This window comes from Phocoena phocoena, chromosome 14 (genome assembly GCF_963924675.1).
Source record: "Phocoena phocoena chromosome 14, mPhoPho1.1, whole genome shotgun sequence".
In the NCBI taxonomy this organism is placed as follows: Eukaryota; Metazoa; Chordata; class Mammalia; order Artiodactyla; family Phocoenidae; genus Phocoena; species Phocoena phocoena.
Genome location: NC_089232.1, coordinates 58,728,554 through 58,997,794, shown reverse-complemented (window position 1 = coordinate 58,997,794; position 269,241 = coordinate 58,728,554). Strand labels below are relative to the sequence as shown.

Here is a 269,241-nt window from a genome sequence, read left to right as displayed (position 1 = left end):
ATGGCAATAGTAAGCCCTTACCTATCAATAATTACTTCAAATGTAAATGGACTAAATTCTCCTATCAAAATACACAGAGCAGCCGAATAGATAAAAAAACAACACTCGGGACTTCCCTGGTGGCGCAGTGGTTAAGAATCCACCTGCCGATGCAGGGGACACAGGTTCGAGCCCTGGTCTGGGAAGATTCCATGTGCTGCGGAACAACTAAGCCCATGTGCCACAACTACTGAGTCTGTGCTCTAGAGCCCGCAAGCCACAACTACTGAGCCCGTATGCTACAACTACTGAAGACCTTGTGTCTAGAGCCCGTGCTACGCGACAAGAGAAGCCACTGCTATGAGAAGCCAACACACCACAACGAAGAGTAGACCCCGCTCACCGCAACTTGAGAAAGCCTGCATGCAGCAACAAAGACCCAATGCAGCCAAAAATAAATATTAAAAAGTTAAAAAAAAAAAAGACTCAACTACATGCTGCCTACAACAGAATCACTTCAGCTTTAAAGACACACATAGACTGAAACTGAAGGTATGTAAAAGACAGTAAATGCACATGGAAACCAAAAGACAGCAGGGGGGCTTCCCTGGTGGTGCAGTGGTTGAGCGTCTGCCTGCCGATGCAGGGGACGCGGGTTCGTGCCCTGGTCCAGGAGGATCCCACGTGCCGTGGAGCAGCTGGGCCCGTGAGCCATGGCCACTGAGCCTGCACGTCCGGAGCCTGTGCTCCGCAGCAGGAGGGACCACAGCAGTGAGAGGCCTGCGTACCGCAAAAAAAAAAAAAAAGACAGCAGGTGTAGCTATACTTAGACAAAATAGCCTTTAAGTCAAATACTGTAACAAGAGACAAAGAAGATCATCATATAAAGATAAAGGGGTCAATTCATCAAGGGAATCTAACAATTGTAAGTATTTATGCTCCCAACATCAGCGCACCTAAGTATATAAAGCAAATATTAACATAATTGAAGAGAGAAATAGACGGCAACACAAAAATAATAAGGGACTTTAATACCACACTTTCAACAATGGTCAGATCATCCAGAAAGAAAAATCAGTAAAGAAATATTGGACTTGAACTATAATTTAAGCCAAATGGATCTAACAGACATACACAGAACATTCCATTCAAAGCAGGAGACTACATTTTCTTCTCAAATGCACATGGAATATTCTCCAGGACAGATCATATCTTAGGCTATAAAATAAGTCTTGACAAACTTAAGAAGACTGAAATCAGATCAAGCATCTTTTCTAACCACAATGGTATGAAACTAGAAATCAATAACAGAAGGAAAACTGGAAAACTCATAAATATGTGGACATTAAATAACATGATCCTGAATAACCAATGGGTCAAAGACAAAATCAAGAGGGAAATTTTAAAATATCTTTAAACAATTGAAAGTGGAAACACAACATACCAAAACTTATGGGATGCAGCAAAAGGAGTTCTAAGAGGACAGTTTAGAGCAATAAATGCCTACATTACGGAAAAGAAAAGATCTCAAATAAACAATCTAAATTTACACCTCAAGGAACCAGAAAAAAGAACAAACTAAGCCCAAACTAAGCCAAACTAACTACACCCAAACTAAGTCCAAAGTTAGTATTATGCATAATAGGAGCACCAGAAGGATAGGGGGGAGAGAGAAAGAGAAAAGAGCAGAAAAAATATTAAAAGAAATAACAGCAGAAGACTTCTCAAATTTATTGAAAGACAATAACCTACACAGCCAGGAAGCTCTAAGGAGTCCAAGTAGGATACACCCATAGATCCCTAAACAGACACAGTATGTAAAAATGCTGAAAGTTAAAGACAAGGAGAAATCCTGAAAGCATTTAGAGAAAAACAACTTGACACTTCCAGATATAAACCCAGTAAGATTAACAGTTGACTTTCTGGCAGAAACGATGGAGGCCAGAAGGCAGTGACATAATACATTCAAAGGACTTAAAGAAAAGAACTGTCAACCAATAATCCTATATCCAGAAAAGCTATCTTTCAAGAATGAAGGTGAAATTAAAAGTTTCTCAGATAAAAGCAGAGAATTTGTTGACAGCAGACCTGAGTTACAAAAATATACTAAAGGAAGTTCTTCAAGCTAAAGCAAGTGACCCTAGATAATTTGAATCCACACACAAAAAAAGGAGCACCAATAAAGGTAATTGTGTAATTACAAAAAAAACCCAAAACACAGAAACCCCCTCCCCTCAAAACCAACAAAACAGTGTAAATGTATATTTTTCTCCTTTCTTCACATAACCAATTTAAAAAGCAATTGTATAAAATAATATGTACATAATGTAATATCGGACCTGTGATGTACAGAAATGTAATATATTTGCCAATAACGAACAAAGCAGATCAGTGGGAGCATAGTTGTATTGGGTTAAGAAAATGATTACAGATGGTAAAGTAATAACTGTAACAATGTACAGCTGGGGAAGCGACCTAAGTGTCCACTGACAGATGATCGGATAAAGAAGACGTGGTAATATATACACAATGGAATATTACTCAGCCATAAAAAAGAATGAAATAATGCCATTAGCAACAACATGGATGGACCTAGAGATTATCATACTAAGTGAAGTAAGTCAGACAGAGAAAGACAAGTATCATACGATATTGCTTTATAAGGAATCTAAAAAAAAATGATACAAATGAACTTATTTACAAAACAGAAATGGACTCACAGACATAAAAAATAAACTTATGGTTACCAAAGAGGGAAAGGGGGAGGGGTAAATTAGGAGTGTTGGATTAAAATATACACACTACTATATATAAAATAGATAAGCAATAAGGACCTATTGTATAGCACAGGGAACAATACTCAGTATCTTATAATAACCTATAATGGAAAAGAATCTAAAAAAGAATATAAATACACACACACACACACGTATAACTAAATCACTTTGCTGTACACCTGAAACTAACACAACATTTTAAATCAACTACATTTCAATTAAAAAAAAAAGAAAAGAATGTACAGTTGCATTTGTAATATTAATAGATGTAATATGTATAACAATAATACTGCAAAAAGGAGGGGAAAGGAATACAGCTGTATGAGAGTAACATTTCAATACACTACTAAAATTGAGCTAGTATAAATGTGAAGCTGATTCTGATATGTCAAGATGTACAAGATAAACCTTTGGGCAGTCACTAAAAAACAAAACAAAAACTCAAAAAAATATTGTGAAAAAAATCATTAAAGAAATTAAAATACTTAATTATAAAATGTTCATTTAATGATAATACAAAAGAAAGCAGTAAAGTAGGAACAGAGAAACAAAATAGACAAGAGACATATAGACAACAAAAAGTAGAAGGGTAAATGTAAATTCCACTATACCAATAACATTAAATGTGAATGGATTGAACAATTCAATCAAAAGATAAATTATCAGACTGTATAAAAACAAGAATCAACTATATGCTATCACTTTAAATTCAAAGATACAAATAAATGAAAAGTAAAAGGATGGAAAAAGACAAATCATGCAAACAGCAACCACAAGAAAGTTGGAGTGACTATACTAATATCAGACGAAATAGACTTTAAAGCAAAAAATGTTAGAGGGCTTCCCTGGTGGCGCAGTGGTTGAGAGTCCGCCTGCCAATGCAGGGGACACGGGTTCGTGCCCCGGTCCGGGAAGATCCCACATGCCATGGAGCGGCTGGGCCTGTGAGCCATGGCCGTTGAGCCTGCGCGTCCAGAGCCTGTGCTCCGCAACGGGAGAGGCCACAACAGTGAGAGGCCCGCGTACCGCAAAAAAAAAAAAAAAAAAAAGTTCTTAGAGATAAAGAACATTTCATAATGATAATAGAGTTAATCCATGAGGAAGATATTAACAATTACAAATACATTGCACCTAATAACACAGCACCAGAATACATAAAGCAACAATTGACAGAAATAAACAGAGGACTTCCATGGTGGTGCAGTGGGTAAGAATCCACCTGCCAATGCAGGGGACACAGGTTTGAGCCCTGGCCTAGGAAGATCCCACATGCGATGGAGCAACTAAGCCCGTGCACCACAACTACTGAGCCTCCATGCCACAACTATTGAAGCCCGTGTGCCCTAGAGCCCACGCGGCACAACTACTGAGCCCATGCACAGCAACTACTGAAGCCCGCAAGCTCTAGGGCCTGCATGCTGCAAGTACTGAAGCCCGTGCACCTAGAGCCCAAGGGAAGCCACCGCAATGAGAAGCCCATGCACTGCAATGAAGAGTAACCCCTGCTCACTGCGACTAGAGAAAGCCTGCATGCAGCAACGAAGACCCAGTGCAGCCAAAAAAAAAAAAAAAGAAATGGACAGAGAAATAGACAATGCGTAACAGTAGGAAACTTCAATACCCACTTTCAACAATGGTAAAGAACAACTACTGTAAGTCCCCTACATACGAACGAGTTCTGTTCTGAGAGCTCATTCGTAAGTCCAATTTGTTCCTAAGTCCAACAAAGTTAGCCTAGGTACCCAACTAACACAACCGGCTATATACTGCTGCTTTTACGCTTGCTTCTGGACATCCTGGGCTTGAAATAAAGATACTGTACTACTGTACTCTATACAGTACTGTACTGTAAAGTACACAAAAGCACAACTACTTGTAGAGGATGCACACGTGACGATGTTCGCCAGACACATGAGCTAACTTATGTGATTGGACATGCAAACACATGTTCACATCTTTGAAACTTCACAACTTGAAGGTTCGTATGTAGGGGACTTACTGTAGACAGAAGATCAATAAAGAAATAGAAGACTTGAAACACAGTATAAACCAACTAGACCTAAGAGACATCTATAGAACACTCTACCCAACAAAAATATACATTTTCCTTATGTGTATAAGGAAACTTTTCCAGGACAGACTATATGTTAGGCTATAAAAAAAAAACCTCAATAAATTTTAAAAGACAGAAATGATACAAAGTATGTTTTGCAACCATAGTGGAATGAAATCTGAAATCAAAAGCAGGGAAATATCTGGAAACTTCACAAACATGTAGAAATTAAACTAGGTCTCTTGATAGTCCTTTCTTCAAAATCCTTCATAATTATTCATATTTATTGTTTCTTTTATGTTTATCTTCCCTCCCCAAAAGCTCTCTGAGGGCAAGGATTATGTCTATTTTGATTACCAATGTACCTCTAACACAATGTCTGACATATAGAAGAAATTCAATATGTATTTGAAGAATGGCTGAAGGTTGAATAAACGACTGATGTGAGAATGGAGATTCATTCATTTATTTATTCATTCCACAAATATTTATTAAGCACTTATTACGTGCCAAGTCCTAGGGATATAACAGCAAAGACAACAAAAATTCCTGCCTCATGAAGCTTATCTTCTACAGAGTAAGACAGACGATAACTAAATACATAATATCAGTTAAGTGCTATGAAGAAAATACAAAACTCTGAGAGTGCTATTTTAGATAGAGCAGTTGAGTTAGAGTGGTCATCTTTCTGAGGTCATATTGAGCAGACACTTGATCATTCAGAAAATGAGTCATGAAATATTTGTGAAAAGTACATTATAAGCAGAAGCAATAGTAGGTGAAAAGGGGCCAAGTCCAGAACATCTTCAGTGCACTGGGCCGGATGAAGAGTAAGGAGTCTGGTGGGTCTGCAATATAGTGAGCAAACGAGATGAGGTCAGAAAGTAGACGGCCATGTAGGTCCTGGGAAGAACTTTGAATTTTATTCTAAATATAACAGAAAGTCACTAGAGAGCAGAAGCAAAAGCTTGGTACGACTGACTTAGGTTTTAAAACAATTACTCTAAAAAGGGAACCCTCCTACACTGTTGGTGGGAATGTAAATTGGTAGAGCCACCATGGAGAACAGCATGGAGGTTCCTTAAAAAACTAAAAATAGAGCTACCATATGATCCCACAATCCCACTCCTGGGCATATATCCATAGAAAAACATGGTTAGAAAGGATACACGCACCCCAATGTTCACTGCAGCACTGTTTACAATAGCCAAGACATGAAAGCAACTTAAATGTCTATCGACAGATGAATGGATAAAGAAGATGTGGTACACATATATAATGGAATATTACTCAGCCATTAAAAAGAATGAAATAATGTAGGGGACTCCCCTGGTGGTCCAGTGGTTAAGACTCCGTGCTCCTAACACAGGAGGCCCGAGTTCGATCCCTGGTCGGGGAACTACATCCTGCATTCTGCAACTAAGAGCCCACATGCTGCAACTAAAAGAGCCCACATGTCACAGCTAAAGATCCCACGTGCCGCAACTAAAGATCCCACATGCTGCAACGAAGATCCCATGTGCTACAACTAAGACCCGGCACAGCAAAATAAATAAATAAATAAATATTTAAAAAGAAAGAAAGAAAGAATGAAATAATGCCATTTGCAGCAACATGGATGGACCTGGAGATTATCATACTAAGTGAAGTAAGTCAGACAGAGAAAGACAAATATATGATATGGCTTATATGCGGAATCTTAAAAAAAAAAGATACAAATGAACTTATTTACAAAACAGAAACAGACTCACAGACTTAGAGAACATCGCAGACTTAGAGAACAAACTTACGGTTACCAGGAGGGAAGGGTGGGGGGGAGGGATAGACTGGGAGCTTGGGATTGACATATACACACTGCTCTATTTAAAATAGATAACCAGGGACTTCCCGGCGGTCCAGTGGTTGAGACTTCACCTTCCAATGCAGGGGGTGTGGGTTCAATCCCTGGTTGGGGAGCTAAGATCTCACATGCCTTGCAGCCAAAAAACCAAAACATAAAACAGAAGCGATATTGTAACAAATTCAATAAAGACTTTAAAAATGGTCCGTATCAATAAAATCTTTAAAAAATAAAATAAGATAAAATAGGAAACCAACAAGGACTTACTGTATAGCACAGAGAACTTTGCTCAATATTCTATAATAACCTAAATGGGAAAAGAATTTGAAAAAGAATAGATACATGCATATATATATATATATATAACTGAATCACTTTGCTGTACACCTGAAACTAACACAACATCAAGTATATTTGTCAATCAAATATACTCCAATAGAAAATAAAATTTTTTTAAACATTCAGATTAAAATTATCTAGAAAAAAAAATTACTCTAGCTGTTTTGTGAAGAATAAAAAGTCTTTAGGGAGGTGAGGAGAACCAGGAGGCCAGTTAGAAACTACTGCAGTTGTTCAGTCTGGAGATAAAAAACAAAACAAAACAAACAAAAAAACCACAGTGAGATGGACTAGGGTGGGAGCAAGTGGAGCTGAAAAGTGGCCATAGATTCTCAATGTATTTTAACAGTAGATCAATTATATGCAAGGAATGAGAAAGAAGTGTCTAGAATTACTTTAAGATTTTAGGGCCTAGATTAACTAGGTGAATAGGGGTCCTGTGCTCAGCCATGTGATCAAAATGGGAATAGTGGGGAGGAAAAGATATGGGGAGTGTCACAAGTTCAGAATGAATGTTACATTTGAGATGTCTTCTAGATATTCAAATGGAGATATGTAGAAGGTATTAATAGTTGGAAATACAAGTCTGCATTGAGGGGAAAGGTAAGATTTTTCATTTACTTCTCTAAAACTCCTATAAGTTAAATATCATTTTCTATATTTTATAGCAGAGGAAACTAGAGAACAGATAAATTACATGACTTGCCTAATGTCACCAACTATAGAAGCAAAGTCTGGAGCCAGGGTTTGAAACAATCCATTCAACTCCAAAGATGAAATTCTTTCCCCCATATTTCCCTCTTACCCCCCAAACATGTACTTTGTATCTTCAATTCAAAACTTAGTGTTGGGACTTCCCTGGTGGTCCAGTGATTAAGAATCCACCTTCCAGTGCAGGGCACGCGGGTTCGATCCCTGATCAGGGAACTAAGATCCCACATGCCACGGGGCAACTAAGCCCACGTGCCACAACTACTGACCCCGCGCACTGCAATGAAATATCCCGCGTGCCACAACTAAGACCCGACGCAGCTAAATAAATAAATAAAATGAAAACAAAACAAAGCCAGCCCCCCCCCTTGATTTATGCCTGGGTCTTAATTTGTAAAGGTGACTGAGTGCTGACACAGAGAGATCAATATCACTGAAAGAAAAGTTTAATGTTACTTACAACTCCCCTAGAAAGGAGAGGCATGCCATGCCACGGTGGGCCACAGGGGGAAGCACCAGTGTCAGGAGGAGGCAGAAAGGAACAAGAGTAAGGCATAGGCTGTAGCCTTTCTTGGGTTTTCCACGGGAAAGGCGAGGCAGGGCAGGGTAATCAGTTTAGGATTGGCTCGTTTGAGCAATTCCCACAGACGCTGAGGCATAGGGTACCTGGCCCCAGACTGATTTAGGGCAGGGGAACTACTAGCTTGGCGGTTAGGCAAAGGAGGTGGTTGGAAGTGGATGCAGGACTGGTTGTTTTGCATATGAAAGGCGCGCTCACAGGTTAATTGTTAATTAGCTAGCCCTGGGAATGGCAGTTTCTTCCCGGCCAGGTAGGCCCACAAGACGCCAAAATCTGGGAAGATTCCAACAATCTTTGTTCACCGTGGACACAGGAACCTAAGTTTGGCTGGAAGAGTATCCTTTGTTTAACATCCAAGTTTGGCTCCCAGGAACAGAATCACCAAGCTGGGCGCTGAAAACTGACCACAAACCATTCCCCTCCCAGGCAAATCTCTGACTCATCCCATATATCCAGCTCCTTGCAGATACCCAGACCTGGTACCTTTCTTCCAGCATACATCGCAGCAAATCCTCTCCCCAAATAGCCACCCAGTGGAGATGGAGACAGAGACAGGAAACGAAACCTGAGCCCCTCCAATCCCACCCTTTATCCTGCTCCGAGCCTGAATTCAGCTCCCCCCGCCTCCAGCCTGAGCGTGGACAGCCTCAGCTGCCGACCCCCGCCAGGCCCGGTCTCAGGGCCTGGGATCCTAATGCCCCAGACTCACCGGCCCCTGCCAGACAGGCTGTATCCCACCGGGCCGGGAGGCGCCTCAGACCCTGACCACTCCGGGATAGGGAGTTGGTAGAAGGGTCCGCACACTGACTACTGGGGCGACGCGCAGACCACGCACACGGAAATACATCCCTCATACGCGCAAGGGAGGCCGCCCCGGGCTCGCAGCGCTGCTTCCCGTGGCGTCTGTTAGGACGCGGCGCCCACCGGGATCTCACCTGGAGCAGCTCCGCAGCGGCCCAGCTGCAGCGGCCCAGCCCTGACGCCTTCTGATTCGCTCAACCTCGGGCCTTTGCCTATTCGCTTCCGGGTGAGAGGTGCCTGGTCGCCCTAGCAACCAAGTCGCAGTCTGCGCTGAGCTACTGTTTCCTTCCCTCCAGGCCACAGAGCTGGCGGCCAAGGGGGAATCGCAGAGTCCAGAAAATCTCCCCAGCACCCCTGTGTCAAGTGAGTGTCCCATCCTCCCAACGCCCCTTTAAGTAGAGCTCGCACTGAGCCGGAGCTCGGCCCCTGGCAACTCCCGTACAGGTGTGACATATTTCCTGAGCGTGGTGGGATGGGGGCGCGGAGAACCCGTGCTGTGGGAATCTGGAGACCTGGATTCTAGCTCTCATTCGGCCATCGATTCGCTGTTGTGACACCTTAGGGAAGTGCCAACGTCTCTGGTTTCAGTTTCCTCTCTGTTGTCAGTCTCGATCTCTTAGGTTCCCTCCCTCTAGCTCCAAAGTTTCGGACGTGGAACCATTTAAGGGCAATTGAAATACTTCGGTTTCTTGTGTGATCACGTTTAGTGCTCTGCTTAGTAAGCCTTTAACGATTGCTTCCCAAGTGCCACTCATTCACTAAACTTTCAGTTCCTACCAGTAAGTGCTAAGCACTGAGCTGGACACGAGGGTGGGAAAAGAGATTTAACTAATCTGTGATCCTGACCCAGAGAAGTGGAGTGTGAGAAGGGATTCTGGCACAAAAGCGTTATTTTAATAGGGCCCTAAGTACTACATTAGGGATAGACCTCCTGGGGGCTCCTGGAGGAGTCTGGGGGTGAGGGGAGATATGAAAGGCCTTGTCAGGTGATATCTGTTTTCCTTTACGCCTCTTTCTGGGAAAAATTTTCAACCTTGTGTTCCAGTTCACTAATTTACTTTTCAACGGTATTCATTCTGCTATTCAGCCCTTCTAAAGAGGTTTATTTCAACAATTACATTATTCATTTCCTAGATTGCTAATTATTTTTTCATAAGCAGCTGCTCCTGTCTCAAGGCTGCTATACCCTCCCTTTCTCTCTGATGATGTTTAAGTCTTCTGCCTATTGTGTTATTAACTCTGTTTCCTCAGAGGGGATGAGCTTCCAGCCTTTCTCAACTGGCACTCATTAATTTTTCAATTAAAAAGATCAGTTCTCTTGTCCCATCCACAGAGATTCTGATTCAGCAGTGTGGAAGGGCGTAGGAACTTGTAAAGCATCCCAGATGATTCTAATGGATGGCCACACTTTGAGTACCATTCTAGTAGACTATTGTCCTAGAAGTTATAGTTTACTTATCTTCACATACGTTTTCTTCAGTATTGGCAAAAATTAGTTTCTAACGTTTTAGTCCACTAAATGTCCCAGGGCCCTGAGGCATCAATTCCACCCCTCCTCCACCCCCTAGGCCTGCGGTTGTCTTTGTCCCTTTTTCACCTGGTCTCCATTCCAATATCATTCTGTTTGGACCCCACTGCCTCCCCCATCCCTTCTCACTTACTATCTTTCTTTATTTTCTATTTCCTTCCACTGCCAAAGCAGAGAGTGCTCACTACCTTACCTCTGTGGGACAATCAATAGATCATATACCCAAGAGAAATAAAAATATATGTCCACACAAAAAATTATACATGAATGTTCATAGCATTATTCATAACAGCCAAAACTGGAAACAACCCAACTGGCCATCAACTGATGAATAGATAAACAAAATGTGTTATTTTTGTAGCATGGACTATTCGGCAATGAAAAGTGGTGAAATACTGATACATGCTACAGCATGGATGAACCTTGAAGCTAAGTAAAAGAAGCTAATCACAAAGGACCACATATTGTATGATTCCATTTCTATGAACTATCTAGAATACACCAGTACATAGAGACAGAGAGTAGATTAGTGGATACCAGGGGTTGGGTGAGTTTTAGGGTAATGGAGAGTAACTGCTAATATGTACAGGATTTCTTTTGGGGGTGATTAAAATATTGAAAAATTAGATTGTGGTGACAGTTACACAACTCTGAGTATGCTAAAAAATGAATTTTGTATACTTTTAAAGGGTAACTTTGGTGGTATGTGAATTATATATTAATAAAGCTGTTATAATAAACAAGTAAAAACTGATCATCTAGACAAAATCATTTATTTCCCCAGGACCCTACACTAGACTATGGAAATGCCAAGTAATCATGATATGCTTGTGATCATATGACGTGAGTCTATTTGGTTAGCTCTTAAAGCAAATATGTTATAGGTCTTATGATGTAAAAATATTTAAGCTTATGTGACTTTTCTGAAATCTTTTAAAACAGCTCCAGAAGTATTTAAGATAAACTTTATATTTCCGAATGGAGACAAGTATGGTAAGCATACATTTCAATTACTTTTTTCTATACAGACTAAAATTAAGTAGATTAAGGGTACAAAACTGAGACTGTTACACTTTATAAAACTACTACTGAGATATTAACTCCATTAAATAAAATAACATAGAAGTACTAATGGAGGAACAGATTTTAAATCTAAACTCCAATGTTAAGTATAGACAGTGTGCCTTGGAAAGCTATGGGAGGGCCATAGCCATATGTCAATCTTCTGGGCCCTTGAGTGTCAATGATTACAAGACCTCGGTCCACAGAGCTCCTCATCTCTGGTCTCATCAGTTTCAGTGCTAGGAAGCCAAAGAGACCCATAGGGGATGCAGTTCTGATTAAGCCTGAGCATAAATATTTTATTATCTAGTCAAACAGGGTTCCCTTTTATAATCCTCAGTATTTCTCTCTTGTTTAGATGGGGATTGTACAAGAACATCTTCTGGAATATTTGAGAGAAATGGCATAGGTATTCATACCACTCCTAATGGGATTGTCTACACAGGAAGCTGGAAAGATGACAAGGTATTATTGTTGTTTTGAGCATTGATAGTGGATAAGTAACTCTATTGGTTAAATGATTCCAGGCATTTCACCATTAATCAAAAAACACATATGAGTAGACCATGCAATAAAAATAAAAAATGATTATATTTAACATATATGAACATAAGAATAGTATTAAACTCATGCAGAGAGCTAATTATCATCATTATCATCTTTCTTATTTCCTATTCATTGAGCAAAGTGAACTCATTACATAGTTTTCTCATTGAATCCTCATAGCAGCCTCATGAGTCAGATACCATTAATGTTCCTATTTTACAATTGAGGGAAATCAGGCTCAGATTTCTTGCCCAGCTAGTAAGTGATGAAACAAAAATGTGTTCTCAGGTCTGCCTGAATACAAATTTTTGTTCTTAACAACTTCTTTGTGCCATTTCTGGGCTAACTAAACTGATTGTCCTTTAAGCTTTTTGATATAGTCAAGGTATCTTGAGGACTCCTGTTATTATCATCATGGACCCCCAAAATGTTCAAGTGCCCCAGATCAGAAACATTGACTTGGTGAGCTTCACAGAAAGATACATACAAAGGACTGTGATAAAATGTTATCTTATTTTTGTGAAAATAAAGGATGATACAATGATAGATTAAATAATAACAAAGTAGATGATAGAGATGTGTACATTTTTGAAATGTTCTAGGGAACTGAAGATTAGTTACTGAGGTAATTTCCTTTGTTACAAACAGATGAATGGTTTTGGAAGACTTGAGCATTTTTCAGGAGCAGTATATGAAGGAAACTTTAAGGACAATATGTTTCATGGACTGGGGACTTATACATTCCCAACTGGGGCAAAGTACACTGGAAATTTCAATGAAAATAGGTAAGTTTAAAATAAAATGTCATTGTAGTTCTAAAAGAGTCTTTTCAGGCACATTCGCTTAAAAACTTAGTTGATGCTAAATTTCTTTTGTAATGTATTTAGTTAAAATATATTTATAATATATTTTGGAAAATTTGGGTTCTATGTTGGGGAAAAAAATGTTATAAGAGAGGCTAAGGCCATCATGAGCCTCCAAAAGAAAATATCATTCTTGGTGATAATCTATTAGACTTTTCATTTATTTCCTCTTGACTTCTGTTCCTATAGAACTTTTTGCAGTCATATTGGAAATGGAAAGCTTGTTGCAATTATTGACAATATTTAGGCCAAAAATTATTTTCACTTGAAATATCTTGATAAACTTTTGTTTTTAGTTTTAAATTTTATTTTTTCTTCCAGTTTGAGATATAATTGGCATACACTGCTGTATAAATTCAAGGTATACAGCATAATGATTCGACTTACATACATCATGAAGTGATTACCACAGTAAATTTAGTGAACATTCATCATCTCACAATGACACAAAATAAAAGAAAAAAATATTTTTCCTTGTGATGAGAACTAAGGATTTTCTCTCTTAACAACTTTTACATATAACATACAGCAGTGTTAATATATTTATCATGTTGTACATCACATCCCTAGTACTTTATTTATCTTGTAACTGGAAGTTTGTACCTTTTGACCACCTTCCTCCAAATCCCTACCCCTACCCTCCACCATGTATCTTCCCAAGCTTAATCCTCACACCAAATACCATGCCGTGTCATCTAGAAGTTCATGGTTCATTTATAACTACCCCTTTATTATTTCCAGAATTGAAAATGCAACCTAATTGCTATGAAGTGGTTGATACATATTGAGGAGGGTAGAAAGTGTTCACCTGTTCTGATGCCAAGTCTGTGATGACAACATGTAAACTTTTCCCACTGATGTTAATAAAGGGAGAAAACTCTAACCCATGGGATAAAGGTCTGTTTGGTTATGTGAAGTGCATTTTCACCACTCTGAAGAGTCCAGAAAACACCAGCATAGAGCATAGCACCTCAAACATAGTTGAAGGTCAATAAACATTGGTTGAATAAATGAATGAACTAATTAAGCCAGATAACCAATATAAACTTTTTTGACTGTTTTGGTCTAAACTAAGCATATGTAATCCTAAAATCTTAGACACCAAAATTTGTATAATGACAATTTTTGTTTGGAATAGTAATTTCTTTTTTTGTTTGTAGGATGTGAAAGCAGGATGTCAGGTTTTAGAACAAAACTTGATAATGGAAAGATATAATTCTTCAGACATAGTATATAATATACTGGACAATCATATCTGGACTGTAAATTTTTGGTCTTGGTTAATGAACACACTTATTTTTTACTATTACAGGGTGGAAGGTGAAGGACAATATACTGATATCCACGGCCTAGAATGGTGTGGTAACTTTCATTTCACAGCTGCTCCAGGCCTGAGGCTAAAGCTCCACATGTAGATATTCTGCATTGAAGTTTTAATGTGGTAATTGCAGCTTTTAGTTGTAAGGAAAACAACTAAATGTCATCTGCAGTAACTTCATACACTACCTATATATTGTAATTTTGCCAATAAAACCATCACTCCTTTATGCTTTTTTGAACTTTCTTTTGATCATCTTATAATTAGTTTAAAATAAATTATGTAGGGACTGCCCTGGCGGTCCAGTGGTTAAGACTCCGTGCTTCCACTGCAGGGGGCACAGGTTCAATACCTGGTCCGGGAACTAAGATCCTGAATGCCACACGGTGTGGCCAAAAAAGGGGGGGAAAAAAAAAGAAAGAAAAGAAATTAATGTGATTCAATAGAGAGTTTGCTCATTTTAAGAAAAACTATGCAGATCTTGACAAAGTCAATTTCCAATCCTGTGCCTGAGTTTTGTCATCTTTAAAAAGTGTATCTGGGGCTTCCCTGGTGGCGCAGTGGTTGAGAGTCCGCCTGCCGATGCAGGGGACACGGGTTCGTGCCCCGGTCCGGGAAGATCCCACATACCGCGGAGCGGCTGGGCCCGTGAGCCATGGCCGCTGAGCCTGCACGTCCGGAGCCTGTGCTCCGCAATGGGAGAGGCCACAACAGTGAGAGGCCCGCGTACCGGAAAAAAAAAAAAAAAAAAAAAAAAAGTGTATCTGGGCTTCCCTAGTGGTGCCGTGGTTAAGAATCCACCTGCCAACGCAAGGAACAAGGGTTTGAGCCCTGGTCTGGGAAGATCCCACATGCCGCGGAGCAGCTAAGCTCGTGCACCCCAACTACTGAGCCTGTGCTCTAGAGCCCGTGAGCCACAACTACTGAAGCCCGCGCGCCTAGAGCCCGTGCTCCGCAGCAAGAGAAGCCACTGCGATGAGAAGCCCGCGCACCGCAACGAAGAGTAACCCCCGCTCCCTCAACTAGAGAAAGCCCACGCGCAGCAATGAAGACCCAACACAGCCAAAAATAAAATAAATGTATATATATATATAAAAAGTAGGGCTTCCCTGGTGGCGCAGTGGTTGAGAGTCCGCCTGCCGATGCAGGGGACACGGGTTCGTGCCCCGGTCCGGGAAGATCCCACATGCCGTGGAGCGGCTAGGCCCGTGAACCACGGCCGCTGAGCCTGCTCATCCGGAGCCTGTGCTCCACAACGGGAGAGGCCACAACAGTGAGAGGCCCGCATACTGCAAAAAAAAAAAAAAAAAAAAGAGTATATCTGTGTGTTAAAGGAAACTATCAAGAAAATGAAAGAACAATCCACAGAATAGGAGAAAACATTTGCAAATCATATATCTGGTAAAGGTTTAGTTTTCAGTATACAGAACTCATATATAAATATATATAAATAAAAAGACAACCCAGTTTAAATATGGACAAAGGATTTGCATAGACATTTCTTCAGAGAAGATATACAAATGTCTGATAAGCAAACAAAAGATGTTCAACATTATTACTCTTTAGGGAAATACGAATTAAACCCACAATAAGATACCACTTCCCAGGACTTCCCTGGTGGCGTAGTGGTTAAGACTCCGTGCTCCAAATGCAGGGGGCTTGGGTTCGATCCCTGGTCAGAGAACTAGATCCCATGTGCATGCTGCAACTAAGAGTTCACATGGCACAACAAAGGAGCCTGCCTCCCACAACTAAGGAGCCCATGTGCCACAACTAAGGAGCCTGCCTGCCACAACTAAGACCTGGCACAACCAAATAAATAAATATTAAAAAAAAAATACCACTTCCCAATCTCTAGGATGGCTATATTTAAAAAGACATAATAACAGAGATTGGCAAGGATGTGGAGAAATTGGAAAACCCAAATATTTCTGGTGGGAATGAAAAATGGTACAGCCGCTGAGGAAAACAGTTTCTCAAAAAGTTGACATAGGACTTCCCTGGTGGCGCAGTGGTTAAGAATCCGCCTGCCAATGCAGCGGACACAGGTTCAAGCCCTGGTCCGGGAAGATCCCACATGCCGCGGAGCAACAAAGCCCGGGCACCACAACTACTGAGCCTGCGCTCTACAGCCCGTGAGCCACAACTACTGAAGCCTGCGTGCCGAGAGCCCATGCTCTGCAACAAGAGAAGCCACCACGATGTGAAGCCCACACGCTGCAACGAAGAGTAGCCCCTGCTCACCGCAACCAGAGAAAGCCCGTGTGCAGCAACAAAGACCCAACGCAGCAATAATAAAATATAAAATGAATAAATAAATCTTTAAAGAAAAAAAAATTGACATATAATTACCATATGTCCCAGCAATTCCTAAGTATGCACCCAAGAAAATTGACTTGTATACAAATGTTTAGAACAGCACTATTCATACCAGCCCAATACTGAAAACCCAGATGTCCATCGACTGATGAATGGATAAATAAAATGTGATATATCTGTACAATGGAATGTTATTCAGCCATAAAAAGGAATGAAGTATTGACACATGCTCTAACATAAATCAACCTTGAAAACATTGTACTAAGTGAAAGAAGCCAGTCACAAAAGGCTACATATTATACGGCATTTTATGTGAAATGTCCAGAATAGGCAAATCCATAGAGGCAGGACGTAGATTAGTGGTTGCCAGGGAGGAGGAGTTCAGAGGCATGGGGCTTCTCTTTGGGGTGATGCAAACGTTCTAGAATTAGTGGTTGCACAACTTGTGAACATGAAAAACCACTGCATTGTTCATATTAAAAGGGCAAATTTTATGTATGTTATGAGTAGGGGAGCAAAATTTGCCACCCCAAAATGTGTCTCTCTGGCATGAGGATTAATTTAGGGAGATTATTTTTAAGAAACAGAAGACTCCTGAAGTCTTTCTTTTTACCTCTGCCCTGAGCTGCCTAAAGAGTTTTGATAAAGGACCTCTTCCCAGAATAGAGGTATCTGCAAACAATTTAGGCTAGGTGTGGCCGGGGAAGCTGAGCAGGGCCTAGAGATCAGAGTCCACTCTGTAGCATTGCCTCTGCAGGGCCCAACAAACAGTTGTTTACCAAGCGTTTGCATTTGCGTTTCCATCTCCACTTGAACTGCCCTCCTTTGAAGTCCCAAACCACTACCCTCAACATCCTCTTTTGTCTTTAGCTGATATGGTTTTTAAGAGAGGGCTTTGGCCATTTTAGTGAGCTGTTCAGTTTTCCTGATTCCCTCCCACATTATTAAACTTTTGTTTGATTTTCTCCTGTTAATCTGTCTCATGTCAAATTCATTGTAATTCTTAGACCAGCCAGAAGAATCTAGAAGGGTAGAGGAAAATTTCTCTCTGACATAGGTGAGTTATACCTCAATTTTTAAAAAGTAGATCAGTGTGCGCTCATATATTCTATGCCTAAAAACCTTCTTTACCTTTTAGATAACATAATTTTGAAATTACCAAAGCAGTACATGACAGCTACATATTAAAATTACAATAAAGACCTTAGTGTTTTTACTGAAACTATTTCTCCAAAACTGACCCCCTGCAAGATGGTGCATGTAATAGATAACTTCCATATTATATAATATTTCTTCCCTCAAAATCTTGTGAAAATTTGTATTCCTCAATATATCATTGCTAAATCCTTTTTTATTTTTTGTTGTACTACTATAAATTTGGGTTGAGATGTCTTTTAAAATGTTGAAAGTAAAATGGTATTTTTTATAGCTTCTCATGATAATAACTTTGTATTTAATTTCAAAAGACCCTATTTATGAGTGTTCAAAGATACATTTTAACAATTAGACATTTTGGATATGCTGCTTAGCATTAACTGGTATGGCTTTAGAATTAAATACTTTTATTGTACTGGAATTTATAAGGAGATAAATACTGGGCAAGTTAAGGTAAGGTGAGAGGATGTTTTCAGAGACCAGGACATATAATGCAAATTCAAAACTTCTGGAAAATATAGAAATATCTGCTTTACTGAAAACTAAATTTTCCCCAATATTTTTCTTCAAATTATTTAAGGTAGCAAGATATATACTTTGCTTTTAAACTATTTAACTTTTATTGATATATAAGTAACTTTTCAATGCTCAAGTCTCCAGTTTTCTAAGATACTAAAGTCATTCCTCTTAAACAGTTTTCTTTCTTTTACTCCTTGAAACTAAATGCAGTTCAGTTATTTGATTAGTTGATGCTAGAATTTGACCTGGAGCTTATATAATTAGAAGAGACACTAGTTTTCCTCATTTAAAAGCCTAGTTAGCATATGACAGTCTCGTTTCCGGGGAAGTCAAACCTCTACTGCTTCTTTTTATAACATTTAAGTTAATTCAGAATCCAGATAAGCCTTGATCTGAGGACGATATAACCACAGCAAGCAACATGGGGTAAGTATGTGCTCTTATGTACTTTGAGAGGCATTGAGAGGGCAAATATTTTCATAAGAGAAGAAATCCCATAAATCCTTACTAACTTAGATTCAAAATATGCTAACTTTTATTTAAGGAAGTCATTTAAAGAAATTAATTTTTATTCAAAGTTAAAACAATTTGTAAAATATTCATTCATTTTCTTGCTTAATTTTTGTATGATGTCATAATCTGTCTTTAAAGGTTGTTAACTAATGAAACATTTAGCCTGAAGAGTTTTGCCTATTTACATATTTAGTTGAATCTGAATTAAAATTTGAGAGTAATCTTAAAGAAAGGATGACTGAATGCTTGTTTTACATGGCAGATAAACCCAATATGTGTATGTCTCTTCAGGATTAAGAATAAAGAATGGAAAAGATTAGGAATGGAGGGAGGTTAATTTATGACTTTTGTAACACAGAAAAGGGATAGAGGATTCTGTACAGAAAAATATGTGCTAATTAGTTACATAGGAACATTAGTGAGAAATCTAAACCCTTTGCAGGGGTTTTGGGAGCATGATGAGAAGAATTAGGTTTCACTTGAAAGCTTTCTATTCTTGAGAATAGGAATCCACTATAATTAGTATTTTATATGCTGAAACAATAGTATTCTGAAAAATATAGAAAGTTGCCTTTGTATAACCCTTTTGTCCTTTTTATAGCTCCTTTTAATATAAAATTATATTTGTTGCAAATGGTATAGCCATTTAACTAAAGGCACTTCTGAAGGATTTAGCATAAACAATCAGAAGTTCATACTAAAGAAATAACTTTTTTGACACACGTTTCTTCTAGTTTCCATGAATTTAATTAATATCTATGTTTTTGCTAATATCATGGGCTCTGAAATGCAATCTAAACCAGCTTGAAACCTCAGAGGCTTTTGAAAGGAAGACGATCATACTGTTGTTAATTTTTAATATAAATATAAAGGTTAATAGATAAGTGCCTCGTACAAATTTCACATACATTTGATTGATTTGATTGGCGACAGAGTTGATGAGACTCCTGGATTCTCTTTATTCCCCTCTTTCCTCTCTTTCTCTCTCTCCCTCTTCCTCCCTCTGCTTTTCTTTAATGACTGGAGCTCACCTTTTTGAGGGTCAAGGGTCACTCTAAGAATTTTTAGAAACCAGCCCACCCTCTCTGCAAAAAAATGTAAAATCACACCAAATTTTGCATATCATTTCAGGAGATTTACAGATGGCCTGACTGTGGACCCCAGGTTAAGGAATTTGATTTTGAATTTTAGGACTGGAGTATAAGTTGCTCAATATTTTTCTTAGCTTTTGAGTTTTTATTAAATGTAAGACTTTTTAAAATTAATAATTCCTGCTAATCTTCTCTCAGAGACAATGTCGAAGATGCTGATTCTCCCACTGACCAGCTCCCAACACACACACACACACACACACACACACACATACACACACACACACACGCAACTTACATGAGTGAAACACAGTTTAACCGATATCCATAGTTTTGACAATCACATTTCTGCTGTTTGTCTCCAGTGACTTGATTAATCACTTCTGCTTTCAAGAGTGCCAGGAATCACCTTGGGAATCACGGAAGAAAAAAATCCTCATTATTTTATTTCATGTATTGCTCTCAGTGCCCCACATAACATGAACTAAACCATAACTTGCAAAATATTACACAAGACACTATTCTGATTCGTAGGTTCATGATTATTTTGTTGTCAGCTCCTGCCCTTATTGAGAAAAGAGAGATTATTAGGTATTAACACCTATTTAAATCTTCCTCAGTAATCAGAAAAATAAAAAGACAAAGTGGCAGCTGATTAGATGCTCAAATTTGTCCATTGGGGGAAATCTCTAGAATGTATCCCCTGAGAATGAGGAAGTAGCTATTTAGGATTTGGGGGAGGGGGTGTTATTTATCTGAAAGCTATTTGAGAACACAATGCCCTTATATGAGTCTATGCCAGCCCTTTCCATTTTGCAGGGGGCTATGCTGGCATGGTTTTAGTGAGCGATGAAGAGGCAAATATTAGAAACTTCTTATGCTCTTTAGAAAGCCACCTCCTTCTCTTAAATTTTCACTGGATTCCTTATGGAGTGTGTGTGAGGGGGAAGGGTGAGTAGAGATGGTGCATAAGGGTGGGTAAAGGGATAACTAAGGAGAAGAGAAAGAACGTTACCTTGTAAAATACCCTGCCACCTGCTATTTACCATAACACCTGAGCAAAGGATGAACAATGGGATAGAAGTGATGGTTGCCTTTCTTTCCTGAGATGCTTTTCAATATTCTTTCCCCATCTCCTAGCAGAGTCAGTCAGTGTACCCCCAATTGATGTCTCGGGAAAATAAATGTTAAGGCTCTGCTAAAATTGTAGAACAAATAAATCCATTATTACAGCATATTCAGCCTCCTTTTAGTTTTCCAGTTTATGTAACTGTAGAGTAATTTTAAAAATTCTTTTATGGATAGATTTTCTACTTCCGGATCTGGCTCCTGGAAGCCAGAACAGTCTGACTCTTTTTCCTGGGCAAAGCATACATTTAGCTCATGTAGTAACCTTTGAAATATTGCTTCTATCTGTGCCCTCCTTTCCTTTCTAACGGTCGCTTCCCTAATTCAGGCCATCATTACATTTTACATGGATTATTAAAGGTGCCCACTCCCAGCCTCTCTGCAGCTGGTCTTTCCTCTACAGTCACAAGAGTCATCTTCTGACTGAAGACATGTGGTCTGGTTATTCCCTTGCTTAAAATCTTTCAGTGACTCCTTATTCTCTCCACTTCAGAGCAGGCTCCCAAGAAGATATTCACCACCCTTTATCTGTCTCTAATCCACCTGTCTAGCTTTACCTTCTACTCTATCCTTGATGCTGCCTGGGATCCCTAAATCCACTGATGCATTGTAACTGTCTACCTCTGATCCTTTGCTGAGCTCCCCACCCCACCTTTGTTTTTTGTTTTTGTTTTTTACCATTTCTACATACTGTTCAAAGCCCAGCTCAAATCCTATCTTCTTCATGACATTTTCTCTAATCCCCACAAGTGGAACTCATCTTTTCTCCTCTGAAAGTTTTAGGCACTTTATACTTTTCTTATTGCATTTTTTCTCAATCCATCATATGCTGTAGTTATTTGTGTGTCTCATCTTTCCTACTCTAGACCGTAAGCTCCTGGAAGCCAGAACAACGTCATCTTTATATTTCCTCCCAGGACCCGGCACAATGCCTTTTACATAGTATGTGCTTAATAAATGTGCTGAGTTCAAATGAACTCTGCTTTTCCTATAATCCACAAAAAAACTAAAAACTTAATTTTAGCCAAAATACCCTCTTTCTTCCCCAATAGAGTGGCCCCATTTTCCAAGTTCCTATCTGAGGAGCTCAAATGAGTGTATAATATCTAAAATATGGGTGATGCAAGAGAGAAAAGGTAAAAACAAAGACTGGAGGGCTACACTAGAGGCTTTTGAAGAGTAGAAAATCTACTGTTGATATGTAGAAAGCACACATAGGATCAAAGGAAGTGTAAGAACACTTCTAAGAATTAAAAATGGTTCTTGGTTCGAGACAACTTCCTAGAGGACCAGCATATCATTAAGGTTGGGCTCATTTGTATATGTTGGAAAAACCAAAATAATAGTGGCTTACATAAGCTAGAAGGTTATTTCTCTCTTACATTAAAAAAAAAAAAAAAGTCCATAGGCAATCTAGAGCTATTCAAGCAGTTCCTTGGTGTGAGAGACCAAGGTTCCTTCTACCTTGCTCTTCTGCCATCCTTGCTGTCTCACCTCTTGGTCTAAGAAGGTTGCTAGGACTCCACATATCTCACTGGTGTTCAGCCAGCAGGAAGGAGGAAAGGGAAGAAAAAGATGTGTTTCCTCTTTTAAGGCAACTTCCCAAAAGTCACTCACACTATTTCTACTTGTAACTCGTGGGTAGAATCTATCTCCATGGTTACACCTACCTGTGAAGGAGAAGGGGGAATATAGTTTTTTAACTGGGTTACTATAAGGAACAGGGAAAATGGATATTGGGTGGTAACTGGCAGTGACTGACAGAGCCAGTAAGGCCATCCATTGATTCTCATATTCCTTTAGGACAAAGAACAGCATTTGCACAAAAAAGAATGTTTTAAGACACATTTTCTGTAAAGTTAAGGGGAAAAAAAGAGCAAGCCAAGCTGGGAATAAACACAGATTCACTTAGGATAAAGGACAGGGACGTGACAAAATGACAAAGGTGACTGAGCAAGCCGTTGGTCCCCCCACTGTCCACTCCTGCATCCTGGCCCCTGACCCTCAGCTTGCATCTCCCTTAATCCTCACTTCTGCACTGTGAGGTGCCTATTATTACTACTGTGCCTATTGTACAGATCAAGAAACTGAAAGCCCAGAGATTCAGAGACTTGGCCAAACTGCCCAAGAGGCTTCAGATAATGAAAAAATAAATAAAACACACAGCTGGCTTGGAAACCGCTGTACTGCTCACAAAACCATATAATTCATAGAGTGTTCTCCAAAAGGATTTGTACTTACTTTTGATTGTGAATCATCTCAATTAGCCCCTACAGAAAAACCTCTTATAAACCTACTTCACTTGTCACTTGATGTAGGTGATTTCATTTAATGTGGGATACTTAGGAAAACCTCTAGATTTTTGGCTTTCATTATTTTCAGGTCAGATGAACTGCTTTGAATTCTTCTGATTCAGCAAAGCCCCCTAAGCCACGTTAGAGTATTCCAGCTATGCTTCTAAATACATAAGAATTCATTTTTATTAGTCACCCCAAAGATACAAATCATTGTGCCTACTCAGCACCAAGTGACTCAAAAACTAAAAGACTAAGAGAAACAAGAACTTTTACATTTTACATTATGTATTTTAACTATTAGAAATTTTAAACAATCAATTGCATATATAATAAAAACTTTTAGTTATGAAATTATAGGAAAAAAAGGATGGTATACATTACAAAGTACCTGTCATTATCAATGGCATTTTATTTTTTATAGAACCTCTAAAGAAATCAGGAAAGCTTCACAAAACATGGTGTGATGTCTACAGGTGGAAACAGGCCATGAGGTGAGTGAAAATTGCAAAGAACTTATTACTAGTAAGAATACATAAACTGAGAGCCTACTTTAAAACAATGTACTTGTACTTTACTTAGTTTAAACCAGTACTTGTACTTGATTCTTTTTTTTTTAACATCTTTATTGGAGTATAATTGCTTTACAATGGTGTGTTCGTTTCTGCTTTATAACTGTACTTCATTCTTCAAGTACAAATATTACAAATTGTTTTGAAGAATTTTGTAACCCTTCTTTGTTTAAAAACAAAAGCAAATGGACATACTGTGGGATTCCTTCATTAGTTAGTAGTCAGAGCTAATAGCCACCTAATAAACCAGCCATGTTACATCAAACTTTTACCGCATTTATGTTTACTCACAGTATTGAGACAATAATGACCATGTTTTGAGTTCTATTTTAGATGTCTTTGGGGGTTGCAAAAAAACCTTAAGAATGAAAACATTTACTTTACATTCAACTAATATTTACTGAGTTCCTACTTATACTAGGCTTTGCGACGTAATAACTATGTGTGATTGGTAAGTCTTAACCTCGTTTTACAGTTGAAGTAGGTTTATGAAGATTAAGTAAGGTTCCAGGCTCACAAAACTAAATAAGTCACAGAGCTGGAATTTGAAGCTAGATGTTTAATGCACTTAAGAGAAAAGTCCCATAGTTCAAAGCAATATTTTTAAATTTCAAATCTAAAAAGTACACATTATAAAACAAACACTTGTTCAAGACAGAAGAATGTAAGTAAAATGTTTAAGCCCATCCCTCCCCTACCCCATCCCTCTTTTCAAGCATAACCACTGTTAGTAGTTTGGTATAAACCCTTCCATATCTTTCCTTTTGTCCAATATGCTTTTCATTACATCACACTTCCTGCCTACTTAAAAACATCAATGAATAGAGGAGGTTGGATTTACCATATATCTGTACTAGTATAAATATCTATCTTTAAATAATAACTGAAAAGCTCATTCAGCTAACATTAGGCATCTAACTATCGAGACTCAAAGAACAGAATTCACTCTTCCTTTCCTAGGGACTCATAATCTAGTGCAGTGGTTCTTAATTTGGTTTTGAGAGAGTAAATATGGACCCTTTTGAGACTCTGATGTGAGCTCTGAACCTTCTCCCCAGAAGAAAATAAATCTGTATAAAATTCTGGCTATAATTCAGGGGATTCATGGATACTCTGAGAGTATACGGACCCCTGATCTTGTAGAAGTAAGATTTTTAAATTAGTAATTTAACATAAATGCTATAATAGACGTGTGGACAAGATGCTATGGCAGCACAGAAAAGCAAGGACTTTACTGAGACATGTCAAGAAAGGGAAGAGTGATACTTGCACAGAAATCTTGAAGAACACAAGGAGTTTGACAGCTAGCCCAGGGTAGGGGAAGGATGTCCACTGAGGAAACAACATTTATAAATCCTAGAGGCTAGAAAGGGCAGGGACCCACAAGACTGTCTTTGTGTTAGGAGCCCAGTATGTATATGAAAGTGACTAAAGAGTTTGCAGAGCTAGGTAGAGGCCAGATCATGAAGGGTTTTGTCCATTGTGTTAGGATGTTTGAACTTTAGGAGTCACTGAAGGATTTTGATCAAGATTTTCATTGGTAGGTAAGAAGTCTACAATTAATGCATGACTAAATAAATGATCATGGGAATACTAATGTGGATGATAGAATAAGATACAAAAAGGAGATAAGACCATTTGATTCAGATTTGTTGGGGGATCATTGATGAAATAATATGCTATTAAAAAGATACGTTGCTAAAATCAAATGGAATTGAGTGGAAGGTCACTGCTTTCACAAAGGAGATTGGGAGACTGAAGCTCTGAGACTGTATTTGTAAGATAAAACTCAAAATTTGGGCAGTACATCTGCCCCCTCACTGCAGTGAGTCCCAGGCACAGTCATGCTAGTGTCAGTCCCTTGGGGTGTCTGTATCACTCCTGGTCTGCCACACCATCTTGCCTTCCACTGTCCTACAGTAACTACTGATGGACCATTTGGTTTCCTATTGACTTTGCAAAGAGTAGGAAAAGAGAAAGGGTAAAACGGGTAACGTTATCAAGTTGTTTACACTGAGCATGTATTGCTTTTATAGTTATTTTTCTAATTTTGTTTTAAAGTAATGTGGTATAAAGCCAGGCTTACAAATAATGTCATAGCTAGTTCATTGCTATTTGTCTGTACTTCACCTGATATACCTACCTAAAAATGCAATATTAGTCTCACCTCCTACTTCTTGGCAGTGACTTCATAAATGAGGTAAGACTATAAAGTCTCAAAGATATTTCCCTTGATAAATATTTATTGTTCAATAAAAATTTTACTTATCAGATGCTACAAAGGCTGTGAAGACTAAACTTGTACATATATTATATATGCTATTTTGTGTGTATGATGTATCATAAGAACTTTTTAAAATACAAGAAGCATTTGCTCTTTGCCGAAGGGTAGTGCTCTGAAAGATTTCTCAGTCTACATGTATAGATAGTGAACTTTTGTTAACAAAAAATTTACAGTTTAGGTGATACAGCATTGATTTTTCCAGCTTGCCTTTCTAGCTCATTATTTTTTAAAAAATGCATCTCCTTGCTATTAATAAAAATAAATAAGATTCCATGTTGTTTTCTTTTTTCCCCAGATTTATTGAGGTATAATCGACAAATAAAGTTATAAGATATTTAAAGTGTGCAATGTGATGATTTGATATATGTATTCATTGTGAAAGGATTCGCCCCCCCCCCTTTTTTGGTGGGGACATTTAAGTTCTACTCTTTTAGCAAATTTCAATTATATTTACAATTCAATCTTAACAACTATAGTCACCATGCTATACATTAGATCCTCAGACCTTATTCTTCTTATAACTGAGAGTTTGTACCCTTTTACCAGCCTCTCCGTATTGTTTTCTTTAGGGAAAGAAATCATTAACTATAAACATCCTCTGGAATTTAAATAAATTCAACTCAAATTTGTGTTGAGTGCCCACCACAAAAAGTTCTCAAATTTTTCATATCAGAGGAATGTGAACAAATGATATAAATGTATTTACCTTTAAAACTCAAGCTAATTTTGCATGCCTCTCTATGAACTATCTGAATATTTAAAATATATAATACTGGGCTTCCCTGGTGGCGCACTGGTTAGGAATCCACCTGCCAATGCAGGGGACACGGGTTCGAGCCCTAGTCCGGGAAGATCCCACATGCCGCGGAGCAACTAAGCCCATGCGCCACAACTACTGAGCCTGCGCTCTAGAGCCTGTGAGCCACAACTACTGAAGCCCGCGTGCCTAGAGCCCGTGCTCCGCAACAAGAGAAGCCACCGCGATGAGAAGCCTGTGGACCGCAACGAAGAGTAGCCCCCACTTGCCATAACTAGAGAAAGCCCGTGTGCAGTAACGAAGACCCAACACAGCCAAAAATAAATAAAATAAATTAATTTAAAAAATAAAATAAGATAAAATATATAATACTTTTAAAAATTGCTTACCATTGAGTAAAATTGCTATTATAAAGAGATAATCTATGTTTATCCTGAGGCTTAAAGTCTAGCAGTCTAGTTCGATAAGAACCAGATGCTCACCAGGTGCAATGGATATGAATACGAATAGTCCCTGTCCTGATGCAGCTTACAGTGTCGTGCGGGACACAGACAGGGCCTGTTGCCTATAAATCCCAACAGGGAGAGACACTAATAATATGGTATGAGAATGTAGTAGAAGAGGGATCAACTAATGATGACTTGGAGGACCAGGGCAGGCTTCATAGAGGAGGAGGGGCTTAAATTGAGCCTTGACAGATAAGAAATAGTCATTAGGTAGGGAAAGATATTTGAGGCATAGAGGATGGAAGGAACAAAGGTACACAGGCAAGGATTTGATGAAATGCATGAACTGTGATTATCTATCTACACGTCTGTATCATATGTACTAACTGCTATGAAGTTTTATTTGAAATACTATGAAACAGAGAAACAAATCAAGTAAGTTCAGCCAGTCCAGTCATTAGCTGTTACAAGTAGCAAAATCATATCAACTAATGTCTAAGTGGCTACAGGGATATATCGGGAGCCACACTCAGGCATAAAATTAAGGTCCCATAGTCAGAGCTTGATCAAGAGACATGAGGCAGGCTTAAAATCTGACACTCATTCAAACAGATTTTCTTTCATTATTCAACATTTGAGTAGAAAAGAGGCTGATTCCTCCACGGAGGTAGAGCGGAAAAGGAGGACTCCCAAGGGCAGTACTCAGTCTCCTGTGCAGGATCAAGAGCGGCTCAACTCTGGCCTCACACTGGCTGCACCACTCGGCAAAAGAAAAATCCTACAAGGAAACCAGACTCACGCTTCTAAGAAGGCTTTCTGGCAACCATTTGTTGCTATTCAAGCCTGCATCTAGGGTGTCCCATCACCCACCCCAAACACACACACATACATACACACCCTCAAGATGCTTATCGAAGCATTCCTTTCGATCACACAAGATACTTTCCCTGAGAGAATTCCTGATAAGTATGGTTTTCTCCCTCTCACATTTCCAGGCCCTTTCAGCACCTCTGAAAGATAGGTGCATGCACAGCTCCTTAATCTATCTCTAGCCCCATTTTCAGGCCCGAGATTGCCAAGCAATTGATTGCTGGGGGTGGGGGGGGCTCCCTCCCTCTCCACAGCTGGGCTGAGGCTGCTGCCTTGGATGCAAGCTCTGGATTCTGGCTCCTGAAGTGGTAACCAGCGCCTGCACAGTGCTTACCTGTGAGCTAAGTGCTCGAGACCACAGACAAAGCTTAACACGTGGTTCCTACCTTTAAAGACCGTTGAATCTAGACTCCTCGGGAGGATCCAAAGTTTGCTTTTTCTGTCACCTCTATCGATCTTAGGCTAGAGCTTCCAGCTTTGTGCTAGGCAAAACTGCAAAGGATAGTAATAATCACTACCAGAGACATATAATCATACCACAGACTGAGCTAATCAGACTCTCAGAGAGATTAAGTAACTTTCCCAGGGTCAATCAACTATTTAAATAATACAGCTAGGACTGGAGTCTAGACGCTCCATACTTCAAAGCTCAGATTCCCCATTCCCACCCCCTACCTAGCTTGGCTCTCCGTGTGGCTCTCAACTAGTTAAAGTGTTAGCTGACAACAGAGTAAGTAAAGTCTGTTTTAAAAAAACCTCTCAAGATCCAAAGGAATAAAGTCATAGTGTTGGTGACAGTGAGGTTGGTTTATTTGGGCAAAGGGCCTGACCTGACAGCCTTTTTATTCCACTTATTTATGAGGCCCACCTCACTGAGATTAAAATAGTATTATCAAATTCCATAATTACCATATTTGTACAAGAAATTGGAACTCTGTAGTGAACCATTTTATTATTTCTGTCAAAACAAGAGCTTATGACTTTATGTCAAGTCACTTAACCATGGACCTCATTTTCTTTATTTTGAAGTGACAGGGTCTGGCTGGCTGATCTCTGTGTCATCTTTCAGCTCTGATCCTTTTTACCACATATGCAGAATCCTTAGTTTATATTGCAAGTTGTTCTGGTTAGGTGTGGTTTGGTTTGGTCTTTCTAAACCATGATACTGATATTGTTTCATTCATTTACTTCATACCTATTTATTTGGGGTCTATTCTGTGTGTGAGACCCTCTTTCAGACCTCGGGGAATGCAGAGTGAATAAAAACATCCAAGCCCTCATGAAGTGGAGATGATGGGCCAAGATGATCAATAAACAGATAAACAGACCATTGTCATTTGGTAGAAAATGCTGTAGGGAAAACTGAAGCAATGGAAAGGAGACAGGCAGTGAAAGCTGAGTCCTGCTCTTACGTGTGTGGTCAGGGAAGGCCCTTTTAATGAGGTGACATTTAAAGAGACCAGGAGCCTTAGAACTTTTTTTGTCCTTAATGTATGATTGTGGGATATTGTAAATTTGACAAAACTTTAAAGTTGTTAAGAGATAGGAGCAAAATGGGCCCTGGTGAAGTTGCGTAAGAGTTTGAGTTTCAACCTCGCTTTTTCCCCTCACATCCTGTGGGTCCCAGGATTTTCACAAATGAGCTTTTCTTGCTTCTGTGATTCTAAATATTCTATATTAACATTTTAATGACTTTTCAAATGTACAGAATCTACTTATTTATATAATTTTTGCCAATGGGGATTATGGCTATTAACAGTAAATTCAAAAGGCTATGAAAACTGAATTTACAGGATTTTAAGAAGCAGGGTTTTGATTTGCATGTAAACTCTGCATCCAGATTTAGAGTATTTCTCTCCTCAGCTTCACAAGCCACAGGCTAGAGGAAGGACCCAAGTTTAGGAATGTGTGGGAAGGAGTTAAAGATTCAAGGAGCAGGCTGAAAATACTGCTTTCAAAGGTGTGGGTGTGGTTACGTTTTTGTTTTTCCTGGATTCCTAGATCTTGCGTCTACAGGCTCATTTACTGCCTCTCTCATATTTGTTTTGGAGACTAGGAGCATGGATCCCCAAGAAGATGAGTGGTAGATGTTACAGGCCAAAGGCAGGTCCCTGAGTGTTAAGAGAAAAGAAGTGGGCAAACCCCAGGCAGTGAGGTTTCTAAGGTGCGTTACAAAATAGGTGGAGAAGAAAAGGATTGACTTTGTCTCTAAATCCAAAACATTAGAATCTAATATATATAACAAAGGGTAAGCCATCGCAGATCATCTTATTTTAGACCTTGTCACTCTGAAAATGCCCTTTAGGACTGAAATAGAGCATTAAACCCCTATGTTCTACTCTCCCGGCCTGGATTGCCTACAGCCAAATTCTTTCTCCCTTTGTCTCTGCGTCCACAACTGTTGATTGCCAGATTGTTAGGTAAGAGAACACTTAACAAGTAATTATTAGTAAGGAATTAACACCTAATTAATTAGGGGAGGATTATGTGCTACATAGTTATTATTGACAATGTTTAGCAGGTTTATCATCTCAGTCAACACATTTTTATTGAGCTTCTATTCTATGTAAGAATATAAAACAGGCACCAAGAATACGAGGAGTTGGAAAAAATAGCCTCTTTTCTCAAGAAGTCTATTTAGAAAATCAGACTATAACATAAGATACATACAGCAGAAGATCATGGTTTTGGTTCCAATTGACTTCTACAGATATTCCACGACAGGGATAATTTCCTATTGGACTGAAGGTAAAAGTCCCAGAGAGGGATGGAACCTGAGTTAGACTTTGGGGAGTGAGTAAGGATTTGACAATTGGAGTAGGATGAGGAGGGCAGACTAGGCTGCAGGGAAGGGGAGAGATAAGGTAGGAACGCAAGTGGTGAATAAGAGTTAGGGGGCTGGAATACCTCCTAAATATCACAAACAAGGTTGGAGAGGAAGGTCAGGGACATTGTGGAGGACCTTGAGGTTTGTTGTATATTTTAATAAGGAGAGAGCTATTCAAGAGCATGAACAAGGGCAAAAGATGATAAAAGTGATATTTAAAGGAAAATAATCTAGTTCTGTAGCAGCATAGAGTGTTGATAAACTAATTAGAATGTTCCTATAGATGTTTAGGAACAAAGCAGTCAGGTTGAACCAAAGAAGTGACAATGAAAAGGAAGGAGAGGGACTTCCCTGGTGGCGCAGTGGTTAAGAATCCGCCTGCCAATGTAGGGGACACGGGTTTGATCCCTGGTCCAGGAAGATCCCACATGCTGCAGAGCAACTAAGCCCGTGCGCCACACCTACTGAGCCTGCGCTCTAGAGCCTGTGCTCCGCAACAAAAGAAGCCACCACAACGAGAAGCCTGTGCACCACAACGAAGAGTAGCCCCCGCTAGATGCAACTAGAGAAAGCCTGTGAGCAGCAATGAAGACCCAATGCAACCAAAAAGAATTTTTTTTAATAAATAAATTTTTAAAAAAAAAGGAAGGAGAAAATGTAAGAAACCATATAAAGGAAGACTCAGGATTTCACTAATGGTGGCTCATAGGATGAGAGGAAAATCATTCCAAGGTCTTAAGTCTGGGTCAATAGTGGTGTTAGTGACAGAGCCTGGGAAATGAAATCTGAAGGGGGTACCTGGATAGGGTGAAGGTGACCGATGTGATTTAAACAGGTTGAATTTGAGGTGACCATGGAACAGCCAAGTGAAAATCTTCATTGGAGTGAGAGAGTGGCATGGACATATATACACTACCAAATGTAAAATCGATAGCTAGTGGGAAGCAGCCACATAGCACAGTGAGATCAGCTCAGTGCTCTGTGACCACCTAGAGGGGTGGGATAGGGAGGGTGGGAGGGAGGCGCAAGAGGGAGGAGATAAGGGGATATATGTATATGTATAGCTGATTCACTTTGTTATAAAGCAGAAACTAACATACCATTGTAAAGCAATTATACTAAAATAAAGATGTTTAAAAAAACAGAAAATCTTCATTGGAAAGAAATATAAGTCCAACAAGGGATATTCATTTAGCAGAAGAAAAAGATCAGAAGAACAGACAGTTTTGTTTCCTTCTCTCAAAATAAAGACCTAAATACTAATAAGATAGCTAAAATGACATAGCAGAAGAAACAGGGATTAGGAAATTGTGAACTGTTTAGCATCATTTTGGTTTGGGGTGCAGTGGGTCTTTTATTTTTTTTAACATTTATTTATTTATTTTGGCTGTGCCAGGTCTTAGTTGTGACATGCGGGATCTTTAGTTGCGGCATGAGAACTCTTAGCTGCGGCATGTGGGATCTAGTTCCCTGACCAGGGATCGAACCCAGGCCCCCCGCATTGGGAGCTCAGAGTCTTAGCCACTGGACCACCAGGGAAGTTCCTGGTTTTTGTTTTTTAAATTGAACAAAGGGACAGTTATAGAAGGCTCTGGACTGAGGGCTGGGAAGGAAAGCCATTGGTTGCCATATCACCATATTGCCGAGTAATATTTGGAGATGCCCTGCTAGGGTTTTAGCCTCAGCATTTCAGAGCTGCAAGGACTTTGAGAGACTCCGCATACTAGATATGAGGAAATGGAAGCCTGGAGAGGGTGCCTGGCTTTCCCACAGCCCCACAGTGAGTGAGAAGTCAGGGTTGGATCTCAGTCCAGTATTCCTTCCTTTCCCCAATACTGCTAGTCATGAGGTGCACTACCTTCCTGACTCTTTAGGGAACATTTTTACATAGTTCTATGGTAGGAAGCCTGAGGAAAATGTTCACAGATTGCATCATCAGAAAGCAAAATGGATGGCCTAACAAGAGCACTAAGTACATAGCAACAAAGGCAAGAAATGATGTGGGGCAGCATGTGTGTGCCCTGTTAGACCAGCTTGCCTTCAGTTAAGGGAGCCATTTTCAAATGATATCTGAACAAGTTGAAATGGGCATGATCTACACAGGGAATGATTTGCTATAGTACATTTAAGTAGCCCTAGATAGATTTCAAGTGAGGTTGTTCAGTGTCTTTCCATACATATTTTTAAAGGTTCCGAAGAACAGGATTGCTATCCAACTATCTGGGATGGGAGAAGTATGTAATTCAGTTTGGAGGCAGAAGGATGGAGTACTTCTTTCTATATTTTATTTCCTTATTCCTGTCCAAACTTTTTCCAAAAAGGAAATTGAAATAGTGCAATATGAGATTTAGGAATCAGAATATAGCTTCTTAGCAAAACCAGACCCAGTGTGCCCAATGTGTTCTGGTCTTTTTATGGAATGTTTTTAGGCCTTTTCTTTTCTTTTTCGCCCGTGCTGCTAAGCGGCTTGCAGAATCTTAGTTCCCTGACCAGGGATTGAACCCGCACCCTCAGCAGTGAGAGCACAGAGTCCTAACCACTGGCCTGCCAGGGAATTCCCTAGGCCTTTTATCCTTGTGCCAAACTTACCAGATGTGGTACGAAATTACCCATTGATTGGATTCAGTATAGCTTAGCTCTAAGGAGGACATGTATGAAATGGGATAAATTAAAAAAGAAATTATCAAACAATTGATGAATTTACACTTGTTATCAATCAGTAAAAATGTTGAATATTTCTTATATTTAGGTTACTACACTGTTTGACTCTAATAATAATGGGTTATTAGATGATCCTTGCCCTAGTGAAGACAGATGACAGTTGAGGAGAATGGCCAAGTCAAGGCTTATGAAGGGTATGAGTCATGATCTGCCCTTTGAAGGGTGAGCAGGACTTGGGTTGGCAGAGGGCAGAGGGTTTTAGGCAGGGGAACTGTGGGGACTCCTCAGGGAGATCCTCAGGGAGGAATACGTAAGGCCTGTGGGGGGACTAGTTCTGCAGGGAGAATGCTGTAGTTTCAAGAGAACATTGCTGACCCTTGTAAACGATGCACGGGCTGTGGGCTATTCTAACTGAGGTCATAGATTTGCAGGATTTGTCTATGATTTCCAAGCCCTGGAGTTCACTGGGAGGTGGTGAGAAATTAGCCATTAATGAAGATTGTATTTTACTCTAGTTTCCTTTTTAGCAGTTCTAAAAGTGCTAAAGGCAGATCCAAACTGGATGTCATTTCATCTGAACTATGAAAATTATGCTCCCAGGAGTGTCAGCAGTAACCTTGTTTCCCCTCTCACCTAAAATAGGCTGTTAGTGGTAACTGATGCTCTATTTCACAAAGTACTACTAACTCAGCTATGTGATTCAGATCTTGTGAGTCCTGCCACTGCCTGTGCTTCAGCCGTAAGAATACTTCCTGAGGACTAGTTAAGGGTTTACCCTCTGAAAATTAGGGTCTCCCCTAGGGCTGGAGGGAGCTTTCTCTGGGACTCAGGGCTCCTTCCCTGCAAAATTCTCCCAAGAGCCTCTCTTGTGCTTCATTGTCTTCCCTCTCTTCCAAGCAGGACTGACCTAGTGAAAATACAGCAACAGTCAATTTTCTTTTGAAGTAGGTATTTACCTTGTATTCAGGTAACACTGTGCCCTCTGCCTCTTGAACAGAGTGCCGGGAGGCTCTTAACTTCTACTCAGATAATCCAGGGAGAGAACCTGTTTAAAAGATTGAAATTAAAGTGAGTCAAACCAGGATAAGGAAAGAGATAGTGCACATCTTCCTCACCAGACCCATAGCCCCTGAAGTATCCAGCTTGCAAAATCAAGTTCTAACACCTTTATGTATGCCACTTAATGAGTCAGAAGAGCTTCTGGAAGTAATACGGTCTGAAACTTTTGATAAGTTTTGATGTTTTAAATGAGGCATTCTTAAACTTAAAATAATTATCTCTGGCCATTGGATTTTTTTGTATGTGTAATAGCATGCTGGCATTCCTTTTTCTTTTTTTTTTTTTCTGATTGAGTTGACACATAGCAACTCAAGCAAATATCTTGACTGATATTTGGTAGACAAAACAAAAAAATTGACGTGCCTGTGGAGTGGACGTGAGAGGACCTTTGCTATTCTATATTCAGATGTAAAGAACCTCTATGTGCTTTATGAGCTACAGAATCGCCCACTCTCTGTGTTTTGCCCCTCTTCTCATTGGCTCTGGGCACTTTGAGGTTGCTGGCAACCATGGAGTATCAGTTACAGTTTTGGTGCTGGACCATTTGTTAGGAAATCCTATTTATTCTCTCTTGGTTTGTCAAGCCCAATGGCAGGCACGGGGGATATATTTCTGCTAGTGAAACTTTGCTTGATAAAATAAAACAATTTTTTTTCTAACAAAAATCACCTCTAGGCTAAACTCTTTCTGTATTTACCACTGATTATTTTTTGCTTATGTGAAGCATGCATGGTAAAATCACGTTTCTCTGTAGGCTATTAGATGAGAATTCAACTCACTTCCATAAACATTTGTTGAGCACAAGTTCAAAATGGGGCAAGGAGCAGGGGATACAAAGATGAATACAACACACCCTCCGCTTACAGTTTGGTAAGGGAACTAGCATTCAGGCAGTTAACCAAGGATGTGACAATGGCCTTGCGACCTGATTCAGTGGCAGGGGCCATCCTGTTTCTAGCAACACTTATATTTGAGAAAAGGTCAAGTAAGAGGCTGACTTGAGGACCAAGAAGTATTTTCAAAATTAGACTATTTATTGTTTGAGTCATCTGGTGAGATCCCTATTTTAATTCTTTAATTTATTGCCTTTGCCATCATAAATTGCTATGTATTCAAGGATGATTTTATTATATATATTTGGGGGAAGTGGGTATAAAAAGTTACATTATCACTGAGGCATCCTCATTTTAAACACCTGCATATATACTTACGTATTGTGAAATTTGTCTTATCTCATCATTTTGCTTCTCAGGGTCACACTGTGCTCTTTGCTTTTGTTTTTGTTTTGTTTTTTGCATTATATTGATTAATGAATTATATTAATAGATTTCTAAGCATCAAGACCTTTTTATAACCTAGAACAAACCACTGATCATAGTGTTGTATTTTTGTTTAGAATATTTGTATATTTATTTAGGCTATCCTAGAGTAGATTTGGTATCAGAACCTCATAGAATGGATTTAGTGACATATATATCTTATTTTGGGGTATGGATTAAATAACACAGTCACTGTTATTTATAGAAATTTCCTGTTATATTATCCTGGGTTATTTCTTATTTGGTGGTAGATATTTGACCTCCCCCTTTCAATATCTTCTATAGAGAGTTGTAATTGACTTTATAGTTTTTAAAACAAACTTCAACAGCCTATGTTTTCCTAAACAATTGTCCATTTCATTTCACTTTAAAAGTTATTGGCAATAAAATGCACATAGAATTTTAATAACAATATTTCATAGCCTCTGAATCAGTGGTTACATCCTATTTTTTTGTTCTACTTCGTATTCTTTCTTTCTCTCAATCTCCTTATATGTCATTAGACTTGGCAAAACTTTCCTCATTTTACAATTTATTCAATCTGTTTTTTCAAATAGCTATCAGACCACACATACGAACTGATATGTTTATAATGACAGTAAAAGTGGCTTTTGATATTAGAGCTTTGGAATCCTGTGACATGAAGAGGTTTATTTAAAGATAGAAGCTAATAGAATAATGGTTCTACTTGGAGCTACTTCCTTAATTGTTCAGAGCTACTGTTTCCCTTTGTATAAAATGGATGGTAAAGTGTGCTGCCCACTGCACAGCATTGCTACAATCACCAGGTGAGATAATGTATGGGAGGGTGCTTTGGAAACTATGATGTAGGTACAAGCAAGGTCATGAAATATATCATTTCATGAAACATATGTTGCTTTTAGGCTGTATGGAAAAAACAAACAACCCCTTTCATAAATTTTTTCAAAGTACTTTTCTATATCACAAAGATCATGTAGACTTTCCTCTTTGAAACCATTTGCAAGATTTGTCCTGATGAATTATTTTAGTTCAGGGGAAAATATTTCCTCATCACCCTCCCCCTAACACAAAAAGTTCTCATTCTACTAAATTAGAAATGTGCACTAAAGACCCATTCAATAAAGGACACTGGAATGGAAATTAACTCAAGTCTGTTTTCAATTAATTTCAATTCCCCAAAGTGCCAAACTTTCCTTTTCTGTCACAGCAGTAATTGGAAAGTAATAGACAATCCTAAGTTTTTGTGGTCTTATGCCTGCTTTTGTGTGTGGAGTATACATTCTAGGTCAGTCTGGGGGAGGTTCAGGAGATTTTTCAGTATTCTTAGGCTTCTATTAACTTTATTAATATTACTAATTTTATTACTTGAATTTCATAAAAATCTGGCTATAACTTTTTAGGTTAATGTTTCAACATTCTTATTTCTCTATTGTGATCATTTTAGAGCCTTTTTAAAACATCAGGAACCCATTTTAAAAGAAAATTCTTCCCCAAAGCTATAGTATGTGAATTAGATGAGAACAGAGAGACTCTGGTTGAAGGGGATGGGAAGGGGTGCCCAAGACTCCACCAGCTTGGTGGCTTTCTCTCTCTCCCAAGGCAGGCTCAAAAAAAACCTGAAGGCTTCAAAGAACAGACTAAAAACCATTGCTCTATATAATGATCAGACATGGTTTAGAGACAAACAGGCTTTTTCTAAAAACTTACCAGTATTTTTTCAAGAGTCTGCCAAGGCCCAAATGGATGTTATTAGAGGCTAGAATTGCTACTATAGAGATGGAAAGAAAGGAGGAAGGCTGGGGAGGAGTAGAAGCGTGATAACTTGGTGAGAAGAACGTGGCAGTATTTGATTTATTCAAAGGCAGGCAGTGATTCAAGGACTATGAAGGGCAGAGTAAAGAATTACTGGGCCCAGAGAGTGAGGGATGCCCATAGGCAATGAAGCAGACTACAAGTAAGATCTCAAAGGGAATTGCATAATGTAGTATAGCTCTTTCCAGAAAAAGTCATAGTACTTGTTCATGTAATCCTGTTATTTTCCCTTTTAAGGTGTTCTTTTCAAAATATATTACTCAATAATATGATCAGCCTCTAATTCTCTTCTGTAAACTTAGCCTAAAAAAGGTCTTAAATAAGGGGAAAAAAAGCTATATTCTTTTTTATATTCATTAATTATAATGAAAAATAGAGAATGAGCCTAATATTCAATAATGGGGAGAGGGAAAGAAAACAATGATATAATTTCTCAAACGAGTATTTTTCAGTAATTAAATATAATGATTGTGAAACTATTTGGAGAAATTTGGAGTTGAATCCACCAGTTTTGAAATCACAGAGACCTGAGTTCCAATTTTGTCTCCCTCTGCCATTTCTTATCTGTGATCCTGGGTACGTCATTACCTCATTTTCCCAAGCCTCAATATGCTCATCTAAAAAATGAAGGTAGGGCTTCCCTGGTGGCACAGTGGTTGAGAGTCCGCCTGCCGATGCAGGGGACACGGGTTCGAGCCCTGGTCCGGGAAGATCCCACATACCGCGGAGAGGCTGGGCCCGTGAGCCATGGCCGCTGAGCCTGCGCGTCCAGAGCCTGTGCTCCGCAATGGGAGAGGCCACAACAGTGAGAGGCCGGTGTACCACAAAAAAAAAAAAAAATGAAGATAATGATCCAAACTAAACAGGACCAATATGAAGATTCAGTTAGAGGTGACAATATAAATAAAACATGAAGCATAGTGCTTGGCACATAGCAGCTGTTCAATAAAAGTTAGACGCTTATTCTCTATCAACAGATTTGTTGACAAACTTAAGGAAATTATGTCCTAGGGAAATATAAATTATAAAATTAAGTTAAAAAGTCGAAAAGACCAATTACTTTTGAAGAAATTGAATAGGGTTTAAGGATCTACTTTTTTTGAATTTTATTTTACTTATTTTTTATACAGCAGGTTCTTATTAGTCATCCATTTTATACACATCAGTGTATACATGTCAATCCCAATTGCCCAATTCATCCCACCCCCCACCCCCAACCCCCACCACTTTCCCCCCTTGCTGTCCGTATGTTTGTTCTCTACCTCTGTGTCTCAATTTCTGCCCTGCAAACTGGTTCATCTGTACCATTTTTCTAGGTTCCACATATATGCTTTAATATACGATATTTGTTTTTCTCTTTCTGACTTACTTCACTCTGTATGACAGTCTCTAGAGGATATATTTTTTTAAAAAGGCACTAAGACAAAATGTTTTCATAGCTACGCTCTACTCTCTTTCAATGAACAGATAATTGCAATTTAATTTTAGAATTTCTAGATTATAGAAAAAGATTTAAAAACTCTTTGATTCACTTTAAGAAGTTAGGATAACATTAATTCTGCCCCCCCCATAGAATAAAAAACAAAAAAGCAATAAATCCTCCACAGATCAAAATCACTCATGAATATAGATGCAAAAATGTCTAAATATTAACAAATAGAATCCAGCGGAGTATCAACAAAACTATATCCTATGACCAAGCAAATATCCCAGGAATGTAAGGATGATTCAACATCAGGGAATCGGTATAATTCATTATAATAATAAATTAAAGGAGAAAAAGGCAATTCTATCAATAGCTGCTAAAAGGACTGATAAATTCCTAATAAGGAATTTTAGTAAAATAAGACTAAAGAGAAATTACTTAAATATGATATATTTACCAAAGGTAGAAAATAAATATAATTCTAAGTGACTTTAAAGCCATTTACATTAAAATAAGAAGATGGATAATGATATCCACTGTCACTATTATTAGTAAACATTATTCTAGAAGCTCTAGCAAATATAATAAAATACAACAATGAAATAACCAGTATAAAATTTGAAAATAAGGATAAAAGTCACCTAGAAATACTTATTTTAAAAATCTTCCATAATTAATAAAACAATTTAGTAATGTGGCTATATATAAAGTAAATATTTTAAAAAAAGAGAGAGAGAGAGAATACGAAAACCAGCAACAGAGAATTGGAAATGGAAAAAATGCCATTCACAGTAGCAATAAAAATTATAAATTATTTAAGAATAAATTTAACAATAAAAGTACAAGAACTTTAAGGGAAAACAAAAATCTGATTGAAAAACGTAAAACAAGATTCAGACAAATGAGAACTATATTGCTCTTGGATGACAAGATTTGATGTAAGAAAAATGCCAATTCTCCCACATTAATATATAAACCTATGCAATTCCAATGAAAATTTCAACATTTTTTTGTAATGGGTAAAATCATCATGTAGTACATTTATTCATATGGAAAAATAAATGTCAGGGAAAGCAAATTATAAAAAGAATAATAGATGACTTGCCTCATCAAATATTTTTAAAATACTGAAGAGCCATATAATTTGTGATTTTGGAATAGGAATAGTTAGATAGATCAGGATGGAATAGAGAGTCCATAGAAAAATAATAGATCTCAGTGTATATGAGAAATGGTATTTCAATTCCATGGAGGAAAATGATGATTTATGTAATAACTGGTGTAGCTACAAGTGGCTAGCTATCTGGAAAATAAGGAAAGTGAACACTCTCTCACCCCATATATAAAAACAAATTCCAGATGAATTAAATACTTAACAATAATAAAAACCTTAGAAGAAAATTTAGGAAAAATGTATATATAAAACTCTGGGGCTGAGGAGAGCTTTTAAAACCAACTCAAGAAACCAAGAAGCAATTAAGGAAAAAATTTATTTGACTTCATAAATTTAAAAAATGTGTCAATAGCAAAAGTGTCCACAGAGTCAAAAGACAAAAAGATAGATGGGATATTCATAACTCACGTGACAAATAAATATTTAATCTATATTATATAAAAGCCCTCATTAATTGATAAGGAAAAGGCAGATGACCCTATAGAAAAATATGCAAAGCAAAGGAATAGATAATCACAAAAGAGTAAATCTAAATGTCCAGTAAGTATATGTAGATATGCTTAATAGCACTAGAAATTAGTAAAAGTAAGATGAAGTATCACTTGTCATCCATCTGACTAGCAAGAACTAAAAAGCATTAACATCCACTATTGGCTGGGATGCAGGAGAAAAGGTACTCATGCAGTATTCTTGGAGGAAATGAGAAGATAGTCTTTTTGGAAAGCAACCTAGTCATATCTATTAAACCCCTACATACATAAAAGCACCAATATGTATGCCTCTATGTACCAAGATGTTTGTCGCAGCATTGTTTCAGTGACAAAATAATGGAAATAAGGGGAATGCCCATCCATACAGGAATGATTAACACAGGTCATTCCTACCATGGATATTATGCAGCCATTAAAAGTGATTTTTAGATCTATACCAACTAACTTGGAAAGATTGCTACGATGTATTAAGTGAGAGAGATGATGCAGAGAGGTACAGTATGAACTACAATGACAGCTCCACCCCATATATGTATATTCTGTATATATGTTTGAATGTGGTTCTATGAGGTTGGAGAAAGGGATGGAAGAATTCCAGCAGATTGTTAACACTGACTGGGACTAAGGAGGAACACTCGTGCCCTCTACCCAAATGACCACAATAAAAACAACATGAATAATAATGGTCCAATTTGTAAAAGAAAGTAACATGCTTATGTTATACTGTAGGTGGAAAAGTAGATAAAAAATTATAGGTAGGCTCCATTAACAATCAGGTAAAACATTCAAGAGCAAAATGATTGACTGGCAATACAATCAAATGACTGTGGTCATTAAGTAGAGGCATTATAGTTGGTTTTGTCCCTCTTTATTTTAAAAATTTTTTACAATGTGGTTTGGTTGCTTTCGTAATTAAATAAATAAAATAAAATTTATTTTCTAGTAACCACATACCTTTGATTACTTCTTGAAATCAGCAACTATTTGTACATTTGTGAGCTTGATGATGTCTTACCTCTGAAAATGCAAAAATTTACATTTTATCTCAGATAGATGGAGGTTTTGGGGTTTGTTTTTAATTAGTTGTAGATTAGATCAATAAATCTGCTGGAATTAATTATCCATAAAATCCCATTAAAATATGGCTTCACATATTTCAAGATTTTTTCCCCCAAATAGTAACAGAAATCACTTCTAACAATTATTTTCAAAGCTGTGTGGCTTTGAGCAGGTCACTTCTCTTCTCCTCTCCAGGCCTCAGTTGCTTCTCCTATAAATGAAGAAGATGGATCAAATAGTTTTCTCAGTGCCTTTTTGGCTCTAACATTCTGTGATTTAATTATATTCATCATGGAATTCATTAAATATCAAATCAATTGCTAAGGAGCAGAAACATTTCATCTTAGTAATGTTTATATAAGCTATGAAAGAGATTCAGATAGCTAGGGAAGATGCCTTACCTTGACATAACTTCCATGCTCACATGAAAAATGTACAAGATTCCAAATGGCATATGGCCTTCACTTTGGGCCTTCCTTTAGATCCCTCATTTATAACTGTGTAGCTATTGACCAGGTTTTCATCCATGTGAACCTTCCAGACTGTCAATTTATCATTTTGCTTCACAGACCTCAATATATGAATGAAACACCAATTCTACTTTGAGGTAAAAATTATACAGGATAAAATGCACCCAGTCAAAATATACATTTTGATGAGTTTTGACAAATTTATGCATCTGTATAACCACTACCACAATTAAGCAACAGAATATTTTTATCACTCTAAAAAGTTCACTGTGCCTTTTCCCAGTTAAACTCCCACCTCTTGCTCTAGGCAACTACTGATCTGCATTTCATCACTGTGGATTAGATTTGTCTTTTCTAGAGCAATGAGCAAAGTCTTAACTTGTGTCTTCTCAATCTTGGATAGTGTTAATATATTTTTATTGTTTCAATTAGTTTTCTTAGTCGCAAAGCAGTAAAAAATAGCTCTGGCTAATTTATGCAGCAAAGGAATTTGTTGAAAGGATATGGGCAGCTCATAGAATCGCTAGGAGACTGGAGAACCAAGTTTGGGATATGCGGCCAACAGCAGTGCCCCAAATCATGTAGTACAGCTGTTCTGGTGAGGAAAGGACCAAGAACAGCAGCAGCTTGAGTTACCTAAACTGTCTGTACCAGATCATGGTCACCACCACCCTCCTTGCTGCTGCTGCTGCTGCTGCTGTCTTAAGAATTCTTTCTATTTCTAAGAAAGTAGAAAGTATATCAAGTATATCTGCCTTAGGAAATTCTTCTGCAACGGCCAGTTGGGGTGGGTGTATCAAAGTGGTACCGTGTGCCCATCATACCTTAGCTGCAAGGGAGGCTAGGAGAACCTGGCACTTTCAGCCTCTATATAATAGGAGGCCTCCGATCAAGCCTCATAAGGTTGGGGAATTCCCCAATCATTGGAAATTCTAGATGGATAAAAAGAGGGCCAATGTCCACAACACTATTTTTGCTTGTTAGATTTCATTCTGAACCGGCCGTTTCATGTCTAATGGTCACAGCAGCCAGGCTACATTTGACAAGCATCTCCTGGTGTAAAAAAGTCTACCAGATGCAGAAAGTGGGGATAAGGCCATCAAGGAACTTACTATTTAATTAAATAGAAACAGATATATTAGCCTTTATGCCTGCTCAAGTTAATTTCCTTAAACTATACCCTGCTAATAAAATCAATGGGTTTAAATTAATTTATTTGATCCCCAAAATAGTATCTTAAAAACTACCATAATTTTAAGTAATGAATTTCATACTTGTTGACAAGATATTTACCTTTGAGTTTTTTAAATATAAATTTATTTATTTATTTGCTTTGTTTGTTTATTTTTGGCTGCGTTGGGTCTTCGCTGCTACGCTCAGGCTTCTCATTGTGGGGGCTTCTCTTGTTGCGGAGCATAGGCTCTAGTAGTTGTGGCACGTGGGTGTTGTGGCTCGTGGGCTCTAGAGCACAGGCTTAGTAGTTGTGGCGCATGGGCTTAGTTGCTCTGCGGTATGTGGGATCTTCCCAGACCAGGGCTCGAGCCCATGTCCCCTGCATGGGCAGGTGGATTCTTAACCACTGCACCACCAGGGAAGCCCTACCTTTGGGTTTTAAGCTAAATATTTACTCAACAATATTTTCACTCTTCTGAAATTGCGCACAACGCCCGTTGCTTCTAATAGCTGTGTTCATTTCAGTTTTTTAAAGTTAACACATAAAGTAAATCCAGTCACTTCACCTGTTCCCTTACTCTTGATTTCAACTGACAGGTCCGGGGAAGAGGGGATGGCCTGATCCAGGGACAATGAAGATGCAATGTTGAAGAATAAGCTGGAGGAGAGAAGTAACAGGCACCATGGAAAAAACCAAAACAAAGCAAGGTTAGATTTCTCCTATGTCTTGCTTTAAGGTTCAGGATTTAAGAAATGTAGGTTGTGGGCTTGTCTTGCCCTTGTCTCAAAACATGATAATATGTTAACCTGACTATTCTCATTTCCTTATCATAGTAGAATGACCACGAAGAGCATAGACTTGGTGCTGGGGAAACAGGAAATGCGACATGTATACATACAATTTGAGTAGTTATGTTACTTTTCTTAGCAATAACTTTAGGACTGCCTCAGAACGACCTGCTGAATAAGGCCGAGATACATATTCAACTAACAGACATCCAACACCTCCTAGGCTGGCCTAGAAACATAGGGCTTTCTCTTTTAATCTTTACCATATAGAATCAACCATATAAAAGTAGGTTCTATTATCATCTCCAATAGACAGGTGAAGAAACAGTCATAGAGAAGTCAGGCTACAAACCACAACCTATCAACGTTTGATTTGGGAGCCTGGTCTCTGTTCCCAAGTTCTGGTTCTTGACATTATACCAGGCTGTTGGGACATAGCATAAAATGGGCTAAGTAATCTTTACTCAAGCTTGTGTGGGGAATTTTGGTAATCTCAAACCATCTGGATTTTATAGGGACAGACCTCAGTGTGTATAAATTCTGGGCTGAGGTTACGTATTATTTATGAACTTAACATACCAAGGCTGGTTCCTCTAAGGAAGGGTTCCCTATACCCGCATGTCTTAGGAGAACAATATACACATTCATACAACCAAATATTTGCAACCAGGGGTTTCATCTATAAACTGCTTGATTCATACAATGTGATTCGATTCATACAATTCATACAAAGGAGATGTAGCTAAGTGGATGAGTAAAGGGCTTCATGTGGGCTGCATGTTTTACACGGATTGCCTCATCTTCAGAGCCAACCAATGTGATTCCAAAAGGTACATTCTAGGCCAACCTTTTTTCCTCCCTAGGTATAAATGGTATTTATAACCTACTACTTCCTTTGTGTTTGACCTGTGTTTCACAGTCTCTGGTGTTGACAGTATTGTTTTCTTTCTGCCTGCATCATTCCCAGATCCTTTGCATTGACGATTCCCTTCTATCAACCCTCTTGTCCAGGAGGATGGCAAGGTTCCCTTAGCTGATCTGGGCAGTGACAGAAGGGCAAAGTTCAGAAGTTTAGCAAGGATCAGAGGCAGGAGAAGTAAGGGATATTTTATAGAGGCCTCCTGAGAACAATAAAGTGACAACTGAATAGATGCCTTCCTGACTGTGGACTGAATAGATGCCTTCCTGACTTCCCCTCAAGTAAACCTCAGTCAGCCCCCAAAATAAGAGAAAGACCCTTCATGGGCATTCCCTCCTGACTATTTAATGATTACTCGTCATTCAGTTTGATTGAGAAACTTCCCCACCACGGTAGAGCATGGTTTTCTACTATAAGAGTTACATCAGGTAGATATGGTTTGGTCATTAGGATGTAATATAAAATCACCTACACCAATTTATCTTCTGTTCTGGTTGAATCATTGGCTTCCTGTCATGCAGGCACGGATTTAGGATCCTATAAGTCCCCTTATTCCCTGCATGTGTCTGAAGAGAATAGGGACAGAATGAATTGTGTTGATTAAACAAAGCTCTTTCTCCCTACAGGAGAGAATGAACATAAGCCGATGAATAATCCTTCCACACAGATTTACCAGGTAAAGACACAGATTGTTTTGAGCTCTCCTATGTGTCACAGTGATGACTGTCCTTTACGTATAAATTTTTTTAGCACTCATAAAAGCTTCTACATATATCATTGTATTTGTTCACTTAAGGTTGTGGGATAGGCAGGGACGAGAGTACCATTCACATTGTACTTTTGAGAAAACTGATGACTGAAGGACAACCTATCCAGTTTATAAATTACAGCACCACCACTCCCACATCAATGCTGCTTTTCTTCCTGTTGCCTCCATCAACCTGGCCATTACACTGTGTGATAACATTTCAGTCAGGAGTGAGAGATCTATTTTTCTTAGTTTCTTATTTTAGCAGGGAGAACTGAAAATAAAAGGGGGTTAATATTGCAAGTGTTCAAATACGATAATAGAAAAAATTTTAATCTCTTTTTAAACAATGGGAATAATTTGATTTACAAGGGAGATAAATGTTCTGCAAAATTTTATGTAATATGTTTGCAACAAGGGTCACATTGGGCTGTTGGCTCTCTACATAGCATTTCTTTGGCTTCTATCTTCCGCATGTGATTTAAAGTAAATTTCTGTCCTTAAAAATCATAGAGATTATTCTGACATAATTTGTAATGTAAAAGTAGCTTGGGTTAGGGAAACCCATGCTCCTCTCTAGACTTAAGACATTGTTATCTGGAATACATGAGAAGGAAGAAAGAATTGACAGGGCTTGATGGGGGTTGGGAGAAAAGGTGATTTCAAAGTTGGCTCTAAGGTTTTAAGCCCTGGTAACTAGGAAAAAGAGTGGTCTCCCAAATAGAGATACAGGAATCCAGAGGAGCAGGTAGCTTGGGGGAAATGTAATTTAGATTTGTTGAGTTTAAGTAACAGTAAAGTGAAACTAACAACTAGTTCCCAAAAATATCATGCAAGAGATCATTGCTGTGGACCCAACTAGGGCAAGCCAGCACAAGATTATGAAAACATTTTAACATGTTGCTCCTAGAACCAGACCAGCAATGAGAAGGGGCAAAGGAAACAGCTTCATTTCAATTTAATGCATATTTATTGAGCAGTTACTATGTGCAAAGTCTTCTGCTTGGCCTAACGGGAGATGAAACAGACATTCTCATTGATTTTTAAGTGTCCATACAATAAATAGCTCATACAAGGTAGGCTGTTGGAAGAATTATAACAGAGGTATTGATAAAATTCTATGGAATATGGACAAGGGATGAATTAATATTGACTGAAGGATTTGGAGCAGGCATTTAAGGACGAGTTGATCATTGGTAAGTGGATATGTGGGAGGGTATTTCAGGCAGAGGGACTAGCCTGAACAAAGGTCTGGAAACCAGAGTGAGTCTTCACTCAGTGCTGATTTGATGCTTTACTTGTCCAAGACCTCCAAAAGCCTTCCCCGCCCACCTCCCCTCTGTTAACATCTGACCTTTGTATGGCATTTGAATGAGTGTGACTATCTCTTTAAACTCAGGTATGATTTAAAGTCTATTATAGATTTAATGTAGGTCACTCCCTGAATGTTGGCTAAATATAGCTGCAGTGGGGGTGGCCTCATTCTCTTATTGCATCACAAATCCAAGTACATCTGTTCACAGAGGAACAAGTGAAGCAGTAGAAGTGAAGTTGGCCTATATGACCTCTGTGATGCTGTGATTACAACCCCATCCTTGTTTTAAAAGAATGTCTCCTAAGCCCCAGTCTGTTTACTCCAAGCAACATTTAACCAAAAGAAGATGAAGGTGGAGAAGTAAAGAAAGAAGAAGAGGAAGAGGAAGGAGGGATGCAGGGAGAAATTAACTATAATAGATACAATCTATACTAAAAAGGGAGAGCAAAATATGAAAGTTGAAGTGTCGGGAATTCCTGGTGGCCCAGTGGGTAAGACTGCGCTCCCAATGTGGGAGGCCTGGGTTCGATCCCTGATCAGGGAACTAGATCCCACATGCATGCTGCAACGAAGAAGTCAGCATGCCGCAACTAAGACCCGGCGCAGCCAAAATAAATAAATATTAAAAAAAAAAAAAAAACCTGTGACATCGAAAGTTGAAGCAACATACGACGTTTCAGTCATTTTCTATCTCCTTATTTTATTTTCTCAATAGACTCCCCCACCCCTACCTGACATTATAGTAAATATTAACTTGCTTATTTATTTTTTAACTGTCTGTCTCCTTCTCTAGAATGTAAGCTCCAAGGGCAGGGATTAGTACATTTTGCTCTCTGTGGAACTCTCAGAATAAAGTATAGTGCCTGGAACACAACACATATTCAATAAATATTAGTTGAATGAATGAATGAATATCGTGAGGTGTATATATCGCTTTGAGCCAAGAGGTCTGATGCAGTCATGTAGGCTGGTGCCAAATGGTATTTGGAAAATTGTCTGGTTCTTTGCAAAAGAAAGAAGTGATTCTCAATTCATACTCTAATCAAAATAAACTCAAAAGTGGATGAAAGGATTAAATATTTTTAAAAACCATAAAAGTTTAGAATTAGTGAATATTTATTTTGTCTCTGGATGTGAAATGTCTTTTTAAGTAAAAAAGCACTGGACGAAATCACAAGGGAAAGGTTAGAGCGTTCATCACATCACAATTAAAAATGTTCCCAATGTAAAAATATTTTCAACAAATTCAGAGACAAATAACAAAATTGGAAAAATTCCTACCAAAATATTACAGAGGTTTAATGATGTATAAATAGTTCATAGAATTAATAAAAAGGAAACTTCTGAAACCCCGGTAGAATACGGGCAAAGAACGTAATTTCCCAAAGTAAGATTACAGATGGCTAATACATGGAAGAAAAGGTTGAAGCTCAAAGAAACAATGATTAAAACAAGGAGTATTAGTTTTTGACTACCTAATTAGCAAATTAAAAAATACAGTAATTAATAGTATTTATATCTGATGAGTGTGTGTGTAAATTGGTGGAACCTTTTATGAAAATTAATAGTTAAAATGCAGAAAAAGTGTTAAAATGTTTGTACCCCAAATTGGTTCCCTGTTCGTTCAACGGACGTGACCTCCTTGGTAACAGTAAGGTACCATGACCTAAATCGGGTCACAGAAGGGAACAGGAGAATGAGTACTACCATCTCCCAGTTCATTCCAGGTAGAATTACTGTGGACCAGGTGAATCAGTGGGGACACGCTGACTGCTCCTTAGCTTAGTATACTTCCTTTTATTTGAATGCAAGTCTGTCCCCTTTCCTTCCTGTCCTTGGTCCACTGCACATGGCCCTCTCAAAGTCCACCCCAATATCTTCTCCAGAGTCACACTGTCTTGCTTCAGCCTTGATTACTTCATTTTGAATATGTATTCTAAAATTATGATTCCATTAACATAAGAAGTGGGCGTCGGGTGTCCCCAATTAAGGCAACAGATGTGGCAACTGCACTATTTTCTTCTAGCTCAACTCTCACACTAATGATTTGAACTCCAGCTGTGTTTTTGCCTCGCTTGTAGCCTTAGCAGTGTAGACTCTTCAGCTTCCACCAATTATACTACCTATGTTTCATACATCTTGTCTGAGACATGTTTCTCCGAATACGCTAATTTAGGACATTGCACATCATACAGCATGTTTCTAAGAATATACAACCATATTGTTATAACTTTTCAAACCCTCTGGTCAAATAGATTTTGTATAATTATTAATTAATTAAATATGTTGTCTCCTTCTAATACAGTAGATTGCCCTTTGGGTCAATACAACCTAACATCCTTTGACTCACAGTAATTTCATATTTAGGAATTTATCCTAAGGAAATAACCTGAAATACATACAAATCTTTAAATAAAAAGCATTCTAGGGGCTTCCCTGGTGGCTCAGTGGTTGAGAGTCCGCCTGCCGATGCAAGGGACATGGGTTCGTGCCCTGGTCCGGGAAGATCCCACATGCCGCGGAGTGGCTGGGCCCATGAGCCATGGCTGCTGAGCCTGTGCGTCCGGAGCCTGTGCTCCGCAACAGGAGAGGCCACAACAGTGAGAGGCCCACGTACCGCAAAAAAAATAAATAAGTTAAAAATTAAAAATTAAAAAAATAATTAAAAAAATAAAAAGCATTCTATTCCAATGCATTATTTTATATTGAAAAATTACAAACAGGGCTTCCCTGGTGGCGCAGTGGTTGAGAGTCCGCCTGCCGATGCAGGGGGCATGGGTTCGTGCCCCGGTCTGGGAAGACCCCACATGCCGCGGAGCGGCTGGGCCTGTGAGCCATGGCCGCTAAGCCTGCGCAACCGGAGCCTGTGCTCCGCAACGGGAGAGGCCACAACAGTGAGAGGACCACGTACCGCAAAAAAAAAAAAAAAATTACAAACAACAAAAATTTCCAACAAGGGTGAATGGGTAGGTAAACTCTGGCGCATCTGTAGGATGGAATATTATATAGCCATTAAAAACACCTACTTAGATAAAAATTTGAAGGCTAAGGGAAAGGGCTTATAAGAATGTTAGCCAAAAGAAAAAAAAGGGGAGGGCAGAATCAAAATATATCTTTAGTGTGATTTCAACAATATAAATATCTCCATTTATATTCACAGCACAAATTACAAGGAAATATGCCAAAATGTTAATGGTTATATTAATGAGATTTGGGGTGACTCTCTTTTTTCTTCTTTATTTTTCTCTGTAATGAAAATAATTTAAGAAAATGAGTTATATACCCAAAGAAACTCTAACTGAAAAACTATGGGAACCAGTCCTGCAGTAATAGGTTTCATCATCAAAACTGCCACTGAACATTTTCTAGGATTTGTAAGCCCTGTTTGAGCCTCAGTCTCTTTTTAGCATTGAGGAATGTCCTCCTAACTCCAGAGAGGTTAACTCCGCTAGACCTGTGGTGCATCCAAGGATGGATAAGATAAATTTCCAGCCCAATGGGCTTCACAGCCGCCTCAATAGTGCCCTGTGAGAATGACTTTAAGGATCAACCTCTGCAGGGAGTGTCGACGAGTAGATTTGGGAAATTTACTCTTGACTGACCAAATGACTCACCTACTTTGTGTTTTAAATCACTGCAATGGATTAATTTGTTGCAAGTTAATTGCAATGGATTAGTTTGTTGCATTGGATTAACAGAGGCCTACAATTAGGAAGTGGCAGCTGGCAGAAAGAACCTCTTCCTTCTGTAGCAGCCGCAGTTTAGGGGGAAGCCAAAGCAGTTACCTTGCCATCCTTGCCATCATGTGCTACTTCAAAATACCTGGGCTTTTGCTCCTGTAGAGCCTTTAGACAGGTGTTGCAGGAATTTGGCATATCTTGTGGAGATTTCTCAAATCTTGACATTTATGACTTTGCAGAGTTCTCAAGGCACAGGCCCAGTCCCTGAATTTGCTTCATAGCAGCCTTCTGACCTTAATAATGGGACAGAAAGGAAGGAGAGAGAAGTCTGTGTAAAAAACAAGTTGGAACAACTTACATAATTCATGAAAATTTAGTTTGAGGGATCTTTGGTGGAAAAAAAAATGGGAAGACATTGACTAAAATTCATCTTGAGAAGAGTTAAGAAGCCAAGAAAGTAAAAGAAATTGAGAGACAGAAATTAAGAGCATGAAATAGGAAGAATTCGGACTCCCCTCCCCTATTTATTTGAGCCTAAGATGCCCTCTGTGGACCGTAGGCTTCGAAGTACAAGTCTTCCCTGCACCTGCCTCCAGTGGGAGCCCGCCTCCAGCGGCAGGATGGAGGGATCATAACCTCTCTAGAGCAGCTTCATGAAAAAATCAACGAGATGAGGAACGTGTTCAACTCGCTGGAGAACAAGGTAGACACCCATTTCTAATCCTGGGGGTGGGCTGCGGGCTGTCAAATAAGAAAGCTGCAGAGAGAGCAGAAAAAAGACAAGTCCATGTCTTCAGAGTATTTTTTTATTCACAAATGAATGGCAAGTTGGTACCAGAAAACCAGTCTGTAGCAGCTAAAGATTTTAAGAGCCCCAAGCACCTTAAAAATGACTTGTTGTCTCAGGTGTGTGATTGTATTCCCTACGGCATCCGCTCCCTGGCTGATCAGTGGTTGTGAAGCTGTTTATAAAGCAGTAGTGTTACTTCAGTGGCAGGTATCTAGGGAGCTCAAAGTAATACATGGAAAGGAAATGGGCTCATAGCTCTAAGTGGTTTCAGAATTCCCAAAGTCCCTATACTATACAACCTGGCTGTTAGTGAAATGTATTGATAATTCTTAATTTTTTGAGAACTGGGGTTCTACAGGTGAGGAAAATCCTTTCCCCAGGGCCCTGCTGCTTCCTTTTGCCTCCTGGGGAAAACTCTACACATCCACCTAAGGGAGCAGTGAAAATGAAACCTATTTCTGTTGGAAAGTGGTTCCCTTTTTTTTTTTTCAAGCAGGAAATGTGAATGAATGTCAGGCTTCCTTCCTTCAATTTTAAAACTTGCCTAGGTTTTGCTTTGATTTTATATGGCCATCGATTTCATTTTGCTCACAGAAGATGAATTTATATAATGAAAATGACCAGATCAGATGTAGTTGAACTGGTGACTTAATCCATCATGACAACTGAATTAGGACATATGCCGAAATCCATCACAGAGATTAATTAAAATTAAAAATGACTGGAATGAAAAACAGATTGCTCACGTTGTTTCCCAATCTTTCAGCTCCAAACACTTGACAGGGCGTGCTTTTTCCCTCAGAATGACCTCTTTGGTTCCTCATATTTCCCCCTCCTCCTAGCCCTCGAAAGAAAACTTTGTGAAGCACAGTGAGCCACAAGACCCTATATTTTGAAAATACGGTGTAGGAGAGTAAGTCTTTTTATAATTGGAGATGCCACTGCAAGTTGGAACCATTTGGATAATCAGGTTCTAAAAGTGTTTAGATATACACATTTGAAGAAATTTTGTTAAGGTACCTGGACTTTAATTTCCATCCCTTTAAAATAAGCATACTTGGTGGATACTTTTAATTGTAGAATAAACCTTCTAAAAAGTTCTGTTGTAAAAAGCAATCTGGAGCTAAGCATTCCTCTGCTTAGCAGAGTGTAAGATCATAAATATCATGAAAGTAATGTTATTATTATCTTATTGTTATTATTATCTTAACTTTCTGTCTGTTGAAAATGCTTTTTTCATTTATTCAATAAATAAAACTGGGGCTTCCCTGGTGGCGCAGTGGTTGAGAGTCTGCCTGCCGATGCAGGGGACACGGGTTCACGCCCCGGTCTGGGAAGATCCCACATGCCGCGGATCAGCTGGGCCCCGTGAGCCATGGCCGCTGAGCCTGCGCGTCCGGAGCCTGTGTTCCGCAACGGGAGAGGCCACAACAGTGAGAGGCCAGCGTACCGCAAAAATAAATAAATAAAACTGAACTTTAGAAGTGCTCCATTTTCTCTACATTTCTGTTTGTGCTTAACTTTCTGATTTGCTACTTAAAGGGGGAAAAGAATTAAAATTTCTTGAACACATTTTATGTAACAAGCATATGCTGTGGCAGGTACCTTACCTACATTTACTCATTTAATTCTCAAGACAGCCTAGTGAAATGTTATCACAGCTATTTTATGAATGAGGAAACTGCTACAAAGAGGTTGACCAACTTGGCTGAGGTTTTAGTACTTGTAGGAGAATGCTAGGATTTATACCCTATCTGACTCCAAAATTGACACCCTTTTCATGGTTGGAAGTTGACAATAAAAATCCAGTGTGCATTCCTACACAACTGGGCTTGATGGCTGAAGACGATTCACATCACTATCAATGTGCTGAACTTCTACTGTTGTAGCTATTTCCTGCCACTGGAAATACCATTATCTCCTTTTCCATGATATCATCGAAGAATATTTAAAAAAAAAAAAAAAAAACAACTTATTCCCTTTCAAAGAAATATTCAGATATGCTTAATTATTACTCTTTTTATCATTTCATTTTTTAAGGAAAAAATATCTGAATTTCTTCAACATCCCTTCTTTCATGGAATTTGAAGAGTTACAGATCAACACTGTCTTTCACACGCATATGTTGCTTTTCAAGTAAATCTCTTTTTAATCAAAAGTGTGAGAATAAATAGTAGCTTGCAGAAGCACTTGTCAACTGAATTAAAATTGCTTGCTTTCTTGTCACTATCAAACTTCAGCACGTGTGATATAGAGAAGATCCTCTTTTTCCTAGATGAATGGGGCCAAGGTTTCCTTAAGTTGTCCAAACTTTAGTCTTCTAGTAAATGAGTTCTGCACATGTTCAAGAGCCTGATTTCTCAGACAAGAGAAACGTCCGAGGTGTCAGTGATACCATTTATAGCAAACTGAATTCACTCTTTGTGTATTATTTAGTTGCAGGCTCTAGCCTCTGAACTCAAAACTGGCTTCACAGAAGCAATGCAAGAACTGTCAAGAATTCAACATGGAGAATATGCTTTGGAAGAGAAGGTTAAGAGCTGCAGATGTTCCATGGAAGAAAAAGTTACTGAGATGAAGAATTCATTGAACTATTTTAAGGTGGGCCCCTCTTCTATTTCCCTGCTCAAGAGAGATTCCTGGTCTTAGTAACAGAAGTAGAAAACTTGCCTTTTTGCCTAGCAACCAAATACAAGAGTATTCCTCTGACCCATTCACTAATTTTCATGGAAAAATATCTATATCATGTTTTTACTTTCTTGGATCTCTGTGTTAAAATTAGAAGCTACAATAGAAGTAAAATTGTTATCTCTCATTCATTGACTCAACAAGTATGTATTAAAAGCTTACTGTGTACTAGATATACTTCATATTCCAGGTTAAATACATATCAATTCTTATTTTTTAGGAAGAGCTGAGCAATGCCATGTCAATGATCCAGGCCATCACTTCCAAACAAGAAGAAATGCAACAGAAAATTGAACAGCTTCAACAGGAGAAGCGAAGAGAATCTCGAAAAGTTAAAGCCAAGTGAGTGTCTGACCAAAAAATTGACCAAAGGCAAACCCGTAAGCAGCGGCTTGTAAAAAGGCACCAGGAACACCTTCCCCACTCTTGGTGTACAGCTGGCCACTGGGCTCCATGGGCCAGCATGTGATGGAGGCTAGGCAGCATAAAAGTTGGTTAATACTACAAATGAATGGTAATAGAAAACGCACTTAATACAATAGGAAGTTAAATGAAAAGGATGTAAAGTGCCATGTAGAATTTAATGTCAACTGTAAAAACATGTAAAATAACAACTAGAAAGATATATTTAAATGACGACTGTGTTAAGATAGTGGGGTCACCAGTGATTTTCTTTCTTTATTAGTTTTCTGAAATTTCTCTAATACTATTATTTGACTTTGACCATTGAAAATAAATTTATGTTAAACAATATCTCAACCAGGTTGAACCAAGTAAAGCTTCACCAATAAATAGACATAATCTTCATTGTTATATGTTTTAATATTATCAGATTTAAAATAGAAATAATATTTGTGTGACCCTGGAGAACGGTTCATTGTTTTCAGTTGAGGACCTGCTCCTTCCTGCTACCTTTGTGTTGGTTTGTGAAGAGAATGTACATCATCCCAAGCAAACTGACACCACTGTAAACTCTGTGAAGAGCTTGACCACAGGGAAGCCAGTAACAGAAAAATATGAATATGGATATGACAATTAGAAGGTGATTTGTAGATGTTTGATTTTTTTTCTCCAGCTTTGGTAATGAGTCATGCGAACTGCTAGTATTTAACTGTTTTTAATTTATAAAAACAGCAATTTTATAGGGTTCAGAAGTTTTCTTGACCTATTCTGAACTTGCTCTCTTCTTCCCCCATCATGTATTAAGAGCCTTTGTTTTCCTTCCTTAGGAAAACTCAAAAAGAAGAACATGGCTCACAGGCCGGACCTGCTCAAGCACAAGGAAGTCCTTTCCGTTCCATCAACATCCCTGAACCTGTTCTTCCAAGTGAAGACTTTACAAACCTTTTGCCTTCTCAGGCCTATGAAAAAGGTACAGTTCACACATCATACTGAATTAGCCAAGTAGTTCTTCCTTGGCTCCTAGGGCTTAAGTAACGTTGAGAATAGGCTTACATCATCCATCCTTATTAGAGGAAAATGGTGTATTGCTCAGAATTTTTCCTTTTGTAACTGGAATGTAGAAGAATCCAGGGGATCTAAGAGATGGGGAGAGTCTGCCCAATTTTAAAAGATTTTCTCTTGGGGGAAAATACTAATCTGGGTATTCTAAGTTTCAAATGGATTGGAAATAACTTACTGCACAATAATACTATACCAGCCATAGGAGAAAAAAAATTTTAAATTATTCACTCTAATAAATTGTTTTCTTTTCTACATTATTTTCAATCCTTGTCTCTCTGCATAGACATAAAATTGTGTGTTCTCCTTTTTTTTTTCAGCCAAGTTTTCACGGATATGAGAAATTCATATCTGCTCTAACTGGCAGGCAGTGATGTCAGCAACAATCTAACTCTGTACTCCCCTTTGTCTGGAAAACTGATCTGGTGTTGTTTGTGGGCTGAAACAGCCACAGGCACATCCCTGATCTGGGATGATGGGACAGATGTTAGAAAATAATTGCATGTGGCAGTACTGAAGAGACTGGCTTTCCAAGCGATGTTGTTAACCATGTTCGATTACATGTTTGCTACATCTTTGTATCCTCAACAATGTCTAGCAAGCACCTTATACGAAGGAGCATGAATGTAGATATTAACATTGGATGAATTTTCCTCTTATTCTGGTCTCATGTTGAAAGTCTCCAAAAGAGGCTCAGTGACTTCTAGATCAATTGTAAGCTCCTCAAGGGCAGCACAGGTGGTTTCCTACCCTTATGGCTTAAGAAACAATGTGGTGCATATATTCAAAGACAATAAATGTGCTTTGGATAACTGAATTTCAAACTCCTAATCAAGGGGCTTTTAATAGGTATTAACTTCAAAGTACAGATTTGCTTTTTTATTTTTAGTTTTTACCCATTTGAGTAGTTTATTTTAGAGACTCAATAGGTACAGCCTGGGAAAACTCATTTGACCCATCTGGGGAGTGGGTTCATCACAGGTCGTCCTACTTTCTTTGCTCCGTGTCATAGACAGCATGACATAAAAGGATGATCTTGTTAGGGAAGAATATAGAATGGACTTGGAAGGTAGAGGTCAGATCAATGTCAAGCCTGGGGCAGCTGACCACGTTCACAAGATAAAAGATTAAAAGTTATATTTGCAAAGTGCCCAGGTGGATTTAAACTCGCCGTTTGGTGGCAAATTCTCCTTTCTTACTTGTTATATGGGTATGGCTTATATAATATAGTTTATTCTACTGAGTTACTACAGAAATTTGGGGATAATGTGCTGTAGTAAGACATTCTGGATACGATTGGTGGTAGGTTATGTTAAAACTCAGGGTCAAAGGACCAAACTTTTAGAAAGGGTTGGCTTACCCACTGTTAATTACAAAATGGTGCCATTGTTATCTACTGACTCCAAATTCAGTAACTTAAAATAGCAAACATTCATTATGTCAGTTTTTCTGAGTTAGGAATCTGTGCACAGCTTAGCTGGGTGCCTCTGGCTCAAGGTCTCTCATGAGGTTGCAGTCAAGGTGTAGCTGTCCCACTACCCTTCCTTCTATCCATCCATCCACCCCAGGCGCTGATTTAGGTGGTGGGACTTCATAATGAACAAAACAACAAAAAGTCCTTCCCTCTTGGAGTTCTTGTTCTGAAGGAAGCAGACAATGAACAAGACAAATAAAATACGTAGCATGTTAGATGTGATGACAAATAAGGAAACAGAGGTGTAATTTTACAGAGGGTGCCAGGTAAAGACCTGAAGGAAGTGAGAAAGTTAGTTTATGGATATTGGGTAGAGGGAAGGGAACAGCCCCAAGGTCCTGGTAGGAACATAACTGATGTGCCCAAGCAATAGCAAGAAGACCAGTGGGGCTAAAGCAGAATGAACAGGGAGACAATAGGAGATGTGGGTTTGTTTTTTTTAAAAAGAAAGAAAAATATCAGGCAGGGGAGGGGGGCAGGTATTCCAGGGCCTTAAGATCAATCTAAGATCGTTGGCCTTCACACTGAAATGGGAAGCTGTTGGAGGGCTAGGCAGAGGCTTGACAGGGTCTGCCTTACATTTTAAAAACATCGTTCTGGCTCTGCTCAGCATCACCATCCTCATCATCGTAGTTACACAATAATTAACTCTTGCTGTGTACAGTTTAGAAATGTTATCTGATTTAATTCTTAGGGTTATCTATGAGTTAAGTATCACTTATTATATCTTTTTACAAATGGGAAAATAGTACTTGTCATACTATATTGTAATTCTCTTTTTTCTTTTTTAACTGCTCTGGCTCCCCCAGTCAAAGGTAAGCTCTGTGAGTCTATCCCAGTCCCTAGCTCATAGCAGGTGCCAGTCTACGATAGTGAAATGAATACTGACTGAAAGCTTTCCTTCTTCTGCAGCTCAAGAGGCCAGATCCATGCATGTAGGAGATAGCAATGTGAAGGGCATGATAGGTCCTGGTGAGTGGCTCTTCTCTGAGTTCTCTTTTCTTCTAGCAATTCCCCCCTTTCCCTTCTTCTACCTTCCCTGTTTCTACTCTCTAAGTCCCAAACCAGGCATGAAAGAACCCAAGCGAGGTAAAGCACTATGGTTACTAAGATTCCAAGACGTGTGCTGGACTAGGTTGGTGACTCAGTGAAACCCAAAGAGAGAGAAGGGGCAGAGAAGTTTAAGACAAAACCAGTATTCTTGGTTCCTTCGGGCTCATTTTAGTTACCAATGAATTTACACTTGCTGAGAACTCACAGGTGTAGGTAGCATGACATAAGTGTTCTATGGACCACATACCTTATAGTTTATGTAATTTAAAAGTTGTTTATTTAAGTGATAATTCACCAGAATTTTATAAATTATTTCATCTTCCCTCCCTCCCTTCCTCCTGCCTTTGGGAAACTTACCATCGTTAGGGCCAAGAAAGACAAATTCCAAAATAAGGCATTGTGTTTGGCACCCTTCTTCCTCCTCTTTCTGTATTTTCTTCCCTGGTGTGCTCACCTGAGAGGCAGCAGGTATGAGGAGTCAATACATACTATTATAAGTTAGTTACATTATTTTATAAATTTATTTTTTAAAAGTCCTTATTCAGTAGAGACTGTGTACAAAGAGTGAGAACATAGACCACAAACAGAGAAAGGTGATGCTTTGCAACTGTGGAGGCTTTTAATCCTTAATTGATATATTTAATCCTCAAGGGATACTTGTACCCAAGCAGAGGCATAATATTTAAGAGTTCGTAACAAATATAATCTTTAAACGATCAGAATTTGATGGCAGATGTTATTTTTCAGGAATGAACCCAACAACTCCAGAAGCAGAAGAAAACCTTAAGACTTGCCTCTCGGCTGATATCCAACACAAGGGCCATCTTCCACCTGGTGTGTGGAGGCAGCCAAAGGATAGTAAAGAATGGGGTGAAGAATATGTCACGAAAGACCACCCAGATAAACTCAAGGAAGCTGGCCAGGGCAGACACAGCTCCTTGGAAAACATTTTATGTGAAACCTCTTTAGCTGGTAAGTCCCAAGGGGCAATTTATTTTTTATTATATATATTTTTTTGCGGTACGCGGGTCTCTCACTGTTGTGGCCTCTCCCGTTGCGGAGCACAGGCTTGGGACGCGCAGGCCCAGTGGCCATGGCTCACGGGCCTAGCCGCTCCGCGGCATGTGGGATCTTCCCTGACTGGGGCACGAACCCACGTCCCCTGCATCGGCAGGTGGACTCTCAACCACTGCGCCACCAGGGAAGCCCCCAAGGGGCAATTTAGATGCGGTGGACCTATGAGACCAGCCAGCCTCTGGTTTACTTTTGAGATGAACAAACTAAAGTCTTTGGAGGTGAAGGGACTCACCTGAGGTCACTTGGCCAACTGGGACCACCACCTTGATTCTGGGTATCCATGACATTTAGTAATGTAGTGCTTTGTAAAAATGGCATAAGGTTAGTGGAGAAGAGGGCAGAATTTTGTGATCTATTTATTCAGTGATAGGGAATGTTCAATATACAAATCTTGTATCAGGAGTCCACCACCAAAACACCAAACACTGCAATAAGGTCTGTTCTCCCTTCTTCCTTTTTTCCCTCTTTCCTTTCCTTCAAATCATAAATCATCACTGAGCACTTACTATTGATATATGTCAGACAATGGCATATCCCTCTGTTTTGTGGGAGGTAATTAAAAATTTTTTGTTATTATAAAATACATGAAAAATTAAATAATACTAAAAGGTTTATTATGAAGACCAATAACAACCACTTTAAATTCTTTTGACAGTTTTTTCTGATGCTTGCTTCCATGTTTTAAAAAGAGTTCATGCTTCTATTTTTCTATCAGTACTTTATCGGTGGTTAATTTACATAGAGTAAAATTCACAAAGCTCAAGCTTAAGCTCACTGTCCCCCTTGTGATCACTACCCAGGTCATGATATACAGACCTGTATAATAAATATATTAATATTTCTAATAATAGAAATATTACCACCAGAATGTTCTCACATGCACCTTTCCAGGCAATATCCACCCACAGAACAACTACTCTGACTTCTGTCACCATAAATTAGTTGTGTCTGTTCTTGACTCCATATAAATGGAATATTACAATATATAGCCTTGTGTCTGGCCTCTTTCTCTCAACATAATGTGTTGTGTGTAATTCATTCGATAGTTTATTCCTCTTTATTAATCATATTGAATAAATTTACCATAATTTTTCCATGCTCCTGATACTGGACATACGGATTGTTTCCAGTTTAGGGCTATTATAAAGCAAGCTGCCATGAATATTCCTGTACAGGTTTTTTTTTTTTTTAGTGTATGCCCTCATTTCTCTTGGGTGTATACACAGGAGTAGACTATCTAGATTATAGAATAGGATTATGTTTAAGTTTAAAAGGAGTTGTCAAGCAGTTTACCAAAATGGTTGGAACATTTTATACTCTTAGCAGCAATGAATGAAAGTCCCAGTTGCTTCACATCCTTCTCAATATTCACTATGACCAGCCTTTAAATTTGCACCATGCTTGTGGACGTGTCCTGGTATCATATTGTAGTTTCTTTTGGCTGCACTGACTCTTAATGCTGCACATGGGCTTTCTCTGGTTGTGGCGAGCGGGGGCTACTCTTCGTTGCGGTGCGCAGGCTTCTCATTGCGGTGGCTTCTCTTGTTGCCAAGCACGGGCTCTAGGTGCGCAGGCTTCAGTAGTTGAAGCATGCGGGCTCAGTAGTTGTGGCTCGTGGGCTCTAGAGCGCAGGCTTAGTAGTTGTGGCACATGAGCTTAGTTGCTCCGTGGCATGTGGGATCTTCCCAGACCAGGGCTCGAAACCACGTCCCCTGTATTAGCAGGTGGTTTCTTAACCACTGCGCCACCAGGGAAGTCCCCATATTGTAATTTTAACTTGCACTTACCTGGGGACTAATGATGTTGAGCATCTTTTCATATGCTTATTGGCTATTTGTATAATTTCTTTTATGAAGTACTATTTAAGTCCTTTATCCAACTTTTAAACTGGGTTATCTTTTTATTCCCTATTAGTAGGATTTCTTAATATATTTTGAATATGAGTTCTCTGTCAGACAGACATGTTGAGACCATTCTCTGGCTTACCTTTTCCCTTTCTCAAGTCTTTCGATAACAGATGTTTTTAATTTTAATGACGTTCAATTTATCAATATTAAACTTTTAAAATAGCTTGTGACTTATGCGTCTTTCCAAGAAATTTTTTGCCTATTCTAAGGTTACAAAGATATTCTAGTATGTTTTCTTATAAACTCTTTACAGTTTTAGCTTTCACATTTAGGTCTGTGACTTATCTTGAATAAATTTTGACGTGTGGTGCGAGTGTAGGTTCATTTTTTTCCCATATGGCTATTCAGCTGCTTCAGCTCCATTTATTGAAAATACCTTCCTTTCCACATTGAACTGAATAGGGAAAGTCAAGTGATCATATACGGGTGGGTCTAATTCTAGACTCTGTATTCTTTTTATTCCGATTAGTAGAGAATTGACCTCTTGGCAGTACTGATGTTCCAGTTGAGGAACGTGGTATATATCTCCTTTTATACAGGTCTTCTTTAATTTTTCTTAGCAGTGTAACAGGAAATCTATCATTTACATTTTTTTACAAAAACGTTTGCCCTAGAGACCTCTGTCATCCTACTCCACGCTGGCTCATTGCACTGCTGCACTCCTGTGACTCCTCAGTCTTCCTGGGAATTTCCTTCAAATTTCTCCTATGTTAGATTCCTATTTGGGGTTTTGTGGAGTTTTTTGCATATCCTTCTTGGTTCCTTGGTTTACTCCTTTTTTGATGGAACACAAAGTCTGGTAGCGTCCATGTAATTCGTTGATAGTTTATTTAGCTGAATATAAAATCATCTTCCATTACCATTTTGAAGCAATTGTTCCATTGTCTTCTAACTTCTAATGTTGCTAATGAAAAGTTGAATACCATTCTAATCCCCAGTCCTTTGCACGTTACCTGATTTTTCTCTCTGGTAACTTTTAGGATCTTCTCTTTATCTTTGGTGTGCTAAAGTTTCACAGTGATGTGGTACACCTTACAATGATATGAGTCTTTTTCATTAATTATACTGAGTGCAATGGGCCCTTTCTTCTGGAAATACATGTCCTGGTATTTTTTTTTTCTTTCTATTCTTAATTTGATAATATCTTCTCATTCATTTTCTTTCTTTCCTCTGAAACTTCTACTAATTTGATGCTGGATCTCCTAGATTGATTTTCTCTGTTACCATCTTTTTCAGTATGTCTCTTTCTTGGGTGGGAGGAGAGCAGAGGTGGGTGGACAGATTTCCTTGAATTTATCTTCTACTCTTTTATCTGTTTTTAAAAAATGCCAAAAAGTTTCTTCTTTTTTTGGATTGTTCTTTTCTAAAAAATAGGGTAATGTCATTATTAAATGGCTAGAACTTTTTTGGTAACTCTTTGAGGATATTAACCATAAGATTTTTTTTTAAAAAGGTTTCTTTTGTTTCCTGCATTGTCTCTGTTTATTCACGGTTCCTCCTTTTTTTTTTTTAAAGCACACATTTATTTATTTATTATTTATTCTTAGTTGCATTGGGTCTTCGTTGCTGCACATGGGCTTTCTCTGGTTGTGGTGAGCGGGGGCTACTCTTCTTTGCGGTGCACAGGCTTCTCATTGCGGTGGCTTCTCTTGTTGTGGAGCACCAGCTCTAGGTGCGAGGGCTGCAGTAGTTGTGGCACGTGGGCTCAGTAGTTGTGGCTCAAGGGCTCTAGAACGCAGGCTCAGTAGTTGCAGTGCACAGACTTAGTTGCTCCATAGCACGTGGGATCTTCCCAGACCAGGGATTGGACACGTGTCCCCTGCACTGGCAGGCAGATTCTTAACCACTGCACCACCAGGGAAGTCCCTTTAAAAAATTTTTTTTGTTGTTATTTGGCTGTTCCAGCTCTTAGTTGCAGCACATGGGATCTTTGTTGTGGCTGGCGAGATTTTTTAGTTGTGGCATGCGTGATCTTTAGTTGCGGCACGTGGGCTCTTAGTTGTGGCATGCGGGAGCTAGTTCCCTGACCAGGGATCAAACCCGGGCCCCAGGAATTGGGAGCAGAGTCTTAACCGTTGGACCACCAGGGAAGTCCCCCTCCTCCTTTTAAAAATATGTGTATATACTTTTTCCTTCTCTTTCTTTTATGATGTAAGATTGATTAAATGTCTGAGGATTCTTAGCTAATTATTTATATCCAAGAAAAAGGCCCTAAATTTAAAAAAACCTGAAAATTCTGTGTTGGTTAAGCTTATCAATAAGTGGGCTTCATTATCTGCTAAACAGGTGGCAAATTACCTTTTTGATAGGTGACCTCTTTATGTCAGTGTTTGTAGATCTTTTTCACTTGGGCAGTTCAGTTTCTCCAGTGGAAGGTTCTCCCCTCTCCTACCTGGACAGTGTAAGTCTGGCTGCTGGCATTCTGGGACCTGCAACGCAAGAGGCTGAGAGGAGTCTGACTGTTCCCTATGCAAGCCTTCTCTGAGTCCCTTTGTTTTCATTTAAGCATCTCAACTCTGCCCTCTACTATGTCTAATGTTAGCTCAGATACCAGAGACTCAGGCTTCTCTAGTTTAATTGTTCTCATTTCCCATCGGGTGGAAATGAGGAAGCCATCTGGCATGGAGGTGGGGAGCTGGAGGATCAATTGCACTTTATGTGGACTATTTCTGTTTACAGCACTGCCCCTTATTTGTACGTTCTGTGGTGCCTTGGTGCCTCCAATCCTTGAGCCTTTCTGCTTCTCAGCCGATTTCCCATCCTCAGATGAAAACACCAAAGTAAAGGCTTTTGTGCCCTTTACTCTGCTGAATTAATAAACATGCATCCATTCTGTTTTACATCTTCCAAAAACTTGTTGGTTTCTCTTTATATTGCTTTCAATATCTCTCGATTGCTTTCTAACATTTAATGATGTTTCAGGGAAGAGTGGTTAACTAAAATTCCCTCCTTGGTTTGTTTTTAAAGCTAAAAGACAGACTGTGGCTTTGGAACTGCTTGAATCAGAAAGAAAATATGTCATTAACATCTCTCTGATCCTGAAGATCAAGGCAACATTCCAGGGGTCAGATGGAAAGAGGAATTCCAAAGAGAGAAGGTATCCCTGTATTCATTGCCTTTGCTTTTCAGATTAAAATTTAAGGTAAGTTGTTTATTGTTTCCACTTTGGGAATTCTGGGACCTGTAAAGAGTTCCAGAAATAGTCTTTGAAAAGAGAATATCAGTGACAGCAGGTAACCCTTGGCAAGTCTCAAATTTAGATTCTGAGCAGATACGAAAATGAGTGTAGTCTCTGGGGCTTTCGGTGTCCCTGGCCTGTCTGTTAAGAACCTAAAAGAGGAATAAATGCTACAGTGAGGGAGGCATTCCTGTCTGTTGCCATCTGCATGTTCCACTGGGATCCTGGAAGGCCCCCTGGAATCACTTATGAAAGTACAGGGAATGGATGCAATGGAGGTTTGAAGTGGCCATTAGATAAACGATACAGGGCTGATATAGCTATGAACTTGGACCTTTCTCATTATTTGTTCACGTGATCCTGGATGATGTGTGAGTCGTGTGTGTATGCACCTGTGTTGTGGCGCAGTGCTTCCAGAGGGCCTGTGATGGGTTACAACAGCTTGCTAGCCCCAAGGGTACAACACTCCTCCATCTATATCTGTTTCCAAACTTCAGATTTGCTCTGCTTGCCTCTCTGTTGAGAGAAAGCAGGAAAGAGAAACTATGATTTGGTGGGAAAGGACTAATGTAATAAAGATGTAATAATCCAGATCCGCTGAGGAAAAGGCCAATCTAAATAAATGAAAAGTCTGGGTGATAGACCACTGGAGACAAATACAGCATCGCGACTTTAAGCATTCTGTCGGGTATTATACACTGGTGGCCATAAACTGTGGGATGCCCTAACTATGTTTTCCTGATTCTTATCACCTCCCCCTACCCCCCAATCTTACTTGGCTTTGCAGCTGCCAGCAGTACACCCAGTCACCAAAACGCAATGCTCCCCCTATCTGGGTGATTGAGGTAAGAAAATATTCCCTGACAAATCCACCAGTGGCTTAACAATTTTCAAGAATTGTTTCACTGGGACTTCCCTGGCGGTCCAGTGGTTAAGACTCCGTGCTTCCAATGCAGGGGGCGCGGATTCGATCCCTAGTTGGGGAACTAAGGTCCCACATGCTGCACGGTGTGGCCAAAATATAAAAAATAAATAAAAAGGAACAAATTTCTTTAAAAAAAGGAATATTCATTGTTAAAATAAAGAATTATGAGTAAACAAAACAGAAAGCAGCAAGGAGCAGAAAGGGTAATGTGACACTTAAAGCTGTGAACAAGAGAGGCTCTGGATTGGGTTTTACTTTCTCTCAGCGGCCACCTAGATTCTTGCTGGTCCTTCCTTTCCCTTCTGGCCACTTGATTCCCCCTCCTTCACCCCAATCGAGCTTGTCCTACCCTCCCAGATTGCCCCTTCAGCCCTCCGAGAAGTCTCTCCGGCCTCTAGCTACCTTGCTGTTGCCAAAGACTTGCTCAGTTTACATTAAAACCAATGTAAAACCCAGTATACCTTTTGATGGGCTTTGCCTCCACATCTAAGATTCTAAGCCAGCAGCATCTCTTTCCAGTCTCTGAAAATGTGGGGATGGAGCAAGGAGAGAGAGAGGATTGTTTGCTCTGGAATACAGTAACCAGGCCCCATGCTTGGCACTTCATTTATATTAACTTCATGAAATCTTCACAAGAACCCTGTGAATCCTACCTTATAGATGAAGAAACTCAGGTCTAGGGTTTAAAGCCACAAAACCAACAGGTGCCAGAACTGAAGCCCAGGCCCGTCTGACCCTGTGTCTCCTGCTCTTCCGACACCACACTGCTTCCCTCAGGACCATGTGATTGCAAAGATACCACCTTGACTAACAGCAATATGCCAAGTGCCTCAGCCAGAAGCCGACCTTGTCTCTTCCTATTTCACAACTTATGCTTCTCTCTTAACCGCCCATAAGTTCTTACTTCAGATCTCAGCTGACTTGTCAGGTAGGGATATATTCTTAGCTCACGGAAGCTCTTTTCTATTTGCCCTCACTTCTACTTCTCATGACCCATTACTGAGGAAGAAGTGGGCCTTTCCCCAAAATCCTGAGATTAAAAAAAATTAACATGCCATCCTCAATGAAAGTAAGAAAATGGCTATTTCTCGTATCCATGATAATGCTATTCATGTTAGTTATCGGCTAAGCAACCTCTTTTTTGTTTTCATAGCCCAAGAAGAGAAAAGCTTCAATTTAGGATTCTTAGTGCTAATCTCCGGTTCTGAGGTTTGCGATGTTGCCCTTCTCCTACCTGGGGTTAGATCTTCATCCTCCTCCTTTACTCACTATGTTTCTTTTTTTTTAAGCTTTCTGAAGCCTCCAGCTGTACTTTATTTAAATAGACCAGCTGAATGAAATACAAAACAGAATGAGATTGTTCCTCTTCCCTACTGGCATTGTTCCTCCCATGCAAAGATGAAAATTAAGTTATTAACATTTACTATTTTTCCCATCACAAACATGCAAGCCTTCTGCATCTTCTACCCTCACTGAAAAGTCACCTGGGGGTGAAAACAACACCCACTACAACTACATACCTGACACTCAAACCTGAGGTTGCCACGTCTTCTCAAGCCTATAAAATAAAACTTCAGGTTTTCCGCAGAAAAATGTGAAGCACTCAGGAGTCTCCTCAGGCTGTTTCAAGCCAGCCCTGCCCCTGGCTAAAAGGGCCTGACGCTACAGGGGCAAAGGCTGCCTGCTGAAGCCTGAGGGGGATGTGCAGGCTGCTGTCCATTTGTAGGAGGATCACAGAAGTTGGAGCTCTTGGCTTTTTCCGGTATGATTCACGCACACAGAGCCACAACCTCAGGCTCAAACAGTCCTGTCTGACCCCTTATCAGGAGGGACAAAGTCAGCCCCACAGGATTGCCAGTTAGCCTTAGAAGCTAAACTCCAGGGCCACATCTACCAAGAGCTCAGCGAGCTGTGTGCTTCAGATCACCACCAGGTGGCACATATTTTAATTATCGATGCCTCACCTTGCAGCTGAAGCTCAGGAGCTGTTTTGACTTAAGAGCTAAGTTATTAATTTGAAACTATAACTGGATTTTCATTGATTGCTTTTAGTTTATTCTTCTCATTGCTTGAGTACTGTATTGCGGGAGCCGAAATTACTTTGAAGGCTTTAGAAAGAATAAACTACTCATGTTGCCATAATCTCACCCCTGGTAAGGAAGAGAAAATAAGTTGAGCACGTAATACTTTTGTCTTAATGAAAAACTTGCTTCTGGGAGTCAGGTCTGGCTCCAGGCAAAATAGTGAAATAGATTAAGTGTGTCTATGCTTCTTGCTTCTTTCTCCCTCTGCTCTCCACTTCCTGGCTTACCTCGTCCACACTCTTCCCTGATTTCAAATATTAACCTTATTAAATTAAAAAAAAATTTAAAGCCTGTTTTCAATATTTGGTACAGAACCCACTGTAAACCATTGCTCTTCATGTAACTTACATGCTTCCATGATGCTTGATGGGAGCCTTAGCCTTTTCTGACCCTCATCCTGAAACCTTACTCTGTTAGCCCAGTGGACAGTCCAGGAGACATCTGGATTCCAACCAAGTTACCAGCTGTCAACTCTGCAAGTACACTGGCCACAGTGTAGCAGAAGGCAGCTTTCTAGAAAGGAAAGAAAAAGGACAGGACAGGACAGGAAAGGACGGAAGGAGAGAAAAAGAAAAGAGATAACCCAAGACGTATTATATAACCTACAGTGACAACCCATCACAAAGTCATATCTCACCACGGTGCCCTAACATCTCTCAGTGTCACACCAGGAATATTACCCAAAGTCACTGTCAGCCTCTGGGTGGGGAGAAATCTTTCACATCTAGATCTTTTGCTGGTGCAGTGTTTCACTCTTTCAGTTTGATCAGTTGTGCTTTCCTCCATCAGATTTACGGTCTTCTCCCAGTCAAGACTGTCTCCCAGCCACTCCTACAAATTTCCTTTGGTCTGGACAGGGATTACTTAGATCTTCTGAGCCCACTGCACCAGCCTAGCACAGGCCTCTCCTCCCACACTTATGGATCAGCTGGCTCTGCGTGTGTGGAGGCACAGGGGCTGGTCAGATGGGGGTGGAAGGAATCCTTGTATCTTTTCACAGGAGGCTGGGTATCCCATTCCAGCATTTGTGTGTCTTCTCTGAGCTACGATCACGGGGGAGTCTCCTTTGCCTGGAGATGGGTTGAAAACACCTCCTTTCAAACTGGCATCCTTCCTTCTGTTCTCAGCAAAGGTCTGCTTGTTTGCTGTTGGCAAAGCACCCCAACTGTCCACTAATTTACTCTCAGTAGACTCTGGGGAAATATCCAAATAAGTTTGGTTCTCAGCAACAAGCAGGCCATCACTTTCTTCTTTGTTAAACTTGTGGTCTTGGCCGCTCTCCCCTTTTGAGACGGACTGCATTCTGCTTATGGAATGTGTATCTCTGCTTTCACTTTACTACGGCTAACCCTTGAATTCTTTGCTGCGTGAAGCTAAGGATGCTTACTTGGCAGCCTGTCCCAGGGACCCGCCCGAGACCTGGGACATGACCATTCTCTTGCACCCCAATTTTCCTGCAACCTCTTTACAAAGAATATTAATAAATCTACTTCTTACCTAAAAGAAAAAACAAACAAAAAACCAACCAACCAAACAAACCCTCCCCAAAACCCTGTGGTCTTAAAAGCACAGGGTAACCTATTTTCAATCTCCCTAAGTTACCAAGCTGGAGCTGAAATCCTTGCTGTAGCCCAGTAAGACTTCACTCTTTCTGTTTCTTCCTTCCTCGCTCCTACAGGCCTCTGCTCCCTCCCTTCTCCATCCAATCCCCCTTCTTCTTCCTCCTATGACTCTCTTTGTCTTTCCTCTCCCCCCATCCTCCTCTAACTTCTCTCGTCTTTCCTTCATTTCCTCTGAAAAAAATGAGGCACCCTGAGATGGCTGGGGGGATGTGAGAGAAGGAAGGGGGCTCAGCAGAACTCCTGGGAGTAGCAGGCCAGGCCTAGTTTGTAGCCTCCCCCGGCAAGACTCCATCCTTGCCCAGATTCTTCTTAGAAACTGAAGGAAAGGGGAAAAGGAACACTTTTATGCCCTCATCCTCTGAGCTTTCAGTTGCCAGCTTTAAACAAAATTCCTCCTTACCTAAGTACAGTCTCCTAACCAGTAGCTAAGAATGACCCAGTGCCACCTTAGTGTCCCCATCTGCAACATTAATTAGAAGAGACAATTTGCACATCAAGTGGGAATAACCTTAAAACGTTGAAAAAGATTTCCCTTAAAATTTCCACTGTCACATAAATAAGAGTGTACCAGTTAAGCTTTAAAAAGGCCATTCAAGTGATGTGCCCTTTACTAGTTCAATACATTCGTATAGGAGCCATCAGTAAAAGGGTCTTTCTATAGTCTGAGGATATCTGCTGTGAGGTTGACGATGACAGACTTTTTTTTGAATACTAAAGGCAGACCTGTGACTCAACATATTTTGAATGGCTGGGAAAATGGGACCTGCTCCATGTATTCTTGTAGAGCCTTTTCTTCTCTACACCTGGTTTGTGTGTCTATTCTGTTCCAAGCCTCTTCCCTGGCTCTTTACGGTACCTTGTCCAGCAGCACCTGGATTTGCTTCACGCTCTGCAGGAAAGGGTCTTGAAGTGGCCACGCCAAGGGGTCCTTGGAGATTTATTCCTTAAGTTAACAAATGATGAGGTAAGTTTTTTTCTTAATCCTTTATAAACTTGAATTATATGTGTCTGTGTCTCCCTTGTCTGTTTCTCTTAATAGAGAATCTAGAACCAGTGAATTTCAGAGTTAGAGGAACTCCCGAGATCTAGTCTAACCCTCATTCTACAGATAATGAAATAAAGTTCAGAGAAATTAAAAGCCTTGGCTGAAATCACCCAGCTATCTAGATATTTGTAGATCTGTGGCTAGAACCCAAGTCTTTTAACTTCCAGATCATCACTTTCCACTGTACTATAACTGCCCCCATTGAATATGTACGTGTATGTGTATGTATGTGTGTGTATTTGTGTATAAGTATATATACACGCACATATATATCCATACATACATATAACATAAATATATGAGAGTCTGTATATATGTATATACTTTCACGCACAATTTCATATCCTAGAGATTTTTTAAAATGTGATGGGCAGCTATTTGTCTGGAATGTTTTTTGTTTTCACTTCCGTGGAGAAAGGTTTGAAATCTCTATAATGTTCTTCAAAGAAAGTATGATTTAGGCCACAAGTTGCAAACTCAAATGCCTATAGGGCCAGACAATGACATTAGTGAGGAGAAGTGAGCTGAATGTAAAACAGTGTGGACTGTGGGGAAGTGAGCGTAAGTGGAGCACATATGCTTTCAACAAAGAATAGCTACTCAGCTTTATCCAGTTGTTATGCAGGAAAAAAGGACTAGAGTTACCAGAACTTCTGATATTTTAAGAGAAGCTGGAAATCCAGAATTTTGTACGAAATTTTCTTATTTTAAAAATATTGTGTGGGCTAATTAAAACTGGTCTGCAAGCCAGATTTTGCCTGCAGTTAACCTCTGCATATCGATGATTCTCAGCTGTGATTAATAATACAAAATTTACAAATTATTTACTTGTATAGAGTGGATGTAATACTATCCCTCTAATATCACTTTTACTCATTTGTATCCAGTATGCTTTCTTGAGCTGAAAATTGTTATATCTATGGGAGTATAACTTTGAAAGGTGAGAACTGTTTTCCTGAGGGGATATTCCATAGGTGAATATGCAATTAGTGGAAAAAGTTGAGAATCCCTGGTCTAGAAACTATGAGGTGAGTTTGACAAAGTTCCTCATTTAGATGTAGATGATTGAAGCATTTCATCACTAATGAAAGTAATTAAAAAACAAAATATGCATTTTTATCACTGAACAGCTTTTAAAAATATTTTTCAACTTACATGGCCCCTTCCCTCCAGTTTGGTTTATCATTTCACTTTCTCGTTAAAGCAGGGATACTGAGTTTTGTTTTCCAAATCCACAGGAATATTTTCCTTAAAACCAAAGATTTTTAAGGTGAATTAAAAAAAATTTACTACACACATTAAATGAATGATTAAAATCATCTCTGCAAAGTACTCCATTTAATATGCATGACTCTGTAAACATATTAGTTGCTATCATTCCTGTCTCCAGGTTCTTACCATGCCTTTTTCTGCTTGTTTTCAAGAATAATTTTTTGGATTATTATGTTGCTTACCTGAGGGACCTGCCAGAATGCATCTCTTTGGTTCACGTGGTTGTTCTGAAGGAGGTATGTGTGCACTGTCCTTTGGTTACATGTGTAACTATATGATGTTGCTCATCTACCCAGAAACTACAGCACGTGCACGCTGAGCTTGTTCTCCAGGCTGGGGAACGGCTTGAACAGAGCCACTGACATTCCTCCCTGGGGTTAAAGGAGCCCGCTCAAGGATCAGTGCCATTGCTTTGGTCTTTGCTCTTCCTTACTGACCCTCTGTTCCATTCCATTGGAAATACAGACAAAGTAAACAGCTATTCTAAGCAGAGATCTTCAGACTGCAGCTTTGCAGCCTTGAGGGGTTTGGGGCTTTACAGGCTCAGACAATATGAACTGAATATTAAACTCATGTTATCCTGTATCTGTCAGTTTATAAGATTATAAAATGGCTTTAGTCATGTTGCTTTAAGTATCGCTTCTGCAGTGATATATTAGGTGCTCAATAAGTAAATATAAGACAATTCTAGTTATTTTAGGTCAGTAGAAAAGAACCATATCAGGAGCTCTAAAGCTAGGAGTTAATCAAGTTTCACAAGAGGTGAGAGGCTCCATTAACTTTCTACTTCAACCCCCTACTGCTCCCAACCCAGTACAATACCAACCACGTGTTAGCACTCAGCAAATATTTGAGTAAGGGAAAGGAGGGGAAGGGACATGGAAAAAGTCCAGCATGTTTCCTGCTGCCAGGCCAGCTGACCAGTTTCTAATCATACTCCCTTCCCCTTTCTCATGAGGCTCCAATCCACCCTTAGTGCCTATTCGTAAACCACTGTAAAGATTACTGGCTGAAGAACCGTAATGAACTTAGTCAACTCATATATAATCTACTGGATGCCCACTGTGCTAAGATGGTGTCGGAGGGTGGGGAAGAGGAGGGAGTCGTTGGGAAACTTGGGTGGATTCTAAACAAGTATATGACATGCTCCCTGTTAGAGACGAGGTGTCTCCTTGAGCATGTCCCCCAACAGATCAATGCTGCCTGACACTCTAGATGAAGAAAATTCTCTTCAGAGAAGAGAGTAAACCCTTCTTACTCTGGGGGAACTGACTCTGGGGTTTGACAGCCAGAGCTGGGGGGACGCTGAAGACTGACTCCAACTTTCTTTCATTCAGGGTGATGAAGAGATTAAGTCTGACATCTATACACTGTTTTTTCACATAGTTCAGCGCATCCCTGAGTATCTGATCCATCTGCAGGTAGGTATGGCTGGCCAAGCCACTAAACTGATTTTCATGCTAAACAGGTGTTTTTGGCTTCCAATGAAAGACACTGTGAAGGGTCAAGGAATCATTAATATTTCTAAGAAGTGTTTAAATGATTTAGATTGTTATGCTCACCCCATCTCCACCTTGTGGTATGAGCTAAAATCTCATTCTCTAAAAATATTTGGCTCGTGACGCCAAAAATGAAGTTCTACCTTCATTGACTGGCAATTCACACCTATGCTGATCCAGGATCTTTCTATGGCAGCTCCTGCCAGACCCTGGATACCTATTCAGTCCCTTCCACCTTGGTTCTACAGCCATCTAAATGCACCCCTGACTACTACTTCCTTTTGGCTTGCGTCCAAGAGTCTACAATACATTGTGCTTACGTCTTGTGTCACAGGAGAAGCATGGAGAAGCTGATGAGCTGACTTCTTCACACCATTTTCCCGCAGGGTTTGTAGAATCTTGGAGGCAGTAGAATTGAGAAAGAGACTCATCAACACCCCTACCAGCCCCTCTTCTTCCCACCACCCACCTGCTCTGGTTTAATTGCTGACTGATCTTCTTAAGTAATTCAGTGAAAGCATCTCAGAAATGCTTGGGATTTGTCTCAGGTAGAAGTAGCCCAGTATTAATATTAAAAAGACTTTCAATTGTATGTGGCTTTAGATCTTAAAATCATTCTCTCACAGTAATTATCTAATTTAATCTTTTCAACAATCCCATGAAATAGGTAGCATTATTAACATTTTTTAAGATAAGGAAATGGCGACCCAAAGAAGTAACTTGCCCAAGTTAAGACACCTGGTCAGTGAAAAAATATAGGCCTGAAACCCAGGTCTTGCAAGCAGGTTGTTAGTAAGTAAATAAGAGCCCAGATTCTGCTGTCTGACTTGAGTTCAAATCCTGACTCTGCTACACACTAGATGTGTGACCCAGTGAAGATTACTTAACTTCACTGTGCCTTGATTTCCTTATTTGTTAATTGGAGTAACAATGGCATATATCTAACTGGGTTATGGTAAAAATTAAATGAGAAAATAATGTAAAGGACTTAGTGCTTGGCAATAGGAAGCGCTCAATAACTGTTAGCTTTCCCAAATCCAACCAGCATGCACATTCCACTATAGCACAGCAGGCAATGTAACAGGAGGGGCCACTAGGCCGGGCTTGATCATAAACATCCCCTCACTTCCAGCCTTGATGCCTGACCTTCTCACCATTGGTCTGACTCCTTTGGGTTACAAGGCATTGCCTATAGACAGTAATTGTTAGAATGGCTCCATTACTTCAGAGATCTAATTAGTAGATCCTTCTAATTTTTCAGATGGAATTATGTTCAAATTCAACTCGAACAGGAGCAATAGTGACTATTATTTTCCCTTGGTGTGATGGACAAAGAGAACAGCAAGTTTGACTTTTCAGTTTGTAATTAAATTGGCCATTTGCATCATTTTGATTAAATGGCTACCAAACTCTCACGACAGATCAAGGCAAGGTACAGAAGAGACGAAACAACTTTTCATTCTAACTATGCAATGCTGCTTCCTTTTTTCCTCCATCCAGAACGTCCTGAAGTTCACAGAGCAGGAACACCCTGACTATTACCTACTTCTTGTGTGTGTTCAACGCCTGCGAGTATTTATCTCACACTACACCCTGCTGTTTCAGTGCAATGAGGATTTGCTTATTCAGAAACGGAAAAAACTCAAGAAGTAAGGTTCTGATGGTGCAGTCTAGAGGGTGGATCAAAGGTTTCTGAGAACAGGGATACAGACGGTCCGTGTGCGTGTCTGTCACAAGTAACCACACTGAATGTAAAGCGGCTGAAATGCAGTGATGGAGGCGGAAGAGAAGAGAGAGCAGGGGAGGGAAGAGAGGTGACCAGGTTGGCTACAGGAGGGAGGTACTTACTACCTGGTGGAAATTAATTTAGAAAAATGAGCACTTCTACTCTAATGCTTCTGCAGACCTTCTATTATCTCATGTTGCTAACCACCTCAAAAACAGCTGTTTCACTGAACTTGCCAGGTTTAAAGTTGCAGTTTAAAGGCCAGAATGTGATTTCTTTCATTAATTCAAGAAATATTTACTGAGCACGTATTGAATATCAGGCACTGTTCGGCAAACTGAATATACTGCAAAGAACAAAACAGACAAAAATCTTTGCCACGTGGAGCTTACTTTCTAGATCTGGGTAGCCAGTTAATAAATAAGTTAGATGGTTTAAGTGCTATGGATAAAAATAAAACAAATAAGGGAGGGGGTGGTGGTTGAAAGGATTTCACACTAAGAGGAAACAGGAAGGACTGATTAAGGAAAATCTGGGCTTATGAGGGAACAGAAGCAACTCATAACAAAGCTTCCTAATAACCTGGAATTCCTTCAACCTCATCCCAAACCAATGAGGAGAACAGAATCATTTCTGTGCGTGCTTTACACCAGTGAAACATGCTATGTCCCAAGCCAGGGCTCCTCTAATGGATGACTTCTCCTTATACTCCCCTTACCCCCAACTCAATTCAGCCAATTAATCAGCATCCCTACTCCTACCCAGCATCCAGCTTGCACTCTTATTATGTAAGCAACCTGGTTTGTAGAGAGCCCTGGAGAGACCAAGAACTTCACAGCTGAGCTTCATCTGAGAAATAGTCTGCCTTTCTTGGTATAATGTGTGTATTCAGAGAGCTGATTTCCCATTGTAGACCCTGAGAATAATTACCTCCATTCCATTAGGTCATCCATGGCGAAGCTGTACAAAGGGCTGGCTTCCCAGTGTGCAAATGCCGGGCAAGATGCTTCTCCCACTGCAGGCCCCGAGGCTGTCCGTGACAGTGGGATCCACTCCGAAGAGATGCTGCAACCCTACTCTCCTGCTCCCAGTTCTGGCCCTGCTGTCACGTAAGCACCTGTTGCTGTGGAAAAGTTAATGACAATGCCCTCGCCTCCCAGGTGGTCTGTGTGGGGGTAGCAGGCCAGCCTGTATTAGGAGTATGACTTACAGGACTCCTTCCTCCCTCTTGCCCCATCAGGCCCATATGTGGCAGGCAAGCAGCTGACCCAAAGCTTGGATCCCAGAGGACGGTACTTACGTTAAAGAGAAGGCCTAGAGGCTGGAGGTTACTCGCAACAATTTTATCACACATAACCCCCTTCCACCTACAGCATGAGTCTCTCTGGGTTTGGACAATGACAGAGTGGAAAGGAGTGCTGTAAGATGACAGGAAGGCATTTTACAACCCCTCAGAAAGGTGGGAACCCACTTAATGTCTACAAAAGATGTAGTGGAGAAAAAGGTTTCCCAGTCAGGGGTCAGAGGAAGTCTGGGCTCTGAGGATGAGAAATAGGTCAGAGGTGATACAGAAAGAAGGTTGTTTAGCCCTTCCCAATTCTCCTTGAAGCTTCTTCTGAAAGGGACTTCATGATCTCTGTTCTTCACTTATGACAGCTTCTCTGAAAGCTGTTCTGGGCAGTGGATGGATTTGACAGTCTTTTAAAGTCGCTGCACACAACCCTCTCGCACACTAAGCTGGGTGCTCATTCAGCCAACTTCTTGATGATCTATAGGGTAAGGATTAGGCTATTTACATATCTGGAACTCATTTTACCTCTGAAGGATGTCAACTTGGCCACCTTTGAAACTGGGACTTCTGGAAGAATAAGGGACACCAAAACTCAAAATTCCAAACCTCCAATTTACCAAATATAGTCAATTCTCATGAAACTAGTTCCTTAGACTATAATTTCTGCTTTGGGTTTTATTATCTTAAGGAAAATTTAGAAATCATGCAAGAAGCTACTTTTCTAAAACTACAATGAAGTGAGAGGTAGGCAGTTGAGATTACTTCAATGTTTAATCCCTACAGTTTTTAGAATGCTAATTACAGTCACTGGAAGGAGCAACTGATCAATAACACAAAATAAATCCTGTTTGCTTTCTGCCCTTATCTCTTAAAATTGAGAACATTTGTCGGTGAGAGATGGAAGTGCAAATGTGGAGGCAGAAGGGAGAAATTTTATAATCATTCTGAAAACCTATGAGACATTCACTTTTCTATAAATAGAGCCCAGGATGATTTTCTTACTATAGAGAAAATCCTGTAAGTCCTATAAGGAGAGAACTCCTTACAGAAAAAAATACCTTTCCTGAGTGGGGAGTGGGAGACAGGAAGTGGAATTTTAGTTTGTGGATCGCTTTAGCTCTTAAAACAGTGACAGAACTCTCTACTTTGAAGTGAGACAAATACAGCCAAAAAAAGAAATCTCTAGAGATTATATCCAGACTGAAGAAGATGGCTGCCGTTGCACTCTGTGCTAGAAACATAACCAGAAAAAAACCCAACAAGAGTCTTCCAAGTTAAAAGAGAATTCAAGTCAATATTTCATTTTACTATTTTTTTCACCTCTGTCAATGTGAGACCTCATTTTCATCTTAAGACCACCAGAGAAAGATACTCAGTGTTAGCATTTACAACTGCATTCTTTATGCATTTTTGTGGTAGAACTAAGTATGAATAAATAAACTAGCACAACCAGTTTGGGTCAGTGTGTAGTAGTCCACTCACATCTGTCTGGCAATTAATTCCAGCAGAACTGGCAAACCACATCCAATCTGATGGGTAGTCTATCCAAGCACCGAATGTTATTCTTTATCCATGATTGAACGAAAAAACCCTCCATGAAATTGGGCATATTCAAAGTGACAGCCTTTTCATTTCAGTAATGTTTTTTTGCGTGGAAGTTTGAGACGACTTATATAGCATGCTTTATAGCCACAAGGAATTTTTAGTTTATTATGAAAATTTCAAACATACAGAAAAGTAAAATGGACACTAAACCCCACACCAACATTCAGATTCAACGGTTATCAAGATTGTACTCCACTTACTTCATCTGGGAATTAATTCTTAAGCATTAAGATCCACGAGTTGTTTCCATGATTTTACATGACTCTGCTAGGGCAAGAAAGGGAGAGAAGAGAGAAAAGAGGTGCCTTGGGGCCTTGACAAGTGGTGGGAAAGGTCGGAGATTCCACATGGGGAATGATGAGCATCCTTGGCCTACCAGCCATCTCTGCGCAGTGCCTCTGGGCGCAGACGGGTACTTCCGGCATCCCCTTCACGGATGGTCATTTTCACTCTCCCACTTGGGGTACCAGGGCTCGTGGGGACTCCTTAATCTGAGAAGCCTGTGGCGCTTGGTAGGTAACACACGTAGGCGGCTGGGAGGGACGGAGAGGAGGGAGTCGGCAGTGTGCACCTAAGCGGTATCCGGCAGGCAGTGTGTTGGTCCCGGCCTTGCGCAGCTCGGTGAGAGGCGTGCACTAACAAACCGTAAGCACACTTGTTTTGTATTCTCTTTCCCCTTTAAAGACATTTGATGCCCCCAGTGAAGAAAAGCCAACAACAGCAAAGCTTGCTGGAGAGCATGCAGCCCGGAAAGCCCAGTGACTGGGAGATAGAGGGCAGAAAGCACGAGAGGCCTGAGAGCCTCCTGGCGCCGGGGCAGTTCTGTGCCGCCGAGCAGGACGTGAAGGCGCTCGCTGGGCCCCTGCAGGCCATCCCGGAGATGGACTTCGAGCCCTCTCCGGCCGAGCAGCTGGGCAACGTGGAGCGCTCCCTGCGCGCCCCGGCCGAACTCCTGCCCGACGCCCGCGGCTACGTGCCCGCGGCCTACGACGAGTTCGAGTACGGCGGCGAGATCTTCGCGCTGCCCGCGCCCTACGACGAGGAGCCCTTCCAGGCGCCGGCCCTCTTCGAGAACTGCTCGCCCGCCTCTTCCGAGTCCAGCCTGGACATCTGCTTCCTGCGGCCCGTCAGCTTCGCCGTGGAGGCCGAACGGCCCGAGCACCCGCTGCAGCCCCTGCCCAAGAGCGCGACGTCTCCGGCGGGCAGCAGCAGCGCCTACAAGCTAGAGGCGGCGGCGCATGCGCACGGCAAGGCCAAGCCGCTGAGCCGCTCGCTCAAGGAGTTCCCGCGCGCGCCGCCCCCCGAGGGCGTGGCCCCGCGCCTCTACAGCACGCGCAGCAGCAGCGGCGGCCGCGCGCCGATCAAGGCCGAGCGCGCTGCGCAGCCGCACGGCTCGGCCTCCTCCGCCCGTGGCGCGCCCAGAACCTTCTTTCCCCAACAGAGGTCCCAAAGCGAAAAGCAGACCTATTTGGAAGTAAGGAGGGTAAAGTAAAACCGACCCCAAACCCACATCGCTGGCAGCCCCGGGCCTAGATCTCCAGGGTGCAGCCTGGGCTCACCTAGCGTGGAGGGGAAGCAGGCTGGCCAGGCGGGGGCGCAGAGGCCGGGCTGGGCGAGGATGTTGAGGGAGAGCCCGGGTTAAAGGCTTGACTATCAGTGGCCCTCGGAGGAGAGCGTTAGTGCCCACTCTGCAGTGCTAGGACACAGGAGCATGCCTTACCTATATATGTAGGACGACCGAAAGACTAGGACTCCTAGTAGACCTGATTAAAACGCCTCCCCCCACCCCAAGTGAAAGAGTTAGAGGTGTTCTCTGCCTTGCTGCTTAAGCTGTGGCATCTCCCAGCTGCACTTCACTTGCAGGGCACTGCACGCAAGTCCCAGGCCTGTTTCTTCCTTTGCCTGTTAGGCGCACCCCTTGTTTACACGTTCAGAATATCGAGCCCTGTGTGCCAGCCTACTGTACTCCCCGACCTGCACCCTTGTTTGTAGCTAGGGAGGAGGCAAGCTGCCCTCTCTCACTGAGGACACCCTGCAAAATTGACTGCAAAGTTCATTACCGCTTGCTTTCCTTTTGCCTGGAAAAGGGTGTCACCTTACTTGGCAGACTCCAGTGGGACGAGGACAACACAAAATAGTCAAGGAAGCATTGACTCACAAACACCTTCTTTGGCCTCTATATCGATGTTTGGTATTTTGATGTCTAACCTTGGAGTCTGCAAGCCTTGGGAGATTTAAAGAGGTGTTTAAATACACATCCATGAAAGGACTAATAGTTCCTGAGCAAATAATTTCTCTGCACGTGATTGGAACAAAGGCAATTTCTGATTAAACGGAGTAAACAGTGTAGCTTTGACCTGTGCCCCCATCCTTCCTGTTAAACATTTTAGAAGTGGTGGTTAGGGTTTACAGGGCAACTCTGTATTGATTGATACATCTTGAAAAAGACAGTCCAGCACTGCCTTTACCTGCACGACGTATCCCTTACATCCAGCACTAGGGATCCTTTGCCTAGGTGAGAAAGGGTTTCTCCCAGGAATGAGGGCCCTGCATTCCACCTGTTTCTATTTCCAAGTGAATGGGAAGAGATCGAAGATCATTGACTCCTTTCATTCATTCGTTTTTCAGCAAACACTGAGCACCTGCCTCGCACCAGGCTCTGTGTGAAGTGCTGAGGGTTCAAAAATAAACGGCGTCCAGTCTCTGCCCTCCAAGGCCACTGGCTTAGCCCAGGAAGGAGACGCATAAACACAGAATTATAATAAACGGTGGAAGCACATGGGAGGGTATTTAAACCCTCCTAAGGTGATGATGGTCAGAGAAGTCTCCTAGATAGTTTGAACGTCTGAATTCAATTTTAAAAGCTGCTTAAAAGTTGGCTAAGTGAAGAGAGGGGTAGGGAAATATGAAAAAAGGCTCATGGGCCTTTTACAAAAACGGCAGGGTGAGTTTTTCCTTGTAAATATTGTCCCAGGTGGGAGTGGTGGACATTAGGCCAGAGGAACATGAAGAGCCTTGGAGCTTGCCGCCCACCTGGACTCCAGAAATCAAAGTCTGTGTCTGCTTCCTGAGAGGGCAGAAATGCCTTAGTGTGCCCAGCTAAGGTTGCTGAGTTTCCCCAGGATTCTCAGATTTCCTTCTGCCTCTGATTTTCAACTCTAAACTTTATAAAATTCTGTTAGGTAAAATTTCTTAGACAAATCAAAGTTAGGTGTGTGTCAAAAGTTTAAAAGTTCATTAACAAGGGAAGTAGAAAGGAAATAATAGTGCCAATTCAAAGAGACTTGGGATGGGCAGAGATATACATACAAAACCTTATAACTAGTATAGTCTAAGCTGCAAAGAATGCTTTTATTTCATATGTTCATAAAAATGTCTTTTTTTCCCTAGCTGATGTGTGAAAAATTGGAAGCTCAACAACTGCTAGACAAAAACCATTAATCAGAGCGAGATGGGGTTTTAGTTGCAAAAGATTAACCCTTCAAAAGCCCCATCTTTAAAGATATCAGCTCTTTCCTGCTGAGATGTGCAAAGTTCTTAGGGTTCCAACTCCTCAAATATACTCTGTGTATCTTCCACCCCTGCCCTCAGAGCCAACCAAACCCTAGTCTTTAGTGTTCTGTCTCTAAGAGTCAAGAAAGAAGACACTATGTTTTAGTGGAAAGAGCACCTGACTGGGTGTCAGGAGATCCCGGATCTAGTCCTGACTCTGCTGCCAGATAGCTGTGTGCTTTTGGACAAGTCATTTGGCTGCTCTGTGCCTCCAGTTTTCTCATCTGTGAAATAAGACAATCTATACCTGCCTCACAGGGTTTTGTGAGGATAAGGCCAAATAAGATAAAGTTTGTGAATATGCTTTGTAAAGTATGGAATGCTATACAAATGCAAGATATTATCAAGATGATTCCACAGAAAGATTTTCCTAAAACTATTAATAGATTTAGTCCTAAAAAGTCCCTAAAAGCCCACTTCTCAAAATATGGTCCTTGGGCTAGTAGTAAATGTATTACTTGGGAGCTTGTTATAAATGCAGGATTTGGGCTCCACCCGTGACCAACTGAATCAGAATCTGCATTTTATCAAGATTCCCAGGTGATTCATATAAACATTAGGTGCAGGTGGGCTGGCCCATACCTTAAACTGCTGGTTTTCAAAATCTAAGTGTGCAAAAAGATTTTCTAGGCCTAACTTCAGAGATTCTGGTTCAGATAGTCTGGCTTGGGGCTCAGGAGTCTACATTTAAATAAAGGCCCCAGTTGATCCTGTAGCCCCAGGACCACACTTTCAGAAACGCTACACTAAGCCATTAAGGTGTTGGTCTCCGTGGTTTAGTTATGAATCTTCATTGAATCTCAGAGACTCTCTAGATCTGCTACTACAACCCTGAGTTAAGGTCTCAAAGTCAAACCCATATGTTTCCTGAAAAAAATTTGTCCCCACTGTTTGCTCTCTATCAGCAAGCATTCACCGATCCAATTCATGAACGTTTCACGGTGGTTTTTGCTTTGACTTCTTGGCTTCTCTTTTTGGTTCAAAGTTAAGTAGCTATTTTAGGTTGCTTTTTAAAAAGAAACTAGAGAGTTCACAAAAGATAGAGCCTTGCCTTTTAATTTATTTTAACTTTACACTGTAAATAGCATGGATTAAGAATTGTAAAAGGCATGCGTGCAGGTTGGAAATATGAGTTGACATTAATTTCTAAATAGATCTGACCTCTCAAAAACTCCTTCCATCATTAATGTCTAAAGTGGAGAATTAGGAACACGAATTTAAACTAGTATTAAAATCAAGAAACTTTTTTATTTTGTAGAAAGAGAAACATAGCCAGGGATATGAGGGGACTACTGTTGGTTTTCCAGCAAGACAATATTGTTGCCAGAAGAAGTTAATCTTCCTTTATTTCTTGATCTTTAATTATTGTTATATCATAACCCTACTCTAGACTATTTGCCTTGATATGTAGAAAATACTTCTACACTCAGCAGAAAATTATCCTCTTTTCAACTACTGGTTTCTTAATTAGCCTAGGTTTGCTTTGGTTGGAATAGGGTGCCCGCCATTAGCCTTTTGGAGTGGGAGAGGAAAGTGACAAGTTAAAAAAATTGTCCCATAGTCAGGATCAATATTAACTTTTGAAAAGAGTAAAAATACACCCCTCTTTTATGTTTTCAGGAGATGCATTTAGAAGACGCCACGAGATTCTGTCCAAAGGAAGAAAGAGAAAGTGAACAAACATCTTTCAGCGATCAAAACCCCAGGCAAGACCAGAAAGGGGGCTTTCGCAGCTCCTTCCGCAAGCTCTTTAAAAAGAAGTGAGTAGCCCTTAGACAAGACAGCATTGTAACTCATTTCCCTGTGGGCTAAGTCTTGAGGTTTTAACAGTAATAAGTATCAAGTAGCCTGGTTTCACACAACTGCTTCAAGCTCAGTGCCTGCACCCAGTAGCCACGATTCCTGCCAGGTGAAGATGTTTCTCATTGTGATCTCATAGAGTAAAAGCAAACTCAGCTCTGTCCTCTGCTGCTTCTGTCTTTTAGCCCTACTTCCTTGTTCCCAAAGTCGTGTGTTCTGAGAGGAGTGAGCAGAGGAGGTTCCCTAGGAAATCCCCTTTGGCTGGGAGGAGTGGGATCCACCATTGGAGTTGGGTGTAATGGGTGCGCCAGCAGGATCTCCCCACCTGTGCAAAGCTTTCTAAGGCATCACAGCACTTCTGCCTGTAGGGGCCTATAGTCATCCTGGTTGCTAGTGCATATTTTTGGGGACTTCTGCCAGTGTTTTCCCTAGCAGAAATGATTGAATGGATTTGGCTTGGGTCCTAGTTAAAAAAATCACTTTAATGGAGTTTCCATACTCCATAGGAGGCAAAAACAAGGCCTCTCCCTCCTGTGATCCTTCTAAGATTCTCGGTCCTTGCTGTATGGAATCACCCACCTGTCATTTCGGTCAGCACTTATTAGCACTGTCTCGCAGACTGGGAGACCATGGCCAAACCCCAGCATGAAATGTAAGAAGAAAGAGCTGAGCGTTAGCATTTGATGGTGGGGGGGTCTCCAGTCCAGCCATCGCGTGCCTGGAAGACGGCTGTCTCTCTCTCCACTGGTCCTCAGGCCTGTTCCCTCTCCCTTAGAGAGATTTCGCCTGCTACTTAGTTTCTCTTGGAAGAGGAGGTTCTTGAAGTGAGTTTTAAACAGTAAATCTTCCCATTTTAGTGGATGGAAAAGTTAAAGACACTATGGCTGACTTTACAGAGCTGCTGCTAAGTGACGAAGCACAGGGAAATCACTTTCTCCTGATTTAGGTAATGGTCTTGATGGAAGAATTGGGGGGCAGGCCTGGAGTGAGGACTTTTTTTTGATGGTTTGTCTAATTCCTCTCTGATAGGGAGGGTAGTACTGAGATTAGTAGGTCTCTGATTGTTGGGCCCACCTGTTGTGACTGGAAGGAGGAGGAAAGGGGGAGAAACTACTGCAGTGAGACAGCCCCACTCCATGAGTCCCCTTACAGTTTTGCTAAAGTAGCCCCGTGCATGCATGACTATTGCTAGATCCGCTTTATTCTGGGGGTAATGAGCTGAGAATTGTTCCCCTCTCTCTAGGATCATAGATTTAGATCTTTCCTGACCCAGTACCTATTGTCAAGTTGTTTTTTTAAAAAATATTTATTTATTTTGGCTGCTCCGGGTCTTTAGTTGCAGTGTGCACGTGGGTTCTGGTTCCCTGACCAGGGATCGAACCTGGGCCGCCTGCATTGGGAGGGAGAGCCCCCAACTGACAGGTTTGACAGGGTGGAGAGAACTGGAGGCAGACAGCTCTCTAGCCTGACCCTGGGATTTAGGCTTCTGAAATCTTCTGAGGGCTCCAAACTCCTAAGGACACTGCTTGAGCCTATCTTTTTATTTTATTTTATTTTATCTGTCTATCTATTTATTTATTTATTTTTGGCTGCGTTGGGTCTTTATTGCTGCCCACAGACTTTCTCTCTAGTTGCGGCGAGCGGGGGCTCTTCTTGGTTGTGGTGCGCGGGCTTCTCGTTGCGGTGGTTTCTCTTGCTGTGGAGCACGGGCTCTAGGTGCGTGGGCTTCAGTAGTTATGGCGCACGGGTTCAGTAGTTGTGGCTCGCAGGCTCTAGAGCACAGCCTCAGTAGTTGTGGCACATGGGCTTAGTTGCTCCACGGCATGTGGGATCTTCCCGGACCAGGGCTCGAACCCGTGTCCCCTGCATTGGCAGGCGGATTCTTAACCACTGTGCCACCAGGGAAGCCCTGAGCCTATCTTTTTATTTTTACTTATTTTTAAGCCACAGTACTTCCCAGGAAAACAGCCACTTTTTGCCCAGTGCCATTTATAGTGACTGGGTGCTGTCTGTTAGAAAGCAATGAGTAATGGATCCACCACGGCTCCTTTACAAATTCCCGTTTTTCAGAGATGCAAGAAAACACTCTGCCAGTTACCTGAGGCAGAGGGAGTGGGCTTGTCCTCTCTGTATCCAGTGGGCTTGTCCTCTCTGTACCTAGGAGCAATGGGTAAGAGGAAGAACTTTCTAAAAATGCAGCTGCCTGGAACTGGAGCTGGCTGCCTCATGAGGGAGTGGGTTCTCTTAAGGAGAAGCTAGATGACCCTGGTCAGGGATGCTGTGAAAGGGATTGCCACACTGGGTGGGAGATCATTGCCACTTGAGTGCTTTCTAGTCCTGAGATTTGCTTTATCTGTAGTCTGACTTTTTTGTAGATCAGTCTGGGTGATCACCTCTTTTTAACACCTGAAACAAGAAATTAATGTGGCCTGGGACCTCTAATTGTAAAGACTCACCATGTAGAAGACCAGATTTTGTCTTTCTTTAGCCTCCCCCAGCCCTTGGTTCAGTGCTGAGCACTTGCTGTGGACTCTCCAAATTTTCATGTTGGTTAACTGCTTTCAGCCCTCTTGCAGCTTTTTGGGATCCTTGTTAGAGGGCCAGATGGATCCCCTTAGTCCTCTTACCCTTTTTCATAGATGAGTGCCTCCTGCATCAATCCAACTGCTGCCACCAATCCGGGTACTGCCTTTGTATTTCAAATTTGAAGTGTTACACGGATGGAAGTACAGGTGGCGCCACACAGGTGGCTGCTCCCTCTGGCGGGCTTTCCTGGCTTTTTACATCTTGTGTAGAACTGTGAGCACCATCACGCGATCCTTGCTTATCGCCTCGTGTCCAGGGTGCTGCGGTGGGCACTTTGGGGACTTGGTATGGGATAAAGGAGCAGCTCTAGTAGCTTTTCCTGAGTATTTTCATCCAAGAACCATGGCAAGTTTGTTCCATTATGCTGAAGTAGAGACGAAGGGCAGGGAGGCCCCAGTGTAGCACAGAAAGGTCAGTGGCTCTTAACTCAGATGAGAACCCTCGATTTTTCTCATTAATGGAACATCCTTTATTAGATGCACGGGCTGTGCGAGATGCTTGTCTAGGAATTGTGAGTGGCTTGGTTGGTCCCAGCTGTTAGTAGGAACTTGCACCTTGAAGCCAGGCATGCGGACAGGTACAGGGAGGAACCAGAAAGAAGGAGAATCAGCCCATTCTCCTCCCATGTGTCGGGAGGTCAGGCTGATGGCAAGCTCTGGGACTTCAAGACGTGGTTCATCCCGGGTACTGGAGTCACGTCAGAGGCTGGCCTCAGAGGCCCAAAAGGGGCCAGCGCCAGAAAAGCCATGTGTGTCACATCAGGGGCTCGCTGCCTGCCTCTCCCACGGCCCTCTGGAGGCTCACTCCCGTCTGCGCTGACACACGTTTTGTATCCATAGGGGCTTGTTTGGCTGGTGGGCCCACCCACCCAGAATGCTGCTTCGGGACGAAGCTAGGCATGGAGCCAGATGCAACAGAAAACCTGAGAAAGGGTTCTCTTCCCTCTGAGGCTGGGAGGGCCGAATGCTCCTACCCACAAGAATTCAAAAGGGAGAGTCAAGCTGACATCATAAAACAAAAAAAATCCTGAAAAATGCCCAAGATATTTGGGGAAAAGGATGACGCTCTGATTGTTTCTATCTCGGGCACATTTGTCCTGGGTAGATGCCAGGTCATGTGTCCCTGAGAGCTGCCCAGAATTGGTCAGAATAAAGACTGCATATCTTAAAGTTGGAAAATGTTAAATGATTTAAAAAATTTTCAATGACGATTCTTAGAAGACAGGAACAGACCTAATGTGATAGACTGATGCTGGACTGAATCCTTGTCCCCCTGCCTTTGAGCAGGACGGTAGGCAGACTATCCCATTCTGCAAGGATCTATCTGGAGGCTTTCAAGAACTTAAATCTAGACTGTCCTGAAGCCTGAGACAGATGCTACTTCATCTTTATATATAAATCTTGCACTTAAGCTAATAAGTAGTCTTGGTTGGGGGTGTGCATGGGGGAAAAAGGGTTACGTAAAACAGCTTAGGGGCAGGGAATGTAGATGCTTTCTCTTTTTATCCTCAACTCTGGGGGGAGTGGAAGACAAAGAATATGGCTTCCAAATGATTAATTCTGTTTCCTCACCCATTTCTTCCTCTTTAGCACTTTGTAACTCACATGCCTCAGAGTGTCTCCTTCCCAGTCAGCACCCTCCCTCTACCAGTCGCATCAGAATCTCTTATTTTCTTAACCACACACTGCAGAGAGAGCACTTCTGCAGGGCCCCATATGATTGTCAGTGAATCCACTTCGTGTCCTGTCAGCTGTCTTTGCATCTACTCAGCCTTGGCTATGGAACAGACCATGCAGTACAAAGGACTACTAAAGAATCAATTGATAACTTTACCCTCACCTTCTTCTCTACCTCCTTAGAGCCTATCTCAAGTTCTTTCTCCATTCTTACCCACTTTGGGGTTCTCTCTCATTTACCATTTCACTTCCTTATATAACTTGAAAACTGAAGGAGATGGCTGAAAGGATAACATTTACTTAAACCTGATTACAGATGTTACTCAGTAGGTCACTGGAAATCAGTCACTAAGTTAAGGATCTTCAGTGTTCTAGGTACTGTCATTAGGAGCTTACGATCCAAATGTAAGAGTAACCTAGCTACAAGGTTTAGTACCTAGAACATAGTAACCCCTCTACAGATATACATTAAATGAACATTCATTTGTCACCCTGTTGATTACCTGGGCCAACTGATTTGGCCGACAGGATGGGTGTTCCCCTGCTCCCTTACTTCTCCATCTGCATGTTCCTAAAGCTTTCAAGGCGGAGTCTTTCCATCAGAAAACCAACCCTTCTTAAGTCAGAGGGTCCTGCAGCACTAATTCCAGCCCTCCTCCCTTCCCCCGCTCCAAACAAACTTTAAGGCTTACCATAGCAAACTGCTACTTGTATGACCCACCCAACTTGTGATTTTTCTTCATCCCTGTCAGTTGAGTGGAAGGAAAGTTAGCGACAGGTCCATTCTTTCCCGTCAATTATTTGGATGGCTGTGTTGGAATGTACTAGGTGCCATCCTACCCTTACCCAGCAAGCATCTGCCTGCCTGGCCCTTTACGTGTTCCCAGTTCTGCCCTGCACTCAGCCAAAATGGCCCCAGGAACTCAAAAGCCATTTCTGTTTTATCGAGAAAGGGGATAAAAGCAAATATACTAGCTCTTTCTCCTAGATTCTGCAGCTTATGTCTCAGTAATTTAGGTATGCATTACTTGAGAGCCACTCCTTTGGAGGAGTCCATGAGTTGAGGTGGCCATATTTCATTAGAAAGAAACCAGTTAAAAATATCTTTAAAAGGATAAAAATGAGCTTTTAGTCATAGCTACAGTAGAATGCTGGATTTTGAAAATGATTAACAAGTTAGCCATTAGTTAATTGTTAGTTAATATCAAGAACTGTGGAGCCATTCACACACCTGCAGACATAGAGAAGGTGGTTTGTGAGAAGAGCAGTTAAAGAAAAAACTAAGCTGAGTTTGTGGACCTTGAAAACTAGACAGGGCGATTTTGGCATTTGTTTCAGAAATGGGAACGCAACTGGTGAAGATTTCTGTGGTCCTTGGGGCTGGTGGTGACATCAAAGCTTTCCCATTTCCAGGTAAACATGAAACAGTTGCATGTTGGAATCATCAAAGTATGACATGTTGGGTTTTGGAGAGATCAGACATAGCTAAGAGGGGAAACGGAAGGTAAAGATTTTAAGTTTTGAGCAATGACTTTCTGATGAGAAACTGTCATGTGGGAAAACAATTAAGAAACACCAGCCAGATTCAAATCTTGCTTCCTACTTCCTGCCCCCCAAACTTTAGGCGTTCTTAGTCTTCTGGATAACAGAAGATATGGGGAAAGAAGGACATGGTCAAAACTCTATCTTCCTAACATTTGGGGTGCAGTGTACTAACCAGGAAAAATCTGAACTGGAGGTAGCTGGGAGTTCTGAGAGAAGGCCTGGAGCTTCAGGGTGGGACCTGTGCAGGTGGTCTCAAGGGAGAGTCCCAGGGGGTCTTCTGCGCTGAAAAGGAAGAGGACTTTCACCCCACTCGGCTATCATCTTATTGAATGAATACCCAGATGTACTCGGGTTGGATAGAGAATATGCACTGGGATAAACAGAAAAGTGCTCCTTACTGACCAGATGTAGAGAGTGTGGTAGGCAGCTAGGGTTTCATCTGTGATACCAAATGTCAGGGCAAAAAGTAAAAAAATCTAATCAGTCATCAGGCTTCCAGACATCAGGGTTTTAGCCTTTGTGTGGCTCCAACTTCTTTCCTTGAATAATGTAAAGGAGTTTGAACTCTGCCCCATTAATTCAGTAAATGATAGTCGTAATTAACTTATCTAATAGCAACAATGAGGACACTCAAAGCGTATCAGTGATAGTGAAAGAACTTATCTTTCTTTTGTGGATAGTGGAAGCATGCCTGACTCTGCCTTGGCATATGGCTCAGTTGTGCAGGAGCTTTGGACAAAGAACTTCATGTCTAATGTCACTGTCATACACCTTGCATGAGGTCTTTTGATATTGCTTCTTGAGTCACTGGGCTAGTTTTACTCATTTTAGCTCAGGATTTAAGCTAGCCAAAGGGCCCCAGCCTAGTTTATCAGAGGTTATTTCCAGAAAGCCTCCTCCCTCTAGGGACTTCTGACATGAACAAACTGGAGAAGGTGCAGAGCTGGAATGGATTACCCAACTGGCTTAACCAAGAGAAAGGAAGAATACACCCTCGACTGGGGACTCAATTGGACTGTTTTGAGTTGTTGCCTCTTGATTGGGCTTGGTCTCCTATGTGGTGGTTGAGATAACAGAATCTCCCTAATCTGATTACTGTACTAATTTCTGCATTCTACCAAATGTAGCATATATGTGTGGTTGGCTTCAATAAATTTTTCATTTTAAAATGAAAACAAGCAAAAGCAAGAGTTTGTAATGTAATGCCCAAATTAAGTAAAGGCCCTTGATAACCTTGGTTGAGAACAATGAATTCCATCCCTTAAAATTTAAGGGCCTTGCTAATTTGTGGAGTAGTTACTTGATCGAATCAAAATAGGATTTATTGAATTTTCTAAGCCTTTATTCCCCTTTTACAATGTTATTACACAGTTTCTTACACTGACATACACAACTGTCACAACTGTCCCCATAAAGCATTAGAAAGGTAAATTCTTTATGTTCACTGCAAATCTTAGTTACACATGTCCTGAGTCATGAAATTCAGGGGAAGTTAAAAATTATTCCAGATCTAGGAGGCAACTGTTTTACAATTGCAGAACAATTTGGATAGATAAAATATTTGAAAACAATTAAAACCAAATCAACCTGTACTTTATCTGTGTGCTGAGATTTTAGGTCCAGTGGATCAGAATACAGGGAAAAAACTAATGAGAACCCCTCAATGGATCCTTCACCCACCAAACAAGATTTCTTCAGAAACCGACTTGCTCTTGCAAATGACCTTGACCAAGGAACAGCTGTGTAAAACATACTTAAAGTTGTATTGTCAAGTGGTAAGATGAGGATAAAAAGCTTGTATATATCTGTGTAGGAATATATATATATATATATATATTGATGTATAAATCCCCGAGGAAAACTAATATAAATACTTACATATGAAACTATATCAACATACAAGACATTGAAAAGATGAAGATTAGTCTGTGGTTGAGAGCTTGCTTTTTGAACAACACCTGGGAAAAGGGAAATGAAGACTTTTCACAGCATTACAGAAAAACACAATAAATTTGGAGGAAAATAAACGTTTGTAAGAACAGAAACTTCCACCTTGAGGTCATTCCCCCAGTATAATATTGAGCATGTTCATATTTAACATGGATGTGAATTTTATGCTTCCTAGGCATTTAGTGTATTAATTCATCCCAGTGTTCTCAGACTAATATACACTATGTTAGGGGCCAGTTCTGTCTTGCCATATGTCTTTCAAAAACCCCAAGGCAAACACCTAACATCCCTTAAGGCAAAGGATCAGCTGACAGAATTGTATTTTACATGTTGCAAATATGAGTTGTGGAAAATTTGTGCTTAAACCATGACACAGAAGGTTCAAAGCTTAAAGACATATCGATCTCCAAATAGGAAAAGAACCTTAAGAGTAGTATTCCTCTTGTTCTACGGTTATGAAAATCAGTGCAGGGAACAGTGATTTTTCTAGAAACTGGGAGGCCAAAGAAACATTTTCCCTCATGTGGGTTGTGCTGCAGATGGGAACGAATCCAGAGTCGGTGTTTTATTGAGTACTGAGGATTCAAAGATCCACCAGTGATCCTGAGTGTCACACACACTCATGACCATATGGACTGGAAAAAAGCACTGATTTTGTCACCAACATCAGTACTTCAATGGCTTATACACAGTGGTTGCTACAAACACCAAGTCGGAATGAAAAGTTAGCGCTAGCGTTACCTTATTCTATTTTCCAGAAGTAAGTTGTAAAGAAAGGTCTTACAGTGCAGGCAGAGAAATCATTGCAATGAGGCTTGCCTGGCTGTGGGGTCATAAAATGTACTCTCTTTCCACATAGGTATGCCCAAGATGGCCCACATCCTTGACATGCCCCAAACATCAGAATCGTAACAGAAAAAAATTAGGTTGAAACAATCTGTCTGTATTTCTCAGCAGTTCTCTCTAATTAGGGGCATAGGTTACTATTTATTCAGAATCTTGGTGCTCCAGCTGACTTCTCCAGAGGCTGTTCCTCTAGTGACTACTGTTTGATAAAATAGGGGAAGTTTCACTTGTGTTACAAGTTTTCTTCTCCTTGTCTGACGACTAATTAGGAACCCATCTATTAGCATTTGGAACAGTAGGAGTCTGGAACAGTTACAGGATCACTGCCAACTTTTTGGAGTTTCCAAATAATATTTGAAGCCAAGCTTCTCAAATTAATGAACTCCTCTGAAATTAGATTTCTATTATCAGGCCAAAGATGTTTTGGGGGACAGTGCTTAAAAGCATAGTGTGAAACTGACTGGACATGAAAAGTGAAACAGGAGATATAACCTCTTAAATAAAATGTAAAAAACAAAATTTCTTTCCCCTTCATATTGTTTATCATAAAAATGATCAATTACTGGGATGGTTTCAAAAATATTCACATACATCCCAAAGTTTCATTTTGATAACACCTTTGAAAAATCTTGATGCTACATCTGTAGCACAACTCAATTTAGTAATATTTTAGGAAAGTAGCCTATAAAACTAGTAATAATTAATGCTGCTACTCTCTGGGTCTCTATCATCTGATATCTGGATTTCTTTCTGGTAGCTTTCTAACTGCCCCCATCAGTCCCACATATCTCTTAACATGTGAATATTCCCAAATATTGCTTTGTGTGAAACTCTTTGACTGTTCTTATTTGTCTGTAGTCAAATTCCAAACTCTTTGACTTGACATTCAAGGCTCTCTCTCTCCAGCGCAGCTCCAGGTTTTCTCTCTGGCTACCAGCTCCCTCTTTGCAGTGCTACTGAACTACCGTACCTCAGCTAAGCTGGGCTGTTACTGTTTCCTGGCAAGCCACGCACCTTGCTCAGGCTCACTCTGGCTTCATGTCTTTACTCTGGCCTCCTTCCTCTCTGCTAATGTTCAAGACCCAGTTTAAGCCTCCTCGTGTTTCCGTGGCCTCTAGTGGTGTAACTTGTCTATCTTTTGATCTGTGTGTCTTGTCTTCCCAACAACAATGTAAGTCTCTGCAAGGGCAGGAGCTGTACCGTATCTTTTGAAATTCTTTCCACCTCTAGAATTCTAGGTGCTTAGTGAGCGGCTGATGCCAACGTTAATGTTGGTGCTCTAAAATATAGAGGCCATAGAAATTAATTTCTACTCATAATTTGCCAAAGAGTTTCAGGGTTGTCACTTTACTTTCCTGCCTTTCATTTTTCTTTTTTTTAAAGAAAACTATCAATCGCAAAGGAAATAAAATACAGTTGTCTTCAGAAGCCGGTAAAGGCACCACTGCCACTGTCATAGCATCTAGCATTAGAAAACATCTCTCCATTAAAAATAAAAAAGTTTGCTACTCTTTTCTGTGCTGTACTGACCCATTTCATAATCTTTCTAGGTAGTACTGTAAATTGACAGAGGAGATAGGATATGTAACGATATTTAATGTAATGTTGCACTAGGGATGAAGTCAGGGTGGGAAAGAGCTTTTGGCAATTGATAAAATCGGATGCCTCCAGTCCTTCCAGAGAAGGAGAGCACAGACAGCTCCTGGAAGTGTTTGAGTGAATAAGCAGAGAGAAGCATTCCACCAAAAGATGAAGGGGCTATTTCTGCACAGGCTGGCAGTGGCCACAGGTCCCTCTGTGTTCCTGTGGGGTCTGTATGGAACCCCAAGCAAGGATTGTCCTGCTTTTCTGATGCCAGAACTGGGACCTTGGAGAGCTGGGGATTTACGGACGAACACTCTGGGGTTCCATGTGGTGGGGTATTTCATCATATGACATAGTTTGCTTGAAATTACAAAGCCTCTTTCTTGCTCAGGGAAAACCCTTTGAACAGTGTTTCTATAGCACCTCGTGTCTGTCATATTCTCTCACCTCCTTCAAGTCTGTACTAATATACTATCTTCCCTATGAGGGCACTTGTAAAAATGCAGATTCCTGGGTACTATTTCAGTCCCACTCTACTGGAATATTTCAGAGTGGGGCCCATGAATCTGCATTTTAAATGCGCTCAGGTGATTCTTTGGCCCACTGAATTTTTTTTTTTTTTTTTGCGGTACGCGGGCCTCTCACTGTTGTGGCCTCTCCCGTTGCGGAGCACAGGCTCCGGACGTGCAGGCTCAGCGGCCATGGCTCACGGGTCTAGCTGCTCTGCGGCATGTGGAATCTTCCCGGACCGGGGCACGAACCCGTGTCCCCTGCATCGGCAGGCGGACTCTCAACCACTGCGCCACCAGGGAAGCCCGGCCCACTGAAATTTTAAAGCCACTACTTCTTAGACCAATAAATTGAATGATTTAGTATATAAACCACAGCACTCAGATTCTAAACATAGATTGAATTTTAGGACAGAATAAAGGATTATACTTACCTTGGGTTACAGAAAACTGATAGTTCATGAAAACCCAAATGATTCTTTTTGAATTATTTAATTTACCATCTGTGACCTTTACTATTATATATAGTAAGATTTTGATTAAAAATATACATATATACATGATCAGTTTTTTATAATAAAGTGGTAAAATTGACTGTATATTCTACATAATCAATTGCATGCACTTAGAAACATGATAAAATGAATGTCGTTAACATTAAGTTGTATAATAAGATTAAGTCTAGTTTTCAGACTAGACTTTCTCTTGAAATATCACCATAAATAACTTTCTTCCTGAGCCTAAAACAGTAGTGCTCTGGGGACACTTGGGACTCTCATATCCTGAGAGCTGATTTAAGTTAAAGATGTGCATGCCCCACTCAGCCTGTGAGCATCCGAATATCTATGAAGAGAGGACAGTGGATCTCACATGGTAGGGAGAGGTTGACAGAAAAACGGGTGAGAGAGTTTTTCAAAAAGGGAAACAGGTTTAAAAAAGGTTGAGAAAATTGATGGAGAGACACCTCTATATTTTAGGGGAAAAAATTAGAAATTGATGTGTGACACTAAGTTTTAAACACAAGAACATAAGGATGTGCTGTAAGCAGTGCAGAAAATATTGTTTTGGAAAATTGTCAGACATTCAAAATAGTCAACATTTTTGTACCTAAACCAAATAACTTATTTTCCAAAATTTATTGTTGCTTTCAAAGAGCTTAGTGTACAACCTTTAATGTTATCAAACTTATTAAATATATATAGAGATGTTTTTATTCCTTCTTCTTGCCTCATTGCCTCCAGAGATAGCAGCATTCAGTGCTCTAATTCTTAGCAAGAAGAATGAATGTGTTGTGTTTCTTCCTCATGTACATAAACCTGTTCATCTGAAGATTGTGGGATCTAACGTGAAGGACTGCTGTGGATCCCATCTGTGTTTCTAAGTGTGTTGTTTCCACTTCACACTAGATCGCATCCCCTTCTCATCATCACATTTTCCTTTTCAACTGGTGCAAACCCTTCAGCATACAAACAGGCTCTTATTTCTTTCATTTTAAGCAAAAGAAACCTTCTCTTGAAGGTTCTAACTCTGTCTCAGTTCACAGCTTCCTTTTATGTAAAACCTAAAAGACCAAACTGCTCCACGTCTCTCCTCCCATTCCTCATTAAACTCACTCCACCCACAGCACTCCCCTGACTACTCTTGTCAAGGGCATCGGTGATTTTCACCCTTGCTAAATGAATGGTCCATTCTTAGTTGTTTTATTCCCCCATCAAATAGCATTTGAGGCACTGATCACTTCCTTCTTCGGAAATAGCAGTAATTTCTTCACTAGGCCTCAAGGATGCAACAGGCTGCTGGTTTTCTCCTTCATTCCTTCCTGGTCTACTTGTTCGGGAGTGAGGCGGCTCTCTCCTTCTTTTAAGGTTACAAAGCCCCAGGGCTCTTTGCTTAGATCTCTTTTTTTTCCAGGCTGTACTCATTTCTTTGGTGATCTTATCTGGACTGCTGGCTTTAAAATATGATCTTTACGAAACTGACTCCCAATTTTGTATCTTGAACCCCTAACTCCCAAACTCCAGACTCACATCTCCAGCTGCCTCCTTGGCACCTCTCAGGTGTCTTATATATTTATTGAACTTATCATGTCCAAGCTTGCTTCAACCAAATCTTCCCCACCTCCATTAATGGTAACTTTGTCCTTCCAGTTGCTCAGGCCGCTAATCTGGAAGTTATCCTTGACAATTCTGTGAAACCCAACATCCAGTCTATCAGTGACCTCTTCTCACCACCTCCTCTGCTGTCACCCTGGCCAATCTGCCTTCTATTGGGCCAGCTTCCCTAGTCCCACTCTTAACCCCTAATTATTCTGAACACTGCAGCCAGAGTGATCATGTTAAAATGTAAATCGGATCATGTCACTTCTCTGCTCAAACCCTCTAAGGGCTCTATTTCTCTCAAACAGAAGCTAACGTCATTAGAAGTGATCTGGACCCATTAAACCTCTGACGGCACTGCCTGCTCACTCAGTCATTCCTCTCCAGACCAGTAGCTTCGCTATTCCTCAGATATATTAAGTATACGCTCCTGCCTCTGGGCTTTTGAATTGACTGTTCCCTGTGACTTCACATATTCTTTTCCTAGATACTTGCATGTCTCATTCCTGCACCTCCTTCAAGTCTTTACTCGTATGTCCCCTTCTCCATGAGGCTGACTCTCACCATCCTGGTTAGGTTTCACTTCCCTGCCCCTACATTCCCAGTCACCTTGTCCTGCCTGCTTTTTTGTTCATAGCAGTTACAACATTCTAACATATATCTATTTGTTCTTATTACGTATTGTCTACATTTCCTCACTAGATTATTAATCCCACGATACGGATTTTTGTCTGTTTTGTTCATTGCTATATTCCTAACATCAAAACTGTACTTGAAACAATAAATATTTGTTGAATAGTCAGATGGGCCCTTAACAAATGCTTATAACTAAGGTCACTCAAAACCAGTTTAAGTGTAAACATCAAAGGAAGCTGTATGGTAAAGAATCAAATTATGGGAACTTCAGGATGAACCATCAACCTCTTAAAAGATATCTAAAAGCAGGCAAACTCTGAAAATATATCCCTCATATCTTTTGTTACTATTAAGTACTCACTCTGTGAAAGGCATTGGGTTTTATACATACTACCCTTTAAACCTCACAACAGTCCCAAAGAGTAGATCTATTGACCTCAAACATTGATGAAGAAACACAGACTCAGATTATTTAAACAACTTCTCCAAAGTCACACATCTAGTAAGTCATGGAACCAGAATGTGAACACAGAGATTTGATTCCAAAGCACCTGCTTGTTGTACTCCACCACCACAATTTTTCCTTTTCTAGATTAGTCATGAAGGTACAGAAACCAGCTTCTAAAAATGGGCTGTAGTTTTCTTCTTGCCTCCAATAAGAATCAAGAGCCCTAAAATAGTAGAATGGCTATAAACTGCTCTTTTGGAATTGTACTCTATCAAAGCCCTCCTTGCTACATGCATCTATCTGCAAAAAGGTAGGCTCTGCTGGTGGCTGAACCCTAGAGTCTTAAGTGCCCTGAATCTGTGATGAGCTAGTGACTAAAATAAGTAAAAAAACAAACCACCTGGTTAAAATTGAAAAGAAGTGATGTTTGAAGAGCAAATTTGGAATCAGGTCTGACTAATCAATATTGTTATTTTCCTATAGCTTTTAAATTGATTATCTAGAATATACTCAATAATACATACTTGGATTTCACAGTGGCCTACAAATGGAATTTGTACAAACTGATGATTTTGTGTCTTTAAACCAGGGGTGAAAAAAAAACCCAGAACAATGAATTTTGACTATTTCTGAAAGCAGTCCTCCAAATACCAGGAATCAAAGTTGAGTCAGTGGTCTCAATCACTGACTGTCACATGATGTTGGCTAAGTCATGTCACTTACTTCAATTTTAAAATAAGTGTATTAGATCTCTTAAGGATTCATTAGTTTTCACGTTCTGTAGTTCACCATGAATGACCTCATATTTGCATAATTCTTTACAGTGTACAACTGTAAGCTGTATCTTTTTATGCCAAGCCTAGAAAGAACTGCTGAATGTCAGGCTGCCATGTTCCAGCAGGTCTCAGCAAAACCTGCCTTTTGAGGAACTGTGGTATCTTAAAACTTCTTTTATGGAATACAAATGCCTCAGCCCTCCCCTGCAGCTTCATCCAGGTGACACCCAAGGTCACTAAAGTACTAATTTTCATCCCAAGGGCCTCCCACTCACTACAATCATAGAGCTTGATACAGAAGGAAGTGTTCAACTTCTTTTATAATACTGTGATACAGGAAAAAGCGCCTCCAAAGCAAGACCATGATTAAGAGCAAACTATTTCTATGGAAAGTATGAGCTAAAATGAGAATCACTAATAACATTAAAATACTGCCTTCTAAAATAAATACATGCAAAAATAATACACTTGTGGGCTATGTAAGGCATTTTTTTTTTATTATTTTTCGGTTTATCTTAGTAATGCCAGAAAAATAACAGCCGTTATTTTCACTTTAAATGCAAACCAAATACTGCTGCACACAGAGTACAAAGATTACCTACGAACATGGTTAGGTACAAAGGCCATATTAGATGTATAGACCAAACTTTGTTTTTACATCAGAGTAAGACTGACAGAGCAATTTTTTGGACAATTATTTTAGCAAATAACCGTGCTACTAAACAAAGGCAAATACACATATATATATACATAAACACGTTTCAACTGAAGTTATTCGTGTCACTTTGACAAACAAAGGCTTCTTCTCTGGTGGGTTTCACCAGATATTTGCACCCCAAAGTCCCCTGCCCTGATCCCGCCCCCAAATGCTGACTTGATCTGAAGAAAAAAATCAGAGATGTTCTTAATTAAAGGCACATTTGGCAGCTACGGAAAGTGGCATGCATCTGGCACAGGTGCACTCTCCCTATAAAGCCACACCACATGTGACTTCCATCCACTATGCATCTTGTTTGAGTGGTAGTCCAATGTGATCCACCTTTAGCTAATTTGCTTTATAATTTTGCAGCAATTGGCTACTTAATGCACTATTTTCATTAAAGGCAAAAGGGAAGTTTGCTCACAGTTGACAGAAAATGCACTTTATGGTGTCAAAAATGGAAAATAAGGCATGAAATTTACAAAACAAGTTACAAGTGCTTTTGTTTAGATTTATCATAGACTTCATGCTTTTCTTAACTAGCGCTCAAAATATTTCATTGGCTCATGTATAAGGAATTTTGAAATGATTTTAAAAGTAATGAGATGTTTCAAAAGAAAAATACTGAATAAATAAACTAAGTCATCACTTTCCCTTATAAATAATTTTACTGCATAATTCTTTCAGACAAACTGGTATTAACCCTGTGATGCTTATTTTACTGGTAAAGATTTATGTGCAACACAACAGGACCTACACTTGTACGACAGTCATACAATATAGGTTAAAAGAATAAGTGAACCTACCTATAGCAGCAGAATACCGAGAAATAAATGGTTAAATTTTTCTTTCTGAATCTGGAGGGAAAAAAAAAGGTTTTCCTCAATATGTATAACACTAATAAAGTGAGACACCTCCCCCCATCTCCATTATCTGTTTTGCTGAGCCACTTAAAACTCTGAATTTAAGCTGTCATGAAAAGACAAATGATGAGGTACATGACTAATGTGAGCTAAATTTGAGAATTAAGACAAGATTGTGATCATAGATACCAACTAATTTTTGGTTTGCCTAATTTTTGATGTACGGAAAAAACACATTAAGGAATTTAGAACCATAATATAGCCTCCAACTGAAATAGTACTAGTTCACTACACTGTTCTGTTAATTGGAGTATAATTAGGGTGGCATGCTCCTTGCTAAATTCAGATACATTAAAACATTCTTGAGTTGTTAGAGCACAGTAACCTACTAAACACATAATTTGATACCCAACAACCTTTAATTAAGCAAACTTTTGACCTTTGTACATTTCCTCATAATTTGTAGTCTTAAAACACATTTGGAGATCTGGTTAGAGTAATTAACCTGTCTTTCAATAAATTTAGAAACATATACTTATCTTTTCCTGTTTTTAAAAGTACTTAGATGTGAAAAGCCTCCCTTTCTATTATATTGGTTATCAGCCCATTTAGGTAAATTCAACCTTGAAATATTTTCTTCATTTTGTGATCCAAAGAAAATGAAACATCTAAGAGCACTTACATTTCTAAAAGAAACGTTCCATATTTTGGAAGGTGATTTAGGAAAAGTCACGCTGCATTGACTGTCTTGTAATGTCCTGAATTCAAAAGCAGAATTTTGTGGTGATGCATTTGTCTTCTCAGCCACTTCCTGTCCCTGGAAATTTCAGTTACTACAAAGAATAAGTTTGCCAGCTAGTTAATGTTTCACATGTGAAGAAGGCAAGGATACAGTTTTCTCAACTCCATTGAAGGGCATCCAACTGGAATTTTTCTAATCAGTTACCACTGCAGAAAATATTTTTACCCAAATTTTACACTTCAGAATAAAAATATCCTCTATCCACAATGCATGTAAAGCTGATGCACAGTGAAGCGGTCACCTAGAACCACGAGGGTAGAAGAATGCTTCCCTTTGGGAGAAGTATGATTAGAACTTCAAATCTGAGTTTTTTTTCTTTATACAATCAGGCAGGTTGAAAAGAGGTCATTACCTTGTTGAAGGCTAACACACTGGCCAGAGAGATACTGAATGGGCTCCAATGGGACTTTTCTCAGGTTCTCATTTGGAGTGGGGGTGGGGTAATTAAAAAGAGAAGTGTGCGTAAGACATATAAAGGGAAATCCTAGGGACGATGTGGCTGGTCTAATAAAAAGTCATGGAAATTCTGGAATGTGTATTATGATTAATTGTAGCAGCACTAGTAAGTAGGCTTAGATAAATACTTGTTGAATGAATGGTCTTATGGACACTCTGCATACAAGAGGAGATTTGAAATTAATTTGGGGGGAGACTTTTAAAAGGAGACATTTTACAAAGAGAAAAGTGGCTACCATAATAGGAATGGTACAAATATTAGAAAACAATGATTCAACTCTAACAAATAAATAAAGTGTATGACAGGATGGACTGCTAAATGATGATGCAACCAACACTCTGGTCTTAAAGGACTATATATTGTACTACTGTGATGTACATTTAATGCTCTAATAAATATCACAGAAAATTATTAAAGTACTAGGTTTCCACCATGATGCAGCACTTCTAAAAATGTCTCTAATGGCATCGTTAACAGAATTGCTGAAATGTTGCTTCATTATTCAGAGGACACATGCATATACTGATAAACTGATGACTCTCTAAGGATGGAATACTGCACACTTCACAGATACTATAGTGGAGATTAATAACACTTTTTCTCTTCAACAAGTTGCATGCATTTCAATCACAGTATTTGTTAGACTCAGAAGGTCAGTACATAGGCTTAATGAATAATCCATATTATGATATTAATGATGTAGGTAGATGTTCTATTACGAATAGTTCCGAAAGAGCAAAGACCTCAAGCAAGGTAGAATGTTTAATATAAACTTTAACAGACTATATACATGTTACCTAGGAAATTAAAAACCTTACAAAGCTCTGCTTAAAAGATACCCATCCTATTCTAACCAAATATTTTCCTACATGCCAAACTGCAACTTTGATCATTCTTTAAGATGAATACATACATCCAGAACTAGAAACCAAGGCGTACCACAATACGTGCTTTTATGCTTAGTGTTTGTGTGTTTCAACTGAAAGAAATAAGAATCAACCATTTTCTCATATAATAATTTAATATATGCCAGCCAAACAAAGTATTTGTATCTTTATTCAATTAAATTAAAACAGACCTGCCAGGTATATTATATAACATTCACTATATACACATGATTTAGGCAATGCAAGGTAATTCTAGATATGCTGATCACTCAACTATTAGTAAAACATGAACGGTGTCAGCGATGCCCAGCAAGTACTCCTTTCACACTGGGTGACTGCATTTCCACAGTATGGTTAGAGGGACAGCTACAAGCCATGACATGGATTACCAGTAAACTTTTGTGGGAAAAGGGGGGAAAATGACAATCTAGCATAGATTAACAGTCTCCTAAATGTAAATCATATACTTGACAGTTACATTGTTTTAAAAGTTCTTCTGTCATTGTTAATGACACAAAACTTCTCTTGTTTGAAGGCAACACCACCACATTTTGTTTGTGTAGGGAGGGTGGGTAGGGGAATGCTCTTAAAATCGGTATAATTATTGTTAAAAAAAAAAAAAAGTACCTCTTTGGTGAAGCCTCGGTACCCATTCAATTCAGTGTAATAATCTGTAAACAGGACTGTAGTACAGTGCTGGGCCTTGATTCCAACAAGGTCAGGTACCACAGCCTTTCCTCACAGTCCTCTGAATGAGTTTTAAGAAAATATTCTAAAGCAGGACAAACAAAAGCAAAGGAAAACAAAGGAGGATTTGAAGATCCCTGTTGAAGATTTCTTTTTAAAAAGTGCATAATATTTTGAATTACAAAAACTGTCATCATGTGGGCCTGCTGGACACTAGACTGTGTTTTTCATCCCTTTAATGATAAAGATCACTTCACAAAAAGAGGACTCCTGCCTACTGGCTGGAGAAAGTTCCCTTTACTTGATTTTCAGGTGCAATCAGTTGTCCACTTCCTCTAGATCAGTCTTTCCATATTCTAAACGAACACCATTTTCACTTTATAATTACATCTAGGTTAAAATTCATTGTCTTATACTGCATCTTGAAGTAGAGTCGTTAGTGTTTGGAGTTCTCATTTTAACTCCTCAGTGCTGGCACGTTCAGTGCATCCATCGCCAGCAATGGATCTGGGGCCAGGAAAATGTACATCCTGGTATAGAGGAACTCAGGAAGAATGAGCATTCTCCAACAGTGGTGGTCCATCTCTGTGCATGGATGGGTGTGTATGCTCCCTTTTGTAAGTTTTTGGAGGGAGTTTAGGGATATGTTGAGAAGTGCTTTGTCGTGGAGGAACAGGCGGCCCAGCAATGGAATGAAGGTCCACTTCTTGTGTCAATGGTGGTGATGGCAGGTGCCTTCTTGTGCCGTGAGGAGAAGGTGTTTGAGGAGGAGGTGGTGTAAAGGGGGAAGGGCTGTTTGGGAAGAAGGCATTACTATGGTCACTTTTTTTGCCCAAAGGGGGAGGTTGGAGATGTAGTGGTGAGCTTGAGAAAACATCAGGTGTCCTCACGGGTTCTCGTGGAGGTAATAAGGGAGGGCTTTCAGGAGGATCTGATATAGAGGTCCGGTCTGATACTGAATATCGTGGTGAATAGGCTTTTGATGTGGGTTGCCTAGGAGGAATTGCTGGGGGGCTGTCCAAATGCTTAGACATGATCTAACATAAACGGGAAAAAAAAAAGACATTTATTAATAATTTAATTTATGTAGCACCATGAATATATTAAGAATTAAGCTGGGGTTTTCAAATATGCTATTGGAAGAACCCTAGATGTGGATCAGGTCGTTTTGCCATGTTTTAAAAATTGGAGGTTACGGCAGTTCATTCATTAAAATTATTTTTCCCTCAGTGTTAAGTTTTTATTTTTCTCAAAATTTTGTTATTTGCTACTGCTTACCTATTATTGAATCTAATATAAGATCATTTCCATTTAACATAAATTACCTGTCAACTTTACAATTTTAAACTTACTATATTAACATTTCATGATATTCTGCAAAGAGTGTCTTGACTTGCCCAGGTGCTCTGCTCTCTGGACACTGAGAACACTGAATCATGTTAACAACTGGCAAAGAAAGAAATTCCAAGAGGTAGAAAAAATAGCTATTATGAGCCTTTAAGGTCTCCTCTGACCCAGAATTTTCATGAAAATCCCACTTAAAAGCATGCCACATTCACCTATTAAGGGTTCAGATAGGTAATATTTAGCACTAAGATACCATTTCATTTAAAATGTGCTTTCATATAAAGCTTCAGACCTCTTTCCTTCTCTCTCTCTTGTATCTTTTAAAGAACTGCTTGAGACTGCATTACTCTTACATTATAGGTTAAACTTTTTTCTTGACAGTACCCATAATTTAGATTTACAAGGGTTTTGAAAACCTACCAAAAAACTGCTTTCAGAGGAAAGGAAATAAACATTACTGCATCGTAAATCCATATTTAATCCTTGTTTAAACTCTATTAAGCCCAAATACTCTGAGTATTAACCTAATTCAGTTAGAACTAAACCAGACACAAGCAATTGATTATAATGTAACTGTAATGATTCCAGTTTCCAGATAACAAGGTTTTCTACTTTACCTTAGATGGCGAAGATTCCGCTGGGGCAGATTCTGGTCGTCTTCGTGGAGGAACAGGAGGGGGGACAGGCACTTCATCAGTGCTCTTGGTTAAACTTATAGATGATACTGAAGCAGATCCTGTAGGATGTTAAATTTTTTGAAAAGTTCACAGGAATTTTATTTCATCTATCAATCCTGAAAAGACTTGGAAACTGCTTATATTTATTAAAAGAAATGTACAGAAGTATCAAAAGCAGTTCAATAAATCAACAACCAATAGTATTTCCTTTATTAAAGCAAACTGCTATAAAAGCATGCAGAAATTTCTTAGCAGAATTTTCAGAAAAAAAGCTGCCTAAGATATTCTGTTATTATGTTTCTTGAACAAAATAACATTCCCACTGTTAATCTATTACTGGAATTTTTTATTTGGATCTGAGCCTCAGATTTCTGGAAGAGACAGCAAACTATTAAAAACCTTTGGAATGGTAATTTCTGTTAAGCTTTTTTGATGGGCTCATTTTTTCCTCTGACTTTATTAGTACAGAATTTTCTTGCCTTCACTGGATAGTCCTTGGGGATAGTTTCTGATCTTAACCTCTCTCTCCAATGTCTCTCCCAGCAATCCCCTCAAAGGATGCCAGGGAGAGAATCTAGTGCCTGGGGGAGGGGTCTCTCCTCAGTGTGCTTAGATATTGTTCTCCTTGGCAGGGAAGCAAAGTCAGGTTCATCATACTCTAATCCAAAAATTTTCATTGTGATGGAGGTATTTAAGATGACTGAGGCAGTGTGCTGATAATAAAAACAGAAATTACACTAGAATCTGGTGAACCTGATTTAGGAGTAAGTTGATAAACTGGCACCAAAAAGGTAAGTAAAGCCTCTAACTGTAACATATCTTACAGATATTTAAAATGACAAGGACTTAATATAAGCTTATAAATAATTACACTTTGAAAAACATTTATGTAATTTGTTAACTAGTTTATCAGCACAATGAAAAAGATATGAAAAAACACTTAAATGGTCGTTCAAAATTATATTTGGCAGGTTCTTTTTCTCCTTTAAACATTGACAGCTTTTATTTTGCTAATTAAATGTTATAACAATATAGAACTTAAAAAGAGTAATTTGTGTATTGATATTATTTAAATGAACATTTTGATCACCTACCTTTTTTCTTAAGAGACTATGTAAGTTAATTTAGCTTTAAGAATATTTTCCATTGTACACATTCTGAAATCATTTGTATGAAGAACAACAAAATACAATCTATTAGCTTAAAATTTATGAAACAGTTTGGTGAATTGTTAGTTTACTTTAAAATTAAAAGCAAATACCTACATTGGAACTTTACTTTGCTTATCAGTGATGAATATTTAGATTATATAATACAGATAGGTACAATGATAAGATAGCTGTTCTAAAGTCAAATAATAGTCATTTGCCTACAATCTGTGCTGTTCCCAGGCTAAGTGACTTAGACACTGCACGGAGCTGCCAACATTCTCATATGCGCATGCATGCTCTTGCTTTTTTTTAAAAAGTTGAGCATTAAAATATGTTTAGAACTCCAGAGTTGGAAATGAGAAGTGGTTAAATGTGGAAGCCACCCATATAATAATGTTCTTTCAAAAGAGAAAAAAAGATTTTACAAAAAGCATGAAAAATATGTAAGTTTAAGCAAATCATTTATGGTCAAAAGATAGCACAAGTGAACGCCTCACTTCTAAGATGCTGCAAAGCAAGGTACCAATACTGCCAGACCCAAGACGAGTTTTAGCAGGAAAGGTTACATTTGGTTTAATCTTTAAAGCCAAAGCGAAAATTATGAGTCTTAAACCAAATATACTAACTTGGGCCATGGGGCAGTGTAACTTGGATAAAGACGGTATCGCTGCCTGTGAAAGGAAACAAGAAAAAGTATATATTTTTTCTTTCATTGATATATTCAAACTCACCTGTAAAAATTTATTTATGATAGAAATGTTATTTTTGTCATTCTAGTTTTAAAGAATGGTAGAACAGTTTAGCAAAAGCTCATTACTACTTACTTTTGAGAAAGATAAAGAACTAAACTGCATTAATATTGGGAATTTTCCAGATTCCTTTTAGATTCACTACTTGATGCCATAATAATTAAATGAAAAGCATTCATGAGAAAACTATATACAATATCCTGTATATTAGAGGAAGACTTTCAAAAAATGTATAAACCCAATGTGAGCAAAGAATTCAGCTGGACCTACAGAAATATGTCATTTACTAAGGATTATTTTGAAAAACCAAACTTGTGAAAATAAGTAGTAAATAATAAATTTATGTTACAAAAATTGAAACATAAAAGGAAATTTCTTACTACTATAATAATTATAAAGTTTTGGAAATGTTCTTGGGGCATATGTTCATCACAAAATAACCACAGCTTTGGATATTACAAACAAGCTTCAAAGTGATATAGCTTTTTTTCCTTCTATATTTTTAAACACTTAAAAAAAATCATTAAACAGTTTTGGTGCTTAGACAGATTTTATATAGGAAACTCTGATAATTTTTGAATGTCTAATTTCAACAACACTGGCCCCAAGAGCATTAAAGTAGAAAAACTGAGACAAAGGCTAGAAGATCTATACTGCTTCTAAATCGATATAGGTGTTTAGGTTACACTGCCTCATATTACCAACATATTGAACAGATAATATCCAAGAGACTAAAGCAATACCTATAGCACTAGACTGAGCTGATTTTTAAAACTTCAGGTTTCTCTCATTTTTGCACAATAGGCAATCACTCAAATAATTAGGGCTGTTGTTTTTCTAGCTTCTTTGCTCAGAATGAGGATAATTTAACGTCCTAGGTTCAGTGGGCGGAATTATTAATTTGATTGCTTATACAGATACAGTGTTCTTATTTCCCAGACAGCTCCAATTTCAAATAATCTATCCTATTACCTCCTTTCCATATGTACTGATATTTATTTGGAGGCTCTGGTTACTAAGGGTAGCAATCCAGCTAATTCTAATAAGTTAGCTCTAAAAAGATTAAAATTCATTTTTACACTTTGATATTAAATAATTCTGCTATTGTGTCAAAGATTCTGTTTACTACAAATCAGATTCTCTTCACTAATATAATAGGGGTTAAAGGGGGTTATCTGCTTTAGTGTTTACGACTTATGTATTTTCCAGTTTTCTTGGAAAGGAAATAAATATGCCTTCTGGAGATAAGCCTCAAGAACATGGTCGTATACTTAGTACAATACAGGAATAAAATCAAAAGACAAAGCTCATGACAGTTACCAACTGCAGGCTTTCAGAAAGAATGATTACACCTATGCATACACACTTGTGCACGCAGACGCAGACTTGGCTTTGATCATATTTATATATAGCACAGGCTTAGATTCATGTGTAAACTTGGGGCACTTTTCTGATTTGTCACTTCAAACTAATTGCTTGGTCTTACTGCCTGGAAAATGCTATTTAAAAACTCTCAGAATTAAACAGTATATATATCAAGAAATATATACTAGGAATTCTTGTCAGCTAGGTACTGAACAAATTTATTGATAATGACTTAGGAGTGAAACCCAATTAATCAAAAAGTAGTATCAATTTGTTAAATACAAATCCCAGACAAAAGATCAGTGGTTCTCCATCGTGGCTGCACATTAGACCCTGCTAGGGAGCTTTTAAAAAATACTGATGCCCACGTGCCAATGCCAGTGTAACTCAAGCGTGGGCTGGACATATAGGTATTTTTTAAAGCTCCCCAGGGGACTATAATGTCCAACCAGGGTTGAAACCACTGTTGAAGATAATCTCCAATTTATAATTGAGTCATTCTTGGAATAGGAATAAGCATTTTCCTATAGAAAAAAATTATATAAATCATGAATAACTTCTTAAACTCACAATAGCCTGTTAAATGCAAGTGTATGAAATCAGAAACTAATCACTTATAATAATCTTCTATGAAGAAAAGCCTTGCATTCCAGCTTCAAATGCTTGGAATACATTTTTTCTTGTTAAAGCTTTCCCTACTAAGGGATGGGGCTAAAGCTCATCTGCAGCCCACAGACCAGGCCAGACCTATGGCTTCCTTTTATGACCAGGCAACCTTCAAACAGGAAGGTACCAAGAGCACTTCATCCTCCTCCCTCCATGCTACAGCCAGAGATGCAAAGCTGGGTGGTCTCTCCCCTTTTCCCGGCCACTGTCATCATCACCTCAGAGGTGGACCTGGTCAGGGTAAGGTGTGGAGCAGGGTTCTGAACGTGAGGATGTATATAGCAGCAGGAGGTAGGTGGCCAGTTTCCTTCCCTCTCTGTCTTCACCACAAAGCTTTCCGTGACCATTCTTGCCTACTCTGTGGTCATCTTTGTGTAAACTTCTACAGCATTAATGTCTTTGCCACTCATTTAGCATTTTGCTAACAAATTAGCACTTATACATCTTCTCTGGTGAAGCCTGCTATCTTACTGAGAGATGAAAAAAATCATGGTACAAACAGAATCAAGCACTTAACAATGGTTAAGCATGTAACTATGATTTTCTTTGTACTATGATTATTTTTTTAACATCTCAGTAAGACTGCAAGCCCTAACAGAGAAGGTGTGTCACTGCTTAGCAAGAAATGAGATATGCAACAGATACTGGCTGAAAAAATTAATCTTTGTTTTTAAAGTAAGTTATTTTTGGAAAAAAACTATAAGAAGCAAAAAAAGAACTATTATAACTGATCAAAAATTCTAGTCAAACTCTGCCTTTTAAAAAACGTAAGCAATGGAACTTTCTGCCTCATTGTATAGAGTGGAATATGTTCAGATGACTTAAGAATGTAGGTACAGCAGCTCTTTCCTGCCAGGCCCTGAGGGAAGCAAGGAAGTAGGTATTCACTCTAGTGGCAACACAGTGAGTACCAGGCTGGACGTGCTGGTGATCCACCCCGCCCCCCCAACCCCATAACACTAGCAGATCTGTTAAGCAGAGTGGGGTCAAAAGCAGATGAGGACCTTTAATATACATAGACCACTAATGAACTTTAAGTAAGGGACTAACTGAGCATACAGATGGTTTTATATTATACTGGCTTACTTAATTTCAAAATCAGTTATTTTCAATTTTTACTAAGAACAGAGGGAGTAGTAATAGGGGCTTGCTTTTTCACAAAGGAAGAGAAACGGAAAAAATCTTCAGGGCTAAGATACAAAGCCTAAGGTTTCTCCACTTGTCTAGCTATTTTTAGTTAATATTCTTCCAGTGTCACATATGACAAAGCACTGATCCAGAGCGCTGCATTCCAAAATGATTCCCTTTTCCCTGTTTGACTAATAATTTAAAGATTTAGCACTAGTAGGGAATGTAGTAGACTTATCTCCTGTTTTTCTACATCTTCCATTTTTAGCTACTTAAACTAAGAGAAATAGAATTTGCAATTGATGGCCTTCATGTGATTTCAATAATTCACTCATGGGAATCTTTATAATATAGATCACAGCCAACTGCTCTTGGAAAAACACCCTTCAAACAGTTAAATGGGTCATAATAAACAAGGATTTTAAGTCAGGTATACTGTGAAAAGTGCTGCTTTTACTTTATTACTTAATTTAGGAGGTTGGCGAACTGGGGAAAATAAATGGGAATTTTTTTAACCTGGTGTTTATTTGAACTTATAAAAAATATCTGATAGCCTACTGTGTGCATAACATGACTTCATAATCCTCAGTAGCCAAACAAGGCCAAGGTGTGGCAATTCTTAAAACAAATACACTTTAGGTGGTAAAATGATAAGACAAACTGCTGGGTAACTACAAATATATATACAACACGGGAATAAATAAACGGGATTCTGGACCAAATCTCAAAATAATATACCTCCAAAAAATAATTTTGTTTTTAAGTTAGATTCTCTGAGTTGGAAGAAATCTTAAAAATCTAGTTTAATCCCCAGAAGGCACAGAAAAAGTATTTTATCGAAAATCAGAAAGCTCACCAGCAGACTGGGATGACAAACTAGGATTCCTAACTCCTACGTCAGTGCTTCTCAACCTCCTCCCGAATAATAATGTCATGCTGCCTCTCACTATTAGATTCTGTAACATCAAATATTAGGGCAGAACTTGAACTGTACACTGAGCTAGGACAGCCAATGGGAAGAGCATGTGGAAATGGTTGTGAGAGGGTTAAAGCCGACTGAATTCAAACTCTGATTTGATAATGAACAAATGAAAACAGGTTGTGGGCTCTTAGTAGAGATTTAAAGCTCCACATGAAATTGATTAAAAAATTAATGGAAGCATGGTGCTCTAGATATAAAAGGTAGCCTCTTCAAAGGGCTAGGGCTGGGCTGTACAGTTTGGCACCCATTAGCCACATGTGGTTATTAAGCATTTGAATGTGGCTAGTCCAAATTGAGATGTGCTATAAGTGTAAAACGTATACTGCATTTTGAAGATTTAGAACCCAAAAAGAGATTGTAAAGTGTCTCAGTAAATTTTTATACTGATTTCATATTGAAAGGACAACATTCTGCATATGCTGGGTTAAATAAAATATATTACTAAAATTAATTTCACCTAATTCTTTTTGCTTTTTTAAAATGTGGCTAAAGATCATTTAAAGTTACACATGTGGTTCACATTATATTTCTATTGGACAGCACTGATTTAGAACTAGGAAAGGGATGAGCAACAGTATGCAGGCGGTGAGATTTGTATGGCTGGGCTTGAAAGCATAGGAGTGTATTAGCCGGCGCTATATACCACCTGCTGGATGGTGTAGACTGAAAAAGGGTTAAGTAGGAGTTTGAATTTGATACATTGCAAAATTAGAAACTACAGAGTTTGGTTGGAAAGGAACCAGGTACTGAGCAGTATTCAAATATAATTTTGGAGGCAGCAATCAGATTGACATTCCATGCAGATTTTAGGAGTTATCTTTGTTTCCTCCAGAAGTTAGACATGCATTTTAAATTCACCAATTGAAAACAAATGCTCAAATGAGCTTTCAATTACCAATTTCATCATCAGGCCTATCTGTAAAGTATAATACATTTAAAGAGGGTTGTTCTAACAGATAAACTGCTGGAGTTTAGAATTTATTTTATATTTCTATAATAATAGCTTTTGAAATGGTATTTGATTTAGCTACAAATTTACAAAATATATATATATACAGATTCCTTTTTACCTCTAGCACATATAACACTAACAGTTATTTAAAGCACTTAAAACTTGAGCACCTACTTGAGTGAAAAGGGCTTGAATGATCAGAATCAAATACGCTGCAAACATCTGTGGTACTAGAAGCACCAGAAGCAGGAGGAGGTGTTAACGGTGTTCTTGGAGAATTTGGTGCAGATGCTGTACTTTCTGTTTCACTTTCAGGGATCCTACTATAACTAATTTTCCTTGGCTCTTGCTGCAGAGGTGTGGGATGTCTCATAGTACCTGGTCTTGGGTTTGATGGACGAACACCAGGAGATTTTAGGGGATAGCTGTATTTTTTTGGCTGTAGACATATCAAAAGAAACACAACACTTAGAACAACATAATGGAAAAGAAGGTTCTTCTATAAATGCTTGGTAAAATTCGATTAGTATCTAGGAAAACCACAAAGCACTAATAAAGAAGTGACATAATGATTCAAATCAAAGTGTCCAAGTTGAAGAGTTAACACCCCATTTCCATAAAGCCTTGGCTATCTAAATTATTAGGGATGCCATCAGGATCGTTTGAGCTATTTACAAATGCATTAAACTGCTTGAGTTTTCATCTGTTTATGTTAGTTTTATGGCATTTTTTTTCTTACAGAGTGATCATTTCTCAATGATATCAGGGTGTCTCATTGGAGCAGACTATATAGCTATTTCCAATTTGCTGTTTTTAATCCATCTTTTAAAAAACTGTTTTAGGCCTTGAGAAATTTTCTTGTGACGTAATTTCATAAGCTTTGGTTCACAGACATTATGAGATTTATCTTGGTTACTTAGAAGCCATTTATGTTTACTTCTTGATTCTTGACTTTCTTATGAATAAGAGAGATTATATTCAGAACAGTGAGATGATGATACTGTACATAAGCCTGGCCAGGCAGTTACTAGTAATAAGAAAGAATGGAAACTTTATTTCACCCTCAAAAATGTATCTTTAGCCAAGCCTGTTATTTTTATGGCTAATGATTCAAGGTTAAAAGTTCTCATAAAAAGTACTTATATAAGTACATCTATTTATTATAAGTGAATTAGTATAAATTATCAGATTTCCTGCCCTTAACATAAATACCGAATAACATTTTTTGTTAAGTTGGCCATATTTGCCCAACTTCTTCATCTATCATGTTAGGATTTATTCACATTAATATTAGTGCCCATTTACCTGGAACTAAGTGGAATAATCCTGAGCATATTTATTAAGCATTTATTCACTATTTTTATCCATTACATGTGCACGTCATCTCTAAATGCCTTTATAGAAAACTATAAACCACCAGATATAGATGACAACTGTAAAAAATATATAAATGTAAAAGAAATATAAATGTATGAATGCTTACAAATCTTGGGAGAGGCTTAGGGTTTCGTGGTTCTATTTCTAGGGATTTGTTGAAAAGATAATCTGTAAATTCTTTTTCCATACTATTTCCCATTGGATTCAAGTTTTCAAAGAACCTCTAAAATAGATGCCAAGAAAAACAATTATTAATATTAAATAATTTAAATTCAGTTTAAAGTTCATGAAAATAATTTAAGAAAACATTTAACGTAAGAAAATTGGAATTATTTAAGTTTTATTTTCCTTTTTGTCCGCAATAAACCTGCCTCTTATCAGGTGGTTATAAACTTAATCAGAAATATGTGTCCTCAAATAATTCAACTTACTTTGATATCTGATTCTACTCGTAAACAATAAGGCTGATTTTGGTACTGCTGGATCTCGCCTGTTATTTCTGCTACTTTCCTCCTTTTGCTAAAGTTTATAAGCTCTTTTCCATGCCTTTTTAGGACCTCAGGGTTGCCTTCTTCTGTTTTCAAGATATTAGTTAGATAAATTCCTAGAAGAGATAATAAATTATTTCAAGGATAAAAACGGAAAAGGCTAGTTTTTTTCTTTCTCAGTAATTATAGGTATATTACACTGTACCATCTCAACCATCATAACCAAAGAATTAAGGCACAAATTTCCATTCTATGAAAAACAACAAGCTAAGTAAATATCAAAGAAAGATTTTTATAAGTATCAAATTCTTCTGTGACTTAAGTTCTATAAATACCCAGGAAAAAGGGAGACCAAGTTTAACAAAATTAATAGATTTGCAGGAGCAATAACCAATTTCCCACCCCCCACACCCATATGTTATTTAACATTAAATCATGGTTTTGTTAAAGGAACTTTAAGAATAACCCATCACTATTAACACATATTTTTGGCAAAACAGGAAAACGTCAAATTTAGAGGATCATATTTTCTGCTTACTCAGCTCCTGAGGCCCCCAAGAGGTCGTTAGGCTTTGTAATTCAGAGGTAGTACTGTTTGGATAGGCTGACTCGTGAAAATGTGGGCGGATGTGCAAGCCTATCAAACATTTATGTATATTCTGGTCTTCAGTACTTCTAGAATTATGTCAGCCTGGTAAGGGAGCTCCTGTTTCCCCACCACTGCAGTTTGTGCACTGGATGAGGAGGAGAATGAACAAAATAGCAGGCATTTTAGTTCCTTTCTGTTCTAGCATAAAGGTTCTGGAGCCAGCTCTGCTGCTTTCTCCTCTTGTGATCTTGTGCAAGTTGCTTAGCCTTGGTTTGCTCATCTCTAAAATGAGGACAGCAGGGTTGCTGTGAGAAATAAATGAGTAAATTTATGTACAGGCTTAGAATGGGGCCTGACAAAAGTAGATGCTTAATTAGCTGTGGTTGGGATTGTTGATACTGTTGTTGCTATTCTTGCCCTATCCTATTTCTGCCTTTTCCTCTGAAGTACTGACTATGATGCTTTGGGGAAAAAAAAAGTGTGAATATCTGAGTTCATTTGCTCAGTACACATTTGCTGAGTCTCTGCTGTACACCAAGCACTGCATTAGGAACTGCAGATACAAAGATGAACAAGACACACAGTTCCTGACTTCAAGGAGTTCAGAGTGTTGAATGTGGGCTACTACAGTACCATTTGGTAAGTGCTATATTAATTAGTACTAATGCATAAGATGCTATGAGAGCACAAACAAGATGTGCCTAACTCTGCCTTGAGCTGTTGGGAGTAGCAGAAGCATCACAGATTAAAATATGCTTAAAGTAAGTCTCAAAAAATGAATAGAAGTTTAATAAGCAGAATAAGATAGAGGGGCATTCTAAGTAAAGCAGCCACGTGTTTGAAGGCACTGGTTTTTGTGAAGCTTGGAGGCATACTCAGAAATGGCTAGCCTTTAGGGGTTTGGTCTGTGGGGTGGAGGAAGAGTGGCAGGAAATGAGGATAGGCAGAGGCAAGGAATCAGTAGTTCTAATCCCTTCTCCATCACTGCAGGTTAGTCACTGGATGAGGAGAGGGATGAACAAACCAACAGGCTCTTCAGTTCTAATCACAGACTAGTGGTTCTAAATGGCTTTGTGGTAGAGGCAAACGTTTGGTTCTTTTTGGCTGCACTGCACTGTTTGTGGGATTTCAGTTCCCCGACCAGGGATCAAACCCAGGCCCTCGGCAGTGAGAGTGCCAAGTCCCAACCACTGGACCGCCAGGGAATTCCCGACGCAAACTTTTAGATACGAGAATATTTGGCTACGTTCTTGGCAAGATTAAATAACTCAAAATCAATAGTGAACAGTTAGCAATAATGAAACATGATAGACATCAATGCCTGTTTGGTTCTAGAAAGCATCCAGTTATTCAGTGTATTAGTTACTTGGCTATTTCTCAGCACCTAGGCTACTCTTGATTATATATTCATAAGACAAATTGACCATGTGTTCTGGTAAGCACAGGCTCTTTTATTTTCCACATCTGCCTGTCACTGGCTTTTTTACTTGCAGTCGGTTATATTCTCCTCTACACTAAGTTGCAATGACCCACTTAGTTCAATGTTCAGTCTGACAAACGTCCGTGACAGTACACATATTTAATGGGAGCCAAAATTAACCTTCCATATTGGCCACAAATTGATGGCCCAACTATGAAGAGTTTGTGGGTAGTAGCACCCGTACAGGGTCACAAAGAGCCTTTTTAAAAGAGCTTAGCTTTTATCCAGTAGGTAATTAGGAGACTATCAGCATCTTTACATTCTAGAATGATTATTCTGGTTGTACTGTGACGCTAGATGGGTTAGAAGGAGTTAAGACTAGAAGCAGGAAGCTCAGTTAACAGAGTAAAAGTCATCTTGGTGAGATGATGAGGGCTACCTTAGGGCCCACAGGGATAGAGTGGAGTGCATAAATATCTAAGAGGTAAATGCCACAAGAACTGATTAAGTGGTTTGGGCAGAGGGTAGGCACAGCGGGAAGAAAGACTCTCACCTTTGTGCTTGAGGGACTGACTGGGTGGTGGTGTAATGACTGACCTGGGGAACGTGGGGATAATAAATTGTGGGATATTGTAGGTGTTAAAAGTATACTTGAAAGAAGTTGTGAAAATGCTTACAAGTAGCATTTTGGGAGAGTTCAGGATAAAATCTGGAATTATTTTATGACAAATTAACGGCTACTTAAAAGGAGAACAAATAAAGAGGTGGTGTTCAAACTTTGTTGATCATAAACTACATCAGTAAAAAAATGTTTAAGCATGCACTCTCTCTCTCTCTCTGTGTATATGTATAATAAAAAATGTAGTGCAAATATGTACATAGATGTGAATATTATAAACTGTTAAAGTTTAATTTTTTTAAAAAAGGTCATTTTACATACCCTGCTCTAGGGACAGCTGTTCTAGGGAGAGGAAAAGCAGAGCATTATGACAAATGATGAAGAGGGATGAGGTTTCACCTCTTTGCTGACACCCTTCCCAAGCTTTTCAGGAAAAAGTGGCTGCTCAGGGTTCACAGAGCACTCTGTTCATACTTTGATTTACACGTTTCTACAATACAGTGTTATATTTACTACATAGCACTATAATTTATTTTTCTGCTCTTTCAAGGGAGCTTATTGAGGATAACACTATGTTTTACTTGTCTCTCTTATTCTCAACACCTAGCCCTGGGCCTGACACATACAGGCATTCGACAGATATTTCTGAATGAATAAAAGCAGCACACTATTTCAGAATAGAAAAGAAAGCATTTGCAGACTAGACCGGGGTACAAGAGACATACAGTCAATTCTAAAATGGCAGGAGAGCAAGAGTGGAGATGGAACAAACTGACAAGAAACAGAAGGAGAACACAAAATTAGAGCAGTGTGAAAGGAAAAGAGCAAAGCTGATGTTACAGGCTTGGAGTTTTGTGCAGAGAGGTGAGACTTGGTTGAGGTAGAAATCTGCATCCTTTTACCTGAGAGGAAATGTTAGTTTGCCTATACATATTCATTCTACCTATGAGTAGAACCTTGCAGTGTATGGAGAAAAACTGGGAAATAGACCAGTAGCCTGGCATAGCCTTGGAAGGAGAAATTGCCTGACTTTTATTATTCTGTAAATAGTGCAGTGCCAGCAAAAAAATCTGAGTAAGAATTCTGCTAAGATGATAGAGAAAGTAGAAGTGTCAGATACTACCCCTGAGCCTCCTATAGACGGGGAAAAAAATCCAGTATCCAGAATTAAGGATAAGAATCTATAAGAAGTTTCTACAATTGACCATATAGATGAAATGGAACTAAGCAGCAGCAATAATACCTACCTACTGGGTCAGAACCATGAAAGGCTACCTGGCTAACCTTTAGCTTGGAAATAGCAAAAATCTCCTAGAGCAGCAGAACAGACCAGAGACTTAATAATCAGGAAGATAAGCAGAAATGGGTAGGAAGGCTGGCAGGCAGGCTGTATGCACCTATCAAACCACGTACATGTTTGCAATCACTCACTAAATCATATGGCTCACTTTAAAACACAATGCAATACTACTCTAAATACAGGTCTGAAATTTCCTTTTTTCTCTTAACAACATGTTAACAAAAATCAATTACGTTAGTTCATAGAAATCTGAAAGAGAATACAGTTTGTTTGTATGAATAAATGTCCACCAATCAGGTGATATAATGGAGTAGCAGGGGCCAAACACGAGTCCAGTGAACAGGCCCTGTGGTTTCATTTCACCTCTGTGTAACAGGGGCCATAAGATATCATGAGTAGCATGACTATAAGTTCAGTGAGTGTACTGAGGGACTAAGATATTTCGCTTTTTTCTAAGCACCTGACATAGCCCCTGATACTTAGTGGTACTCAAGAAATATTTGTTGACAGGTTGAATGAAATGAACATCAGACTGAGGTCCTTCCCAGGCTCCCTTGTATGAACTGGCACCATAGTTACCACACTTAAAAGTAAATGCATAGACTTCAATGTTTTATCAGAAAGAGAAATGAACTCAACAGTTTTATCAAGAATTTAGGGGGAAAAATCCTCAGAAAACGGAATAAATTAACAATGATAAAAAGTAATACATGACATAAAAACTATAAAATCAGAGAGAATAACTGTTTCAACATTTATTGTTTGGAAGAAAAACACAGTAAAACAAACAAGTAAAAATAGAAACAGAAAAACATATTGCAAATAAGAGCAACTGTAAAAGTAGCATTTTTATAGAGTGAATGCTAGTACTTTTAGAATACTGAAATGAGACAACTGTGTAGCAAACAAAACTGAAATAGAAAAAAAATTAAGGAAGAAATGAAAATGTTATTATAGAATTACATACTACAAAAGATTCTAGGCCCAGATGGTTTTTCTGTTGGAATATTTCAAAGTTTAAAGGCTAGATCATTTCATGATATTCTGGAATAGAATAAGGTGGAAAGCTGCTTAACTCATGTTACAAGGTAAATATAACCATAATAACAAAAGCTGATAAATATAGGACAAGAAGAAAAACCACAAATCAATCTCACTTATAAAGATGGATGCAAAAATCCTGAATAAAATGATAATGAATAGAATTCATTTGTATATTTAAAAGACTAATCCACCATGAATATAAAAGACTTAATGTTGGTTAACAGAAAGGTTCAGTATTAGCAAACCTATAATTTTAATTTGCTAAATAAGAAAAATCATTTTGCTCTAAGACAGCAAACTATAAAGGTAAATGTATACTGCCAACAAAAACACAGAAGATAACTATGCAAAGAAATTGTCTTAACATAATAAATAGCATCGAATCAAGCAAATAGCAAAATTATACCTATCTCTGCTGAAACAGAGATGAAAACAGAACTTCTTCTTTTTATTACTGTTTAACCTTTTTTTTTGCGGTACGCGGGCCTCTCACTGTTGTGGCCTCTCCCGTTGCGGAGCACAGGCTCCGGACACGCAGGCTCAGCGGCCATGGCTCACGGGCCCAGCCGCTCCGTGGCATGTGGGATCTTCCCAGACTGGGGCACAAACCCATGTCCCCTGCATCGGCAGGCGGACTCTCAACCACTGCGCCACCAGGGAAGCCCACTGTTTAACCTTTGTTTGGGAAGTTGTGACTAATGCTGTAAGGCCTAACACAGAAATAAAATCAAAAGAAGAGACACTATTGTTATCGGTAGACATGATTAAATATCTAGAAAATCCCAGGAAATTAATAATTCTTGGAATTAAGGGAAATTGACTATTAAAAAATGAATACCATTCACGATCAAAAATACCTAGGAAAAAGCTAATTATCATAAATGTTCTTTCCAAATTAATTGATAGATCATTCCAACTGTATTTTGGGGAATCACTCCCCCTCCCCAGTTCATTTGGAAAAATAAAGAGACAAAATTGGCAAAGAAAATACTGAAGAAACATCAACAAACCAATCTTATTATACATGAAAATACTATAAATATAAAGCAGGATTTCTTTCTCTCTCTCTCTCTCTCTCTCTCTCTCCTTTCTTTCTTTTTTGTGGCTGAGCTATGTGGCTTGTGAGATCTTAGCTCCCCGACCAGGGATCGAACCCCGGCCCACGGCCGTGAAAGTGCCGAGTCCTAACCACTAGACTGCCAGGGAAGTCCCTAAAGCAGGATTTCTTACCCTTGGCACTACTGACCTCTTAAACTGGATATTTCTTTGTTGTGCGGGCTGTTAGCAATATTCCTGTCCCCTACTGACTAGAGGCCTCTAGCACCCCCCAACTCGAACAACAAAAAATGCCTCTAGACATTGCTGAATGTTCCTTGGGGGACAAAAATTGCCCTGGTTGAGAATCACTGATTATAAAGTGCCAATCATTAAGACTGGGGCACTAGCATAAGAAGTTAATGGGATGAACCTAGAGATTATCATACTAAGTGAAGTTAGACAGAGAAAGACAAATATATGATATCACTCACATGTGGAATCTAATTTAAAGATACAAACGAACTTATTTACAAAACAGAAACAGATTTACAGAAATCGCAAACAAACTTACGGTTACCAAAAGGGAAATGTTGGGGGGAGGGATAAATTAGAAGCTTGAGATAAACACACACACACTATGACAGATAACCAATAAGGACCTACTGTATAGCATAGGGAACTCTACTCAATATTCTGTGATAACCTATATGAGAAAAGAATCTAAAAAAGAATTAATATATGTATAGGTATAACTGAATCACTTTGCTGTACAGCTGAAACTAATATAACATTGTAAATCAACTGTACTCCAATAAAATTAAAATAAAATAAAAAGAAGTTAATGGGAAACAATACTTTTAAAGAAGGAGGTACCATATATAAATGGGGATGAAGAAGACTTATTCAATAAACGTGGGTCAACATATAAACAATCTGGTGGAGAAACAAATTTGAATATTTCATATGATATCTAAAAGAGACTTCAATTTGATTGAAGAGTTAAATATAATTTTAAAAGTTGAATCATAAAGCTAGGAGAAAATATGACTGAATGTTAAGTTACTAGACTGGAAGAACTTTCTACAGTCAGAAACAATAGAAATCATAATGGGAAAAATGGACAGATTATAGAATTTTAAAAATACTGTATTTCAAAGAATAACAACTAAAAGGCAGACTGGTAAAATATCTAGCTCAAGAAATATCCAGCTAGATATAAATTATCTAGTTAGATTGGCTAGCTAGCTCAAGAAAATATTGTCAAATACATAAAAAAGGTATAAATATGAAGATATTCATTATAACATTATTTAGGAAAGCAAAAAAGCTGGAAACAACATATGCATCAGGTCATAGGGTAACAGTTAAATAAACTGTCATACCAACTTTAAAGAATATCTTGTAGCCATTAGAAACCGTAATTATGAAGACTAATAAAACACAATATATCTAGGATATGGTAAGTGAAAAAAGTGAACAATGTGTACCTGTCACACAATTACAACTATATACAATATGTATATGTACAAAACTGGTTGGTTATAAAGCCTGAACAAAAATGTCAATTGAAAAAATATCAGGACATAACAATGTTACATGCAGTATAACTTAAAGCTATATAGAAAATATATAAATAGAGATGAGGAAAAGGCTAGAAGAAAATACACCACATACTAAAAAGACTAAACACCAGACGTGTAATTGAGGTCATAATTTTTTTAAGTATTTAGAGGAAGAATCATGAGAGCATATATACCAGCAGAGAAAAGAAACCAGTGTGAAAGAGATACTGAAGATATAAAATAACAGGAAATAAGCTGGGACGAAGTGAGAGGGTGGCATGGACTTATATATACTACCAAATACTACCCAGATAGCTAGTGGGAAGCAGCCACATAGCACAGGGAGATCAGCTCGGTGCTCTGTGACCACCTAGAGGGGTGGGATAGGGAGGGTGGGAGGGAGGGAGACCCAAGAGGGAGGGAATATGGGGATATATGTGTATGTAGAGCTGATTCACTTTGTCATAAAGCAGAGACTAACACACCACTGTAAAGCAATTATACTCCAATAAAGACGTTAAATAAATAAAATACAGGAAATAAATGATGGAATAAGATAGAGGAACCTACAGAAAGGGAGAAGATTCATATGGTAGGTTTCAGTCTTAAAAGAAAGAAAAGGCACTACCTTACTCTGGTGCAGAAAGGAAGGCAAAAAGAATAGGTAAAATTTTGATGCGTAGAAGGTGTGGGCCCAAAGGCACATGCACTATGGTTTTTAGCCATGAGACTGTTTATAAGCAGCATGATTATCAAGTATGGGTAAATACGGCCAGGCCTCTTGTGTGGAGTGTTTGGTTTACTAAAAGTCAATAAAAAGATTTCTAAGAATATTAAAACAGAAGTAAGCACTATACAATATTGAATGGCTGCACAATATGGAAATAAAAAGTGGAATGTACATATTGGGCTTCACCTTAAAAAAGTCCTCATAGAGAAAAATTCTAAGGGGATTCAGGTGCTAAATATTTGTTAAGTACTTTCTGCTGGTATATTAGACATGTGTTTACTCAGTCATTTAATGAAATAACTGTTGTTTTATCCAGAAACATGATAAAGATTTAAGAAGAAATGCTCACCAAAGAAAGGCACACATGGTGGATTAATAGACCTGAGTTTTGCCAAATATTTCTTATAGTGATCTTCACTTAGTTCATGAGCTTCTTCTAAAATTTTCTTTTGGCGACTTGGTATTTGCTACAATAAAAAAAATAATGTTTAGGGAATATAAGTTTACAAAGGGAATCACAGGTTTTGCCAAAAAATGCCAGGCTTAGAGTAAAGCCCAAACACAACAATATCAGTTTGATTCTAAGAATGATAATACTGCTTCAAAGAGACTATCTTCATAGACCCTAGTACAAACGTAAAGAAAAAGTGTGTGTGTGTGAGAAATCTATCTTATCTTGCCATTCCTCAAACAAGTATGTGAGCGTTTAGTTGTACATTATATTACAAATAAGGTGGTGAAATCTTTTTATTCTTCTAACTTAGGCTAGGACCTGTGAATACATTTTAATGAGACTGCCTAATTTACAAAGAGCAACCAATTCAATACAAAATTTAGGTAATTCCATCATTTCAGCTGTTACTGAAAAGATAGATGAGGCATGTAAAAATTAAAGGTCATAATTGTTAACATCCTGATTCCTAGGAACAGGGAATGGAAAAAACACCTTTAGATAAGCAAACCTACCTCAAACGTGTGGTCTAGTCTGTATACAGGTGATGAGTTCATAGCACTGACAACCTCAAGGACACCATTGAAGTTGTTCAGCTCTTGAAAGACTTGCAGAATCTCAATTATTCGACTCACCACAGCTACTCTTTCTTCTAAGTTTTCAGTTTCTACAATACATCTGGGAATCAAAGACAAAAAGTGAATTAAAAAATTTGGAGTTTTCCCAACGAAGATATGATTTAAAGAATTTAGCAAACAAAATGGAATGGAGGGCAGCTATAAGTGTAACAGTAGAGAATACGTATTCAGAATGGCAGGTAAATAGTAGGTGAATGGAAGAGAAGGCAATGCCTTCGGTCAGGCATGCTGCTTGTCACTATTTTCCAGACTGATACAGTCAACCGGTCAGTCATTCTTCCTATTATATTTGGTGCATTCTCTCTCAGTATTGGAGTTCTCTGATCAGTCTATCATCTTGTTGAATGTATGCTGGCCTTTAGGATGTGGATGTGTTCTAGGGAAATTATTCTCAAATTTTAGAATTCTCTGCCTCTTATTCTTCATCTAATTGTAAGATTTTAGTGATTAATGCTTAATTTCTTTCTTTGACATACAGAAATAATTACCTACATTTCTAAGAACAGCTCTTTAGATAAGCACTATAATGTTAAAAAGTGAATGAAAGTATTTTACCACCATTCAGAATAAAAAATTTTTAATTATTTAGAAAGAATAAAAAAGTCAATGAAAACAAAAGCTCTTTACATTTAAATACCAAGAATCCTTGGAAAGTACATATACATCCAACTAAATAGCTAAAAGTAAGCTATGCTCAAAAAAGAATTCCTCAGTGAGCATTTACTCTCTATTTCTAGTATTTGAGAAAAATTTTTATTTACTAATTACTTATCAGTAAAGAAAATATTTTAAACTTGGTTTTCAATAATGTGATAGTAAACAACTCAATCTAAGAAAAAATAAAATACACATATGGAAAAAATAAATCAAGATTAAACATTAACAAAAATGTAAAGTTGTGGATTACACTATTCTCTGGTGAGGCTGATCTAACACTGAAAAAAAAAAAACACTGCAAAACTATCAAAATAAATTTGCCTTATCAAATTAAACATGTTTATGCATTAAAGCGTCAGATGTCTACAAATCATGTACCAGCTAACTAATTATCTAGACATTTTAAAAGGCATGATACAAGTATAATATGTTTACATTTTTTTTTTAAAACTCAGTTGATATTAACTAGGTGTACACAATGAGATCACCTGTGGAGCTTTTATAAAAACCAGGTAAGTCTGGGATGATTTATCCGGAAGTGACTTCAATTCTAATGCACATCTATGGCTAAAAAACCACTGTGGCAAATGAACAAGAACCTCTTCCACTGAAAAGGCAGAAACTGGAACCCTTGTACAATGTTAATGGTGAGAATGCAAAATGATGTAGCCACTATGGAAAACAGTATGGAGGCTCCTCAAAAAAAATTAAAAATAGAACTATCATATGATCAGCAATCCTACTTCTAGGTATTTATCCAAAAGTACTGTAATCTCAAAGAGATATTAGCACTCCCATGTTCATTGCAGCACTATTCACAATAGCCAAATGTGGAAACAACCTACATGTCCATCTGCAAATGAAAGGATAAAGAAAATGAGAAATATATGTATCATGGAATATTATTCAGTCAAAAAAGCAGGAAATCTTGCAATATGTGACAACATGGATGAACACTGAGGACATTATGCTAAGTGAAATAAGCCAGTCATAGAAGGACAAATACTGCATGATTCTACATATATGAGGTATCTAAAATAGACTCATAGAAGCAAAGAACAAAATGATGGTTGCCAGGGGCTGGGGGAGGGGGAAATGGGGAGTTGCTAGTCAACATGTATAAATGTTCATGTTGATTAGCACTTACTTACACCAGATAAATAAATTCTAGAGATCTGCTGCACATTATGCCTATAGATAATACTGTATTTGTACACTGAAAAAAATCTTACCACAATGAAAAAAAGCAAAAAGAGAAAGGAAAAAGGTCAGGAAATGGCCGCCTTCTCAGTAATCTATTAAAAAATAGGACAGAAATGAAAATGGTCTGTATGTCTTATGAGTCATGTTTCCTCTTTATAGACATAACTTTTAATTATTATGATGGCAAAGCGCTTCTGCAACTGAAGTGTAGTTATTTGACTTGATAAAGAAGAAATCAGGAAGCAACAGTTAGCGGGCAAATTCCAAAGTTTTACTTTTTAGAGGCTAAGAAGTAATAACATAAATAGAAGGAAGTCCTAACTTTCAGATGACTTATTTCTCGTTAGGAATTGCTTTCTGGTCTTTATCCACACTCTAGCTCACATTCCAGTCATTCCTTTATGTCACTGGTCTTGTGTTCTGATAATGCCAATATGATCTGTGGCAACTTCATATCACCCTTATAAAATATGGGTCAAGATCATAAAAAATATGGCCAATACATAAAACTCTAATATGTGGCTCCAATTATAAAATTGTATTGAGATTCTGAGATTTTGACATGACAGTGTAAGAAGTTCTGTTTACTTACTCCTCAGGGAAACTGGTGAAAATTATATATATAATTATATACATAAAGTTCTAGCAGTCTCTGGAAATGGCCCTAAGAGCAAATGGCAAATAAAGAAACATCTACTCGGACTTCTCTGGTGGTGCAGCGGTTAAGAATCCGCCTGCCAATGCAGGGAACATGGGTTCGATCCCTGGTCCGGGAAGATCCCACATGCCGCAGAGCAACTAAGCCCGTGCACCACAGCTACTGAGCCTGTGCTCTAGAGCCCGTGAGCCACAACTACTGAGCCCACATGCCACAACTAATGAAGCTTGCGTGACTAGAGCCCATGTTCCACAACAAGAGAAGCCACCGCAATGAAGAGTAGCCCCCATTCGCTGCAGCTAGAGAAAGTCTGCATGCAGCAATGAAGACCCAATGCAGCCAAAAATAAATAAATAAATAAACGAACAAACAAATAATTAATTAAAAAAAAAGACAGAGAAACATCTATTCAGGAAAATGTACAACAATTCAGTAAGAGAGGCAAGAGTTTGTAGTATCTGAACCAAGACTTCCTCTACCCTCATTCCTCAGAGAACCTCGCAGGGTTAGTAGGGTGGGGGGCAGTTAGCCCAGACAGCCAAGAACACAGGGCTCCCTACCCCTCTGACCTCTAAAATGTCAGGCTTCACTGGGGGAAAACACAGGCAACAGTAAACTGCCTGCAAGACAGACGTGATATGTCAGATTTAACAAAAAAAGATTTCAAAGTAGCCATTCTGAATTTGTTCACAGAACTAAAGGAAAGTATATTTTAAAAGTAAAGGGGGGTATGATTACAATGTGCACCAATAGGGAGTATCCTAAAAGACACAGGAATTATAAAAGAAACCAAATGGAAACTCTGGATTTGAAAAGTACAATAGTTAAAATAAAAATTTTACTAGAGGAGCTCAATAGTCCATTTGAACTGACAGAAGAAAAAAATAGTTAAACTTGAAGACAGAGGTATTGTTTAAAAAATGAAGGCAAAATAAAGACCTTCCCATATAAACAAAAACTAAGAGAATTTGTTGCTAGCAGACCCACCATACAAGAAATTGTACCGCAAGTTCTTCAAGCTGAAAGCAAGTGACCCCAGATGGTAATATGAATCCACACAAAGACACTGGTAAAGGTAATTATATGATTATAAAAAACACTATAAATGCCTATTTTTTTCCTTATTGCTTTTCTTAACTGATTTAAAAAGCAATTGTATAAAATAATGTGTATGTAATGTATTGTTGGGCCTATAACATAGAGAAATGTAATGTATGTGAAATACATTGCCAATAACTACACAAAGAGTGGGTGAGAGCAAAGCTGTAACAGGCTAAGAAAATAATGGCAAATGGTAGTAAAGCAATAATTATAACAACGTATTGTTAGATTTACATCGTTAATTATATGTAATATATATTACAATACCACAAAAGGGAGGGAGTGAATAGAGCCACAGAGGAGTAACATTTCTACATATCACTAGAATTCTGGTATAAATCTGAAGCTAATTCTGTTATGATGTATGTGGCAAACCTAAAAACAATCATTAATAAAGTAACTTAAAATGCTGCATTAGAAAATTATTCACTCAGTGCAAAAAAAAGGAGGAACAGAGGAACAACAAAAAAACATGAGACAAATAGAATTGCAGTGAAATTTATAACATAACTGCTATGAAATGTAAGAAGATCAGTAATACTTACTTCTCAAACCACAGAGTGAGATTAGTGGTATGCCGGATCATTTTCAGAAGATTAGGAGAATTAATTTCTTTGTCTTCCTTTGTCCACACACTTCCAACTAACTCTGATGGCTGTACAGCTCTAAAATCATCAAGACATAATTCTATGTGATACTTTTCCCTCTAGTATACTGTTTTATTAAGTAAATGAGATAAGAGGTTTATGAAAATAAGAACAAAAACATTATAATTTTGCATCATTTTCTATAGATTTAAAAAAACTTTGTATGCATGTACCTGTGTACTTTTTTTTTTTTTACTGCTTTATAGTAGCATTTTGCTTTGGGCAAGGTTGGGAATTCTTCATAGTATCTTTCCCAGCGCTTATAAATATTATCTAACAAATTAGGGTGAGAAAGTAGTTTGGGATAATACTTTTAAATAAATGATAATGTTATAATAATCAGTCCAATGAGGGTATAGTAATCACTGCATTCATAAATCTTTTTTTTTTTTTCCCCTCCTAAAGGAGGGGGAAAAAAACCCTCCTGGGAAGGGTACTGGGAAAGAAATAAAATACATTCTAACACTGATTTTGGGAACAGTGATGATTTTTGGTGGGAGATCTATAAATTTAGTTCCTTTTTTCATTTAGTTTTTACAAAATAAAATAGTTTGAAATCTAAATAGTCCAAATTTAAAACTAGAAACAGACATGTTTTTGAGATAGTAATTATATCAATGTAGGAAAACTATAAAAGGCTAAATGGCAATGACTTAAGTTCTCAATGACAATGGCAGTAGCTAACTCATTGAGCCCTTACTCTGTGCTGGGCAATGTGCTACATGCTGTAAATATATGGACTATTTTAAACCTTGCACAACAGCTCCAGGAGTAGGTACCATCATTAGCCTCATTTTACTCTTGAGGAAACTAAGCAGCAGAGGGATAAAAGTTACACCAGAAGGTTAAAGTTGCCCAAGGATACCAAGCCAACAATTGGTAAAGCCAGGATCTGAACTTAACTTTACCAACTAGGGGTGACTGCAGAAAGAGAGAGGCTGTAAATCCAGATAGAGCAAAGAGGATGAGGGAGTGAAAGAGGAGCCTTCCATACATCAGGCCTTATTACAAGACACTTCATGTACTATCTCATTTATGTCTTATAACAATCCTACATGGCAGGAATCAGCATTTCATTTTAAAAGTTAACTCATTTGAAAGGATTTTTCAGCTTGAACATCAAATTACATACCGATATAGATCTGATTCAAGTAAAGTGAGTTGTCGAGCAATTTCTATTGGGTGTAAGGTGAGCAGGTCAAAAGTCTCTATGTGCCCAGGTCTGCTTATATGCCACTCAACTGTAGGGGGTGAACTCTGAAATGTAATATTATGACCTGGTCCATTGTCTCTTGCAATTTTTTTCCTTTGGATTATTTTAGTGATGGATTCAACCCATTTTTTCATTGCTTTACCTGAAATAACATTACATAAAAATAACGTTTAAACATTTTAGTCAATAATTTATTTTTAAAAAATAGTTTAAAATCGTATAAGTGATACCTGAATATATCTTTGCTATAAAAAGTTCAAATGATCAAAATTAAAAAATGAAGTTCCCTTTTACCGTTTCCCTATCCCAATCTCAGTTTTCTTCAAGTGGGTAACCACTGTTAATAGTTTGGTATATATTCTTTCATATCCTTTTTAAATAAGAGAAAGTAATTTATTTGTAGAAACTTTTCACCTCTATTGTTCTAAACTTCAGTTCAAAATATTATTTTATAATCCTCTCCAAAAAAGATATATCTTGCACAAATAAGATTTATAATGATAGAACATACAACATTAGCTGTTAATCTAACAAACTTTGCATTTTATAAACCAAACAGTGCAGAGGACTCCTTCATTTTGTGTGAGCTTTTGATGTGGCTTCGTTCTGTACTATGCATGAAAGTACTATTATTTAACCCTTTATTTTTTGATTCTCATTTAAAGTGTATGATGGAAATAGAAACAAGTTTGTCTAGGACATCCTTAGACCTATACAATCAAAGTATCTTTAAAACTAGAAGGGGAACTGGAGATCATCAAGCCTAGCTCCTCATGTTACTGAAAAGGAAACTGAAGTCTAAAGAATCAAAATGATTTTGCCAGAGTCATTTATCTAATGAGTGGCAGTGTTTGGAAGAGAACTCTTGTTCCTCGGCTCTCAGGTTCAGTATACTCTACTGCCTCTCTGATATGTTATGCACTATTCACCTAATTGTGTCCCAGTCAACCTCCATCGTGGTGTTATAATGGCACAACAGTTCCTAATTGTCCTTTGGGACACATATTTTCAGATGTGTTAAGACAGCATAAACTGAGACTTTTTCTATCCAATTCCAAAATATCAGTAAGTTGATTTACTAAATGAAAATTCATTGGATCAACAGGATGATTATTAAACAATTTGTAGGTCAAAACTGGCAAAAATTTTTAACTTTTCCAGTTGGTTATGCTGGCATTATTACAAATACCTCTTAACTACACTGAGCAGTAGTGATGTCAGTTGATAGTCACCATATTGGTACTTTTATTACACATAAAACTAAGGCACTTAAAAAAAAAATACCTCTTACTGTTCCAATAAATTCCTCCATTCGCTGCAAAAGATCTGCATCTCTTTCAAAATCGTAGAAGTGGTGCTCTACCCAGTGCCGACATACATTTAATACTCTATGGCATTAACACAGAAGAAGAATCGAATTACATGGGAACTCGGACATAAACATTTATCACAATGAGTGGTATAAATGAAAACAGAGTAACTCTTACCAAATTAAATACAGCTGACCCTTGAATAACAGGGTTTGAACTGCACGGCTCCACTTATACTTGGATTTTTTTTTTCCCACTAAATCTATACCACAGTACTACACCCTAGGCAGGTGGTTCAATCTGTGGATGCAGAACCACAGATTCAGAGGGCTGACTGTGGATTTTCTACTGTGCCAAGGGTCAGTGTCCTCAACCCCCACGTTGTTCAAGGGTCAACTTTAATCTTATAAGTGGCTTACCACTTTCAAAATTCTATGTTAATTAAGACTTATACAGTAATTTCTGATAATTCCTCTTTACTTCATTCATTTTACATGTTACTTCCTCCTTGCTTGGGAAACATCCTTATTTAACTCTGAAACAAAAATTCAACAAAAGCTTATTTACTTCAGTTATTTATTCAATGCTTACCGCAGTTGTACAGGCTGTATATATTCTTTTCTAAACCTTTTTAGTTCTGCACTCAAGGGCTGATCTCCATTCTCTATAGCTATGCGATCAGCTTCTGTTGGCTCAGGCTCTGGAATTTCAAACCTAACATAAAACAGAACAAACTAATGAAAAGATCAATGATATCAAATTATGCAAACAGAAAACTACAAATCTTTTCACTAGTCAGCACAATCAAGAGAGCACTGGAAAAAATACTAAGGATATACACATCAGTGAAAACAAGTGAGGATTCTATAATGTAAAGACTAATAATTTAATTTTTAAGAAGAAATTAATACTTGCCAATATAAATAAAACCAACTAGAAACATAATAAAGAACACATGCAAAGTCTAAAAATAAGTGTGATTATAAAGTTAAGGGAATGATATTCATTTTTGGCTTGTGTAATTACTCTGAATCAGCCAACATAAAACTTTTTAAGGGTAAGTTCTGAAAAGCTGACTGCTCTTTGGGTACATGAAACACTTTTCTTGATGACAGTACTTGTTCACTCTATTTTCCTCAACATGTGGAGTATTTGAAAAATTCTGTTTAGAACATTTAAATCATTAAAATTTGAATTTCCAGAGCCTAAATTCTACATTTTTATAGTCTTTAACTTGATTAATTCTGTAAATTTGAAATTTCACATACTGAGTTTCCATGTAAAAAAGTCTGCCTATATTTGTATTTAAATAATCAAAGCTAACATGTTATAAAATAAATGGTCATCCAAGAGATTTTCTTCTTAAAGTATTCATGAACGACAACTTAAAGCTCATTCAATATATTTCCATATCTTAGCTCAATCTCATTAAAAAAAAGAACAAAGAATTTAAACATTTTAAATTGACAGACCTTTCTATTATAAGACTCAGTAGTTCTTGAGGTTTACAAAAGGATCTATATGTTGTAAGAAATGTCCGAACAAAATTGGGATCTATGAAGAAAAAGGAAAAATATCTTATTAAAATCTTTTATTCAGAATGATTAAAACTATTATTTACATTTTCAAGAGAGATTAAATAGTCAATTTTAAAAGTCCCAAAATGTTTTGACCACACAGAATGCTTTGGACTTTGAAATCAACTGCTAACTTTAGTTTCTTCCTAAATTAGTGGCAAAATCATTGATACTAAAATTTTACATCAACTTATTTCTTGACCTCTGCACACTCTGACTAGCTGATATTAAACTCATTATTGGCCACAGGAATACAAAGGGAAGAAAGGCAGAGCATAAAAGCAAGCTTCCATGTGCTACATGGATCTCAGAACATCACCAGTTGGTTTATCTCCCTTGTAAACAGAAAGGCCACAGCAATAACCCATTACTTTTCCTGCTCTTCAGACTAGTTTATCTGGATTAGTTATCTGGATTTCTTTAAATCATGTTAATAGAGCATACAACTGGAAATTGGATCTCATAATGTTGTAGATTAAGTTAAATAGTTTCTAAATTGTTTTATGTGCTAAAAGTCTTAATTAAAACTGCTAAAAGATGCTTATAAATACCTATAAGTTATTAAAACTATTAAATGTGTAAGAATATGTTGATTTGGCTCTATTCACAACTTTTAATTACTTTCATTGCAAGTAGACGCAATGAGAGTTCAATCACAAGAGCGGGGGAGTCTTCAACTCCTTCCATGAAAGGATTTGCTTTTCATTCATACTTCATGAAGTAAAGCAGGAAGCTGACTGAGTGTGATCACCTCTCCAGGCCTGCCTACTTGAGTCTCTCCTTGACAATATTCTCCCAGAGTTGTGGAGAAAGGCTGCTGTCATCAGCACAAGAGACCTGGGCTATCATCTGCATAAAGGGAGTTGGGGGTGGCGGGAGACATCTTCCCATAATGGGGAATTAAAAAAACACTCACCACTCACTGTAACTCAAATTTCATCAAGGTCCACATTTAGTTGTAAGAGTCTTTAAAAAGGAGGAGGGGAGAATTCATTAACTTGAGTGTTTTTATTGGGAGTATCCTTTTCCTGCTTCATATCACTAAGGAATGGTAAGCTATAATTTAATGATAAATTTATTGAGAGTAGCAACTACCTTTATTTTTGTTAGGCTACACACTATGGATTCTTTATAAGAAATACAATGTCTGTTATTAGCATAGGATTTAGCCAGAATCAAATTCATTTGCATGGAAAATCTCTATTTAGTCTGATTCTGTCTGATTAAGAATCACCCTAAATTGAGCCTTAAAATAAAATAACTATGTTAACTTACCCCCCGGCCAAAATCAAATTCATGGATTTATCATAAAATAGAAATCTATTTCCAGTCTATTGGTATATGTGGTCATCAAGATAATGAATTGATTTAAATATCAGACAACCTTGAATTTAAGATTATAATAAATTTTTAAGTTAAAGAAAAATTTACATAATAAAAATATATTGGTTTTAAATGGCCCTCTTCTCCTTTAGCTTCATACCTTCTGAGGCTAGAGTGGGTTACTGATAAAAGTGATTTAAATAGATACAATCCTTTAGTAATTTCCTCTTTGTTGGTATTTTATTGTTTGTCTTCAGTTACAGAGTTCCTCAAACGTTAAAGACTAATGTCTCAACCAGAAGAAAAGATTTTAAAACAGAAGGCTGTACAAGATTTTAAAACAGAGATTTATATCGGTTTCATCACAATCCTCCCTTTCAAGAATCTTCTTCCTGTTCTGCAAATCTATATGTAAAGGTGAGGCTACTCAAAACATCATGTACTTAGGAAGCAAAAGCAGTGGCCACTGTAGAGATGCTGAGCTGTCACTGTTGGAGAGGCCAGACCCTTAGTACAGAGTGCTCCAAATATCCCTGAGCTGTGTTCCAAAATTAAGGGTAACCTCTCCCTTTTTTAAAAGAAAAGTTTATTTTAGTCTAAAAGCCTAAAATCAATATCCAGATCCACTTCTCAAATGCCACCTAAGTCAGGCTAAAAAGTTGTGGGATATCAAAGATACTTTTAAGTTGAAAAACAATAAAAGCAAGTTCTAAGTGAATTAAAGTATGTTTTAAGAAAACTGGCTATTTTTAAAGGCAAACTATTTTAAAACAGCCTTTTCATCTTAATACCAAAACTTCTGGCCATTTCAGTGCTTTACTAACTGATGACAATGCTGGGAAAGTCATGATGTGCCTCAGTGCCACATCAGTCAAAAGGGATCACATCAATTCCTGATGTCCTGAGCATTCACATAATTCATTCCATATGATTTCTGTGAAGTGAGCAGGGCGGCTGCTGTTTTTCCCTTTCTACACATGACAGAAGTAACTAAGAGTTATCCAAAGTCACACAATAGAGTGAAAGAGATGGAACCAGAATCTAGATCGTGTGATTTCTGATTTACTGCTTTTTTCTGCCATATCATCTGACCTCCCTGGATTAAAGGATCTGTTAAGGTTTCCAAAGCTGTGAGAGCTAAATATAAAGAATGAATCCATGAGTTACATAATCACTGTAGAAATTCACATAAATGATTAATTCAGAATGAAGCTGTAAACTGCTAATCTTGGTTAAAGGCACTAAAGTCATTGAGAAATTAGCAGTCTAATTGTGATTCTGTAATTCTTGTTAAGCCTTCTTCCAGATTTTAGGAAGTAGCAGCTGTACCTTCCTGTACACTATTCAGAAGAGGAGTTTCTGAAGCTGGCGGTGCAATAAACACTCCCACAATCATCACTGTTGTATTAACTTCTAAAGTGACTCAAGTTTAAGTTGTTTTTAGCTTGATTAGAAATTAGAGCAGTCTTGCCAACAGAAAAAACCAGCAGAAGCTAAAAATAAACCAAGAAAAATTGGCAAGAGTTTAAGTACTTTCAAAAAACATCTTAAAGGCTGCATATATTCCCAGGCTTGTATTAATTTAGGCTCTGTTTCTAGTTTCTAAAGCAGTGGGAAATTGCTAATGAATGAAAAACTTATACTAAGAGAGGACATAACATCTATATTTGAAATTTTGCACAAAATTCCATATTCCAGAAGCTATTTTTATTTCTATTGATTTCTCCATTTCAGTGACAGTGACACATATGTCACACTAATCACTGGAAACCTTTATCTTATTGATGATACAAAGGACTAAAATACTTAGATATTTTAAAAGTATCCGTCAATAAGGACAGGTTATATAATTTTATAGGAAAACAAAGTACCTACTTACATTTATCAGACAATGATAATAGCTAAGTTTTACACTGCCTCTGTTATCCACCTGTATTATAAAGTGATGTTTCAGAGACAGATGGAAGGCAAATGCGTTAAAAATATAAAAGCCAGGCTGATTTGGTTTTAAAACATAAGCACAAATATTTGTGGAGAAATTGAAAATCAACTATTTCGATATTCTCCTCTTTCTGTTTATCGCTAGTGGATGTAATTCCACAAACCTCTTTCTCAAACACAACCCCTAATGGATTTCAATACGAGAAATGGCAAAAACATCCTCTGTGGTTTTTCTTCTTCACCATTTTAGGTAACACTCTTTTCTACTCTCAAAGCCCTGGACTCAGATGTCCACCATGTTCACTAGCTGCTCCGCCTCCGTCTACCCAACCTCTCTGTGTGTACAAGTACCTGCCAACTCTACCATCAAGTCCCCGGTCTCGGCCCAGGCTATTTCAAATATGAGCCGTGTTTTCTATTTTCTGCTGGCCTTCTAGCTGCCTGTCTCCCTCATTCTAAAGCTATTTTCTTTGATAATATTTTATTGTACAATTCTTCAAAATCTTAGGAAATCAGAGTATATTTACATTAATGTTCAGAATACAGCATACTAGATTCGAGGTGATAAATTCAATCCTTTTTTAACACATTTTTATTGGCAAGGTCAATAAATTTATGAAATATTTGTTACATAGAGAGTTATTTATGTAAATACCCCTCCCCCAACCACCATAGTGAAACACCGTTAATCAGGATGTCTGTTCATGTGATAATTCTCCCTTTAACACAGCCATTTAAAACGCTTCAAGAAACAATAAGCTCCTCAACAAGGATTTATAAACAATCACTCTTGAATTCCTTAAAAAAGGAAACAGACGCTATGCTGACGCACACACACTTAAAAAAAAAAAATCAGAGAGTTTAAAAATAGAACAGCACTGCCCTATAGATCAAAAATTTGTTCAAAAGATTTTTTTAAAAGTTAAAACACCCGAACTGAGCTTATACAGGACACAAACTCCAAAGAAATCTAACGCAGTTTTTTGCAAATTTTCTATATGAGGGCATAAAATAGCGGTAAATACTTTAAAGAAAAATATCAACTGGCTTAAATTTTTTCAATACCGTTTTCTTTAAAAGAGAAATTCACCATGCATGGGAAACACCTTTTCCCCACAATTCAGTATGAAAAGCTTTTATTTCCATGTAATGTCAGTTCTGAAAGACCCCTACCACAAAGTCATCTCATTTCTCTAAGAGAGACTATCAAAACCAGACATACCATATTTCTTCACCCATGTTGTTTTAAAGTCTCAATAATTAATTTGTACTAAATTATTTCCTATAACTCTGTAACAGAAGTGAAATTCCTACTTTCATCTTCTGCTTTTTATGTATATTGCTTTGTGCTTTCTTACTGTAGGTAAAAGTCTCTTCACATCCTTACCAGATGCAGAATGATCCACTTGACTAGACAATTTCCCCCCACACCATTTCAGATGAATTCTGAAGTTCTGATGTAGTTAACTAACTATTGTATGTCTAGAAACACTGGACCTGAGGCACTATAAATTAGATCCCACATAAAACCCTGTTGCAATTCTTTCGAGCAACAGTTAAGCACCTTCTAATTCACCTACATTTACAGAGCAAACACCACCAATAGACTGACTGGATTTTGTTAAAAACTAAAATTATAATGACCAACATCTAAATATAAACTAAAATCTATGCATTAAAATAGAAGTTATCTATAGTCAGAATTTATTACCTATTTCAGTAAGAAAAATAACAGTACTCTGACTGTATCTTCATAGTAGACCTGTGTTTGCCCAGAAGTGAACAAACTGTTTATATTACTGGCAATTCAAACTAAGCAAGTAATTCTCTTTATTTTTACTATTCAATATACATAATAAAAATTGTATTCTAAAAATGAAAAAATTCATGAGTCAGTGTAACATGGTTATCAAGTATACTCTATTTCAAGAGTCAAGAAACCTAATTTCTAGTCCTCTTTCTGCAATTAACTGGTATGATTTCTGGCAAATCACAAACTTCAGGGGCCTTGGGTTTTGGTCTATAAAGTGAAGGATTGATCATCTAAGATCTATAGCTCTGTTTCATAAATTACTGTTAAAACACTTGAGTGATCAAGCTGGTTGAAGCCACAATGAAGTCTGAATTAAGTAAGGTTAAACAAGTTTTCTGTTTTTTATGATAATGTCTGAAAGTAGTGCTTATTAGTTATTGGATTTTTCTCATTTATTACAGCCAATGTCTTTTATTATAATTCTATACAATGTAATAAAAATATGCAAGTTAAATTTTAGTTTTTGTTTCAGTGTAAGCCACAACTTGCACTGTATGTTCTCTGGTAAAATACCTATCAACCAACTGAACCAAAATTAAATAGAGCAGACCAACAGTTCTTTAAACAAATAGCTGATCTATTATCATTGTAGTGAGGACCAAGAGTCCATCTGAGCTGGAAAAGACCTTAAAAACTAGCTGCTTTCGTGTTTTACAAGTTCATACATGGTCTATTAAAAATACATTCTATATTGCCAGTAATACATTCAGTCACAGACCTTACAGAAGTCAAATAAGCTACTAATTAATACTTATTAATTATTAGACGTACCGTGTGTACGGTAAATCACAATTCATGAAAGCTGCTTACGGGTTTTAGTTACACTAGTAATATATTTATGACATAAATTAAAATATTCAATTAAGCTTCAAAATAAGATAGGAAAGAAAAATGTCAAAAAACTTAGCTACAACACTTCTGAACCCAAGAGTGGCTTTTTATTCCTCAAGAAATTAATGAAAGGAATTTTTAAAAAAACTTTATAACATTTTAAAAAAGTAAAAAACTTGTCAGTTTAAATTTGAATACACCTAACTTTGCAAAGTTCTATAAATTGTTTTATATGAACTAGAATTAAACCATTTAAGTTATTCTATTCAAAAGCTAAAAATTAATGTAAATGAGAGCAACTATCAAAAGTAACTAATAAAACACCATAGCAAAAGTACTGCGTCTACAGACTTAGCTAGCATTGTGTACGTTAAGGAGAAAAGACTGCCAAGACTAAAGAAAAACTATCAAGCTATGCTTGTTCTAGTTTTGCTTGTTTTGAAGTTTCCTCATTCAAAAAATAAAAGGCACCGTCCCCTGAAAAAAAAATATTTAATTGTAGTTCTATAACTGCTTATTAATAATCATAAGTCAGTTCTGTGAAATAAAGCAAGCAGTAAAGAAAATTTTTATCATTAACAATAGGAGCTTTAAAGAAACAATTATATTAAAAATTTTGAAACTTGAAAATATTTTCCAAATCAAATAAATACCACTGACTTGTGATAGTAAACACTAGTAAGTCTTCTTTAGCACCTGCCACTTGTATTGCTCTACAGAAAGAAAAAAAAAACAACTTCTGCCTCACATAGATAAGAATCTAACGATTAATTCTACTCTAAATAGTCTAAGAACCCAAAACTAAGGTACTTAAAACTATGAATAGTTTAGAATGTTTATGATAAAAAGTTCTGTGAATCTTCCAAGACACAAAAGTCAGAATAATGTGGCAAGAAGAATAACCTGAACCTTTATAACCTTAAAAATTCCTGCAGAAGTAGCAAAGAAATAACAATTTTGCAACTACCAATTTCAGGTAATGAATAAAAACATTTTTTTAAGCTGTATTCTAGATCTTAAAGAAGCTGATGGTCATCAACTAAATAAATAGGTCATATTAATTACGAAAAATTGTACCTCTCAAAATAAGTTTCATATGTAAAAAAAGATGACAGAATAATCTATTTTTCATGTAGAATCCTTGGCAGCTTATTTAAATTTTCTGTGCTTTGATTTGTTTTTTATTTTGGGGTCAGTAAAATGAATATACTGACTACAGTATATTTTTCTAGGTGAAAAATCAATAGTAAAATTGGAATCCCAAAGTCTTCTTTCATTATATTCAACATGCTTCAGTTACTGCCTGCTACTACCAAATGGTATACACTTAAAGGGCCCAAACTGCTTTTAAAATTAGCCTATGGAAAACACTATTATTTCACTATGGAAAAGACTAGCAAAAGAACTACCAGATTCAACTGGTGCCAGAATAGTTTCCAGAGAAAACTGAGAACCCATCTGAAGGACTTTCAAAACTGGAGAAATGTCCCCAGAAACACACATATCCTAGAGATAGAAATATATTTAAGCAAAAAGTTTGGAGATGGAAGTTAACTTACACATTCAACTATTTAAGAATAGCACTTATAAGAGTTGTGGTTTGATTTTATGTCTTTGTAATAAAAGCATTCTTTGAAAATAAGTTTATATTTATAAAGAGCTTTCACATATTTCATTTATTCTTTCCAACAATATTCTAAGCTGCTGTGATGTTGATTTTTGAGATGAAAACTAAGGTTCTAAAACCTTAAGGAACTGTGATAGAGTGAAGGTGTGAATCTAACAGTGAGTGCTCTTTCCACAGTATTTTACAATCGTCAAACTTCCTACTATGTAGGGAAGTTGAAGAACACTGGATTATCATGTTACTTTATTAGAAGAAATAAAATTACTTAAAAAAAAATCGATCATTATATTTGTTCCTTACTCTCAAACACGATATTTGATGCAGCCCATTTAAAGACAAACATGTCTCAACCCCCTAGGAATCCTCCAAACACCTATGTTTGTCTCTAAAAATTGCGCTGCTAAGCTGAAACTGTTCTCTAAATAACATCAGTTGTAAAAAGCAAAAAATACTGAAAACTTAAATGACTCCCAGGATTGCTAAATTTAATAAATTTTAGGAAAGGAAATTAAGAAAAAGCAATGCTGTATATATAATGTACTACCAGCACAATTTTGGTAATGGATATCAATTAGAATTTTTACTGATTTTATAATCTCAGTAATGAAAAAGAAAGAAAAAAAAAGAGGTAAAGGAGTAAAAAGATTTTTAGACCCTAACGATGATTGATTTATCACTACTTTTAGTCTTGTTTCTGCCACTGTCTAACTGGGTAAATTTAGCCCAGTAACTTTATTTATAACTCTGGTTGCAAAGTTAAAAGTAACATATGTAAATGTGGTAGAAAGATTATAAAATTTCAAAGAAATATAAAGTGACGGTATTTTTAGTCAAAGGAAAATCAACTCTGATAATGCGGAGGTCTTTTGCTGTCAGTTTGCTTTCTATTTTAGGCATAATGACCTGTGCAGCTAAGAAAAATCAGCTTGAAGCAGGAGAACAGAAGTGACAGGCGAGTTCATACTTCTTACCTGCGTACATATGGTATGTGAGCCTCTCTATAAGTTTAATAACAGTTCCTGCTTTGATAATTGGAATTCCAGCTTTGGGCTGCACGCTTTCTTCAAATATGATATTTTCTTCAGAGTCAGGCTCTGCAAATCTATAAACATCAGCACTAGGGAGCCTCATCTGCTCCTCCTTTTCTTCCTGTAGCATTGTCACATCAAGCATCCTTTCCAGTGTACTCCGGTACTGTAAAGATATCAATGCTGCCATCCAATTGTTTTTCTCTTCAGCTGACTTGGCAGAAAATATGACGCTATTTTCATCTTTTAAAATTATCTCAAAAGCATGCTTGTACTCACTGGTGTCATCTTTGTCATTAATTTGTACCTTTCTCATAAAAAACTTTTCTTTAAGACGATACTCTGCATTGCTAGCACCAGGAAGTCTTGGCTGCCCATGATTTGATTTACAGCAAATCATTAAGCCATCAAAGAGAAATATGTGTCTCTCGTGTTTGGCTCCTACACGTGTAAGAGTTCCTTCCATTATAAACTCATTGCAACACTGTCCAATGTCTTTTCCCTCCCAACCATCAATATTCTTCTGAATCTCGTTCATTTTCTTGATTGCTAGTTGTTTCCCCTTCATTTGCTGACTATAAAACCGACATGCAGATTCACTAGGATAAAGGAAAAAACATGGTTAGTACAAAGATGACAGGAAATCTACAATTCATGTAAATAAATGACAGTGCAAAAGTATATTTTAAAAAGTTGCACTGAGAAGGTTTTCACTATTTCTCCAAATATATTAGTGTTACAAAATTGCACAGTTTTGGAAACTAAAGCAACACAGTGGAGACATTTTTTAGTGCTCTAAAAAGAACAACTGACTATTGACAAAATTCTACCCTATAAATTTAGCTACAGAATGATTATTTCTACCATGGCTATGAAATATTTAGAATGACAAGTATTAAAAAGTAGCCCAATATAGTGAAAAAAAAAGATTAAAAAATTTATCTAGAAATGCCTAAGTAGATAATACCTAAAGTTAAAAACCACGTATATATTATAATTAGGAAACTGGAAGCATATTATCTGAATTAATGCCTTGAGTTACATAATCCCTAAAATAAAAGACACTACTAATTTTACTTTGACAGAACAATGATGTTGACATAAATCTACCCAATACATTTTGCTCTATCTCTCCTTTAGCTTACCAGTTGACTCTCAGGAGGTCTTGTCTGGGAGTATGCAAGGAAAATGCACAAATATGAAAGGTTTTTCAAACAATAACAAATTCTCTTGGCTTTGATGTCACTTCCTCTGAAAGACCAAGCTTGTCACTAAAAGTATTTTCTTCATTGTTTACTTGAGGAGGGAACTGGGATCCCTGAATTTATACCACAATATTCAGGGTGAAAAGGAGGATTATAAAAAAAGTGAAAATATTCACCTCAGTCTTCGTTTTGCAAGACTTTTAGAGCATATTTTTTCCATACCACTCTGAACATTAAGCAAAGCTGTTATTGCTTGTTTCAAACATTCCTTGTCTTCTTGATCTTCACTCTTTTCTTCTAACTGCTGCAAAGTAAAAAGTGACAAATCTGAATTAGCAGAACAGTTCTGGCCCCCCAAAATAATAATCCCATTTTTATTTAAGGATAAAGATAACATTGATTAACCCTTTCTACCACAATAAATAAAAATTTTAAACCTGTCATAAAATATATTTTATTTATTTATTTGGCTGTGCCAGGCGTGCATGCGGGATCTTAGTCCCCCGACCAGGGATCAAACCCGGGCCCCCTGCATTGGGAGTGTGGAGACTTAACCACTGGACCGCCAGGGAAGCCCCTATTATTCTTTTTAGAAGTCTTTTTCTTCCTTTGTATTACTATCCATATCAACATGCAACCAAGTTTTCTACATTAAAAAAAAACAAAAAATGTAGAAACAGTGTTAACAGATATCACACCTTCTGACAGGCAGTAATGTGCAGCTTCTCAGATAAATATTACTGAAAGGAAATGAGGGACATAAATTATCTTTTTACTATCATAGGTCTTGGCACCACAGTAGACACACAGATGAGATTTTTTTTGAAGTGTGTAATTTGGTCTTAGATTTCTGATTCCCACATTACGGTTGTAAGCAATGGTATGCCGAGGAAGATAAATATACAGATAAGGATGCAATATAGTGGAGAGGAAGTTGAAGACACAAAACCTAAGATCAAAATTTGACTCTACTTTCTGTGTGACCTTGGGGCAAATTACTTGACTTATGAGCCCCCCTTTTCCTATCTGTCAAATGAGGCTTATAAAACGCCTGCTTTGCCTATTTTATGGGATTGTTATTAAAAATGAAAGCACTTTTTGCCTATTTTGTGGGGTTGTTACTAAAAATGAAAGGACTTTGTAAATGGTAACATACAATATAGGTGCAAGTTGCTTTCCTTTGTAGTTCTACTACAGAATTAACATTGGTATCATGAAGAACTTTGTCAGTATTCACATGTTAAGATTTTGAGTAAAACTAGGAATATACATGTTAGTGAAACTCAAGCACATTTTCAATTAGTGGCTAAAGATGCCACATGTGCCAGACAGAAAGTCTGTACTTAATAAGAATTGAGTCATCAATAACTACTTATCATCAATGCAACTAGGTGGCGGTAATTCAAGCAAGCAGTTAACTGAGGTATGAGTGACAGTAAGTGACAATAATTCAGTAACCTTATAAATCTCTTTGTGGCCACCAAAAAGGAAAAGTTAAGAAATGACGTTTATTAATAGAGCTTTCATGCAACATTTAAGAACACTTACTTTCGGTCATAAAGGAAAAAGACTTGAGAAATAAAACCATAAAAAATAGTAATTTACAAAGGTTTACTTTTCAAAGAGCTTCATTATTCATTAGTGCTTCAAGAACTTTGTTCTTGGAGAGGTATCTCTTAAAGATTAACGATAAATTCCTTTTTTGCTTCAACTGATACAGGTTATACACACATACACACACACGCACACACATACACACACACACGTGTGTGTACTGATGACCTATGAAAAGTAAACATATTCTTACTCAATGCTCCAGACAATTTTTATAAAAATAATTTGCTTAAAATATCTTAATGCTCAAATATTCCAGAAGTAATAAATATATTGTAATATCTATTTAACAATCAGGTTTTATTATTCAGATTTCTTATATCCATTATTTAAAACTCACTGAGGCATAATCTGTACTCTTTAGAAAAATATTCAGTCTCATTTGTATTAAATAAAACAAAAATCTATTCACATAATTTCCAACAAAAAAGGGTTGGGGGAGGGAGACAGTTGCTAAAGGATAAGAGACTTAAAAATAGCTACCTTACAAAAAATATGCAAATACCTTTTACTCATAGTATTTCTCTTCACCATGGCCAGCCAGATTAAAGAAAGCCAATGGCCAAGTGTTCATAAAGAAAGATACTAGGTTTTTAGTTAACGGATGTTAATGGTAGGCTGAAGGCTGGACTCTGGGTAATCTCTAAAAGTATCTTCCATCTCTATGATTCTAAACTATTTACCTCTCATATGGCAGAATTTTTGGAGACAAATAAAATATTACCATAAACTTTATCAAGTTTAGGCTTCAAAGGCAGCAGACAATCTAACACTGAAAGCAATATTCAGTAAGAAAGTGCAAAATTCTAGATGGTTTAATAAAAGTACCACTAAAGAGTAAACTACTTCACTGAGTTTTTTCAGAATTTAATCACTCAATATTTAAGTCAATATGATACAAAGCAAAAAAAAAAAAGCGTTGACACAAACAACAGAATATTATTGAGTCCTTTACATTCTATCCTTTGATATTTTTAATATTATTAATTCAGGCAAACATACCTAAAGTCATACAAAACACAATTCTAACACATAAAAAGAACTCTGAAAGTAACAAATCCATTTAGACATGCATTTGATTTTCTATTCTAAAGATGTTTCAAGTTTCTGGGTCATTTATCTATCATTAACTATAGCATTTCACATACAGAATATACTGGTATCTCAAAAATATTTTTAATATATTTTAAAAGCACAAACCCCAAAGTCTGTTTTAAAAACCATAAAACTTTACTGATGAAATAATTTTTAAATGTAATATTTACCTTCACAGCATTAGTCAAGCATCTAAAACAAATTTCAATGTAATAAATGACCTTCCTTATAAGCATTCTTTGCTTCTTTTACTTAACATAGCTGATTTAAACAGGGCATTGGTGCAGAATAATTCAAGCTAACCACCATCAAAGGGGTGGCTTATTGTTGCTACAGAAACAAAGCAATCGCAATTAGTATGTAAATGAGACTCCACAAAGCAGCATCCTCTTGTTACCAAAGTGATATTCAATACCATGCTTTTCATGGGTGCCTATTTAATAACACTATGTAACAGCAACAATTTAATTTTACAAATGCTGTTTACTAAATAGTTTAAAAAATTATCAAGTCCTGATATTACATTGCCGTATATGAGAATGTATTTAAACTTACCCAGAGCATCATATTCTAAAGCACAATGGTAAATCATACGATCTATAGAGATGATAAAATTCACATTTTCAAAAGAAAGGAGCCACTTTTACCAGTAATTTTTTGTTTTTTTGGGGGAGGGTCCTTTCGAAATAAGTAGAAGGGGCAGTAGTCAATATGGTATATCGCATGCCCAAAGGAAACCCTGAGAGATAAATAGTATTAAATTTAAGAAGCTTTAAACTGGAAAAAGATAGGAGACAAATAAAACTCAAGATTGGTTTACACATAAAAAAATAAAGTGTTGTACCTGATGCAATTTATATAAGTTCAACTAATTCACAAACATATAATGGCTCCTCTCTTTAAAAACAAACTTGAATCCATATGTTTTTATTTCTAGAAATTAGTTTTCTCCAACAAGAAATACTATAGAATAAAGGAACTGCTATACTTGATGATGGAGGCAGGCAGGACCAGAACCCAGGATTCCCAACTCTCAGTCCTTTTCAATATACTACCCAAAGAACTGAAATGACTTGAAATACTTGTTTAGAAAATATTCACCAAATAAAACCTATTCCATTCAAATAGATAAATTGCAATGCACAAGGATGACAAAATATATAATCAAGAAACATAGTATAACTAAATTGCTGTGCTGAACACCTGAAAGTTACACAATATTGTAAATCAACTGACTTCAATAAAAAACATTTTTTTAAAGAAATATACACTATAATTGTCTAAGATCTGGAACATAAAAATAAAGATTTATCTTTATCTTAAATATTGTGTACATGAGTTCATCACAAAATGTGAGAACACAAGCAAAGATAGGAATCATGAAGTAAATTTCATAACTAGTTCCTTCCTTTCCCCCAAATGTTATTTTTTGAGTTAAAGTGATTTCATATATGCAGATAATTCTCCTAAAATGTATAAAATTTCAGCCAGTATGTGATGTTAATGATATTAACAGAATTCGATCTTCTTTTACTTAACCCTTATTTTCCCCCCAAGACAAGCAAGGAGATGACCATTACCAAGGTGGTATATAATACATGAAATAAATAGTATAACACTATAAATAATCCATAATTGTAACTTAAATGAAACAATATCTTTATTAAATTAGCCAATGGTTGAAAATATAAAAGTGAAATCTTAAAATATAAATTATAACCTGACTTACAGTTCACTATTAGGAAATAAAAGCAAAATTCTCTAAGTTTTTGAGGAAAGTCACAAGTTTTATTGAGATAATTAAATGGTCTTTTGTACACTTTTAGAAACTATTTAGAATATTAATAGTAGCTGAATGAAACTCAAAAGGGCAGATCTACAGGGGAAGCCAGTGAAGTTCCAATCAGAATTAATTTAACAAACATTTAATTAACCATCCATTATTTCTAAGTAATGAAAATATGACAGTGAGCAAGCCAAATCTGGTCACTGCTGTTAGAGCTTAGAGTGTAAAAGAGAAGATGAATGACAAAGTGCTATAATGGGGAAAATACAGGGCACTCTGGAAATACACAGCAAGGGCCCCTGACTTAATAAAGGGAGAGATGATAGCAAGGAAGGCTTCCAGAAGGAAATGACTATAAGGTTCGAAGGATAAGAATGGTTTAGCTATGGGGAAACAGAGGTACAAAAAATGTATTAGGAAGAAGAAACAGCATGTGTAATCAAAGAGTTATTCAGGACCAAGGCTGAGAGAACCGGGCGGAAGAGTAGCTGGTGGCTGGGAAGGATGGGGGTGGGGAGAGGTGAGGAGTTAAGATGTTGGAGAAGTCAACAGGGACCAAGTCAGGGCTGCAAGCCTTATTAGGAACTTGAACATCAACCTGGGTCAATGCGGAGCCATTAAGGGTGTTAAGCTAATGACTAATGAGATCAAATTTGCATTTTAGAAAAATGGCTTTGGTTTCGTTACCCAGGAAACAGCAAATGTGGGGGGTGAGGATGGGAAAGGCAAGACTGAAGGGAGATGAGATGATCATGGCCCTCATAGAGTACTGAGAGGAAATGAACAGAAGATGAATCCCAAAGAAGATCCTTTTCACGAATGAAAAGGACTTACTTGGTGACGAAGTGGACGTGATGTGGAGAATGACAGAGAAGAGTTGAGGACTTCCAGGTTTCTATTCTGAGTAACCAGATGGATAGTAGGACCACTTCACTGAGTGAATGAGTGCAGAAAGAATAGTTTTGCTGGGAAAGATAAGGAGTTTTCAAGAAAGTGAACTTGGTTTGTTTACACAATAAAGAAGCAGAGTAGTTCAAAAGATAGTTGGACAATAAACAGTCTACATTTCCCCATTTCCTTTTTCATACCCCTCTCTTCATTGAATCTCTTTAATCCTATTCAGACCAGCAAAATTCCTGATTTTCTTCATGCTGCTAAAAGTAACCTTGGGTGTGACAGGTTTCTTACCTGATAGCAAAGGGGTCACTGCTTTTCTAGATAAACTTCATGAGTAAATGATAGGATGGGAGTGGGGGAGGAGAAGGGTGTGATAAGGTTCAGGACACACTACTCCCCAATTTGGCACCTTGGCATACTGAATATTTTAAGTTGAAGGAGTTTGAGAAAACAGCAGGAGGGAAGGAGAAGGTCAGTGACCTCCCTGGTTCTGTTTTGTCAAGTTCCTTCAGTTTAAAATACTCAATATGCCAAGGTTCCTGTGTCATGTAAAACTTACATTAAATAAATCTGTATGCTTTTCTCCTGTTAATCTTTGTCAGTTTCCTTTTCAGACCCAGCCAGAGACTCTAAGAGGGTTGAGGAAAAAACTTTCTCCCCTACAGGTACTTGTGAGCGGAAATAATTTGAAAACAAACAAAAAAAGTATATTTTAATAGAGAACACTGTGGCATGTAAATTATATCTCAATAAAGCTGTTTTAAAAAAAATAATTTAATGCTTTTAGCTAAATATCTGCTCTTCAACTTTCTGTATACTGTACCTATCTTCTCTCTTAAAATGGGCTTTTAATGGTTTTAGCAATCAGACTGATGGTAAGTTCAATTTCTAGTCTGAAATGTGCAATTACCAAAGAAATCATATGACAAGATTTTATGGTTTTAAAAAGTAAATGGCATCATACTTTATCTATTGAGATTTCAAATATTAATTTTAAAAAGATTTGACAAAGAGAAGGGAAAACAAAAAATACTGTTGATTCAGTGAGTTTAAAGTTTGTAATTAAAAAAAAATTTTTTTAATACTAGCTGCAGTTTATAGTTTATTAGTTTATTTTTTAATACTAGCTGAAGCTTACAGTTATTTTATATAGTTTTATTTGGGGTTTCTTAAATTAATTAAAATGGGTATTTATAATTTTTATTATAAAAATTGACAAAATACTTAAAAGTAGAGAGAATAAAATGATGAATACTCATATACTTCATCCATATTTGGCAGTTTTTAAGATTTTGCTAAATTGGATTTAATCTCTTTTGTCTTTCTTTGCTATCCAGACAGATGGAAAATTGCAATTAATATAAACATTTAAATATATATAATAGGAATTAAAACTGTCTATGAAAAAGTTTTTCAGTATATATGATCAAAAGAATGATACAGACAGGGGCTTTCCTGGTGGTGCAGTGGTTAAGAATCTGCCTGCCAATGCAGGGGACATGGGTTCGAGCCCTGGTCTGGGAAGACCCCACAAGCCACAACTACTGAGCCTGCGTGCCACAACTACTGAAGCCTGTGCACCTAGAACCCGTCTCTGCAACAAGAGAAGCCACCGCAGTGAGAAGCCTGTGCACCGCAATGAAGAGTAGCCCCCGCTCGCCGCAAATAGAGAAAGCCCACACACGGCAACGAAGACCCAATGCAGCCAAAAATTAAAAAATAAATAAATAAATTTATGAAAAAAAAAATGATAGAGACAGATAATGATAAAAGTATTATTTACTATTATCTATTACCAGTTAAATATTAGAGTATTAGAAATTCTGAAAACTTTTATTTATTTTTTTTATTTTTTATTTTTTTTTGCGGTACGTGGGCCTCTCACTGTTGTGGCCTCTCCCGTTGCGGAGCACAGGCTCCGGACGCGCAGGCTCAGCGGCCATGGCTCACGGGCCCAGCCGCTCCATGGTACGTGGGATCTTCCCGGACCGGGGCACGAACCCGCGTCCCCTGCATCGGCAGGCGGACTCTCAACCACTGCGCCACCAGGGGAGCCCTTGAAAACTTTTATTTTTTTAAGATTTTTAAAAATATGGACCATTTTTAAAAGTCTTTATTGAATTTGTTATAGTATTGCTTCTGTTTTGTTTTGGTTTTTTTTGGCTGCAAGGCATGTGGGATCTTAGCTCCCTGACCGGGGATCGAAACTGCACCCCCTGCAGTGGAAGGCAAAGTCTTAACCACTGGACCACCAGGGAAGTCCCTGAAAACTTTTTAAAATAGAGAAGCACTTAATGAAAGAAAAGATCTTACACCTTAAAAAAAGAAGAAAGAAACTGCGCTATAACTGGAAGGCCAAAATGCTGGTGAATAACGTTACCAAGCTCCTTTCATTGTGACTTAGAATCACTTTTTTACAGTAAGGCCAAATTTATTTTTATTTTTAGCTTTTTAAAGAAAAGGAGAGAGTTTGGTGAATTTCCAGCTAAGAAAGGGGAAAAAAAATTGAATACCACAATGTTTATTTGGTGAAGAAGTCATAACACAACAGCAAAAAAAGTAAAACAGGGAAATATGTTTCTAAGTATCACTATTATGTTTTCAGATTGTAACAATCCTAGATAATTGTAAAACGTTTTTAGAGTTCCTGCTAATTGGATTAAATTTGTGTACTGTTTCTGTATGGGAATATTTTAAGCTCAAGCATGTCATCTAGGTGAGGAAAAAGATAAAGGATGATCTAAGAACAAATAAAGCAATTAAAAAAATAATCAATGCAACCGATTTTAAAACATGCCCAATATTCAAACTGTATTTTAAACAGGATCCAGCTACTCATATCTTTAAATCTATTAGAATACATTTTCTAACATTAGCAGCTCTCTTGCCTACTTGTGGAATACGAGTTGCAGCCCTTCACTGTACCCCCTTCCCATTGTTACAGACAGCAAAGCCATAACAAATACTGAAGAAGAGCTATAGGGCTTCCCTGGTGGCGCAGTGGTTGAGAGTCCGCCTGCCGATGCAGGGGACACGGGTTCGTGCCCCGGTCCGGGAGGATGCCACATGCCTTGGAGCGGCTGGGCCCGTGGGCCATGGCCGCTGGGCCTGCGTGTCCGGAGCCTGTGCTCCGCAACGGGAGGGGTTGCGGCAGTGAGAGGCCCAAGTACCGCTAAAATAAAAAAAATAAAAAAAATAAAAAAAATAAAAAAGAAGAGCTATAAAAATGCAAGAACTTCCAGTAATGGTGGTGAAGTGAAGAAGTCTTGAAAACCCTCTGTAGATAACAATTATTCAATCTAAACAAGAGATTAAAAATATTTACAGGCACTGGAAAAAATCTGAAAGAAAGCATAAGCCAGAAATACTATTGCTCTTGAAAAGCTGCAACTAGAAACTGTACACTTGTGGGATTAGGGCTTTCTCCAACCTCCCATGATGACAGTGAGGAAGAAGGAGAGGAGAAGAGGAGCTTCACACACTAGAGATGAAAGAGAGCAGAATTTAAAAGGAAACTGAAGGGGGAAATCTGGAAGTGAATGAATTGGAGAAGGGTTGAGACACAAAATCTAAGAATAAACTCTAACTAAATGCCTGGTTGACTCCTAAACTCTTCATGTATGAAAAGACCCCAGGGAGTCTAGCAAAAAAGTAGGCAGAGACCAAAGAGGAATCTACTATTGAAAGACAGAGCTATAATGGATAGGTTCTGCTTTTCTTAAACTGAGTTTATTCCCCAACTGTACATAGCTCAGAGAGCAGAAAGCTGAAGACTTACTGGTTTAAGGTGCCAGGGAATAGAGTCTGAGGCTGGCAGAGTGGCTGGAAATTAAGGGGGAATCTCCAGGTGTAAGGGAACCAGAAACTGTGTCCCCAAATTTGAACACTATCTCTGCCCAAACATTTAGTCTGTCAAATCATACATGTGTAAGGAAGACAGTAAAGAGTCAAGCTAAAAAAGCAGCGTATGGAAATCCTAAAAAGTGATACAGAGATATTAGCTGCTGCACAACACAGAAGAGACAAATTTGCAGTTGAGTCCAGAAAAGTTAACTGTCTACTACTAGAATAAAAACCCAACAATCCAAAACAAAACGAAAACCAAAACCCACAAAGGGAACCACAGAAATCCTCAACACAACAGAATCCAGAGTTGTTAACTAGCAAAAAAAACTGGGAAAATGTGACCCATATTCGAGGAAAAAAACCCAGTTAATAGAAACTGACTCCAAGCGGCCCAGATGCGGGTTTAGGAGACTTCAAAGTAGCTTTTGTGATCATATTCAAAAAATCAAAGGAAAACATGGTCTTATTGAGTGGACAGATAGGGAGTCTCTGGAAACTATAAAACAAAATCTAAATGGAAATTCTAGAGTAAGTATAGTAACTAACAATTCTATTGACAGATCAATAGAAATTACCACTCTGAAGAACAAAGATTTAAGAAAAATGAACAGTCTCAGAGATCTGTGGGACAACATAAAGTAGTTCTACATACATGTAATTGGAGTTCCAGAAAGAGGAAATGAGAGAAAAATGGCAGAAAATGCAGTAATGTAAAAGCAAGTTAAAATCTGAAAGGTGAAACGAGTTTGAAACTTTAAACAGGCAATCAACCCTAAAAAAATGTTAGGATAATCTCATTTATGGAATAAAATACCTTTCAAAACCATCTCTCTTTTCTTATAAGAGAAAAAAAATCACCAAAACTATGAATGTTCCTCAAAGCAGTTTAGTTGATTTAAAATTTTAACGCTGGAGTAATATATTAGTCAGCTATTTGTTTATAAGGGCTCCTGAATTATACTATTCTATGTTTAACTTTAGGCATTCAACATCTGTGGTCAGATATGATACTACTTAGCTCACTGCTTTGAGCCCATGGTTTCTGGAAAAGAATTTCTAAATTTAGAAAGCTAGTTCAAAGGAATGGAAGCTAGACAGACCTCTTCTGGACTTATTTTTATGATACTCAGAGAGAAGCTATGTTTTCTAAATCTCCTCTTATTGCTGGTATTAAGCATCAGCTTATGGGCAGTATAAAAAAATGGTCTGAAGCATACAGCAATTAAACCAGATGCAGAACATGAAAAAAGTAGATAAAACATTATCTAGAGTAGAAGATGTTTGATACTTGTCCAGCTCCCAAACTGAAAAAGCAACAAACCAAAGCCATTAACAAATGCATACAAGATACCTGTAGTAGGGGTCTGCAGAGCATATTTCTTTACAAGAGTTTCTGGTGCACTATGTGAAGGCCATTAGTGGGTGTTTAAAGTGAATGATGTAGCACAATTTATGTTTGCCTTTACCAATTTGTTTTATATACTGAAAAAAAAAAACTACTCTGGGAGGAAAAATGTCTCCTACTTTTAACATTTCTCAGTTCTTGAGCCTAAGTTTCCCACCCACTGCACCATTCAGTTCTAAGTTCTTATCCATAACCCTTTCCCACAGTTCTGTACTTAAGCATTTGTGGCTACAATTTTGGCAATATTTATGATGCTAAGGGGAAATGTTAAGGACTATTCTTCGAGTCAGTCAGTACACAAAAATCTAGGAATATTAGAAAATTTAATGTTAAATTTTAACATATAGCAAATATCTAACCATGTGAACATTCAGATTAAAGTCTTTAGTGTGTCTTATTTTCTAAAGTAAAGCATGTGATCAAGACAAGCACTGCAATGTTATAACAAATTAACATCCACTAAAATATTTACTATTCCATTGGTTCTTAATTTAATAATCTTACCTAAAAACTGAGGGTTGTTGTGATGTGTTAAAATTAAACCTGGACATGTTTCTCTCAATTATTTTCCTAATCTTGTACTTTTTATTACCAATGAAACCTAAGACAGGTATGGAGGTTTTAAGTGTTAAATTTTCTATTATTTTTCCATTTAAGGGAAAGCATACATGATAACCCCAACCTCAGTTATGTACATTTAGTCTTATTCAGAAGATGGTTAGTAATTTTGAATTCCCATTGAGTGATTAGCTGCTTATAATCCATCTATTTGAAAAATACTGCAATTGTTGGCTTTTCACTAGATTTTTGCTGGACTGAAATTAAATGTTAAAATCTAAGATCAGGAGGAAATGATTAATTGGCCCATGCAAAAAATATATTTTTATGGGTTTAAGAAAGCCAATATACACTGGAGAATCAGAAAAACAAAAATGAATTTAATTTTTATAGTATACCAAAAACTAACTGTAATGGGTTGAATTGTGTTCCCCCAAAAAGTTCTACACATGGTACCTGTGAACATAATCTTATTTGAAAATTGGGTCTTGGGTTTCCCTGGTGGCGCAGTGGTTAAGAGTCTGCCTGCCAATGCAGGGGACACGGGTTTGAGCCCTGGTCCGGGAGGATCCCACATGCCGTGGAGCAACTAAGCCCATGCACCACAACTACTGAGCCTGTGCTCTAGAGCCTGTGAGCCACAACTACTGAGCCCGCGAGCCACAACTACTGAAGCCCATGTGCCTAGAGCCCGTGCTCCGCAACAAGAGAAGCCACCGCAATGAGAAGTCCACGCACCACAACAAAGAGTAGCCCCCACTCGCCGCAATTGGAGAAAGCCCGTGCGCAGCAACAAAGATCCAACGCAGCCAAAAATAAATAAATTCAAAAAAAAAAAGAACATTGGGTCTTTGCAGATATAATCAAGTTGAGATGAGGTCACATTGGATTAGGGTGGGTCCTATATCCACTGACTTGGCATTTTACGAGAAAGGAAAGAGATTTGGATGCAGAGGTAACAGAGAAGAATATGAAGATATGAAGAAAGTGATATGAAGATGGAGGCGAAGATTGAAGTGGAGGCATTTATAAGCCAAGGGATGCCAAGGATTGCTGGGATACACCAGAGGCCAAGAAAAGGCAGTAAGAATTCTTCCCTAGAGACTTTTTTATAGTATGGCCCTGCCAACACCCTAATTTTGGACTTTTTGTCTCCAGAACTGTGAAAGAATAAATTTCTGTTGTTTTTAAGCCACTCAGTCTGTGGTGCTTTGCTCTAGCAGCCCTCGGAAACTAAGACACTAATGCACAAATAACAATATAGATTTGAACCTGATTTTTTAAATTGAGGGAGACTTACTTTCCCCTAGGTTATATGTACCCAGCATATTGGAAAGAGAACAGGTAATTTTCTAGGGAACTGACTGGCTCAAAATCAACCTGGATGATTTTTTTCTAACATTTGTCTGAGTATACCGTAAGAGGATAAAATAATATATCTAAGAACAAAGAAACAGTTAACATTTTTGATGAACTGAACAATGTACTGATTTGGTAACCTTCAAAATACTGGCCAACATATTTACTTAGCCCCAAGAAACAACTCTAAATTGGTTTAATAAAGCAAATTAAACTTCACATAGAAAAATCAAATTACTGGAACAATGAGGTTTTCAAAAGGACACAAAGGAAGTTTATTATTTTTTTTTAACTTCATAAAAATTAACTTTAATGTGAAAAAAATTAACCAAAGGTTCCAAAGACTTGACTGCAAACTAACTTGCTGGTGGGGGGCAGGGGAGGGGGAGAAGTATTTCTTTTTTTCCAGTTTCAGTGGCATTAAAGTCATACTATTAATAACTAAACTTTTATTTTCTGAATTTGTAAAGTTGAAGGCATTCTAAGTTTCCAAAATAAATGTAATTATATACATATTATGTATATATATGCAATATATATGTAATTATATACATATATGTTATTATATTTACAGTTAAACTATTCCTACAAATATAAAACATTTATAGGAATTGTAAGGAAAACTTACTTTACTTTTGCTATTCACTTTTTAACAAGCATTTATGGAATGTCTTAAGTGCCAAACACTACGAGGCATGAGAATTCAAATATACATAGGGCTCAGTTCCATTCTTTATGGAGTATACAGTCTAATGACAAGGTAGACAGTAAAAATGGGACATGTTCTATAAAGAGGTACGAAGAGAATAAAGGAGCTTAGTCAAAGGATCAGCCTAGGAAACCAAGGGAAACTTGATGGAGAACCAACATTTGAACAAACTCTTTGAGAACCAACATTTGAACAAACTCTTTGACAAGCAGGAATTTTTCAGATGAAACGGGAAGGTAGAAATAGAAGCAAAATTCCAGGAAAATAGAAAAAAAGAAAGATATGGAATCCTGAACAGATTTGACATATCCAGAGCTGCTTGGAAATTTTTTATTGCTAAAGCATAAGGAAAGTAACATCAAGTATTGAGAGGTGAGGCTGGAGAGAGGCTAAAGAATTTAGACTTTGTGTCCCACTTCACAGGGTACCAACTGCACTTTTCAAACTGGGAGTTCCATGAGACACAAAGACCATATAGGAAACTGCTACAGTAACCCAGGAAAGACATACTGAGGGTCTGGACTAGGCCGTGTCAGTGGAATAGGAGAATAGACTGGATTCCAGAATCATTTCTGGAATCAAATCATGATGTTCTGCTAATAAGGGACTGAGAAGAATCAAAGATGGTACTGAGGCTTCTGGTGAAGGGATCTGAGCTCATCAACAAAGAAATGGAATACAAATTTGGGCAGGCAGGAGAAGTGGGGAAGTGGTGAAAGATGAAGGTAGTAAAATGTTAGTTTAAGATATCTGCAAGACAAGAAGAAAATTTTCTAGTAATGACAATACTCAGTATTTATATTTTTTACTGCATATGAAGTACTTTTACATACGTTCTCTTGGTTGACAGAAAAACCCAGTGAGATAAGAGCATTTCACAGATAAGAAAAACAGAGCTCAAAAGGTGAGGAGACTTGTTACAGGCTACTCAGCTAGTAGGCTATCAGGCTAGAGTCAGAAAAAAAAATCAGTCCTATCTAGTCTTTCAAAAGCCACTCCATACCATAGATAAATTATGGTTAGTTTCCAATTGTTATTGACATCTTAGCATTTTGCTGCTTCCCACTGAGATGATTTTATTTAATCACTGTTGAGTCCAGAATCACCTAGTCCACACTGGCACTTGAAGTTATGACAATACCCAGAGGAAAAAAATTTAGTTAGTGAGAATCACGTTACTGGAAAAAATCTTAGACCATTAAGTGTTAGAAGGTCTTTCAGTTCTTCTGATGGAGGAATTCTATGATAGGTTCCCAAAGTAACCTCCAGAAATACATTACAGTTTCAAAGGGTTCCATGGTCTAATTAATTTGGGAATTAATTGCTTTAGATTGCTTTATTTCACAATTTCACAAAGACTTTAATATTCTAATGTACACTGAAAATTTCTAGGAGTATAATTAAGGATACAGTGTTCCCCAAACGTATCTGACCACTGAACATTTCTCCCAAACATATTTTTCTTTTTGGCTGCACTGCATGGCTTGTGGGATCTTAGTTCCCCGGCCAGGGACTGAAGCCAGGCCCTCGGCAGTGAGAGCATGGAATCCTAACCACTGGACCGCCAGGGAATTCCTTCCCCCAAACTTTTAATTTAGAGTATCTTATGGGACTAGCATTGTATAGAATACACTTTGAAATACTGCTCAATAAAACTATTTAAGCAACATACCAACAAATACAAATTAAAGATAATAAATACAAACAGTACATTAGTCCTGAGGGAATGCAGAATAAAAAGGAGGGATGACAATTTGTAGAATTAATTGGGCAAAGTTTCCTGCTCAATATACTGTTGAATTTTGCAATGAAATTTAGGCAGTAATATGAACTAGGAATACATGTGCTTACCAGTAGAAATCTTTTAAATTGCTGATTGACGCAATTATAAAATAAAAATTTGGGGGACTTTGCTGGTGGTGCAGTAGTTAAGAATCCGCCTGCCAATGCAGGGGACATGGGTTCGAGCCCTGGTCCGGGAAGATCCCACATGCCGTGGAGCAACTAAGCTCAAGTGCCACAACTACTGAGCCTGCGCTCTAGAGCCCATGAGACACAACTACTGAGCCCACGTGCTGCAACTACTGAAGCCCACGCGCCTAGAGCCCATGCTCTGAACAAGAGGAGCCATCGCAATGAGAAGCCTGCACACGGCAACGAAGAGTAGCCCCCGCTCGCCACAACTAGAGAAAGCCTGCGCACAGCAATGAAGACCTAACACAGCCAAAAATAAATAAATTAATTTAATTTTAAGAAGTTTTATTACCGTAACTTATAATATTTAAAAATTTAATTGCTTATACTTGGGGGAGTAAATAATTAATTTCTCTTATACTATTAAGATGGTTAGGTTTTATAGCCTTCTGAAAATTCATCAAAGCTTCTTGTTCTTACTTATTAATTAATGACTGCTTCAAGGTTTCATATGGCCTTTAATCCATCAGAATTTCATTGTAGTCTCAGGTAAAAATCTCATTATTACAGATTCCATTATGAGGAAGGGATCTATATAATAAACTTGCTTGCAAATGTCCCATTCTGAGGTTATGATTTGTCATAAGGAATTTTTATAAAGAATGATTTTACACACCAAATGCTTCCTCTTGATTATCCTCTTAAAATAATCATCCTATATTACCGAAGACCATAAATGGTATTCTGTTTGCAGCCTAGAACAGAGAGCTAAGAGCTCCATAATTCTGCCTGGTGATCAAGTCCTTTAACTTCCTTAGTCCTTTCCTACTTCAAACATTCCTACTTAACAAATCTAACTGAACTCCAAATTACTACAATGTAGAGAGACCTGGGAAAATGGAAGGAAAATGTAAGAATCTGAGTTCCTCCCGTTTACTAAATTCAGGCTTTCTATTCATTCATTGATTCATTGTAGAGAGCCTTCATGTACTCCTGCAAACTATAAATCTGATTTCTAATAATACATGCTTCATAACAAAATCATGATAATAGAATTTTTCTTTAATAAAACATTCTTTTAAAAACTAAAGAAATCATAATAGTATTAATGCATGTCTTATTTTGTATTTATGGGGTTAGTTCATTAAATAGAATATCTTTATTATCTCATTCATTATTTAAAATTTTTGAAAAAATTTTGATGTTTTTTTAGGACATATTATCCATAATCCAAAGCAGACATCATTAGATACATAAGATATTTAAAAGTAAATCACCTGGAGCTACACTATTGAATTATAATTTATACAGACTAAGGTTCCCTTTTCCCTAGTTAATCTCAGTGCATAATAGGACTAAAGGGAGAAAAAGCACAACCTTTACTTTTTGGTGCTTTTTAAATTGAGTATTTTAATCAAATGGGAATTTTTTACTAGGATTACTATAGTTCACTGCTTCTAAAGTAACAGTAAGCAGTTCTACAGACACAGTTGCAAACTTAAGCTACGAAAATTAGGTGATTAATCTTCTCCATTACTTTGGCATTATCCCCACACTGGTTCCTTATCTAAGTCCCTGAATCTGCTGAGGTCCCAAAACGGAGACTTGGATGCATAAATACAAGGTTGTTTCCAAACATTCGACCATGTAAACAAAAAGTAAGGGCACAAGATAAAAATATCTGATGATTGCTTTAAAATTCCCTATTGAAACTGGAGAAAATATGCCACTCTTCTGTAGATTCATTTACATTTGCTTCTTAACTAGAAAGAAAATAGATACAGACATGTTCATGAGCGCTCACATAATGATTCACACACAAATGAACTGGTAAAAAACTGTAACACACTTGAATATTTTATAAGTAGAAGAAAGTTTTCTTACCTTCAGAAGTTCAAAGTAATGTAGACAGTGGTAAACAGGGGCTAGAAGTAGCCTGGGTAAAACATATTGAACAGCTTCTTTGAAACCTTCGCCTATTGACTAGAAAACAAAGTGATTTAATTTTTAAGTTTACTTTTCAGACATCATATATCTTGATCTAAAAACTACTATACCTGCAAATAGAGTGCCGCTCCAGGCTTTGATAACTGACTAAGGAAACGATCATGAAAACCAGGTCGTAAAATATCTCGAGCATATGATTCATATGGATCAAATGCCAGTTCCTTAGAAAATAAAGAAGGCAAAACATAAATAATCTTTCTCCAAGGTAAAGTATAAATGACCTACCACCATAAACACAAAAAGATTAAATTATGGGCACACCTATGCCTGCACAATTATATATTTCTTTTAAAGCCTCTAAACAAAATTACATTGCTATTAATTTTAACAGAATAAACCTAATATTCTCAATTAAGAAAGTAAATCAATTCTTTCTGATGAGTAATGGGATTCTTATATGTTATGACACCTCTCATGAAAGGGTTCTAGTAGAGTATTATCAACAAACATGGTCAAAAGAATGGGGGGATTTTTAGATCTGGAAAACTAAGTGTAGCCTGAATAATAAAGAACATAGATATCCACAACCAGGTAAAGTATAAACATTTAGAATATTGGTGCCAGACATTTACTTTCTCATGGTTATTTCTTGTTCATAGACTTACTTACACATTCTGCAAGCCAGAGGTAATTGTTTATATCATCTAAAATTCATTGGCACATTTTTCACAAAACAATTAAATAAAAATTTAATCCAAATTGCCCAAAAATTTTACCATCACCAATGATTAATAAACTAAACAATTCTAAAGGTTAGAATCTACTGGTTTTGCTGATTCCTGAGGAAAAAAAGAGTACGTATTGTGATTTTATCAGGAGGTAGGATTTCTACTCTCCGCCATCCTGTGCTCTATTCCAGGTAAAAATAAAAAGCCAAAAAGCCCAAACTATTATGAAGATGGTGTTATAGATTCTAGCAAGAGCTCATTTCTATGAAGGGTAATTCTAGAAAGAGGAAGAGGACATCTAGTGGAGGAGTGCAGAAGAATGAAGTTAGGAGTGAATGACAGAACAAATGTTTATTTTTAAATTACCCTTTATGTTGTTTCTCAGACTGTTTTCTTTAAGGAAAGATTCAGTAATAACAACACAAGATCAGAAATCAGAAGACCCCAGTTCTGTTCTCTGTGAAATGCAATATGGGATATAAAGTTCCAAGTCATCCTAAATTCCTTGAGCCATTTCAATTCCTTCAACTGTCTTCTCAACTGAAAATTTCTGTAATAATATAACAATGGAAATTGCAGTCCATTGCAGATCTTACAGGAATGGATAGTAGGTTTTCAACAATAACAGCAGGAGGGAGTCAGGTTATGAATAGACTGGATGCGAGAGAGGAATAAAAATGTGATTGGATGCTTTTATCTTGGGTCTCTTGAATTCATGAACTTATATAGAGCAGATAATGTTTGTCCTCCTCCCCTTTCAATAAACTCTAATTTATTATAGAATTTTTATGACAATTACACATATAAAGTAAAGACTATACAGACAGTGTAGTGGCTTAAAAGCATGACTCTAGCATCAGAGACACTCAGGTTCCACTTCTGATTGTACTACTTACTAGCTGTGTGACCTCTGACAAACTATCAACATTTACTCTCTCTAAGCCAAGTTTCCTCATTGGAAAATGTAGATGATATCTACTTCAAGGAGTTTTTTTAGGAATTAAATGAGATACACACAAAGTGCTTGCAATAGCGTATGCACATATTAAGCGGTGAATAAATGGTATCTAGTATTATTCTAAAATAGCTAATTTCAAGAGAGAAAAAAACTGACAACTAACTGGAAATCCAAGCTCTTATCACATAGTTTTATTCTTGAGGATAAATTTATAGAATGGCAAGCACTTCTAAGCATCCTCGTATAAATTAATAGATGATATTATGATCAGTTTACTGGTTAAATGCAATACTTATAGGATTCATTTAAAAATTTAATTATTGATACACACAACCGTGTATTAACAGTTAAAAATATAGACTATTCTAAACATACAGAAAAGTACAGAAAACAGTTTAACAACCATATTCATCTAGCTCAAAAAGAGCAACATTTTATAACACTTCACCTTTCTTTTTTTTAAAGAAATAAAACAGTAGAGATGTAATTGATCCTCCTGAGCTCCCTTTCAGAAGGTAATTTCCTCTCCTGCTAATCCCCAGAGGAAATCACTATCCTGAATTTGATTATTTCCAAGTATATTTTTATATCATAATTACATATGTATCAAGAAACAAGGCAATGTTTTCAAATTTTATATAAATATTGTAATGTACATAGTAACAATAAATTCTTCTGCAATTTGGTTTTTATATTCAGTTGTTTTAATGATTTATCCAATATGATTCATATAGTTCCTTACAGTTCATTTATTTCAAACTCTGTATAATATTCCACTGTATAAATATATCTTTTTTTAGGTAAATTTTTTACTCTGAGATAATTTAGATTCACATGTAGTTGTAAGAAATAATATGGAAAGATTCTGTCTGTCTGCACACTACCCAGTTTTCCCCAGTGGTAACCTCTTAGAATAGTACAATATAGTGCAGTATCACAACCTGGCCATTGACATTGATGTAGTAAAGTATAAAATATTTCCATCACCACAAGGATGGCTCTTGTTGCCACCCTTTTATAGCCACACCTTCCTCCTTCCCATCATAGCCTCTTTAGCCCCCAGCAACCACTGATCTATTCTGCATCTCAATAGTTTTTTCATTTCAAGAAAGTCATATAAAAGGAATTACACAGTATGCAACCTTTTGGAATTGCTGGATCATACAGTAATTCTTTAATTTTTTGAAGAACTGTTTTCCATAGCAATTGTACCATTTTATTTACATTCCCACCAGCAAAGTTCGAAGGTTCTAATTTCTCCACATCCTCTCCAACACTTGGTATTTTCCTTTCATTTTAAAAATTTAATTCTAGCCATCTTCGTGAGTGTGAAGTGGTATTTCATAATGGTTTTGATTTGCATTTTACTTATGACTAATGATGCTAAACATCTTTTCATGTGCTTGTTGGACATTTTTATATATTCTTTGGAGAAATTCCTATTCAAATCCTTTGACCATTTAAAAACTGAGTTGTTTGTCTTTTTTGTAAGAGTTCTTTACATACACTGAATATATCAGATATTATCAGACATATGATTTGCAAATATCTTCTCCCATTCTGTGTGCTGTCCTTTCACTTTTTTTTTTTTTTTTTGCGGTAGGCGGGCCTCTCACTGCTGTGGCCTCTCCCGTTGAGGAGCACAGGCTCCGGACGCGCAGGCCCAGCAGCCATGGCTCACGGGCCCAGCCGCTCTGCGGCATGTGGGATCTTCCCGGACCGGGGCACGAACTCGCGTCCACTGCATCGGCAGGCGGACTCTCAACCACTGCGCCACCAGGGAAGCCCTGTCCTTTCACTTTTGATGGTACTCTTTGAAGCATGAAAGTTTTACATTTTAAGTCTAAATTACGTATTTTTTTCTTTTCTCACTCATGCTTTTGGTGTAATATTTAAGAATCCTTTGCAAAGTCAAGGTCATGAAGACTTAGCCATGCTTTTCCTAAGAGTTTGATAATTTTAGTTCTTATATTAAGTCTCTGATCCATTTTGAACTTAGGTTTATATATGGTGTGAGGTAAGGAGTTCAATTTCATTCTTTTGTGCTTCTCGTAACTTTATGGTTTTTTGTGTGTGAACAAAAGTTTAAAAATTTTAATCTCTTCTTTTATGGTTTGTACTTTCTATGTGTTCTTTAAGAAACCCTTCCTACTTCAAAGTGATAAATATGTTCTCCTGTATTTTCTTCTGAGCTTCTAAAGTTTTGCTTTTCATTTTTAGATTTTATTTAAACTACTGAGAGTTTTTCCTGTATGATGTGAGCTAAGGAAGGAATATTTTCTTTCCACATGGAAAACCAGTTTTGACCCAGCATCATTAATTAGTTTGTTATTTCTCTACTGATTAAAATGTAATCTCGGTCACATATCGTGTGTATGTGTATTCTTTTTCAGGGTGCTCTATTCTGTTCCACTAATTGTCTATATCTACAACTAATAATGTGGCTTTGTAATAAATCGTATTTACTGTGGCTTTGTAATAAATCTTAAAATCTGATAGGACAAGTCCCCTCAACTTGTTCTTCCTCAAAATTGTTATTTTTGTCCCTTCATTCTTCCACATGAATTTTACGATCAGCTTGCTGATTTATAGATTATTCAGGGACAACTGCATCAATACAATATTGAGTCTTTCCATGAACATGGTATTTCCATTTATTCAGATTTTCCTTATGAATATCATTATTTTATGATTTTCTTAACAAAAGTCTTGCATATATATGTTTATTGGGTTTATTTCTGAATACCTTATAGTTTTGTTACTAGAGAGAATGGAGCCTTTTTCCTTTAATATTATACATTCACTTGGTTGGAACTGAGTATAGTAATGCTAGCAATTTTTATGTTGGTCTTTTATCTAGCAACTATACTGAACTTGCCTAATAGTTACAACACTATATATATTTTCTTGGATTTGCTGTGTAGACAATTATGTTGACTACAAATACGACAATTTTGTCTTTTCTATTCTTTTTCTGTCTTTTGGCTAGTATCTCTATTAGAGTGCTGAAAAGAAGTAGTGAGTGGCATTCTCCTACAGCTTAGTCATTAAATATATCTTTTATAGGTTTTTGATAGATATCCTTTATTAGATTAAGAAAGGTCCCTTCTATTCCTACTTTGCTCAACATTTTAAAGAAACTCCTGAATGAATGTTTTTCTATGCTTTTTCTTATTTGTTGAGATTTTAATGTTAATGTGAAATATTACATTAACTTTTAAAAAATTTCAAACCACTTAAGAGTAAACTTCCTAAGATATATCATACTGGCCACAGTTTTTATTTAGATTATAAACTGATTACTTTTCTTTGCCAGTTGTGTCAGTATGTGAGAGTGGTTCATTTCTTTCCTGTATTACTCTTATCCAGTTTTGATAATATATGTATTGATATATAATCCTAAAAAATTGAGTTGCCCTTTGTGTCCCTATTTTTTATCTTCCTTATGAATCTATTTTGTGGTTTTCTTAACAAAAATCTTGCATATGTTTATTGGGTTTACTTCTGAATACCTTATGGTACTATTTCTAAACTGAATGGAGCAGTGGACAACTTTCAAAAGAGTAAGGTTAACTGTTTCCTGAAGACTGGTAAAACTCCTAATACTTAGTGTATACCTCATGTCATTTGTTGAAACATAGATTTGATTATTCAATTTTTAATGGTTTTTAAGTTAATTAGGATATCTATTTCTTTTTTTTTTTAGGATATCTATTTCTTAAGTCAATTTTCCTATTTTATATTTTTTAAAAAGTTAACCACTCCATCTCAGTTCTCAAAAATTTTCAAATGGATCTCAGCATTCCTGAATGATTTTAAAAGTTGCAATCTGTAGTTATAACTTTTTCTTAATATTTATGCTTTTCCTTTTTTCTCCCTTGATCAACATTATTAGAGGTTTTGTTCTATCTGTTGTGTGCTTTCTAGTTCATTAATTCTGTTCTTCTATTACTTCCTTTATGTTGTTTCTATTATTATCAACTCTCAAATTTACATTATCTTTCCTGTTTCTTGGATTGAAACCTTTACTCATTTATTTTTAGTTATATCTACTTTTTAAAATATATGTCTAAAACTGTAAGTTTTTCTTTATGCATTGCTTTAGTTGTATCTTACAGGGTTTTGTATATAGTACTTTCACTTTTGCTCAATTTCAAGTATTTTGTAATTTTCATTGTCACTGCCTCTTTAATCCATGAGATATTTAGAAATTCATTTTTAAGATTTCCTAGTATTTTTAATACTTTTTATTGTGATTTCTAATTTAATTTCATAGTCAGAAAAGATGGTTTATATGCTATTATGTAATATTTGAGACTTCCTTTTTTATCTAATACTGTAACCACTTTTTGTAAATATAACTGGTATCTTGAAATGAACCTAGAATCATCCATATATACATAATCAAACCTGTTCATTTTCTTATTTTAACTTCTATAGCCTTAATCTTTTTTCTGTTTGTGATAGAGATGTGCTACAATTTCCTATCATAATAGTAAATTTTTTTCCATTTCTCGTAATTCTGTCAGTTTCTATTTCTTATATTTTGAGGCTTTATAATCAGGTACACATACATTCATGATTGTTGTATCTTCATGACGTTGTCCCTTTTCCTATTAAGGTAGTGTTCCTCTCTAATGTCCTCCCCACCAAGCTTACTTTTCCTTATTATATCAATTGATATTTATATACTAGCTTCCCTTTGTTTTCATATGTTGACTTTTCAATCCTTTTACTTTATTTTTTGCGGTATGTGGGCCTCTCACCGTTGTGGCCTCTCCCGTTGCAGAGCACAGGCTCCAGACGTGCAGGCTCAGTGGCCATAGCTCATGGGCATAGCCGCTCCGTGGCATGTGGGATCTTCCCGGACCAGGGCACGAACCCATATCCTCTGCATTGGCAGGCGGACTCTCAACCACTGCGCCACCAGGGAAGCCCAATCCCTTTATTTTAAATATTTCTGTGGTTCTGTTTTGGGTGTGTCTCTACAAGCTGCAAGAAATGGACTTTTAAAAATAAAAAATAGGGCTTCCCTGGTGGTGCAGTGGTTGGGGGTCTGCCTGCCGATGCAGGGGACACGGGTTCACGCCCCGGTCCAGGAAGATCCCACATGCCGCGGAGCAGCTGGGCCCGTGAGCCATGGCCGCTGAGCCTGCGCGTCCGGAGCCTGTGCTCCGCAACGGGAGAGGCCGCAACAGTGAGAGGCCCGCGTATCGCAAAAAAATAAAAAATAAAAAAAAATAAAAAATAAGTACTTTCTTTAAATAGGCGAGTTTCATCAGTTTACATATACTGAGTTACTAACATAGTATAATGTAGTTGGATTTATTTGCATCATATTACAGTCAGTCCTCTGTATCTGTGGGTTCCACATCTGCTGATACAGAAGGCCAACTGTATTATGCCATTTTAAATGAGGTTACTTTACTTTTTCTTTACTTCATTATTCTTTCCTATTATCAGTGGAAAAGATTAAAAAGTGTTCCTACAGTTCTTGTACATTGTAAGATATAGGTAGTATTTCTATTCTTTTGGTGATTTTCCTAAATGTTTTAAAATCAAATAAAGTTTGTTATTATCTATAAATTTTTCTAAATTTTAAAGAGAGTTTACAGTTGTTTAGTTTTTCTTATCTTCTGAATACAAGCCCATTTTATGTGCTGAGAAGTTTAGTTTACCTTCCCTTTTAAATAAAAAAAAAAAAACAGTTTGGTTTTTAAAATATATTCAGTAGCTTGGGCTTCCCTGGGAGCACAGCAGTTAAGAATCTGCCTGCCAATGCAGGAGACACGGCTTCGAGCCCTAGTCCGGGAATATCCTACATGCCGCAGAACAACTAAGCCTGTGCACCACAACTACTGAGCCTGTGCTCTAGAGCCTGCAAGCCACAACTACTGAGCCCATGTGCCACAACTACTGAAGCCCACGCACCTAGAGCCCGGCTCCGCAACAAGAGAAGCCACCACAATGAGAAGCCTGTGCACCGCAACGAAGAGTAGCTCCCGCTCTCTGCAACTAGAGGAAAGCCTGCACACAGCAATGAAGACCCAAAGCAGCCAAAAATAAATAAGATAAACAAATTTATAAAAAAAATATTCAGGGCTCCCCTGGTGGCGCAGTGGTTGAGAGTCCGCCTGCTGATGCAGGGGACACGGGTTCGTGTCCCGGTCCAGGAAGATCCCACATGCTGCGGAGCGGCTGGGCCCGTGAGCCATGGCCGCTGAGCCTGCGCGTCCGGAGCCTGTGCTCCGCAACGGGAGAGGCCACAACAGTGAGAGGCCCGCGTACCGCAAAAAAAAAGATATAGTTGATTTCGGAATGAGAACAAAGAGCTAGAAATTTCAGAATGACTATCAATGCTAACTTATAAGGGCTAACTCAGTATTTTAGCCCTTGACATATCAAGGAGAAGGTTACCATTTTTCTCCCCCTATGATATGTGAATCATCTAGGTCCTGGACTTGATCTCCCTATTCACTTCATCCCTCCTATTCTAAATAATTATGCACAGTTACCATATATTAAGTAGCTGTAAGAAGCTGGTTAGCTAAATATTTCAGGAAAGTTATTTTATTTAACTTTCAAAATATCCTGAGTCCTATTATTATCTTTCTTTTACAAATATAGATAGAGAGGTTTAGAGATATGAAGTAAATTGCCCACGGACACATACAACTACTAAGTAGCAGATTTTAGACTGGAACACAAGTAGTTTGACCTCAGGTCCAAGTTCTGTGGCCTCTTCATTGATAAGATAGCCAATTAAGTGTCAGCTGTGGGATCTGTTTTTATAATGACGAGAAACTACTTTTTCTAAGTTTCGTGAGACAATGGAAACAAATGTTGACAATGACCCTTTGAGGAAGAGGCAATATAGTTGAGTAGTCAGCAGTTAATGTATATGTTAGCTGGAAACAAGAATTCAGATTCCAATTTTAATTCAAATGTCAGGCCTTCTAGATGCAGACTTTTTTGGTGTATAATTACTTACCTCTGCTAAGTCTTCAAAGCAACTTCCTACTAATGGATGGGGACTGCCTTCATCTGTCATTTCTACAGTATCTTCTATATGGCCCAGTAACTTTACACTAAGTTCATGTATATCCACTATACGACTAAATATATTTTCTACATCCTGTTGGGATGAAAAACACATGAATTCAGTTAGGTGGTATAATAAAACAAATTTTGAACCAATAAGTCATTTTATAATCATGAAATTTAACATGGCAGATACAGTGAGAAATTTTAACAACTTACAAATATAAGTAAAAGACAAAGAATTCCTTTGGCAATGAAGTATAGTTTGCAAAACACATTTCTCTAGGTCACTGGTTCTCAAACTTTTTGTTCTCAGGACTCCTTCACATTCTTAAAAATTACTGAAAACTCCAAAGGGCTTTTGCTTACTATATTAGAAATTATTTACTATCAACATTTACTATATTAGAAATTAAAACCAAGAAAATTATAAAACATTTAATTCATTAAAAATAACAATAAAGAGTTCTTTTATGAAAAGTAACTATATTTTTCTAGAACAACTAATAATCTTAGTGAGGAGAATGGCACTGTTTTACATTTTTGCAAATCTCTAACACCTAGTTTAATAGAAGATAGCTGGCTTTTCATGTATATTTCTGCATTCAATCTGTTGTGATATGTTGCTTTGGTTAAAGCATATGAAGAAAATCTAGCTTTACAAAGACATGTAGTTGGAAAAGGGAGGAGTCTATTCAAATAACTGTGGATACCCTTTTTTTCTGCATAGTTTCTTCCCTGAGATATGTCACGTACCATAAAATCAACCCTTTTAAAGTGTACTTTCACAGCCTGTTCAATCGTCACTACCATCAAATTCTAGAACATCTTCATCACCTCAAAAAGAAAGGCTGTATCCAGTAGTAGCCCTCTCCATTCTTCCCCGACACACCCATCCCCAGTCTCTGGCAACTACTAATCCACTTTCTATCTCTATGGATTTGCCTATTCTGGAAATTTCATATATATGGAGTGAATATCTTTTTATGATATTATACAAGTCAATAAATGGTAGCTTCTTAAAGGTTAGTTGCAACGTAGAATCTGAAACTATATAAATTTTGCACATTAAAATCCACTGGTCTATTTTGAACTCTGAATGGATGTTTTACCCAACTGTGATTTTGTAGTGGAATTGCTAGATTGTATGGCTAGCTTATGGTTAATATTATATGAAATTACCAAATTCTTTTCCTAAATATTTATACCAGATTACATTCTCAGAAGCAATGTGGGAATTTCACATTCCCAAAAGCAGTTGCTCCACATTCTTTTCAACATTCAGTATTGTCAGTCTTTTTAATTTGAGCTTTTCTAATGAGTGTGTAGTAGTGCCTCATTATGATCTTAATTTGCATTTTCCTTATGACTATTAATGTTGAGCATCTTTTGATGCGCTTTTTGGTCATTGGCATACCTTCTTTTATAAAGTGTTCAAATTTTTTGCCCACCTAAAATATCAGGCTGTTTTTCTTATTATTGAGAACTCCAAAAGTTCTTTATATATTCTGAATACAAACCCTTTGTTAGATATATGTAATTCAAACAGGTTCCTACAACCTGTGGCTTACATTTTAATTTTTCTGACAATGCTTTTCAAAGAGCAAAAGTTTTTTTCATTTTAATGAAGTCTAATTAATTTTTAATATTATGGTTCTTGATTTTTGTGTCCTAAGAAATCTTTGCCTATTCTTTACCACTTTGTTTTTAAACAACTTTATTAAAATATAATTTACATACCATGCAATTCATCCTAAAGTGAACAATTCAATGTTTTTTTACTATATTTACAGATTTGTGCAACTCAAAATCTACTCCTTTATTTTTTAATGTCTGCTCATTGCCATAACAGTGAGTGAATACCAGTCTCAGCCTCTGTTGTGAGCACCACTTCTCCATCAGTCACCTGTGACTATGTAGCTACAGTTCTAGAAATTACTAGAATGCAACTCCCTTAGACAATCTCAACTGTTCCCATTTAGCATTTATTTCTCCAGGACCCAATAAGGTTGGTCTAATTACTACTATAAGATCAGCAGTCCCTTCTCTAATTTTCAGTTATTAGCACCTTCCTTTGTGCTCCCCAAAATACTGTTGTCATACTTCTGTTTATGGTAATTACCACATTGTATTGCAATTTAATTTAAAGTTTACATTTCTGTCTTGACTGGACTAAACTTGACAGAAGAACTGTTTTTTATTCATCTTTGAACCCCCATTGCCAAGTATGGCATCAAAAATATAGGCAGCCCTGATGAAGTGTTGGTTCAATGATGCAAATGAGTCAAATTAAACATAGAAATCTTCCACCTAAACAAGAGGTTTTATTCTTTGGAGTACATGGAAGAGTCTGTGAATTCATTTGTACTTACACAATCAGTCTAGTTTAGATTTCGTCTTTTAACTTCTGATGTTCAATTTATCAAAAAGTTTATTTTTGATCACAGTCATGATGAATTAAATCCCACTACTTTAAAAAAGTGGACCAATCAGCAATCATGAACTATACAAATTCAGATTTGAGTGGTCATGTAAAATTAACAACACATGCAATGATATACATTTATTCAATGATACTTACATTAGCTGAAAACAATTTTGAATTGGAGACAAAGGGCTCTCTAAAAACTTTTATAATTAAATTAAGTTCCCTTATGTATTGTCGAATTTCTGCCATAAATGCTTTTACCAAATCATAATAAGTTTGCTCTCCTGAGGTGGAAGGTTCTTCATCAGTTAAAGATAATATATTTATATCTTCTACATCTTGATGAAACATATCCATCAATACCTACAGAGATAGAAAAAAGTATAATAAAATATGAATCTGTAGTTCAACTTAAAGTGAAGCACCCTAAGCTATTATTTGAATACAGTTCTTAAATGATAATAAGCAGACACACAATTACCTCTTCTCGGATATAATGTCATTTCCCCCTCCACAGCTTCTCTAAGACAAAAATTCTACATCAGGTATCACAAACTGCCTCTTTCAAGTTCTCTGTCAATACAAGTATCTGTCTGTCTTGTTAACCGTGTATTACTTCTAATTTGTTTCCAAACCTTGTCTTGGATTTCTCTCTTAGTTTCCTCTGTTTCATAACCTTGACATCACCACTTCATTCCAGGGCCTCACATAATTCATATTTGAATAATTCCTACGCTTGTTGGTGATTGATCAAAGTAAGTCCTGTTTTCTTCCAAGAAGTCTACTATTACTACTCTTGCTAAACCTTATCTTTTCCCTCCTGTGAACTTTGACATCATTATCCCTATAACATAATAAAATATTTTATCTTGTATTACTTTCTGCTTATTTCACAAATATAAGTACCCTTTCATCAAATCTACAGTCTCATTCTATATTTCTCTTGCATCTCTTCTCTGTGTGAGCACGTACTACATACTCAAAAATATTTTATCAGTTCACTTAAAAGTATCAAATATTTTATATTCATTGAAAAATAACTATTTTAAAATCAAATATTCATTCATTAAAAAATAAAAACATTTGAAATCCTTCAGATGAGGTGATTTTTACATTCTGAAAGAACAAATATACTAAAATATATTTAAGTGGATTCAGCAATCAGAAAGAATATTCCGAATCAATAATAGTTGGAAAAAAGGGAGTGAGACGCTTCATCAGAAAATATTTTCTTTTCTGAAAACTCATTTTTATAAAATAAAATTACTGAGGCAGTACAGCGCAATGACTTAGACTCAGATCTGGAGTTCACGTCTAGGCTTTGAAACTTCTCAGAAAATTCTAGACCAATTTCTTTATCTCTCTGAACTTCAGTTTCCCTTTCATAAAATGTAGATAAGAGCATCTACCTTAGAGGGATATCATAAGGACTAAATGAGATAAATCGCATATATGCTTAACTTTCAATAAATGTTTGCTCTTAACATAATCATAGTAAAACCATAAAAGTAGTATCTAAAGAAAGCTAGGGAAAAAAAAAAGAAAGAAAGCTAGGCAATGAAATTAAACTCTCAAGAGTTTAGTTTTGGGTTGGCCAAAAAGTTCCTTCGTTTTTAAGTAAAAATAAAAGATACATTTTCACCAAGAAATTTATTGAACAACGTATTCACCCATTTTGTTCCACTACCTTCTGCCATTTTTCAGGCAACTTCATAATTCCACCTTCCCAAAACTTTTTAGCTTTTTGAGCAGAGAACTGTTCCAGGTGTCTTTTACAGTCATCCAGGGAATTGAAATTTTTTCCATTAAGAGAATTTTGTAAAGACTGAAATAAATGGAAATTCGAAGGTGCAATGTCTGGTGAATATGGCAGATGAATCAGAACTTCCCAGCCAAGCTGTAACAGTTTTTGCCTGGTCATCAAAGAAACATGCGGTCTTGCGGTATTCTGATGGAAGATTATGCATTTTCTGTTGACTAATTCTGGATGCTTTTCATCGAGTGCTGCTTTCAGTTGGTCTAGTTGGGAGCAGTACTTATTGGAATTTATCGTTTGGTATTCCGGAAGAGCTCATAATAGAGGACTCCCTTCCAATCCCACCATATACACAACATCACCTTCTTTGGATGAAGACCGGCCTTTGGTGTGGTTGGTGGGATCTTGTCCCACTTGCCCCACATCTCTTCTGTTCCACACTGTTGTACAGTATCCACTTTTCATCACCCATCACAATTTGTTTTAAAATGGAATGTTTTAATTACGTTTCAGCAGAGAATTGCAGGTGGAAATATGGTCAAGAAGGATTTTTTTCACTTAACTTATGTGGAACCCAAACATCAAAGCGATTAACATAACCAAGCTGGTGCAAATGATTTTCAATGCTTGATTTGGATATTTTGAGTATGTCGGCTATCTCCCGCGTGGTATAACATTGACTGTTCTCATTTAATGTCTCCATATGCTCGCTATCAACTTCAAACGGTCTACCTGACAGTGGAGCATCATCCAGAGAGAAGTCTCTAGCTCGAAATATCCCAAACCACTTTTGACACGTTCCATCAGTCACAGCACCTTCTCCATATACTGCACAAATCTTTTTTTGTGTTTCAGTTGCATTTTTACCTTTCTTGAAATAATACAGCATAATATGCCAAAAATGTTGCTTTTTTTCTTACATCTTCAATATTAAAATGGCTACACAAAAATTCACCAATTTTGATAAGTCTTTTTTAAATGCATACTGAAATGACAGCTGTCACAATACAATCTAACAAAACTGTTTCAAATGAAGTTAAAGACAACTAAGCACTATTAGAGAGCCATCTTACGAATGAACCTTTTGGCCAACCCAGTATTTTTACATTTTTGAATATTCTTTTCAAGTAAATCCATAATCTTCTAAGTCTTCCAATGCAAATAAAAATTTAAGAAATTCACTAATAAGAGATTATTACTGTTATTAACCCTACATGCAGCAACACATAAAAGAAAAGCTACATGACATACTTAAACACATTTAAATACTATATATATAATACTTTATTTACATAAAGTGATATCTGGAGTTCTTGCCATTAGATTACTAAAAGTATGCCCTAACAAACAACATACAATTTTATTCTGTCTAAGTAGTATGTTAGCACTCAGTAAGTCATGAATAGAAATTTAAGAACAAAACATATAGATCAGTATCCTACCTTATCAGCACACATTGCCACTTTAATATCTTGTTTTGTAATTTCATAATGCCGTATATTTCGCACATAATTCCCCACCAGCTTTAAAATGTCTGCAGAAATGTATTCTAATACTGCTACTATGTAAACTGAAACCTGGTGGTCAATTTTATAACCTAAGACCTCCTGAAAAATTAAAAGAAAAGCATGTTTAAAATTATTTACTACAAATTTGACACACTGAGTTTTTAAAAAGTGTATACAGTTTAGCTTAACTTTTACTGAGGCGTGTGATTATCAACAGCATTTAATTTTAAGTAGTTCATCTATGAATAATATACATATTGCTATTTGAAAATGTAAACTAAGAAAACGTAAGGCAAAATCACCTATGATCATGTAAAATACTTAAGAAGTACAGATAAGTAAATAGATAATCCCTAAACTAGGAAGGGAAGCCCAAGTTTGGGGGAGGGGAAAAATGCTCATTGTTACCTAATTCAGAATACCTGGAATTAACAATGACAAATGAGGGTTTTTTCCTTTATGGAGAACAAGAGTTAATATATTATTGGTATCTGAGAATATCTACCATCCTTATACCTCTATCCTTCTTTCCAAAGGAACCTGGGCTTCCTAAAAACCCTAGTGGTACATTCATTCCTGGTATCTGGGCTGTTTCTATGGAAAAAAATTCATGCTATGTCTTGCTGAACAACAGTGGTTATTAAGGGCACATTAAATAGTCCTATTATTAGACTTCAAAGAGAGTATGGGCTTTTGTGGGGCTGACCAATTCCTATAGGAAAATAAATTCTATTTTCTAAACAATCCAATTAAGAATAAAAACTTCAAAATAATAAGTTTACTTATATATTTTATAACAACTTTAAATGGAGTATAATCTATAAAAATATTGAATCACTATGTTGTTCACCTAAAACTAATATAACATTGTAGGTCAACTATACTTAAAAAAAAAAAGTTTACTTATAAGTTGGGAACAGGTTGCATTTACCTTTAAGAATACGTAAAAACTATTAACTGTTTATAGTGATATGGATATATTAATAAATTGAAATGATACCCACAATTAGACCCTAAAATGCAACATTTAGAATAATTAATACAGCATGCACACACCTCAATTTGTTAATTCTCTTAGAATATAATTCAAAGTATGGCTATAAAAATCATGAAAAGAGAATTATAAAGAAGTGCAATGACTAACAGCTTAGTAATTTTCTATAACTTGAACTTTTTCTTCCTCAGACCAGTTAGTAAGATATAGGTAGATATTTCTATTCAAACAACAAAGGACAAAACGTAACCTTTTGATAGTCTTAATCACCCAAGTGTTCAGCCTTAAATCTTGTACAAGATCAAACTGACGTGGATTTCCTAATGCTATTCACTTAGAGTCCTGTGAACTAAAAGTTGCTTAATCACCTTCTGCCTCAGTTATCTCATCTACAAAGTGGGGATGATAATAATTAACTCTGTTGAATAATAAAACCTACAGATAACGTATGCAAGCATTAGCATTTTACTTGTATTATAGTACACATAAAATTATTGATATCAGAGAAGTATTATTAAGGTTTTAATTATTATCATCCCTATATTTTTGATGTGAGAGTTAATCAATAGTTTGTTCATTGTATTAAATAAAAAAGAAATCACATTATTAGAGTTCCCAGCAGTTATTTTTTCTATTAGTTCTGGAGAGACTCAACTGACTAATATAAATGACAAATAGGACTAAATAGTATAGGTGATCTTTATGGAATTTTTGTTCAGAGATTACACATAGCCCTATGGCAGTCTCACAGAGGTCCCTACACATCTAACTATGTGAAGGATTTATAGGGACACTTAGGTCTAGCCAACAAAAAAAGGAGTTTTACAAGTTCTCTTTGAGGTTCTATTAACATCTGAGATGAACAAAATCCACAATTATAACTTTTCTTAGTGCTTTCAATTTGCTTGATTATTACTGTTAGTATGAAATTACTTTAAGTCATGTTGTCCAACTTATAGTTTCCTATTATATCATCCCTCCCCATGACATAAATTCCTGGAAAAATTAAAACGAGAGAATGTCACTCTTCAGTTGACTCTATTATCCGTAAAACATACTCTTTGTGTTTGAAAATCATGGGTTTTATTTTGCTTTTAAAAGGCAAGAAGGCAGTATTTCAGCTTTACCTTTAACAAAGGATGAATTTTTTCTACTGGGAGAGATAAAGGGTTTCTTCGCTTCCTCTTTTCAATAGCCGACTGGGCATCAGCTATTGCCCACTTATCAATTGGATGAGGGAAACTTTTTTGAACACGTTCCTTAGAAAACAGGAAAATAACAACTAAGCAACAAATATATTAAATAGTGCTCTTCACTTACAATTTACTTTTAAAATCAAAGAATACCAAAAGCAGGCTTTCACATGTAGTATAATTTATACTACAAACATACCTAAGCTAAGAGAAAACCATAACTGCCAATGTACTAGTTTCTTAATTACGCAATTAAGAGACTAAATGTTCCTTCTATTAACTAGGGGAAAAATCACATTCTGAATTTCAACTTCACTGTGGTAAAGCTAATGGCAAGAATGAGTAGATGCTATTTAAAACATTACTTATATAAAATTTCAAGGAACAAGACCTAAGCTTAAAAAGAAAATATCTAAATCCAGTTCTCACTTGTCCTTTATTTCAACACCAATTACAAACTAAAATAGCATTTTCTACTTGAAACTTCTAAGAATTTTTTCCTTTATCCATCATGCAAAGGTACTTGACTTCAAAACTATTTATAAATCATGGAAATCAAGGGTTTACATTAGTAACAGCAACTTTAATACACTGTAGCTTATCATTAGAGTTTGAATCTTCCACAGGTTATTAATTTTTATCAAGATATTTCATTTTAATCCAGCAGTTATCCGGTTAGAATTTCCATTGAAAGTGAAAGAACTCGTGTAAAAGCTGAATTTCCCGACTTTAATAAACTAATATAATTCACTTCAAACAAAAGATACTACTTTCATGCTCTGAAGTTTTTAAAATCCACTTTCAGTATACCATAATTAAAACCAGTAGAGGTCGCTATTACACAATTTTAACATGTATTTTAAATTGCTCCGTATTTAGTTAGTAATATATAAAAGCTGTTTAACATCACTCCTGATTGTAAGTGTAAATTAAAAGTTTTGTCAATTGCTACTACGATGGAAAATGAAAAAGAGATTGCTATGTGATATTCTGTGGAGGGAAAGGAAACATTGATTCCAGGACATGTTAATAACAAATTTATAAACTGAAAATAGTTTAACCTATTCAAATTTAAGAAATTTTCTCTTCATCTATGTTCAAGGATAAGTCAGCTTCTAAATATAAGAACTGATCATTTTAGGGCTTCCCTGGTGGTGCAGTGGTTGGGAGTCCGTCTGCCAATGCAGGGGACACGGGTTCCTGTCCTGGTCCAGGAGGATCCCACATGCCGCAAAGCGGCTGGGCCCGTGGGCCATGGCTGCTGGGCCTGCGCGTCCGGAGCCTGTGCTCCGCAATGGGAGAGGCCACAGCAGTGACAGGCCCACGCACCGCAAAAAAAAAAAAAAGAAGTGATCATTTTAAATCTAATCACAGAAATTATTGTAGTTAAAAATGGAGTTTACAGACATTTTCAAATGTCTAGTTGAAAAGCTATTTGCTAGGATGCTATATATACCCTCATATAATAAAGGCAATACAAAGGTCCAAAATACTGGGGGAGCTCAGCAGGTGAAAAAGGACTAATAAAGGAAGGAGGAAAAGGGTGGAAAAGAATGTCCAAAACAATTCTTTTCCTTTTTTCCAAGTCAATACTATAGACTCGATAATCCAAAAATGACAAGAGATTTAGGACTAACTTTACCATGATTCCCATTAAAAATTTCATACTGATGGGTTTAACCCATGGTTAACTGAATAAATAGGTATAACCATGATTACAGACCTTATAATAGTATAGCCCTATGGCTAACATTTTTTCGGTGGGGGGGACCTCAATGCATAGTAAGAAATCTTAATACATTTTACATTACATCCTTATATATCACATACATAGTACACTGGAACAAAGTTTCACAAAACAAAACCTTCTTTTACTATAGGCAATGTACTGATTTTTCCTATTCATTTATAAAAATGTTAGTTGGGCATAAGGGGTGATGACCTAGAATCTAAAAAGCACTGCTGTGTAGTGGTGATAGAAAGCAGCAGAATAGAACAGAAGCTGAACTCAATCTAATAATTCTAAATACATTTAACATACATCTTTGAAGAAAAATCATCAGTAGAATTACAAGGCAAAGTGTAGGCAGGGGTTGAGGTAGAAGAGAAAGAAAACAGAACAGCAATCCTTGCCCATCTCAATTTTATCAACCTAATTCCGAGTTTATCTATTGTTTTGAGAAAGAAGGGGAAGGAAAGTCAGGAATGCTAAAAGAGAAGGCAAGAAAGGGAAAATAATAATGATGAAGAAAACATTTTAAACTTACTTTTTTTTTTTTTTTCCCGGTATGCGGGCTTCTCACTGTTGTGGCCTCTCCCATTGCGGAGCACAGGCTCCAGACGCACAGGCTCAGTGGCCATGGCTCACGGGCCTAGCTGCTCCGTGGCATGTGGGATCTTCCCGGACTGGGGCACGAACCCGTGTCCCTTGCATCGGCAGGCAGACTCTCAACCACTGCGCCACCAAGGAAGCCCTAAACTTACTTATTAGTGTATTACTGGACTGTATATTTATGAGGTAACACCAAAGGTCATGGGAAAGATTAATAGGGTCAAAATAGATGCCTTGAATGTGGAAAGGCCAGACTGAAAGAAATACTTTGTATCTTGTAGTGGCAAATTTAATTACAATTTTAGAGCAAAATAAAATTTATTTTTACAATTATCTTATATAATTTAAGGTAAAGAAGCCCAAGGAGAAATGCTCAATGAAAGATTCATGAATTAAATAAAGTCTATTACTCTTTCAAGATACTCTTTCAAGATGCCACTTTCAAGATTAATAGTTTTGTTTTAAATTGAGAAATTCCACCTTGATTGATATTTAGTGGCTTTGGGAAAAATAAAAGATAGAGAGCTAGGTTTGCAATTCAGCTCTGTCTCTTATTAGCAGAACCTTGTCTTTTCCTTTACATAATAAAGGTGTCTAAATAGATAATCTTGATGATCAATTCCAATAGAAACATTCTAGGATCTATAAAAATTCCTACACATGCACTTCAGTGTAAATATTCAGACCTGGAGGTACTTTTGAAGTGCTATTAATAGTAATAAAGGCTTAGAATATGTAGAAGAATTTTTTTTTTCTGTCTAGAAAGGTAGAAAATATTGTGAAATCACTTGGGAAATCAAAATGTGAATGGCAAACTTATTAGAAATTACAAAGATTCTTTAGGATGTGAAGGAAAAGAAAGTTAAAGAAAAATGAATGGGAAAGGAAAAGCAAACGCTTAAAATTTAAGGATTCAGCTCACAAGGAAAAAAGTCTAAGATAAAAAGAAAGAGAAATAAAAGGGATCCAAATTGGAATAAAAGAACTAAAACTGTCACTGTTTGCAGATGACATCACGCTCTACATAGAAAATCCTAAAGACACTAACAGAAAACAACTAGAGCTCACCAATGAATTCAGGAAAGTTGCAGGATGCAAAATTAATATGCAGAAATCGGTTGCATTTCTATACACTAACAATGAAAGATCAGAAAGAGAAATTAAGGAAACAATTCCATTTACCATCACATCAAAAAGAATAAAATACCTAGGAATAAACCTACCTAAGGAGGCAAAAGACCTGTACTTCAAAAATTATAAGACACTGATGAAAGAAATCAAAGAAGACACAAACAGATGGAAAGATATACTGTGTTCTTGGACTGGATGAATCAATATTGTCAAAATGACCATACTACCCAAGGCAATCTACAGCATTCAATGCAATCCCTATCAAATTACCAATGGCATTTTTCAAAGCACTATAACAAGATTTTTTTTTAATTTGTATGGAAACACAAAACACCCTGAATAGCCAAAGCAATCTTAAGAAAAACAAATCTGGAGGAATCAGGCTCCCTGACTTCAGACTATACTACAAAGCTACAGTCATCACAACAGTATGGTACACACACAAAAACAGAAATATAGATCAATGGAACAAGACAGTCCAGAAATAAACCCACTTACCTATAGTCAATTAATCTATGACAAAGGAGGTAGAAATATACAATGGAGAAACAACAGTCTCTTCAATAAGTGGCACTGGGAAAACTGGACAGCTACATGTAAAAGAATAAAACTACAACGTTTTCTAATACCATACACAAAAATAAACTCAAAATGGATTAAAGACCTAAATTTAAGATTGGATACTATAAAACTCCTAGAGGAAAACAGACAAGACACTCTCTGACATAAATAGCAGCAATCTCTCTTTGGATCCCCCTCCTAGAGTAATGGAAATGAAAACAAAAATAAACAAATGGGACCTAATAAAACATAAAAAGCTTTTGTACAGCAAAGGAAACCATAAACAAAATGAAAAGACAACGTATAGAATGGGAGAGAAAACATTTGCAAATGATGAGACTCACAAGGGATTAATTTACAAAATATACAAACAGCTCATACAGCTCAATATCAAAAAAACAAACAACCCAATCAAAAAAAGGGCAGAAGACCTAAATAGACATTATTCCAAAGAAGACATACAGATGGGCAAAAGGCACATGAAAAGACGCTCAACATCACTAATTATTAGAGAAATGCAAATCAAAACTACAATGAGGTACCACCTCACACCGGTTAGAATGGCCATCATCAAAAAGTCTACAAATAATAAATGCTGAAGAAGGTATGGAAAAAAGGAACCTTCCTACACTGTTGGTGGGAATGTAAATTGGTGCAGCCACTATGGAGAACAGTATGGAAGTTCCTCAAAAAACTAAAAATAGAGCTACCATATGATCCTGCAATCTCTCTCCTGGGGATATATCCAGAGAAAACCTTAATTCAAAAAGATACATGCACCCCAATGTTCACTGCAGCACTATTTACAATAGCCAAGACATGGAATCAACCTAACTGTCCATCAACAAATGAATGGATAAAGAAGATGTGATATATATATATATATATATATATATATATATATATATATACACACACACACACAATGGAATATTACTCAGCCATAAAAAAGAATGAAATTATTCCATTTGCAGCAATATGGATGGACCTAGAGATTATCCTATTAAGTGAGAAAGACAATTACAATTATATGATATCGCTTATATGTGGGATCCAAAAGAAAGAAAAAAAGACATAAATGAACTTATTTCCAAAACAGAAAGAGACTCACAGCCACAGAAAACAAACTTATGGTTACCAAAGGGGAAAGGAGGTGGGAGTGGGGATAAATTAATAGGCCGGGATAAACATACAAACTACTGTGTATAAAACAGATAACCAAGATGCAAGAGGGAAGAGATATGGGGATATATGTATACATATAGCTGATTCACTTTGTTATAAAGCAGAAACTAACACACCACTGTAAAGCAATTATACTCTAATAAAGATGTTAAAAAAAATAGATAACCAACAAGGATCTACTGTATAGCACAGGGAACTACACTCAGTATTATGCAATAACCTATAAGGGAAAAGAATCTGAAAGAGTATATATATATATATATATTATATATATATATATATATATTATATATATATATACATATATATATATTTAAAAAAAAAAAAGAGTCCAAGAAAGCCTGAGTTAAATGAGAGGAAAAATTTATCAGTGTCCTAAGAAATTAAAGTTGGTTAAATACAGGACACACAGGCGAGAAAGGGAAACAGGAAAAAAAGATATTACAAATGGAAATCAGTCTAGTCAACCAGAGTGAAATAAAAACAAGTACAATTATGAAAGAACAAGACTTAAGAAATTTAAAAGAATATACTTATGGGGGACTTCCCTGGAGGCACAGTGATTAGGAATCTGCCTGCCAGTGCAGGGGACATGGGTTCGAGCCCTGGCCCGGGAAGATCCCACATGCCACAGAGCAACTAAGCCCGCGTGCCACAACTACTGAGTCTGTGCTCTAAAGCCCACAAGCCACAACTACTGAGCCCGAGTGCTACAACTGAGCCTGCACGCCTAGAGCCCATGCTCTGCAACAAGGGAAGCCACTGCAATGACAAGCCTGCACACCACAACGAAGAGTAGCCCCCGCTCACCGCAACTAGAGAAAGCCCACCAGCAGCACTGAAGACCCAACGCAGCCATAAATAAATAATTAATTAAAAAAAAAAAGAATATACTTATGTATAAACAACAAGGGCCTACTGTATAGCACAGGGAACTATTATATTCAATATACCATAATAAACCATAATGGAAAAGAATATGAAAAACAATATATGTATGATTGAATCACTGCTGTACAGCAGAAATTAACACAATAATGTAACTCAATTATACTTCAATAAAATAAAAATTTTTAAATAAATAAGTATATACTTTATCAGGGATATATCAGAAAAACTACTACTGGTTTTACTTCTACTTTTAAAACGACTAAATATACAAAATGAGGAGAGGGAGAGCAAACCAGATTGGAGGAATTTTTATACACTATCTTTTAAAACATAATTTTAAAAAGACAGGACCAAATAATATATACCCCTTCTCTGCATTCCCAGGGAGTTTATACATACTACCTTATTCATCTGGAACACTGCCTGACAAATAGTGGATACTCAAATATTGGTGCCATGGATTAGTGAACATTAGCTACATCAACAAAACAAAATCCCATTCATTTGAACTACAATAGTTCATAGTCTGTGATAATCTGTAGCACAATTTATCAAAACTTTTAAATTAGCATAAGCAAGATTATAGATACGTATGTAACCCATTAGTTTTCAAGCACTTCTGAAGTATCTGTTTTCCTAAAACTATAGGACAACTAAAAATCACTTTTAGTTTTTCATTGAAACAAATCCCCTAGGGGCTGAATATTAAGCAAGAATTGCCACCCTACTTTGAATTATGCTTATACTTTAAAGTAATCAAAATGTATTCTTCAGAAGTAAAATTCACATATTCCACTAAATCAAACTGCTCTATTTCTTAAAGCACATTTTTTATACGGCCTTCAAATTAATTTTTTTAATGAATTATCCCTTACCTCAAAATTTATTTGAAGGGCTTGCTAAAGTCATGGCCCTTATTATTTTAAAAGAAAGCTCCATAAATGCATTAAAGAAATTAAAGAAAATTATTTCCTGATAAAAGAATCTAAAGACACTATTATATTCATCTAAATATCTCCAGTCTCCATATTCTTAAATAAATACCCTTCCAGGAACGGTACACAAAGAAGGGTATTTGACTACTGATTGGAAAAGAACTAGATTTCCATCTTTTTAAAAAATCCGTTCTACCATTCTGTGGGTTAACTGTCTAATATATAAAACAAGGAGAACAATAACTACTCCACAGGGTTGTTGGAAGGGCATAGAAATGTCTATAACAGTACTTTGAAATTACAAAGCCTATTACACAACTGATTGCTAACTCTATTACTGTCATATATTCTTTCAAAAAGTCCATTCCCAACCACAACATCAGCTCACTGGAATATCCCATGGCTACATCTATTTTAAATGTCCAAGTTACTTGCTTAAAAATAACACAACAGGGCAGAGGGTAAATATCTTCAATATCTCAGAAGTTTTCTGAGTATTAAAAAGTCATGAAATATCCCTTATTATCTAGAATCGTGAGTACCTACATAATGATTAAATATGTGCAAGTGGAAGATTGAGAGACTCATTAGTAATTTTTGAGAATTCATGGAGATCTCCTTCAATACTAGAAAACTGCTAGCTTTTATATTAATGAAAAGGAGAAAATTAGATAAACATAGGTACAGCACAACATTATTTGGAAAGAGCTGAATTTGAGTTTGTAGTGTTTTCAAACTAGCAAATACCTGGAATATACCAACATCAGAATGATGATGCGATCTGTAACCCCATTCTAATATACTAGGTATAGGATTGGATGCTACATTTTATGAACACTGTGGGAGAAGTTAATCAGGGTCCAAAAGATCAAACGGAGTTGTTAACAAGGAGAGTCAGGCAACCATTTCTATTCAAGATCTACTCTGAAAATCCAATGTTAATAAGTGCCTAAAGGAAATTAAGAATAAAAGGTATTTTACTTATAATTCAATGGAAAAATGGGATAAAAATGTATAAACCTACTTTGAATTACTTTAAAAATCAAAGTGAATTACTATTCCATAGTACACAATCTTTTCTACATCTACAACCTCTGTAACTTAGTGTTGCTTAATATTTCTTTGCCTCAGTTGAAATCTGGATCTCCCCTAAAGACTTCTAGAGCAGGAAATGCCCTTGTCCCAAAACCCACATGAAGGTGGATTTAGCATCTTTTCCAGTCCCAAGCTGATTCTGGAATATCACTCTTCCACTTTCATGTAAAGTCCTGCCATCATCCTGTGTGACTTTATTGTTTAAATTAAGGACATATAAAATACTTTGACCTCTTAACTCCTTGAACACTTCATTATAGGGACCTTCATGTCTAGTCCAGCTACCACCACATGGCCACATCCTGCTTTTGTAACTATGTTACTTTAGAAATCCTAAATTCTAACAACTCTGTCTCTGATCTCAATCTATTCTTCTATTTCTATCACTCAGGTATTCTAGTGTTATCAGCTCTCTGATCTTATTGGGAAATCCAATACTGTTCCCTCCATGTTTTGCCAATCTACCTTCCCCTCTCCTACCTGGCAGAATAGTTTAGTAGAATTTATGCGCAGAAAGCTTAGGCTTTCTGGGTTAGAGTCTTGGCTTCACTACTTACTAGCTGTAACCATGGGCAACTTATTTAACCTCTCTGTGCTTCAGTTTCCACATTAATTCATTCAACATATACTTTCTGAGTGCCTTCTTAGTGCCAGACAATATTCTAGGTGCTGGGGATTTGGTAGTGAACAAGACCTTATATTCTGGACCTTATATCTTATTAAAGGAAAAGACAGCAACATCTTCATGGGGTTATTAAAAACTTTAAATGAAACATAAACGTAGAAGTGTTTAAACCAGTGTATGATACTACAGCAAGCACTCAAGTATCAGCTGTTTGTAAATTTCACTTTTTTCCTTATCCAGTTTGATTCTCTGATGCTCTTTTCAGCTGAGCTTCCTACTGAATATACCTATATATCAATCCCTCACCCCTCAGGGGAACAGAGCAGGGACTGGGGTAGACAGAGATACACCTCCTCCCCAGTCACTGTGTACTGCAAAATCATGATTACATTCTAGTGTGTTATGTCCTGAAAAGGGCTGTAAAGCACTGCTGCTACCAATTTCCACAATTCTCTTGCCCTACTGTTCTGCCATTATATATCCATGGTGAAATGCCATTCAACTCAACCATCCTTTTTGTGCCCAAACGAGTACTGCAAAAGAAATATCACAGAAATGCAAAGATTTGTATACTATACATTCAAGGTCTTTAAAGTCAAATGATCCTTCATCATTGCCAGAAAACTCCTTTTGTATTTCCAGCTCTATCTTTCGTTTTCCATAGTTGGTACTCAAGCCTCCTTTCTTCTCCTCTCAATCTTGACTCCTCAAGAACTCCATTTAGATGGCCCTTCTTCTGAGAAGCTAACCTTAAGCCCCAAAGCCTGTGTTATTAGTTTACCCATTTTTTCATTTCCCACATACCCTTTTCTCATAGTACATCACATTACGTTACCGCCCATATACCTACCTGTATCTCCACTAATCTATAAGCCCTAAAAAGACAGGAGCCATGTCATCTTTGTAGAAGATTACAGAACTTCCTTCCTAGATTTTTAGATGTTTCCCTCCCTTCCAATTGGTGGAAAGTGGTTCACTTCTATCTAAAATACACCTAGCAACTGAAGATCAAAGGATTAATTGAAATGTTTTTGAAATGATATCTGGCTTTAAAAAACAAACAAATAAAAACACTTGACAAATTCTACTCTTAAAGGTATATTTGTCATTCTAGCATCAAGAAGCAGTGTTTAGAGGCCAATAAAAGTTCATTTTAGATTAAAAGCAAATAATGGAATAGTTTGACAGCAAAAACATATACAAGCTATCATATACTCAATACAAAGTTAAAAGAAATCCAGTCATTATTTTAAAATACCATATATATATTTTGTGGAACTGAAAAGCAAACTCTTTCCCCCTTCACTGACATTACAATAAACACACATATTAGACACAAGGCAAAATTTATCATACCTCTACATCTGAAGCACTTCGGGGCTGAGCTTGGCATAGCATATTTAATAACTGCAAAATTAATTCTTCAACATACTGAAGAGCATCATCACTAGACTCAAGAGTAGGATGAACTTGCCCCTGAACCTATAAACAAAAAGCAAAGTAATTAAAATGTAGGCTTGTTTCATCTAATTAGACAAACGAAACAAATAATTTTGTTTTTTTGGGTTTTTTTTGCGGTACGCGGGCCTCTCACTGTTGTGGCCTCTCCCGTCGCGGAGCACAGGCTCCGGATGCGCAGGCTCAGCGGCCATGGCTCACGGGCCCAGCCACTCTGCGGCATGTGGGATCTTCCCTGGCCGGGGCACGAACCCATGTCCCCTGCATCGGCAGGCGTACTCTCAACCACTGTGCCACCAGGGAAGCCCATAATTTTGTTTTTTTAAGTGTGGGTTTGTATTCAAGAACATGGTCTGGCTTGCAAATACAGATTTGAATGTTATGACCCAAGTCTGGAATTCTTAACCTTTTTCCCAGCCACGTGCACCATACATGCTTATTAACATGTTTCTAGAGATTCAGATACTTAATTGCATAATTTCCATTTTTTTTCTTAAACCATGGTTATCCTGGAGTGTGGGAATATAGAGAGGGAGGGAGAGGCTGAGCTGGGGATAAAAGATGCAGTTTATATGGTTTTTGCCAAGAACCAGTGGTAGTTAGAACACTTAGTCAACACAGTGCTTGGGAAAAATTGACCTCCTATGGGTCCCTTGTTTAACTCTATCTTTCCTACCCAATGATAAAATCCAAGAGGGATATATCTTATTCATCAAAGTAACCCCAGCATCTAGCGCTGTACATGGCACATAATACAAGCTTGATAAATGTCTGTTGAACACAAAGTCACCCTACATCAAAGGACACAAAATGGGCACTTTTGACAATGTGAGACTGTCTATGCTTCAGGAAGATAACTTGATGGTCAACTCATTCATAAATGCCCAATAATCTTTACCTTCATTTTCCTTGACCATTTCTTTGGAGGCATCTTGGGCCACCGGTTTTTGTAAAATTTACATTTTAATAACTAGCATGATAGTCTTTACTTGCATCCCTTTGTCACTCACTATGGGTCAAAACTGTTCCCTACTTTAGAAAACGGCAGAAAAATCAGTTTCAGGAGACAAACAATACATGTTTCAAAATATGCTCAACTCTCTAAAGGACGGTAGAGCTCTCAGAGCTCTCATTGGATGAAAGTACACAGTACTCACTAGCCAAGAGCATTTAGTATGGTCTGTCCTACTACATACACCTCATTAGCTAAGGGTTTGACAGCCTCAATGTATGGAGAAATTTTATTATAAAGTATACCATATAATGAATTTTAAAATATATATTAAAAGTACATAGACATGCATATAAACATATATATGCACTTATAAAACTTTTTAAAGAAAAATATTTTAGAGGCAAATAACATTATGACAATTCAGAACTGTGTGAGGGGTGCTACATTAATTATGACGTTTAAAACAATTTACTATTATTTTACAGGTGAAGAAACTGAGCCCCAAAAGGCTTAAATCATCTGCCCAAGTACTTTTTGTCATTTTTGGTATAGCTATTACCAACCTGATTGTAACTGATCTGCTTACAAATCTCTCACCCTATTAGATGACTGAATGGTTGTGCAGTTAAAATAATGGATGGAGTATGGACTAGAACCCAGAATTCATGTTTCTCAGCTTTCTATTCACCAGGCCATCACATTCTGACTAATCTGTGTAGGTAACGAAACTTGTTTGTAAACAGACTCCTCTTCAACACTAAGCATGATTAAAAAGAACTTTTAAAAATGAAACAAAAAAACCCCTGGAACTTTTGAGAACAGTTTTATTTTTATACATTGAATTGCATGCCCTCATTGGCTTAAACTGTTTTCTTAGATACCCTTTAACTTCATGGTTGACTTATCTTCCTTGAAAAGTGAATCCTAACACTTCATGGTGGGTTTTTTTTTTTTTTTTTGGTGGAGGGCTCTCGACTTTTTTAAACTCTCTTTTCTTATTATCAGTGACACAATCTATTCTGCTTCTCTTATTTCTTTGTTTCTTTTGCCTTATAGAGTTCCATATCTTCCTTCACCCCTCAAATGTGGAGTCCCTCCTTGTCTGTCTGCTCCCTTCTTCTGTTCTCTCTCCCAACTAATCTCATTTACTTCCACATTTTTATCACCTGCATGGATGACTCTAAATCTATCTGTAGTCCTGACTTTTCTCCTGACTTTTAGACCCATATACCAAAATACTTGCTAGATATCTCCACCTATCCTACCAAAATCTCAACTATACATGGACTGGGGCGGGGGGAAGTGGGGAGGAACTTATTATAAATGTTGAACAAGAGAAACTATATCTCACAAATGAAAAACAGTACAGACAGCCCCTGGTTTCACCAAGATGTAGTCCCGGAAAATGTAGCTATAATTGGGGTTACATTCCTGTTCAAGGCTCCAGCATCACATAAAATATAGCTACAGATTTATAAAACAACATAATTTTATAAGTAAAAGAGACTTTAGAAGTCATTTCGCTCAGTCCCTTTATTTAACAGATAATAAAAAGGAGACACCCACAATCCTGTAACTAACTAGTAATGCTGAACCTGGGCCTCCTGGTATTTAGGCCAAAGCTCTTTCCACTAAACCCCTGACTGTCAACTTGGAGGAGTCCTAGTAGCTCCTTCAGCATAAGGAGTAGAATGTCCATGAACTGTATCTATTTATATAGTGGGCTTCTATATAAAACTTTGCTTTTTTTTCTTTTGGCTGCACCACGCAGCATATGGGATCTTAGTTCCCCAACCAGGGATCGAGCCCACACCTCCTGCAGTGGAAGTGTGGAGTCTTAACCACTGGATCGCCAGGGAAGCCCCTAAAGCTTGGCTTGAAGTATGCGGTCATACTTTAAGAAACATCAGCATGTCATAAATGTAAATGTAGCACTATAAATCTTATCATCTGAAAAGGTAAAATTATTCAAAATGGGTAAAATGATCATTGATTACACAAACAATCCCATGTATTTCATAAAATTGTAAATATACTAAAAATGTGACATAAAGCTAAATTGCTAGAGATAACAAATATTAAGATGAAAATATTTAGGGACTTCCCTGGTGGCGCAGTGATTAAGAATCTCCCTGCCAATGCAGGGGACACGGGTTGGAGCCCTGGTCCAGGAAGATCCCACATGCCGTGGAGCAACTAAGCCCATGCATCACAACTACTGAGCTTACGCTCTAGAGCAGGCGAGCCACAACTACTGAGCCTGTGTGCCACAACTACTGAAGCCCGTGCGCCTAGAGCCCGTGCTCCACCACAAGAGAAGCCACCACAATGAGAAGCCTGCACACCACAGCGAAGAGCGGCCCCCGCTAGCCACAACTAGAGGAAGCCCACGCCCAGCAACGAAAACCCAGCATAGCCAAAAAATAAAGATATTTATATATAAAAAAAAAAAGAAAATATTTAATCAATAATAATTCTAATTAACTTTAAAAAATATCAAGCCTTTTGAGGAAGTGGTTTAGGTACCTCAAAACACATTTTAGAAAGTGTTCAAGAAAATGTAAATTGATCAGATTATATTTTTTAAATGTTCTCTGTTTTTCAAAGAAACCCATAGAAACTGTATAATTCTTCACTAATATAGCTCCATCTTTAACTGCTCTTCAATTTACACTTTATGCTGAAGCAATTCATACTATTCACAGTTTGTGGAACATGGCATGCAGTTTTCACTCACACTGTTCTCCATGGCTATCATTCATTCTCTTACCGTTTCACCTATCTGACTTTCAAACCCCAGATCTCGTGTCATTTGGGTAGACTTTCTTGCTTGTTGTCTCTTTCTAAGGCAGAATTAATCTCATTCATTTAACTGATTTATTGAACCTATTAAATGCTGGATATATAGAGATTAATAAAAAATAGCCCCTACTCTATGGGTCTTATACTCTGCTCTGTGCTAATCCTTGTACTAGGTATCACATTTTTGTTATTGGGTTTGTCCTACTGAGTTATAATTACATGTTCCCTTGTCTGTTTCCTCTATTGATGCTCCCATTACGCAAGGCCTTGTTTATCTACTTATAGAATCATTTTCTCTTTGCTTTTCACTCTAAACCCCTGACATTCAGGGAATACTCAAAGCCTCTGTGTTATAGGGGAGAAAGGAAGAAAATATCTCTTTCTCAGAATTAAGAGTTAAAAGGGGTGGTGGTAATGCTAGAAGTCTGGTTGATTTCAGGAGAATAAATCCTTATGGCAGAAACCATTCTTCATATAAAGGCAGTCAGAACTAAAATCAATGTTTATTAACGTAGAATCAAATGAACTGTATATAAATACAGTGGTGAAATGCTATGGTTTAAAAAAACAAACCAAAAACCGTGATACTGCTTATCACTTATAGTTAAAATGTTAAGCTTGACACCTTGTATGATACATGAAATTTTAGAAATTCAAATTCTAACAGTTTTATTCATTGATGGTTACTAATAGCCAAATAAAACCTATTAGGTAAATAAATCAAACAAAGAATTAGGCTTAAATAGAAAATAATGCATGATGCCAACTGTTCACCTAAATTTCTGGCGATTAACCTTTATCACATCTTAAATTTGTCAAATTAGAATCATAAGGTTCATTCATATGAGACTAATAAATTATTTTAATTCTCTAAAAACAATACTTCAAAATCTCTGACTGAAAAACATGTACAATGGTAAATGCTTAAAGACAAGCAGAACACCAATTCCTGAAATAACAGACTTTGCTCTTTATTCTTTCAAGGAAGATGCTGTTAAGAGATTTCTTTAATGAGCAGACAGAAGTAGCATTCCATTTCCTTATACATATAGGATAAAAAACCACTTCTCTTCTATAAGATAGTGTTACACCTAAAGTGTTCCATTCCATCTACATGGTACTCAAAGATATTTAATAGATCAAATGATCCAAATTATTCAAGACTATACAGAATAGGTTACACTGCCAAATTTTATGACAGCCTTTAGAAGCTATCTACAACTAACATTCACTAAGGGTGTGTGTATGAGAGCGATTATAATATGCACTTAGACTTGGGTTTAAAGTTGATGAGAGTTTTCCTCTACATGCAGTTTTCAAAAACATTATATTTTATACTTAGGTTTACTGACATAGAAAACTTCATATGCTTCTTTAAATGCACTTAGGTAATTTAAGTAAAGTAAATGCAAAAACTTCACTAAAAAATGAATGATGGCCATGAATAAGAATTTTATATGATCATGACTGTAATTCTTTTGCGGTATAATCATCATATTCGATTAAGGAATAATCATCATATTCAGTTAAAGATGCCACCCACTGAATTTTAAACATTTCTTAAGGACTGCCGGCTTCTGTCTTGACAGTTCATTTTGTCTCCAGTAATTTCTAACAAATTCAGAAGCAACTTTGTGGCTATTATTGTCAGATTTATGGAATCTGGAATAGCAAAGGGATTAGATCTATAACAATTCCTAGCTGTTTGATCCATGAGTCCCCTAACTGTATTCAGGAACCCCTTGGGTAAACTGCTAGAAAATACTAAGTTGAATTCTGATGAATCTTTCATAGCCTTTTCTAGCTAATGGCTCTCTGAAGAATTAGAAAACTTCTGGATTGTACTTTGTCACATCTTGAGCCCAGATCTGCTACTTTTATTTAAACACATAACAGAATTTGAAATAAAACTGGTATGCTCAAAACCTTTACCATAGCAAATAATAAAGATTTGGACTGTTAAATCAATTTCTCATTGTTAAAATTAGTCAATGTATGATGTTTTAGGTTCTTATTTCTCCTCATTTTGAGGTTTATTTAAAAATCAAAGCAAAAAAGCCTTTGTTTAAAAAAAATTAAAAGCAACAATAATAAAACAAATCAGAGAACAAATTTTTTCCAAAAACAAAATTGACTGAAAATATTTTCGCATTTCTTAGGGCTTGTTAATTAGCCTTTAGGCCCATGTATGTAACATTTTTTTTTCCCCCGATTTCCTCTCATTGCTGGGGACACGAAGATGAATGAGAACATGACATCTGCCCTGAACGAGTTCAGCTCACAGAGGAGCTAGACATGTCAACAAGTGACTTAACACAGCGTTATGAGGTTACAATGGAGTTATATTTACGGTACAATGATAACCAAAAAAAGAATGATCCTTGCTGATGGTGTCTGAGGAGTATCAGAAGTCTTCACAAGTAAAACACACTTGAACTGGATTAAAAAGGATGAATAAGGTGCAACAGGGAAGCAGATAAGGAAGTAGGGCTTTTACTAAAAGAGGTAACATATAAAGAGGCATAGAGGCCAAGATAAAATGATGTATTGGGGAAACTGTAAGAGTTGGATCAAAGACTGCACCTGGGAAAAGCTAAGACTGGAAAGGGCAGGCTTGTGTGTCATGCTAAGAAGCTGAGAAGTGATCAGGGCAGGAGAAAATGATAGAAGGGTTTCAAACAGACATTGACATAATTAGATCTATTTGCTGAAGAATCTCCCTGGTGTCAGTATAAAGGATGGGTTAAAACAAAGATGAAAGTGAAGAAAGCAAAACTAGTTGGAAGGATGCTGCAGGCTGTGTAAAAAGATACAATGAAGGCCTGAAACAATGTAGAAGCAGTGGGAGATGTAAAAGAGGTGAGGAGGTAAGTTTGGATAATTATTTTGGGGGTAGTGAGAACAGCAATGAGGGAGAACCACTAATTTCACTAGGATAGGAAATACTAGAAGAGGGTAATATTTTTCAGAAAGGTAAGAAATTCAAGTTTAACACCTTAGTTTAAGGTTCTTGTACTATATCTAAGGAAACAAAGTTGAAATTGTTTTTTATGAAGTGATTTTTAGAGTTTTATTATATTTTATTTTGGGGGTTGTGGAGAAGACACAGGGAGAAGATAGCTATCCATAAGCCAAGAAGAGAGGCCTCAGAAGAAATCCACCCTGGCAGCACCTGGATCTTGGACTTCTAGCCTCTAGAATTGTAATAAAATAAATTTCTGTTGTTTAAGCCACCCAGTGTGTGGTACTTTGTTATGGTAGCCCTGGTCAACTAATACAACTTTGTATTTGTTAAAAAGAATAAATCAGAGCTTTGTCATGTAACAGATTTCCATAAGGTATTCTTGAGTAAGAAAACTTTAAAGTACAGGAACACTCAAAAAACCACAAACACACAATACAAACACATACACACTTGTATGTATGTATAATGTATTATATACATCTGTACATGAACATGACAACATGGAGGAAAATATGGAATAATATAACCTAGGTTATTAATATGGGTTAGAAGACCTGGCAGGGCAGGAATGTGGATGAAAGGGAAGAAAAAAGGGGGAAGAATGAACAAACTACCCCCTCCCTCTCAAAAAAAAAAAAACAAAAAAAACCTGTATTGAAAATAAGTGTCATATTTATGCACTTTTGTAACACTTTATGTAAATATAAAATGTAGATTTAAATTTTTTCATTTAAATAAAAAATTTCATGATTGCTTTTCTGCTGTGTGTACATCAGCGATGGGAAAGACAACATTCAAAGTCCTTTCCCACAGAAAATAACTATGCACATCAAATTCCAAACACGTGTCAAGTGCCAAGTTTACATCATCTTTCATTTATTTTGCTTTAAAAACAATGAGTATGGCCTTCCTAGACAATTTTTTTATTACTTTGTGTGATAACAGATTTCCCATCAATAAAACAAAGAACTGACTCAAGAAAAGAATCTCTGATGGAGTTTTAGTTCTTCTTCAAAGCATTTTCTTAATCTTCATACCCAAGAATCTTGCAAAAGTAAGAGAAATCCCTTATCAGTGATGTCCTGACACAGGCAGGAGCTCTTTATAATATTCCCATCTTTTTTACCCTAGTGCTCCCACGCAGTCTATTCTACTTTAAGTTTTGATCTCCGTCTAAGAGGCATTTTCTTTTTTTTTTTTTTTTTTTGCGGTACGCGGGCCTCTCACTGTCGTGGCCTCTCCCGTTGCAGAGCACAGGCTCCGGATGCGCAGGCTCAGCGGCCATGGCTCACGGGCCCAGCCGCTCCACGGCATGTGGGATCTTCCCGGACCGGGACACGAACCCGTGTCCCCTGCATCGGCAGGTGGACTCTCAACCACTGCGCCACCAGGGAAGCCGTAAGAGGCTTCTTTAAAGCTGGAATACCAAGTCATAACACATGTGTGTCTATTGTCTATTCTTTGACAGTTTTCCCCAAAATAGCAACAGATGGCAGTTTGTGACTAAAATATCTAATAAAACTCACCAATTGACTGCCCATAACCTCTAAGCAATTAGATTCTAAAATCTAGTGAATCAAAGGCAGGGGGAAATTTTTTTTCAAATTCCATCTTCTCCAAATAGATCGGGTTCCTTGATGTATAATCACTAACAGTAAACTGATTTACGAGATGAACTAAATAGATTTCTACACATTTATACTTTCATTTCTAGAAGGTAAAATGGTCAATGTCATCTGTGAATTCCAGGTGACATTCTTGTAAATTTTATCTATTTTCAAACTTTCTGAGTAAATGAGGCTACATCTCAAATACGACAATGCACTTATGCATATGTTCAACTAGATACTAGGAATATAAGATAGACATAGTCTCTGCCTTCACAGAGCTTAGAAGTACAAGAGGGGAACAAGACAAGTAATCACAAAAGTAACTACACAGTAAGAGGCAGAGCAGTGAAGAGGTTAAGTGTGGGGTAAACTGTCTAAATTCAAACTCAGTTCTTCAAATTATCAGGGTGTAACCCTAAAAAATTACTTAATCCTTCTGACAATATTATGTACCAGTACACAGTCAAGGTTTACTAAATGTTAGCTGCAGCTATTACTGTTATTCTTATTAAAGGATGTCATGAAGCTACAAAAGGGGCCTAAATTAACAGGGTGGTTCTGGAAATGAAGATTAAAGCTGATACCTGAAGGGTGAGTAGAATTTAGGTAAAAAGTGGATTGGTGAAGTGAGAGGAATGATATTCTAGGCAAATGGAACAGCGTGTACAGACATGAAGGGGAGAGTGAAGGAAATGAAATTAGAGAGGGTTACGAAGGGCCCAGATCACTGGCCAGATGCACCAGATGCAGATGCATTTACTAAGATGAGGAAAAGTGTAAGAAGCAGATTTTTTAGTAAATGGGAGGACAAAGAGATTAACAGTTTAGTTCATTATGCTTGATATCTTCTTTTTAAAAGTATAATCAACATACATTATATTAGTTTCAGGTGTGTAACATATTGATTCAACACTTGTATACATTGTGAAATTATCACCACAATAAGGCTAGTTACCATATGTCACATACAAAGTTATAAACCTTTCTTCTTGTAATAAGAACTTTTAAAATTTTGCTTAGCAACTTTCAAATTTGTAACGCAACATTACTGACTATAGCCACCATGCTGTACATCACATCCCTGTGACTTTATTTCGTAACTGGAAGTTTGTACCTTTTGATCCCCTTCACCCATTTTGCCCACCCCTCAACCCCCCTCCCCTCTGGCAACCACAGATTCATTCTCTGTATCTATGTATCCGTTTTATTTTGTTTGTCCATTTGTTTTCTTTTTAAAATTCCACATATAAGTAAAATCATATGGTAATTGTCCTTCTCTGACTTATTTCACTTAGCATAAAACCCTCAACGTCCATCCACGTTGCTGCAAATGGCAAAATTTCATTCATTTTATGGCTGATTAGTATTCCATTGTGTGTATACACACACACGCCCCGCATCTTAGTTATCCGCTCATTCATTGATAGACACTTCGGTTGTTTCCATATCTTGGCTATTGTATTCCATCGTGTGTGTGGATACACACACACATCCTACATCTTATTTATCCACTCATTCACTGATAGACCCTTCGGTTGTTTCCATATCTTGGTTGCAGTGAACATAAGCGTGCATGAATCTTTTCAAATTAGCGTTCTCATTTTCTTCAGATAAATACCCAGAAATGGAATTGCTGAATGATATGGTAGTTCTATCTTTAATTTTTTGAGGAACCTCCATACTGTTTTCCATAGTGGCTGCACCAATTTACATTTCCACCAACAGTGCACAAAGGTTCTCTATTCTCTATATCCTCACCAACACTTGTTATTTCTTGTCCTTTTGATTATAGTCATTCTTACAGGTATAAGGTGTGTCACACTGTGGTTCTGATTTGCATTTCGCTGATGATTAGTGATGTTGAGCACTTTTAATATGCATGGTTGGTCATCTGTGTATCTTCTTTGGAAAAATGTCTATTCAGACCCTCTACCCACTTTTTAATAAGATTGGTTGTTTAATTTGTTATTGAGTTGTATGAGTTCCTTACATATGTTGTATATTAAGTCCTTATCGGGTATATGATTTGCAAATATCTTCTACCATCCAGTAGGTTGCTTTTTATTAATGGTTTCCTGTGCATATGCTTTTCAGTGTGATGTAGCTCAGCGGTCCCCAAACTTTTTGGCACCAGGGGCCAGTTTTGTGGCAGACAATTTTTCCATGGACCGGGGATGCTGGAGTGGTACATTCAAGCACATTGTATTCGTTGTGCACTTTATTTCTATTATTATTATATTGTAATATATAATGAAATAATTATACAACTCACCGTAATGCTGACAGGAGGCAGAGCTCAGGTGGTAATGTGAGCAATGAGGAACGGCTGTAAATACAGACGAAGCTTCACTCACTCGCCCACTCACCTCCTGCTGTGCGGCCTGGTTCCTAACAGGGCACAGACTGATACCGGTCCGCGGCCTGGGGGTTGGGTAGGCTGATGTAGCTCATTTTTTAATTTTCGCTTTTGTTGCCATTGCCTTTGGAGTCAGATCCAAAAATATATCTCCAAGAGCAATGTCAAGGAACTTACTGCCTATGTTTTCTTCTAGGAGTTTTATGGTTTCTGGTCTTAAATTCAAGTCTTTAATCCATTTTGAGTTAAATTTTGTGTATAAGTTAGTAGTCCAGTTTTCCAATCACTATTTATTAAAGAGACTGTCCTTTGCCCATTGCATATTCTTGCCTCCTTTGTTGCAAATTAATATACCATCTATATGTGGGTTTATTTCTGAACTCTCTATTCTGTTCCATTGATCTACATGGCTTTTATGTTGATACCATACTGTCTTGATTATGATAGCTTTGTAATATAATTCTGAAACCAGGGAGTGTGATGTCTCCAGCTTTGCTCTTTCTCATGATTGCTTTGGCTATCTGAGATCTTTTGTGGTTCCTTCCATAAAAATTTTAGGATTGTTTGCCCTATTTCTGTGAAAAATGCCACTGGAATTGATAGGGATTGCAATGAATCTATAGATTGCTTTGGGTAATATAGATATTTTAACAATATGTTAAAAATTGTTCCAATCTATGAGCACAGGATGTTTTTCCATTTACATGCGTCTTCTTCCATTTCTTTTGTCAATGTTTTATAATTGTCAGTGTACAGGTCCTTTCACCTCCTTGGTTAAATTTATTCCTAGCTATTTTATTCTTTCTGATGCAACGGTAAATGGGATTACTCTATTAATTTCTCTGATAGTTCACTGTTAGTGTATAAAAATGCAATACATTTTTGTATATTTATTTTGTACCTTTCAACTTTATTGATTTATTAGTTCTAAGTTTTTTTTTTGGTGGAGTCTTTAGGGTTTTCTAAATATAAAATCATGCCATCCACAAATAGTGAGTTTTACTTCTTCCTTTCCAAATTGGATGCCTTTTATTTTTCTTATCTCACTGCTTTGGACTTCCAGTGCCAATACCAGTGGCAAAAGTGAACACCCTTGGGGGGACCTTGAAGATGGCGGAAGAGTAAGACGCGGAGATCGCCTTCCTCCCCACGGATACACCAGAAATACATCTACACGTGGAACAACTCCTACAGAACACCTACTGAAGGCTGGCAGAGGACCTCAGACCTCCCAAAAGGCAAGAAACTCCCCACGTACCTGAGTAGGGCAAAAGAAAAAAAGAAAAGACAGAGACAAAAGAATAAGGACGGCACCTGCACCAGTGGGAAGGAGCTGTGAAGGAGGAAAAGTTTCCACACACTAGGAAGCCCCTCCGCGGGCGGAGACTGCGGGAGGCGGAAGGGGGAGCTTCGGAACCACGGAGTAGTGCACAGTGACAGGTGCGGAGGGCAAAGCGGGGAGATTCTCGCACAGAGGATCGGTGCCGACCGGCACTCACCAACCCGAGAGGCTTGTCTGCTCACCCGCCGGGGCGGGCGGGGCTGCGAGCTGAGGCTCGGGTTTCGGTTTTGGACGGAGCGCAGGGAGAGGACTGGGGTTGGCGGCTTGAACATAGCCTGAAGGGGTTAGTGCACCACGACTAGCCGGGAGGGAGTTCGGGGAAAAGCCTGCACCTGCCGAAGAGACAAGAGACTTTTTCTTCCCTCTTTGTTTCCTGGTGCGCGAGGAGAGGGGTTTAAGAGCGCTGCTTAAAGGAACTCCAGAGACGGGCGCGAGCCGCGGCTAAAAGCGCAAACCCCAGAGACGGGCGCGAGCCGCGGCTAAAAGAGCGAACCCCAGAGACGGGCGGGAGACGCGAAGGCTGCTGCTGCCGCCACCAAGGGGCCTGTGTGCGAGCACAGGTCACTCTCCACACCCCTCTTCCGCGGAGCCTGTGCAGCCCGCCACTGCCAGCTTCCCGGGATCCAGGGACAACTTCCCCGGGAGAACGCACAGCGGGCCTCAGGCTGGTGCAACGTCACGCCGGCCTCTGCCGCAACGTCACGCCACCTCTGACACCGCAGGCCCGCCCCGCACACACTGCCCCTCCCTCCCCCCACCACCCCCGGCCTGAGTGAGCCGGAGCCCCCGAATCAGCGACTCCTTTAACCCCGTCCTGTCTGAGAAAAAAACAGACGCCCTCCAGCGACCTACACGCAGAGGCAGGGCCAAATCCAAAGCTGAGCTCCTGTGAGCTGTGAGGACAAAGAAGAGAAAGGGAAATCTCTCCCAGCAGCCTCAGAAGCAGTGGATTAAAGCTACACAATCAACTTGACATACCCTGCATCTGTGGAATACCTGAATAGACAAGGAATGATCCCAAATTGAAGAGGTGGAATTTAGGAGCGAGATCTATGATTTTTTCCTTTTCCTCTTTTTGTGAATGTGTACGTGTATGCTTCTGTGTGAGATCTTGTCTGTATACTCTTGCTTCCACCATTTGTCCTAGGGCTCTATCTGTCCATGGTTTTTTTAAAAAATTCTTTTTCTTAATAATTAATTTTAATTGTAATAACTTTATTATACTTTACCTTCGTTCTTTCTTTCTTTCCTTCCTTCCCTCCTTTAGACAACGAATCACCCCAAATTGAGGAGGTGGTCTCTGAGAGCAAGATTTATGATTTTTCCCCCTTTACCTCTTTTTCTGAAGGTGTATGTGTATGCTTCCGTGTAAGATTTTCTCTGTATAGCTTTGCTTCCAACATTTGTCCTAAGGTTCTATCCGTCCCTTTTTTTTCCTAAATATTTTTTAATTCAATAACTATATTATACTTTATTTTATTTTTACTGTATCTTCTTTCTGTCTTTTTTCCTTCTTTCCCTCCTTTCTTCCTTCCTTCCTTCCTTCCTCCCTCCCTCCCTCCTTTCTTTCCTTCTTTCTTCCTTCCTTCCTTTCCTTCTTTCTTTCCTCATACTTCTACTAATTCTCTCTACCTTTTCTCCCTTTTACTCTGAGCCTTGTGGATGAAAGGTTCTTGGTGCTCCAGCCAGGAGTCAGGGCTCTGCCTCTGAGGTAGGAGAGCCAAATTCAGGACACTGGTCAACAAGAGACCTCCCAGCTCCACATAATATTAAACGGCGGAAATCTCCCAGAGACCTCCATCTTAACACCAGCACCCAGCTTCACTCAACGACCAGCAAGCCACAGTGCTGGACAACCTATGCCAAACAACTAGCAAAACAGGAACACAACCCCACCCATTAGCAGAGTGGCTGCCTAAAATCATAATAAGACCACAGACACCCCAAAACACACCACCAGACGTGAACCTGCCCACTAGAGAGACAAGATCCAGCCTCATCCAGCACAACACAGGCACTAGTCCCCTCCACCAGGAAGCCTACACAACCCACTGAAACAGCCTTAGCCACTGGAGACAGACATCAAAAACAATGGGAACTACGAACGTGCAGCTTGCAAAAAGGAGACCCCAAACACAGTAAGATAAGCAAAATGAAAAGACAGAAAAACACACAGCAGATGAAGGAGCAAGATAAAAACCCACCAGACCTAACAAATGAAGAGGAAATAGGCAGTCTACCTGAAAAAGAATTCAGAATAATGATAGTAAGGATGATCCGAAATCTTGGAAGTAGAATGGACAAAATGCAAGAAACAGTTAACAAGGACCTAGAAGAAATAAAGATGAAACAAGCAACGATAAACAACGCAATAAATGAAATTAAAAGTACTCTAGATGGGATCAATAGCAGAATAACTGAGGCAGAAGAACGGATAAGTGACCTGGAAGATAAAATAGTGGAAATAACTACTGCAGAGCAAAATAAAGAAAAAAGAATGAAAAGAACTGAGGACAGTCTCAGAGACCTCTGGGACAACATTAAATGCACCAACATTCAAATTATAGGGGTTCCAGAAGAAGAAGAGAAAAAGAAAGGGACTGAGAAAATATTTGAAGAGATTATAGTTGAAAACTTCCCTAATATGGGAAAGGAAATAGTTCATCAAGTCCAGGAAGCACAGAGGGTCCCAAACAGGATAAATACAAAGAGAAATACGCCAAGACACATATTAATCAAACTGTCAAAAATTAAATACAAAGAAAGCATATTAAAAGCAGCAGGGGAAAAACAACAAATAACACACAAGGGAATCCCCATAAGGTTAACAGCTGATCTCTCAGCAGAAACCCTACAAGCCAGAAGGGAGTGGCAGGACATACTGAAAGTGATGAAAGAGAAAAACCTGCAACCAAGACTACTCTACCCAGCAAGGATCTCATTCAGATTTGATGGAGAAATTAAAACCTTTACAGACAAGCAAAAGCTGAGAGAGTTCAGCACCACCAAACCAGCTTTACAACAAATGCTAAAGGAACTTCTCTAGACAAGAAACACAAGAGAAGGAAAAGACCTATAATAACGAACCCAAAACAATATAGAAAATGGGAATAGGAACATACATATCGATAATTACCTTAAATGTAAATGGACTAAATGCTCCCACCAAAAGACACAGATTGGCTGAATGGATACAAAAACAAGACCCTTATATATGCTGTCTACAAGAGACTCACTTCAGACCTAGAGACACATACAGACTGAAAGTAAGGGGATGGAAAAAGATATTCCATGCAAATGGAAACCAAAAGAAAGCCGGAGTAGCAATTCTCATATCAGACAAAATAGACTTTAAAATAAGGACTATTAAAAGAGACAAAGAAGGACACTACATAATGATCAAGGGATCGATCCAAGAAGAAGATATAACAATTGTAAATATTTATGCACCCAACATAGGAGCACCTCAATACATAGGCAAATACTAACAGCCATAAAAGGGGAGATCGACAGTAACACATTCATAGTAGGGGACTTTAACACCCCACTTTCACCCATGGACAGATCATCCAAAATGAAAATAAATAAGGAAACACAAGCTTTAAATGATACATTAAAGAAGATGGACTTAATTGATATTTATAGCACACTCCATCCAAAAACAACAGAATACACATTTTTCTCAAGTGCTCATGGAACATTCTCCAGGATAGATCATATCTTGGGTCACAAATCAAGCCTTGGTAAATTTAAGAAAATTGAAATTGTATCAAGTATCTTTTCTGACAACGCCATGAGACTAGATATCAATTACAGGAAAAGATCTGTAAAAAATACAAACACATGGAGGCTAAACAATACACTACTTAATAATGACGTGATCACTGAAGAAATCAAAGAGGAAATAAAAAAATACCTAGAAACAAATGACAATGGAGACACAACGACCCAAAACCTATGGGATGCAGCAAAAGCAGTTCTAAGGGGGAAGTTTATAGCAATACAAGCCCACCTTAAGAAGCAGGAAACATCCCGAATAAACAACCTAACCTTGCACCTCAAGCAATTAGAGAAAGGAGAACAAAAAAACCCCAAAGCTAGCAGAAGGAAAGAAACCATAAAATCAGATCAGAAATAAATGAAAAAGAAATGAAGGAAACGATAGCAAAGATCAATAAAACTAAAAGCTGGTTCTTTGAGAAGATAAACAAAATAGATAAACCACTAGCCAGACTCATCAAGAAAACAAGGGAGAAGACTCAAATCAATAGAATTAGAAATGAAAAAGGAGAAGTAACAACTGACACTGCAGAAATAAAACAAATCATGAGAGATTACTACAAGCAACTCTATGCCAATAAAATGGACAATCTGGAAGAAATGGACAAATTCTTAGAAATGCACAACCTGCCACGACTGAATCAGGAAGAAATAGAAAATATGAACAGGCCAATCACAAGCACTGAAATTGAAACTGTGATTAAAACTCTTCCAACAAACAAAAGCCCAGGACCAGATGGCTTCACAGGTGAATTCTATCAAACGTTTAGAGAAGAGCTAACACCTATCCTTCTCACACTCTTCCAAAATATAGCAGAGGGAGGAACACTCCCAAATTCCTTCTACGAGGCCACCATCACCTTGATACCAAAACCAGACAAGGATGTCACAAAGAAAGAAAACTACAGGCCAATATCACTGATGAACATAGATGCAAAAATCCTCAACAAAATACGAGCAAACAGAATCCAACAGCACATTAAAAGGATCATACACCATGATCAAGTGGGGTTTATTCCAGGAATGCAAGGATTCTTCAATATACGCAAATCTATCAATGTGATAAACCATATTAACAAATTGAAGGAGAAAAACCATATGATCATCTCAATAGATGCAGAGAAAGCTTTCGACAAAATTCAACACCCATTTATGATAAAAACCCTGCAGAAAGTAGGCATAGAGGGAACTTTCCTCAACATAATAAAGGCCATATATGACAAGCCCACAGCAAACATCATCCTCAATGGTGAAAAACTGAAAGCATTTCCACTAAGATCAGGAACAAGACAAGGTTGCCCACTCTCACCACTCTTATTCAACATAGTTTTGGAAGTTTTAGCCACAGCAATCAGAGAAGAAAAGGAAATAAAAGGAATCCAAATCGGAAAAGAAGAAGTAAAGCTGTCACTGTTTGCAGATGACATGACACTATACATAGAGAATCCTAAAGATGCTACCAGAAAACTACTAGAGCTAATCAATGAATTTGGTAAAGTAGCAGGATACAAAATTAATGCACAGAAATCTCTGGCATTCCTATATACTAATGATGAAAAATCTGAAAGTGAAATCAAGAAAACACTCCCATTTACCATTGCAACAAAAAGGATAAAATACCTAGGAATAAACCTACCTAAGGAGACGAAAGACCTGTATGCAGAAAATTATAAGACAGTGATGAAAGAAATTAAAGATGATACAAATAGATGGAGAGATATACCATGTTCTTGGATGGGAAGAATCAACATTGTGAAAATGACTCTACTACCTAAAGCAATCTACAGATTCAATGCAATCCCTATCAAACTACCACTGGCATTTTTCACAGAACTAGAACAAAAAATGTTGCAATTTGTATGGAAACACAAAAGGCCCCGAATAGCCAAAGCAATCTTGAGAACGAAAAAAGGAGCTGGAGGAATCAGGCTCCCTGACTTCAGACTATACTACAAAGCTACAGTAATCAAGACAGTGTGGTACTGGCACAAAAACAGAAAGATAGATCAATGGAACAGGATAGAAAGCCCAGAGATAAACCCACGCACATATGGACACCTTATCTTTGATGAAGGTGGCAGGAATGTACAGTGGAGAAAGGACAGCCTCTTCAATAAATGGTGCTGGGAAAACTGGACACGTACATGTAAAAGTATGAGATTAGATCACTCCCTAACACCATACACAAAAATAAGCTCAAAATGGATTAAAGACCTAAATGTAAGGCCAGAAACTATCAAACTCTTAGAGGAAAACATAGGCAGAACACTCTATGACATAAATCACAGCAAGATCCTTTCTGACCCACCTCCTAGAGTAATGGAAATAAAAACAAAAATAAACAAATGGGACCTAATGAAACTTCAAAGCTTTTGCACAGCAAAGGAAACCATAATCAAGACCAAAAGACAACCCTCAGAATGGGAGAAAATAATTGCAATGAAGCAACTGACAAAGGATTAATCTCCAAAATTTACAAGCAGCTCATGCAGCTCAATAACAAAAAAACAAACAACCCAATCCAAAAATGGGCAGAAGACCTAAATAGACATTTCTCCAAAGAAGATATACAGACTGCCAACAAACACATGAAAGAATGCTCAACATCATTAATCATTAGAGAAATGCAAATCAAAACTACAATGAGATATCATCTCACACCAGTCAGAATGGCCATCATCAAAAAATCTAGAAACAATAAATGCTGGCGAGGGTGTGGAGAAAAGGGAACACTCTTGCACTGCTGGTGGGAATGTGAATTGGTTCAGCCACTATGGAGAATAGTATGGAGGTTTCTTAAAAAACTACAAATAGAATTACCATATGACCCAGCAATCCCACTACTGGGCATATACCCTGAGAAAACCAAAATTCAAAAAGAGTCATGTACCAAAATGTTCATTGCAGCTCTATTTACAATAGCCCGGAGATGGAAACAACCTAAGTGCCCATCATCGGATGAATGGATAAAGAAGATGTGGCATATATATACAATGGAATATTACTCAGCCTTAAAAAGAAATGAAATTGAGCTATTTGTAATGAGATGGATAGACCTAGAGTCTGTCATACAGAGTGAAGTAAGTCAGAAAGAAAAAGAAAAATACCGTATGCTAACACATATATATGGAATTTAAGGGGAAAAATATGTCATGAAGAACCTAGGGGTAAGACAGGAATAAAGACACAGACCTACTGGAAAACGGACTTGAGGATATGGGGAGGGGGAAGGGTGAGCTTTGACAGGGTGAGAGAGAGTCATGGACATATACACACTAACAAACGTAGTAAGGAAGATAGCTAGGGGGAAGCAGCCGCAAGGCACAGGGATATTAGCTCGGTGCTTTGTGACAGCCTGGAGGGGTGGGATGGGGAGAGTGGGAGGGAGGGAGACGCAAGAGGGAAGATATATGGGAACATATGTATATGTATAACTGATTCACTTTGTTATAGAGCAGAAACTAACACACCACTGTAAAGCAATTATACCCCAATAAAGATGCTTAAAAAAAAAAAAAGTGAACACCCTTGTCTTGTTCCTGATCTTAAGGAAAAAGCTTTTAGCTTTTCCCTGTTGAGTATGATGTAAGCTCTGGTCTTGTCATATATAGACTTTATTATATTGAGATACACTCCTTCTATACCAATTTTGTTGAGAGTTTTTATCATAAATGGAGGGTGAATTTTGTCAAACACTTTCCCTCCAACTGTTGAGATGATTATATGATGATCTGGATGATCTGGACTTCATTATGCTTGAGATATCTTTGAGATATGAAACTAGCAAACAATCAGTTTAATATATGGGTAAACAAGCCTGGAATTTTATTTTTAATAAAATTAAAAATTATGTTTATCCATTTATTCATCACATTGTGCTCCTATGAAAATAGCAAGAAGTAGATATCAGATCACTGTTAAAACAAAAATGTCACAAAAAAACAATAAAACTTTTTTTCCTCCTACAGATCCCATACTATCCAGCAGAAATCAGAGGCATTTATTTATTTTTATTTTTATTTTTATTTTTTCTGTGGTACGCAGGCCTCTCACTGTTGTGGCCTCTCCTGCGTGGAGCACAGACTCTGGACGCACAGGCTCCGTGGCCATGGCCCACGGGCCCAGCCGCTCCACGGCATGTAGGATCTTCCCGGACCAGGGCACGAACCCACGTCCCCTGCATCCGCAGGCAGACTCTCAACCACTGCGCAACCAGGGAAGCCCCCTAGAGGCATTTTTTTAATGTTTTGAAAACTGTAGCCCATGGTTCCCTTACCACACCAATTCCATGATGATAGCTAGGAAGGCTATGGGGGTATGAGTATTAAACTAGAATATCAGAAGTGGCTTTTCCCTACATCTTTCTACTATTCTAGAGCATGGCCAAATGTCCCTGGCAAAGAAGGGAACCTACTGACTCTTGGGCTCCAATGTGATGAATATGTTCTTCACAGGGAAGCTCTAAAAGAATAATGAAAAGCATAGTATACACAAATGGCTGGGTACAGAGATTAGTTCAACGCAAGCGAAGAAAACAGCTCCACACAATAGATGTGCTTCAGATTTCCTGATAACTAGCATTAATTAGTATTTATTATAAAGTATCACATGTTTATGCTTCATAAAAATACTTCCTTATATAGAATCAGTGTATCTTGATTTTGTAAATATTAAGCAATATGGCAAGAACAATAGAGCTGTCAAATGATAGTCTGCAAAATAAAGTATTAAGTCTTATGATTCATTTAAAAACTTCATTTTTTCAGTTCACAAAACAATTAAATCCATGGGATCTTTCTAATAACTTAAACAAGACCTCCTATTTTCTTGGAGACTGCCAATGGGGCAAATAATGAGAGTTGCTGTCAGAAGATCTATCTTGGAGGTCTGACTTTACCTGTATGTATGTATGTATTTGTTGTCTTATGTAAATCATATCTCCTAAATCTCAAGTTTCTCACCTGAAAAAGGCAATATCATTACCCATCTCCAGAGACACTTGATCAAATGAAGTCATATAACTGAAAGTACTTTAAATGATAGAATGCTAAATAATTGTAAGTAGTCACTATTCACATTACCACATGCAGTGAGGTACAAATTATAGCAGCTGAACATTAAAAACAGATGAAGACTGTACGTACTTGAACTCATCAATTTGACAAATTTCTCTTTAGATATAGTACCAACAAAATCCAGTTTATCCCACTTTGCATTATATAATCCCATATATCAGTGGCTCTAACCGAAACCATGCTTAACAATTACCTGAAGTGTTTTGCTTTTTTAAAATTGTGGTAAAATACACACAAAATTTACCATTTAACCATTCTTAAGTACACAATTTAATGGCATTAAGCACATTCACTGTTCTGCAACCATTACCACTATCCATCTCCAGAACTTTTTCATCATCGCAGAATGGAATTCTGTACCCATTAAACAATAATTCCCCATTCCTTCCTCTCCTCAGTCACTGGTAACCACTTGTCTCTGAATTTGACTGTTGTAGGAATTATACAATATTTATCCTTTTGTGCCTGGCTTCTTTTGCTTCACAAAATCTTTTCAAGGTTCATCCACATTGCAGCATATATCAGATTTCATTCTTTTAAAAAAAAATAAGTTTATTTATTTATTTATTTATTTATGGATGTGTTGGGTCTTTGTTTCTGTGTGAGGGCTTTCTCCAGTTGCGGCGAGTAGGGGCCACTCTTCATCGCGGTGCACGGGCCTCTCACTGTCGCGGCCTCTCCCGTTGGGGAGCACAGGCTCCAGACACGCAGGCTCAGTAGTTGTGACACACAGGCCTAGCCACTCCGTGGCATGTGGGATCTTCCCAGACCAGGGCTCGAACCCATGTCCCCTGCATTGGCAGGCAGATTCTTAACCACTGCGCCACCAGGGAAGCCCCAGATTTCATTCTTTTTTAAACTGATAACTCCTAATAATCAAAAGACTATTTTTTAGAGCAATTTTAGTTTCACAGCAAAACTGAGCAGAAAGTAGAGAGATTTCCCATATACCCTCTGCCCGCATACATGCATAGCTTCCTCTGTTATCAACATCCCCCTATCAGAGTGGTACATTTGTTACAACTGATGAATCTATATCGACATATCATTACCACCTAAAATCCTTACAGTTCACTCTTGGTTTTTATATGTTCTATGTAATTTAAATTATACTTTTTCATTGTCGATATACAGGAAAGTGACTTACTTTTGTAATTTAACCTTATATCTTGCAACCTTGCTAGAATCACTTATTAGTTCCAGGAGTTTTTTGGTCTATTCTCAGGAGTTGTTTTTTTTTTTTTTTGGTCCATTCTTTCAGATTTTCTACATAAACAATCATGTCATTTGCAAGTAATGATGGTTTTATTTCTTCTCTCCAAACCTGCATTCCATTTATTTCCTTTTCTTGTTTAATTGCATTAGCTAGGACTTCCAGTATGATGCTGAAAAGCAGTTAAGAGGGCACATCTTGGCATTGTTCCTGATCTTAGTGGAAATGCTTTTAGTTTCTCAACATTAAGTATGATGTTAGTTGTAGGGTTTTTTTTTGTGTTTTTTTGTGGTACGCGGGCCTCTCACTGCTGTGGCCTCTCCCGTTGTGGAGCACAGGCTCCGGATACGCAGGCTCAGCAGCCATGGCTCACAGGCCTAGCCACTCCGCGGCATGTGGGATCTTCCTGGACCGGGGCACAAACCCGTGTCCCCTGCATCGGCAGGCGGACTCTCAACCACTGCGCCACCAGGGAAGCCCATAGCTTTTTTTGTACCTATTTTTTATCTAGTTGAGGAAGTTCCCCTGTATCCCTAGTTTACTAAGTTTTTATCATGAATGAGAGTTGGATTTTGTCAAATACTTTTTTTTGCCTCTACTGATATCACCACGTGATTTTTTTCTTCTTTAGCCTAGCGATGTGAGAGGTTACATTAATTTTCATTCATTTCTTTTTAAGGCTGAATAATATTCCATTGTATGTACATAGCACATTATGTTTATCCATTTATTCATCCAGCAATGACTATTTGGGTTGTTTCTACCTTTGGCTATTGTGAATAGTGCTGCTATGAACACTGCTGTACAAATGTCTGTTTAAGTCCCTGCTTTCAACTCTTTGGGGTATACACAGGCATACCTCATTTTATCATGCTTAGCAGATACTGTGTCTTTTTGGTTTTGGTTTTTTTAACAGATTGAAGGTCTGTGGCAACCCTGTGTGGAGCAAGTCTATTAACACCATTTTCCCAACAGCATTATTTTTTAATTAATATATGTACATTTTTAAAGACATAATGCTATTGCATACTCAACAGAACACAGTGTAATAGAAACATAACTTTTATAAGCACTGGGAAACCAAAAAATTCATGTGACTAGCTTTACTGCAATATTTGCTTTATTGCAATGATCTAGAACCAAGGTATGCTTGCACCTAGAAGTAGAATTGCTGGAATATATGGTAATTCTATGTTTAGTTTTTTGAGGAACCACCATGTTTTCCGCAGCAGCTATACCATTTTACATTCCCATAAGTAATGCAAGAGGGTTCCAATTTCTCCAAATACTGCCAACACACTGTTTTCTGATTATTTGATAATAGCTATCCTAATGGGTGTGAAGTGGTATCTCATTGTAGTACTCAATTTCATTTCCCTAATGATTAGTGATGTTAAATGTGGTTTTGTTTTTTTTAAACACCCTTGATGATTCTGATATCGGTGGCTAATCAGAAGACCCCACTTTTCATAAAACACTGATCCTATATTAGGCATCCCTCAAAAAAGGGAAGAACTGAGGAAAAAGTTTAATCAGAAAGCAGTTTTCAACAGAAGCCAACTTGAAAGAGCTCCTAATGGCTAAAGCTGGAACAACTACACAATAAAATAAGTAACAATAGTACTGTACTGGGGGCAGAAGCAAGATAGGGGTAGGAAATTAAGAGGTACAAACTACTATGTATAAAATAAATAAGATACAAGGATACAATGTGCACCACAGGGAATATAGCTAATATTTTATAATAACTTTAAATGAATATAATTTATAAAAATATAGAATCACTATGTTATATGCCTAATATTGTAAGTATAAACTAACATAATCAACTATACTTTAATTAAGAAATAGTACTGGGGCTTCCCTGGTAGCGCAGTGGTTGAGAGTCCGCCTGCCGATGCAGGGGACACGGGTTCGTGCCCTGGTCTGGGAAGATCCCACATACCGCGGAGCGGCTGGGCCCGTAAGCCATGGCCACTGAGCCTGCGCGACCAGAGCCTGTGCTCTGCAACGGGAGAGGCCTCAACAGTGAGAGGCCCGCGTACCGCAAAACAACAACAACAAAATAATATTGTATTATAACCCAAAGAATAAAATAAATATCCATGAGTTTCCTACTAGAGGGCAGTGACTGTCTCCCTTATCTTTGTATCTTAGCACTTCCCATGTGCCTGGCGCTAGCGAATATTCAATATACTGCAAACAACTTACGTAATCTTGGCTTTCATTGTCCCCATTTTCTCTGTGATCTGAGTTTCATTCTTTTTATTGAAACAATCTATTTACAAAAATTCTGTGCAGAAACACTAAATGTAGACTACTACATTTGCATATTCCAAAAAAGCAGTGCCTGGTGTCAGTTCAGTTCAACAAACTCCACTGAGCACCTTTTTTTTTTTTTGCTGTATGCGGGACTCTCACTGTTGTGGCCTCTCCCGTCGCGGAGCACAGGCTCCGGACGCGCAGGCTCAGCGGCCATGGCTCACGGGCCCAGCTGCTCCGCGGCACGCGGGATCCTCCCAGACCTGGGCAGGAACCCGTGTCCCCTGCATCGGCAGGCAGACTCTCAACCACTGCGCCACCAGGGAAGCCCCACTGAGCACCTTTTAATATGCCAATCCACGAAAATGTCTGATTTAATTTTTCTTCTCCATGACCATTTTTCTTCTTCTGGAGAGATGAGGGTAGTAATTGAGTTGATACTGTATTTTATTTATAAGAATCTATAGTTCTTATTACATTATGTTTAGTTTGTGTAGAACAGTGCTTCTCAGACTTTAACATGCATACATGTCCCCTAAATATCTTGTTTAAAATACAGATTATGATTTAGTAGGTCTAGGGTGGGCATTTGGTAGTTCTATCAATGCTGCTGGTCTAAGTAAGGACTGTACTTTGCACAAGGATACATACATCTGTCTATTTTGCTAAAATTTTAGCTCCTTGAGGGGAGGGACCATTTCTTACCTTTATATTGTAGTTTCTGGTACTCCAGCAGGAGCTCAAGTACAACACTTTGAATGAGTAAAATTATATATACAATGCATTCAACTCCCTTGATGTTTCATCTATAACACCAAATTAGGAATTCCAACTTTCCCACAGGTACAAATAATCCTCTATAACAGGGGTCCCCAACCCCTGAGCCACGGACCAGTACTAGCCTGTTAGGAACCAGGCTGCACAGCAGGAGGTGAGCAGCAGGTGAGCAAGTGAAGCTTCATCCGTATTTATAGCCGCTCCCCTTCGCTCACATTACTGCCTGAGCTCTGCCTCCTGTCGGATCAGCGGCAGCATCAGATCCTCATAGGAGCACGAATCCTACTGTGAACTGCGCATGCGAGGGTTCTAGGTTATACACTCCTTATGAGAATCTAATGCGTGATGATCTAGGTGGATCTGAGGGGAGCGGCTGCAAATACAGATTATCATTAGCAGAGAGGTTTGACTGCACAGAGACCATAATAAATCAACTGCTAGCAGACTCTCATCAAAACCCTATCAGTGAATGGCAAATGAAAACAAGCTCAGGGCTCCCACTGATTCTGCACTATGGTGAGTTGTATAATTATTTCATTGTATATTACAATGTAATAATAATAGAAATAAAGTGCACACTAAATGTAATGCACTTGAAACATCCTGAAACCGCCCCCACCCCCTGGTCTGTGGAAAAACTCTCTTCCATGAAACCAGTCTCTGGTGCCAAAAAGGTTGGGGACCGCTGCTCCATAAGTCCGTTAGTTCCTTTCCAATTCTCTTCTACTTCACAAAATCCTAACTTCATTCATGAACAACAAAACTGAACTTAATCACAACTAGATCATTCCCACTGGTATACAAAAATGCTCAGAACAACAAAAAAAGCTTTCCTTGCCCTCAGGTACCCTAGCCTTCCACTCATTTTCTGTTGCCTTTCAGAGATATACTCAAGTCTCCATAGTAATTTTCTCTACCCACCCCCTAGGCTCTTCTCCACTTAGGTCTATCAGGGTCACCAAGGACTGCCATTCTGCAAAGTGGCCAGGGCTAAATCCCTGACCTCATCTCACTTGACCTCCTGGCAGTATGACATAGTTGACCACAGTTGAAACCCCTTCTTCATTTGACTTCCAAGGCACCATGCTCTCCTAATGGTCCATTTCAATGGACACTCTTAGTCTTCTCTCCATCTCTGAAATGCTGGAGTCCTCCAAAGCTCAATCCTTGGCACTTTTCTCTTCTTCATCCAGTGTACTCTAAGTGACCCAGTCCATGGCTTTACCAACTATTCACTCAAAATTCCCCCATTTTTATCCCCAGACTTAACCTTTCCCCTGATCTGAGATACCTACACTCTATACATCTCCACTTGAATGTCTAATAATTCCCTCAAACTTACCACAACCCAAACTGAATTCTTAGGTCTGACTCCACCCTCAAACTACTCCTCCTCACATTTTTCTCATCTCAGTAAATGGCACCTCCATTCAGTCAGCATGGGCCAAAAATACAGCAGTCAACCTTGATTCCTCTTTTCATTCTTCCCTACACATTCAACAAATCTATTTGTTTTACCCAAAATATACCCCAATTCTGACACCTTCTTACCACCTAAACTACTAGTCCACATGACCATCACCTCTTGCCTCCAAACTGGTCACTTTGGTTCATTCTTGCCCATCAATAATCTTTTTTCCTTCAGAGTGCCCAGAATCATCTCTTTTTTTTTAAAACCTAAATTTGACTTTGGCCTTTGCTCAAAATTTTCTAATGGTTTAACCATCATTAAGCATGTAAGTTTCTAAATGAAGTAGTCCCTTTCTACTTTTCCCAGCTTATCTCTTATAATTCTTCCTCACAAATGTAACACTCTAGTCATACTGGTTGTCCTGATCTTTCTTACACATACCAAGTTTGTCCTGCTTCAAGGTCTTTAGCTAACCCCTCTTTTAGGATGCTCCTTCACCAGATTTTTGCATGGCTGGCTCCTTCTGAACATTCTTGTCTCTTCTCAAATGTCACCTCCTCCAGAAGCCTTCCTTGACCACTACATTTAAAAGAACACCTTCCCTTCTTACCTCTCAGACCCTCTTTACCCCAACCTGCTTCATTCTGTTTATTACACTTACTCTTTCCTGAAACCACAATAGTTCTTTGTCCATTTATTTGTTTGCTTTCTCCTACCAGAATTTAAGGTTCATGTAAATAGCGACTTTGTCTCATCACTTTCTATCTCTGTGGTATCTAGAATACCTCTTGTCATTTTGTTGGTTGGCTGAATGAATAAATGAATGATTAAGAAACAAAAACCACTAAATACATTTATAATTAAAGTCAATTCAAATTTTTAAGAAATTAAAAGAAATCCAAGTTTGATGTGAATTAGACTTACTACAAAACCATTAACATTAGTCTCTAAAAACTCCTTGTAAGCATCAGAAAGTTCCCTTCAGACTCTGAATACAAAGTATCTGCTTCTATATCCTTCAATGATTAAATCAATTTTCTGAAGTACTACCAATGTTAAGCTGAAAAAAAGAAAACTATCCTTACTTAAACTTCTAATTTAATTACTAGTATTATTTTCTACCATTTTCCTATTCTGTAAATATTCAGATTTTCTTCTATATGAGAGTTATATGTGCTTTTGCAGCACTGGCCTGGAAACTAACCACCAGGTCTAATGCTGAGCTGTTGCCCAAAGACTGCAAATACCCCTTCTCTCTCAACAGACACTTCCTGCCATTCGGGCCCTTAACCTGAAATTTTGGAATCTCCTCACTCTCCACTAGCTGAAGGGTTAACACCTGACACAGTAGGGTGCCTATTCACACCAGTCAGATTACTAATACCAGTCACTGGATATTTTGAATGTGGTCACTGCAGCACCAGATTAAAGCTGCATATGAGAAAACAGAGGGGGGGAAAAACTTGAAGTGAACTTAAACAGCCAACTTATATTTTTTTAAAAAAATAAATCAAAGACTGAGCATCCTTTTTTGCCTTTTCTAATTTAAGATGACTTTATCAGCTCTATTCCTTCATTTTGGATCCACCATCTGGATCTAAAGCAGGAGTTTTCAACCTCAGCACTCCTGACATCTTAAGCCAACTAATTCTCTTTCATGGGGGCTGACCTGTGTACCAAGTTCAGCAGCATAACTTGGACACTAACCACTAGATGACATTAGCAGCAACCTACCCACCCAAGTTGTGACAAACAAAAATGTCTCTAGACATTGCCAAATGTTACCTTGGGGGGCAAAATCACTACTGGTTGAGAACCACTGATCTAAAGTACACCTTTCCCTACCTCTTCACAGCCTACCACACGTACCTGGATTCCGTGCCCCACTACAAATTTTCTTGGATAAAAATAAAATCTCCAACACTTTGTAACTCTCCAACCTAACCCAGCAGACCTTTTCCTCTCTACCATTTATATATATTCTCTTACAATATTCCTTGTGTTTTCACAACATGCATTCACATTGTACTTAAATCTCAACTTTTAAAAATAGCAAATTCATATATTTACACCTTACATATCTACTGACAAAGAAATCACACCTTTTTAAGGCAAGAAAGGTACATTATATACTTAAAACTCGAAATAAATTTTGAAAATTGTAGTTGATTTACAATGTTGTGTTGGTTTCTGGTGTACAGCAAAGTGATTCAGTTATACATATATTTTCCATTATGGTTTATTACAGGATATTGAATATACATCCCTCTGCTATACAATAGGACCTTGTTTTATCTGTTCTATATGTAATAGTTTGCATCTGCTAGTCCCAAACTCCCAATTCAATCCTACCCTGACCCCCACTCTCCCCGGCAACCAAAGTCTATTTGTAGACTTTTTAATGATGGCCATCCTGATTGGTATGAGGAGGTAGGTACCTCACAGTACTTTTGAGGTGCATTTCTCTAATAATTAGTGACATTGAGCATCTTTTCATGTGCCTATTGGTCATTTGTATGTCTCCTTTGGAGAAATACCTATTTAGGTCTTCTGCCCCCCCCCCCCCCTTTTTTTTTTTTGTGGTACACGGGCCTCTCACTGTTGTGGCCTCTCCCGTTGCGGAGCACAGGCTCCGGACGCGCGGGCTCAGCGGCCATGGCTCACGGGCCCAGCTGCTCCGCAGCATGTGGGATCTTCCCGGACCGGGGCACGAACCTGTGTCCCCTGCATCGGCAGGCGGACTCTCAACCACTGCACCACCAGGGAAGCCCTGCCTATTTTTTTATTATGTTTTTTTTCTGTTACTGAGTTGTTTGCATATTTTGGAAATTAATCCCTTGTTAGCTGCATCATTTGCAAATATTTTCTCCCAGTCCGTAGGTTGTCTTTTTGTTTTGTTTATGGTTTCCTTTGTTGTGCAAAAACTTACACATTTGATTTGATCCCATTTGTTTATTTTTGCTTTTATTTCTATTGCCTTGAGAGACTGACCTAAGAAAATATTGCTACGATTTATGTCAGAGAATGTTTTGCCTATGCTCTCTTCTAGGAGTTTTATAGTGTCATGTCTCATATTTTAAGTCTTTAAGCCATTTTGAGTTTATTTTTGTGTACGGTGTGAGGGTGTATTCTAACTTCATGACATGTGGCTGTCCAACTTTCCCAACGCCACTTGCTGAAGAGACTGTCTTTTCCCCACTGTATATTCTTGCCTCCTTTGTGGAAGATTAATTGACCGTAGGTGTGTGGGTTTATTTCTGGGCTCTCTATTCTGTTCCATTGATTCATATATCTGTTTTTGTGCCAATACCACAGTTGTTTTGATTACTATACCTTTGTAGTATTATCTGAAGTCTGGGAGGGTTATTGCCTCCTACTTTGTTCTTTTTACTCAGAATTGCTTTGGCAATTCTGGGTCTTTTATGTTTCCATACAAATTTTAGTATCATTTGTTCTAGCTCTGTGAAAGATGTCATGGGTAATTTGATAGAGATCGCATTAAATCTGTAGATTGCTTTGGGTAGTATGGCCATTTTACCAATATTGATTCTTCTAATCCAAGAGCATGGGATATTTTAGAACTTGAAATAAATTTTTAAAAAATTAATCAAAGTATGGCTTCAACAGAAAAGATTAGAAATTTCAAACAGAATCTCTTCAAAATCAAGACAAACTTAAATCCACTTGGAAGCTCTTAATTAGTTGTAAAAAAAGTCTCTTCAAACTAGGCATTCAAGAAAAACTTCATACATAACCACTCAAATTTCCCAATTAAAGTTTAAAATGAAAATGACAATTTACTTCTAAATCAAAGTGCTATGTTATAATTTCAGAATTCTTATGAGGCAATATTACTTCCTTTGTAAAATGTGACTCAAAAAAAGTGACTCTACAAATTAACCAAAGATCCCCAAAAATCAATTACTATAGAAATACTTTAATTTTTTAAAAAATGAACATTTAACTAAATGTTAAATATTTTTTAACTCTTACAATAACAGGAAACTTCCTGTACTTTATCTCTAATCTTCAACCATCTTGCAAGATAGGCATGATTTTATTGTATGATAATTAAGGGTTATCCAGGCCCTTCGTAATATGTGTGAATAAGTAGGACCTGGATAAAAATCTTTTTTTTCTGGATTAAAATCTTGACTCTAACTTAACAACAGTATGACTCTGGACAAGACATATAACTTTTCAGTCTTCCTACTCCATAAATTGGGGCCAATACCTACAATATAATGTTACAACAAATATTAAATAACGAATGCAAATATGCTATATAACTTTAAGGGATTATTATTATGTGTGTGTGAATGTGCCCATAAAATTGTAAGTAACATCACTATCGGTGAAGTGCTAATGAAGTCCTTTCATTATAATTTGTATCACAACACACACAACACACACGGACTTTCAAGAATACTGTATCAGTTAAGTGATGACTTAAGTATATTTATTTCAGAAATTACTAATGCAGGTGCTTCTGTACTACTAATCGAGGTGTTTTTGTACTTCTGTACGAAAAGTGTTATTAAACTGCAATCTAGTTTTTTCTTTCAACTGAGGCTGCAATACAGTTTTAACTAACTTGTTTCTTCTGTGGATTTATAATGATAGTTCTCCCTTCAACTAACTGTAGTGAATATCTGTCATTTCTGGGCATCTTCCTAACAGGACTCTGACTTTCTTTTGAGGAATTAGCTCTCCCTCTCTGTGCAATGTTGGCAAAAGAGGAATTTCTGGTGACCACTTCCCAGCATAGAAGCCAAAAGGGCTAAACACTACCTCTTCCAGTTCTAGCATAGCCAGGGGATGGGCACAGACACTCTTCCCTAAAACATAAGCAGGTAACCCAAGGAAGGAAAGACTGACTAGGGGTCAGTCACAGCAGAAGCAGAGATCTAGCACGTCTTTTCCACTTCAAAGCCTGCTGCCATGAACCCTGAGGCCCTGAACAGAGCTCCCTTGGCTCCTGCCAGTTTCTCTATCAGGGCTACTCTCCCCTTCCATGACCCTCTAAGCAGCACCTTCCAACAAATTTCTTTTTAAAACCAAGTCCTTTTATTTGCAACTAAGATCTCCAACTGTACACTAATGGGAAACAGAAAGGTGAAAATCTGGAAATAAACTAGATAAGGAAGGTAGATGCGTTTCTTTTTCATGCTGACATCTGACTTTTGTAGGTTTTAAGTACAATATTAAACACAAAGTCTAACCGTTAAGGTATAACAATAATTATTTCCTTAAAATTGAATTTTTAAAGTATTAAAAATATATCCAGAATAAAGTTATATAATTAAATATTTCAGTATCCACTGAACTCGTAACACATAACAGAAAAAAAAATCCTCAAATATACATCTTTAACCTGTTAAATCAGAGAGAGGACTTTTCCTAAAAAGTTAGTGAGAATTTGTCTTTGTTTACTTGGGGCTCCTAATCATACTATATAACACCATAGCAATTCTGTAAGAGATGCATCTTTTTAACCCCTTTTTCCTTGGACTACCACTCAATAAATTGGTGAATTCAGTGAAGCATCAAATATATAGAAATGTAACTTCCTGAAAATGTGTAGTCTACCTTTTAAGTGAAGAATATTAAGTATACCAAGCAATAAAAATGTACTTTTGAAGAAAAATGTTGAATGTTCCTGACCAGTAGGTTTAATTGTTTCAATCACCTAGATTTAAATCAAATCTGCCCTAAACATATAGAATAGTGACTTTCTATTTCTGTTATATTTCCCTAAAATGACTGATTGCCTATGTGGTTAGGTTCTAGTAAACTATAATAGTAAAGACAATCTTTAGTGTTTTGCAAAGGGGAGGCACATTTATGTACTCTATAGCAAAGTATTAGTAACCAAAATGACTTGTCACCACTTTCATTTCCACCAACACAGGACCAAGTCAGAGTATGACATAAAGGTGGTGAGTAAATGTTTCTGACTGCAATGCCAATGTCAAGCCAAGTATAAGTAATTCAACTCAGAGATTCCTATTTTCACATTCAAAACCAGAAATATGTTTTGCCAGTAGGTTTTTACTAAATTAAGATCATTTAACGCAATATCTAATTTATTTGCTAAGAAGTCAGAGGAAACAGCAGCACAAAAGCCAACACAAGATACTGTTTAGAGAAACAAACAGCACGGAGTGCAGTGAGACTAAAGCAGAGTCAGCAGAGGGTTTGGAGATGAGATCAAAGAGATAGTAGGAGGCCAGATCACTTAAGGACTTTGAGGGTGATAGAGCAGCAACGATGAGCACCCAATGAGGCCTTTAGAGCCTTTCTACAAGAGTACATTGCTACTCTAAGTTCAGGAAACAAAAAGTCCATTGCTATGGTTTCAGATTCCACATTGCAAATAAGAAACTACAACTTAACGGGGTCTGATGTCAAAGAAAAACATTCATAACATCTGAAAAACCTTTTCCCTTCCCCACTATTTATATGCATGAGGCTATATTTTCTTCATGTAGTTCAACTAAAACAGCGTATCACAACAGACTGGATGCAGAGGGAGATATGAGAATCTGTGTTTCTTCTTTTTTTTTAATTCATTTAAAAAAATTTTTATTTTTGGCTGAGCCATGCAGCATGCGGGATCTTAGCTCCCCGATCAGGGATCGAACCTGTGCCCCCTGCAGTGGAAGTGCAGAGTCTTAACCACTGGACCACCAGGGAAGTCCCTCTGTGTTTCTTCTATTAAGCCAGATGGTAAAGAGATTTGCAAAAATGTAAAACAATGACACTAAATTTTTTTGTTTGGAAAACATCGTTATTTTAATAAAAATTTTATTGTTGTTAATATGTAATGAGTTTACTATTTTTTAAAATTAATTAATTAATCTATTTATTTGGCTGCGTTGGGTCTTCGTTGCTGTGCGCGGGCTTTTCTCTAGCTATGGCGAGCAGGGGCTACTCTTTGTTGCGCTGTGCAGGCTTCTCATTGTGGTGGCCCCTCCCATTTGCAGAGCATGGGCTCTAGGCACACGGGCTTCAGCGGTTGCGGCACGTGGGCTCAGTAGTTGTGGCTTACGGGCCTAGTTGCTCTGCGGCATGGGGAATCCTCCCGGACCAGGGCTTGAACCCGTGTCTCCTGCATTGGCAGGGGGATTCTTAACCACTACACCCCCAGGGAAGCCCGAGTTTACTATTTTAAAATAAATTTAAATGTTTTATTTTAAAAAATATAAATTCATGGGTATAACTCATATACAAGTTGCTCTTTGAGAGCCTCAATAATTATTTAAGAGTGTAAAGGGGTCATGAGATCAAAAACTTGAGAACTATTGATCTATTAATCAAAGATGTCCTGGAGTAGCATTCCCCAATCACCATTAATAACTTCGGAGGACTTCTCGTCAGGCTAACTACAGAATATCTATTTACAAGTAATTCAGTCAGCCACACACATCATCCTTGTTTCCCCTCCAAAACCCCACATCATACACCTGCTAGTCCAGTGATTTTCAAAACTTTTAGCAGGGAGAGGGGAGCTCCCAAAAGAAATTTCCACTGAACCACAATATATAACACAAATAAAAGTAAAGCTGCCCTGGTTAAAGAGAGGGTGGTGTCTCCTACCTCTAGTTCATCCATCCCCTCAGTTACCATGAAGGTCCCCCTAAGGTACTTCCTAGAATCACACAAAACACAGTTTCAAAAAAATATTTTAAACCACTGCTCAAATGTGCTACTTAAAAAAGTTTCAGAAAGGTTCTGTCATTGTTTCAAAATGATCATTTTCAACTTCACCCACCAGTAGACACTAGATGTACGGTATTAGTATCTATACCTATAGAGAACTACAGAATTGGTTAAATCCCATAAACAACTCTCAGACCCATGAGAGTGTCTAAGGATTCTTGAGAAACTACTTGAGAACTGGTGGATGAGCAGAGTTAATCTGAAAAGGCTTCCTGGAGAAAGAGATACTATGATTAGGCAAGCAGAAAAGTCTTAGCTCAGTTAGGAAGGGCTAGGATGAGGCATGTTTCCTAGATTATAAGGAGAACTAACAGCCAGGCAGTATGCGGCTCTTAAGTAGCTGAGTTCTGCAGGCTACATTCAAAAGTCTGTATCTGAAACAGTGAAATAACTCTCTATTCTTGAATCTGGGGCAGAAGTACATTTCCTACTTTAGTAAGTTCCCTACTCTAGGCAAAATTTAAAAGGTGAAAAACGCACCAAGAATATTTGAATATTTGCTTCTAAGACAAAAATTATTCCAGTTCCACATAATCTGAGATTAACATAGGACAGGGCTGTGTCACTGTTCAAAGACGGCAGAAGTCATTAAGAGTTTTATCAGGGAAGCAGAAAAATTATTTTAGCAACATTACAGCATGGTTGGAATAGGCTACTGGCTGTGTAGAAGTCTATGCAGGAGCTGACCAAGGGCAATAAGTCAGTCAGCAGTGCTTTCACAATCTATTTTTACTGTTTAGTAGTGTTTTTTATGCATTTTACAGTTGGTGTCTAAAAAAACTAGATGTTTATATGAAGCTGCCTATTTGGCTACTCAAACTCCTATGAAAGAAAGAATGCAGGGACTTCCCTGGTGGTGCAGTGGTTAAGAATCTGCCTGCCAATGCAGGAGACACTGGTTTGAGCCCTGGTCCGGGAAGATTTCACATGCCACAGAGCAACTAAGCCCATGTGCCACAACTACTGAGCCTGTGCTCTAGAGCTCGTGAGCCACAACTATTGAGCCTGCGTGCCACAGCTACTGAAGCCCGCGTGCCTAGAGCCTGTGCTCCACAACGAGAAGCTGCTGCAATGAAAAGCCCACGGATCGCAACGAAGAGTAGCCCCCGCTCACCACAACTAGAGAAAGCCTGTACGCAGCAACAAAGACCAAACACAGCCAAAAATAAATAAATTAATTTTTTTAAAAACTCAAAAAAAAGAAACAATGCAGATTAACTAATTTGGGGCAACCCCCCCCAAACTTAACTATTAAGGTGAAGGGCTAAATGAAAAAAAGATTTTAGTATTTCTGTAATTATTAATGTGAGTATTTACTAGCCTATAACCTAGACTGGCGAAAGCAAGACTGTCTTTTCCCTTAAGCAGACTTGGCCAGGGAGATTTTTGGGACAGGGGGGTGCTGGGAGGAGAGGGGGGAGAGGGCATAGGGCAGGCAGCTTTATACTTTTTCTATTACACGTCCTTTTCTCATCACTCCTCTGAATTTTCTAATAGGTGTAACATGTCTCCAAGAAATAATTAACCGGCTCACTGTACTGTTTTACTTGAGTTTATTCATGGAAATCTGTCCCACATTTCATTAGCACACATTTTTTAACATCTATCTTCCTCCTCATATGCTTCCTTTGTTTAAAATAAGAAGCGAAAAGACACTTATAAGGGGAAATGTACCCCTTATACAAAGGGTACAAAATTTCAGTAATGAAGGATGAATAAGTTCTGGAGATTTAACATACAGCACAGTGACTATAGTCAATAATACTATATTGTATTCTTGAAATTTGCTAAGAGAGTATATCTTAAATGTTCTCACAACCCAAAAAAGGATGATTATGTGAGTTGGTGGATATGTTAATTAGCTTGATTGTGGTAATCACTTACAATGTAAATGTATATCAAAACATCACACTGTACACCTTAAATATATACAGTTTTTGTCAGTTATACCTTAATAAAGCTGGGAGAAAAAGAAAAAACAAAAACACCTATAGGGGCTTCCCTGGTGGCGCAGTGGTTGAGAGTCCGCCTGCCAATGCAGGGGACATGGGTTCGTGCCCCGGTCCGGGAAGATCCCACATGCCGCAGAGCGGCTGGGCCCGTGAGCCATGGCCGCTGAGCCTGCGCATCCGGAGCCTGCGCATCCGGAGCCTGTGCTCCGCAACGGGAGAGGCCACAACAGTGAGAGGCCTGCGTACCACGCAAAAAAAAAAAAAAACCTATAAAATACCTTTTAAAACGTAATTATCTGTCAGGCTAAATTCATGGGTTTTTTTGGTATATAGTAACGCAATAAAAGACCATTTAGCACAGATTCAAGTTTTAAGTCATTTTAAAAATATTAAGCTTTTTATTATCAATATCTAAAGAAATGTTACCAAGGAGATCTGTATTTGAAAATCACTAAAAATATATGAGCTGATATAAATTTGTACTTTTCTTCAAACAAAAAAGAATTATTGGAAATAAATTCACTAAGAACTACCTATACACACCATTAATTAGCTATGTAATCTTGGATCAAGTGAGTTAATTAATCTCTACCTGAGGCAAGGAGAGAAGGGATTAATTGGATGATTAAAATTCCTTTAAGTTCTAACATTCTTTGATTATTAGATATTTTCTTAAGTTCAAGGAAATTTGTGAGGATCTGTAGGGAGACAACCCTAGGAAGAAAAGTATACTTTATGTATGCAGGAATTTTGAAAGAAACTAAATAATTCAGCTACTACCCATGGTTAAATAATTAACCATAGTTAAATAGTATAAGAAACTATGTATATGCAAATATATACAAATTATATGCGCAAATACGGAGGGTAAATCTAAATTTTATCTAGTAGACAAGTAGAAATTGCTACTTATCAGCATTTCTCTAATATTTTATGATGGCTCATAGAGATCATTAAAGCAGAGGTTCAGGAACCAAGAGCATCAGCATCACTTGTTAGAAATGTAAAACCTTGGATCCTACACAAGACCTTCTTGAATCTAGGAAATTCTGGGAGTGGGTCCCAGCAAAGTACTAAAACAACCCCCCTAAGAGATTCTAATGCTTAATAAAGTTTGAGAACAACTGACCTAAGGCACAAGCTTGAAGTAAACTCCTGAAACATTAATGATGAACCCACGATTAGAACAGCTCAAGTGCTAAACATTTTCACTTACTGAAAATTAAATATTTATATAAGCTTTAAATTAATTTTTCTGTATTAATCACAATGTTATAAGAATGCTCTGTTTCACATAATGGGAAGAATATTTTGCAATTCATATATCTGATAAGGAACTTGTATTCAGAATATACAAAGCACACTCACAAATCAACAAGAAAAAGACAGAGAACCCAATTAAATGGGAAAAGAATCTGAACAGATATTTCTCCAAAGAAGATATACAAATGACCAATATGCACATGAAAGATGTCTAACATTATTATTTGATAGGAAAATGCATATAAAAACCACAATGACATATCACTTCATACCTACTAGGATGGCTAGAATCAAAAAGATAATTAAGTGTTAGCGAGACTGGAGAGGAATCAGACCCCTTATACACTGCCGGTGGGAGTACAAACTGGTACAGCCACTTAGGAAACAGTATAGCAGCTCCTCAAACAGGTAAACATGAAGTTTACCACATGTCCCAGCAATTCCACTCTGAGAACTGAAAATATTACATCCACACAAAAACTTTTCAACAAATGTTTATAGCAACATTATTCTTAACAGCCAAAAGATGTAAATAAGTCAAATGTCCATCTATTGATGGATAAATAAAATATATCCATAGTACATCCATACAATGGACTATTATTTGGCTATAAAAAGGAATGAAATACTGATACATACTACAACATGGACAAGCCTAAAACATTCTGCTAAGTGAAAGAAGCCGGTCACAGAACACACGTATTATATGATTCCATTTATATGAAATGTCCAGACTAGGCAAATTTATAGAGACAGAAAGTAGCTTAATGGTTGCCTGGGGCTGGCGGGGGGGTGACAGATGAAGGATACAATGTTTCTTTTTGAGGTGATGAAAAAGAGTAATAATTGAATGTAGTGATGGTTGTACAACTCTGTGAATATACTAAAAACCACTGAATTATATACTTTAAATGGTGGACTGTATAATATACAAATTATATCTCAGTAAAGCTCTTACCCAAAAAAAGAGAAAGAAAAGAAAGAATGAAAAGAATCAAGAAAATTTAAAGAAAAACATATATTTTCATTATAGGAGTAGTTTCAGCAGTATACCTAAAACAACTGATTAGATAATATAGAAAATAACTTTATATGTAGCATTATATGAATTCTGACAGCATTCTGGACACCCATCCTAACTAAGCCTGGTTTGAATTATATCTTATTTAAAAATTAATTACCAAAGTTTGTTCCAAATATTGACACTTCTGACAAAGCAACATTTACATTACAAATATAAGGCTACTTTTTAAATACATGTTTTTAAAAACCAGAAGTATGTCTCCTTCATAAAATGTTCAACTAATTTCTTGCTTTTAATTACCAGAAGCACAAAGGGAGCAAGAGTTTTCAAATTATGAGCACAGAACTGAGTGCTTCCCCAGGGATTCTCCAAGTACCACCAGGTAAAGGCGAGGCATAATTCTACACATTGCTTCTGAAAAAAAGAAAAACTTTCTTTGTGATCTGTAATATACTGAATTTTTCTTTAAGATCTTGTTTGTTTTTTGTTGTTGTTTGCTTCTATTTTTTAAAAGGGAGAAGAGCTCATTACTGAGAGGAAAGAACAAGGATTTTAAAGTATAAAAGATTAGGCTATGTAGATTCTGGGGAGTAAGCCTGGTGGGATAGAGGAAGGGAAACAAGAGGAAGAGATTTTCACTTTTATTTCAAATGCATCTGTATTATTTTAATCTGAATTTGAATACTGAAAGATTATTACTATTTAAAAAGGAACAAGATCCCACAAAGTGAGTCACAGGAAGATCTCAATCTTTTAAGTTCTTTTTTTATTTTTAAGAAGGTTATAAAACCAATATGAAGATGCCCATAGTTACCAACATATCAGCTATTAAATGTAAACCATTAAAAACTTTTATTAAAAAGAATACTTGTATTTTAAAATACTTTTATTTTTAAACTTGTATTTTTGCTGTAACCAAAGTATCCAGACTAAAACAGCTTAGTACTATGAATTGCTAAAAGGCATCACATACTCAAACTCTAAAAAAGAAACCACAGAAGAAATGTTTTCATTTATGCATGATATTTTTGTTCCACAGTGGTGACTATGTGAAAAAATTAAGAGCTACTTAATGGTAGAACGACAAAGTAAATTCTGTGAAAAGTTGAGTCCTTTAACACTTTAATCATTCTAAAAGGTAGAATTCACTCTACATACAACTGTTAATAAGTTATAAATAAGAGCATTAATTTATGTTTTTACCAACTTCATAATTGTTCAGCCTAAATACTGAATAGAAGACAAAAATCCAAGAAAGCAAAAGCAAACTAGAATTGGTTTATTATATAGATCTGAAAATAAGAACCAGAAATGGTTACTTATACTTTTCCCACTGGGCAAAGTTTTAAACTACCTCAGGTAAAATGCTAATATAACACAGATAACTTAAATATAGTCATAAAGAGATTTCACTACTTTCAAGCCTTGGTAATTTTACAGTACATATATTAAAGACTGAAATATTTGATTCCAAATTTCAAATAGGGTCAGTGGAATGAAAAATTACCTTTGCTAATAGAATCTGAAAATATAAAGTACCCTGGCTTAGAAAGGGGTAGAGTGGGTAATAGATAAATGTAATTTTTTTTTACTTCACTGGAGACCTTCTTTTTAAGAGTTAGTTTATGTAGCTATAGCTGCTATGAAAAATTAAGTAAAACTATCATTACCATCTAAAAAGTAGTACTTTATGAAATAATTTTACTAAACTTTCTAAGTCATTTCTATTTTAGAGCAACATAATACAACTTCAGCTGGGATAAAAATTTTTTTCACACAAAAAAATCATACACACATGCAAGAGTAGATTTCCTAAAAAGACTGGCTTGAATGCAGCCGGAGGAAAACACCACCTTACCTACATTAGAAAAACAATTAAACATCACCTTACCTACATTAGAAAAACAATTAAAATAACAGAAGATTTCTCATCTAAAACCAGGGAGGTCAGAAGGAAGTCAAATAATATTTTTTAGGTGCTAAATGAAAAGAGCTATCAACCCAGAATCCTATACCCAGTGAAAATACTGTTCTGGAATGAAGAGGAAATCAAAACATTCTCAAATGAAACAAAATTAAGAAAATTTGTTGCCAGCAGACCTACCCTAAAAGAATGGCTAAAAGAAGTTATCTAAACAGAAGGCAAACAACCAAAGGAAGGAATTTCAGAACACCAGGAAGGAAGAACAACATAAGAAAATATATAGGTAAATCCAATAGGCTTTCCTTCTCTTCTTCACTCTTCTAATTATGTTTGATTGTTGAAGCAAAATTATAACACTGTCTCATGTGGTTCTATACTAAGGCAATCATCCTATAAAGAGAATCGCATAAAGGGAGGGAGATAAAGTTTCTCTATGCTTCAATCAAACTGATAAAATGACACCAATAAGCTGTAATGAGTTATGCACAGTTTACCCTTGAACAATGTGGATTTGATCTGCATGGTTCTCCATGGTTATAGGGGGATATCTTTCAATAGTAAATACTTCACGGTCCATGGCTGATTGAACCTGGAGACTCGGAGCAACAGCAGATACTGGGGGCCAACAATAAGTTATGCACAAATTAACCCCTGCCTTGTTCAGGGGTTGACTGTACACATCATGTAACACTCAGAGCAGCCACACAAAAAGTGATACAAAGAAATACTCAAAAACACAATAAAGGAATCAAAATGGAATTCTAACAAATGTTCAAGTAACCCACAGTAAGGCAGGAAAAAGAAAACAGAAATGAAAAGCTGAACAAACAGAAAATAGCATCTAAAATGGCAGGCTAAAAACATGGAAACAACCTAAATGTCCACCGACACGACTGGATAAAAAAGATGTGGTACGTATATACAATGGAATATTACTCAGCCATAAAAAAGAAGGAAATAATGCTATTTGCAACACAGATGCAACTTAGAGATTATCATAGTGAAGTAAGTCAGAAAGAGAAAGGCAAATACCATATGATATCACTTATATGTGGAATCTAAAATATGGCACAAATGAATCTATCTACAAACAGAAACAGACTCATAGACATAAGAGAAGAGACTTGTGGTTGCCAAGGGTGGGGGGAAGAAGAGGGATGAACTGGGAATTTGGGGTTGGTAGATGCAAACTATCATATTTAGAATGGATAAACAACAAGGTCCTAATGTATAGCACAGGGAACTATATTCAATATCCTGTGATACACCATAACAGAAAAGAATATAAAAAAATAATGTATATATGTGTATAACTGAGTCACTTTGCTGTACAACAGAGATTGACACAACACTGTAAATCAACTATACTTCCATTAAATAAAAAATAGAAAAAAAACCCCACAGGCTAAGCCATAACACAGCAATAATTACACTGCATGAAAATGGTCATAGCAATTAAAAGCAGAGATTACAGTGTGGATTAAAAAACATGACCTAACCATGTACTATCTACATGATAGTCCCTTCAAATATAGTGATATAAATAGGATAAAAGTAAAGGAACAGAAAAAGATATATATCATGCAAGCATTAATCAAAGGAAAGCAGAAGTGGCAATATTAATGTCAGATAAAGTAGACTTCAAAACCAAGGAAATTTATTGGACAGAAAGGGACATTACACAATGATGAAAAGGCCAACCTATCAAGAAGACACAGCATTCCCATAGGCCTCCCTGGTGGCACAGTGGTTAAGAATCTGCCTGCCAATACAGGGGACACGGATTCAAGCCCTGGTCCAGGAAGATCCCACATGCTGCGGAGCAACTAAGCCCGTGCACCACAGCTACTGAGCCTGCACTCTAGAGCCTGTGAGCCACAACTACTGAGCTCACAAGTGACACCTACTGAGCCCGTGAGTCACAACTACTGAAGCCCACATGCCTAGAGCCCATGCTCCGCAACAAGAGAAGCCACTGCAATGAGAAGCCCGCGCACCACAACAAAGAGTAGCCCCCGCTCACCTCAACTAGAGAAAGCCCATGTGCAGCAACCAAGACCCAATGCAGCCATAAATAAATAAATAAATAAAGTAAAAACAAACAAAAAAAGAAGTAAGGCTTTACTTTATGGAAAAAAAAAAAAGAAGAAGACATAGCATTCCCAAATGTGTATCCACCAAACAACACATCTCTAAAATGTGAAGCAAAAACTGATAGAACTGAAAGGAGAATATAGAGACAAATCAACAGTTACAGCTGAACAATTCAAAACCCCTATCTGAACAATTAGTACAACTAGATAGAAAATCACCAAGAATCTGAAAGAACTCAACAACACCATCAGCCAACAAGAATTATTCAACATTCATAAAACACTCCATACAACAACAAAGGAAACCACATCCTTATCAAGTGCCCAAGCAACACAAAATAAGATAGAATATATTTTGGACTACAAAACAAATCTGAACAAATTTAAAAGAACTGAAATCAGAAAGAATATGTTCTCTGACCACAATAGAAACAAACTAGAAATCAGTAACAGAATGTTAACAGGAAAATCTCGAAACACTTGGAAACTAAACAACCCATTTCATTTCATTTCAGTATACTTGCTTTACAATGTTGTGTTAAGTTTCTGCTGTACAACAAAGTTAATCAGTTATAGGTATACATATATCCCCACCCTCTTGGACCTCTCCCATGCACCTCCCCCAACCCACCCATCTAGGTCATCACAGAGCACCGAGGTGAAGTCCCTATGGTATACAGCAGGTTCCCACTATTTGACACAAGGTAGTGTATATATGTCAATCCTAATCTCCCAGTTCATCCCACCCTCCCCTTCCCTTTGTGTCCACATGTCCGTTCTCTACATCTGCCTCTCTATTCCTGCCCTGCAAATAGGTTCATCTGTACCATTATTCTAGATTCCACATATATGTGTTAATATGTGATATTAGTTTTTCTCTTGTTGACTAACTTCACTCTGTATGACAGACTCTAGGTCCATCCACATCTCTACAAATGACCCAACTTCATTCCTTTTTATGGCTGAGTAACATTCCATTGTATATGTGTACCACACCTTCTTTATCCATTCCTCTGTTGATGGACATTTAAGTTGCTTCCATGTCCTGGCTATTGTAAATAGTGCTACAATAAACGCTGGGATCCATGTGTCTTTTTGCACTATGGTTTTCTCAGGGTATACACCCAGGAGTGGGATTGCTGGGTCATATGGTAGTTCTATTTTAGTTTTTTAAGGAACCTCCATACCATTCTCCATAGTGGCTGTATCAATTTACATTCCCACCAACAGTGCAAGAGGGATCCTTTTCTCTAAACCCTCTCCAACACTTATCCTTTGTAGATTTTTGATGATGGCCATTCTGACTAGTATGAGGTGATACCTCATTGTAGTTTTGATTTGCATTTCTCTAATAATTAGTGATGTTGAGCATCTTTTCATGTGCCTCTTGGCCATCTGTATGTCTTCTTTGGAGAAATGTTTATTTAGGTCTTCCACACATTTTTGGATTGGATTGTTTGTTGTTTTGATATTGAGTTGCATGAGCTGTTTTGTATATTTTAGAGATTAAGCCCTTGTCAATTGCTTCATTTGCAAATATTTTCTGCCATTCTGAGGGTTGTCTTTTCATCTTGTTTATGGTTTCCTTTGCTATGCAGAAGCTTTTAAGTTTAATTAGGTCCCATTTGTTTGTTTTTAGTTTAATTACTTCAAGAGGTGGTTCAAGAAAGACCTTGCTGTGATTTATAACAAAGATTTTTTTCCTATGTTTTCCTCTAAAGCTTTTGTAGTGTCCGGTCTTACATTTAGGTCTTTAATCCATTTTGAGTTTACTTTTGTGTATGGTGTTAGGGAGTGTTCTAATTTCATTCTTTTACATGTAGCTGTCCAGTTTTCCCAGCACCATTTATAGAAGAGACTGTCTTTTCTCCATTATATATTCTTGCCTCCTTTGTCATAGATTAGGTGACCATAAGCGCGTGGTTTATCGTTGGGCTTTCTATCCTGTACCATTGATCTATATTCTGTTTCTGTGCCAGTACCATACTGTCTTGATTACTGTAGCTTTGTAGTGTAGTCTGAAGTTGGGAAGCCTGACTCTTCCAGCTCCATTTTTCTTTCTTAAGATTGCTTTGGCTATCCAGGGTCTTTTGTGTTTCCATACAAATTGTAAAATTTTCTGTTCAAGTTCTGTGAAAAATACCATTGGTAGTTTGATAGGGATTGCAGTGACTCTGTAGATTGCTTTGGAAAGTACAGTCATTTTCACAATATTGATTCTTCCAATCCAAGAACATGGTGTATCTCTCCATCTGTTTGTGTCATCTTTGATTTCTTTCATCAGTGTCCTATAGTTTTCTGCATACAGGTCTTCTGTCTCCTTAGCTAGGTTTATTCCTAGGTATTTTATCCTTTTTGTTGGAATAGTAAATGGGATTGTTTCCTTAATTTCTCCTTCCAAACTTTTGTTGTTAGTGTATAGGCAAACTTTATCTTTTATTTATTTAATTTAAAAATATTGATTGATTGATTTGGCTGCATCGCGTCCTAGTTGTGGCATGCGGGATCTTTAGTGGCAGCATGCGAACTCTTAGTTGCAGCATGTGGGATCTAGTTCCCTGACCAGGGATTGAACCAGCCCCCTGCCTTGAGAGTGCGGAGTCTTAGCCACTGGACCACCAGGGAAGTCCCTCATCATTAGTGTATAGGAATACAAGAGATTTCTGTGCACTAATTTTGTATCCTGCAACTTCACCAAATTCATTGATTAGCTCTAGTAGTTTTCTGGTGGCATCTTTAGGAGTTTCTATGCATAGTATCATGTCATCTGCAAACAGTGAGAGTTTTACTTCTTCTTTTCCAATTTGGATTCCTTTTATTTCTTTTCCTTCTCTGACTGCCATGGCTAGGACTTCCAAAACTATGTTGAATAAGAGTGGCAAGAGTGGGCAACCTTGTCTTGTTCCTGATCTTAGTGGAAATGGTTTCGGTTTTTCACCATTGAGAATGATGTTGGCTGTGAGTTTGTCATATATGGCCTTTATTATGTTGAGGTAGGTTCCCTCTATGCACACTTATGGGTGTTGAATTTTGTCAAAAGCTTTCTCTGCATCTATTGAGATGATCATATGGTTTTATTCTTTAATTTCTTAATATGGTGTATCACGTTGATTTGCGTATGCTGAAGAATCCTTGCATCCCTGGGATAAACCACACTTGATCATGGTGTATGATCCTTTTAATATGTTGTTGGATTCTGTTTCCTAGCATATTGTTGAGGACTTTTACATCTATGTTCATCAGTGATACTGGCCTGTAATTTTCTTTATTTGTGATATCTTTGTCTGGTTTTGGTATCAGGGTGATAGTGGTTTGTAGAATGAGTTTGGGAGTGTTCTTCCCTCTGCAATTTTTTGGAAGAGCTTGAGTAAGATAGGTGTCAGCTCTTCTCTAAATGTTTAATAATATTTGCCTGTGAAGCCATCTGGTCCTGGACTTCTCTTTGTTGGAAGGTTTTTTGTTTTAATTTACCTATTTATTTTTGGCTGTGTTGGGTCTTCATTGCTGCATGTGGGCTTTCTCTAGTTGTGGCAAGCAGGGGCTACTCTTTGTTGTGGTGCGTGGGCTTCTCATTGTGGTAGCTTCTCTTCTTGCAGAGCACAGGCTTTAGGAACACAGGCTTCAGTAGTTGTGGCTCTTGGGCTCTAGAGTGCAGGCTCAGTAGTTGTGCTGCCCAGGCTTAGTTGCTCCACAGCATGTGGGACCTTCCCATACCAGAGATGGAACCCGTGTCCCCTGCATTGACAGGTGGATTCTTAACCACTGTGCCATGAGGGAAGCCCCTGCTGGAAGATTTTTAATTACAGTTTCAATTTCATTACTTGTGATTGGTCTGTTTATATTTTCCATTTTTTCCTGGTTCAGTCTTGGAAGGTTGTACCTTTCTAAGAATGTGTCCATTTCTTCCAGGTTGTCCGTTTTATTGGCATATAGTTGCTTATAGTAGTCTCTTATGATCCTTTTTATTTCTTCAGTGTCAGTTGAAATTTTACCTTTTTCATTTCTAATTTTATTGATTTGAAACCTCTCCCTTTTTTCCTTGATCAGTCTGGCTAAAGGCTTATCAGTTTTGTTTATCTTCTCAGAGAACCAGCTTTTAGTTTTATTGATCTTTGTTACTGTCTTCCTCATTTCTATTTTGTTTATTTCTGCTCTAACCTTTCTTTCCTTCTACTAACATTGGAGTTTTTCTTCTTTTTCTTCCTCCTCCTCCTCCTCTTCTTCTTCTTTCACTAGTTGCTTTAGGTGTAAGGTTAGATTGTTTGAGAGTTTTGTTTCTTGAGGTGAGATTGAATTGCTATAAACTGCCCTCTTAGAGCTGCTTTCGCTGTGTCTCACAGGTGTTGGGCTGTGGTGTTTTTGTTGTAGTTTGTTTCTATGTATTTTTTGACTTCCTTTTTGATTTCTTCAGTGACCTCTTGGTTACTTAGTAGTGTATTGTTTAGCCTCCACGTGTTTGTGTTTTTTATAGTTTTGTTTCCTGTAACTGATTTCTAATCTCATAGCATTGTGGTCAGAAAGATGCTTGATATGATTTCAATTTTCTTAAATTTACCGAGGCTTGATTTGTGACCCAAGATGTGATCTATCCTGGAGAATGTCTGGTGTGCAGTTGAGAAGAAAGTGTAATCTGCCACTTTCTGGTGGAATGTTCTTTAAGCATCAACTAAGTCTATCTGGTCTATTGTGCCATTTAAAGCTGTGTTTCCTTATTTATTTTCTGTCTGGATGATCTGTCCATTGGTGTAAGCGGGCTGTTAAAAAACCCCACTATTATTGTGTTACTGTCAATGTCCCCCTTTAGGTTAACATTCGCCTTATGCATTGAGGTGCTCCTATGTTGGGTGCATAAATATTTACAGTTGTTATATACCTTCTTCTTGGATTGATCCCTTGATCATTATGTAGTGTCCTTCCTTGTCTCTTGTAACAGTCTTTAACTTATTTTATTATTTTACTTTTTTAAACATCTTTATTGGAGTATAATTGCTTTTCAATGGTGTGTTAGTTTCTGCTTTATAACAAAGTGAATCAGTTATACATTTACATATGTTCCCATATCTCTTCCCTCTTGCGTCTCCCTCCCTCCCACCCTCCCTCTCCCACACCTCTAGGTGGTCAAAAAGCACCGAGCTGATCTCCCTGTGCTATGCAGCTGCTTCCCACTAGCTATCTATTTTACGTTTGGTAGTGTATATATGTCCATACCACTCTCTCACTTTGTCACAGCTTAACAGTCTTTATTTTAAAGTCTATTTTAACTGATATGAGTATTGTTACTCCAGCTTTCTTCTGATTTCCATTTGCATGAAATATATTTTTCCATCCCCTCACTTTCAGTCTGTATGTGTCCCTAGGTCTGAAGTGGGTCTATTGTAGACAGTGCATATACAAGTCTTATTTTTGTATCCATTCAGCCAGCCTGTGTCTTTTGGTTGGAACATTTAATCCATTTACATTCAAGGTAATTATTGATATGTATGTTCCTATTACCCTTTTCTTAATTGTTTTGGATTTTTTTGTGTGTGGGTCTTTTTCTTCTCTTGTGATTCCCTCCTAGAGAAGTTCTGTTAGCATTTGTGGTAAAGCTGGTTTGGAGGTGCTGAATTCTCTTAGCTTTTGCTTGTCTGTAAAGCTTTTGATTTCTCCGTCGAACCTGAGTGAGATCCTTACTGAGTAGACTAATCTTGGTTTTAAGTTTTTCCCTTTCATTACTTTTAATATATCCTGCCACTCCCATCTGGCCTGCATTGTTTCTGCTGAAAAATCAGCTGACAACCTTATGGGGATTCCCTTGTATGTTATTTGTTGCTTTTCACCTTGCTGCTTTTAATACTTTTTCTTTGAATTTAACTTTTGTTAGTTTGATTAATATGTGTCTCGGCATGTTTCTCCTTGGGTTTATCCTGTATGGAACTCTGTGCTTCCTGGACTTGGCTGACTATTTCCTTTTCCATGTTAGGGAAGTTTTCGACTATAACCTCTTCAAATATTTTCTCAGACCCTTTCTCTTTCTCTTCTTCTTCTGGGACTCTTATAATTTGAATGTTGGTGCATTTAATGTTGTCCCAGAGGTCTCTGAGACTGTGCTCATTTCTTTTCATTCTTTTTTCTTTATTCTGCTCCTCAGCAGTTATTTCCACCATTCTATCTTCCAGCTCACTTATTTTTCTGCTTCAGTTGTTCTACTGAGTCTTTCTAGTGTATTTTTCATTTCAATTACTGTGCTGTTCATCACTGTTTGTTTGTTCTTCAGTTCTTCTACGTCCTTGTTAAACATTTCTTGTATTTTCTTGATCCATGCCTCCATTCTATTTCCTAGATTTAAGATCACCTTTACTATCATTACTCTGAATTCTTTTTCAGATAGGTTGCTTATTTTCTCATTTATTTGGTCTTGTAAGTTTTTACCTTGCTCCTTTGTCTGTACCATATTTTTTTGTCATCTCATTTTTCTTGATAGGTGGGGCTGTGCTCCTGTCTTGCTGGTTGTTTGGTCTGAGGCATCCAGCACTGGAGGTGGCAGGCAGTTGGGTGGAGCCAGGTCTTGGTGCCAAGATGAGGACCTCCGGGAGAGCTCATACCGATTAATATTCCCTGGAGTCTGAGGTTCTCTGTTAGTCCAGTGGTTTGGACTTGGCACTCCCACCACAGGAGCTCAGGCCTGACAACAGGCATCTCAGAATTGGATCCACTGTCCAGCCTCGTGGTTGTACTGAGACACCGTGCTGAGCCATTGTTTGTCATCCAGAAAATTGTCTCAGTCCGGCCAGCCCGTGGCTGCTGCCAGAGCCTGTGTACACCAGGTGGCCACACACATGTACAGCAGGCACCCAGAGTATCCACAGCCGCCACTCAGCTCTCTAAACAACACACTTTATATAAACAATCTATGGATCAAAGAGGAATTATCAGGGGAAATTTTAAAATACATATAACAGAACTAAAGGAAAATGAAAATACAGCATAGCAAAATTTGTGAGACATAGGTAAAACAGTGCTGAGAAAGAAATTTAAAAAAAGAAAAGCCTCAAATCAAAAGGAAAAGCCACAAGTCAATAACCTAAGTTTCCACCTCAAGAATCTCAAAAAAAGAAGAGCAAACTAGAAGCAAAGCAAGAGAAAGGAAGGAAATAATAAAGATACAGTAGAAATTAATAAAACTGAAAACAGAAAAACAGAGAAAAATCAGTGAAACAGTTGGTTCTTTTAAGAGATCAAAAACTGACAACCAACCAAAAGGATGCATGCACCCCAATGTTCACTGCAGCACTAGTTGTAACAGCCAGAACATAGAAGCAACCTAAATGACCACTGACAGAAGAATGGATAAAGAAGATGTGGATAATATATACCATGGAATATTAGCCATAAAAAGGAACAAAATAGCGCCATTTGCAGATATGTGGATGGACCTAGAAATTGTCATACAAAGTGAAGTAAGTAAGAAAGAGAAAAACAAATATTGTATAAAATTGCTTATATGTGGAATCTAGAAAAGTGGTACAGATGAACTTATCTACAAAGCAGAAATGGAGTCACAGATGTAGAGAACAAACTTACGGTTACCATGGGGGAAAGGGGAAGGTGGGATGAACTGGGAGATTGGGACTGACATATATATACTACTATGTATAAAACAGATAACTAATGAGAACCTACCGTATAGCACAGGGAACTCCACTCAATGATGTGTGGTGACCTAAATGGGAAGGAAATCTAAAAAAGAGTGGATATATGTATACGTATAACTGATTCAGTTTGCTATACAGCAGAAGTTAACACAACATTGTAAAGCAACTCTACTCCAATAAAAATTAATTTTTAAAAAAATCAACAAACATCTAGCAAGATTGACAAAGGAAAATAAGTGAAGACACAAATTACCAACATAAGGAATAAGTCAGGAATGAAACATGAACATCTCTACACACCCTGCAACTACGAAAGGACAGTAAGGAAACACTATTCAAATATTTGACAAACATAATTTAGTGCTATGCATAATCTCTTTTAAAAGTTTGTTATTAGGCAACTGTTTAAAAATGTTAAATGCTTTGTATGATTTAATCTTTTGATTGAACATTTTCTTCAGAGAGCTATAAAGCTAAAAGATTATAATTTTCATCATAAAACCATGAAGAATGTTTCATCCTTATACTGTTCGGGTGTCTAGGGGAGCCTTTCTAATCCTAACAACTCGTCACCAACATATAACGATGATTTAGAAGAAATGAACCAATTTCTCACAAAATGAAACAAAACAAAAAACTACCACAACTTACCCAATATGAAGTAAATAATTTGGATAGGGCTTCCCTGGTGGCGCAGTGGCTGAGAGTCCGCCTGCCGATGCAGGGGACACGGGTTCGTGCCCTGGTCCGGGAAGATCCCACATGCCATGGAGTGGCTAGGCCCATGAGCCATGGCCGCTGACCCTGCGCGTCCGGAGCCTGTGCTCCGCAACGGGAGAGGCCACAACAGTGAGAGCCCCGCATACCGCAAAAATAATAATAATAATTTGGAGAGTCCTATACCTATTAAATAAATAAATTGAAGTGGTGATTTCAAAACATCCAAAAACCTCTCCAGGTCCAGATGGTTTCACTGAAAATTATAGCAAACTTTTAAAGAATTAACACCAATTTTCCACAATCTCTTCTAGAAAATAAAATTGAAGGGCATACTTTCAAATTCATTTTATTAAGCTAGTATTACCCTGATTTAAAAAAAACAAAAAAAACAGATAAACACAGAATAAAAAAGGAAAACTACAGACCAACATCCTTCATAATTACAGATCCTTAACAAAATATTAGCAAATCAAATTTGGCAATACACAAAAAGAATCATACACTATGACCAAGCAGAGTTTATTCCAGGGATGCAGGTCTAGACCAATATTCTAAAACCAACCAATGTAATCCACCACATTAAAAAGCTAAAGAAAAAAACCACATAATTCATCTCAATTGAGGTAAATAAGAAGAGTATTTGACAAAACTCAGTACCCATTCATGCAGAAAAAAAAAACCTCTCAGAGAAAGAGGAATAAGAGGGAACTTCTTCAACTTGATAAAGAGCATCTACAGAAACGTATATTTAACATACACTTAAGAGTGAAAGACTGAATACTTTCCCCTTAAAACTGGGGAAAAAGACATAATGTCCCCTCTCAACATACTCATTGAACATAGTGCTGAAAGTTCTTGCCAGTGCAATAAAACAAGAAAAGGATATAAAAAACACAAATTTGAAAGGAAAAAATAAAACCATCTCTATTTGTCAGCTACATGATTGGGTAGAAACTGCAAAGAATCTACAAAAGCAAAAAAAAAAAAAAAAACCTAGAACAAACAAGTGAATTCAGTATGGTCATAAGATAAACATGTAAAAAAAATCAACTCTATTTGCAATGAACACATGGACACACAAAATAAAATATTATAATAAAAAAAACCTCACAAACCCAAAATATTAGGTACAAATCTAACAAAACAAGCACAAGATTTGTATGCTAAAAATGGCAAAATATTGATGAAGGAAACCAATCTAAATATAAATGAAGAGACATTCAATGTTCATGGAATGGGAGACTCAACATAGTAAGGATGTCAATTCTCCCACTCCCCTCATATTAATACATGGGTTTAGCACAACTCCTACCAATATCCCAAGAAAGATTTTGTGTAGATATTGACAAGATTATTCTAAAATTTATATGAAAAGGGAAAGTAACTAGAATTACTAAAATTCTAATTTGGGAAAAGAATAAAATGAAAGGAACCATCCTACCCAATTTCAAGACCTATTTTACAGCTATAGTAATAAAAACTGTGTAGCATTGGCAGATAGAGAGAAACACATGGAACAGAAGAGAGAACCTAGAAATAGACCCATAAAAATATGCCCAATTTTTGACAAAAGTACAAAAGCAATTCAATGAAGGAGGGACTGCCTTTCCAACAAATGGTGCTGGAGCAAATGGACATCCATAGGCCAAAAAATGCACTTCAACTTAAGTCTCATACCTTATGCAAAAATAACACAAAATGTATCATGGACTTAAATGTAAAATGTAATACTATAAAGCTTTTAGGAAAAAAATACACGAAAAAAATTTCAGGGTCCATGGATATTCAAAGAGTACTTAAGACTTGACACCAACCCATAAAAGAAAAATACTGATAGGGACTTCCCTTGTGGTCTAGTGGGTAAGATTCCACGCTCCCAATGCAGGCGGCCCGGGTTTGACCCCTGGTTGGGGAACTAGATCCCGCGTGCATGCTGCAACTAAGAGTCCACATGCCACAACTAAGGAGCCCACATGCCGCAACTAAAATGGTCCTGCATGCCGCAACAAAGATCCCGTGTGCCACAACTAAGACCCAGCGCAGTCAAAATAAATAAATAAATAAATATTTTTTAACAAGTAAAATACTGATAAATTGGACTTCACCAAAATTTAAATCTTTTGCTCTGAGAAAGCCCCTGGAAAGTGGATAAAAAGACAAGGTAAGTAGTGGGACAAAACATTTCCAAGCCACAGGCCCAACAAAGTATTAGCATCCAAAATATATAAAGACCTCTCAAAACTCAACAGTAAAAGAGCAAACAATTAGAAAATGGGCAAGAGACATGAAGAAACATTTCACTCATATGTGATAGGACATATATACAAGTTTTTGCTACAAGTGTTTATAATACAAAAAGACAGAAAGTGACCTCAATGTTTCTCAATAAGGGACTAGTTAGCTTTTGGATCTGCCACCTGCGGCAGAACTGCCGCCAAGGTGCAGATTTTCATGAAGACCTTCCAGGGATGACCATCACTCTTGAAGTTGAACCCTCAGATACAACAGAAAATGTAAAGGCCAAGATCCAGGATAAGGAAGGAATTCCTCCTGACCAGCAAAGACTGATCTTTGCTGGCAAGCAAGTGGAAGATGGACGTACTTTGACTACAACATTCAAAAGGAGACCACTCTTCATCTTAATGTTGAGACTTCATGGTGGTGCTAAGAAAAGGAAGAAGTCTTACACCACTCTCAAGAAGAACAAGCATAAGAGAAAGAAGGTTAAGCTGGCTGTCCTAAAATACTATAAGGTGGAGGAGAATGGCAAAATCAGTCGCCTTCGTCGGGAGTGCCCTTCAGATGAACGTGGTGCTGGAGTTTTTATGGTGAACCACTTTGACACACAGTATTGTGGCAAATGTTGTCTTACCTATTGTTTAAAGAAACCAGAAGACAAGTAATTGTGCACTAGTTAATAAAAGACATGACCTAATTAAAAAAAAAGAGACTAGTTAAATTATAGTACAACTAAATAATAGTATGTAGCCATAGAAAAGAATAAAGGTGATAATCTTAACTGCTATGCTCTCCAAAATATACTGAAAAGGGGGGAAAAAACAAAGATACTAAAAAAAGGTGTACCAAACACACACACACACATACACCACACACATATATACACATACACAAGCTTATCATGAAAAAATCTCTACACAAGAAACTTGTAAATTGGTTACCCCTGCGTAGAATGCAAGAACAGTGGAGCAGAGGAGTGAGATGGAAGATTTTCACTGTATAATCTTTTGAGCTTTGAATTTTGTGATTGTGTTCTATAAGTTAAAATAACTTTTATAAAGCATTATGGTTTTTAATTTAAAAAATGAAATAGGATACTTTTTATATTTGTCATGTTCAATATTGAAAAGTATATTAACTATATAAAAATGTAAATATGAAAAACATTTGAAAAAATTACCAAGGACTAAGATGAGTTTATAAATTAACTGTATTTTCAAGAATTTGCTACTATGGATTATTAAATGTTGATGAGTTCAATAGCAAACATGTTAGCGTAAAAATGTAAAGTAGCAACACAACTAAGAACACTGTGGTGGGACTGCCCTGGTGGTGCAGTGGTTAAGAATCCACCTGCCAATGCTGTCCTAAACGCCCAAAGCCTTGTCACCCTCCAAAATACACTGAATGTGCTTAAATAATCCACTGTCTCCCTTTCCACCCACTAAGACTCTCAATCTCTCATGAACAGGTGTGATTTCAGTTACAGATATTGAGAAAGGCACTCTAAATAAACTAATGTAAACAACATGTAGCTTATATTTTCCTAAAGGTACAGTTGGCCATTCAACTCGGGGTTTAATCCACATATAGCTTAAGAGCAGGCCTTCCATATCCACGGTTCCACTGCATCTGCAGATTCAACTAACCACCAAGTGTTGTACTGTAGCATTTACTACTGCAAAATATCCATGTATAAGTGTACCCATACAGTTCAAACCTGTGTTGTTCAAGGGTCAACTGTATTTGTGATTTTATAAAGAAGTATATTTGTTAATTTAAATGAAAGTACAACTGATAGAATTTCACAGACTACTACTTTAAAAAACGAAGATGTTTAAGAAATAATGAAGTAGCCTGTATCTATTCAGGAGTACTTCTTAGCCTAGCCTTAGCTCCTCAAAGTTATGTTATGTATGCGTATATATCTAGAACATAGTTAATTCAACCATTTATCCAATGATTAAGAAGATTTACACATTTGTGCTGCATTATTTTTTTGAAGATACTATATTAGTTCTTTAAATGATATCTATATTTGGAACTATCTTATCATTCACTATATTATAAACACTTTGATGCAAAATCCTGGTTATCCTTTTACTACCCTATGAAGCCAATCACAAGATTTTGCATACAGAAGCTCCTCAAATATTTCTTGAATTTAATTGGGTTCTCCAGTGGAACAGAGTAACAAGGGTTCTGAAAGTACCTCTCTGCTTGTTAAGTCAAGAACTAAGAATTTTAAAAACCAAATACTAGGACACAACTAATTTAAACCAAATACAAATTATTTTCTTGTGAAAAGCAGAAAACTTTATCTTACATAGCACAATGGACAAATCTCAGGGTATAGATCCGAATTTTACTCTAATTATTAGTGCTATGTCCCACTGGCAATTCACAAGGTGTTACAAGAGTGCACCAGCACAGAGCCAACCTGTACAGACTGGGAGAGGTTTCTGTTGTTGTTTGTTTGGTTGATTTTTTTAGCTCCTGGAGCTCAAAGAAATCTCTGTCAAAATACTATGGAAACACAGGCTAAGTAACAGAGACTCCAGTGATTATACACACCAAGGAATACTGTGTTTGAAAAAAAACAATCACTTATGAAACTCATTAAACAAACATATTGCTAACCTTCAACAATCAAAACCAAATAAAAACAAACAATAAAACAGCAAGCCCTGGCGAAAGGGAAGAATCTGATTTCAATAGTTACCATATTATAGTATTCAAATGCCCAGTTTTAAAAAAAGGAAAAAAATCACATAGCATACAAAAAAACAGGAAAGTATGGCATGTTCAAAGGAACAAAATTAACTGAGAGAAACTGGCTAAGGAAGCCCAGACATCAGACTAACTAGGCAAAAACTTTCAAACAACTGACTTAAATATGCTCAAAATGCTTTTTTAAAAAATAGTAAACAAAACCTAAGGGACCTGTGGGATAACAAGTAGACCAGAACATGCATTATGGGAGTCCCAGAAGGAGAAGAGAGAAAGGGACAGAAATAACATTTGAGGAAATAATGGCTGAAAACACCCCAAATCTGATGAAATACATTAATCTACAAATTCAAAAAGTTCAATAAAATCTAAGTAGGATAAATTCCAAGAAACACACACCAAGGCACATTATAATCCAACTGTCAAAAACAAAGACAAAAAACCCTAAAAGCAGCAGGAGAAGCAACTCTTCATGTACAAGGGGTCCTCAATAAGATCAGCAGCTTATTTCTTATCAGAAACCGCGGAGGCCCAAATACAGTAGGATGGCATATTTAAGTGTGGAAAGAAAAAAAATGTCAACCAAGAATTCTATATCTGGCAAAACTGTCCTTCAAAATGAGGTACAGGGCTTCCCTGGTGGCGCAGTGGTTGAGAGTCCGCCTGCCGATGCGGGGGACACGGATTTGTGCCCCGGTCCGGGAAGATCCCACATGCCGCGGGGTGGGCTGGGCCCGTGAGCCATGGCCACTGAGCCTGCGCGTCCGAAGCCTGTGCTCCACAACGGGAGAGGCCACGGCAGTGAGAGGCCCACGTACCGCAAAAAAAAAAAAAAAAAAAATGAGGTACAAATTAAGATGTTGCCAGATAAACAAAAGCTGAGGGTGTTCACTACCATCAGACCTGCCCTACAAGAAGTGCTAAAGATAGTCCTTCAAGCTGAAATGAAAGGACACTAAACAGCAACTCAGTCATATGATGAAATAAAGGTCTCTAGTAAAGGTAAATACACTGGCAAATATAAAAACGAGTATTACTGTATATTTGGTTTCTAACTTTGCTGTATTTCCTATAGGATTTCAAAGACAAATGCATAAAAAATAACTGAGTCCATGATACTGGATACACAATGTATAAAGATGTAATTTGTGACGACAGCAACATAAGGGGGTAAGACTGAGCTGTATGTTACTGAAGTTAAGTGCACATCAATGCAAACTAAACTGTTATAAATTTAGGACATTAAATGTAATTCACCACAAAGACAATATCTAAAAAATACACACAAGCGATGTCCCTGGTGGTCCAGTAGTTAAGACTCCGCCAGGTTCTATCTCTGGTCAGGGAACTAGATCCCCCATGCCATAACTAAGAACCAACATGCCACAACTAAAGATCCTGCATGCCATAACTATGACTCAGAGCGGCCAAATAAATATTTTTTAAAAATACACACAAAAGGAAATGAGAAGGAAATGAGAATGGTTCACTACAATAAACTAATTAGAAAAAAAAACAAGAAGGCAGTATGTAATGGAGGAAATGAGCCACAAAAAAGGTATAAAATTTCACAACAAAACAGCAAAATGATGGCAGAGGTCCTTCCTTATCAGCCATTAACTTTAAATTTAATTGGGTTAAACTTTCCAATCAAAGCCAGATTGGCAGGATGGATTAAAAAACATGATCCAACTATATGCTGCCTATAGAGACTCACTTTATACACAAAAGTATAAATAGTTTCAAAGCGAAAGGATGGAAAAAGACATTCCATGAAAACAGAAAACAAAAGAGTATTAGTGTGGTTATTCTAATATCAGACGAAATAGGCATTAGATCAAAAACTGTTACAAGAGACAAAGAAGGACATTTTATTTTGAAAAAAGGGTCAATTCATCAAGAAGATAAAACAATTGTAAACATATATGTTAACATATACACACCACTATATATAAAATAGATAACCAACAAGTACCTACTGTATAGCACCCAGAACTACAGTCAATATCTTGTAACAACCTATAAGGGAAAAGAATCTGAAAAAGAATACATACACACACACACACACACACACACAACTGAACCACTGTGCTGTGCACCTGAAACTAACACAACATTATAAATCAACTATACTTCAATAAAATTTCTTTTAAAAACAAATAAATATATATGCACAAACAACAGACCCCCAAAAGATATGAAGTAAACATTGACCAAACTGAAGGGAGAAATATTAGTTCAATACACCAATTTCAATAACACAACATCTAGATAGAAGGTCAATAAGGAAGTAGAGGACTTGAACACTATAATCCTAACAGACATATAGAGAACACTTTACCCAGTAACAGTAGAATACACATTCTTCTCAGGTACGTATGGAACATTCTCCAGGATAAGCCATATGTTATGCCACAAAACAAAGACTCAATAAATTTAAAAAGACTGAAATCAGACAGAACCTTTTCTGACTAAGAATAAAGATAGAAATCAACAACTGCGGGAAAACTGGAAAACTCACAAATATGTAGAAGTTAAACAACACATTCTTAAACATCCAAAGGTTCAAAGAAGAAATCCTAAGGGAAATTAGAAAATACTTAGGGAAAACACAACATACCAAAACTTAAAGGATACAGCAAAAGCAGCACTTGGATGGATATTTATGACTATAAATGTCTACGTTAAAAAAGAAAAAAGATATCAACAACCTAACTTTACATGTCGGGGTACTAGAAAAGAAATTAAACTCAAAGCTAGGAAATAATAAAAATTAGAGATAAATGAAACAGAGAACAGAGAAACAACAGACAGAATCAATGAAACCAAAAGCTGCTTCTTTGAAAAAAACCAGCAAAATTGACAAACCTTTTATAGACCATCTAAGAAAAAGAAAAGACAAAAATAACTAAAATCAGAAATGAAAGTGGGGACATTATTACCACTGCCCTCACAGAAATAAAACAGATTGTAAGAAAATACTATGAACAATTACACACCGAAAAACTAGATAATACAGAATAAATGGACAAATTCCTAGAAACACACAAATTAACCTAAACTGACTCAAGAAGAAATTTAAAATCTCAACATATAACAAGAAATCAGTAATCAAAACCTGACTCAGTAATCAAAACCTTCCAACAAGGAAAGATGCAGGACCAGACAGCAGCACTGGTGAACTTTACCCAACATGTGAAGAATTCCAAAAAAACAGAAGAAGGAACAGTTCTTAACTCATTCTGTGAAGCCAGCATTACCTTAATACCAAAGGCAGATAAAGACATCATGAGAAAATTACAGACCGATATGCTTTATGAGTATAGATGCAAAAATTCTTAACAGAATACTAGCAAATTGAATCCAACAGCATATTAAAACAGCACTTCGACCAACTGGGATTTATCCCAAGAATGCAGAAGCAATTCAACATTTTAAAAAAATCAATATAATAGACATTAATAGAATAAAGGAAAACACACATGATCACTCAATTAACTCAGAAAAGGCATTTGACAAAACCCAACATCCTTTCATGATAAAAACACTCCTAAAATTAGAAATAGATGGGAACTTCCTCAACATGACAAAGGGCATCTATGAAAAACCCACAGCTAAACTGAAAGCTTTCACCCCAAGATCAGGAATAAGACTAGGATGCCCACTTTACCACTGCTATTCAAAACTGTACTAGATGTTCTAGCCAGAGCAATCAAACAAGAAAAAGAAATAAAAGGCATCCAAATGGAAAGGAAGAAGTAAAACTATTTTTATTTACAGATGACATCATCCTATATGTAGAAAAGTCCTGAAGAATCCATAAGAAAGTTACCAGAGCTAGTAAATTAATTTAGCAAAGTTGCAGAACAAAAATCAACACACAAAAAGCTGTTGTGTTTTACACCTACAAGGTACAATCTGAAAAGGAAATTAGGAGTGTAATTCCATTTAGCAACTAAAAGAATAATAGCATCTAAAAGAATAAAATATCTAGGAATGGATTTACCCAAAGAGGTGGAAGTATCTTACCCTGAAAACTACAATATATGGCTGAAGAAAATTAAAGAAGACCTAAATAAATGGAGAGACATCCTGTGTTCATGGGTAGGAAGACTTTATATTAAGATGCCAATACTAACCAAAATAATCGACAGATTCAATACAACTTCTATCAAACTCCAATAGCCTTTTTTGCAGAAATGGAAATGCCAATTCTCAAATTCATATGGAATTGCTGAATAGCCAAAACAATCATAAAAAAGAAAAACGAAGTTGTAGGACTCCACTTCTTAATTTCAAAACTTACTATGCTATGCTACAGTAAACAAAACAGTGTGGTACTGCCATAAAGACAGACTCATAGACCAATGGAATAGAACAGAGAGTCCAGAAATAAACCTATACATCTACGGTCAATTTATTTTTGACAATGATGCCAAGTCTATTCAGTGGGGAAAGATCAATCTCTTCCACAAATGGTGCTGGAACAACCAGATTTCTATATGCAAAAGAATGAATTCATTTCCCCATCTGTGGAAATGAATTTTCCACAGATTTCCACATGTATTCGGTGTGAGTTCCACCTAACTCACACCAAATACAAAATTAAACCCCAAAAGGATCAATGACCTAAATATAAGAGCTAAAACATAAATTTCTTAGAAGAAAACTTAGGGGTAAATCTTCATGATATTGGATTTTGCAATGGATTCTCAGATATGACACCAAAAGCACAAACAATGAAAGAAAAAAATAGATAAACTGAATTTCATCAAAATTTAAAACTTTTGTGCAAAGGACATTATCAAGAAACTGAAAAGACAGCTTTTTGGTTGTGTTTTAATGGGAGAAAATATTTACAAATCATATAGCCGATAAGGGTCTAATATCAAGAATATACAACGATGTCCCAACATTTAACAACGAAAACACAAACAACCTAATTTTTAAAATAGGCAATGGACTTGAACAGACATTTCTCCATGGAAGATATACAAACGGCTGTTAAGAACATGAAAAGATGCTCAACATTATTAGTCATTAGGGAAATACAAACCCAAACACAATGAGGTATCATTTCACATCAACTAGGATGGCAATTAAAAACAAAAAAAAAAACAGAAAATAACATATAAGTGAAGACGTGGAGAAACTGGAACCTTTGTACATTGCTGGTAGGAATGTAAAATCATGTGACTGCTGTGGAAAGCGGTATGACAGTGCCTCAAAAAGTTAAACATAGCATTACCAAGTGACCCAGCAATTCCACTTCCAGGTATATACCCAAAAGAACTGAAAACGGGAATTCAAACAAATACTTGTATACCAATGTTCACTGTAGCATTACTCACAATTGCCAAAAGGTAGAAACAACCCAAGTGTCCACGAACAGAGGAACGAATAAACAAAATGTGGTATACACACGCAATGAAATATTATTCAGCCTTAAAAAGGAATTAAATTCTGATACAATATGGATGAGACATTATGCTAACTAAAATAAATCATACACAAAAGGACAAATATTGTATGATTCCACTTACATGAAATATCTGGAATAGGCAAATTCATAAAATCAGAAAGTAGATTAGAGGTTACCAGGGGCTGGGGGAGGGGGAAGTTAGGAGTTATTGCTTAATATGTACAGAGTTTCTGTTTGAGGTGATGAAAAGTTTTGGAAATAGATAGTGGTGATGGTTGCACAACCTTATGCATGCAGTTTTTGGCACTGAATTTACACTTAGAAATGGTTAAAATAATTTTGTTATATATATATATATATATATATATATATATGGTTTTTTACCAAAATAAGAGAAAAAGTTATTAAACATATGGACAGAAATCAGAATCCTATCAAAGTCCTTAAACAAAACAGCTGTGAATGCAATTATCAGTAAGTGCATTCCATTACAAACTACTGAGCCATACACAGAAATCAATTTACCTGCAAATGGTTTAGATTGTAAGTAAAATAGAAAATGGGACTTGTCTATATAGAAAGGGAAAAGTTTGTTTCAGAATTATAAAAGAATAACTGGAATTTAAGTTAGCTTATTACAAAAAGTCTCTAATTTAAAACTCAACTTTTTTTAAATTCCAAGACTTATTTTTTATCTATTTTTAAAATTTTTATTTTTAACCCTGAACCAAACTTTCTGTACACTAGGATTGGAGTGTTTTAACACATATGGGAAGGTTACAGATTTTCTTTTTACCACCATATACAAGTTTCATAAAAGCAACAATTATGTTTCATTTTTTAATTGTCCATAATGTTTGCCATACAATAAATACTCAACAAATTTGGTGAATAAAACCAAACCAGTCAAAATCAGCAGGAAAATTTTGAAAACTCTTTTCAAAATCACCTTCCCATTACAATTTTAAAATATCTACTTTAAAAATAATATGAGTAGTTCAGGGTCCATAAAACCAAAACTTTAAATTACTTCTTTTCTCCAGTGTATGCTCCCTTCCCCAACTCCAATGGGAGATTTCCAGAATCTGACTTTATGAGTAATTTCTTTTACTGATTTGTGTTTGTCTGCCTGAGGCAGCTCAGTCTAGAAAGGAAAGTCAAAAAGCACTCATCTTCATAACTGGACGGCTGGACTACTCAAGGTACTGCTGAAGTGCCTGAAGTGCTCCTGGCTCACTAGTTCATACAGTAATAATACAGGTATCGTTTGCATTGTTTTCTTTCATCTTTACTGCTTTGTTTGTGGTTTGGTACATTAAAGGTTTAATTATGAAATAAACTTGAATATGAAACGCAAACTTTATTTGATAACTACTAAAGCAAACTGTACTATTAATATCAATGACAATTAAGTTTTGACTTTTAGAACTCATCCTAAGGTATTTTTTTCTTAAAGCATAAGGGGTTTGGGGGGAACAAATTACCACTTTAACTGAGGGAATAATGTAATTAAATTCTCCCAAATCAGGCAATTTATAGCCACAGACATGACCCTGGCTGGCTATGAGAATGAGCCTCTCAGATCTCTGACTCCAGGGGAAATACTTGACTGTGGGCCCCAGCTGCTGCACTCTGAAATCCATCACTGTGCATGGAGGCCACACTTCTCAACTGGCTGCTGCCAGGCAAAGAGCACCATAGGCATACTAAGGCAGCCCTAGTCCTGGGAGATGAGGAATTTTTGTGATAGGCAACTTTGGCTCAAGGACTTCTGAGGTCTTGGTGAACTTCCTTAGAACTACGACACTTTCACCCAGACTTCCTTCCTTACCTCTCTCCTTCACTTGGAGTCAGACTTACATCAGTCTGACAACTCTCCTTGCCTCTGTCCTCATTTTCTCTCACAAGCACTTCTCCTAATAAATTTCTTGCATGCTTAATCCCATCTTGGCACCTGCTTCTCCCTTGCAGCATTAGACTGATTTTTTCTATTTTGCCATTTCAAATGAATTATTTGTTTCCCTATTTGCTAAAATAGGATACACCAAACATGACAATTCCAATGCCTTTTGACTGGTAAAGATCTCAACTAACTCCTCAGTAAGTATATTCTTGAGGGGACAAGATCAGAACTTCATACAATTCAACATATGTACTGAGCACCTGCTATACATGAGAAATATGCTAAGCATTACAGGGAATACAAAGGTGAGCAGGATCCTATCATGCTCTCAAATAGCTCCCAATATAGTGGAGGAGAGAAGCCACAGATACAAACAAACTTTAAAGGGCAGATTATCATTAAGTACTAAAATTGAAGTATAAAGTACTAAAGAAATTAAGAGATTCATTCTATTTAGGGGATGGAATTGTAGTAGAAAGCCTTTGTAGAGATGGTATTTGAAATGCACATTGAAAGGCATCATCAGGGCCTTCAGGTTGTACCTGCCTGTAATTAATAAGGACAATCCAACAAAGATCCCTTCCATGCTTGCACGCTTGACTACCCACAATGTGTAAATTCCTCCTATCACAATTCTCTCACACCTTCTCATTCCCAGAGTACTGATGGTTTCCTAGTTCCCCTCCAAAGGTGTTCCTCTCCCAGTATCCCCCCTTTCATCACCATTACCACTTAGACTCCTATGCCAGAATCCTGGGAATCAGCTTTGACTCCTCTCACTACCCTGTCATTCAACTACCAATCTACCTCTAAATCTAAACTCTGTCCACTACTTCCCTGGTGGTGCAGTGATTAAGAATCCACCTGCCAGTGCAGGGGACACAGGTTTGAGCCCTGGTCGGGGAAGATCCCACAGTCCGCGGAGCAACTAAGCCCGTGAGCCACAACTACTGAGCCTGCGCTCTAGAGCCCGCAAATCACAACTACTGAGCCCGCATGCCACAACTACTGAAGCCTGTGAGCCTAGAGTCCGCGCTCCACAACAAGAGAAGCCACCGCAGTGAGAAGCCCGTGCACTGCAATGAAGAATAGCCCCCGCTCGCCACAACTAAAGAAAGCCCATGCGCAGCAACGAAGACCCAATGCAGCCAAAAATAAATAAATAAAAATAAAATATGTCCACTTTTCTTTATCCCCACAGCTACTGCCCTAGTCAAGACCACCATCATCCCTTCCATGAATTGCTGCAAAAGTCCCCTAACCTACCTTCCTGCCTACAGTTCTGCTGCCATTTAATCCAGGCTCCACAGAGCAGACAGTGATCCTTCAAAATTCATATCTAATTATCAATATCCTGCTTAAAACCTTTCAGTGGTTCCTCACTGCTCACAAGATAAAATGAAACAATTTGGTTCACAAGACCTGGCCCCACGCTCCAGACTCCAGCTACTCAGAATTCCTAAGATGCTGAGCTCCTCTTGGACTCCAAAGACTCTTTGGACCACAAACCCTTGGAACACACTTCCTCCTCATCCTCACCTGGCTAACTCCGACTTCCACTAAAATGTCACTTCCTTCACTCCCAAATATAAACATACAAGGATAGTCTCCTAGCTTCCTATTGCCATCCCAAGACCATTACTTCTCAGCCCTTTCCTTTATGGTCTATGCTGTCTTTTCATTAACTACCACCTTTAAAATTATTACTTTTTTATACAGCAGAATCCTTTTGTCAAATGCAATTCTACACAGAGCCCAATATGTAGAAGAGTTAAGCTTCTCAGCCTAACTCAAGGAGTTTCAAAACCCTCTTCATTCAGCCTCCTTCCCTCCTAAGACACTGCTTCCCTAAAACCTAAGGTGCAGGACAATTAGAACACCACTGTCTGTATTATACTGCCTACTTAAAGGAAGAAACACAATACAGTGGAAAGAGTTGTCTCTGAAGCTAAACAGACATAAGTTCAAATCTTGATTCTACTCATTAGTCACAAGATCTTGAGCAATTTGCCTGAGGATCCATTTCCTCATCTGTAAAACTCAGCTGTAAAAATCACCACCTTGAGAAGTCAATGGGTAGAACAGAGATAAGTATGTGAAGTACCAAGCATAGTGCCTAGAATACTGACACAAAGCAGGAAATCAATAAAATACTATCTGCTATGGCTTATCCAGGACATGTAGGTTAACATTCAAAATCAATTAATATGATTTACCATAATACTGAGAGAATAAAGGAGAAAAACCTTATGATTATTTTAAGAGACACAGAAAAATCATTTGACAAACTTCAATATCCATTTGTGATTTTAGAAAACCCCAAAACTCTCAGAAAACTACAAGTGGAAGGGGAAATCCTGAATCTGATAAAGAGCATCAATGAAAACTAACATCATCCTTAATGGTGAATTAAGACATGCTTTTCCCTTAAGAATGAGAACAAGGCAGGATGAGCACTCTCCCTACTTTGACTCAACACTGTAATGGAAGTCCTGGTCAGTAAAATAAGAAAAAGAAATAAATATAAGACTCTATTTGCATACGACATAATTATGTAGAAAATTCTATAAAATCTACAAAACAACTACGAGCAAGGTCAAAGATACAAATCAATATACAAAAGTTAGCTACATGCTTTTGTTTTTTATTCAGATGTATCATCTTTATTAAACAACTCTTTTGAGTTTCATAATGCCTTTCTTTTTCATGCATTTTCGGCATACTGAAGGACTCGATGCATATTTAAGGACTTCCAAATGATAGCAATATAAAATTTCTGAAATTCCCTCTCTCTTTCCCCTTAGAAGTCTCTCTCCTTCATCTCCCATTTGGACTAAATTCTCTCTAGGCCTGGGCACATGTGTTACCCTGCAACTTCTCTTTATTGCTCTCCAAATTTTCACCTATTGTTTATATACTTGTAGCAAACAACTGGAAAATAAAATTTTAAAACAATTTATAATAGCATCAAAAAGCAAAATATTTCAGATTAAACATAACCAAAGACATGTAAGACTTCTACACTTAAAGTGTTTCTGAGAGAAATTTAAAAGTCTAAATAAATGGAGACCTATACTACATTCATGAATCCAAAGATTTGCTATTGTTAAGATGTCAATCCTCCCTAGTTATCTACAGATTCAATGCAATTACAATTAAAATCTCACCAAGATTTTTTGGTAGAAATTGACAGAATGGTTCAAAATTTATATTGAAATGCAAAACCTAGAAACAATAAAATAATATTTTAAAAGAAGGAGGACTTACACTACCTAACTTTAAGACTTAATATAAATCTACAGTAATCAATAGTGTGGTATTCGGGTAAAGATAAACAAAACATCAATGGAATAGAATGAAGAGTCTAAAAATATATATTTTTTATATATATATTACATATTTAAATATACATTTACATTAATATATAATATATATTCATTAATTTTCACAAAAGTAACAACAGAATCCAACAGGGAAAGGAAAGTCTCTTTGACAAATAGTTCTAAAATAACTAGATACAAGCATAAAAAATATGAATCTCAATTCTTACCTCATATCATACACAATTAATTTGAAATGGACCACAGATTATGTAAAAGTTAAAACTATAAAGCTTTTAGAAAATAGCATTAGGACCATGTCTTCATGACTTGGTGGCAGGCAAGGGGTTCTGGGACAGGGCACAATAACCTTAAAAGAAAAAAAACCTGATAAATTTGACTCCATCAATATTAAAAACTCGGGTTCATCAAAAAACACCATTAGGAAAATGAATAGACAAGCCACGGGCTAGAAGAAAATATTCATGAAACATATATCTGATAAAGGACAGTTAACCAGGATATACAAAGAACTCCCACAACTCAATACTGTAAAGAAAAACAGCTCAATTTTTTTAAATGGGCAGCAGATTTACACAGACACTGCCCAAAAGAAGATATACAAATAACCTACAAGAACAAGAAAGAGTGCTCAATATCATTAGTCATCAGGATACAGCAAATTAAAACCACAATGAGGGCTTCCCTGGTGGCGCAGTGGTTGAGAATCTGCCTGCTGATGCAGGGGACATGGGTTCGTGCCCCGGTCCGGGAAGATCCCACATGCCGCGGAGCGGCTAGGCCCGTGAGACACAACTACTGAGCCTGCGCGTCTGGAGCCTGTGCTCCGTCCGCAACGGGAGAGGCCACAACAGTGAGAGGCCCACGTACCGCAAAAAAAAAAAAAAAAAAAACACAATGAGATACCCTACACACCCACCACAACGACTACAATTGAAGACTAATAACACTGAGTACTGGCAAGGACGTAGAGCAACTGGAACTCTCATACATTGTTGATGGGAACATAAAATGGTACAACCACTTTGAGAAAAGGTCTGGGAGTTTCTTATAAAACTAGCAGACACTTATTCTATGAGCCATTCCTCCTGATATTTACCCTAGAGAAATGAAAACATTTCTACAACACAACCTGTATAAGAACATTCATGGCAGCTTTATTCATAATGGCCCCAAACTGGAAACGTCCCTGGGATACATCCACTTGATAAACTTTTGACACGTTCATATGATAGAAAAAAGGAATGAATTCTTCATAAACACAATCTCAAAAGCCTTTCCAAAAATATATACTGTACGATTCTATTTATATGATATCCTAGAACAGATAATATTAACCTATGGTAGGATGACAGAAGATCAGAAGAGCAGTTGCTTCCGGAGGTTGGGGGCAGGAACTGACTGAGAAGGCACATGAGGGATCTTCGATATCTTGGTAGAGGCTTAGGTTGTACTGATTTGCCAAAATTCATTAAATGGTACAATTAACATTTGTGTATTCTATTATATGTAAATTTTACCTAAAAAACAAAAAGCACTGCAAACAAATACTGAACTCTAAGTTAATGACATACATGCTGAAGTATTTAGGGGTAAAGTGTACCGATGTCCACAACTTACTTTGAAATCCGTCAAAACGTAAGTTGTATTGGTGGATGAATAGAGAGATGGATAGGCATGTGATAAAGCGAACAGTAAAATGTAAATTATAAAATCCAGGTGTAAACTGTAAAATAATTCCTTACCTGCTCCCATTACCCTTTTCTAACTCATTGAGATTTCTAATCCATGGAGCTCTCATTTACACCTCCATTATGTCTCTTATAGCTTCACTTCCAATCATCTGAAATATCTCTGTTCTCTTCGTCTCTACTGCAGCCACCTGCAACCAACTACCCTTCTCTACCCATTTACCTAAACTGATGAGTGCTGCCTGAGGAAAATCTCACAACCACTAGACCAATGAATGCTACTCCAAATTTATAACTTCCACACTCAGCACTGCTGAGCAATTCCTTTCTAATTCACTGGTTGGCTCCTTCTCCAGACTCCACAGCAGCAATTCCAAAACTGGATTATGCTTCTTAAACTCCTTACTCATTTCTCTTTCCTCACTCTATGTAAAGGATCTTGCCTTTCATTCCATCATGAACACAGTGGCTACCGAGCATGAACTACCTGCTCCCCAACCTACAAACCCATTTTATCTCACCTCCTCCCACCTCAGAAGAAAGGATGTCATCACTCCTGCCAGAGGTAGCGGATCATCATCAATACTGCTTACAAATGCAGACTCTGTAACCAAGTTATACTTTCCAAACCTCAGTTTTCTCTCTTATAAAATAGAGACAATAACAGTATACTGTGAGAATAAGAGAACACATGCCAGGCACTTAAAATAGTACCTGGCAAATAATTCAAGGCAAATCCCACTGCTGTGTTCCTCAGCTCACCTTGTTCAGTACCTTCACTAGCATTCTCTATCAGCTCCTTCCCCAAAGCCTCCGAACATAAACAAGTTTCCATCACCTTCAAATAAAAAACAAGTGTCTTCCCCAAATTGAACCCCCTTCTTGTCACAGAAGTATCTCTTTTCCCTTCATTTCCAAGCTTCTAGGGGGAAAAAAAAATCTGAAGAAACTCATCTGTTCTTGCTATTCTTTTTCCATGCTCTTCCATCTTCTATTCTCACACCGAAACTGCTTGGACGTAAGTGACCCCTAAGCTGTCAAATCTAACTAACACTTTTCAGGCCCCTTATTTGACTTTTCTATAGCCTGATACAGTTAATGACACTTTTCTTGAAACTCCTTCCATTCTCAGCTTCTCAGACACTAGGGTCCCATTCTTTCTACCTGACTCTTTCCTTCTTAATCTCCTTTACTCATGCCTTTCCCTCTGCTCTTCCCCTACACCCTATTGTCCATTCTATTTCCCCAGCTCTGACGCCAGCCTTATTTCATTCTTATCTCTAATCATTTTCAGTGGGTGGCCTCACCTACTTTAACACCTTCTTTGAGGTACAATTAACATACAATAAACTACATATATCTGAGCTGTAAAATCCGTTAAATTTTAATATATGTATACGCTCCTGAAACTACTGGTACAATCAAGACAAATGAACATAAACGCCTCCCCCCAAAATAACTACTGACTTGCTTTTTGTCACTGTGGATGCATTTTCTAGAAATTTATAGTATATACTGTGGTGTTTTTTGAGGGGGCAGGGGGCAGTTTCTTCGGCTTCTTTCATTCAGCTTATTTTGAGATTCAGCAACGTTGTCTTGTATATCAATAGTTCATTCCTTTTTACTGCTGAGAAGTATTCCAATGTGTGACTATATCACAATTTGTTTATTAATTCACCTGCTGATGGACATTTGGGTTGTTTCCAATTTTCTGCTGAACAGAACTGCCATGAACATTCATGTGTAAGTCTTTCATAGGATATAAGCTTTGTCTATTCTCATGGCTCTACTCACACACCTGGAAGTCCCAAATCTGCTTCACCAGATACCAACAACCAGTTGTCAGTTTGACAAGTCCACCTGGATAACCCAAAATGACTTTTAAATCAACAAGTTCAAAACTCATCTTATAATGCCACTCTTTCCACCCCAGCAGATTCTCCTCCTACATTCTCTATCCTGACTAAAGGCACTCAAACCAGAAACTTAAGAATCCTCCTACTCTTACCATTTCCCCCAATCAATCAGTGAGTTACTAGATCCTGTCAATTCTGCATTTTAAACATCTCTCAAGTAAAATCCATCTCCACACTTCCATCCTAATTCAAATGCATATCATCTCTTGGCTGGACTATTAACCCTAGCCTTCTTCTAACTTTTCTCCTTACCTTGGGTCTCATTATTCTCCAATCCATTTTCTATTCTATGGCCAAAGCGGATTTTCTAAAATTGAAATTTTATGTTACTCCCCTATTTAAAATTCCTCAATGCCATCTATCCCCTCAAGATAAAATTCATACTCCTTAGCTTAACATACAAAAAATTCTCTGTAAATCAGTTTCCTCTCCAAACTCATCTTCTGCCACTTCCCATCATGTTTGAACTTAGTCATTTCTGGATGATGTCAATTACCTTTTAATCCTTAGTGATGAGAGCAATACTTGGTCTGCAGTAGGCACAATATGCTTATGTAATAGATAAGGTAGGACTTAGACTAACAGATATACTGAGACCTTCTGGGGATTTTCAGGAAAAGTAGTAGTCCAGTCTGGCTGAAGCATAGAGTATATGAAAGACTATGGTAAGCAATCCATCCAGAAAAGCAGGATGAAGCCAGACCACAGATCACCATCAAGTTTATTCCAAAGAATATACACTTTATTCTATGCCCTCAAAAGACATCAACGGTTCTGAACAAGAGTGTGACACATTCAGAAGTGTCCCATAACTTCTGAAATTTGAAAAATAGATAAAGGAGAGGTGAGGGGCAGTGAACTCAGTAAAGAGGCTACAGCAGTAGTCTGGGAAAGGGGACTCAAGAGCAGTGGGAGTAGGGGGAATAGATTAAAAGAACATGTCAAGGGGAATGAAGCTACAGGCTCTGACTGGGTGTGGGCAGTAATAAGTCATCAGAGATGACTCCAAAGTTTTGAACCAGTCAAATAAAATAATACAGCTAATAAATCAAGAAGAATTCTTTTTTAATAGGTGAAAGGGAGGGAGCTGATCGTTTCGTTTGGGTTTTCCCTACCCTTTCATTCAAATTTAAGTGCCAACCAGGCGTCAGGCACTGTATACATGGAGGATAAAACGAGGGTAAAATATCATCCCTGTTCCCAAAGACCATCCAATCTAGTTGGGGTGGGGAACTTAAACAGGAAAAAAATAGGAACTTAAAATTAATTGTTAAGTGCTAGGCTAGGGTACTAAAAGAATATTTAGATTGAAAGAAAGACTATCCAACTCAGGCCTGAGGATCTGAGAAAAGATCTGAGGTCTAGAGAGTCCAGAGGATGAGTGGTGTTAGGCCAGGCAAAAGGCCGTCCAGGTGAAGAAAACCTGGATGTTCAAAGAGCCTCAGGTTAGATAACACAAGCTGATGCATCTGCAAACAGTACAATAAGTCGAAAAGAAGATATGGAGATATCCACAGGAAATGTCTAACAAGCAGATGAAAATGCAGGTTTTGAACTACCAAATATATTTTCAACCTGTGTTTGGTGGCTTAAAATCATCTTTAGTGCATATTTTATATAAGAATTGGGAGAATCTCACACATCAGCGGGACTGTGTACACTTGCACCTTCTCCCATCACTTCTACTGTCAAGCAAGGGTATCTCTGCTTAAAGTCAAACCGGGTTTATATAAATAAGCAAAGAGGACTGGTGGGGACTGTGGAAAATCTTAGACAGATGCCTTGTCTAAAGAGGGCAGCCATTTACTCAGCTCCAGCAGCTTACTGCCTTGCTTGAATGCTGGCCCAATGTGGAGAGATCGTCCTATTCTCCAAGAAAAGCTCAAAATTCAGATTTTATGTAATATCTCCCACTTGAAAATACTGGCATCTGATTACATTAAAAATAAAACAACACTATGCCAGCCAAAACAAATGCTTTTGTGGACAGATTTCGGCATGGGCCACCAGTGTGGCAGAGTGAGACCTGGTCTGCTAAATCCTCCAGTGCTCTTTTCACTACCTCATAGGAGCCTCAACTGACAGGGTTTCATGGTGACTCCCATGGGATAGGAACTGCTTGCTTCCAAGCAAAACAGCCCCAAACTGACAGTGCTTTATTAGTTCTTTTATATATTGTCAATACTTTTTGTCTCTTCCCCACCCTGGTCAGGATACCTGCCTCTAGCATCACTGAGACTTCCTACTCCCCTTCTATTACAACCTAAGATGGCAAGCTTGCAGGTAAAGCAAAAGTAAACAGAGAGCCTGACAGGATTCCTAATGAGTAAAGCAGGTAAGGCATATGGCAAAGATTTGGTTTTCTTAGAAAACAATTATCACAGAGATATCTGTGACTAGTCAGATACCTGAGCAAAAAAGTCAGTAACTTATATTTGAAATATATAAGCAATTTCTCCTAACAAACCAAATAGGTTCCATGGTGAGCTACCAAGAGGGGGAGAGGGAGAACATCGCAAAAGGGAAAGTAAAAGTTGCTGTCCTTTGAGAAATATCAGATACCTCTTAAAACACAGTTTTTTAAAGTATAAATGTTTAAAAGAAAAGGTACACTATAATCTCAACTCTCAGTGAGGAATAAAAATATTTTAAAATCAGATAACATGAAACATTCTTCGAGCAACAAGAAATGGGGTTTTAGAAACACTATTAAAAGAGTAAAGCTATCCCTATATTTATAAGAAGAGGTAAAAGGAAAACAAAATAATCTGATAGTTTTTAATATTCATTCAGAGATCAGCTGCTGATGTTTTAGTGTATTATTAAGTCACAACGTTGCTTCAGAAGCTCTGAAAATGTAACAACACTTCCTAATTATACTAAAACGTGTAAAAGTACAGATCACGGGGTATATAACTTTAGATAACAATGTGGCAAACTCGAAGAAACACAGAAATGTTAAAATTTCTAATCAACAAACCGAATGACAGTACCAAGATTTTGAGAAAGAGAGACAAGGGGGGGGCGGGGAGGGAGAGAAAAAGAGAGAGAAAGAAAGAGAGAAAGGGAAGGGAAGGGAAGGAAGGAAAGCAAGGAAGGAAGGAAGGAAGGAAGGCCAGTGGCATGTGCACCCGCCCCTGTGAATCGGAGGAGTCGGGGAATTCAGGGGAATGAAGAGTGATTACAGAGGGCGAGCAAAGCAGGCCCTGTTCCTGCTGGCAGGCGAGCTCTGCAATTACTTAGAGCAAGCATTATGGCCAGAGCATTCTGGAGCCCACTTAGACGAGCAGACTGGACACCTAAAACCGGAGGCTGACAGCAGCTCGGGGAGAGAACCGAGAAGGCGGAAAAGTGGCCTGCTTTGACCTCCACTGAAAACGGAGGCTCCTCCAACTCTCGTCTCTGAACCAGGGGCAGGGGCAGTAAGCTCTCAGCGGTTGGATTCTTCGGACAAACTCTCCCAGGCTCCCTGCGGCCTTCCCACACACCACACCGGGTTAATGTCAACACGGAGAGCCAGCGGGTGTGAGGGAACCTCTCGGTGTGCGCCGTCCTTTCTGGGAGGCGGTGAGACCGGGAAGAAAGACGGCTCCGCGCGCGCCCCGCCTCCCAGCCCTTCCCCAGCCCCGGCCCGGCGCCCTCGCAGGGGCTGCAGCCGGGAAGCGCGCTCCTCACCTTTTTCAGCGCAGGCACCAGCAGCCCCCGCCACTTGGGCGCGTTCTCCTCGCTGAAAAACTCGTACGGCAGCTGCTGCGCCTGCATGGTGCCCCCGGGGCGCCTCCGGGTTGGGAGAGGGGCGGCGGCGGCCGGGCCGGGGAGCCGCGAGAGGGCGAGCTCTTAGCGCGGAACAGGGCCGCGGCCCCACCGGACGGCCCGGCCCCCTCGGGGCGCCGAGCGGCCGGGCTAGCCCCGGAGAGGGAGCTGGGTGGCGAAGCCTGCGCCCGGCCACCCACCCGACACGAACACCAGCCGCGAAGAGCGAACGCAGCCCGGAGGCGGCGGCGGTGGCATCCCGCACCACCGCCCCGGGGCCGGGCCCCCACTCCTCCCCGGCCCGCTGGCGCCGCCCCGGGTTGCCCTCCGCCGCGGTCGCCGCCCGCCCGCCCGCCGGGGCTGCGCTCCCGGGCCCGGCCTGGCCCCGCGGCGGAGCCGGCGGCTGGGGGAGGGCGTGTGGACCGACACTCCGGCCGCGGTGCCCGCGCGGCAGGGACCCCGAAACGCGAGCGACCCGGGGCGGGGCGGAGCTGGGCGCGGGGTGTAGCGGGGGAGGGGAAAGGCCCGAGGTCGTTGTTGGGGAATCCGGCAGCCTGAGGTGCCGCCGCGGCCGCCGCCGACGCCGGTGTAGCGCTAGAGCTTCCTACTAGCGAACTGAACCTGCCTGCTACTGAGCATGCGTCACGAGGCAGGGCCGGTTCGCTCCGGGTTTTCCGGCTCCCCAGCCAAGGAGGAGGGAAGCGCGAGAGAGCGAGGGAGGGCTGCCCGCCGGGCTGTGGCTGCGCTCCCGAGGGCTGCAGGGGGAGGAGCGACAGGGCCCCGAGCGGTCGAACCCCGGGCCGAGTGGGGCCTGCGGGGTGGGGTGCGAGCTACGGTGAAGCGGCCCCCATTGTGTGGTTGGGCCGAGAAGGATACCACCCCTCTCTCGGAGTCCCTGGGCCTTTCGTTTCGGAAAGGGGTGTGTGTCTGTGTACTTTGTTCCCGAGCGTGAAGATAAGGACTGCCCAGAGCATGCAATGTATAGTAAACAGGCTGGACAAAAGATAGGTGCCTTTCTCACGAAACCTACGGCATAATAGAAGTGATCGCAATGTCTCCAAACGGTCTTTCCACATCACCAAGAATAAAATGTGTACGTGTAATGTTGATTTTGTGTGTGTTTTTAAATGCAATATGTTCATCTTTGAAACCCGTTTCAAATATGAACTCCAATAACCACTTACCTCCAGTGGAAATTGACACCTCTCCTGCAGATCCCAGGAACACTTTACTCAGTCCCCTCTCCGGGCATTTAGCTTAACATGTTTTGTATCTCTATAAGGCTCTTTCAACTAGATAACAAACTCCTGGAAGGTAGATCTTTTCCACCAGGGTTAGGGGCTCTACACAGAATAGGCACTTAGTGAATGTTTGTGGAATGCTAAAGGAGCATTATCTGTAAATTGTTCCTCCATCCCAGGGATGCAGGTGTTTGCTTTTAACAGTAGCACTGGGTGGCTGGCGCCTCATGGTTTACCATTACCACTTTTTGAGCATAATCTCATTTAATCCTCGGAGCAATCCTATTGTTTTTACATCACAGTTAAAAGAACCAGCCTGAGTTAAAATTGATACTGTACCCTGCTATTTCAGAGAACAATAACCAGAATCACATAGATGAGAAATGTTTAAGCAGCGGTTCTTAATCTCTACGGGACCTCTTTGAGAATCTCATAAAAGTCTTGGTTCCTTTCCTTTAAAGATGTACACATGTGATTTACATTTAAAAGTTCTCCACACTTTCAAAGTGTTCAGAATGACATTTTGAAAATCATCCATAAATCCTCTGGGTAAAAAGAGGTAAAGTAACCATAGCTTAGAGAGGGGTTGGGGGTAGGAGAAGGGGTCTCAAAGGAAAATATGACAGCCATTTTCAAATCTCTAAAGTAATGATATGAAAAAAATATATATGTGATAGGGTTTTGTGTGATTCTAAACGATTGAATTAAGATCAAGCCTCTGCCCCAAATTATTCCTGGGCTTCCTACCGCTCTTAGAATACTTTTCAAACTTCCTACCATGACCCACAAAACATGCATCTGGCTACTGTTTACATTCCCAACTTTTTCTCACCATTCTCAACGTTGGCTCACCACATTCCAGTCACACTGGCCTTCTGTCTATTCCTAGAAAACACCATCCTCTTTCCTGCCTCAAGGGCTTTGCTCTTCTCTCAGTCTGTAACTCATTCTGCTCCTGTTCACTTGGCTGGTTATAAACGTCACCGCCTCCAAGAGGCCTTCGGTGATCATGCCAAGTAGTTTCCACCTATACTTTTCTCCCATAAGCTTTGGCTTCTTTCTTCGCAAGCATAAATCACGGCCTTTAATTATTTTTCGTTGTTGGTCTCCCCCACCCCCCGCCGCTCCCACCATCTGGAATGTAAACTCCAAGATCAACAATCTTATGTGTTCACTCTAGCTCATCATTTTATCCCCAGGAACTACAGCACTTGGCACATAGTAGGTTCTCAATAAATACTGTTGAAGGTGTAAGAGTTGAATGGCGGAAACTTTCAAGAAGACTACGTAATCAGAGTTGTCCTAAGAAACGGGTGATCTTCTGGGGTGTGCAAGTAAAAACCGTACATTCGCTCTCTCGGGACGACGCGGAGGGTTAAGAGGTGGGACTTGATGACCTCCAAGGTCCCCTTCAACTCCGAGTCTCTGATTTGACTGCAGAGGTAAACAAGCCCTAGAAACATGTATTAAAGCCCGGCTGGGCATGCTTAGCGGCCGGGGTAGGTTTTCACTAGTATGGACGTTTTAGCTGCAGACTGACAGCAAGCAGCTGGAGGGAAACTGCAGAGAAGAGACTCGGCTCTTCGCAGCTGAGAGACCTAAGGGGAGTGGTGTTGGGTTCGGCGTCGCTAAGGTCAGGGAGCAATCGAGTCCCTCTACATCGTTCGCTTGTATCTCTTGAGCCAAATCAAAATCTATGGGCACGCTGCGAGAGAAGACGACTGTGGCAGACGCAGAAACTTGCTAGTGGAGACATGAAAGCCCTGTGAGCCCCTCAGCTGCAACCGCCGACTGTGGCGCCGCGGCGCAGGCGCAGAGGTTCCTTTCGCGCCCCACCTTCGACTCTAAAGAGCCAGGAGCCTGAGCGGACGTGACGCACGGGGGCGCGTCCAGGCAGGCTAGCCGAGGCCCGAAGGGGGAGCGTCCAGGCAGGCTAGCCGAGTTCTGAGCGCATCGAGTCAGAACACGGGCAGCGGGAAAGGAGGCGGGAGGACTTTTGGGCTGGCGGCGCGCCCCCTGCAGGTGGGAGTGCAGCACTAAGCGCTTTGCCTCGCGCCGCAACCGGATGCAGTCACGGGGTTCCCTGCCTGGGTGCAGCCGCAACGATCTTCCTGAAGCAAACTTCAGATGCAGTTACTCTCCCGTTCGAGTCTCCACTGTCATACCAGAATAAAGTCCAAAGTCCTTAGCTTTGTATTCATGGCCTTGCACAATGGGGCCACTACTTATCTTTCCAGCTATATCACTCACTCAAAATGAACTACTATTGCCTCCTATAAACCCATTATTTCTGTCTCTTGTTTCTTGCCTATTCTGTTCCATCTACCTAGAATGCCCTTCATCATCTTCCTCCAATCCCACCACAGCTTCACCCCACCTCCCATATACACGCTCACCGTGAAACTCTTATCCACGCTGTCGCCGCCAGCACATATGCCGCCTTCTTTCTGAAGTCTTTTTCAGCCCGCATTAGGATTCCTCCCCTTAAACTTTAGAGTCCAATAGGCATAAGAAACAGCGGTTTCAGCCATCAATAAAGTTAAGGTCTTCTCTGCCAGCAGCATATCCTCTCAATGCTTCCCCTCACCCTGTCTTTCTTCCCAATCCCCACTTTCAATTCCATTTCTCCGATTATGTCCCCAGAAAAATACACCAGAGAAAGCAGTGGCTGATAAAACCACTGGATAGCCATCCTTTATCACCTTTAGTTAATACTTTGATCCTCCCTCCTCTCTCTCTCTCTCTCTCTCTTTCGGGCAAAGATGGTGGGGAGCAAGGTGGGTACAATTAGAAGACATGATCAAAAGCTCTCCAAGATATTTAGGACTATTCCTGGAATTTTTTTTTTTTCAGGATCCCGGCAGAGTCCAGTTTTTGGCAAAAGTCTTTTTCCAGTTGATTCAAGTGGTAATGGCTCCTCAAACTGATTGCACCCCAATCCAATTCAACTTTCATTGAATTCCCAAGTTTGTCATGGAACTTGATAAACTGGTCCTAAAATGTATATGGAATTAAAAAAAAAAAGTTTTTCTGCTAAAGAGCAAGGTAGGGGAACTTGACTTACCAGATATGAAGACATTACACAGCTAGAGTAATTAAAACAACGTGGTATCAGAAAAGGAACAGACAAACATACCAGTGGACCCATCTCATTGCGGTGGCTTCGCTTGTTGTGGAGGACCAAATACACAGAAGCAATTCATGACACAGCAAGCATTGCAGATGAGTGAGGAAAGGATATAGTGCTCAATAAATGAAATATGCACAGTTGATAAATACATATAGAAAAGTGAAATTATATCCCTAACTCACACCTGACACAAAACAACCGCATGTGGATAAGACTTAAGTGTAAAAAACAAAATTATAAAATTGTGAAAGGAAAATAAAGAATATCTTTATGAGGCTTCCCTGGTGGCACAGTGGTTGAGAGTCTGCCTGCCAATGCATGGGACACGGGTTCGTGCCCCGGTCCGGGAAGATCCCACATGCCGCGGAGTGGCTGGGCCCGTGAGCCATGGCCGCTGAGCCTGCGCGTCCGGAGCCTGTGCTCCGCAACAGGAGAGGCCACAGCAGTGAGAGGCCCGCGTACCGCAAAAAAAAAAAAAGAAAAAGAAAAAAGGAAGAAAAAAAAAGAATATCTTTATGAGCTCAAAGTAGGAAAAGATTTCTCAAATAATACACAAAAAACACAAACCATAAAGGGAAAGATTGATAAATTTGGTTTTATTAAAACTAAGAACGTCTGTAAATCAAAATAAGGCATACAAAAAGTGAAAGCACAAGCCATTAGGTAGGAGAAAGTAGTTGCAGCTCAACCGAAAAAGAATTAGTATCCAGGACAAGTGGTTTACTTTATTTTTTTTAATTTATTAATTAATGAATTTATTTATCTTTGGCTGCATTGGGTCTTCGTTGCTGCACACAGGCTTTCTCTAGTTGCGGCGAGCGGGGGCTACTCTTTGTTCCTGTGCAGGGGCTTCTCATTGCGGTGGCTTCTCTTGTTGCGGAGCACAGGCTCTAGGCACACGGGCTTCAGTAGTTGCGGCATGCAGGCTCAGTAGTTGTGTCTCACAGGCTCTAGAGCGCAGGCTCAGTAGTTGTGGCGCTTGGGCTTAGTTGCTCCACGGCATGTGGGATGGGATCTTCCTGGACCAGGGCTACGAACCCATGTCCCCTGCATTGGCAGATGGATTCTTAACCACTGTGCCACCAAGGAAGTCCCCAGGTGGTTTACTTTAAAGGAGATAATGATGGTTAGATGTTCACCTCACTAGTAATCAGGGAAAAGCAAGTTAAAAATCACAATGAGATATTATTTCTTGCCCATTGAATTAGCAAAAACTTAGAAGTTGAACAATGCTAAGCTTTGGCAAGGATGTAAAGCTATTAAAATTCTCATCCACTGCCATGGGAATATAAATGATTAAAACCACTTTAGATAACTATTTCTTTTCTTGAAGTATGAATATGGGCATGTCCTATACAAACTGGCATAGATGTATTCCCATAGCATATATATCCCAAAGAAAATTCCTCACTGCATTGTTTGTTATAGCATAAATAGTAGAATGGGTAAATAAATTATGGAATACTATAGAGCAGCAAAAATGAATGAATCACAGTTTATGTTTACGTTCCCCCCAAAATTCATATGTTGAATCCCAATCTCCAATGTGAAGGTATGTGGAGATTGGGTTTTGGGGAAGTGGTAAGGACATGCAGGTGGAGCCCTCATGAATGAGGTTAGTACCAATATAAAAGAGACTGCAGAGAGAGCCTCTCCCCTTCCACCATGTAAGGACAAGAGAGAAGACTGTTATCTATGAACCAGGAAGTAGGCTTTCACCAGACACTGAATCTGAAGGTATCTTGATCTTGGACTTCCCAGCCTCAAAAACTGTGAAAAATAAATTTCTATTGTTTATAAGGTACTCAGTCTATGGTATTTTGTTATAACAGCCCAAAAGACCTAAGACACACATCAACATAGGTAGACCCTTTAAAAATAACACTGATAATATATAAATGTGCCTGTGAACCTCCAAAGGAAAAAAGAGAAAACAAACAAAAAAACCACTAAGCAAGACACACAGGAAACTACACACTATATGATTCACTATATAAGGTGCAAAAAAAAAAATAAAAAGTAGAACTGAGTTGTATGTTATTTATTGTGATACCCAACCTCTAAGATGGCCCTATGAGCCTTACTTCCTGGTATTCCTTCCCCAGTATAGATAACACTCCCATGTTGAATAGACAATCCTAGGCAATACTCACCTGCAAAAATAGGATTTTGCAGAAGTTATGTATGTGGCTTCTGAGCCTAAGTCTTAAAAGACATGGTCACTTTACTGTCTCTCTCTCTCATCTCTCGTTCTGGGAGAAATCACTGCCATTTTCTGAGGACACCCAAGCAACCCTCTAGGGGAAGCCCTCACTGACAGTCTTGGAAATAGATCCCTCAGCTCCAGTAAAGGCTTCAGATAATTGAAATCTGGTTAATATTTTGACTGCAACTTTTTTAGGAATTCTGAGCCACAAGTACTCAGATGATCCATTTCAAAATCTTTAACTCTCAGAAACTATGAGATAATAAATGTGTGTTGTTTTAAGCCACTAAGTTTTGGGGTAATGGGTTATGCAACATTAGAAAACTAATATTTTTACGGATACATACATAAGCAGTCAAATTATAACAAAACATTAAAATAATACTGAATTCATAATGGTGGTTGTGAAGGTTGTATGCATATGGAGAGATCTTTAAGATATATTGTAAATTGTAGGAAAAAAATAGTGTAGAAAGTGTTCGCAACTGGGGAGGTTTTATACAAGGTTCTAATGAGATATTGGTAATGGTCTATTACTAACCTGAGTAGTAGGTACACAACTGTTCATCTTATTATTTTAAAATTTAAACACATACACTCTTTGTTGTATGCATAATATGTTACAAACACACACTACACACAGAGAAGGGGGGTGATGGCTACAATGGGCCAATAGAGAGAGAGCACAGTGGCTTCATAGCCAATTCTGAACTGACTGTGACAATCTCAGTAATGCACTTAAGAAATAAAATCTACCTGCTCTTAATTATAGATCAGAGTTGGAAGAGGCTAGAAGTAGACACAAGTAGGCAGTAGTTTAAAGATAAATCACATGAAGCATCTGTACTGACTGCCAGTTTCTCTTTTCTCCTCCTCTCCGCAGCAGCAAAAGGCTAACATCTCCAAAGATTCTCAGTCTCAGATACTAAGGGTTGGAAAGGCAACTGAAGAGTGAGAATAAGGGCTACATTTTGGTTTGAACTCAGGTCAACCAACTCAAGTCCTTTATTGCTCTTTGTTGCCTTAAGCAAGTTACTTAATATCTATTAAAACAACTTGTATAATGTGAGTCCAGAGGAAATAACCTCATCAGGTAAGCACCCACTGTATAAGGAGTTCAATATCTGAATATGAGTAACCATGGTATGTAATTCAAAGATATTCAAAGGTTAATTTTAAAAAATAACTTGGCATTTAAAAATTCAAATAAGTAATACATCCACGTGATTCATGAAGTGTCTTTTTCACCCTGCCCATCAGCTATAGTGCTTCCCTCCAATTCCCTAGCAGGTAACCATTTTTTGTTAGTTTCTTATATATTCCTCCAGAGTTTGTTGCTGCAAACACAAATATAATATTTTAACAGAAAAGTTTCAAAAACAGGACAGAGGGACTTCCCTGGTGGCACAGTGGTTAGAAATCCACCTGCCAATGCAGGGGACATGGGTTCGAGCCCTGGTCCGGGAATATCCCACATGACACGGAGCAACTAAACCCGTGCACCACAACTACTGAGCCCGCGCTCCACAACTACTGAAGCCCACACGCCTAGAGCCCGTGCTCCACAATAAGAGAAGCCACCGCAAGGAGAAGCCCGTGCACCACACCGAACAGTAGCCCCTACTTGCCGCAACTAGAGAAAGCCCGCACGCAGCAATGAAGACCCAACACAGCCAAAAATAAATAAGAAATTTATTAAAAAAAAAAAAAGGACAAAGTTTCCCATATAACTTTCATGCAGACTTACCAATTTTTAATATTTTACCCCATTTGCTATATCATTTCCTCTCTGTCTCTGTCTCTATCTCTGTCCTTGTCTCTTCGTGCATACATACATACATACGCACATACATATATACACACGCACATACATATATACACACATACATAAATGTGTGTCTAATATTTCTTCAGAATCATTTGAGACCAATTTGCACACATCATCCCCCTCCACCCCAAGCATTTCAGTGAGTCAGTGTGCATTTCCTAAAAACAAGGACTTATATTTACCTAACTGGAATACAATTATTAAATTCAGAAAGCTAACATGGATACAATACTATCATCCGATCTACAGACCTTATTGAAATTTCACTAATTGTCCCTACAATGTTCTTTACAGAGATTGTTTTTTCTGGTCTAGGATCCAGTGCAGGATCATATACTGCATTTAGTTTTTGTGTCTCTTTAGTTTCCTCTAATCTGGAACAGTTCCTCAGACTTTCTTCGTCTTTCATGGTATTGCCATTTCTTAAGATGACAGGCCATTTTTTCTTATAATGTCCCTCAATTTGGGTTTGCCTGAAATTCTCCAATGATAACATTCAGGTTTTTGTATTTTGGATACGAATAGCAAATGTATGGTATCTGAGTGCATCACATATGGGGGACATGATGACAGTTTATCCCGTCAGTAGTGATGCTAATTTTGATTACTTGGTTAAGGTGGAGTCAACCAAGTTTCTCCAATATAAAGTTATTTTCACTCTTCGTAACAGTACTAACTTGTACAAACATGTTATTTTTAAAAACAGCTTTATTGAGATATAATTCACATACTATACAATTCACAATTGAAAGCATTCAAATCGATGCTTTTTTTATATATACACAAATTTATTCAGCCATTACCACAATCAATTCTGGAATATTTTTATCACCTCAAGAGAAACTTCATATCCACTAGCGGTCATTCCCCATTTCTCTCCGAACTCCCACAGCTCCAGGCAACCAATAATCTACTTTCAGCCTCCATAGATTTGCCCATTCCATAGAGTTCAAATAAATGTAATCATACAAAGTGTGGCCTTTTGTGATTGGCTTCTTTTACTTAGCATAATATCAAGGTTCCTTCATGTTACAGCATATATCAGTATTTCATTTCTTTTTAGTATTGAATAACATTCCATGGTATGGCTATACCACATTTTATTTATCCATTCATCAGTTGATGTACATTTGGGTTATTTCCACTTTTGGCTATACTTTTTAGTTATACTATACTTTTTGGTTGTAATGTTATTACAAACATTCGTGTACAAGTTTTTGTACAAACATATGTTTTCATTTCTCCTGGGTTTGTATCTAGGAATAGAATTGCTGGGGCATATGGTACCCCTATGTTTAATCTTTTGAAGAACTGCCAGACTGTTTTTCAAAGTGGTTACATCATTTTACATTTCAACCAGTAATGTATGAAGATTACAATTTCTCCATATCCTCACCAGCACCTTATTATTGTATACCTTTTTTACTATAAGCATCCTAGTAGATATGAAGTGGTATGTCATTTTTCTTTTGATTTCCATTTCCCTGATGGCTAATGATGTTGAGTATCTTTTCATGCACTTATTCACCTTTTGTATACCTTCTTTGGAGAGATGTCTATTCAGAGCCGCTGCTTATTCTTTAATTGGATTATTTGTCTTTTTTTTTTTTTTTTGAGTTGTGTTCTCTATATATTCTGGATACAAGTCTCTTATCAGATACATGATTTGCAAATATTTTCTCCCGTTCTATGGTTTGTCTTTTTACTTTATTGATGTGTCCTTTGAAGAACAAAAGTTTTTAATTTGATTAAGACTAATTTATCTATTTTTGTTGTTGCTGCTTGTGATTTTTGGTGAAATAGCTAAAAGGGCTTTGCCTAACCCAAGGTCATGAAGATTTATCCCTATAATTTCTCCTGAGTCTTATAGCTTCAGCTCTTAGATTTAGGTTTATGATCCATTTTGAGTAAATTTTTGTGTATGGTGTGAAGAAGGGGTCCAGTTTCATTCTTTTGCAGATGGATATCTGGTTTCCCCACCACCATTCGCTGAAAAGACTATTCTTTTCCCATTGAACTGTCTTGATGGCATTACTGAAAATTAATTGACATAAATGTCAGGGTTCATTTTTGGACTCTGAATTCTACTCCATCAATCTATTTATCTAAGCTTATGCCAGTGCTACCGTGTCTTGATTACTGTACTTTGTAGTAAGTTTTGAAATAAGGAAGTATGAATCCTTCAACTTTGTTCTTTTTCAAGATTGTTTTGGCTATTCTGGGTCCCTTGTAAATCTATATGAATTTTATGATCAGCTTG

The 269,241-nt window shown here is 37.9% G+C and overlaps 3 protein-coding genes and 1 pseudogene across 5 annotated transcripts; 3 read left to right on the top strand and 1 right to left on the bottom strand.

Annotated features, from left to right (window-relative positions):
• The first annotated feature begins 9,334 nt into the window (after positions 1-9,334).
• On the top strand, positions 9,335-14,621 carry MORN2 (MORN repeat containing 2). The gene is made up of 5 exons (XM_065891477.1): positions 9,335-9,443; positions 11,551-11,601; positions 12,029-12,135; positions 12,865-13,001; positions 14,392-14,621. The coding sequence occupies exons 4-5, from the start codon at positions 12,865-12,867 to the stop codon at positions 14,492-14,494; spliced, it is 240 nt and encodes a 79-aa protein (XP_065747549.1). The 5' UTR covers positions 9,335-9,443; positions 11,551-11,601; positions 12,029-12,135; the 3' UTR covers positions 14,495-14,621.
• Positions 14,622-44,481: 29,860 nt separating this feature from the next.
• On the top strand, positions 44,482-90,852 carry ARHGEF33 (Rho guanine nucleotide exchange factor 33). Of its 2 annotated transcripts, none has more exons than XM_065891539.1 (16): positions 44,482-44,506; positions 46,133-46,182; positions 54,476-54,640; positions 54,948-55,069; positions 55,957-56,099; positions 58,575-58,634; positions 59,463-59,687; positions 64,667-64,796; positions 70,340-70,472; positions 71,978-72,061; positions 73,163-73,246; positions 74,825-74,973; positions 75,995-76,159; positions 78,631-79,429; positions 83,119-83,258; positions 90,723-90,852. In XM_065891539.1, exons 1-16 carry the CDS (start codon positions 44,482-44,484, stop codon positions 90,850-90,852), a joined length of 2,604 nt encoding a protein of 867 aa, XP_065747611.1. The 2 variants fall into 2 exon arrangements, with proteins under 2 accessions (XP_065747611.1, XP_065747612.1); XM_065891540.1 differs by lacking the exon at positions 90,723-90,852 and adding an exon at positions 88,899-88,950.
• Positions 90,853-102,891: 12,039 nt separating this feature from the next.
• Positions 102,892-258,585, bottom strand: SOS1 (SOS Ras/Rac guanine nucleotide exchange factor 1). 2 transcript variants are annotated; one of them, XM_065890999.1, is made up of 23 exons: positions 258,499-258,585; positions 184,601-184,726; positions 174,424-174,555; positions 172,237-172,401; positions 169,192-169,401; positions 166,561-166,704; positions 157,994-158,104; positions 157,821-157,919; positions 140,930-141,057; positions 139,492-140,147; positions 130,881-130,962; positions 130,000-130,122; positions 129,383-129,486; positions 128,018-128,240; positions 126,784-126,903; positions 122,497-122,659; positions 121,880-121,997; positions 113,172-113,344; positions 112,847-112,963; positions 111,538-111,802; positions 106,148-106,192; positions 104,311-104,429; positions 102,892-103,383 (listed from the first exon to the last, which is right to left on the bottom strand). In XM_065890999.1, exons 1-23 carry the CDS (start codon positions 258,583-258,585, stop codon positions 102,892-102,894), a joined length of 4,002 nt encoding a protein of 1,333 aa, XP_065747071.1. The 2 variants fall into 2 exon arrangements, with proteins under 2 accessions (XP_065747071.1, XP_065747072.1); XM_065891000.1 differs by lacking the exon at positions 106,148-106,192.
• On the top strand, positions 237,958-238,485 carry LOC136134100 (ubiquitin-ribosomal protein eS31 fusion protein-like; annotated as a pseudogene).
• Positions 258,586-269,241: the final 10,656 nt, after the last annotated feature.

What these genes read in the sequence shown, in the direction of transcription:
- MORN2 (XM_065891477.1), top strand. Translation starts at nt 12,865, where the DNA reads ATGAATGGTTTTGGAAGACTTGAGCATTTTTCAGGAGCAGTATATGAA. An exon ending in GGAAATTTCAATGAAAATAG is followed by an intron (nt 13,002 to 14,391) that starts GTAAGTTTAAAA and finishes TTACTATTACAG; the next exon opens with GGTGGAAGGTGAAGGACAAT.
- ARHGEF33 (XM_065891539.1), top strand. Translation starts at nt 44,482, where the DNA reads ATGGAAAAAACCAAAACAAAGCAAG. An exon ending in TCTCGAAAAGTTAAAGCCAA is followed by an intron (nt 55,070 to 55,956) that starts GTGAGTGTCTGA and finishes TTCCTTCCTTAG; the next exon opens with GAAAACTCAAAAAGAAGAAC. An exon ending in AGGAATTCCAAAGAGAGAAG is followed by an intron (nt 64,797 to 70,339) that starts GTATCCCTGTAT and finishes TTCTGTTCCAAG; the next exon opens with CCTCTTCCCTGGCTCTTTAC.
- SOS1 (XM_065890999.1), bottom strand. Translation starts at nt 258,585, where the DNA reads ATGCAGGCGCAGCAGCTGCCGTACGAGTTTTTCAGCGAGGAGAACGCG. An exon ending in ATTACTTTGAACTTCTGAAG is followed by an intron (nt 141,058 to 157,820) that starts GTAAGAAAACTT and finishes TTTACTTTGCAG; the next exon opens with CAGTTAGAAGAAAAGAGTGA. An exon ending in CTGAGTCTTATAATAGAAAG is followed by an intron (nt 130,123 to 130,880) that starts GTCTGTCAATTT and finishes GTTTTATGTTAG; the next exon opens with GTTTGAAATTCCAGAGCCTG.